Source organism: Cydia strobilella, chromosome 3 (assembly GCF_947568885.1).
Source record: "Cydia strobilella chromosome 3, ilCydStro3.1, whole genome shotgun sequence".
Classification (NCBI taxonomy): domain Eukaryota; kingdom Metazoa; phylum Arthropoda; class Insecta; order Lepidoptera; family Tortricidae; genus Cydia; species Cydia strobilella.
The window spans coordinates 14,643,297-14,931,654 of NC_086043.1; the positions used below are offsets into that span (position 1 = coordinate 14,643,297).

Below are 288,358 nucleotides of genomic sequence, written 5' to 3' on the forward strand. Positions count from 1 at the left end.
TGTCTGTCCGAGGCTTTGCTCCGTGATCGTTAGTGCTAGAAATTAATATTTTCGGAAATAATCGCTCCGAAAGAAAAAAAATAAGTTCCCCTCTAACTTTTGAACCATGGGTCCAAAAACTGCAAAAAATCGTAAAACAAAAGCTTAATAAATACTTTCAATGAAAACTATAGCGAACATGATCAGTCAAGTAGTTTTTAAGTTATTACAAAAAATCTTCTTTTCTTAGTAAAAAGACGTACAGTAAAGCGCGTAAGCGCTGCAAAGGTACTCCCTTGTACTTGTAATGTACCATGTACATAATACTTACTAATAGCATAGCCCCCGTTTAGCCTTTTTTGATAGAATAGTAAGTACGAAACCCTACACTGAGCATTTATTTAACTATTGGTTAACTGCACAGACTGCACTCATGTGCCAACGTTGATTGTTGAGAGTTAGTATACTTAATAGTCAACACACCTATGCCTAAAGAAAAGTTTGCGATCCAGAGTTTTGTAAGATTATATATTTTATTGACCAAATATTTAGACGATTCGATGAAGCGAACTCCGATGAAGTAGCTAAAGATACAAACGGGATTAACGTTATGATAGATGGATTAATTTTGTAACATATAAATATGTAGTAGGAAACGAAATTCATAACCGAACTTTTTATTTTTCATTTCACAAAAATGTTTTTTGCGTTTGTACATCTGTCGCCTGGGAAAGCCGCACCATATCAATCATGCGTTAACAAAACTCCATATCGCATGACTTCACCCCATCGGAGGCAGATTTAGAATTTATAAATGCGATTCTGATTTGATATTTTTCTCTCTCCTAAAACACATGAGTCCGAGCGAGCGCGAAAGAAATCTCAAATAAATATCCTATTATTGAATTTAAATACCCTTGTGCGCAGTTCCGGCCTCACTGAAAATATATTAATTAAATCTCGTTCGAACAATATGGCGGGCAAATGAGTTTATTCTAATCAGCAACAAGCTTGTCCTTATTCTCTTTGAATAATGGACGAGAAATTCGTTTGTCGAGTAAATTATAATCAACGCACGCCTGTTGACGACGTGGAGAGTCGTTAATGACGTCTTAATGATGTCGCTGTTCCTATTTCCTACACTTACAAACACAAGTTGAGTAAACGACACGAAGACTTTGTAATACATTGTTGAAACCTGCTAAAATGCCATCGCTTGATGATTTAGGTGTGCTTGTTTGCCACCAACGTAAAAAATGTCAAACTGAGGGCTCTGTAAGATGTAGACTATATAAAAATTGTATGGCTCCGCCATTTTGACCTTTTCAAAAAATATGTATAACCGACAAAAAATATATTTCATCATCGAACCTGCTCTCAAAATTTTACGAGAATCGGTTGAGAATTGCGACCTGTGGATGAGAACATCCGGACAAACGAAATCATTTTTGCACAACCTGAAACGGGGACCTTCCCTGACGCTCGGTCAAAAATTGAAACTGTATACAAACATACAAACATATTTAAAAATACGAACTAAATGTTGTGTACCCCTTATTGAAAGCTTCTATAGAACGAATATTTCCCTCTCAAATCAAATTGTGCTCCCTTGAGATGCCATTCCATTTGTCCATGTCTTCAGTACTTCTAAATATTCTACGTAATACTACTGCTAGTTTGTGAGTGACAGATAGTCTTTACACACTTGATTTTCTACCTTATCGGTTTAAGTATAAAGTCTATATTACAAACGTCTCATACTAACTACTATTCAATATACTCTATGCATACTAAGTACATAGGGTGGAGTGCTTTCAATATCGACTTAATTCTGTTTGTAGCAAGGCATAAAGCAAATGTTCACAAACCATATTGTCAATCATAAACCAGTATAGTATTTTCCTGTACATACAGCATCAAAGACATGATAATTACCAAAGTGGTGAAATATATTGTTACCCTTCTTGCCACGGAAATAAAATTATGTTCTGATACATATGGTAACTTGTTTGGCATGCTATTTCCGACAGTAGAAAAAGGCGGCATTTCGGCAAGTTTAAACAATTTAGACGCGAAGTTTTTTTTTACACTTCGTCGGTGGCAAACAAGCATACAGCCCGCCTGGTGTTAAGCAGTCTCCGTAGCCTATGTACGCCTTCAACTCCAGAAGAGTTACATGTACGTGTTTTATATTTTAATATTTGTTTTTTTTTTTCGTATGATGACTGTGTAATTTTTCATGTAGAATTTGCATGTTACAGAGATGAACATGCTGTGTTACTAGTTATGTGGAAAGCTTATCAGGAATTTTCGCATTCGTGGCAGTCTTCATGCTTGTGGTTTGGGTATTAGATTGGTCTAACACAAATCAATACAAAGGCGATCTTCGATGACGCATCTGCGATTATGTACCTCAATATCACGTTTATATTGTTTTGCCTTAGAAAATGCCTGCGATGAGAATATATCCCTGTTTGTGTAAGCTGTCCATGCGCTAACAGGGGCTCTGGGACCGAAAAGCTCCATACAATACAGCACATCCGCCAGTTAGTAGCCCGCTTTATTGCCCAGATTTGACGGTGTATTCCCTTTCGTTGCGCGAAAGAGGGCGAGCCAAGTTCCCAGCCGAACCATTCTAACTGATCTCAATATAACAACCGCACTTAATCGAAAAGCGCATTAGTTTGCTTCGACATTCGGATTGAAATAAAACCCTTTGGCTATGTAGTGATATCGCTGATACGAATCTCAGGGCCGTCTTTATAGTGTGTCGCTTGGGAATACATCCATGTTTATGAAAGCCATGTTAAGTGAAGCCAAATGCGCTAACAGAGGTTTTGTGACCGAGAATTCCCCCAATTTTCCAATTAATGGACAGCTTTATAGCTCGGATTTGGCCGGGAATACTCCCTCGCGCGAGCACTAGCAACTCGAATTCTCGGGCTAGCCAGTGTACGTAACTAGATTTTTTGCCGAAACCGAAACCGAAGATTCGGTTCTGCTCTAGTTACGGCCGAACTTTTTAGGCCGTTATTTTTGAGCACCATATACTACAGAAATCAAAGAAAAAGATGGAGGGATTGTTTGTTTTTAAGCTTCCAATGGGGATGTTCCACGACATTGATGAATTGAACATTTTCTTATTCTGGTCCGTAAAAGCGTTCGACTCGCCTTTATATACATAAAACCATGTGATTTATTTTACATAAAACTATGTATAGAAAATACCATAGCTATATGAGAGCAATCTACTGCGACATATATGACGCATATCAAAACCACTTCAACAGGTTCGCCTTTGGCAATAACTGGCTCATCGAAATAGCACCCCGTTTGTGGAAGCCGTGTTTTGCTGAAGCCACACGCGCTAACAGGGACTTAGACCAGGAGGCCGACTCTACAATAAAAATATAGGACAATTTTACACAGATCGACCTAGTCCCACAGTAAGCTGTGGGTACTAGGCGTACCTGTACCTATACATAGAACGCAGGGTCATAGCCTTCGTGAGATGAAGTAAGTACACATGATAGCTATTAAAGTATTAAAAAACTATTATTGTTAAGGAATTTTGCCTTAAACTAACATGTTAATAAATAAATAAATAATAAGTATAAGTATATACCTACAGTTCGTTCTATACTCCGTATGTAGTTATAACAAGAAAATACGTATAAAATTGAGAGAGCACTATTCGCCAACATATGCGTATTATGCGTCTTCAGTTTGGCGAAAATATTGTATACCTAGTCCTGTTTTTTTGAAATAAATAATAAAACCCCCATAACTCAGGAACAAATATTTCTCTCTCTCTCTCTCTCTGTCGTGTCATCAGGCATCTACCACCATCTCACGCACACCAATAAGTGCAAGCCCGTATCAAAATAATATAAAAACCACATCAAATTGTTAAAACGGAATCGGCTCCCAGGAAGCTTCATACAGCGCATCCGCCAATTAGTGGCCCGCTTTATTAACTCCGGTTCTAATAGCCGTAACACCTTGGTGCGGTGCGGTAGTGTGTTACGCTTTAAGGTCTAAAACACTGCAGTTGCAAGCTAGGGTAGACACCAAGGGCCTGACACTCTTTGATAGAGAAAGATAGTCTTATTGCGATTCCTATAAGAGGAAAGAGAAAATAGCTTTGGTGGCATCATAGGTAGAAGGCGATGACGAAATACCGAAGTTTATAAGTGAAAGAGAAAAAATCCTATGCTGCCCAAATTTTATACGAATATTCTTTCTCTTATCCCGGTCGCTCGGTGGCGCGTCTATAACTACTTGTATATAATATGTCTACACACAGACTTCGTATATGTAACACACGAGCTGAATTTTGAGTTGAATATGGTTGCTTAATAAATTCAGATATTTTGTGAACATAGACATTTTTACATATACTTTGTCAAGGGAATGTCTCATTTCAAACATAGACAGAGAGAATCATACTATCTTTGTCTTACACAGTACTAGCACCCAAAAAAAAGGACGAGTATAGTTTTTTTTGTTCCTATTTACTGACAAGATTTGCTTGACCGGCTATAGCAAAGCTACTTGTACTATGTCTATGTAGCAAAGAGACAGGTGCCATAAACAATATCTGAATTTATTAACACGAAAGGGGACGATCGCTTATCACAAACGTAGTCCCCACTTTTATTTGTAGATATTAACATTATTGCAAATATTTTTAATCATTCTTATGTACTATATTAACCACAACACAACACAAATGGTGGGCATCACCATTTGAGCTTTTCGATTTATTAATTATTATAAGAGTAAGGAGCTTCTGAACGTTTGAATGGACTTAGTTTTTCGCTGCTAACTTGTAATAATAAATAATCGATAAAATTAAATTCAAACGAAGGGGCATAGCTATGGTAAATACATATAAAAATTTGTAAAATATAGACGTTTTTAGCACAGAATACTTATATAATACATACGTGCTTACAACTAGGCCAAACAAATTAGATTTTTTCCAAGAATTAATTCCCAGCTAGCTGGAAATCAATTTAATACTTTAATTTGGTTCTAAATGCGTGTAATCAGTTTTTTTGCTTATAGATTGTAAACGGTACGTCCGACGGAAAATTTGCTCTAATCATGATAAAAACCGGCCAAGTGCGAGTCGGACTCGCGTACGAAGGGTTCCGTACCATTACGCAAAAAACGGCAAAAATATCACGTTTGTCGTATGGGAGTGGATTCTAAGCCTTCCAGTCACCCGGTTGACCTGGATTTTGACTGTTTTTTGTTGCGCTGGTTCTAGTTGCCTCGAAGAATTTGCACCCGTTTCTCGATGCAATGATAAAACAAAAAACGTATATATAAATATATCCCTACACTCACCCCCGTGGCGCTTGTGCAGGTCTTCGTGGGTCCAGTTAAACTCCACTTTAAGTGTAACTTCACTTTTACTATCTTCACATCCAATGATCTTCTTTAAAGTATTTTAATAATAAAATTCACCGAATCACATTTAAAATCCGACCGCACGGAGCTCTGACATTTTCTTTCTTTTTCTCCATCAAATTCAAAATTCTGTTCCTTTTGTTTGTGTTATGCGCATGCCCCAAACGAGATATATATATAAGATAAAAGGTGAGAATGAACGAGATGACAAAAGTGGCATAACGAAACAATTTAAGGATGCGTTCCGAATAGTTTGGTATTAAAACTAAACATTCCCCCGCCCGAGAAAGGCTAAAGCCTTTATCAACAAATAAACAAAATTCAACTCTATTAATAAATTAAAACACTAAACTAAAACAGTTTGGTATCGCTACCTCCGCTTAATCTTCCAAAGGAAGCCTACAAATTTTAACAACCGGCCGCGTGAAGCTACCTGTAGAAGTTTTAAGACGCACTACCCTAACAACACCGTCTTTGCCGGGTAGCAATTCCTCTATTCTTCCTAACCTCCATTTCAGAGGAGGTAAATTTTCCTCCTTTATAAGAACAAGATCGCCCAGCTTAGGCGGATCAGTTGGAGATGTCCATTTTCTACGCATTTGAAGAGAATGAAGATATTGTTCACTCCATTTTCTCCACAGGCGTTGAGACATAGCTTGAATTAAGTTAAAACGACTCAACCGCGAGTTTGGAATATCCTCAAAATTGTACTCCGGAACCGAAAGCAAAGGTCTACCTATAAGTAGATGGGCAGGCGTCAAGACCTCCAGTTCATGAGGATCTTGGGACAACGGGCATAACGGACGACAATTAAGAACCGCTTCAACCCTGGTAAATACCGTTACCAATTCGTCGAACGTCAAAACCTGTTCACCTATGAGACGCCGCAATAATGTTTTAGCCGATTTTACGGTCGCCTCAAACAGACCACCGAAATGAGGCGCAGCTGGAGAGTTGAACCGCCATGTTATTGACTGCTTGGCCGCGCCGTCGCTAAGCCCTTGCTGTACTTCCTGAGAAGTTAAGTATCTACGCACATCATCCAAATACCTATTTGCACCGGTATAATTAGTTCCGCAATCTGAACGTATCACACTCGGCATACCGCGTCGAGATGTGAAGCGAGTCAAAGCCGCGAGAAAACCTTCCGTCGAAAGGTCAGTGACGCACTCTAAATGGACCCCTTTGGATGCAGAGCATATAAATACGCAAAGATACGCCTTTAGAATTTTTGCGTTCCGCAAACGAGAATGTTTAATGCTGAACGGACCAGCAAAGTCAGTTTGCACAGTGTGAAACACACCAGTCGCGTTAACCCGATCCCAGGGCAACGCTGACATAATTGGCGCTGTAGGCCTAGCCTTGGTCCTAAAACATTTCATACACTTGTAAATTCGTGTACGAACCACTTGTCCTGCTGAAAGAATCCAAAATTGCCGTTGTAATACCGCCATGAGCACCGTAGCTCCCGCATGGCAATAAGTCACATGAAAATGATCTACGATCAAAATCGTTAAACTATGTGCTTTGGGCAAAATCACCGGATGCTTCCTTGGAAATGATAAACTCGAATGTTCCAAACGACCTCCAACGCGCAACAAGCCGTCATCCCCAATAAATGGCAGAAGCCGACGTAGCCGCGTGGAACATTGTTTATTCTGGGTCAAGCAGTGGATGTCGTCCGCAAACTCCTCCTGCTGGACCAATCTAATTAACCGCTGCAAAGCGAACCGTCGCTCTGAGACTGTCAACACCCCTATAAGTCTTTCAGACGAATTCTTGGCATTGTTGACAAACCGGAAACAATATGCTACGACCGCCAATAACATATCCAACCGACTAAACCGCATAAAAATATTATCTTCGTCAACAATTCCGGCTAAGGCCCGAACATTTACCTTTACCTTCCGTAATCCAGGTAATGGATCTTCCGCTTTATCCATTATATTCCTGGGCCAGGTTTCCGCATCACCTGACAACCAAGGAGGACCCCACCATAAAGGGTGCTCAAGCAGTACTGATGCGCGACAACCGCGACTCGCGACATCAGCAGGGTTCATTTCTGAAGGTAAGTGTCTCCAGGCTATGTCTAAACCGCAATTCAGAATTTGAGAAACGCGATTGCCCTCAAAAGTCTGCAACAAATGTGGTGATATCTTCAACCACGAGAGAACAATGGTGCTGTCACACCACCCAAAGATTCCGTCGATCGTCATGTCATCACTGATGGCAGCAACGACGTATTTCAAAAGTCTGACTAGCAACGCAGCACCGCTAAGTTCAAGTTTCGGGATAGTTAGTTTTGATTTGACCGGTGAGACTCGGGATTTGGCCATCATCAAACTAACTATCACCCTTCCATCTTGTCCCATAGTCCTCAGATAAACCGCTGCACCATATCCCAGTTCTGATGCATCTGAGAATCCGTGCAGAGAACAAGACTTTTCGTCCAATAAGACAAACCGTTCCATACGTAGACTTGAAATTCCGGGCATTTCTTTCAAAATACCTTGCCATTCCGCAACCACGTCATTAGGAGCTTTCGCGTCCCATGACAAATTCTTCAACCAGAGTTGCTGCATGAGAACCTTACCCTGAAAAATGACCGGACAGATCCATCCCAAAGGATCAAAAGCCCTAGCTAATGTTGATAAAATTGACCGCTTAGTACATTCGCTAGTATCGTCTAGCCTAGTACGATATGAGAAACTATCACTGCTAGAATCCCATTGAACACCGAGGATTTTATAGAAGCTAGGCCCATCCGAATTGTCAAATATCTTCCGAGGTTTTTCTAAATGCTCCTCTTCTATGTCTTTTAAGACTTCTTTGCTGTTTGACGTCCACTTACTAAGCTCGAAACCGCCAGAGCGTAGTAAGTCCGTCAGCTCCTGCTTCAACTTGCTCGCGTCTTCTATGGAGTCAGCTCCACCTAAAATGTCATCCATATACACCGAAGAGCGGAGAAGATGTGCCGCTGCAGGAAACCGCGTTTCCTCGTCGGATGCTAATTGTCTTAGCGCCCGAATCGCGAGGTATGGGCTCGACTTCATGCCGTAAGTTACGGTATTCAACCGATATACAAGCAAAGGTAAGTCTGGGGACTCCCTCCAGAAAACGAGCTGGAACCGCCTATCCTCCTCAGCAATCAAAATCTGTCTAAACATCATCCTGATGTCCGTTGTAAAAACATAGCGATGTAGCCTAAATCTACATATGATTTCCGCGATGTCTCGCTGTAGCTTTGGACCCGCATGTAAACAATCGTTTAGGGCGACTCCATTCGCTGATGCGCAGCTAGCATCAAAAACAACACGAATTTTATCCGAATCCGCCTTAAAAATTCCATGATGTGGAATGATATAGCTACCACTTCTATAGTCCTGTGGTTCCCCGTTACACAAAGACATGTGTCCAGTCTCCAAATACTCCCGCATAAATCCGACATACTTATTTCTAAAAGCCTCGTTTCCGTTCACGAGGAGCCGCCTTTCCATAGCCAAGAACCGCTTCATGGCTATTGGCACAGTATTTCCGATTTCAGGGGCATCAGATAAAAAAGGCAACCGTGCCGAATATCTGCCCTCTTCAACCCGTCGATGGGTTTCTTTAAACATCTTCTCACATTCCAGATCCTTGGGGCTTTCTATAGTAACTGGAATGTCCTCCACTTCCCAGAATCGCTCTAAAATCCGATCTGTGGTTGTGCTACAGAAGAAGACATGGGACGCACACGGAACTTGAGGGGAAGCCGCAATAGTGACTGGACCAGATAACGCGTAGCCGAACACCGTTTTCGTCATCAGTGGAATGTGATCATTGATTTTAATGCGCCCGCTAAGTACAATGTCACCAAGTAGATCTTCGCCTATTAAAATGTCAATCTCTCGACTGACAAAGAACTGTTCATCCGCAAGATACAGTCCCCGATAATTATCTGCTAATTGAGCCGGCAACGAATATTCAGGTAGGTTATGTGTGATTTTATTTAAGACCGTAGCTGTGGTCACTAGCACAGGCTGATCCGTCAGCCTAGGTGCCATGGTTAAGTTAACTGCTCCCCTGCAACCGCTTATAGGAGTACAGTTCAGTCCTGTAATTGAGGCTTCAGGCTTAAACCGCTTTAAGCCCAACTTCTGCACGCATGACTCCGATATAAATGTGCTCTCGCTTCCTCCATCCAGTAAGGCCCGCGCCTCCTGGAAGCTTCCGCTGCTGTCCAGTACTCTTATTATTGCCGTCGCTAGTAGCACCTTTCGCTGATACATATTAGGTTTATTGACCTGTGATGCCATTAGTCCAGTGACTCCAGGGACCGCACTTCCTGGATTGCCGCTGGGAAAAGGTGCACTCACAATAGGAGCACTTGGAGAGGACGAGCTAGCGTTGTGAACCTCCCCACTTGTAGTAAACTTGTTTGACGTCAAACGTTGTTCACGATCTGAACCAGTTGCCGGAAGATCGAAATGTAATAAATAATGGTGTTTAGCCGAATTACACTTGTAACAGTTCTTGTTATAAGTGCACTGGTTAATGTTGTGACCATTCAAACACTTGAAGCACAACCTAAGCGATACCACCTGACGCTTCCTAGCCGCAGGTTTCATCTCCAAGAATTTGTCACACTTAGCAATGAAGTGTCCGCTTTTTCCGCATAGTCGACACGACGACGCCGAATCCGCACTCTGAAATGCCGCATAAGCCTTTACCACATGGCTCTGTCCACTTCCACTACGTCTTCCCGCTGACGCACCGGCCTGTGGCTCCGCACTGGATTCCAAAATCCGTATTTCGGTTTCCAAAAACCTTATAAGGTCCGAGAATGTGGGTAATTCTTTATCAGCGTGCTTGTCTTCAAAATGTTTCTTCATGTTGCCGTCTAACTTTTGAAAATTAATATAAAACAGCAAATAGCACCACGAATCAACAGGAAACTCCATCTTTTCCAAGGCTTTTGTGTTTTCCATCAAAGTATTTAAAAACATTTTTAAACCACTTATCCCTTTAGTGGTGACGTGAGGTGCACTTAACAAATTGTGCAACAGACGATCCGCCAACAACCTTTTGTTGTTATACCGTGTATTTAACAAATCTATCGCGACCGAATAATTGTCCCCTGTGGCCGACAAATGCTGGACCAAGGACTTTGGTTCACCTAAAAGCGACCCCGCTAAATAATACATTTTTTCAGTATCCGATAAAGTGGTATCATTGCCCACCAAAGATTGGAATAATTCCATAAAAGAAACAAACTCTTCCACCTGTCCCGCAAAGGTAGGAAGTTTGACTTTAGGGAGAACTGCCCTATTCCGCGCGCTCTTAGGATTGTCATTACCGCTACCGCTGCTACAGCTATTGTCCGCATTAGCTGAAGCGTTCAAATTAGTTAACCCTAAATGACGTTGTTTGATAAAATAGTATCTTTTGTTGTACGTCTCGTACTCCTGAAGATGACCTTCCAAATCAAAACTCTCTATATCCGCAGCAGAGAGTTGAAGTTCATAAAACATTTCCGTAAATGCCTCATAAACTTTCTCTAAATCTTGAAACCGCACCATAAAATCACTTTCTTGTTCCGAAGACAGTTCGGGATTACAAGCCAATCCATTCAAAACATCCATACTATGACATGCCGTATGATATTTCATTTGCAGCAACTGTATCCGCCTAGCTGCCGCCATGTTTACGTTAGTATTTGAATACGAAATCCAAATAAATATAAGCAATAGGATCCCGAACCCGAACAAGAACCACACCATGAAAGCTACAAATTACAATTACAAATTATTTTTATTTTTAATGTATTTGTACCGCACACCGCAATAAATCTTTAAATTTAAACCGCACCTTGTAAATAATATATTAAGTTTTAACCGCTAACTTTAATATACTATAAAATATTTATTCCGCAAACTGAAAGAAAATGTTTAGAACTCCTGAAAAATTGTTTATGTACCGTAATTAGCATTAAATACCGATAAATAATGCTCTATACCGCTTTTACTAGAAATATAAATGTTTAGAAAAATACAAAAATTGCACCTAGCTGAGGATCGAACCCTCGACCTCACTAATATTAAGCAATTACTACAACCACAAGGCAGTAGCAGCAGTAGCAGTTACCAAACAGAACGAAATAACCCTATAGTATCTGAATCTGACAATATGGTAACTTAGCAACCAAAACTGTTTTAATTTGAAATGTCAAAACCAATATAATGAATTTATGACAAATTGAATTTCTTTTACAAAGTCCGCGACCAAAAAATGTGGTATGTATGAAATATAGTAAAATAAAATCCCCAGCCAATATATAAAATATTAAAAAATGAGGCCTAAAAATATATAATTCCCACAAAATTGGTGTGAAATGAAACCGCAGTGAAAAAATGATTATATTTCGACCGCTCGAAATATAAAGATGATAAGAAACGGATGAAATTTACCGAGGCGCCGAAAATGAAAAATCCGGCTCGAAGACCAAATGGATTCTAAGCCTTCCAGTCACCCGGTTGACCTGGATTTTGACTGTTTTTTGTTGCGCTGGTTCTAGTTGCCTCGAAGAATTTGCACCCGTTTCTCGATGCAATGATAAAACAAAAAAAACGTATATATAAATATATCCCTACACTCACCCCCGTGGCGCTTGTGCAGGTCTTCGTGGCTCCAGTTAAACTCCACTTTAAGTGTAACTTCACTTTTACTATCTTCACATCCAATGATCTTCTTTAAAGTATTTTAATAATAAAATTCACCGAATCACATTTAAAATCCGACCGCACGGAGCTCTGACATTTTCTTTCTTTTTCTCCATCAAATTCAAAATTCTGTTCCTTTTGTTTGTGTTATGCGCATGCCCCAAACGAGATATATATATATAAGATAAAAGGTGAGAATGAACGAGATGACAAAAGTGGCATAACGAAACAATTTAAGGATGCGTTCCGAATAGTTTGGTATTAAAACTAAACAGGGAGCCTCACTGAAATATTTATTTTATTCTGTTTTTAGTATTTGTTGTTGTAGCGGCTACAGAAATACATCACCTGTGAAAATTTTAATTGTCTAGCTATCACGGTTCATGAGACAGAGGTGACAGACTGACAGACAGACAGACATACAGTCTTAGTAATAGGGTCCCGTTTTTACCCTTTGGGTACGGAACCCTAAAAAATTGAAATCTGAAGATCCGAAAGTTACCATTATATGAATTCGTAGTCAAAGTTTGTAAAAAATGGCCACCACTTTGAATTTCTCTTTTTTTTTGCATAATCGTGATACAATCCAAAAACAAATACACCAGTGATGATCCACAACAATCTTACTGGAAGTGACATTGTAATTGATCCTTCCTTCTAGATACATTCCTTCCGGTCCATCTAAATACATCGAGTGGTTTTGTCAATCCAAGGTAATAGTTATTTGTTATACAAGGGTGCAAAGTTGTATTTTACCCGCGAATGTGGAATTGTAACACGAGCAAGCGAAAGGATTCTATAGTTGAACCACGAGCGAAGCGAGTGGTTCTAAAACAGAATCCTGAGCGTAGCAAGTGTTTCAACACACGAGAAGTAAAATACATTTGCACCCGTGTGTAACACAAAATTTTTCACCTCACTATAGCGAGGAAAGTGCAACATCCACAGGCGTTAGATCATCTTCATCACTGAAATCACTCATTTTTTACGATATTATAACAAAAAACTCTGGAAATTCTTTATTTTTACGTGAGAAGTTTTTAAGTAAAAAATTTGTTGACAATGTTGACATTTCTGACGTATGAAATGTCAATGATGCGTTTTGAAATTGCATCGACTCAACTTGTGCGTTCAGAATTATATTTAACATTATTATTAAAAAACAAACGTTTCTTATGGAACTTTAAGGTTTATGGCATAAAATCATTAAATAAAGCTAAATTTGGTATTTTTTATTAGCTTCTCAAACCATTTGTTAAATGATAATTAATATCAAATGAATCATTATTATGAGCGTTTTACGTTTTGTTATCTGTCAAGCTACTTAAACATGCTCCAACCAAGGTCAAATTACTTTCCCCACTAGTGGCCAAAATGCGTTTTTTCCCGCTTGTTTTAAAGGATAAAAGACAACTTTCCGAGCTAGTGAGGAGAAAAATGTATTTTCTAAGGCCCCCAAAACTTATGCACACCTCCTGGGTTGGGGCAAACTCGGATTATACGCATTTAGGACTAAATGAAGGTATTCAATCGATTTCCAGCATGCTGGGAATGTTAATTTCTCAAATCCCTTTTTTTGGATCTAATTTGATTGGCCTAAACTTACAGAATTCTGTCTAGAAAAACCAATGTATTACAGCGGGAAGCCAAGAATCATGCTGTCCGTGTGCTTATCGCATGGCTCTTGCTCGTTCTCGCTCTGTAGGCTGTGCTTCAATAAATTCTTGGAGCAATCACGAGCCGAAAGCATCTGGAAATTTAGTGATATACCAATGGTTTTAGACAAATAATAAAAAAAAATACCATCATGGTATACAAAACTAGAATACTCCCCTTATGATGGTAAGTTCACACCGAGGCGTATGATGTATTATTTATTAAGCCCCCTCCACACTCGTGCGCGTATCGCGGCGCGAAGCCGTGAACGCGAGTGTTCTAGTTCGCTAATCAGCGAAATCGACTCCACACTCGCGTTCGCGGCTTCGCGCCGTGATTCGCGCATGAGTGTGGAAGGACCTTTACAGATTTTCCTGCTAACAAATCACGCAAGATTTGTATCAATCGATAGAAACCAAAGAGGTAACATTTCATTTCACCTGATATAAGCGACAGGTATTAACAACGTTTTCTACTTTGTGTGCAATGCAAACATGTAAGGCATCTGGGGCTTGTTCGACTCGTCAAAGTGTGTCACGCCTACCATAATACTATCTATAGAGTAATGTTTGATTGTTTATAAAACGATAGGCCTTATTTTTTACATACGGATCTTAAATAATAATAACCATTGTTATGAAACTGTTGTATAAATTACTATATTTGACAGGGCACCAAAATTACAATCAATCAATTACTTAACTGCAGCCAATTTAGGTACGTTAGGATTTTCGTGCAAACAATCCAAATACATTACCTACTGCTCCACCTTGTATAACCACCATAAATAGGTAAGCGGCACTTGTAACATCCCACTAAGCCGGGGTTAACCCGTTAACCCAGTGTCAAATTGTACTGGTTACCATGGTAACTCCAGGTTTAACCGGTTAACCCCGGGTTAGTGGAATGGTCCAAGTGGCGCTTACTGTTGTTATATATGCGTATCGTAATACAGAGTACATCTGCCGTTCAAATTGGTGTCCGTCAATTTATTTACGAAATATAGGGTTGACGATGCATTTATTTTCCACAGGATATTATCAATTATCCAATAATTGCAGGTGCAGTCGATTTATTTAATCGATTTCTGCTAATTAACACCCGAGCGCTGTACCTACCAGAGACAAGCAATAATAAAGAATTAATAATCTCCATAGAAAGTCGCTTTGTTCTTTATTATTGTATTTGGGATCAGTTAAGCAAATTCTCGGTATTTTGTATAGCGCTTTATGTTACGCTTATTGTGATGTAGAGTAAGTAGTGGTACTTTTACCGCACTTTTACCGGGCATTTTTTTTCTTTAGATTTTGGGCATAATAACTATAACCAAACAAATACCTTTCAAATAGAATTTGAATGATACAATATAGGTAGCAAGGCACCGGTTTTAAGTTAATAGTTTACAACTAATGTCACTTCTGGATGAGAGTAGCTCGGGACCGGGACAAGTGGCGTACTAAAAGAGAGGCCTATGTTCAGCAGTGGGCGACAAAGGACTGATATGATGAAGTAATGTAAATATAAGTAATAAAATAAATTGGGCCAGGAATACGACGCCCTCAGCAGAGTTGACTTCTAAGTCCTAACAATCGTACTTTGAAAATCGACGCTATTGGAATATTTTTGTTTGCCTTAACAGATAGCATGGTAAAAACAAGCTTAATCAAAGCGTTGTACACACTATCTTTGAAGGGAAACAAATCGATGCTACACGACGACACAACTCTCTGTCGACGGTTGTAGATGTGGTTATGTACCTGAATATTTAGCAAGTTGATCACAAAAATTTTATATTTTTAGTTTGGCAGTACTGGGATCTTTTTTTTGCCACTGAAATTTGAACCTATATTGCACGGAATAGAGTTGATTTGGTTGTGTTTGAGAATTGAACCAAAATAAATAAATAATACAAAATAAATGCAACTCTTTTCCAATAGGGAATATTACTGCAATGTTCTGCCACCAGAGTGCAGCACTAGCACCCATTATAAACCATAGAGTAACATAAACATTCCGTGCCTTAAACTGTTTTTTGATAAGTTTTCACAGATAATATAATATGACATTGATGCATCAAGGCGGTTTGTTTACAAAGGGCCTACCGGGAAACTCTAAATGTAGTTATCTGCCTCTTCATCGCTCGAATATGCAAAAGTGATAGAGGGGTTAGATAAAGAGATTTCGATTTCCTTCTTAAGCGGTAGAACCTCAGATTGTGATGGATTGTGGTAATGGCGCCACCTATGGAGAGTTTCGCGTAATATTCCCTATTGAATATGATTTTTTAGGGTTCCGTACCTCAAAAGGAAAAAACGGAACCCCTCGTGCGTCTGTCTCTGTCTGTCTGTCCGTCTGTCACAGCCTATTTTCTCCGAAACTACTGGACCAATTAAGTTCAAATTTGGTATACATCTATAAGTTTGTGACCCAAAGACGAACATGTAACGAAAACAAATGAATTTTAAACATAGGGGCCACTTTTGGGGGTAAATGTGCAAATTAAAAAAAAAGATTTTAAACTATATTGTGTTACATATCAAATGAAAGAAGCTCATTGTGAGAATCTCAAATATATATTTTATATAATTTTAGAATAAACAATTTAGAAGTTTCACGAAAATATGCAAAAAATGACCATTCCCCCCCCCCCCCCCCTTTATCTCTGAAACTACTGGGTCTAAAATTTTGAAAAAAATACGCAAAATGGATCTTTACATAGGTTTTCCTGTAATCTATAGAGATTACAGGAAAACCTATTAGAAATGTGTAGTCAAGCGTGAGTCGGGCTTAATTACTTAGTTTTTGATCCGACCCCTACGGGTTTTTTAAAGACATTTCACTCACGTTTTACATAAAAAATACATTGTTTAAATTGTGTAATGTACCTACGGAACCCTTGGAACGCGAGTCCGACTCGCACTTGTTTAATTGGGAATGTATTGGGATCTTGGGTGATGCCATTTGTATCATAATCAACATTGACAGTCTTTAATATTTACCCATATTTGATTGCACCTACATATAACTAGCGGCCAATTTCCAATTTTAACTCCTATATTAAGAGGAATCCACACATACTACGTGTGATTAAATTGTCGAGATGCGACGGAAATCGACGATTCCCAATATAGTTACCACCGTAGATTCGCTAGGTGCACGACTGGTGCTGCCCTCATTTTATTGGTTTTTCTACAATAAATCTTATGGAGTAAAATTAATTCATGCGGCTGCCGCTAGCGACAATGTGCGACATTTCATAAGATTACATGTGTTTGTGATAATCAGCGCCACTTCTCCCTCCACCGACCTTATCAATAGGTAGGTAGCGACTGTTGCCGCCAAGTTCTTAATAGTCCGGTCCGGTGGCCGGCTGCATGAAACCCTACCTCATAAAAAATTGAATATACCTACGCTGTAGGGGTAGCTGACTTTTAGTAGCTTCAACTGCTCTTGGTCGGCCGTGGCTTACCTTGGCAAATTTTGTGCAAATGGCAAAAAAGTGGTACAAAAATTTATCAAAAAAACCTCATCGAAAAATAGAATGAAACTTGTATGGTAGGATTGGCAGGATAGAGTCGATGCAGACTTTTCTTCGTCTAACTCTATAATTCAATGCCGAATTTGAAATCTAATAAAACTTGCTGCTTACAAACACGAATTTGCTTTTATTTATTAACGCCGTGTTTGCTCGCCAGGCTTTTGATGTAACTGCAACCTGCAAACACGCATTCATAAAACTGAAAATATTTAAATACAGCCAAATAAATCAATCATATAAAACGTGCAGTTGATTTAACTAAACAAATTGTTGACAAACCATCTATTATGACTAAGAAACAGTTGAAATTCGTTTGCACCTTTCAGTCACTTGCAACTTATATTTGTGTTTGATAGAACCATAGAGTAACCTATACTAGAGCGGTACTGTCATAGTAAATTTTGTAACCCCAGTAAATTCACTGCCATCTGTCGACACACTTTAAAACTAAAAATAAATATTTTTAAAAATACGATAAAATGTATTTAGATATGGATAAATGATTTTTTTTATTTCCATTAATTATTTTTATGATTTTGACCCATGTTCTTTCACTGATATGCGTTAAAATTGTTAAATAACAAACGAAACCGTCAACGCCATCTATACGACAGTTGGCCAAAGCTAATAGCGCCCTCTGAACGAGAATCAAATTTTCTTGATTTTCGAGGCACGTTTTTTCCTTAGCCCTTAAATGCATAGTGATGTATGTATGTACACAACAAAAAACATATAATTTTATGCATTAGGTAAACTCTATTTGGTCCTCTATAATTATTTTGATCGTAAATTAATACACTTTCCTTCGTTTTATTGAAATTTGCGCAGTATTTAAGTTTAAAAAAAATACATTTCTTTTAACACGAAATGGCGGAAAATTGGGAAAATTTAATGATTTTTAATATGTAATTTAGGCGGTTTTTTCGGGGTTTGTAATTATTTATATTTAAAATCTTTATTATAGGTATATTACAAATAGTATAAATTTCTAATGGTAGTAAGATTTTTTATATCTTTTACCAATAATTGTATAAATTTACATAAATTATTATTTACCCTATGTAAATTCTAATACTGGTTAAGCAGTGAAAATCGATGTTTTAATTTATATTTTTATTTTTCCTAGAATCAGTAAACAATTATGTAAGACATATATTAATTTCAGGCAAAAAGAAAAAATCATGCATTTAAGAGTTAGACTGTATCCATCTATTACGGAGTTATATCTATCTTTGTCTAACGAAAAATAGTAGATTGTTAACCAAGGGATGAAAAGCACCTATTACTGTTGAGGTAGTATGGCGCTCGAATGCAGTGAGAGCGCCAATAATCCGAGACTGAAATGGTGTCTTTCACCCGAGTTTAACACTACTTTTCATTTTGAATACGAGGAAAGTACAAGTACAAGTGTAATAAAAAAAAGTCTATGTAGGTATAAACTTTTATACTTAGTATTTCTTGAGGGTACTTTCAACTAACAACTTATATGGAAATTGTACAGCAAATCCATTTCATATCAAATTTTAATTGTTTATCATAATATAAAAGAAATAAACGTACTGAAAAGTAAAACGCTCTAGTGCGGAAACGTATCATTTTCTGCACACTTCTTAGGACAACAACGATCCACTTTCAGAGCATGAGAAATTAAAGATAACTACAAGGGTTACGAATAAATAATTAGAAATACGGAACCAGGTGGAATATATAAATAACTGATTTATTTGAGTTTTATTACATTTTAAAACAGTATTAATTTTATCAAATATTAGAATATTTTCAATGACATGTAACCGTTTAATTTAAAGACCGCTTCTCTACCGAACTCTCTCTTCACGACCTGCCCGTCCGTTAACAAGGAATCCTGGTTCGAGTCGCTCATCGTCACGTCCATAGTCCACATACAGAGTACTTCTAAGCGCCTTGACCATGGATTTCTGGGTCCAAACGAGGGACAGCATCAGCAGGGTCATCGCTCGGGGGCTACGAGCTCGTCGTAGTTGTGTGTGCCGTGACAATTCTCGCAGACCATTACGAAATGCTGTAAAAACAAATGTTTAAGGTGACTGTCCATTTTCAACCGCAGCTGCGTTACTGCTCCGACACTACTGCAGCGGCCTGAACGCGTCGGTGTTATTGTCAATTTCCATAGTAAAATGAATGACGATATCGACTGCACGTAATATGGTGATTTTAACGTTTTCCCAACCGCAGCTGCACTACTGCTCCGACACGTCGGTGTTATTGTCAATTTCCATAGTAAAATTAATGACAAGGCCGACTGCACGTAGCATGGCCATTTTTGCGTATTTAGTGTATTATTGCAACTGCGGCTGCAGACCGCACGTCAAATCTGTCACCTGCACTGAAATGTCTTTGGGTCACAGATATGAGTAGTTCTAAGCAAAGAGGATATAACCACTACGTTCTAATAAGGAGCTTATTACACCCAAGGATATACAACCCCGATGGTACAGTCGCCATATATCGCAGATATATCGGGTCGGCCCAGGAGCTCACAAATATCTGAACACGCCTTTATTGTCAAGGCGCTAGTGTTCAGATATTTTTAGCACCTCGGTCGCTCCGATATATGTGATGGCGACTGTCCCTACTGTAAACTTTTTTGCTAATCTATATTGAGCCATATCACAGAGCCAGTTAGGAAACGTGTGTGTTGTACACAATAATTGTGTACAACACGCACCGCGCTAGTTGTATGCATGCACAATTAGGATTGTTCATTTTTTTTAAATGTTCTATTTCGAAAACCATTTCGAGATATGAGGTTTTTAAACAGTTTCCGACATTTGCTGCGATATAATAATCGAAGATTGAAGATATTTCAACAAATATACTGATGACCTTAGTTTGAACTTCTCGCGAGGCTGAATATAATAAAGTCATCGTATAATAAAAGTTATCGAACCATAGTAAATAAATCCGTCACTCACGTCAAAGTTGTCATTGTCATCAATTGTCATAATGAAAATTTTCAGTTAAACCGCTAGTTTTTTACGATTTGATTTATAATTTTGATACCTAAACCACCCTAAACAGTAGATTCTGATTGCTTAATATATCAAAAACGTTGTTCCCATTCGTGGGAATGATTTACAAAAATAATAGTCCGCGAAGACCTACGTGAAAGACGGTGTTGTCGTGAAGTAAATGTGGAATGGAATACTTCAAGTTGTTACCACATTATTGCTGTGAGGATCACGTCGATGTAAGTATAAAATTAATATTATTTTACTACGAATATTTAAAAGTCCATTTTTGTGGTCGGATCACTATTACCTATTTATTTTCTGTGATGATGTGGCCAGAATATCTAAAGACAAACCGTTTAACACAGCTTGTGCCCTACTAGCTCCGTTTTACTGCTTTGAAGTTAAATTCAATAAACAGACATACATATACGAGTATGTAACTTATTTGATGAAACTGAAAAGATAATTTCTAATTTCCAGGTACAAGTTGTAGTTCAAGGTTCAAGCTGCTGATATCATGATCATGGCGGACAAAACTAAAGTTAATAAAGAGTTGTGAAAAATAAAACAGTCTTATTTTTTACTTTTTTATTAATTTAGGAAAAACCTGTTTCCCAAAAAAGTGTATACATTATATGTTCAACATGTTCTGCACGTGAGGTTGACAATGAGGGCTTTGTTTATTAGCATTCAGTTGAAGTTGATGTAGGTTCTACTCTTGTTGAACCAGAAAATAATTGCATAGTTTGTTATTAAATCTATGCCCAGGCACTATTCTTGCTATAACTTTACATTCTCCGCCTTCTCTAGAAATTTGTACATATCCCACAGCCGTATCTAAAAAGGAAATGACCTGTCCACACGTGATGACCTGAAATAGCAGAATACCTATAATTAGCAAAATGTACCTGATTCAACAGATCTCAAATGCAGTGCAGCGAGGGAATGCTGCAGGCATCATGGGAACTTTTGAGCCGGGTACGATGCAGGGTGGAGGCGCATATTAGATGTTTAGTTTATTATTAGTTTTAATTATTATGTTATTTATTATTAATACCTATTGTATTGTATTATGCTCTTTCTATATTATATTAAGATTTATGTTTATCAAATAAATTAAGCAAAATTGGCATGTAATACAATATCTAACCAATGGTAACAAATAGGTAGAAATAATCCACAAGGTGCTAAGCGTCCTTAACAGTGGACGCTTGTTACAATTTTAAGAATCAAATCTCCTTACGAATCGAATCACTTACAAAATATATGATGTAACTTGCATTTGTATTTTTGCTACCCTGATTTCAGCCAAGTTACGGTTGGAGTTGGATGTAGTTACTATAGTATATACATCCAATAAAACTAAGTTATATTACTTAATATTCCGTAATCCTGGCCAAGCTATATTTTCCTACGTGAATTTTTTTATCATTTCATGATAAATTCATTAAATAAACTGTTCTTTTAATTTTTCGTAGTTTTGCGAGGATAGCTATAAGCTCGACAGGGCACGAGCGATAGAGAGGCAAATAGAATACCGAATAATCGGCAAAGTGGCCGAATAGGCCGAATAGTTGCCGAATATTCCTGGCAACTCTAGTCGTAATATCATATTATATAATGTCGTTTATGGCGACACTTTCTAATTTTGTCATTGCAAAATTTGCAAAGCCATTCCAGAGCTAAATAAACGAAGCAATCATTAATTTTTATTACAAGGAGCAAAGATGTTGTTTAATACCTCCTGGTAATATATTGATATAAAAACATACGAAAGGATACAAAATTGAACCACGAGAGAAGCGAATGGTTTAAAATTTAGAATATTGACAGTTGCGGGGGTCTTAAGGCATGAGGTTTAAACAAACTTTGTTACAGTGCACCACGCAATTTTTCATCACACCAACACGAGGAATCCATTTATTATTCAAATTAATTTATTTGAAGTTCTTTCTATCGGCCAAGGTGAGGGCAATAGCTTTCTTCATAAAGGATTTCTTGTCTCGCCCGTCAAGTTTTATATGGATGCACGGTCATATCATAAAGAGTGCCGTGCCGCCCATGGACACCTGCAACACAAGAGGGATTTTAATTTGTGTTTCAGTTTCAAATAGGAAACTTGACAATATGAAGTGTAAATTGCGCAATTACTTATAGCTCTTACAAATAATTTTATTTATCGCATCGGATTGTTGTGTGCGGTGGTCACCTGGTGGTCACGCATTTAGGCAAGAGGTTGGGGAAGAAAATTTCACATTGTGAACTTACCTTAATGTTGAGAATAATTTTTCCTCTGCATTAATTTTATTTGAGTAATTTGATTGTATTTCGTCAATTATTAAGTCTCATTCAATGTTGAATTGCTTTTCATTTAATCGGCAATATTATCTGAATAAAGGATCACCATTAAATATCAGATTTTTTATTAATATTGCGTAGCTGCCTTCGTCGGACTCTGACTATTGTAGAAAGGCAAACTGGTCTTCTTTTTCATGTAGCATGTAGCATTATCGTCACTCGCTTCTTCACGTAAAAAATACAACAGTAAATTAGTATTTTATTTGTACGTCTGACATTATATGACTTGACATTGACAAGCCATCAACGAACGCTGTCGCGACTGCACGCCGCAACAGCCGCAGTCGTGCTGCTACAGTAATGCGGCACCGCGTAACGTCGCAACTGCAGTGCAGCGGCAGTTACAATTGGACAGTCACCTTTATTCATACGCATGATTATATATGTATTAAATAAAACGAACGAAAATGAACGAGGTATGGAAATTTTAGTGTTTCAAAAGACGGGATCAGGAATAACAAGCTGCTATGAAGATAATTGGTATCAAAGTGTCTGGCTCAATTGCGTATTTTACGAGATAAACCGAAAAAACTACTTATAATTGGTTACCCTGCAGTAAACAGTATTGTCATTCGCCAAACTGATGTACTTATGTATGCGTCTAAAATCTTAATGCGACCGTATTGTTGTGTCCAAATTGTTTAACATTTTTCTTAGGACTGTTGAATGTTAATTGTTTCTAAGGCGATAGGATACCTAGATAGATACATCTTCATGAAGCCACGGATTTGTTTACCAACTGGGACGCGCATAGAGGAGACTTAGCTATAGGCTCTTAGTAGACAACCACACGGCTATATGGCTATAATGGTGTATATTCTTATATAATACTTACGAGATTATGCTGCCTCCGCAGCAGCTCCATGGCCATGGGGAAGTTGTTCTCCGACTTGGGCGCGTACTTCTCCATAAGGGTGACGGTCTTGGCGGCGAGCCGCTCAAGCTCGAGTAGCGTGGCTGGCTCGAGCCGTTGCCGCATCTGCTCGCGGCGCCGCCCGTAGCGCGCGCCCCACTGATGGTGACTGCGCGTGCCCTGACCAGATAACAGTTACTGGTTATATTAGGGAATTTCGCACATACATACATAGAAAATGTGTTATCTTTCGAATTGGATAAGCAACAATAGCTAAAATCTTTAAATGACTTGGATTTCATTTTCATTTTTTTTTTTTTCATTTTTTTGTCGTCGGCCGGCTTGCAGAAAAGGTAGATTTTGCAACATATCTATCTTAAACGCTAGTCTGTACTCGTAGTTAGTAGGTAAGCAGGTACATTAATAGATAACTGGAAGACTTTGCTAGTACATATCTACCTTCCCGCATTAAGTGCAAAAATAAATTACTAATATTATTATACCAAAATTTCATTTCTCCTTATGTCTCTTATCATATGAGGATTAATTTATTGAAGAATGTTTGGCTTCATCTGTTATGTTGTTTTGTGTTCACGGTTCACGTCACTGACAAATCATTAATTTAGCCCATTTCTAATAGTTAGAGGTAACTATATCCGATTACCCTCAAACTTGGCATGTGTGCCGTTAGAATGATAATGCATAATCTGATATTGTAGGGGCTTTTTGTACAATTTTTTTAGGGGAGCACGATATGCATTTTAAATCATTAATGAACTAGAAAAACCGCCCAAGTGCTAGTCCGACTGGCGCACGAAGGGTACCGTACCATTACGCAAACAACGGCGAAAAATCAGGTTTGTTGTATGGGAGCCCCACTTAAATATTTATTTTATTCTGTGTTTAGTATTTGTTTTGGTTTGTAAAAATACCTATAAATATTTAAGGACACTAAAACAAGCTGCAGAATCTCATACATCATAAATAAACTGAATACACAAAGTCAAAAGTTTTTATTGCAAACATATTACATACATAATATTAGCGCATGGGCGCAGCAATCTTATAAATGTAGCAAACTACTACACATCATTTCTTCGGAATTACGTATATGAGATCACATTGAGTAGTGAATTTTAAGTGCTAATTTGCTTACTTTAAGCATAAGGGTGGGCTAATGATAAATGCATTTTAACGAAAGACGTCAATACGAAAAGAGAATTTATCACTGGCCCACCCTATATTAATTACATTAACATAAAATGAAACAAAGTAGATTAAGTACATCAGATATAGATATTTCTAATGATATGATACCTCATCATAGAATTCCTGCAGCGTGTAAGAAGATTTATCTGTTAGGTATTTTTAAGCGATTTTTTGAAAAGTTTTGGGTTTTCGATTTATTTTATTGATTGGGGTATTTTATTAAAGATTTTTATACACATCATGTGTGGTCCGGAATGAAATATTTTTAAACTAGAAATAGGCAAAGAAAGGTAGTTGTTTTGGCGAAGATTTAATGCTTTTGTGTGGCGGTCTTTTGCTTGTATAAAACAAGTGCGAGTCGGACTCGCGCGTGAAGGGTTCCATACCATTACACAAAAAACGGCAAATAAAATCACGTTTGTTGTATGGGAGCCCCACTTAAATACTTATATTATTGTTTTTAGTATTTGTTGTTATAGCGGGAACAGAAATACATCATCATTATTTCAGTTTAGAAATACATCATCTGTGAAAATTTCAACTGTCTAGCTATCACGGTTCATGAGATACAGCCTAGTGACAGACGGACGGACAGACGACAGCGGAGTCTTAGTAATAGGGTCCCGTTTTTACCCTTTGGGTAAGCTGTGTAGCTTGACGAAAGAAACACAGCTCTATTTAGCAACTTCAAAAATGTATAAGTACCTGCTTAAAACTGTTAATATTCCCAGCTCTTTAAAATATGGTCAATAACTTTCCCTTGGTTTTATGTTCACTAAAATTCGGATGCACTTTTTCTGTAAAACTCAAACTCATTGGCATTTGTGCTATTACCCCAAAGGAGTATGCCATAGTGGAGTATAGAATGGGCGTAAGCATAATAGGCGGAAGTGGAAGTTTCCCGTACAATCATTAAAATTCTAAATTCATAAGTATAAAACTTACTTGGAATCGGTTACTGCCTCTCTCTCCCACGGCTCTTGCGACTTGTTCTTCGGGTTGAGGTAAATTGACCATGCTTCAATAACATTTATCTACTTCTTGGCCAACGATACATACAATACTAAATATTAATAGACCCTGTCACGATTTTATAACGAATTCAAAACCATTAACAAGTACTTCTTAATGACCCTCATTATTAGTGTCTTTTATTAATATTATCAATAAGTTCGCGTGTGCTAATTACCATCTCATTATGTTATTACGTTATGCAGAGACTGCTTTACTAATAAATACTGTCCGCGCGCGAATTCCGTGCACGTCTGAGGAATGTTAGGAATGTTCGGCGTCATGACCGATTTGGTGTGATTTTGTCGATATTAAGTTATCGATAATGTGCAACTTGTATTGCCGCCGCGCGCAAGTTAAATAGGTACATAATTATGAAAATAAAAATTAACTACTTAGTATGTTTTGATAAAATAAAAATAAATACACTTTACTAAATTCTATAAAATTTGTATAATTGATTTATTCAGGGACCATAATTTTATATCTGCAACGCAGGCTTCGTCACAAAGTAATACAGCAATAAAATCCGCAACAGGCTCCGTCAACTTACTTACTCTAAAATTATATACATTAAAAAACCCTTTTTAACTGATAATACAGCACTTGCTTGCTACTGTAGGTATTTATGTAGCGGGTTAACCCGAGGTTACACTGGTTTCTTTAGATGAAAGCTATCTGAATGGGAATGTGAACCCTCAGATAATCCGGATGAAGCCGGCAATTAAAATACTTATCCCTTTGTTATTTCATCCGGCCGCAGCCGCGACAAACTCTAGCTTTGCCGGCCCGCAGACAATCCAATTTTTGGCCGATTATCTATTATGCACGATCCGTGCCTAAGTAAATCCAATTTATTACCGAATTGTTAGATTTATCTATAGATTGTAGACCTATCTTTAAGCATGAGAATTACTCTATCCATACTTATATTATAAATGCGAAAGTCTGTCTGTGTGTTACCTCTTCACGCTTAAACCGCTGAACCGATTTAGTTGAAATTTGAATCCCGGGGAAGGACATAGGATACTTTTTAGGGTTCCGTACCTCAAAAGGAAAAAAACGGAACCCTTATAGCAGGGGTCGGCAACAGGCGGCCCGCGGGCCGCATGTGGCCCGCGAACCTCTCACTTGCGGCCCGCAAGCCTCCCTGGCTATTTTGTATGTAATTTTGACAAACGACAATACCTGATAAAGTCATAGATATTAGCAAAGTGCGGCCCGCGTCAATTTTGTTAACTGCTATGTGGCCCTTGGCTGCTAAAAGGTTGCCGACCCCTGCCTTATAGGATCACTCGTGCGTCTGTCTGTCCGTCTGTCACAGCCTATTTTCTCCGAAACTACAGGATCAATTAAGTTGAAATTTGGTATACATATGTAAGTTTGTGACCCAAAGACGGACATGTAACGTAAACAAATAAATTTTAAACATGGGGGGCACTTTTGGGGGGTAAATGAGAAAATTAGAAAATAAAGTTTTTCAAACTATATCGTGTTACATATCAAATGAAATAGCTCATTGTGAAAATCTCAAATGTATTTTTTTTTATAATATTAGGATAAACAGTTTAAAAGTTATTCAAGAAAATAGGCAAAAAATGACCATTCCCCCCTTTATCTCCGAAACTACTGGGTCTAAAATTTTGAAAAAAATACACAAAATAGTTCTTTACCTATAGATCACAGGAAAACCTATTAGAAAAGTGCAGTCAAGCGTGAGTCGGACTTAATTACTTTGTATTTGATCCAACCCGGGTTTACTAAAGACTACGGGTTTTTTAAAGACATTTCACTCACGTTTCACATAAAAAATACTGTTTAAAATGTGTAATGTACGGAACCCTTGGAACGCGAGTCCGACTCGCACTTGGCCGGTTTTTATCCCAGAACTCACCCCTTAAGGGGGTGGAAATTTGTATGGGCAATCAATAACCGCTGAACAGATTTAAATGAAATTTGGTATAACGATAGTCTAGAGTTGTGGGGAAGGATATAGAATAGTGTTTATCCCCGAATATATCCCTTAAGGGTGTAAGAAAAGGGGTGAAAATTTGTAGGCGGTCAATAATTTCTTAAAAAAAGGACATGCCTTTTACGTTTTCGTAAGAAATAAAGAATGTTTATGTAATGTCGCCAATTAGCCATACCTTTAAGGGTGAAAAAAGGATGAGATGGGGGTGGAAGTGGAAGTGGAAGTTGTACTTCTTCAACTTCAACATCTCCAACTTCTTCAACTTCTCCAATCTCTTAAACTTCCCCAACTTCTTCAACTTGCCCTTGCCTAATAACCTCTCCAACCTTGGAGGTGGAAGGAGAAGTGAAGATACAAAATTGATAAAATTCTGTGCCTCCAGTGTAAAAGTTTAAGTCGAGTTTGTCCACTTTGTCCAAATTACAAATGTTGCTAGTAACAGGTTTATTTTATAAAACTACATCTTTTGTGTTGACACTTACAGCCCTACGACTTCTAATTGCTGAGATATCGATTGTGTGAAAGGGTTAAAGTTTGCCAAAAATCTTTACTATTATGTTCAAAACGATTTATTTTCATAATAATAATTATCTAGTTAAAAAAATCGGTACTTAAGAATCGTGTTACGAACGATGGTTAAAGTAAAGTTTAATCTTAGTGAATAAACTACATTTCAAGTAACATTCGGTGTATAAAGAAATCAAAATTCACTTAGATCTATTTCAACTACCGGGTCTAGTTCGTGAATGACGGCAAAACTTAAGTTTTTTTATTATTCACAAACAATTTTTAGGATGTCATGATGTGTAAAGGGGTATAAATTCATTTACTTTGATCGTTTTTCACAATCTAGTTTAGCTAAATTGAGTTAACGATTATGGTTAATGTTCACATAGATTCCTTTTCATATTAAATTTTTAGTTGGTCAATGTGAAATAAAGTAAATTTTGCCCACTTTTACAATGTTATTCCATTCATATTTTACGTTCACATTGAGAAATGTAGTGTTATCATAAAATTAAATAAACTGTTCGATGTTGTGCACAATTAAGTCAAAACGGTGGAAGTCAATAGGATTCGCGGGCTGCAGAAGAGGGGTCGGCGGCGCGTACGCCGCTCGACTCCCAAAACTCCCGAGAGTCCCGCTCGTGTAGTCATCATGACTTTTATAACTTCAGTGTGCTATAGAAAACTGAATTCGCTGCAAGAAAAGTAAACGAAAAAAAGGAAAAGTTCTTGTAAATAAGTAGAGGTAGGTAAGTAAATTCAAATATCAAACAAAGTCCTGTAGAAGGAAATACAACTGGAATGAGACTGATTATGAAATAATTGGGAAACATAACAAAAAAGGAAAACAAGGATGGGGAAGAAAAACCAACAAGTACAACTGCCCTGTTGTACTGAACCATTAGCAATTTCAGCAGAAAAATTAAAGATACCTCACTCTTTAATTACATTGATATTATTATTTTTGGTTTGGTTTTTTTACCATCATACAAAAAAATTGCTATATTGAATTCCCGAAATGGTTTCTTTACACAATACAAAAGTTAAAAAAGATTTTAGCAACGCTAGAGAAAGTGCAGTTTAACCTTTTCACACATTCATTATTTTTGTGAAAAGGGATATAAGTTTTTTTTGAAAGCCAATATTTCTGTTACGTTCCCAAAAGCCAGGTCAATTTAAATGAAAATTTATTATTCATCACCTAAACTATCTAAACTAAAAACAAAAACCTAATTTTTTTAGAAAGAATCCAGAGAAAACACGGTTTGAAACGTTTATCGGCCATACTGAAAAATGGCAGTTTTTGAGTTTAACCCTTTTACACTGGAGGCACAGAAATAAAAGAAAATAATTTAAAAAACCGACCAAGTGCGAGTTGGACTCGCGTTCCGTGGGTTCCGTACATTACACAATTAAAATTAAATTAATTTGTTACATACTTAATTTTATACTTATTTCTGCCACCTAGTTAGTTTTAGTTCTAGTTTTAGTTTTAGTTTTATCAGGCCTCACTGAAAATCAGCGTCACGTAGTGAGTCCTATGATTCACTTCGGGACATTAAGCTGAGTGAGGACCTTTTAGCACAATTCTGTTAGTTTATATTCTAAATGAATGTTATTTTATGTTGTTTTTAGTTGTTTTTTTTTGTGCTAATAAATATTTCTTATTCTTATTCTTATTCTTATTCTAAAACCATGTATTTTTTTATGTGAAACGTAAGTGAAATATCTTTAAAATACTCGTAGGGGTCGGATCAAAAACTTAGTCATCTGTATGTAAAGAACTATTTTGTGTATTTTTTTCAAAATTTTAGACCCAGTAGATTCGGAGATAAAGGGGGGGGGGGAACGGTCATTTTTTGCCTATTTTCTTGAATAACTTCTAAACTGTTTATCCTAAAATTATAAAAAAAAAATCATTTGAGATTCTCACAATGAGCTATTTCATTTGATATGTAACACGATATAGTTTGAAAAACTTCATTTTTTAATTTTCTCATTTACCCCCCAAAAGTGCCCCCCATGTTTAAAATTAATTTGTTTACGTTAAATGTCCGTCTTTGGGTCACAAACTTACATATGTCTACCAAATTTCAACTTAATTGATCCAGTAGTTTCGGAGAAAATAGGCTGTGACAGACGGCCAGACAGACGCACGAGTGATCCTATAAGGGTTCAGTTTTTTTGCCTATTTTCTTGAATAACTTCTGAACTATTTATCCTAAAATTATATATATTTGAGATTCACACAATCAGCTCTTTCATTTGATATGTAACACGATATAGTTTGAAAAACTTTTTTTTTTTTAATTTTCTGATTTACCCCCTAAAAGTGGCCCCCATCTTTAAAATTCATTCGTTTACGTTACGTGTCTGTCTTTGGGTCACAAACTTACATATGTATACCAAATTTCACCTTAATTGGTCCAGTAGTTTCGGAGAAAATAGGCTGTGACAGACGGACAGACAGACAGACAGACAGACAGACGCACGAGTGATCCTATAAGGGTCTCGTTTTTTCCTTTTGAGGTACGGAACCCTAAAAAATAGCAAAAAAATCACGTTTGTTGTATGGGAGCCCCATTAAAATATTTATATTATTCTGTGTTTAGTATTTGTTGTTATAGCGGCAACAGAAATATCTGTGAAAATGAATCTGTGTCTGTGTGTGTGTGAATCTGTGAAAATTTCAATTGTCTAGCTATCACGGTTCATGAGATACAGGCTGGTGACAGAGAGACAGACGGACAGACGGACAGCGGAGTCTTAGTAATAGGGTGCCGTTTTTACCCTTTGGGTACGGAACCTTAAAAAAAGGGATTATTAAGACATTTCGTTACAAATAAAGAATGTTCGCATTTTTAACTAATTAATTAGTCATTATTATTTACAACGACGGGACTTAATCACGTAAAATAAGTTTTAAATTTGCCTCCGACGTTTCGAGGACGGCGTTGTCCCCGTGGTCTCGGAGAAGACTGGCTAAAGTTGACATCAACATCTTCTAGGCGCGCGAGTTTTTCGAACTACCCGCACTTGGTCTTGTTTATTAACTTGAACGTTTTGCGCACTAGGGATGTTACCGGGTCGACACACAACACTCACAATATTCGATTTTTCAACTTTCGATATTTGGTTTCGCTTACACTTACTAATAACTGGGTTCCATGTGGATGAGATCTTAAAACCTTCGTCTCGATTGAAATTTCTATGTTTCTTGATTTCAATGGCTTCACGGTTTTTTCTACTATAAAACCCACGATCTGTAGAAAGTATTCTAGGGTTGTGAAGCTCAATCCAGTGGTTTGGCCCTGACTCTAGTAAATGCTCAGCAACGGCAGACTTGTTCATCTGACGGTTCTTGACAGCTGCGATATGTTCCTTAACTCGCTCCGCAATGGTACGTTTCGTTTCCCCGATGTAGGAACTACCACAACTGCAATCGATCTTATAAACGCCAGGTGACTGGAATGGGATAACGTCCTTCGGTGACCTCAGGTTTCCTGCAATTTTGGATAAAGGAGTGTATACCGTCTTTGTAGAGTACCTCTCAAGTACTGTGCCAACCTTATTTTACGCGATTAAGTCCCGTCGTTGTAAATAATAATGAGTAAAAATCGTGAAAGTTTAAATCAGTAATTAATTAGTCATCCCTCTTGGGGATGAAAAGAAGGGTGTAATAAAAAGCAGATTTGTTTAAAATTTTATAAAATACACAGACGAAGTCGCGGGCAAAAGCTAGTTATTCTATACGGCAATTTCAACTTTCAACCTGAGATTGCTTTACAATTATAGTCAGGTAATCTTCTATACATATAATAAAGCGGAAGAGGGTCGAGTCTGTACATGGAAATTATTCGAAAATAATTTTTAAGAAAAAAAACTGACTTCAATGGGGGATGCCGCTGAAAGTTCACTTATTGTTGATGGTGCACTCTTAGATTCCAGACAATGAAATGAAAAAGACAGCATCTTTTTGCCTAATAATGTAGAAGAGGAGGTAAAACCACCCAATTTTCTAGTAGCATTTCGTAACGAAGAGGACAAATCGCCAAACGTGAACTATGCGTCATTGAAGAGTTCTGTTCTGATCATCATCAGCAGTTCCACTTCATCAAATGTCACTTTTTTAAATGTAAGCGCTTGATTTGTTGATGAAAATACTAAAATCACTATATGTATGCCTTTAACATTTGAGGAGTTCCCTCGATTCCTCATGGATACCATCATCAGAACTGCGTTTTGACAAAAACAGGACCAATCTGTATGTATATACTTACAACCAAAAGAATAATTTTCAAAATCGGTCCAGAAATGACGGAGTTATGGAGTAACAAACATAAAAAAAAAAATACAACCGAATTGAGAACCTCCTCCTTTGAAATCTTGAAGTCGGTTAAGAAGTGGGTTAGGTGGATGGGTGTTTTTTGAACTGCGATTCTCACAGAACAGAACTGCTATCAGAAAAGTAGGTTAGGTTAGAACTGCGACCCTTACAAAAACGAAATGCTACTAGAAAAGTGGGTCTTTTTACCTCCTTTTCTACATAATTAGGCAAAAGATGCTGTCTTTTTCATTTCATTGTCTGGAATCTAAGAGTGCACCATCAACAATAAGTAAACTTTCAGCGGCATCCCCCATTGAAGTCAGTTTTTTTTCTTAAAAATTATTGTTATGTTATTAACCGACTTCAAGATTTCAAAAGGAGGAGGTTCTCAATTCGGTTGTTTTTTTTTTAATGTTTGTTACTCCATAACTCATTTCATTTCGTCATTTCTGGACCGATTTTGAAAATTCTTTTTTTAATTGTAAGTATGTATACAGATTGGTCACGGTTTTGTCAAAACGCAGTTCTGATGATGGGATCCATGAGGAATCGAGGGAACTCCTCAAATATTAAAGGCATACATATAGCGATTGTAGTATTTTCATCAACAAATCAAGCATTTCGACGACCGGTCTGGCCTAGTGGGTAGTGACCCTGCCTGTGAAGCCGATGGTCCTGGGTTCGAACCCCGGTAAGGGCATTTATTTGTGTGATGAGCACAGATATTTGTTCCTGAGTCTTGGGTGTTTTCTATGTATTTATGTATTTGTATATTATATATATCGTTGTCTAAGTACCCACAACACAAGCCTTCTTGAGCTTACTGTGGGACTTAGTCAATCTGTGTAAGAATGTCCTATATTTATTTAAAAAAAAAAAAAAAAAAAAAAAAAAAAAAATTACATTTAAAAACGTGACATTTGATGAAGTGGAACTGCTAATGATGATCAGAACGGAACTCTTCAATGACGCATAGTTCACGTTTGGCGATTTGTCCTCTTCGTTATGATTGTTAAGCAAGTTAAGAATAGAATAGAATAGAATAGAAATAATTTATTCATTAGCACACACAAATAGAAAGTTATACAGAACCGAGAAACATAAATAAAAGAAAAAGTGCCACGAAATGGTCTCACCTCAGCATGTTGCTGGCGACTTCCAGCGCTGATCTTCCGGTGAGACCATCCGGTGAAACAATCACGACAGGTAACAAGAAAAACAACAAAATTAATATATAATATAACATACAAAAGACAGAGACAAGTTAAAAATACTTATTACAATAGACACTATTATTACGTACAGCTGTTAAAATATCCGGCCGAACTCAGCTTGGCCGTACATTATGCCTAAGATTATAACTAGCGCCATGCGGCAGATACGCAAACTAAACTAAAATGACAGCTAAGATGGGTCGATTTTATCAGAACATCTAAATTTGACTGCTTAAGTGCTTACAGACAATTGCAAGAGGGCGAGAACAAAGTTTTTTAAAGTAATGTGCCATGGCAATGCAGAGGGAACGTAATCTACGTGGTAAGTAAAAGCAAAAAACTACAGGCAGCTCGTATCGTGTAAGCAGGTTTCTAAGGGTAAGTTAGGTTTTCAAGACACATTTTGGTCAAGCTCGAGTTCTGATGATGGGATCCGTAAGGAACCGAGGGAACTCCTCAAATGTGAAAAGCATACATATAGTGATTTTTGTATTTTCATCAACAAATCCAGCATTTACATAAAAAAGTGACATTTGATGAAGTGGAACTGCTGATGATGATCAGAATGGAATTCTTCAACGACACATAGTTCACGTTTGGCGCTTTATTCTCTTCGTTATGGACCCAGATCCAAACTTGGACCTGGACTTTTTTTGAACTGCGATCCTCACAGAACCGAACTGCTATCAGAAAAGTGGGTTAGGTTAGGTTAGAACTGTGACCCTTACAGAAACGAAATGCTATCAGAACATTGGGTTAGGTTAGGTTAGAACTCTGACCCTTACAGAAACGAAATGCTACTCTGCCGTGTCAGACGTATCTCTGCTATCTTTAGATAGCAGAGATACGCCTAACCAGTGCAAAATGAAACTAGACACTATGCTTTATACAATACTTAAACAAAATTTCAAAAAATGTCTTTAGATACTGAGATATTTCATGTTTTAAGATAGACGTTTTCGAATTTTTGGACATTGAGTTATGCGTATCTCTTCTAACTCAAGTTAGAATAATTATGCGTAACTCTTCGCAGTTTTTTTACGGCAAACTGGATATCTACTATCTCGAGTTATCATAGTTTCGCGTAACCACACGCAGGTAGTACGGCGATAGGCGGCTCGCGGTGAGGCGGGGGGCGGGGCGCGGAGGGAGCGGCTCGTCGCTCCTTGCCACGTGTATTTGTTTATTTGTGTCGTTTTCAAACAAAAGGTACCACATTGTCGCTTATCATAAGGACATTCTGACAGGTTTTTCGTATAAAGATACAAGCAATTTTCGTCCTTATGGTAAGCGACAATGTGGTACCTTTTGATTGAAAACGTCACATTTACATTTCATTACGTACGTAATATTGACCCGGTTAAGTTAGCGTTCCGGTGTTTTTTTATGTTGTTTGTTCAAAATATGATAAATTAGGCTTTGAAATGAGTTTTTTTACGAAGTAAAGCCTTGTTACGAATCTGTAGTGATAGAAATGTGGTAGAAAACAAAGGTTGTGCGACTAATTATCTTAGCTAATCTCACTTTGTAATCATTGCTGAAAACCCTGTGAAAAACTAAACTATTTCGTTTTTTTTTTAAATCTTAAGATAACCTACATAGGTACTGAACTGTTTATCGTCGTCCGCTGTCTGTCATGAACTAGTCGTCAACTGGTCTTGTGATTGTCATGTCTAATTTTGAATTTAAATGTCGGTCGTTCCAAATGTTCCAATATTCCAAATATGTATGTCAGTCAGCCAGTCAGTCAGTCGGTCTATGTCAGGTCGCCACGGAGGTTAGAAGCCCCGACAGGTACCTTCTTACAAAAATCTTAACGTAAATAAAAAATAAAAAATGACAAACAAAATTAATTGAAATAACTGACAATATAATATAAGTAATGCAAGAGTACTATCTTGTTACATACTTCTGTAGTAGTTTCTTTCTTCTGTAGAAGATAACTAATAAATGCATAAAAAGTAAGTAAAGTTATGAACATAATTTATAAAACATATTTTTTTACTCTTCTTTTCATTTTTATTACTAAAAGCAAGAAAAAGTTTCAAACAGTGTCAGTAGAGGCAAAATATTAGTTTAAACATATATTTGGATCGCTGGAGTGTCTTATTTTGAAATACATAGAAACGTATAGTTAATGATTCTGATTCTGAATAAAATTTTTGGAGTAACTGACCTTAATATTTTTACTATATATCTTCTAATACCCACAATAAATTTACACCAAACCTGAACCAAAACCTGAGTTCCACTAGGTCCAGCCGGGGCTCATCATCAGCTCTATCTTGGGTACTGCTCTCCCAAGTGCTCATCAAGGCGTGTCGGATGACCAAAACAGCGTTTGCCTACGTTACACCAAACCTGAGTTCCACTATTAGGTACAGCTCTCCCAAGTGCTCATCAAGGCGTGTCGGATGACCAAAAACAGCGTTTGCCTATGTTACACCAAACCTGAGTTCCAATAGGTACACCCGGGGTTCAGCATCAGCTCTATCTTGGGTACTGCTCTCCCAAGTGCTCATCAAGGCGTGTCGGATGACCAAAACAGCGTTTGCCTACGTTGCACCAAACCTGAGTTCCACTAGGTACAGCCAGGGTTCAGCATCAGCTCTATCTTAGGTAATGCTCTCCCAGTTGCTCATTAAGACGTGTCGGATGACCAAAACAGCGTTTGCCTACGTTGCACCAAACCTGAGTTCCACTAGGTACTACCAGGGTTCAGTATCAGCTTTATCTTGGGTACTGCTCTTCCAAGTGCTCATTAAGACGTGTTGGATGACCAAAACAGCGTGTGCCTATGTTACACCAAACCTGAGTTCCACTAGGTACAGCCGGGGTTCAGCATCAGCTCTATCTTGGGTACTGCTCTCCCAAGTGCTCATCAAGGCGTGTCGGATGACCAAAACAGCGTTTGCCTACGTTGCATCAAACCTAAGTTCCACTATTAGGTACAGCTCTCCCAAGTGCTCATCAAGGCGTGTCGGATGACCAAAAACAGCGTTTGCCTAAGTTACACCAAACCTGAGTTCCAATAGGTACACCCGGGGTTCAGCATCAGCTCTATCTTGGGTACTGCTCTCCCAAGTGCTCATCAAGGCGTGTCGGATGACCAAAACAGCGTTTGCCTACGTTACACCAAACCTGAGTTCCACTAGGTACAGCCAGGGTTCAGCATCAGCTCTATCTTAGTTAATGCTCTCCCAGTTGCTCTTTAAGACGTGTTAGATGACCAAAACAGCGTGTGCCTATGTTACACCAAACCTGAGTTCCACTAGGTACAGCCGGGGTTCAGCATCAGCTCTATCTTGGGTACTGCTCTCCCAAGTGCTCATCAAGGCGTGTCGGATGACCAAAACAGCGTTTGTCTACGTTGCACCAAACCTGAGTTCCACTAGTTACAGCCAGGGTTCAGCATCAGCTTTATCTTGGGTACTGCTCCCCCAACTACTCATTAAGACGTGTTGGATGACCAAAACAGCGTGTGCCTATGTTGCACCAAACCTGAGTTCCACTAGGTACAGCCAGGGTTCAGCATCAGCTCAGATCTATGTATACTAAAACCTTCTCCAAAATGTAACAAACATTTTTCTGAATACCGTATCAAACTCGGTTCAGCCAAACGCGAGATAATCTCGGACAAACATACGGGTCAAACTGAGAACCTTTTTTTTAAGGCGGTTAAAAATTTTGGAGTAACTGACCTTCTGCCGTTAATTCCGCCTTTTACACTTACTGGGATTAAATATTAAATAAAGTACATACAAACAAACACACACACACACACACATACATACATACAGACATACATACATACATACATACATACATACATACATGCAATACATACAAACGCTATTAAACATAAGGCTCTTTCCACCATACGATTGATCTACTTTATAACCAATGATGTAAGGACTGATGGAAATCGGGCTCCTTGTATGTAATGTGAGTTAGCACAATATAAAATGGATTATCTTGTGTAGTCTGGTTACGCGTTTTACTAGGAGCACTAATACAACGAACTCTTACAACTTAAGATAAAAGAACTACGCGTGACCACCTCAATATTCCCCATGCCCTGGTTACACGTTTTACTAGAAGTTGATACAATGTAGTCTTCTAACTTTAGATAAACGAAAACCGCAATAAGCCCGCGAGCCGTGGCCACGCGAAATAGTATGAGCGCTCATACAACGAACTCGTCTAACTTTAAGTTAACATAGTTACGCGCAACCACCAAATGTATGAAACAGTGGTTACGCCAAACTATGTTTATGCGTTTATTTCAAAAACTATGTACTTTTACAAAAAAAAAGTAAAGAAATATTATTCTTCACGTCTATTGAAACACAAAACACATATTAAAAATGACTTAACTCAATAAACTCACGAAATATATGAGTTTATTAGTTTTCACGCTCACCAAAAACTTTAAAGTCGATTTACTCAAAACTATGTTTTTTGAGATAGCAGAGATACGTCTGACACGGCAGTACTAGAAAAGTGGGTGGTTTTAGCTCCTTTTAGTTAGGCAAAAGATGCTGTATTTTTCATTTCATTGTCTGGAGTGCACCATCAACAATAAGTAACCTTTCAACGGCATCCCCCATTAAAGTCGGTTTAGTTTTTCCTAAAAATTATTTTTAGCTCACTTTTGTAAAATATGTAAAATAAGTATCTTGCTATAGCTAATAATGTAGTAAAAATAACTAGAACTAGATTAAAAAACAAAAAAAAATCTCAATAACTAATTAGCATTGCAAATTAGCTATTAATTACATATAATTAGTTAAGAATAGTATTCAAGATTATATTGTTTTTATTTTTAGCGCTGAATCATCATCATCATCATCATGTCAGCCGATAGACGTCCACTGCTGGACATAGGCCTCCCCCAAGGCTCGCCACTCCGACCGATCCTGTGCCGCTCGCAACCACCGAATTCCCGCGACCTTCACCAGGTCGTCGCTCCATCTCGTTGGAGGCCTACCGGCAGTTCGTCTTCCGGTACGCGGACGCCACTCCAGAACCTTCCGGCCCCACCGGCCATCAGTTCTGCGAGCAAAAACGCGCTGCGCTGAATATAACTGTATAAAAGAGCGAATACCTCCTAACACAAGTTTTTTAACTTAAAAGGAGGATTCGACACCTATGTTTGTAAACTTTAGTTAAAAATAAATAATTTTGAATTTTGAATAATAGGACTCGGACTAAGAACAAACTACAATAATCCTTAAAGTTGAAAATACTATTAATCCTTAATTTGCGTTCATGGACCCTGGCTGTGGATAAAAAGTTCAGCACCACTCACGCAACCCTTTATTAAACCCAATGTATAAAAGTTAGGTACCAAAACCTTTCCCAGTATTTAACAGTATTAGGTGCCTATAATAAGGCATTATTGTACTTGTATTCAACTCGAGGCGATACATTAAAACGTTACATTACTATCAAGTTTAAGGATAGTTTACCAATTGGGTTTACTTTAAACCTGTTTGCGTTGGAAGTTGGTTATCAGGACGCCAAGTAAAATATTGACGTTGTCCGGGACCTCGCCGCGATGCCGTGGCCTAATGAATTTTCTCCCTAACAAGTTTATTTAAGTAGGGGTGATTAATGAATGACGTGCTCTATGTACACGTAATGAGGTGAACGCCCGCGTCATTGGCACGGAAGGCGGTAAGGTGACGGAAAAGGAGTTCCGTTGATTAAACTGCGCCCGGCGGTCCTTAAAATGGAATGAGAAAAAGACCCCGTCAAGGCCTTTATTTAAATAATTTTTAAGAAAAAAAACCGACTTCATTGGGGGATGCCGTTGAAAGATTACTTATTGTTGATGGTGCACTCTTAGATTCAAGACAATAAAATGAAAATGAATGTTTTATCAAATAAACGATTATCTTATCTTATCTTATCTAAAAGACAGCATCTTTTGCCTTATTATGTAGACAAGGAGGTAAAATCACCCACTTTTCTAGAAGCATTTCGTTTCTGTAAGGGTCGCAGTTCTAACCTAACCTAACCCACTTTTCTGATAGCATTTTGTTACTGTCAGGGTCACAGTTCTAACCTAACCTACTTTTCTGATAGAAGTTCGGTTCTGTGAGAATCGCAGTCCAAACACACCCACCCACTTTTCAAGTAGCATTTCCGGGTCCAGGTCTGGGTTCGATCCAAGTCCGGGTCCGTGTCCGGCTGTACGGGTCCAAGTTTGGGCCCGAGTTCGGTCTGGGTTCGGGTCCGAGTCGGGGTCCGGGTTCGGTCCGGGTCCGAGTTGGGGTCCATGTCCAGACCCGGGTCCGGGTCCGAGTCCGAGTCCGGGTCCAAGTTTGGGTCTGGGTCCATAACGAAGAGGACAAATCGCCAAACGTGAACTATGCGTCATTGAAGAGTTCCGTTCTGATCATCATCAGCAGTTCCACTTTATCAAATGTCACTTTTTTAAATGTAAATGCTTGATTTGTTGATAAAAATACTAAAATCACTATATGTGTGCCTTTAACATTTGAGGAGTTCCCTCGATTCCTCATGGATACCATCATCAGAACTGCGTTTTGACAAAAACAGGACCAATCTGTATGTATATACTTACAATCAAAAAAATAATTTTCAAAATCGGTCCAGAAATGACGGAGTTATGGAGTAACAAACATAAAAAAAAACATACAACCGAATTGAGAACCTCCTCCTTTTGAAATCTTGAAGTCGGTTTAAAAAAATACAATATTACACTAAAAGTTATTTGGAAAAATTTCGGGATTAAAAGTGTGATTCATAGTTTTTTTATCAAGCTTTTTCTTTTACCTTCATCATTTATGTTTTAACATTGAATAACTTTTTCACGCATGTCCGAATAATGACCCTGACTGAGCTGCGTAAAGAATACAAAAGTTAATTTTGATCTCTTTCCATTTTCCTTGATTTTAGATAATTTCCTGCCCCTAAGGAGCAAAACTCAAATTTACTGATCTCTTTACCTGGGCGATCCGCCGGAGCGGGCGTGCGCGATACGTTAGCTGCAACCATGCAAAACCAAAGAAAATATATAGGATAGAGCGGTACTGTCACAGTAAATTTTGTTTTCACAGTAAATTTACTGCAATCTAATGATTTTAACTAAAAATAAAAATATCAAATGTATCTTGAGATACAAAATACGAATTTTACTTCACATTTTATATATGTATTTTTTAATCCCTCGTTACACTCAAGGCTCCACGCTTTAATCTTTCGCCACTTGATTCTGGAATCTCATGCTTTCCTCGATGAAATATGAAAAAGATCATGAAAGTAGAGCTTCATAAAAACTTTTTATTAAAACTGTTTTAAACGTAATCACTGATCAGTTAAGTAAACGTGATAAGTCATCAGCTTTTAGTAAAAGCACGGAACCCGTGCTTTAAGAATTGTAGAAGTAACAGCCGAACATCCATTTACTTCTTACTCGCTGATCCTAAAGCAAGCGTAATTTATACAACAACAAAAAATCCGACATAATCTTATAAAAATACAAAAGTCTTTTATCGTAACTTCCACACAGAAACCTTTGTTGATGTTAAGATCGAAATCCCTGTTTGCGTTTGGGATGATCCTTTCAGCAACCGCTGGCTGACTCATCAATCAGCTAGTACTCGTGACACTCCCCTAAAGTGCTCTAGTAGCCATTTTGTAATCCTGCACTATGTGAATTAAGCTATCTGTGATCGAGAGAAAAGCGATAAAGTTCAAGTACGATCTTTGAAAACTGTGCTAGCTACCATTTTATCAATTACCTATATTACTATATTTAGTAGACATGAAGTAAAACGTTTACAACAAATAAAAAACTATTACCTTAAAATACTCTGGATTTTTTCCCCTAATTACAGCTAGCTAACGACACATTATTCATAACATTATATTTTACAAAGCATAGAACTGTTGCTTAGCATTGTTGTTTACTTGCACAAAGATGGTATATTTCTCACTCATTCCATAAAAATTCGTCAACGAATTCTAGTGTTTCAATTATATTTCTCTAGTTGTGAAATAAGCTCTTTTCATGCTCATCGCATGACACATATTTCAATTTCAATTATTTATTGATAAAATTTACATTTTATACGTCTCTATACAATTACAGATTATATATATGTAACGGGAAATGTTAGAAGGTTAATTAAACTCAAGTTTACGCTGGTATTAACTAGTATTAACCGAGCCTTTTGGGTAAAGTTCGAAAATTTAAACAACAACATTCTGTATTCGCCGTTTACCCGTACACCTCTAGGTCTACCCAACACTGGCTGGGTAAAGTTAGGTGTTGCATCATTACTTCTGACATTACCCTCCCAGTGTTGGGTAGACCTAGATGTGTACGGGGTACGGGTAAGCGCCGAATGCAAATTAAAGTTGATTAAATTTTCGGGCTTTACCCAAAAAGCTTGGGTAATACTAGGTATACCCAGGTTTTTGCACCCTTGTATAACAAATATCTATTCTCCATCCAGCCAGGCGTGGCTCACTTCGCGATTTCGTCGCGTCGCTACAAGTACATATATGCGGGTCCACGGCTCCACGCGGCCGACACCAATTTTGGTGTCTACCCATAGTACACTTAATTGCCGAGCATCGCTAAGGAACGGACGCCTGCTGGCGCTTGCGCCACCTTGCGGTCATACTCATATCTGTCGTAATAGACACGTTTCGTTAGAGAGTGGAAATTCTGTACCTATTAGTACTATTATTTATTCTGTGATACAGCTTGTATTGTAGTACGGGCGATTTTCCGCAACTCGACGGGTGGGCTAGTCCTGCCAGCCCAGCTCCTCGAGGAATCCTATCAGACCTTTGATATTGAGTAGGACCTCGGGGAGGTCTCTCTGGGATCCGAGATGTTTTGCCCTGTATGGGGCCACCCCGCTGCATTCCAGCACCACGTGAGAGGCTGTTTCTTCTGTCTCCATGCATCATCTGCATAGGGGACTGTCTATGACACCTGTTATAAAAAGATGTTTGTTAAATAGTTCATGACCTGTCCATGATACAGCTATAATATAATAAAAACCGGCCAAGTGCGAGTCGGACTCGCACTTGGCCGGCAAACGGCAGAAAAATCACGTTTGTTGTATGGGAGCCCCACTTAAATATTTATTTTATTCTGTTTTTAGTATTTGTTGTTATAGCGGCAACAGAAATACATCATTTGTGAAAATTTCAACTGTCTAGATATCACGGTTCATGAGATACAGCCTGGTGACAACCAGACGGACAGACAGACAGACGAACAGACGGACAGTGGAGTCTTAGTAATAGGGTCCCGTTTTTACCCTTTGGGTACGGAACCCCAAAAATATCTATCGATAGACATCAGCGCTTAGTTCAGAAAATTGGAAATTACCCTTTAATTGTCCATTAGAGCGTACGCTTATGGAGGAAGGGCAGTAATTGCTTGTGTGATTTGATCCAAACCCCTTTTTGACATGAAATTGGAACTAAACTAGAAGTTAGTAAAATGCTACACGGAAAACCTTTTAAGGGCCGAAACAGACGGTCAGTATCCTTGTTGTAAACTGTATCAGAAAGCGAATTGTAAGTTGTTGCAAGTAGATTATATGTAAAAGAACATTTTTTGCTACGGGCCAGTTTTTTTTTCATGGAAAAAAATATTTATGACGGAAAATGTAAAAAGATATACATGCCATCCCCCAAAAGTCCAAAGTTTACTAATGAAAAATCACGATTTTTTTACATAATATTTTTTAATTATCACAAACTTTTTTTAATTATCAAAGAACTTTTCCGAATTAAATTTTATATTTTTCCACCATTGCGAGTGCTTAGTACTTGAAATTTCTATGAGATTACAATTAAAACACCTTCTTTTAAATTAAATAAAAATTGTTGAAATCGGTTCACATGATAAAGAATTTATCCCTGAAAAACCAACATACATACTATCAAAGATAGATATAACTCCGTAATAGATGGATACAGTCTAAGAAAAAAACGTACCTCGAAAATCAAGAAAATTTGATTCTCGCTCAGAGGGCGCTACTAGCTTTGGCCTATTGTCGTATAGATGGCGTTGACGGTTTCGTTTGTTATTTAACAATTTTAACGCATATCAGTGAAAGAACATGGGTCAAAATCATAAAAATAATTAATGCAAATAAAAAAAATCATTTATCTATATTTAAATACATTTAATCGTATTTTTATAAATCTTCATTTTTAGTTTTAAAGTGTGTCGACAGATGGCAGTGAATTTACTGAGGTTACAAAATTTACTATGACATAGCGGTCTAGTATAAGTTACTCTATGATACTATATATACTACCGGTCGCGCAAATTAGTTAGCCGATTTGCCGATAGATGGCGCAGTAAGTACATAATGAATTATGCTTCCGGTCAAAAGGTCTTGTGTTTATAGTTACATGAGATAATTGAAAGTTGGTACGGAACCCTCGGTGCGCGAGTCAAACGAACTCGCACTTGACCGGGTTTTTTATTGTATGTTTTATACTTGTAGATTGTACTGAGTACAATGACACCATACGTATCACAAGTATCACAACCATGTTATTGGTGTACGTATTTATTCAAATATTCTATTACTAGCTTTTGCCCGCGACTTAGTCTGCGTGGAATTAGTAATTTGGGTACCTTAATTCTTAAACAAATCTGCTTTTTAATCCATCCTTTTTTCACCCCCAAATTGGTCCACACTATACATTTCCACCCCATTTTTTACACCCTTAAGGGATGATTTCGGGGATAAAAGTTATTCTATATCCTTTCCCACAGCTCAAACTATCCCCATACCAAGTTTCATCTAAATCGGTTCAGCGGTTATTGATTCCCCATACAAATTTCCACCCCCCTTTTCACCCCCGTGAGGGGTGAGTTCTGGGATAAAAAGTATCCTATGTCCTTCCCCGGGACTCAAACTATGAATGAATGAAAAATGAAACTAAAAATGAATGAATTTTGAATGAATGAATGAATTTTTTTTGCGGAATACGGGTTACATAGGGTTGGTATAAATATAGTATTTACAAGTTCTCCATATACACAACACATACATCCATATTGTATTTTTTTGTATTTTTGGTGGATTGTTAATGAGTTAATGATCCAGCAAGATACAGAGATACAAGGTACAGTACAACATTGAATATGAGAAATTTCTAACAAAGTAAAAATTGTTAATTAAGCACTGATATTATATATTTCCTTGTCAAATGATGTTATGTTTTTCAATCGGTTCCATAACAACTTTGGAGTATTTACCTACTCTGGAAAGTGGGGTTGGCAATCATAATTTCGTGATCAATCCACTGCCTTTAACAAAGTTGCGAACTTGTTTAATTAAACGGTTATGCCTCGTGAAGGATAGCTGTTAAAGTTAATTTAAATCCTGATGTAGTCATTTCACTTTTCTCCTGGATTAGATAGCTTTGAAGATTTCTACTTTACCCAACTTACAAACGATAAATCTAAATATAAACCATACCTTCCTTAAAGAAAAATTAGGATTATTAGGGTAACTAAATATATGATACTCGTAGATACTAACGTCACATCTTAATCGTTTTTTTACTCTTTCCCTATACCGCTATAGGTACGTAATGGGCACTCTTATCTCCAAAAAGATAAATTCATTGCCTCGCTAGTGCGAGTGCGACGCGGATTCCTTGGCGTAGTATTAGGTAGGTAATGTTTTTGTGGGACTTGGTTGAATTCTACGCACTTACACATAGGGACTAGGGACTTAATTTAGGTCGAGTGAACTAAGTTTGATTCCATTAAAGATGGTTTTTTCCAATTTCCACGTGCTCGTAAAGCCAATAACGCCTTTATTTTTACACGAGCAATTTTGAGGACCAAGATAACTCGGCCAGTAACTTCTGATATTATCAAAATACGGAGAGTAAATAAATTGGCAGGAAAATAAAAAAGCTAACATTGTAATTGTAACTACTACTTAAAGAAGTACCTGAATACCATTAGCACATCTCCAATCGATCTACTGTGGTTATCCAAATATCCAGCGCAAACTATAGATTCTCGTAAAATTCGAGTCAAGTATATAAACTTAACATAAAAGCTTTTACATCACACTATCATATGAGATACGTAGACTTTAGTTTACAACTATGTATGTTACGTACTTACCTACATGCCTGTCTTTAATATTATTACCAATATTTTTACGTCGCATAAATTTTCTATACTCTGATAGGAAAATAAATATCAATGGGGTTGGCGGGTCGAAGTTTTTTTAATTTGGCGCCAGCATAGGTTTCCCCTTTCTATCCTACCAATAGTGTCAAAACCTTGGTTTTTTTTGGAATTTTATGGCTTAACTAGAAAAATGGGAAACTTTGGCAAAGCTGGCGAATATCTATAAAAACCTGTGATAGTTGCCTTTCCCATTACAGCAGGATGCTTAGGTACCTACGTAGATTTCTTACAGGGAAAATTGGTCTGACGTCACATCTCGAATATAGGTAATGACTCGACACATCCCCGAACACATTACCACAAGCGTGACGCTAATGATCACCATTACATGACTGTACGTTTAAAATTATATTATATTAATTATATATATTTATAAATAATTGAAACTACTACTATAATATACTCTGTAAAAAGGGGTAGAAAGAGCACCTCGATATATCGATTCCTATTTTATTTTACGGGGAATAATAATGAAACTTACATTATATTTTGTCCCTTACCCCCACTTAAATTACAAACACAAATATCAAAATGACAGAAAAGAACAAACGATTATTAAGGGCCTGTTAGACTTGATGAATACGAATGTATATAAATCATTATTTGTATGTCTTTCCCAGTACGGAACAATGGTGTTCCGGAACTTTGGGAGGCGTGCGCGGAGCCGAAACCAACACGTAGATGCGCTTTTGACACTTTAATTAATACAATGTAAGGGGTACACCGAGCGGATACTGCCCTTGCGCGTGTCATGAGACGCAAGCAGAGGCAGCACCCGCCAGGGTGTAAGGACTATTGAGAGCTGATGAAATCTAAAATGAAGTAGGTTATTGGGTGAAAGCGATGCACTAAGTACTGAGCTATGGGCATAGACATATATATTACTTCGTAAAGACCGGCCTTACGAGCACTACGAATGGGGCCGATACATTGGAGTCCAAATCGCATTTAGTTACACCAGCGCGCTCAGTCGTGTGGTGAATTGCGCGTAATAAAACGGTATGCAATTTTATTTCTGGCAGACGGTGACTCGCCCTCACAAGATGGGCCCCCACAAAAAGCGACATCTAGGGTGGCTCAAGGTCAACACCGGTGTGAGCGGATCAGGGGTGTCGAGAGGTGTGCGCCGCTTTCTACACAGTCGCCATTATATATTTCGGAGCGGCTAAGATGCTCACAAATATCTGAACACGCCTCCATTATCAAGACGCTAGCTAGAGTACGTGTTCAGATATTTTCTAGCACCTCGGCCGCTCCGATATATCTGATGGCGACTGTACCTAATAATAATGACCCACAATTATAACTTTGAACCAAATGTCATGTTAGTATTTCTTACTCCTCCGTTCTCATACGAGTACATACCAACCTAGACATTACTTAAGGGGCCCACTGACTGTCCGCCGGACGAGATCGCCCTGTCAGTTGTTCGGAACTGTCAAATTTTTGTTCTAACTGACAGGCCGATATCGTCCGGCGGACTGATAGTCAGTGGGCCCCTTTATGACAGACATGAAAATAAGGATAGAAACATAGATTTATAAGGATAGAAATAAAATAAAACTATTAAACAAGCTGGCTGTTCGTGCTGCCATTAATGATAGAGCTGTAATACGGCGCCTGCTTAGCTGGCGGTTACCTTTATGATCGCTCTCTGTAATAAAACATTAACGATTAAGAACGAAAAATAATAATATGACCGCTGGCTACGTCTCGATTGCTCAGTCATCAATGTCACCAAGAACTTTCGGTAAGTGCTAATATTTTTATAATTTTCGTTTATTTTAATCGAACGAGTTGTAAATAATTTAAATAACTATTAGGTGCCGATTTCGTTAGAGACAGAGATATTCATTACATCACACATATTGGCAAATTGCGTATTTTTAAAATAATTAATAAACAATTACGATAAGACTTTCCAAACCTTATGAAACATGTTTATAACAGTATTTTAGAAGGTATACTTACTTAATCAATACAAGGGGCCAAAAACAGCAATTAACAACATCAAGAAGAAAATAGTATAATTTGGCAAAATGCGTCCCTAATTTGTATAGACGCATTTATCTAAACCAAAGATATAACTCCGTAATAGATGGATACAGTCTAAGGAAAAAACGTGCCTCGAAAATCAAGAATATTTGACTCTCGTTCAGAGGGCGCTACTAGTTTTGGCCTACTGTCGTATAGATGGCGTTGACGGTTTCGTTTGTTATTTACCAATTTTAACGCATATCAGTGAAAGAACATGGGTCAAAATCATAAAAATAATTAAATAAAAAAAATTATTTATCTATATTTAAATACATTTTATCGTATTTTTATAAATCTTCATTTTTAGTTTTAAAGTGTGTCGACAGATGGCAGTGAATTTACTGAGGTTACAAAATTTACTATGACAGTACCGCTCTAGTATAAGTTACTCTATGTCTAAACCTAATTTCCAGATGTTGTAAACCTTTTTAGTCGACTAAAAAGCTAATATAAAAAAATAAAGAGGTTTTATTTAAGTGTGGGCGAAAGTGATTCTGGTAAAAAAAACTGAAAATTGTATTGCTTATATTGCAAAGCTTGGCAAGCAAGAAGCAAAGTTGCTTCCTACTGTCTGTCTGTCCCTATGTATGCTTAGATCTTAATACAAACTACGCAACGTATTTTGATGCGGTTTTTTTTAATAGATAGTGATTCAAGAGGAAGGTTTGTATAATACATCAGCATTGCACCCGTGCGAAGCCGGGGCGGGTCGCTAGTATAGGTATAAATTAATATAGTATAAATTGACAGGATAATAAAACCTAGTCAACTCGCAAATTCTTGGTAGATGCGTTGCGTTGTCATCACTTCGGATGACAGCTCCGAATCTGAAACAACTCTGATTCAGGGCGTTCATAACACTGCATGTACGAGGGGAGGTACAAATATTCGCGGAATTAAGTATTTGCAAATTAAATAAAACCAGGGGGCCAGATCCGGGCTGTAAGGTGAGTGAACCAGCGATTTGAAGCCGCACCTGTTAAGAGCAGCAGTCGTAACATGGCTCTTGTGAACCGGTGCATTGTCGTGCAACATAGTGGAAGCCGCTCGACCCCAATTTCAAAGAAAAACCGCAAATCGATGTACAGGTTAGCCGTTTGGCACACGCATACTAGAGGTCAAAACGAAATTTTTGACCCGCAGTTCCGAAAAAAAAATCCCTTAGGAGGGGTGCTGAAACATTGTTTTTTTTGTTTGAAAAAAAATATGGCTGAAATGTAATGATGTGGTATATTTTTAAATTGGCCTCAAAAATCCCTTTCGTATGATACCACACACAATAAAAAACAAATTTTTTTTTTTTCAAACAAAAAAACAATGTTTCAGCCTCCCCTCCTAAGGGAATTTTTTTTAGGAACTGCGGGTCAAAAAATTTGTTTTGACCTCTAGTATGCGGGTGCCAAACGGCTAACCTGTACATCGATTTGCGGTTTTTCTTTGAAATTGGGGTCGAGCGGCTTCCACTATGTTGCACGACAATGCACCGGTTCACAAGAGCCATGTTACGACTGCTGCTTTTAACAGGTGCGGCTTCAAATCGCTGGTTCACTCACCTTACAGCCCGGATCTGGCCCCCTGGTTTTATTTAATTTGCAAATACTTAATTCCGCGAATATTTGTATGCGTAGTATGCGTGTGCCAAACGGCTAACCTGTACATCGATTTGCGGTTTTTTAATTCGAACGGCTTACACTAACAGCGACACACCCTTTGACAGTTTTCCCCGCCTTTTTTTCTTTAATGTCTTGACGTAGTCTTTCTAATAGCATTGCATAATATATCCCAGTTACGGTTACAACCTTGTCCTTGCAGTCGATCATGAGAATTCCTTTTGAATCTCAAAAAATCGTAGCCATCACCTTTCCGGCCGATTCTGATACCCTGAGCTTCTTCGGAGGTGGTGCACCCTTCTTATGCCAATGCATAGACTCTTGTTTCAACTCAGGTTCAAAATGATGAACCCAAGTCTCATCTCCAGTCACAATTCGTTCCAATATATGGGTAGGATTGTCACCGCACAGATTCAAAAATTGCTTCGATGCTTCAACTCGTTGTTGCATCTGCTGCGGTTTGATCATTCTCGGTACCCATCTAGCACTCACTTTCGTCATGCCATGTAGGGTCATGTAGGATCCTCAAAATTGTTGTATCTGATACACCAACTAATGCAGATAATTGTTTCTTTTTAAGTCGAGCATCTTCTGGTACGAGTTTTTCAACTTTTTGAACGATATCCTACGATGTGACTTCAATCGGCCGTCCTGCGCGAGGGTCGTCTTCAATTGACTCTGTGCCATGTTTGAAGAGGCCATGGTTTTAGCAGGGCACTAGCTGGTCCCCGTAGACGGCTTCATTTCATTAATTATAAGTTGCGGTGGTTTTCCTTGCTTCGATAGAAATTTTATCACGGCACGATATTCAATTTGCTCCATAGTCGCACGTTTATTCCGAAGTAATTTGTTTGAAGAGTGATATCGTTAAAACAAATGACGGTTTTGAATTGTTATTTATATATATATATATTTTTTCTAAAGAGTTCTCATGTCAGATAAGCAAAGAGGTTTTGTACCATTTTACCTCCTTCTACTTCACTCCGCGAATGTTTGTACCTCCCCTCGTATCAGCGAACATGTTTGTGACAGTGACATGTTAGAGTAATGTTCTAACTAATGATTTAATTAAAGCAAGGAATGAAGGAATGTAATGATAATGCCCGCCGCTTAATATTGCACTGTGGTATTCGGAAAATATGTTCTGCTTTGGCCAAATATTTCATTTATTTTGTTTGGTAGATTTTATTAGTAGGCGGTAAGTAAATATACAAAAAATAATATGTACCGGTGAAGTGGGTGAAACGCTAATAACATCTACATCTCGGTTAATGCACGGTTGTATCCTAAAGGAACCCTGAATCCATTAGGCATATAAACAAAAGAGATCGCGTATTATAGTTAGTATAGGTAGGTACCTAATTTACGAGTATTATGTGGCACACGTTTTTAGTGTATTATGACCAAATATGAATGCTTAACTTGACGCACCGAAGCACCGATTAAAGTATCAAGTTAGTTTATAACTAACATAACATGACAGGGAGCAAACAACTTGAACTCCGAGAAGGTATATTCAGGCAAGCGAAGTGTGCCACCTAGCGCAATAGTTTGTGATAGGTACCGCGCTTCGAGCTACTTGTCTCCTCTGGGACACTTTTAATAACTTGGTAACGATTTTACAACCACCCGTGTTGTGTGATTGGTTTATTGCCAAATATGTAGTTGAGGCGCGCGCTGCTCTCTCCCTCGTCGCCAGGCATTAAGGCAGTCAGTTGAACTTCAATTCGGACCCTAATCTCTTAAACAAAGCTATTAGGATAAGGGTCCAAACCGCGGCGAAAAGTTTGCCCAACTTTTTAACTCTTTTATACTAGGTAAGGTGAGTTCGACTAAGATCGGACACCGAGCAAGATCGTATGATTCAAATTTCCGCCTGTTGCGGGGGTTTTTTTTTAATACTGGCAAGGTGATGCTATGCGCTATTTTGTCCCGCACCCCCCTTCAGACCGCACTTAATTGTTGCTCCGACTAACAAGTCGCGTGATATATACGGTTAAGTGCAAACGTAAAAAAAATAGATTTTATTTTTAGGCCGGAAATACCCTTCGCCAGTTTTTCTTGAATAACTTGTAAGTTTAAGCGTTATTTGTTTCTTTTACAGATCGCATGCTATTTTTATTTAATTTGTTACAAATCTGTTGTGGCGACCACATACATGTTGTGAAGCCACCTTTACAATAATAACCACGGCAACATTAAGCTATCAAGTGTCAGAGAGACAGAGAAAAGGAGATTTACTACACGTGTATTGATAGATGATTAAAAAACTAATAATTATTGTATACATCAAGTCAATGTACAATGTAACCAATAAACCTTGTATTCAACACGACTCGGGCGTTCTTTAATGTTTCTGCCATCAACTCACCGCACTCCCACACTGTATATTTGGAATTTTGATACGAGGCCAAGATCCGGTCTTACCCGAAGTGGTAAAAGATCAGATGCTAATCATCCGATCTTAAATTCTCAGGAATGCTCAAACTTTATTCGTCTCACCACTATTTGTGATTAAATTAGGCATTAGGTAAATGTGATTAATAGTAGGTATTAAATCACAATAAGGCTCCCAAATCATCTTGTATTGATCGCTACACTTAGCCAAGTAACGACACATACTTAATTGGCCTCTTATACTAAAGCAAATATATTTCCAACTTTATAAATAATAAAAACGCACTGATAAAAAAATGTCGTATTCATTAGACTTATATTGACCGGGATATAGACCGTGATTACCTTTTGTATTATTTGTGTTTTGTCGTATTTATTCCTACACGTTCATATTATTTTATCCTTATGTCCTATTTTATCACCCTCTTTCAACCTACCGCGCTTATGGTGTATGGTGTGTGTGTGTGAACCACGTAGGTTCATTGACCCCACATGTATTCATTGACATCATGTCTAAAAATTTGACAACCATAATTTCTTGAATATTGAGCGCATGGAGTAAGATCGGACAGAAAAAATGCAAAAAAATTAAAATTTGAGTCGGATAATTATGATAGCCCGAATTACTGCTAGGACAATTCTTCTATATATTAATCGGTTGTAAAACCGGTTATTTTGCAATAGTAAACTCTATGGTACCGGCAATAGGGCCGAACTTATAGGCCCGTCCGTTCTTACACCACCAGGTAAAAAAATAATGCTGTCGATTTATTTTGTTTCCTATATTTAAACACTCATTACACGCTCACTATGCCGTCTAGAAAGATAATAAAATTCAATAAAATTATAGCTGAGAAAAAAAATCCGACATCATCTCAACCCACATAAAAACGTCCGAAACTTTGCCGAACGTCATTCGACCTCAAAAAATGCTACCCGCGCTGATTTAAAAACATTAAAAATGTAAAATAATTACATAATGCGTATTAACACACTAAATTATTATCGCAATCATTGACTTAATATACGTTTTATAAGTATATATTGTTCAAATTATGAAAAATACGTACCTATCACATAATAGTATTTTATACAATCGTGATATAATAGAGAGCTTTTCAGTCGAGTACCGTGTTTAAGCAACGAAGCTTGCTGAGTTGCTTAAGTTAAGGTACGAGAATAACATTTAAATCTGTGCATGAACAATCTAGCGCACATCGCCGTCGTCGCATGTCATCAAAGAGGTATGTGGATTCATTTTTGGTGGTTTGTGTAATGCTAGTACAGTTAAAGGTTTAACCTATGGTTTACAGTTAGCAATTATAATATCGAAGGCAAAAATACACAACATAATTTGGAAATAGGATAGTGAGGTTGGTTACAGGTGCTAAGGGAATGTCCATTGCTACGGCATCGGACGCAGAAAAGGTTAGCAGTAAATTTATTAATCTTATTGCGTGTGTTTTATTGTTAAAAGTCAAGAGCAAGTCTATATGGCCAATTGAATGTAGTTTATTCTTCTTTTTGGCTGTAGAAACTGTAGTTGGACACGACTTAGATAAAGGATAACCCATTTTCAAAAGGCCGAAATGGGAGTTATTGCCCAGAATGGTTAATGAACTGCCACTATCTAGTAAGCCAGAGAAGGGAATGTTATCTATAGTGAATGTTAAGAATGGTCTGTCACTATCTTGTTCTTCCTCATAGAGAACTGAAGAAATTTTATAGACAGTGAAAAAGTTACGAAGATAAGACAGCCAATCTTTCCAATCAGTTGCATTAAAGTAATGAGTTTTATCTAAGTCGCGCTGAGTTAGTTTTTTGGAGAAGAACTATTTGAAGGATTGCATTTAGGGCAATCAGGGGACTTGTGACCTTTCAGACCACATTTGAAGCAAATAGGATAGTGAGGTTGGTTACAGGTGCTAAGGGAATGTCCATTGCTACGGCATCGGACGCAGAAAAGGTTAGCAGTAAATTTATTATTAATGCTATTTACTTGCTTTGAGAAATTATATCTGCCAGGTCTAACCTCCGAATTGAATGCAGGTTTAGAATTATAATTAGAAGAGAATTTGGAAGTTGATGGAGTAGGCATATAGTTGAACTCCGAAGCCAGTTGGTCTACAGCTGGTTTGGGTTCTGTGAAGTTGCGGTCTCTGTCCAAAATATGTTCATAATTTTGGCATGCCGCTAGGAGTTCATCAATTGAATTGATTTTGTTGAGTGCAACAAAAACTGAGTAAGAGGGACGTATGTTTCTCAGGAGGATTACCAGTTGTTCAGATTCCAGCAATTGCTTATTAAGGCGAGAGAACATGCCGTGCATAATGGAGACGTAGATAACGATCGCTTCTCTTTCACCTTGCGTTCTAGCGTGAATAGCAGTCAGAAGTTTGTGATCGTAGTCCGTATTTCCGAAATCTCTAACTAATAAGTTAGAAATATCGTCCCAGGAAAGATCTGGTTTACGGATTTTTTGAAAGCGTATCCAATGAAGGGCTTTATCAGTGAAGATTTCAAACACTAACTCAGCAAGACGTTCCTTTTTAAGGTTGCGAGAGGTGCTGAATTCTTGTACCTTTTGAAGAAAAGATTTTGGGCAAGAGTCACCATTATAAGCAAGTTTCCTCAGTTCAGAGATTACGTTCGAAGGAGAAACAATTTGGAAGGTCTGTTGGCCGAGAGGAGAGTTTAGTTGTTGGGAGTTAGAAGTAGCTAATGATGTCCCAGAGGTCTCGGGCGCGGGAGCGTGTTGGGAAAACTGAGGGGTAGATTCCGCAGATTCAAATAGTAAGCCTTCAGAACTGTTCTCCAAAACCTTGAATCTTTCAGAGAGAGTATTAAGATTATCTGCAAAAGGAGAGTCATGATCTAGATCAATACGATTAAATCTATGATGTAAGTGATAAATGATTCCAACCTTTTAGTTGCATATAGCGAAGGTTTCGCTTGAAGCTGCTCAATTTTTGCTTGTATGAAGGTAAGGCAAGTCTCAATCTGTAATAAATCTTCCTGTGGAGGAATAATGGAATTAAGTACCTCCGATGCGGGTTGCGATTGACCTAAAACCTCTGCTTGCTTTTTCAAGGCAACCCAGTTTTCCCTAGGTTCCTCTAACCTAATGCGAACCTCATATTCTAGCTCTGCTTTGTTTAGATTAGCGTATTTAATGGTGCGTGCCATATTGACTAAAGAAATAAAAAAAATTAAACAGAAAGAGGCCGAAAAGATTTTAAATTTAAAGACAAGGATTCTGTCTATAATTTGGAATTTAGGGGGTTAAGAAAGCCGGTAAATTTTGAAGTTGGGCGCCAAAACTGTCACGTTACTCCCTCCTCCACGTATATTGGAGGAGTGAGTAACGGAGCTGGGAGTGAGGAGGTAGAAAGGAAAGGATAGACATAACAGGGGTAAGTTCTTTATTTATCGGCTTTTGTCTAAATATGACACGCTAACAGATGGTTTAATTACAAAAAGAATAAAAATACGATTATAGTCGCGCTAGTAGCACGCGCAAGGCAGGAGCACGCACACGGATAGGCATGCTGATAGCACGCGCAAAGGTGAGGCGCGCTGGTAGCACGCGCACAGTAAGGCGCGCAGATAGCACGCGCAAAGGTAAGGCGCGCAGATAGCACGCGCAAGGTGAGGCGCGCTGGTATCACGCGCACAGTAAGGCGCGCAGATAGCACGCGCAAAGGTAAGGCGCGCAGATAGCACGCGCAAGGTAAGCCGTGCAGATAGCACGCGCAAAGGTGAGGCGCGCTGGTAGCACGCGCACAGTAAGGCGCGCTGGTAGCACGCGCACGGTAAGGCGCGCAGATAGCACGCGCAAGGTAAGCCGTGCAGATAGCGCGCGCACGGTAAGGCTCGCTGGGTAAGGCGCGCTGATAGCGCGCGCACGGTAAGGCGCGCTGGGTAAGGCGCGCTGATAGCACGCTCTTCGAAGAGGCGAGGCGCGGTGACAGCACGCGCCTGTTGAGGCGAGGCGCGCCGATAGCGGGCGAGGCGCGGTGACAGCACGCGCCTGTTGAGGCGAGGCGCGCCGATAGCGCGCGCCTAGGAGACGAGGCGCTCCGTTAGAGCAACCGCAAAGCACCACCGGACTTGGGCGCGTGCAGAGAGAGCGCCAGACTTTGCCAGGAACACAGGTACTTTTTATGGAGCGCAAGCGAGGGTTTCTTGATGGTGCGGGGCCTGGCTTGGCCCCGCACGGACCCTTATAACTGACGTTCCTTAGTTGGGAACTAGAAGCAAACTGAATTCAGATGTCCGCTGGGCCGCTTATATAGCTAGCGATAACATTTTCTAGAATTCTACATTATCTTATAATTATTTTTGAAAATATTTGAAAATATTTGTTCACCAGTAACAATTTTTAAATAAAATTTAGAACAAACTACTTGAAATCTATACGACCTAAACTTCATGCTAAAGAATTTTGAGTAAATTAATAGTTTGACGGATTATGTCGAAACAAAGAAACAAATATGTCAAGGAAAATTTATAGTGAATTTTAGGTCGATTAGCTTCGAAATTATAATAAAAACATGAAGTGATTAGAAAAACAGCAAGGTAAGTTTCAGGAATTATGAAACAGCAAGCGAGGCAGAGGTTTCAGACTTCGCACGCGACAGGAAAGTTCGCGAGAGCTTTGAGTATCTCCGTAACGTTATCCTGTGATTTTCAGGCGCAGATCAAGAAAATAGTAATTTAATTGGAGCCAGGGAATGCAATTTAAAAGGTTCGATCAATTGGATTCTTACGCTAGAAACCAAAGAAGGGAGGAGTTACAGAGAAGTAATCCAAGGATGCAAGGTAAAACACTACAAACTTCTGGCTAAAATGGTTTCGATGCTCGCACGCACGGTTGGCAACGCAGTTCCAACAAGCCTTAGAGCTCGGTTCCCTCCCACCTTCCCTAACAACTGGTGTAACCTTCCTGCTCCACAAGTCCGGTAGTACCACGGAAGCGAAGAACTACAGACCCATCACGTGCTTGCCTACACTTTACAAGCTCCTTACATCCATTTTGAGAGCAAAAATTAACGCGCACATTGTCGCTAACAACATTTTGGCCTCCGCTCAAAATGGATGTAGGGTTGGGTCCCGTGGTACTAAAGAGCTCCTCCTCATAGACATGACCATATGCCAGCAAGTTCGGCAGAACAGGGGGGCCCTCTCGGCCGCCTGGATTGACTATAAGAAGGCCTATGATTCGGTGCCTCACTCATGGCTGAGAAGGGTATTGGAGCTGTATAAACTTGATGTAGCTTTAATATCCTTCCTAAATGCGTGTATGAGGCAGTGGATCACAGTCCTTCGTCAACCAGGAGGTGGGGATGACCGCCCTGGCCCGCAGGACTTTATAAGGATCGAGCGAGGAATATTTCAGGGTGACAGTCTGAGTCTCCTGTGGTTCTGCCTAGCTCTGAATCCCCTCAGCACCCTGTTGAAGGATTCAGGGTTAGGTTGCCAGCTTCGGAGAGAGGGTGAAGTCATTTCTCATCTTCTGTACATGGATGACCTCAAGCTATTTGCGCCAAATAACCAAGACTTGATGGTACTATTGAAAACCACAGAAGTTTTCAGTACCTCCATCAGAATGGAGTTTGGTGTCGATAAGTGTGCGGTTATGCATGTACAGCTGGGGGAGGTTGTAAATTCAACAAATTTACAACTTTCTGAGACAATGTCTTTCAGATCTATCTCTGAATCAGAAACCTATAAATACCTTGGTATGTCACAGTCATTGGGTATTGAGGGCGAGGGTATTAGACGGTCGGTGAAGGAGCGCTTTTTCAGTCGGCTCACAAAAGTCCTTAACAGTCTTTTGTCAGGAGGCAACAAAGTGCGCGCCTTCAACGCCTGGGTAATGTCCATACTCCACTGGCATACTAAGGTGGACTCAGACCAAGCTGGACGCCCTGGATCGGAGGGTCCGTCTAATGCTCACCACACACCGTATGCTTACACCCACGCTCGTCAGTTATGAGATTGTACATCTCACGGAAGTGTGGAGGTCGAGGCTTCCTTAACGCCAAAGATCTCCACAACCGCGAGGTGTGCAATCTCAGGAATTAATTCCTTAACAATGAGTGTGGTATGCATCGTGATGTGGTGGCAGTGGACAGGAACTTCACGCCGCTCTCCTTGGCAAACGAGAACTGGCACAAACCTGTGGTACAAAGTACTGCGGGCCGCAGGGCGGTATGGGAGAGTAAGGTGCTACACGGGCGGTTCTACAAGGCCCTCATGGGACCCGATGTAGACCTGCTCGCGTCGGTGAACTGGTTACGATTCGGGGACCTCTTCGGAGAAACCGAGGGTTTTGCCTGTGCAATTGCGGACGAAGTTATGATGACGAACAACTATAATTCAACCGGTCGTAAATGCATCCGACTGTACGGTACTACAGCAAACAATCAACGAGGTCGACAGCTGGAGTAAAACAAACCGCTTGTACCTAAATGAATCTAAGTGCAAAGCAATAAGTTTTAGCCGGTCTCTAGATCCTATCCTCCAGACATATACTCTTACAAACATTCCCCTTGACCGAGTAACAGAAATAAAAGATCTAGGGTTAACACTCGACACTAAGCTAAACATGCACTCTCACATTATAAATATCTGCAAAAGTGCCTACAAAATTTTAGGGTTCATTATAAGAACGACTTCAGAGTTTCGTGACCCAAAAATTGCAATAATTCTATATAATGCCTATGTCCGTAGCAAGCTTGAGTACAGTTCCATCGCATGGGACCCTCGGGAAGCAAAGTATAACATCATGGTCGAGCGCGTCCAACGTAAATTTACTAGACATCTTTACAAAAGGTATTATGGATACAACCCGTACTTATTTCCGTCATCCTTTGTACTGGGAATGGTAGGGTTGGAGTCTCTCGAGCTAAGGCGTAAGCAAACGCTTGCCTTACACTACTGTCTACTTCTAAGAAATCAAATTGACAACCCATCTGTTCTGGAGCGTATGCGTATTTTTACCCCAGACAACTACATAGCTGCAGTAGGGCGTAGCGCACGTAGAGCCAGAAACCTTTTCGCATATCCAAATGTCCGCACCTATCACGGTTCAAACGCACCCACGTACCGAGCAATAAAATTACTAAATAACTTCTTAGCTTCAATCCAAAACGCAGACATATTCGCAGACAAGTGGCCGTCCTTACAAAGTAGTGTCAGGATTTTTTTAAACTCTACCTATGTAACTTTGTAGTATGTATGTTTAATTTAAGTTCCTAGAGATACTCGTAGTTCGAAAAATGTATACATGTTTATGATACTGACTATGTATTAACAGTATAAGTGTCTTGGCGTAGGTCGCTGTAAACTTATACTTGTGTTTGTTTGAATAAAGAATAAATCGGAAATATATCCTGAAGGACGGTACGGTCGACATTTGTCGGGCATGCCGCCGTCCCGGAGAGTCACTCAGGCATATCATTTCCGGTTGTTCTCATCTTGCTAACGGCGAGTACTTGAACAGACATAATCTCGTAGCCAGGATTATTCACCAGCAGCTTGCTCTTCTATACGGCCTTGTGGACCGCGAAGTACCGTACTACAAGTATTTACCTGTGCCAGTTCTCGAGAATGGTCGTGCCACGCTCTATTGGGATCGATCTATCATCACTGACAGGACTATTGTAGCCAATAAGCCTGACAATGTGATAATAGATCGATCGCAGCGCCGGGCCGTGCTCGTCGACATCACCATCCCCCATGATGAGAATCTCGTGAAAGCCGAGAAGGACAAGTCCAGTAAGTACCTAGGCTTGGCTCACGAGATAACCGCCATTCGGGATGTTCCCGATAGTCGTTTCAGCGAACGGTCTCATAGCGAAGTCTCGACCAAAACCTTGAGACTCTCGCTAGGTGGTTGGATCAAGGGTCAGATGCAGAAGGCGGTGATCTTGGACACGGCGCAGATAGTCCGTCGGTTCCTCTCTCTGCGGCCCTGACCACCGGCAGCTTGGGCCCTGCCCCGCTGCTGGCGGCACCCTAGGTTAGGTTTTTTTATAATTTGTTTATATGTATTTTGTATTGTTTTGTAAGTGTTTTTATATTTTACTTTTATATGCATATTATAAAAAACCTAACATAAGAAAAATAATAAATAAAGAGAATAATAATAATAAAATACTTTATTGTGCACTACAAAGAAAAATACATGTTACAAACAAAGACAAGACATAAGTGAGTAGGTAACAACAGGCGGACTTATCGCTAAAAAGCTTATCTCTTCCAGACAACCTTCAGATAGCGATTCAGTGGCTAGAAATAAGTTAATGGGCAGTGCAAAATAATAAAGGTTTTTAACAAGTTTACAAATCAAATACCTAAGTATAAACTACAAACAATGAAAAATAAACTACATATATTATTTAAGCAACAATAATACACTACATAAACCTACACAAAATATATAAATACATAATGAGAATTCAAGCAAGAGAAGTATAACGACCAGGTAGCGTGAACAAAAAGAAAAATATATATGTGTAACTTGTGTAAGTGAAAGGACCAAGACTAAGAAAGAGATTTTAAATAGTGTTCTTTTAGAAGTTTTTTAAAAATGGGTAGGGATTGAGCACGTCTTATATCAATGGGCAAAGCATTCCACAACCTTACAGACTGGAAAGTGAAGGATTTGTTGTAGAACTTACTAGATGACCGAGGGGGAGCAAGAAGGCGAAGGCTTTACCTATATATTATTCTCATCAAGCTTAATTTATATTACACCGGTTGAAATAACTTTTTTTTAATTGTGCAATAAATGTTACCAGGTTTTATCCAAAAGGTATTACCCGACCTCGACAGATGGCGTTAAACGCCTTCGACCCGACTATCGTTTTAACATAACATACCCAACACTACTTTGCAGCATCGCTGCTAGATGTCGCTGGGAGTATCGAAACGAGATTGATTCCTACATAAACCAAAACCTAAGTTACGATTTTCAACCGTAACACTAGCACCGAAGAAAAGGATGAGTATAGTTTTTTTTGTTCTTATTTACTGACAATTTGGTTTGACAAACTATATTACAAAGGATATTACAAACCTTAAATACCATAAACAGTCACTCCTCTTCGGTTTTATTTTAGTGAAATGACATCCTCGTTTTTAGCTAGCGCTCGTAGTCGTGTCGTCGTGAATAACAATTTTAAGCGCTTATTAATATTATAATATAATATTAATAAGTAGGTTTTTTATGACAATAATTGCTAAAAAAATAAAAAAAAACAATACACTCCTTTTTTGGGCAGTCGTGTAAAAACATCTGACGTCAAATGTCATCCATAGACAAATATTGGGCCTGGGCGAAGTACCGAACGATACAGCGATACAGCTGATGACACATAAGATAAGACACATTCATTAGTTTATGCTTAGACGAATTAGTATTAGTTTACCTAATAAAAGTTGTTAAATTTACCCAAATACCCTGTCTGTTAGCGATTCTATCACTTCATATACGATGTGGGATCCAACGCACGTTCAAGTAACGGTCCAAAGAGCCCGTGGACTACTAATTAAAGGTAAAAACGGTACTAACAAATGTTTTGTTACCATTGCCCTCGGCAAAGAAAAATTCCAAACATCCGTGAAACACAAAGCCACTGAGAATGTAGAGTGGCTTGAGGAATGCGAGTTGCGTATACCGTCCCAGGGTAACACTGCAGAAATTGTTTTGAAAGTGTATGATGAAGACATTGTTAAAGATCATTTACTAGGTCAAATATCGATTCCGTTAAAAGACCTCGATGTTTATGAGAGGCCTAGAAACCGTTGGTACACTTTGCAAGGCAAGTCAGGGAAGGAGAATGACAAAAATAGAGGCGAGTTAGAGGTCAAGATTGCCTTTACTGTAAAGGAGGGCAGTTTGACTGACCTGAGCAAAAAAGACAAACATAAGTCATCCTTATCTAGCATCGCCCAAAACGTAGGTGGTAGTCTTATGAGCATTGGCAGTATCGAAAAACGCAAGGGTTTGAAAAAGTTTGCTAAGAACTTAGGATCAAAAATGAATTTGACAAAAAAGGATAAGAAGAGTGATTCATCATCTCTAAGTGGAAGCATTGGAAATCTTAAAAACTCTGCACTGTCCACACCAGACCACTCAACCCCTAAGACTTTACCAACAGAGGCAGACCCAGGTGTCATTAGTGAGGATGAAGATGAATTTGCTTTTGATGACTTGTCTCACAAAAGTTCTGGCAGTTCCCTCAATGTCAACACACTACCGCGAGGCCATAAATACACACCTTCCCCAATGAATGCTTCTCTTGAAAACCTGGGAGGTGGAGAGTTTTTGAGAAGATCTACTAGTAGTAATTTAGCAAATTCTGACAAGTCCATTCCAGTGCCTCAAAAACCTGTGCGACTGAGCCTTGACACATTTACTTCTCCAAGGCCACCTTCCCAGATTATTGACAAGGATGATGAATGGTCCCAAAAGCTTTACTCCAAAAGGCAATCTCATACAGTCAGCCAAACTATGATAGACAGGGAAAAATCTGCAAGCCTTGAAAGAAATAAAAAACTTGACAGTCCAAGCTCTTTGAAAGAAAAACCAAGTCCAAAATTCTTTAAGAAGTTTGGTAACAACAACAAACCCAAAAAGTTGCTTGAAGAAAGAATTATTGTTGGAGAAGAAAATATTGTTGAAGAAGACTCCATCAATCCTGTGTACAACAGCATTCCCAAAACAGTTCTGCAGCAACTTGAGGGCAAGTCTAAAGAAGATCTGATTGTAATGGTGTACAACATGCAAAGAGATGTAGAAACAGAAAAGAAGAAAACCAAAGATATGGAAAATTATTTGGATGAGCTACTATTGCGAGTGATGGAAACAACTCCGAGAATCTTGCAAAATCCTTACTCTAGAAATAACAGCATGCACATAAGGAATAAGTAATTCATGTCCTTATATTGGATTGGACATGTCTTTGATAAAAAAAAATCATTGTTTAATTATTATTTTTGTATTGAAAACAATAATGAGAAATAATGCTAGCCTTATTGTTCTTTCCAATATAAAAGCCCATTATTCTAGGTATTTTTTCCATTATTACTACAGGTATCTTAAGAAAGAGAATGGCATGACTATTTTCTAGAATTTTAACTAAGCGTTGTCTATAGGTTAATGCTCAACTTTCACTATGTGAATGAGTGCAAACAGGCCGGTTTAATGTAATCATCTATGTGCCTTACATGTTTGAAAAAGTCTGTGATACTAATTGGTTATAAATCAATTTTCCTTCGTTTTATAAAATGTGGTCCATTCTTAACATATCTACTTATGAAATGAATATATTTTCCATTTTTAGTGCCAAACTCACATCATCCACATAAATTATTTCTAAAATTTATTTAACAGTCTGTTGTTCCAATCTTGGATTTGTATAATGTAGGGTTTTTCAGACATGATTTTATTATTATTGTGTAGTTTTTAAGTTAAAGTGAATGTATCCACTACTATACTTGTATTACCTTACTTTTAAGAAACAATTAGACTTCTATTTATAAGATGCCAGAGTGCAATATCTGTGGGTTAAGCATTGTAAGTAGATGCACACTACTTCTAAAAGACTAATTGATATTTAAAACTAGATCTTTAATTATATTTCTGAACGGGCCCACTGACTATTAGTCTGCCAGACGATATCGGCCTGTCAGTTGTTCGGAACTGTAAAATTTTTGTTCTAACAGACAGGCCGATATCGTCTCACCAACTGATAGTCAGTGGGCTGGGCCCCTCAAGTCCACGGGCCAACATACAATAGTTTACAAAGGATATTATCAAGTTACAAGGTTATTTTTTCTTTTTTTTTTTTCATTTCCTAAATGCTACTAAAATTGTTGGCTTCATTTCTAATGGTACTATTACATAATGTTGAAGTTTTTTTACCTATTTACAAAATGTATTTCCATATAAATAGTAAGATTTTCTCTATTCAGTTGAAACTGTTAAATGTCTGATTGACTTGGTGGCAAAACTGGACCTTAAAAGCTGTAGCCCATGGTGGGTTCTTCCTAGTAGTTACCAACAAGTTGTTACCAGTGGTAACCACTGTTAACTACTGGAAAAAATAATTCCCAGTAACTACATAAGTCAATTAGTGTTTCAGTAAACTGCCTGAAGTGATCGGTTAATTATTTTTCCCAGTGGTAAAAAAAAATCCCAGTAGTTACCAATGGTAACAACTTGGTGGTAACCAGTGGGAATAACCCACCCATGATCTATGTTGGCAGTGGCAACTCATTGATTGAATTTATTACTACCTATTACTTTAATTTAATACCTACATTTGCAATACTGTTAATTAGCCTAAGGTTTTTTTTTTGTTTGTGATAATTTTGTTCAAAAGACAAATGGAACAAAATATAAGAGTAGGTTGTATTCGACTCATAGTTATTAATACATAACTTATGAGAGTATTTAATTAATGGCTGTATGAAAGTGCAAAGACATGAATAACAGCCAAAATGAAATATCTATTTTTTGATGATTAACAAAATGTTTATTTTTCCACATTGGTGAACTACTAACTCTTAAATTAATTTAGTATTAATATCTAAAAGTTAAGAGGCAGATAAGTTTGCTATAACACTGAGTATAATTAAATAAATTATATACTAACAAATGCATTGATTGTTGTTTCTTAATCCCTTTGTCCTTCACTCAGTTTGTAATAAAAAATAAACACAGAATATGAGCGAATTACTTTATTATAAAATATTATAAAATTGACTTATTAAGATAATCACTTGTGACGACGAGCCTTGGTTGGTGCAGCGACTGGTGCAGTAGTTGAATAAGTTTTTTGTGACAACTTGTTCATGTAGTAAATGACAATTATTGAAAAAATGAAACTGAAACAAACAAATGACAATCGTAAATAAAACATTAAACAGAAGCTATTCAACTTTGGTTAGTCATACATTTCATAATTCTATAATCTTATGTTTTTTGTGTCAACTTGTTCATGTAGTAAATGAGAAATATTGAAAATATGAAACTGAAACAAACAAATGACAATCGTAAACAAAACATTAAACAGAAGCTATTCAACTTTGGTTAGTCATACATTTAATAATTCTATAATCTTATTATCTTATCATAGTCTTCAATAAGGAGGATATGAGTCATAATGGCATTGTTCAAGGTAAGTATGTAAACTATGGAGATGAACTAATTGATACCAGGACAGAAGACAGGCTAAAGTAGAATTAAACACTGTACACCTTGACAGTGAAATTATTTTACGGGGCTCCTAAATTATGTTTAAAGCTGCGTTTCATCTTCGCCTGTTCTCTTAGCTGTTTCGGCATGAGTTTTTTTTTCTTCAAGCCTGAAGATAGCCAGACTAGGGTCCCTGTTTTTTATCAAGCATTTGAATCTGCTTCCTCCATACTTACATAAATCAAATAGACAACAAAATAAAAAAATATCTATTTTTAGGGTTCCATACCCAAAGGGTAAAAACGGGACCCTATTCCATCTGTCTGTCACCAGGCTGTATCGCATGATAGCTAGACAGTTGAAATTTTGATGTATATTAAAGTGGCTCTCCCATACAACAAACGTGATTTTTTTGCCATTTTTCGCGTAATGGTACGGAACCCTTCGAGCGCAAGTTCGACTCGCACTTGGTTTTTTTTATATCATCTTACCATGTTGTGAAGCAAATTCTATGCACCATTCCCGCAGCAATAAGTGACAGTGCCATAGACAGCACAATCTCTGGCAGCTTCAACTGGAAGTTCTTCCCAAACAAAGTTGCCTCTAGATTACCTATGGCCTGTAATATTGTTAAGGAAATAAGATTATACAACTATTATGGAAACTTGTAATATAAAAATAACAAAATTAATATTCTCGGATGAATCTAGTTTACAGCAATGGAACCAATCCAAAATTTTAAGTTTTAAACATTATTTTTCCTAATCAACTTCCTAATCCTAATCAAGATCCCTTAAATACTTTGTGGGTGTCTGGAAGTTTCGTGTGACTTCTATGAAGATTTACTAGTAGTTTTTTTAAGAGTTATAAGAGTCAAATTGAGAACAATAAGTTGACAGAATATGAATTTAAGGGAAGATATTGTTATGCCACCAACAAGGGGACTGGGCTATGTATGACTATGATTGTTATGAGGTTTGAACTTATATGCTATTATGGGTATATTGAACTACAGCATGTTGGTCGCGTAATCCGTAGTCACATCTTTAGATGTATTTTGTTTATAAAGGATACAGTAACGAAGAACATGAACATGACGGATCCAAGGTAGCCTCCGAATATAATGGTCATGGGTGACCTAACCAGCCACGGTTTGTACATTTGCATTCCCGAAAATATTAGGAGAGTTAATATCGATGATATGACGAAAGACGTCGCGCTGTTCAAAGCTAAAATGATAAAATATAACTTGAATGTACTATATTTTACAATAGTCACAAGATACGTAAGTATTGTAACAAGTTAATCATCATTTACCCATTTTGTCTTAATGAATTGATGCAATTTGTACGTAAATTATAAAGCCGACAAAAACACCGCTTCTATTGCTCTTTTCGAGTTTTTCGACACCGACAAACCGACGACAGACGACACCGACCACGTCATGTCACTTCGCTTCACTTGTTGACTTGTTGACAGTTCGTTACAGCCATCGGCCTTACAAATCAGCATTTTTTCACTTGGCTCAAATATCGCATAATATTAAAGCAATGGCCGTTCACAATTGTTTTAAAAAGAAGGCAAAATAAACATGCTTTAACGCATTCACTGCCAGGGGGCGTGGCCTAGGAACAAACTTGTATGACGGTGAACGCACATGTGCGTTGGGGGCAGTGAATGTGTTAAAAACGATTAAACAAATGTAATTGTTTGAGACATGTTGACGACCGGTCTGGCCTATAGTAGACCCAAACCAAACGGACGACCGGGGTCGTAAAACTTCTCATTCACGCTCGCATGGTCGAAAGTAGGATGAGAGAGATCGAGATATGATCCCAGTCGTCCGTTTGGTTTGGGTCTACTATAGTGGGGAGTGACCCTGCCTGTGAAGCCGATGGTCCTGGGTTCGAATCCTGGTAAGGGCATTTATTTGTGTGATAAGCACAGATATTTGTTTCTGAGTCATGGGTGTTTTCTATGTGTTTAAGTATTTATATATTATATAATCGTTGTCTGAGTACCCATAACATAAGCCTCCTTGGGCTTACCGCAGGCGCGGATCCAGCCCCCAAAAAAGGTTGTGGTCACAGCCACACGAAAATCGGCAAGTAAGAGTCAGAGTACGAACTCGCTCATGAACAATCATGACGCTTGAACGATGATCCCGATCTCAATAGACCGTATAAGTGTGACGTCACATGTGTTGTGTATTAGGGGTACCCCCCTAATGATTCCCCTACCAATGTTTCGCAGATTATCGATTCACAGACAACATTTCGCCAACCATCTAACTTTTAGACGACATTTACTAGTTTTACCGTTCAATTCGCTTCTGTGTTAATTAGAAGAATAATTATTGTAAGATTTTATGCATTTTTTTATTAAAGATTTCGTTAAGTAGTCGACAAGTTCAAATCAAATGGTGAAAAATCTAATTTTTTTATCAAATCTGCATTTTATCGATTCCCATAAAAACTACCCTATATATGTCCTTCCCCATATTATTATCTCTATACCAAATTTCACCTAATTCGGTTCAGCGGTTTAAGCGTGAAGAGCACAGACAGACAGACTTTCGAATTTATAATATTACTAGTTTTTGCCCGCGACTTCGTCTGCGTGGAATCAGTAACAGCAGCTAGAGTAAGTTTAGCGCCTGGAGAAAGTCTTGTAGCAATCATTCAATTTGAGCATAATATGCACACAAATTATCAGACAAATAATTAATTATCTCAATTCCACCATGATTCCACCCCGCTTTTCACCCTCTTAAGGGATAATTTTCGGGATAAAAACTATCATATGTCCTTCCCCGGAACTCAAACTATCCCTGATGCTAATTTCAACTAAATCGGTTCAGCTGTTTATGTGTGAAGAGGTAACACACAGACAGACAGACTTTCGCATTTATCATATTAAATGTATGCAATGTTGCATGTATGGATGGTAAGTATTTTGTTTTTTGCCAATATATCATAAACTATTAATATTTAATAAATGAAAAAACATTCCTAAAGGTACTTATTAAATTCGTATAGATTAGCTTAAAATAATTTATAATGTAATTTAATACTATGAAATAAATCAATCTGAATGTTGCGGATAGCTTTATTGTTTGTGTGTAATGACGACGCCTGTTGCCGATTTATGGTTGTACCCATGACGAAGCCTACGTTGCGGATGTGAATTTGTCAACCCTGTATTACTTAATTCTAATGTTGTTTTGTGGAATTAATTTAATAAAATAATTTAACATCTGAATCTAAATCTAGTTAAAAATTTAAAAAATTAAAAAAAAAACTATCGTGTATTTTAAACATGTTAAAGAATGTTACTGTTGTTGGGCAATTATTAATTAACACATTTTTCTCGAAATTTCGGCTTTGTTGTAAATTAATAAAATGTTAAAATAATTGGCGTAAAAAAATTTTTTTTACATAGTTTTAGTTTACGAAAAAGACGTAAGTTCAAGATTTTTTTTAAATTAATAATTGCCTAACTTATAAAAAAATATCTTTAAGATAAATTTCTAACAGTAGTACATGCTTTGACGTGTTTAATATACACCACATTTTTTCAGTTTTAAATGAATTTTGAATACCTTATAATTAATAGAGTTAGAGTAGCGAAAAATGGAATCTTGAGCATTGCGAGGGTTACAAAAAAATTCACCACACCAGCCCGTAGAAAATATTTACTGTAAGATATCAAACAAAATCAAATCCAAAATCCAAATATTTATCATTCTAACTAAATCATCATTTAAAAGTCAATTCTACCAGCTAACATAAAGAAACATCTCAAAATTTGCATCTTATTAATTAATTTAATTTAAAAATTGTAATAGATGTCATATATTAAAGAAAAAGTGGCCAAGCCCTCCAGTGGTGAGCCGGATCCGGCCTTCACCACTGACACCACCACCACCATATGACATCTATTACAATTTTTAATTTATATATAGTAGTGTGACTACTGAAAAAAAACACAAATCAAAATATTTAATAAAATCATTTGATTTGTTCCCAAACTTGTTAATTTAATTTAATTTAACTTTCTCATCACTTTTTGAACAATCAGCCTTTACCAGCTGGTGTGGTGAAAATTTTACAGTTAAATTAGTAATTTAGCAATTGCATTACTTACAACATTGATTCATTGAGTCATAGATAGCACTTTTTATACATAGATAAATATAAAACTGAACGCTACGCAAACTACGCTAAAAAAACTCCTACAGCTGTAAATTAAAAGCTGGCATTATTTTAGGAAATTGTACTAATATTTGTGAATGTTTAAGATTTATAAGACCCATAACTCCCACAAGCTAAAAATAATTGCCCCTGTTAGTAAATAATCTTTATTCTTGCAAATAATTAGGACTCTGTGGCCAGCTGATATTAACATGCAAGAATTTCTAATGAATACCACATGATCACTTACTGGTGTTTCGACCAATGGTTATCTACTCGGGTAATCGTGACGGAAAACGATCATTCTATAAAAAGTAAATCCGCGTATCAATATTATGCCAACTTCTCTGCGTACTGAAATTTCTGCGAAAGCGTGTGCGAAAAATCGGCGTAATTTTACTCGGGGACTCAATTAAGGTTGTGGGCATGCCCATCGTGCCCACAACGGTGGATCCGCGCCTGGCTTACCGTGGGACTTTTGTGTAAGAATGTCCCTATAATATTTATTTATTTATATTTGGTCAAACCATAAGAACAAAAAACTATACTCATCCTTTTCTTATGTGTGCTAGTACTAGTGTAAGACAATAGTACATTTCGATGCTAGTGCGGAAAGTATGTCATTACTTCACGAGTACCGCCTACGGCTCGTGGCAAGACTCGGGACGAGTGAAGAATGACATTTCCGCACGTGTATCGATCGACGTTTTTTAATACAGTTGCGAAAAAATAAGAAAAGCAACAAGTAAGGAATGGAATTCGAAACTTTTATATTATTAATTCTGTAGCCCGCTCCAGACTACACGGCGCGAAGCCGCGAACGCGAGTGTGGAGTCGATTTCGCTGATTAGCGAAATTAGCCTCCACACTCATGTTCGCGGCTTCGCGCCGCGATTCGCGCATGAGTGTGTGAGGTGTGGAGGGCCTTTGTGACATCATTGACATTGACATTATGAAGAGGTGTTTTTCTAGCTTTTATTCGACTAGAATATTTTTTTATTGAACTTTTGAATTATTGAATTTTCTATAAGACAGAAACAATTGTAAATATTAAAACATTGTACTATTATTACCTAAATATCATTATTTACAATTATTTGTGTATCGTATATTTATAAAAACAATATCGAATGTTGCCTTTGGAAACTTAAAACATTCTTGCAGTAAGAAAATACGCCTCTTCTTTGACAGGCGTTCCGTTCCATTCAGACAACTTATTAAGAACGGGTTTTAAACATTAAAAAATAAACGTGTTAATAATACTTATAATGATGAAGAGGTAAGTAATAAAATATGAAATATGCATATTTTTCGTATTCTTACATTAACAGTAGGTTTTTATGTTGATTACGACGTTTAAAGGAAACTAATATTAACACTCATCAATAAGTAGTCATGAATTGGAACAAGTAAAAATTTTAAAAAATTGGAAAAGTAAAAAGCACTAGTTCGCGAAAACCAACTTTCCGCACGCTAAACAGCCACGAAAAGTAGCACTTTTTGAGCAACTGTATTAAAAAGATAGTATGATTCTCTCTGTCTATGTTTGAAATGACACAGTCATTACCAGCGGGCCTACCGCGAACTACGTTCGACGTGTTGCCTCTCTGTCGCACTTGTAAATTCATACATAAGTGTGAGGGAGGCAACACGTCGAACTTGGTTCGCGGTAGGTCCTCAGATTAGATTACAAGTCTCGTATAAAACGCGACCCTGGTGTTTGACCCCTTGTGTGGAAAGTGGTTTCAAAATGTCCGAACAGCACGCAGCTATGGGTTAGAGCGAGAAAGAGATATGTGGACCGAACCATGATCGTGGTCATGTACGTCTATTAGTACTTTAAAAAGCGACCTAAACCGTACCGACCGTACCTATTATCTCAGTCAGGTCGTGTAGATAATATTTTGAACGGACGTCAGACAGAAGAAAAACCAGATGGGAACTACTGATAAGAGATTTAAAACTTTTGTGATAAAAAATAGGCTCAAGCTTGAGTCAATTAAAATACTTCGTAGTGGCTGATTGTTTTCTTTCTGCTCGGCATTTATTACGTACAGCGTACATTATTATAAGTGAACTATCAATCATGTTTTCCAGTATTAAATTATCTGCAGGTAAACTGGCTCGACCTTTAACATATTGCAGTAAATACGTGAGTATTAATTAACAAATGATTTTGTAATTAATATAAGAAGTTAATGCCGATCGTGTTTTTGAAACTCTCGTTCCCAAATAGCTTAAAATTTAAATGTTAATGTTTTTTGTTTTGGCACTAAAAACATATGTTAATAATAACAAACATATAGTTTGTCAAAGGACTCTCATTTCAAAAATGAACAGAGAGAATCATACTATCTTTGTCTTACACTAGTACTAGCACCCAAAAGAAAAGGGTGAGTATAATTTTTTTTAATTCTTATTTACTGACAATTTGGTTTGACCAACTATGTATATACATACATTATATGTACATTCATTTGTTTTAGAGTACTAAATCCTCTGAAATCAGAATTTATGAGGTGGGTGTCAGAGATGGTCTACAAAATGAAGCCAAGTTTGTTCCTACAGAAATTAAGGTTGAGTTGATCAGCAAATTAGCGGCAGCTGGAATTAAAGACATTGAATCTGCAAGGTATACATATCAATGGCATCTTGCTAAAAAATCATATTTTCAACAAGCCTTTTTATACTAATGGTACTTTCCTGTTATATACATATAGAGTGGATGCTGCCCTTTTCCATGTCATGGGATGCATGCACAATATTGTCATTATGACTTAAATACTTACCAAAATTATAGAAAACTCAAATACTGAAAATGGAGTCAATGGACTTCCATGACATTTACATAGGTAGTAAATTTTTCACATATAGGTGAACCTAATTTAAATGGCCAATAGTTATATTGCTCTAATTAGGTGGAGTTGCTTAGATACTAATAATAAAGAATTATAAAGCAACATTCAGCACCTTTAATTAAAAATATCCAAATCAAAATGATTTTAAGTAACTATAATTGTAAAAATGATTCCTAATTTTATTCCCATCAGTTTTGTTAGTCCCAAATGGATGAAGCAAATGAGTGATGGAGCGGAAGTTATGAAGACCATTAAAAGGGAACCCGGAGTTAACTATCCTGTACTAATACCTAACCTTAAGGGCTATGAATTGGCTGTAAGTATTAACTCAATAAATAACAACACCTCTCTAGATTCTTCATTGTAATAGCAGAATTACATAACATTCATTTAACAGCTCCCATAACCTTTTCTTGGTTAGGTAGTGACTACAGTTTGACAAGCCATTTCTGTCTGTAGAAAATGGCAGCCAATTTGAATAATGTAGGTGTACTGTGAAATGCACTTGGAAATCAAGAAAAAGTCATTCTCGAATAGATGGCGCCACAACTTTGGCCTATACTCGGCTAGATGGCGTTGACGACACCTTTTGATGTTTAACAATTTTAACACATCAGTGAAAAAACATGAGTCAGTCATATGACATTCTAAAAAAAAAACATTTATCCATGTATGTATACATATATAGTTGGCCAAGCAAATCTTGTCAGTACAAAAAGGCGCGAAATTCAAATTTTTCATGGGACAATATCACTTCGCCCCTACATTTTTTAAATTTGCTGGCTTTTTCTACTGACAAGATTTACTTGACCAACTATATATGTATATATATATGTTTTTATATTAAAAAAACCGGCCATGCGCGGTTCTTACTCGCGCACGAAGGGTTCCGTACCATTAGGCAAAAAAATCACGTTTGTTGTATGCGAGCCCCACTTAAATATTTATTTTATTCTGTTTTTAGTATTTGTTGTTATAGCGGCAACAGAAGTACATTATCTGTGAAAAGTTCAACTGTCTAGCTATCACGGTTCATGAGATACAGCCTGGTGACAGACAGACAGACAGACGGACGGACAGCGGAGTCTTAGTAATAGGGTCCCGATTTTACCCTTTGGGTAAAAAAAAAACATTTATTTACATTTTCATTTTTAGTTTTAATCGTGTGTCGATAGATGGTAGTAAATAACTTGTGACTACAAAATTTACTATCACAATAACCAAACTTCCGTGAGACACAGACATATTAAACATATTAATAACGCGTCACACGTATTTTAAGTCGATAACGCTCGACATGATTCACTCCGTACCGAGGGGCGTCATCAGGAGCTTGCGTCGACGGTGACGGACCGGCACAGACTGCGGGCCGCAGCCCTCCGCGCCCGATGTCGAGCGTTTTCGACTTAAAATACGTGAGTGACCCGTTATTAATACGTTTAATATCACAATAACCCTCTATACTATCTATTCTCTCTCTATGAGTATGAGTATTCTCTTTGATATAGGTATGGGGGTATGCTATGAATGCCAAAACTAAACAACACATTTTTTAATATGTTGTATTGTATACCTATTTTGACACTTTTATAATATAAATGATTCAAGTCTTCCACCTGGGCTAGTCTCCCTAAAGGGCATGGGCGGCATAGACCACAAAATCTATTGAGATTAACCCCACTGTGGGCCTAGCTAAGTGTAAGAACAGTTGTGTAATATTGTCCCATGATAGCAATGATATTTACCTACTCATTTATTACGTAATATAAGGATGCAGTAACGAATATTGTAGAAATGATATTAAATTTTCTACCAACAGAAAACATGCAATATCGAGGAAATAGCCATATTCCCCGCTGGTTCGGAATCATTTTCTCAAAAGAACCTGAACTGCTCAATGGAGGAGGGTCTGGCGAGGTTTCGAGTGGTCGCCGAGCAGGCGGTGAAGGACGGAATCAGGCTCCGCGGCTATGTGTCCTGTGTAGTCGGGTGCCCATACGAAGGACCTACGTCTCCTAAATCTATTGCTAAGGTATTATAAAGGTAGTTATTTAAGGCGTGTGCGTAGACTTGCGCGTGCGCTAAAATAGTACTTATCTGAGCCGTGAAAGCACACGTCACACAAGCGGTGTGCAGTCTCTCATAAGGATCATCGCGCACGCATCTGGTGTGCAGAGGCATTTAGTGTATAAACTTATCAAATCATTTCCGCTTTATCCGCTTTTTAGAATTTCGATGTGACCGCCCAGTAGCTAGAGGTTGCTACGAAAGTTTACATTTTTGACACGTGAAGCGCAACCTTTGCTTTTAGTTTTCGCGAAATTAACTACTTATCTTATCATTCTTATCAATTAAAACTTGCCTACCATTTGTAACTTTTGCCGTCCTTCTACAAAATTTTCCCTTTCCTTACCCAGGTGGTAATAACTATAGTTTGTCAAGGGACTGTCTCATTTCAAACATAGACAGAGAGAATCATACTATCTTTGTCTTACACTAGTACTAGCACCCAAAAGAAAAGGATGAGTATAGTTTTTTTTGTTCCTATTTACTGACAAGATTTGCTTGACCAACTATAGGTTTAAACATAGGTTTTTATTTGTACCTACATAAACTGCCAAATAGTAGGCACTGAAAAGTACCAGTTATTAGCACCTATTTTTGTAGGAAAGTCATTACTCCTGTCTTAGAAGAAGATTGAAGGTGCAATTCGTGGGGTGCATTTAAAATGTTTTCTTAAATAGCTGTCAGAAGACCTGCTGGCCATGGGTTGTTACGAGGTCTCCTTGGGAGACACCATCGGCGTGGGAACGCCTGGCTCCGTCCGCCGGCTCTTGAAGGAGGTGCTGACCGTGGCGCCGCCAGAAAAGGTCGCCGTGCACTTTCATGATACCTACGGACAGGGGCTCGCGAATCTTGTGGCTGCTTTGGAGGTAAGAAAGTTAGGCATAACCTGATAGGAGGAGGGTTCTAATCATGATACAAATTGCCTAAACTATATAGAGGCCTCACACACCTACCATAGTAATATTATAGTCAGTCAAATGATTTATTTATCCTGGACCAATAGCGGTCGAGCGCGCGAGCAACGCAATAGTCTTGAGGAGCATTTCAATAATTTCGCGGTATTAAAGTGAAGCACCTGTGCATACTTTTTCGTTATTTTTTTACTTACCGTAGAAAGTTACAACTTTGCCTTTTCAACATTGCTTTGCCCACCGCATCACATTTCAGTAGAAGCGAAATATCATAAAACTAGTAACAGATACACCTCCCTTTCAATCTGTGGTTTATAGCTAATCATATTGCTGGCAACACTGGCCTATTAGTTGACGTGTGCCTAACTTCAGTCACGCGTCACGCGTGAGCCGGCTTCAAGTGAGACCGTGTTTTTTGGCGGGCAAAAAAAAAGTTAAAAAAACTTCGGTGGGATATCGGTCCAGGAGAGTCCTACAGGGATGTAGTTTTAACTGTAAATAATATGCAGCTTAGAAACGATGTAGACGAAGTTTCAACACGTTATATGCATTACTTTTGTAATTATGATCGTGGACAATCTCATGATCGTCTTTACGTATCACTTTTCACAACATTGCCCAGCACATTTTTACCGTTAGGGTTGTCACTAGTCGGTATGTTATTATTGACTTGCGAGGAGGCATTTACCATGCAACGTTGTTTAAAGTTATTTTGCTAATTTTAAGAGGAAATATAAGCAACAACCGCTTTACTTATATTACTTTATACTTCCTTTGCAGTTTAAAAAAGTTTCTTGTTATGTTATCTGTAGTTACCAACTTTAAATGCTTAGTAAAAATGGCAGTGCTTTTGAATAATTAATATTTTTGTTAATTTTTATATTATTGTATACTTCCTTTGCAGTAAAAAAAAAATGTTGATTTTTGATTGTTTCTTTAAAATTTGGGTAGAAGTGAAAATTGACAACCCTAGCATATTTAGGATTTTGTATGAAGAATAGCAAAGTCATGACCATAAAGATGATAATCGTGGAGTTAAGAGACTGTAAGTAAAAGTAGGCAATCTTGAAATTTTTACATTTTTTTGGCCCGCCTGTTTAAGACACATTTTCTACAGTACAGAAACTTATTTCGACTACGGTTAGCTCACTCACACAAAGAGGAGTATGTCAATATGTTATTGCCACAGATAAGTAATGCAATATAGACCAACAAACTTGAAAAAAAAGTAAAAGACTGCAAAAAGCGGGCAAAGTTGTACAGTTATACGGTATGTATTTTGACTACTTTTTAGGGTTCCCTACCTCAAAAGGAAAAAACGGAACCCTTATAGGATCACTCGTGCGTCTGTCTGTCCGTCTGTGTCTGTCACAGCCTATTTTCTCCGAAACTGCTGGACCAATTAAGTTGAAATTTGGTAGACATACGTAAGTTTGTGACCCAAAGACGAACATGTAACGTAAACAAATGAATTTTAAACATGGGGCCACTTTTGGGGGGTAAATGAGAAAATTAAAAACTAAAGTTTTTAAGACTATATCGTGTTACATATCAAATGAAAGAGCTCGTTATGAGAATCTCAAATACATATATATATATTTTTTTAATTTTTAAATAAATAGTTTAAAAGTTATTTATGAAAATAGCCAAAAATGACTATTCCCCCCCCCCTTTATCTCCGAAACTACTGTGTCTAAAATTTTGAAAAAAAATATACAAAATAGCTCTTTACCTATAGATCACAGGAAAACCTATTAGAAATGTGCAGTCAAGCGTGAGTCGGAATTAATTACTTAGTTTTTGATCCAACCCCTACGTATTTTTAAAAAACATCGGCGGTCCGGATGCGGACCGCGGGCCGCCATTTGGTGACCCCTGGTCTAGTTGTTTCTATTTAGGATGTTAATATTAAAATCGCCGCGCAAAAAAAATCGCTTCGTCCTGACCTTATTCTACATTAACACTAATACAAAACATAACTTCTGCAATAAGCTTCGTCAAAAACAACCATAACTAATGCCCATCCCCACCCTGCACCAAGACCGGCCCAAAAGTTCCCATAATGCTTGCAGCATTCCCATGCTGTATGGCGATGGAAACCTGTTGGACCAGCCAAGATTCAGAGCGGGGATCATTACCCCTCTCCCTTAAACGCCTGTCCAACTCCCTAAAAAGCTCCAGAGCCTCATTACCCCAGGGTCCAGCAGTCTCCACAGCAACCGGTACGAAATCGTACACCACCTCCAAGGCGGAGTACTTGGCGTGTTTGAGCCTTGCAGCCGTTTCCGCCGCCGATCCTGCAGCGTTAAGAGCGTGTCTCAAATGAGACGCAGCATATGTACTTACACAGCATGTTGCATCCCATAAGAGACAACGCCCTTTCCGCCAGGGAACCAACGTTAACCCGTCCGGCCTCTTGCCATCCGTGCGTGACAAACCCGGTGGCTCCAGAACACATGGAACATTGGCCGATACCACGGCCCGACGTTGACGGCGGCGTTGGTGGTGGTTGGTTGTTTGGTTGGTGGTTGGTTGGTTGGTTGGTTGGTTGGTTGGTTGGTGGTTCGTGGCATGACTCAAAATGTATATGAAATGTATGCATACATGAAATGTATGTATCTAACGGCTAAGAGTTTCTGAGAGCGCACTTTTAAGCTCAGTAGCTCGCGAAATTTGTGGCTGTTTTAGAGTACCTAAATACCTATTCAAGCGTATTTGGCACTTCAATACATGTGTTGTGAGAAGGCCTTTAATCATACGACAAATCGCTTGAACCGTAGAGAGAGAGAGGCAAAAACAAATTAATATTAGAGTTGGGTGTTCTATACAAACAAATGATAATTAATTATCCCGTGAGTCCCGTGACATAGCTACTAATTCAACGGCACAGCACAGAAAAACTTTTGACATTACTTAGTTCTACGTAGGTACTCTAAATTCAATTAAATCAATATACACGCTCCTCCTCTTCGACTATCCCTTGAAAAACAGGCAGCGAGTTTGAAATTGGGAATAATTAATTATCTTCAAGGCCATCCAACATGAAATGCTTAGCGAATGTCAGTGATGCATATTACATCGATGGACTTCCCGTTCGTTGCTAGGTCTTCCAGGTAGACGGCTAAGGCATCGGCTTTGTTCAGTAACCCTGCTATGTTTTGATGTAGCACGTAGATATATCTGTGCGAAAAAAACGCCATTGAAATCGTTCTGAGTATTTGAGGTGGCGTTTTCATAGGTAGTTACTTAAGTCGTGGTCGTGGTCGTTTTCAGCATCTGTACTCGTAGCCTTAGCGAAGCAAGCGTCTTCGGGTGTTTGTAGACTGATAATGTATATGAATATAGACATGAAATGTATGTATCTAACGACTGAGTTTCTGAGAGCGCACTTTTAAGCTCAATAGCTCGCGAAATTTGTGGCTGTTTTGGAGTACCTAAAATACCTATTTAAGCGTATTTGGCACTTCAATATATGTGTTGTGCGAAGGCCTTTAATCATACGACAAATCGCTTGAACCGTAGAGAGAGAGAGAGAGAGAGAGAGAGAGAGGCAACACACAAAGAAATACTGTGTTTACAGACATGCAGAAATGTATTGTTTAAAACGCCTCGCGAAAGTTGTGGCTGCTTTGGAGATAAGCATACCTGTATATGTAAAGTAGGTATTTTCTAGAGGGCACTAAATCATGTACTCACAACGGGTTCCCCTCATCTGGCAGAATATTATTTGTCAGAAATACACTTCGTATAACACGTATCGCAGAAAACTTTTAGTCGAATGATACTTTCCCGTAAATATATACTAGCCATAATAGTCATTTCGCATAATATTCATTTGGCAGATTTCTCTAAGTGGTGGTTAGGTTAGGGTTTTCTGCCAAATAATATTATGCAAAAAGAAATTCTGCAAAGTAATATTATGCGAAAAGCAGTCGTTATGTGAAAGGTAATTCTGCCAAACGACATTTCTGCCAAGTAACATTATGCAATACAAAAATATGTCAAAAAACTTTCTGCAACACAATAGGGAACCACCTACAACAAATCGCTGATACCGTAGTGAGCGGCTACACACTACACACATCCGTACAGTATGCTCTCTCCTTCTGTCAGGGGTAATTAAAAATTCGTTCGCCTAGCTATTTGCCTCTCTATCGCTTGAATAGTTCGATATTCACGGTAAGCCCTGTCGTGGTGAGAAAAACACAATCCCAACACTCAACAGTCGCAACCAAATTGGCCGCTATAGCTTCTTAAGATCCGCTATTTTGACAGACACGGAACAAATGTTGATACAGCAAATCTGTGAAACCTTTAAAGGGTCACCAACGCGAATAAATAACATACCTACCTACTTATCGGGTAATCATCAGGCGAGGCATAGGTACCTACTCATATTTGAGTCCATTGTTACCAACCAACAACAGCTGATAAAAATATATAGATATACATGTCGTCTTATCTACACTTCGTTATTTGCAACGACATAAGGCCTTTCAAGCAATAATTATAACCAGTTAAGTGACATGCTGTTGGTACCTACTTAAACCCGCTCAATATAGTAACGGCGCGCAAAGATTACGTCATCGACATAAGTAGATATGTAGATATCATTAACCTAATTATGTTAAGACACCATGTGTTCGCAGTTCGGGTGCACGACTGTGGACTCCTCGATCTCGGGCCTGGGCGGTTGCCCTTATGCACGGGGCGCCAGCGGCAACCTCGCTACCGAGGACCTGGTCTACCACCTTTATGGTCTCGGCGTCAACACGCATATAGACCTCGTGAAGCTGGTCGAGGCGGGCCGATACATATCCAACTTCCTAGGAAAACCCACCGACTCCAAAGTGAACAGAGCTCTAGGTGACAGATTCACAGATCACCAAGATATTGTCAAAATTGCAGCTTGTGAACTTTAGCACGTTATTACTTAAGGATGTCAACAATATGTTAATCAGAATGTAAATATGTACATATGAAACGCACAGGTAAATAAAGTTTTATATGCTTATCACGTTGTTGTTTACTTAAAGTTGATGTTTGTGTTGGTGAGCGTCGGCCAATAATACAGGTTTTTTTATCATTTATCATGTGAGCGGGTACGCCGCGCCTCCCCGGCTGCGCAGCGCCGCGCGCTGCCACTAGTGATGCGTGCGCGCACCAAGCTACTCGCTTTTATATTAAATTGACCTTATTTACTTTGCTGGAGGTCGATAAACCTTGTCATATTAATCTAGTGTTACTCTAGCCACAACCCGCTCCAGTGTTCTCCTAGTGTTTTAAATTTTATGGACCATGTCGAATTCGGTCGAAGTTACGATAAGCCCGGACGTCAAAATTGGCGGCGCTAACCCGTGTTTCATTATAGCAGAAGTCGGACAAAACCACCAAGGTGACATTGAAATAGCGAAAAAGTTGATAAAAGCCGCAAAGGTAAGTTGTCTATTTCCTTATTCAAGTAGTGTACCTAAATGACGAATTCTCCGACACACAATAGATTTACTAATAAAGAAACAAAGCGGAACTGTTTACAAACAAATGTAAAATATTCCTCCTACGTTTTATTTCGGCAGTTTTCTATCAGGTTCCACAGTTGTCAAACTTTTAAAAAAAGTAGAAGGCCTGTAAGTGTGTAAGTATAGGGTATAGGTAGTCTACTTTCACTTTGCTTTGTGACGACTTGTTTACATATTGCCGCCAATGTTACTTTGTTTTCGTAGGTACATATGGCTTCGTAGGACATCATAAATTGACGTTAAATGTTAGATAGGTAGGTAATTATTTAAAGGCAAAATTCGATTAAAACATCATTTGCGTCACAGGGCAAACTAGGTTGAGTGAGACATTAAAACATCATTTTTAACTTGCATGTAGGTATAGGTACACTGTTGGCGAGTCTGTTTACTTCATTTATAGCACTTTGATATTCCTTTGTACGAGTAGGTATGAATATATACAAATGGTTTCTCGCCAATTGCCATCATAAATATTGATAGCTGCAATAATCTTACTACCTAATAATTAGGCCCGTTTTATCACTAGCGTTTAGGTACTGTCTTCCCAGAGAACCCGTGCATACTACTTGTACGGTACTTATGTTACCTATAATGACCAATAATTTAGGGATACTTTTATTATAAACGTAATAAATATCATATACAAAGGAAAAAATGACCAAGGCCTCCAGTGCCCGGGGCTGGAAAGTAATTTAATTTGTTCATAGAGGATATTTTTATTACTTAGGTACCTACATTCATATTTGTAGGTAGATGCTATTAGCTATAAAATTATGTTGAGTTTCTAGACGTAACCTCGGTTTGTGCCGATAAATTGTACAGTCAACTTCAATGATAAAGTAAATACCTATTTAAGTATTTATAGGCGGAATGAGAACATTGGTAAACAGTAGGTATCTGTATATCCTTTGTTGTCAAGAGTCTTCGGTCCTTGACGTAAATATCCAATACTAGATAAAACTAGAAACAATCAAACGGAGAATTCTCTGCCATAGCAGGTGTATCAAAATTAGAAACTCAATAGATAAGTAAAATAAACGACACACCTAGGTACATTGAATTGATTATATTGAAGCTACGAAATAAAAAACGAATCTTTCCTTGACTTTTTCAGGAAGCAGGGGCGACTTGTGTTAAATTCCAAAAAACATGCCTTAAAGAAAAATTCACAAAGAAATATTTGGAGCGGCCGTACGATAACGCCAACTCCTGGGGCAAAACCTATGGCGACCACAAGAAGCACTTGGAATTCTCGGAAACCCAGTACAGGGAGCTGTTCAAGTATGCGCAGGAGGTCGGCATTCTGTACACTGCTTCCGCCATGGACATGGTAAGAAACCTTTATTTTTTTCCAACGAACATTTATCTATCATCATACTCGAACATATAAAAACAATAATTGATGAATACTTAACCTTTTCGCCGCCAAGGAAATAAAAGCGGTGCTGGCAGGTGGGTCGAAATATCGATGAACTTTTGAGTTCGAGTTGTTGGCGGCGAAAGGGTTAAAAGCTATACTTGAAACAGATTTTAATGAACTGTATTTAATTAACTTTACAGGTGTCCTTCGATTTCCTAGTCAACATGAAGGTGCCCTTCATCAAAATCGGGTCCGGCGATTCAAACAACTTGCTGTTCCTCAAATACGCAGCCTCTAAAAAGATCCCTCTAATCATCTCAACCGGGATGGTAGACAAGGCTGCAGTGAAGACTATCTATGACATCATATCCGCGCAACACAAACAGTTCTGCCTGCTTCACTGTATCTCAGCTTACCCCGTACCTTATGAGGACTGCAATCTGACCGTGCTGCAGGATTACACGAACACATTCGACATTCCCGTCGGATACTCCGGCCAGGAGTTAGGCACGGCTGTAGCTTTAGGAGCTGTTGCGCTGGGAGCTAAGGTTAGTATTTAAAAGATATTATATATTTGGAAGTAGGTATACCTACATCAATCATCAATTTAGAATAATTCATTCTTCAAATGAAGCCTATCACTAAAGTAAGAATCGAAAAAGCATCGCGGCCTTTTCAACTGATATCATTTGAAACGAAACATTCAAGGCCTGGCAGAACCAAATGTAGCTGTAGCTAGCTATCAGGGCCGTGTTTCATAATAAACTACAACTAATATTACAAGCGGAACTCCTTTTCTAATAAGTGAAATTAGAAAAGGAGTTCCGCTTGTAATTGACCGAAGCGTAGCGAAGGTCTACGGTTTGACTCGGGCATTTTGCTTTTGTATGTCCGGATGTTCTCCTCTACAGGTCGCAATTCTCAACCGATTCTCGTGAAATTTTGTGACCAAATTCTATGATTAAATAGATTTTTTTTGTCGACCCAGTTTTTGGAAATTTTTCAAAATGGCGGATTCGTGATAGGTCGCGCCCAAACAAATAGTCGTATCGATATCATAACAGTATTTTCTTTTTGAGATATGTTTACAGATTAAACGGCGAAAAATGCAGAAATTTTGTATTGCTGGTTTTGACGGTATTTAGATGTTTAATTTTTACTCGAGAATGAGTAGCCGTATTTCGTCAGCTTAGAAAAGAACTAGCATGGCGTATTTTGCAACCAGTCGCTTTTTTCGTTTGCAACGGGTGGTCCCTGGTTGGATCCCCGGTAATTGTTTGCTGCTGCATAACTTTTTGTATTTTTTTTCACTTAAACTTCGTATTGTTTTTTTATTTTATTTATTTAATATTTTTCTATTTACAAAAAATAAAAATAATCGTATTATTGATTGATAAAGCGCGGGCTAAGCGTATTCGTTTCATTTTTACAAGCTTTTTTATTTAACTAGACCTAAAAAATATGGTTTTTTTTTTGTTATTTTAATTTTCTAAAGTGTTCTAAACCGCGGAGCCATACATTTATTTAGATTTAAGTGGTTCTCCTTATTCCGAATTAGTTAAGTTTAATAATAACTAACAAAGATGTCACTTTAGCGCAGGTGACCTAGCGCCTAATTTGCTCGATATGTGGTGACATCGTGAGATTCGTGAGTCGTGAGGTCGAAACGGGCCGATTTTTAGGGTTCCTTATCCAAAGGGTAAAAACGGGACCCTATTACTTACTAAAACTCCTCTGTCTGTCTCACCGTCTGCATGTCACCAGGCTGTATGTAATGAACCGTGATAACTAGACAGTTGAAATTTTCACAAATGATGTATTTCTGTTGCCGCTATAGGAACAAATACTAAAACGTACGGAACTCTCGGTGGGCGAGTCCGTTTTTAGTTTCGAGCGCTTGATTTTGTGTGGCTCCCTTCAGTATATCTCCACTACTAAGCAATTTAATACTTTTAGAAATTCAAGAATCAGCCAGGTATACAGGATGGTTTGGGTCAGTGAGGGCAACTACCAGATCCCGTGCTGCTACGTGAAAATGGTCTTAGAAAACCTTCCCTCAATTTCAAATGAACAAAGATTGGGGTTTACAGATTTTGGAAAAAACATAGGTACCTACAAGATGCAAGAAAAAGGTCATTTTTTTAACAAATGCCTGCGGCGCCCTTTTTCTCTTACCTACAAGCTTTTCACTATAGGGTAGGGCAAAGCCCAACATTCAAATCCTACATACAAGGCGCCTGCTTTACGCTATGAGGTCCGTAAGCGGCCCTATGCGGTCTTCGCAATAACTTTTCCACGCCACGTTTCACGTCAACCACTGCGGCTGTGTCCCTAATAGTCCTTATACAGACTTTTCCCATGTTTTTTGATGCCAATCGATCCCATTCCTATCCACGATCAAAAACTTGTATGGGACCATAAAAAACTTCCGCCTAGGAAAGCCACAAATCGAGGAAAACTTTTCCCATACAATTTGTATGAAATGAAAACTTTTATATTTCACATGCAATTTTTTATGCCAATCGATTCCATTCCTATCCAGTATCAATAGTTTCATAGGGTTCAACTAATGGTAATGTACCTACTAAAAAGCCACAATAATTTTCAAAAATGTATAAACCTAGAAAATATTATGCTGATGCGATCAACATCAAAATCAAAGTGGTTTGTTAAGATTTAGTTAGTCGAAACCGTTTCTTCCGAAATAAAAATTGTATGAAAAAAGTACCTATTGTCTGTAGCTATTCTACCCTCTTATTAAAACCATCCTAGATTTTAAGCTATGCTCGCGAGGTCTACAGCTCACAGAGCCACTAGTATTAGTTGTAGTTTATTATGCAACACGGCCCAGATATAACTTTGTAGAAAAGTCTGCATACTTACCTACATTGTAACAGCTATCTTCGTCTTAACTAATTTCAGCTTGTCTATTAAGTGACGTGGAATTGCGTTACAACTGCTACACATTCTTCACATCGTTATCTCTTATCTATTGTAAAATTGCAGGTGCTGGAGAAGCACATAACATTAGACAAGAGCATGAAGGGCACGGACCACGTGTGCTCGCTAACTCCTACAGAATTCTCCCAGCTGGTGCGCGACGTGCGTGTCATCGAGGCCTCGCTGGGCACGCCCATCAAGAAGGTCGTCACCTCAGGTATGTGTGCTGACCAGCTTCACGTGAAGGACACGGACCACGTGGCTCGCTGACGCCGACAGAATCCTCCCAGCTGGTGCGCGACGTGTGCGTCATCGATACCTCGCTGGGCACGCCCATCAAAAAGGTCGTCACCTCAGGTATGTGTGCTGACCAGCTGCACGTGAAGGTACGGGCCACGTGTGCTCGCTGAGGCGGACTGAATTCTCGCAGCTGGTGGGCGACGTGCTCGTCATCGAGGCCTCGCTGGGCACGCCCATCAAGAAGGTAGTCACCTCAGGTATGTGTGCTGACCAGCTGCACGTGAAGGTACGGACCACGTGTGCTCGCTGAGGCGGACTGAATTCTCGCAGCTGGTGGGCGACGTGCGCGTCATCGAGGCCTCGCTGGGCACGCCCATCAAGAAGGTCGTCACCTCAGGTATGTGTGCTGACCAGCTGCACGTGAAGGTACGGACCACGTGTGCTCGCTGAGGCGGACTGAATTCTCGCAGCTGGTGGGCGACGTGCGCGTCATCGAAGCCTCGCTGGGCACGCCCATCAAGAAGGTCGTCACCTCAGGTATGTGTGCTGACCAGCTGCACGTGAACGGCACGGACCACGTGTGCTCGCTGACGCCGACAGAATCCTCCCAGCTGGTGCGCGACGTGTGCTTCATCGAGACCTCGCTGGGCACGCCCATCAAAAAGGTCGTCACCTCAGGTATGTGTGCTGACCAGCTGCACGTGAAGGTACGGACCACGTGTGCTCGCTGAGGCGGGCTGAATTCTCGCAGCTGGTGGGCGACGTGCTCGTCATAAAGGCCTCGCTGGGCACACCCATCAAGAAGGTCGTCACCTCAGGTATGTGTGCTGACCAGCTGCACGTGAAGGTACGGACCACGTGTGCTCGCTGAGGCGGACTGAATTCTCGCAGCTGGTGGGCGACGTGCGCGTCATCGAGGCCTCGCTGGGCACGCACATCAAGAAGGTGGTCACCTCAGGTATGTGTGCTGACCAGCTGCTCGTGAAGGGTACGGAGCACGTGTGCTCGCTGAGGCGGACTGAATTCCCGCAGCTGGTGCGCGACATGCGCGTTATCGAGGCCTCGCTGGGCACGCCCATCGAAAAGGTCTTTACCTCAGGTATGAGGTGTGTATTTAGGTACAGTCGCCATCAGATATATCAGAGCGCCCGAGGTGCTCAAAATATCTGAACACGCACTCTAACGCCTTGACAATAGAGGCGTGTTCAGATATTTGTGAGCACCTCGGGCGCTCCGATATATCTGATGGCGACTGTACCTACTGCACATATACATACCTACATACTGGTAATATGAGGTGTGTAGGTGGAACACATAACATTGAATAAGGGCACCTGCTGCTACTTCCGTATACTTGCTGCTGCTTGTTTTGTTAGTAAATAGACGATGTGTGAGGTGAGCCCAATAGGACGAACTGGACGAAGCACCGACTGAACGACAGATTTGCGTTACAAAACCTTTCATTCGATCTTATAGCTACTTGCAGGTAATTATGTGGTGTAAGTATTCACTTTTGTCCCTGCCGGGCACAGATGGGAATAGGTGCATTCATATGAATTATTCCCTTTTGCACAAATGGGAATACACGAATTATGTAGGTACCTACACAGAATCTACGTTGATTTTAACTTTGCGTGTTTATCGCCTTCTTCTTGCACAATCTTGAAGGAATGTTTTGTCTAATTAAGATCACCTGAGCTTTAGGTATTAACATACCAGCTGCTCTTATCTGCTTTTCATTACATTTAAGCTGTAAACTTTGATATACAGTATATTCCGCTTATAATGACATCGAAGGGAAGTGACAAACACGTCATATCATATAAAACATAGTTGATCAACTTCTTATTTTTGTTATTTTTTCCAAATTAATCTCAAATTCCTTTGTCAGAGATGAGTTTTATTAACCTTGTACCAATGGTAATAAACTTGTCACCGAGAATCAAACTAAAATAACTTTAACGCCGCGCACGCACCAAACGTCCTCGCAGGGAAATACGTGGGGACGGCCACGAAAACCAGCCAATGTCTCAGTATAACCGGCCATAATTTCATGAAAATAGGATTTATAGGTCATAGTAAGCGATTTGCCATTATAAGCGAAGTCATCTTATCCGACTTTGTGACAAAGAATTTTATATGAAAACCAAACCGCACAGTAATTGCGTCATAGTAAGCGGTTGGTCAGTATAAGCGGAGTCATAATAAACGGATTTCACGTAAGTAAATGCATGGCCAACAATATGCCAGACGACGTCAGATTAAATATGAACGAGTAATGGATACCAATTGGGTTCACGGTCACTCTACTCATATGCATAGAGACGAGACATTACTTACACAAACGCGTACCTAAGTAAGTAGGTGTCTGTGAAGGAATCTAAAAATGTCTAAAAAAAAAGGAATTTTTAAGAGTTAGTATAGTACACGACGACGCACCTAAGCGAAGCCTACCTATAAGGTAGTCGAAGCGAAAAAAAAATTGTATTTACTGTGACATGTATCTATAGCCCTTTTTAATATTTTCAGAAATTCCATGTATCGACAAGCTTCAGAAGTCACTAGTGATGGGCAGTACGAAGAACAAGGGTGAAATCCTGTACCCCGGTGACGTTAAAATCAAGGTCGCGGAGCCGAAAGGACTCAACGCGCTGCACTTCGAAGATGTCATTTACAAGACGCTAGTGTGCGACAAGAAGGAGGACGAGCCACTCAACAAGGGAGACTTCTGCTAATGAAGAATTCCACGCAGTATATTTCGTGTATTAAGTCAATCATTATTTTTCTGTACTTTTTTTTATCCTTTATCACAGGAACTCCCATAACTGCAAATGTTCAGAAATTACGCGTTTGTACGGGACAACGGTAGACAATGTCTTGGAATGTTCCTTATACATATACATATCTTGTTCCTTTGATGACACAAACAATACTCCCTATTACTGAAATGTTCTGCCGCCAGAGTGCAGCACTAGTGCACATACTAAACCATAGAGTAACTTATACATACTAGGCTTTAAACAGTTTTTTGACAAGTTTTCTCTAAAAATTGATGCATCGAGGCGGTTTCTTTACAGGTGGCCTACCGCTAAACGCGAAAATCGAAATTTCGTTATCTGCCTTTCTATCGATCGAAAAAGCAAGTCATAGACAAGCAGAAACCGACCTTTCGATTTTCGCGTTTCGCAGTAGGCCCTGTGATTGTGCTAGTGACGCCCTCTACGCAGAGTTTTGCGTAATATTCCCTATTGGCCTTTTGTAATCTTATTGCAATAGGTCCAGTTTTGGTCAATTTAGTGTGTTTATAGTTTAATACTATCTTGATCAATTTGATTATGCATGAAAAATAGTTAAAAATATATCAGTGTAGGATTTTTGTTTGCGAAATATGACCATGTACCAAAAAAAAGCCGATTAAAACTATCGTGAAAGTTCAAAATCTGATACAAAATAAAAACCAAAAACATTAAAAATAGGTCAGGTGTTTTTAAATGTATTTTCTATATTATATTTTTAGTGTGGAAGCTGCTAATTTGTGATTATAGCTGATTGAAGTCTTCGGCGATAAGTCTGATGTGATGAGTAGCGTTATCAATTTTAGAACTTTGTCGTTCGGACTAAAAAAAAAACAAAAAACCGGCGTCGGACCACGCACAGTGCAGGGTGCCGTGCCTTCAAACAAAACGAAAAAAAAAGCCTACGAACAGAAGGACGTTCGTCTTCAAGGCACTTCGGTGGTGAACAAAATGATTCTTTTCGACGCCGTGTCAAAACAAAAGCTGTCACTCGGACGCCACGTCACCAAAGTGTCAAAACTGAAATTGAACTTTATGCACATGCACGTAGGTCTATGTTGCTCTGTGGTCTTTGACCGATTAATCCGTCTTTGGCGTTGGACCTGCGTTGCCGATATATCCTTCATTGGCGTCCAAAAGGTTAATGTACGTGAGCAAGTTATATTAAAATCAAATTGTGCATAGGCATAAATACCTTAGTGTTTACCAGTGTTGTCGGTGAAGTTCTGAGTTTATAAAATAATTACAGAATATGTGCCTGTGCATAAGTATTACCATTTTCATAATAAGATATATTAGAGATGTATATTATTTTCCAAACAATGACATGCTACGAATTTATATGAATAAATAAGTTATAACTACATACATAATTTACATACTTATGTTAACCGCATATTACCGAATTGTAATTGTAGTCATTGTAGATACCTAATAATACTCGTTTAATGAATTAAATTCTAATTTTTTGTTAAGGTTTTTTTCGTCAGTCCCCGTTATTTGCAGGAAACAAAACACATCCGTACAGTAGCTTTCTAGATAAAAACCAACCTAATCTTGTTTATGAGGCATGATGGCGTGGGTCGTTGTATGGAAATGGAATATCGAAAAAAAACAGCACTCGCACGTTTCATCATGACGTCAATTCATTCATAAAGATATTACGGTGATGTGCCAATATGGGTGGCGCGCCAGTTTCATGCCCAACTCTTAAGTCTATTTTGGAAAAAATGTGGCGTGCATATGCACGACGGATGTGCGGTAAATGCACCGCACCGCAGTGCATCGAGCAGCTGCCCGAACTCGAGTAGCCGGGATACACGAGCGTTTTATTAGCGAGTGGTTTTATTTTGGTTGTCGTCTCGAGCGGGAAGCACCGGAGCGCCTGGCCGCGGTGTGGTGTAACAGAGCTAAGTGGCGCAGCAGGCGCACGGCGAGTTGGCCCGCTGCCCGGCGCGCGCGCCAGTCCCCGGCTCGCCGGCCCCGCCGCCGCCTGCGCCCGCCGCCCGCCCGCCGCGACGCCGAACGACACGACACGACTCCAGCACACCCGCTCTCCAATATACTACGGCGCTGTACTCGTAAATTTACCGCGAGTTTTCCAGACATAAAAATACTTTCTTCGGTGATTTAGTACTGTTTGTTTTTACGCGCCTATAGTCTGAGAAATAGTGGCGAGGAGCTGCCGATTTAGGTCGCCCGGTTCAGTGCTAAGCAGCGGGATATTTTTATTGCTACTGTTGGGTGCAGACATACGAACTCCCGGAGCACGTTACTAGTTAAATAAATTATTATTTATAGCATAGAATCGTAAAGCTCATTCCATAAACATATAGTAATCCCTAACCGTGTACTGCCGGTTTATAGTCTAATGCGCGGAGGATTTACAGTAATTGACTCGGTTAAAGAACTATGATGACGACGGAAGAACGATGTGATTGATGTAATTGCTGCATTTAGGTGAAATTTTTGACATTTTAGTGCATTTTGTGAAGTGTAGTGTTGTGAAAGATGCATCATTTGTATGTGCAAAAAGGGGACCCGCTGTGCCCGCTGGGTTTCCACCCACAGGTGCGGTGGCCGACGCGCTGCAAGCGCTGCTTCCGCGACTACAAGGAGCACGGTGGGGGCAACGGTGGCCGCGGTAGCACCAATCGCGCCGAAGACTTCACCGCCTCCACTCCCAGCCTTTCCAGTTGGAGCTCGCCTGCGTCACGGTAATATCCTTTTCCACAACAATTGAAAAGCGACTAGTCTATAACTTCATAACGTAAACATTGAAATATAGGACGCGACATGCAATCATCTAAAAAATAGACTGTAGGTTTCGCCATCCGATTAGGCTGTAACATGTGACCCTCGCGTCCTACCACACGTAGGACGCAAGGGTCACATGTTGACAAAACTTGATTTTCTGCGTAATTAATTTGCACACAACACAATCGGATCATACGACACCCATGCTGAAACAAACCCGGCCATATATTCGCACCTGTCACATACCTTATGGCACTCGATTGACGGAAGTCGAAATAGAATCCCTGCTTGTTTTAGGGCGCCACAACAAAATTATTTCTGGTTTAAAACTATTTCGATGAAAAAATAGGTCAATTTTTTTCGGCCGAGTCTTGTGGCAGTGACCTTGGCTCATATTCTGACGATGACAAAATGATGGGTTGTGTAGAGTGATTAGCAAAGTCACAGAGCAAATAATAAAACTGTGAATGCCGAGGGCATACTTAGAGATGCTTACATAATAATTTTTTGACTCCTCATGCTCGTAAAGTTCGACTTCGAGTCGTGCGTAGACGACATAAAGTTGCTTATGTTCTAGACCATACAGTAAAATCATATGTTACGACACTTTATTGACTTAGCAATAAAGTCCGAAATCTGCCATACAAACTGCCAGCCATACGACCGGCCCGAGTTCAATTTTCTTTAATTCAATTCAATTTATTTACAAGACAACAATGGCCCATAATGGATGGATATTGTGTTAGTGGAACAAATACAGAAAGTGACAAACAAAAACAGACAGCAATAACAACAGATCAACAATTTCTTTAGTCTTGAATAAATACGGTAAAATAACGTAAAATATTGGATATTTTTGTATGCATATTTTACTCACAATCGAAGTGAAAAACAGTGTATAACTCAGGTATAAATGTCCATTTTTATCCGCGACTATTTTGGTCCTCACTATGCTCGAACCAATAAATTGCCTCGGATAAAAATGGACCGTTTTATGCCCTTGTTGTACAATCTACTATTTTAGCTTACCTACGCACCTACTCGTACGTTGTTAATTTTTAAGTACATGCTCTTTACAAATACCTATCAATAACACTTGTTTTTACTGAACCCATAACCTGATTAATAGACCTCGGCTCGGTAATTTGTAGGCGGCATTGTTGAAATAAACCAATCAGTATAACCAATTTCAGTTAAAATTATGAATCAATAAATATAATTAAATAAATATAGAATACATGAAGAAACAACCTTTACGGCTGCCTCCAGGCCCCTATTTCACCACGGTGACAGGTGCGATAATTGTCGACATCACTGTTGCTGACGTCACAGGCCTCCATGGGCTACGGTAACCGCTTACCATCGGGCGGGCCGTATTCCTGCTTGCCACCATCATTGTATTATTTAAAAAAACTTTTATATCGGCAAAAAACAGGTAAGTTTATGATGATGAGGATGACAATTGTCACAGATTTAAAAGAATTTTCGGTAATTCTTGACAGGAAATGAGTTCTGCGTCGGAATTTCGTGACAATTGTCGTGTTTCTTGTGACAATTGTCATTAGCGTCGCAAAATAAGTATAGGCCAGGAAATAAATGCCCAAAAAAAGGTATAGAGGGAAATGCAAGGAACACAATTTTTAACTTCGTAGCTGTTTGGACTAGTTAGGAGATGAACATAACAAAAGTCCCCGGCCATAACCCTGGTGCTGGGGGGGAGAGGGGGGTTTGAAGGTTCCATTTTTCGGTTTTTCGATTATATCTCGGAAACTATGCGTCTGAGCGACTTGGCCACTTACACAAAATGAAAAGAGATTTAATTTGTTACAAGTTTTATTCAGTCAAGTTTTTCGATATCTTGTATAGTTTTTGAGATATCCGCTCTTCAAGGTTTATTTAGGGTTCTCACTTTTATCTTGATTATCTACATCGGTGAAGCTGCTAGGCCGGGTTTGGGATCGTTTTTGTATTAATCGGGGGTGCTGAATTCATTTATGGTATCAACAATACACCTTTGGTATGTTCTGGGGACTTTTGATATGTTCATCTCCTAACTAGTCCAAACAAAGCTACGAAGTTAAAAATTGTGTTCCTTGCATTTCCCTCTATACCTTCTTATTGCTTGGCCTAGTACTTATTTATTGGCAATATAATGGAGTTTTTTTTAAATTAACATGTTGGTGGCAAACAAGCACACCACCCGTCCGATGGTAAGCGGTTACCGTAGCCTATGGAGGCATGTGACGTCAGTAATAGTGATTTCGACAATTGTCGCACCTGTCACTGCCGTGGTGAAATAGGGGCCAGCTTGACATTGACATATACGCTAGGGTGTGGGTATCTTACTTTCTATGAATCTCGCTCGTACTCGCATATTAGTGCGAGCGAGCGAGATGCATAGATAGTAAGTTACGCAGACTTTAGCGAATATGTCAGTTTGATACTGCTAAGGCAGTCGTACTGGTAAGGCTACTATAGTCACCAGTGGATAGGTACTAGACGGCGATTAATAAATTGACCAATCTCCTGCCCTTTCTTTTGACCGAAATTAATATATTATTTGTTACGTAATTGTTTGCATAGACTCTTCTTTTCCTGTTACCCCCTGCTGGGGTGTAGGGCTCGAATCTTGTTCTTCTCTCGGATAGCTCTTCTTCTTCGTCGTTTTACTCTTTGCAGAGTGTCGTGGTCAACTGCTGACATCAGGCACAGATGTTGCTTGCCGTACGATTTCTCGCCATTTTCCGCGGTTGGAGTTCTGGCAAATGCGTTCAGGGGCCCTTCCATGGCAGATTTGATTTGGTCAGTCCATCGCATAGGTGGCCTTTTACGCGGTCTTGCTCCGTTTGCTCTACCCTGCACCACAAGACGCTCGATGGAGTCATTGTTTCGCCTTGAGACGTGACCGAAGAAACTGAGCATGCGGGTCTTTACGAGAGTCGAAAGGCGCTGCTTGTTACGGAGTTCTTTAAGGATGGAGACATTAGTTTTAAAGTCGGTCCAGGATATCCCCGGCATTTTCCTCCAGCGCCACATCTCTAGGGCGTCTATCTTTTTCTCCCCAGTCTTTCGGATAGTCCACGTCTCCGCAGCATATAAGAATATGGAAAAAACGAGGGCCCGTACAAGCCGAACCTTCGTGGTGTTTGTGACGTTTCGATTCTTCCAAATTCTCTTCAACTTATCCATTGCGGTTCTAGTCATACCCATACGTCTTTTCACCTCATCTTCACAGTCACCTGTGTTTGATATTACAATTTCGGATAGCTAGACAGTTGAAATTTTCACAGATGATGTATTTCTGTTGCCGCTATAACAACAAATATTAAAAACAGAATAAATAGTTATTTGTTATACAAGGGTGCAAAGTTGTATTTTACTCGCGAGTGTTTCAACACACGAGAAGTAAAATACATTTGCACCCGTGTGTAACACAAAACTTTTCACCTCACTAAAGCGAGGAAAGTGCAACATCCACAGGCGTTAGATCATCTTTATCACTGGAATAACTCATTTTTTTACGATTTTATAACAAAAACTGGAAATTCTGTATTTTTACGTGAGAAGTTATTAAGTAAAAATTTTGTTGACAATGTTGATATTTCTGACGTATGAAATGTCAATGATGCGTTTTGAAATTGCATCGACTCAACTTGTGCGTTCAGAATTATATTTAACATCATTATTAAAAAACAAACGTTTCTTATGGAACTTTAAGGTTTATGACATAAAATTATTAAATAAAGCTAAATTTGGTATTTTTTATTAGATTCTCAAACCATAAACCATTATTATGAGCGTTTTACGTTTTATTATCTGTTAAGCTACTTAAACACGCTCCATCCAAGGTCAAATTACTTTCCTCACTAGTGGATAAAATGCGTTTTTCCCCGCTTGTTTTAAAGGATGAAAGACAACTTTCCGAGCTAGTGAGGGGAAAATATACATACATATATTTAAGTGGGGCTCCCATACAACATACTTGATTTTTTTGCGTAATGGTACGGAACCCTTCGTGTGCGAGCCCGACTCGCACTTGGCCGGTTTCTTTGTTTTTTATCATCACTGAGAGTAATTAGATAAAACCTAAAATGGATAAATGAACCAATCTACCTACTCTCCCTTTCATACAGTACCTACTTCATTTTATTATTGACACTTTTATTTAGCTTCACTGCGTATATAGGTATACCTTTGTATATGTATATCTATATTAGTGCCTCAAATCTTGTAACTAAAATTTGAACCACTTCCCGGTGTCTGATTCAGTTGTGGAGTACTATCGTAATTCCGGTAATAATACAATAATATGCTAACATGGAGGTGTTCTGATGATGCAGTCGGTAGGTAGCCAAAGGAACTCCTCGATGGAAAAACACAAACACATCAAGTTTAGGCTCATTAGAAAGGTCTCAAGAAGTACTCGATAGGCATTCAAATGAGAAGAAGTACAATCAGCAATAAAAGTGTGTGTCACAAAAAAAAATGTTGACAGTTACTTGTATTTCATTTATTTATTTAGACAAATAATAATAAACACCAAGCGGCTAAGCCACATATTTTGGCTAAGGTGTAGAGTTTGTGAAGTTAGGGCTTGTATAGGGTTAGAAGCTTGGCTCTACAAGAGGTCTGATAACTTTAGTAGTAGTAAATCACTTTATTGTACAAAAAAATGTTACCATGAAATTCATACTTTTTGACAGTGCGAGCCCTATGGTTTCGTCTTGGAAACATTTTACATGAAAATGTTTTTGGTGGGATTTCACTTCTTTTTGTAAGTTGCTTATGACAATCTTCCGTCCCCTAAATCAAAGGGGGGAAATTTACTATTAAAAAATCCTGAAAAACGTATCTGGAAGCATCTTTTACACAATCTGCTTTTTACTGATTCCCCATACGCAGTGTTGGCCGTAATTGTTAATTTTAATTAACCATTGATCAATTTTATTAACCATTAGTTCCGCCATTAACCAATTGCATTAAAGTTAATTCGGATTAAAGTTAATTCGGATTAAATTTTTGAGACGTTAATGGCCATTGAAGTTAATTCGGATTAACTTTAATTCGGATTAACTTCAATGGCCATTAAAGTTTCAAAAAATTAATTAGAATTACTCTCAATTTGCATTAACGTCTAATAAAATTACATTCGTGATATTTTAAAATGAGACAGCAAAATGACCCTGACTGAACCCTGGCAGTAGTAGCAGTACCTACCTACTACCTAGTAGAATTCTGGTTTGGTGCAACACAGACATACGCGGTTTTGGTCATTTAAATCGTCTTGATGAGCACTTCGGAGAGCCGTACCCATCATAGAGCTGATGCTGAACCCTGGCAGTACCTAATGGATCTAAGGTTTGGTGCAACATAGGCACACGCTGTTTTAGTCATCCGACTCGTCTTGATGAGCACTTCGGAGAGCCATACCCATGATAGAGCTGATGCTGAACCCTGGCAGTACCTAATGGATCTAAGGTTTGGTGCAACATAGGCACACGCTGTTTTAGTCATCCGACTCGTCTTGATGAGCACTTCGGAGAGCCATACCCATGATAGAGCTGATGCTGAACCCTGGCAGTACCTAATGGATCTAAGGTTTGGTGCAACATAGGCACACGCTGTTTTAGTCATCCGACTCGTCTTGATGAGCACTTAGGAGAGCAGTACCCATGATAGAGCTGATGCTGAACCCTGGCAGTACCTAGTGGATCTAAGGTTTGGTGCAACATAGGCACACGCTGTTTTAGTCACCCGACTCGTCTTGATGAGCACTTAGGAGAGCAGTACCCATAATGGAGCTGATGCTGAACCCTGGCAGTACCTAGTGGATCTAAGGTTTGGTGCAACATAGGCACACGCTGTTTTAGTCACCCGACTCGTCTTGATGAGCACTTAGGAGAGCAGTACCCATAATGGAGCTGATGCTGAACCCTGGCAGTACCTAGTGGATCTAAGGTTTGGTGCAACATAGGCACACGCTGTTTTAGTCACCCGACTCGTCTTGATGAGCACTTAGGAGAGCAGTACCCATGATAGAGCTGATGCTGAACCCTGGCAGTACCTAATGGATCTAAGGTTTGGTGCAACATAGGCACACGCTGTTTTAGTCATCCGACTCGTCTTGATGAGCACTTCGGAGAGCCATACCCATGATAGAGCTGATGCTGAACCCTGGCAGTACCTAATGGATCTAAGGTTTGGTGCAACATAGGCACACGCTGTTTTAGTCACCCGACTCGTCTTGATGAGCACTTAGGAGAGCAGTACCCATGATAGAGCTGATGCTGAACCCTGGCAGTACCTAGTGGATCTAAGGTTTGGTGCAACATAGGCACACGCTGTTTTAGTCACCCGACTCGTCTTGATGAGCACTTAGGAGAGCAGTACCCATAATGGAGCTGATGCTGAACCCTGGCAGTACCTAGCGGAACTAAGGTTTGGTGCAACATAGGCACACGCTGTTTTAGTCATCCGACTCGTCTTGATGAGCACTTAGGAGAGCAGTACCCATGATAGAGCTGATGCTGAACCCTGGCACTACCTAGTGGATCTAAGGTTTGGTGCAACATAGGCACACGCTGTTTTAGTCACCCGACTCGTCTTGATGAGCACTTAGGAGAGCGGTACCCATGATAGAGCTGATGCTGAACCCTGGCAGTATCTAATGGATCTAAGGTTTGGTGCAACATAGGCACACGCTGTTTTAGTCATCCGACTCGTCTTGATGAGTACTTAGGAGAGCAGTACCCATGATAGAGCTGATGCTGAACCCTGGCACTACCTAGGGGATCTAAGGTTTGGTGCGACATAGGCACACGCTGTTTTAGTCACCCGACTCGTCTTGATGAGCACTTAGGAGAGCAGTACCCATGATAGAGCTGATGCTGAACCCTGGCAGTACCTAGTTGATCTAAGGTTTAGTGCAACATAGGCACACGCTGTTTTAGTCACCCGACTCGTCTTGATGAGCACTTAGGAGAGCAGTACCCATAATGGAGCTGATGCTGAACCCTGGCAGTACCTAGCGGAACTAAGGATTGGTGCAACATAGGCACACGCTGTTTTAGTCATCCGACTCGTATTGATGAGCACTTAGGAGAGCAGTACCCATAATGGAGCTGATGCTGAACCCTGGCAGTACCTAGCGGAACTAAGGTTTGGTGCAACATAGGCACACGCTGTTTTAGTCATCCGACTCGTCTTGATGAGCACTTAGGAGAGCGGTACCCATGATAGAGCTGATGATGAACCCTGGCAATACCCAGTGGATCTAAGGTTTGGTGCAATATAGGCACGCGCTGTTTTGGGCATCCGACTCGTCTTGATGAGCACTTAGGAGAGCAGTACCCATGGTAGAGCTGATGCTGAACCCTGGCAGTACCTAGTGGATCTAAGGTTTGGTGCAACATTGGCACGCACTGTTTAGGTCGTCCGACACGTCTTGATGAGCACTTAGGAGAGCAGTACCCATGATAGAGCTGATGCTGAACCCTGGCAGTACCTAGTGGGTCTAAGGTTTGGTGCAACATAGGCACCCGCTGTTTTAGTCACCAGACTCGTCTTGATGAGCACTTAGGAGAGCGGTACCCACGATAGAGCTGATGCTGAACCCTGGCAGTACCTAGTGGATCTAAGGTTTGGTGCAACATAGGCACGCGCTGTTTTGGTCATCTCACTCGTTCTAATGAGCACTTGGGAGAGCAGTACCCATGATAGAGCTGATGCTGAACCCTGGCAGTACATAGTGGAACTAAGGTTTGGTACAACATAGGCACACGCTGTTATGGTCATCTCACTCGTTCTAATGAGCACTTGGGAGCGCAATATTTGAATATTATCTTGAGATACATAACTCATAAGATAGATAACATATACTTATGGCAGTAAGCAGTAGGTCTAGGTACTTACTAGGACTCAGGTATGGTCCAATCTATTCACGCGCTGTTTTGGTTCATCCTTTTTAATTAAGTTGATGGAAATAAATAATGATAAATAAATGTTATTTTAATTTATCCCTGTAAGGATTCCGATTCATTTCATAAATACAAACATATTCTTTCATATCTTACATAATATTGCATGACCATGACATTGGTAATCATGATCAGTTAACACTTTCAGTGCCAAGAACCCGATAGTCGGGTTCATTTTGTTATTGAAATGGGGCGCTTGGCGCTGAAAGTGTTGAATAATACAAAAATTTACAAAACATTGATTAGGCAGCACTTTTGTTACTATTCCCATCAACTTAATAAAAAAAGATGAACCAAAACAGCGGGTGAATAGATTGGACCATACCTGAGTCCTAGTGTACTTACTAGGACCTACTGCTTACTGCCATAAGTATATGTCATCTATCTTATGAGTATCTCAAGATAATATTCAAATATTGCGCTCCCAAGTGCTCATTAGAACGAGTGAGATGACCATAACAGCGTGTGCCTATGTTGTACCAAACCTTAGTTCCACTATGTACTGCCAGGGTTCAGCATCAGCTCTATCATGGGTACTGCTCTCCCAAGTGCTCATTAGAACGAGTGAGATGACCATAACAGCGTGTGCCTATGTTGTACCAAACCTTAGTTCCACTATGTACTGCCAGGGTTCAGCATCAGCTCTATCATGGGTACTGCTCTCCTAAGTGCTCATCTAGACGAGTCGGGTGACTAAAACAGCGGGTGCCTATGTTGCACCAAACCTTAGATCCACTAGGTACTGCCAGGGTTCAGCATCAGCTCTATCATGGGTACTGCTCTCCTAAGTGCTCATCAAGACGAGTCGGACGACCTAAACAGCGCGTGCCTATGTTGCACCAAACCTTAGATCCACTAGGTACTGCCAGGGTTCAGCATCAGCTCTATCATGGGTACTGCTCTCCTAAGTGCTCATCAAGACGAGTCGGACGACCTAAACAGCGCGTGCCTATGTTGCACCAAACCTTAGATCCACTAGGTACTGCCAGGGTTCAGCATCAGCTCTATCATGGGTACCACTCTCCTAAGTGCTAATCAAGACGAGTCGGGTGACTAAAACAGCGTGTGCCTATGTTGCACCAAACCTTAGATCCGCTAGGTAGTGCCAGGGTTCAGCATCAGCTCTATCATGGGTACTGCTCTCCTAAGTGCTTATCAAGACGAGTCGGATGACTAAAACAGCGTGTGCCTATGTTGCACCAAACCTTAGTTCCGCTAGGTACTGCCAGGGTTCAGCATCAGCTCCATTATGGGTACTGCTCTCCTAAGTGCTCATCAAGACGAGTCGGATGACTAAAACAGCGTGTGCCTATGTTGCACCAAACCTTAGATCCACTAGGTACTGCCAGGGTTCAGCATCAGCTCTATCATGGGTACCGCTCTCCTAAGTGCTCATCAAGACGAGTCGGGTGACTAAAACAGCGTGTGCCTATGTTGCACCAAACCTTAGATCCACTAGGTAGTGCCAGGATTCAGCATCAGCTCTATCATGGGTACTGCTCTCCTAAGTGCTCATCAAGACGAGTCGGATGACTAAAACAGCGTGTGCCTATGTTGCACCAAACCTTAGTTCCGCTAGGTACTGCCAGGGTTCAGCATTAGCTCCATTATGGGTACTGCTCTACTAAGTGCTCATCAAGACGAGTCGGGTGACTAAAACAGCGTGTGCCTATGTTGCACCAAACCTTAGATCCACTAGGTAATGCCAGGGTTCAGCATCAGCTCTATCATGGGTACTGCTCTCCTAAGTGCTCATCAAGACGAGTCGGGTGACTAAAACTGCGTGTGCCTATGTTGCACCAAACCTTAGATCCGCTAGGTACTGCCAGGGTTCAGCATCAGCTCCATTATGGGTACTGCTCTCCTAAGTGCTCATCAAGACGAGTCGGATGACTAAAACAGCGTGTGCCTATGTTGCACCAAACCTTAGATCCACTAGGTACTGCCAGGGTTCAGCATCAGCTCTATCATGGGTACCGCTCTCCTAAGTGCTCATCAAGACGAGTCGGGTGACTAAAACAGCGTGTGCCTATGTTGCACCAAACCTTAGATCCACTAGGTAGTGCCAGGATTCAGCATCAGCTCTATCATGGGTACTGCTCTCCTAAGTGCTCATCAAGACGAGTCGGATGACTAAAACAGCGTGTGCCTATGTTGCACCAAACCTTAGTTCCGCTAGGTACTGCCAGGGTTCAGCATCAGCTCCATTATGGGTACTGCTCTCCTAAGTGCTCATCAAGACGAGTCGGGTGACTAAAACTGCGTGTGCCTATGTTGCACCAAACCTTAGATCCGCTAGGTACTGCCAGGGTTCAGCATCAGCTCCATTATGGGTACTGCTCTCCTAAGTGCTCATCAAGACGAGTCGGATGACTAAAACAGCGTGTGCCTATGTTGCACCAAACCTTAGATCCACTAGGTACTGCCAGGGTTCAGCATCAGCTCTATCATGGGTACCGCTCTCCTAAGTGCTCATCAAGACGAGTCGGGTGACTAAAACAGCGTGTGCCTATGTTGCACCAAACCTTAGATCCACTAGGTAGTGCCAGGATTCAGCATCAGCTCTATCATGGGTACTGCTCTCCTAAGTGCTCATCAAGACGAGTCGGATGACTAAAACAGCGTGTGCCTATGTTGCACCAAACCTTAGTTCCGCTAGGTACTGCCAGGGTTCAGCATCAGCTCCATTATGGGTACTGCTCTCCTAAGTGCTCATCAAGACGAGTCGGGTGACTAAAACAGCGTGTGCCTATGTTGCACCAAACCTTAGATCCACTAGGTACTGCCAGGGTTCAGCATCAGCTCTATCATGGGTACTGCTCTCCTAAGTGCTCATCAAGACGAGTCGGGTGACTAAAACTGCGTGTGCCTATGTTGCACCAAACCTTAGATCCACTAGGTACTGCCAGGGTTCAGCATCAGCTCTATCATGGGTACCGCTCTCCTAAGTGCTCATCAAGACGAGTCGGGTGACTAAAACAGCGTGTGCCTATGTTGCACCAAACCTTAGATCCACTAGGTACTGCCAGGGTTCAGCATCAGCTCTATCATGGGTACCGCTCTCCTAAATGCTCATCAAGACGAGTCGGGTGACTAAAACAGCGTGTGCCTATGTTGCACCAAACCTTAGATCCACTAGGTAGTGCCAGGGTTCAGCATCAGCTCTATCATGGGTACTGCTCTCCTAAGTGCTCATCAAGACGAGTCGGGTGACTAAAACAGCGTGTGCCTATGTTGCACCAAACCTTAGATCCACTAGGTACTGCCAGGGTTCAGCATCAGCTCTATCATGGGTACCGCTCTCCTAAGTGCTCATCAAGACGAGTCGGGTGACTAAAACAGCGTGTGCCTATGTTGCACCAAACCTTAGATCCACTAGGTACTGCCAGGGTTCAGCATCAGCTCTATCATTGGTACCGCTCTCCTAAGTGCTCATCAAGACGAGTCGGGTGACTAAAACAGCGTGTGCCTATGTTGCACCAAACCTTAGATCCACTAGGTACTGCCAGGGTTCAGCATCAGCTCCATTATGGGTACTGCTCTCCTAAGTGCTCATCAAGACGAGTCGGGTGACTAAAACAGCGTGTGCCTTAGATCCACTAGGTACTGCCAGGGTTCAGCATCAGCTCTATCATGGGTACCGCTCTCCTAAGTGCTCATCAAGACGAGTCGGGTGACTAAAACAGCGTGTGCCTATGTTGCACCAAACCTTAGATCCACTAGGTAGTGCCAGGGTTCAGCATCAGCTCTATCATGGGTACTGCTCTTCTAAGTGCTCATCAAGACGAGTCGGATGACTAAAACAGCGTGTGCCTATGTTGCACCAAACCTTAGTTCCGCTAGGTACTGCCAGGGTTCAGCATCAGCTCCATTATGGGTACTGCTCTCCTAAGTGCTCATCAAGACGAGTCGGGTGACTAAAACAGCGTGTGCCTATGTTGCACCAAACCTTAGATCCACTAGGTACTGCCAGGGTTCAGCATCAGCTCTATCATGGGTACCGCTCTCCTAAATGCTCATCAAGACGAGTCGGGTGACTAAAACAGCGTGTGCCTATGTTGCACCAAACCTTAGATCCACTAGGTAGTGCCAGGGTTCAGCATCAGCTCTATCATGGGTACTGCTCTCCTAAGTGCTCATCAAGACGAGTCGGGTGACTAAAACAGCGTGTGCCTATGTTGCACCAAACCTTAGATCCACTAGGTACTGCCAGGGTTCAGCATCAGCTCTATCATGGGTACCGCTCTCCTAAGTGCTCATCAAGACGAGTCGGGTGACTAAAACAGCGTGTGCCTATGTTGCACCAAACCTTAGATCCACTAGGTACTGCCAGGGTTCAGCATCAGCTCTATCATTGGTACCGCTCTCCTAAGTGCTCATCAAGACGAGTCGGGTGACTAAAACAGCGTGTGCCTATGTTGCACCAAACCTTAGATCCACTAGGTACTGCTAGGGTTCAGCATCAGCTCCATTATGGGTACTGCTCTCCTAAGTGCTCATCAAGACGAGTCGGGTGACTAAAACAGCGTGTGCCTTAGATCCACTAGGTACTGCCAGGGTTCAGCATCAGCTCTATCATGGGTACCGCTCTCCTAAGTGCTCATCAAGACGAGTCGGGTGACTAAAACAGCGTGTGCCTATGTTGCACCAAACCTTAGATCCACTAGGTAGTGCCAGGGTTCAGCATCAGCTCTATCATGGGTACTGCTCTTCTAAGTGCTCATCAAGACGAGTCGGATGACTAAAACAGCGTGTGCCTATGTTGCACCAAACCTTAGTTCCGCTAGGTACTGCCAGGGTTCAGCATCAGCTCCATTATGGGTACTGCTCTCCTAAGTGCTCATCAAGACGAGTCGGGTGACTAAAACAGCGTGTGCCTATGTTGCACCAAACCTTAGATCCACTAGGTACTGCCAGGGTTCAGCATCAGCTCTATCATGGGTACTGCTCTCCTAAGTGCTCATCAAGACGAGTCGGATGACTAAAACAGCGTGTGCCTATGTTGCACCAAACCTTAGATCCATTAGGTACTGCCAGGGTTCAGCATCAGCTCTATCATGGGTATGGCTCTCCGAAGTGCTCATCAAGACGAGTCGGGTGACTAAAACAGCGTGTGCCTATGTTGCACCAAACCTTAGATCCACTAGGTACTGCCAGGGTTCAGCATCAGCTCTATCATGGGTACCGCTCTCCTAAGTGCTCATCAAGACGAGTCGGGTGACTAAAACAGCGTGTGCCTATGTTGCACCAAACCTTAGATCCACTAGGTAGTGCCAGGGTTCAGCATCAGCTCTATCATGGGTACTGCTCTTCTAAGTGCTCATCAAGACGAGTCGGATGACTAAAACAGCGTGTGCCTATGTTGCACCAAACCTTAGTTCCGCTAGGTACTGCCAGGGTTCAGCATCAGCTCCATTATGGGTACTGCTCTCCTAAGTGCTCATCAAGACGAGTCGGGTGACTAAAACAGCGTGTGCCTATGTTGCACCAAACCTTAGATCCACTAGGTACTGCCAGGGTTCAGCATCAGCTCTATCATGGGTACTGCTCTCCTAAGTGCTCATCAAGACGAGTCGGATGACTAAAACAGCGTGTGCCTATGTTGCACCAAACCTTAGATCCATTAGGTACTGCCAGGGTTCAGCATCAGCTCTATCATGGGTATGGCTCTCCGAAGTGCTCATCAAGACGAGTCGGATGACTAAAACAGCGTGTGCCTATGTTGCACCAAACCTTAGATCCATTAGGTACTGCCAGGGTTCAGCATCAGCTCTATCATGGGTACGGCTCTCCGAAGTGCTCATCAAGACGATTTAAATGACCAAAACCGCGTATGTCTGTGTTGCACCAAACCAGAATTCTACTAGGTAGTAGGTAGGTACTGCTACTACTGCCAGGGTTCAGTCAGGGTCATTTTGCTGTCTCATTTTAAAATATCACGAATGTAATTTTATTAGACGTTAATGCAAATTGAGAGTAATTCTAATTAATTCTTTGAAACTTTAATGGCCATTGAAGTTAATCCGAATTAAAGTTAATCCGAATTAACTTCAATGGCCATTAACGTCTCAAAAATTTAATCCGAATTAACTTTAATCCGAATTAAATGGCTAATGGTTAATGGCCATTAACCTTTTTAATTGTTAATTTTTAATGGTTAATGGCATTAGCGTTCGGCCAACACTGCCCATACAAACTTCAACTCACTTTTCCACCCCCTTACGGAGTGATTTTGGCGTTGAAAACTATTTTATATCCTTCCCCATATCAAAAACTATCTACATACCAAATTTCGACTAAACCGGTTAAGCGGTTATTAATTCCCCATACAAAATTCCACCCCCCTTTTCACCCCCTTAGGGGCTAAAAATTTCAAGTTTTTTATTTTTTCTGTTGTTTGTGTACTACGCCTATCTTACATACCAAATTTCAGCTTCCTGGGATTTCAGGAAGTACCCTAAAGGTTTTGATGATCATCAGTGAGTGAGTGACGAAATCGAAGTTTTTTAGATATGAGTAAAATATAATGTATAAGAGCTACGTAAATGAAATTTTTTTCAACTGAAAAAGGTGCCTACGCAGTCACACTCATTCTCATCTTCTTCTTCCTGCCCTTATCCCACGTTATGTGGGGTCGGCACAACATGTTTTTCTCTTCCATTCTCCTCTATCTTTCGTCAACTCAGCACTCACTCCTTTCTTTCTCATATCCTCTTTCACACAATCCATCCATCGCTTTTTGGGTCTACCATACGCTCTCCGTCCATCAACATTCATCCCTAACATTCTTTTGCCTATATGGCATTCATCCCTCCTCATCACATGCCCATACTACGCTAACCTACTACTTCTTATCTTCTCCGTTACTGGTGCTACTTTCAAACTTCCCCTAATATACTCATTCTTAATCCGATCCTTTCTCGTCACTCCACACATCCATCTCAACATTCTCATTTCCGCTGCGTGCACTCTTCTTTCATCCGTCACTTTCGTCGCCCAGCATTCTAATCCATACATTACAACAGGTCTCACGATCGTCCTGTAAATTTTCCCCTTAAGTTTAAGAGGCATTCGTGGATCGCAAGTTGTTCCAGAGACCTGTCGCCATTTCATCCATCCCGCATTTATTCTATTTTTCACGTCACTGTCTATGCGTCCGTCGCCCTGGATCAATGACCCAGGGTACCGGAAGTCGGGGCAGACTGGTAGGGATACACCATCTAAGGCAATATGGGAAAAACTGGATAGACCACCGAAATCGCAGAACATGTGCTCCGTTTTGGTTCTGCTTATTTTCAGTCCCACACTTTCCAGCTTTTCTTGCCATTTTACCAGCCTGCTCTGGACCTCAAGTGCATTATCTCCGACAAGAACAATGTCTTCGGCAAACAGCATACACCAGGGTGCCTCCTCCTGTATGTTCGATGTCAGAGCATCCATAACCAGGAGGAACAAATATGGACTTAAAGCCGATCCCTGGTGTAAACCTACCGCCACATTGAACTTGTCGGTTACTCCAGCTTCAGACCTGACGTGAGTACTGGCTCCATCATACATCGCCTGACCAAGCCTCACATACTTCTCTGGCATTCCTTTCTCTCTCATAGACCACCACAAAACCTTACGGGGGACTCTATCGTATGCCTTTTCCAGATCCACGAACACCATGTGCAAGTTCTTTTGCGCAAGTCTGTATTTTTCGCACAGTTGGCGAAGTGCAAATATGGCGTCCGTAGCTCCCCGGCCCGGCATAAACCCAAATTGGTTCTGTGTTACCTCACTTTCTTCTCTCATTCGTCTCGCTACCACTTTTTCCCATATGTTCATACTATGTGACATGAGCTTTATTCCTCGATAGTTGTTGCAATCCTGTACATCACCCTTATTCTTAAAAACGGGCACCAGAGAACTGTTGCACTATTCATCAGGGATTGCCTCTTCTTGCAACAACTTATTAAAGAATAAAGTCAGCCACTTCCATCCATCCGCTTTCAGAAACTTCCATACTTCCACAGGTATACCATCTGGCCCAACCGCTTTCCCATTCTTCATACCTTGCACGGCCATTTTTACTTCTCCTATAGTGATCTCTTTCACCCTACCAATGTTATTTCTAGCATTTTCTAGCACTCCACTCCAATCATTCTCTTCGTTCATAAGTTTACTAAAGTAGTTCTTCCAGCGTTCTTGTATGCTCTTGTTATCCGTCAAAATCTTTCCTGCTTCGTCTCTCATACATTTCATATGATTTATATCTCTTGCATTCCTCTCTCTCTCTCTCTTGTTATTCTGTAAAGGTCTTTTTGGCCTTGTGGGGTCTCAAGGAAATCGTACAATTTATCTTGTACCTTGGCCCTTGCTATTGCAACTGCTTATTTAGCCTTCTTCTTACTTGTTAGATAAGCTATACTCTTGATTTCTTTCTCTCTATCGTTACCCTCTTCCACACTTTTCCATTCTTTAAAAGCATTCTTCTTTTCTTTCAGAATCATTCGCACATCTGCATTCCACCAGCATGTATCCCTATCAATCTTGCCTTTCCCTGTTGTTTCCCCAAAAACATCCCTCGCCACACTTCTTACACATACTGCCATTTCATTCCGGCAATCATTCACTCTCATCTCTGCCATATCACCCATTCCTACCATCTTATCGACTATTCTTTTTCTAAATTCTTCAGCTAACTCCCTGTCACTCAATCTATACCATTTCGTTCTAGGTGGGGGCTTCGAGTTCTTTTGCAAACGTTGTACTTTAAGATTTAAGTCTAGAATCAGTAACCTATGCTGGGAAACTAGGCTCTCACTGGGTACTATTTTGCAGTCCTTAGCCAAATGTATTTTACTCCTTAGGAGAAAGTAATCAATTTGGGTAGAGTGTTGACCACTACGGTATGTGATAAGGTGTTGTTCTTTCTTTTGATAGTAGGTGTACACTATGGCTAAGTCAAAGGCTAAGGCTGCTTCCAGTAGAGCTTCACCCTCTTGATTTCTGACTCCGTAACCACGGCCCCCATGCACTCTTTCATATCCGTCATTCATTCTTCCCACATGTCCATTAAAATCTCCTCCAATGTATATCTCCTCACATTCTGGTATTCCCATAATTTCCACATCCAAATCCTCCCAGAATTTCTCTTTCAAACTATCATCACATCCAGTCTGCGGTGCATTACACTAATTACATTTAAAATCAAGTTTTCTATCAACAATTTCACGATAATTACTCTATCATTCACTCTCTTTACATCCATCACCTTGTTCTTAAGCTCCTTATCTAACACTACCCCCACCCCATTTCTTTTCCCATCACTGCCGCAATAGTAAAACTTATAACCCGCCCCAATTTCTCTTGCTTTCCGTCCCTTCCACTTCGTCTCCTGCAGACATGCCACGTTTATTCGTCCCCTTTCCAAAACATCCGCTAACTTTCTTCCTCTTCCAGTCATCGTACCTATATTCCAACTTGCAATCCTCAGTCTTATTCCCCGGACTAGCTTCTTACGCTGCCCCCGTCCCTGGTGCAGCAACCCTCGTCCATTTCTCACAGCCGCCGGGTGCTGCGCCTGCGCGTCGCCTGCGGGGTACGTCCTAGCACTATCGCATATTCTATTATCTGTCGCACTCATGTTGTATACGATTTGGCATATCTTTTTACGATCGGCCGCCTGCCTGACATCAACCCTCCTTGGGAATCCCTAGTTGACTTAGGTGACTGTCCTCTTACTCCTTTAGTCGCCTTTTACGACATCCATGGATAAGCACGGAGTGGGCTACTCTTAAGCCGGCAACCACACGGCATCACACTCACAGTCACACTCATTCATAATTAAAAAAACCGGCCAATTGCGAGTCGGCCTCACACCCGAAGGGTTCCGTACCATTAACTATAAAAACGGTCACCCATCCAAGTACTGACCCCGCCCGACATTGCTTAACTTCGGTCAAAAATCACGTTTGTTGTATGGGAGCCCCACTTAAATCTCTATTTTATTCTGTTTTTAGTATTTGTTGTTATAGCGGCAACCGAAATATATCATCTGTGAAAATTTCAGCTGTCTAGCTATCACAGATCACGAGATACAGCCTGGTGACAGACGGACAGCGGAGTCTTAGTAATAGGGTCCCGTTTTTACCCTTTGGGTACGGAACCCTAAAAAAAATGATTGACACCTCATTCATAAAAATCGACTCAGTTAGATGCTACGGTCGGTGGACGCGGCAGTCGCGACACAAATTGGGTATGTTCACCACCGTACTAAGGTAAAAACGTGAGGGTATGGTTTTTAGGACCATTAATAACACTGATATCGCATGTATGTTGGCATTATACTGTAGTACTTACCTAGGCTAGAAAAAATCGGTTTAATTTAATCCTCGTGGGAAAAATACAGGGAGCGGTATTAGGTAGGTTTATATAGATTTAAATAGCCTCCCTGGTACAATTAGAGTACATATTACTATGGTACGGTTATCCATATTATAATTTACTTAGGTAGGTATATCGTGTTTATTTGGTATTAAATGGACCAACCAATCTACTTTCACAATTCGTATACAGCGTAATCTACGTAAGTTATCCATTTTCGTGATTCTTTTTCTGCCTTTTTCATTGAAACAAAAAGAGGATGTGGCACATTTCCAAATTCCCGAGCGTCTTTACGAATTGTTTGCATTGCGCTCGGCAGCAGTGACGCACCATACGCATAGTCTACCTTTCGTCATCAGTGTACTCTTTAGTTATGAATACAGGTAGGTAAAGTTGGCGAACACAAAAATATCTTCCATGGGTCCCAAATTGCGCATGTGATGTGAGACTGACATTGTCTAGTAAGACGGATAAGAATGGTAAAAGTAATACATAGTGGATTGCTGAAATGAAACTTGGTTTTGAGAAATACCTACTCTTATATTTTTTGCATAAAGAAACGCGTCCTCAGAAACTAAGCATTCTTTAGCGATGTGGCCTGAAATTGATGTAGGGGACATGTGTATAATACGATCCCTCGAGGTAAAATGATTCCCCATCGTATCTGAGCAACTACTGGTGAACCCACCAGTTGCCTTTTATAGTCATGGCGGTACGAACACGCAGCGTAATTTTATTAGGAATTAATATACGCGATATCGATATCGCGATCCGTTTTTCATGAGTAACTATCGCGGTAACCGAAGACAATATTATTTTCACCTCAGCAGCTCGAACAAGCCTACTTTCGTCACTCCCTGGAGTGAGGAAAGTGCGACTTTCCTCACTCCAGGGAGTGAAACAATGTAGCTTTTTAATTTACTGAAGGCCATGAACTTCATACTACGTACGGTACCGTACCGTACCGTACCGTACCGTAATGAGTAAGTATGCAGTTGCTGATATATAAGTAATGGACTATTCATAAATATCTTAATCTTGTGTTTTTGTCTTCAACTTTAAACACAGTAAAGTTTTATCCTTATCAATATCATTCTGCACACATCTCCCCTACCCAAACATATTTTTCTGTGTTCTAATACTACACTTTTTCATTAAACGACCATACATTATACTATACCTAAGCCATGCATGTTCTTCAAGATTCAGTACATGAAAGTTTAAAGTTACTTAAACAGATATGAGCAGAAAAGAGATTCATGAAGTTTGACGGATTTTTTTTGCCCAATTCGCAGGTATCTCTTATAGATGATAAAAATGTTAGTAATTCCCAAAGTAATGAGTACTGGAAAGGTTTCCTACATCCCCTAGAAAGGATATATTATACGACATCTAATCAAGTTATATGTAAGGTACCTAAAATACTTAAGTATACACTAGTGCAGAGTCAACGACAATTTGCATTAAGTAGTATAGGTACTTATTATCTACTGTTTATAAACACGACATCGTGGCGGTCACCTCCACATTTCGACAGATTTTGCATCCAACCGATACAGGGATATTATCAACTATCGATTGATCAGTGGGCTGAAAACTAAATTCCTGCTGCGCGCAATTTGCTTTGGCACGAAGCAACATCTGAAATCGATACCTACACAAAAAGTGAACCAATACGTACGTATATATACTACGAGTACGTATCTGCCTATATCTAGTATATAGTGAGCGAACCAATTGTAGAAAATTATCCAAAAAAATTAATCGACAAAAACGCATAAAATTATTGTACCTGCTCACAAAATTATGAAATCCCTGTACCCTAAAAAGAGAAGTATATAGTGAGCGAACCAATTGTAGAAAATTATCCAAAAAAATTAATCGACAAAAACGCATAAAATTATTGTACCTGCTCACAAAATTATGAAATCCCTGTACCCTAAAAAGAGAAGAACGGCCGAACGTACTAAGCATTTTTGCCCAAACTGAAACGGAGACGCTGTGCGCTCGCGCTAGGCTTTTTTGCTCGGTCTTTGATTGCTGCTGTAGGTGCAGTGTGAAAGAGTCTTTGGTAGCCCCCAAGCGTCGATCGCTAAAGCCTAGTTCGGACTACGTTGGTAATTTAGTCGAGTGACGAATATTTGTGACTTTAGGCATGCAAAGTCAAAAATACTCGCCACTCGACTAAATTACTAACCTAGTTCGAACTATAGGCTGGATTGTTTAGGCCTTACCTTTAAGTGACTCATCCTCACGCTAGACCACACCATACGCAGCAAGTACAACATAGACCCGCCGTTTAATATAAATAAGCTTACGGAAAAAGAAGAAGCCCTCGACTCTTTTTAGGGTTCCGTACCCAAAGGGTAAAAACGGGACCCTATTACTAAGACTCCGCCGTCTGTCTGTCTGTCTGCCACCAGGCTGTATCTCATGAACCGTGATAGCTAGACAGTTGAAATTTTCACAGATAATGTATTTCTGTTGCCGCTATAACAACAAATACTAAAAAGTACGTAACCCTTGGTGGGCGAGTCCGAGTCCGACTCCGAGTACGGAACCCTAAAAAAGGTACGTAATGTTGCTATATTTATATTAAAAGTGGCTCGTGGCCTAAAAGTAACTTAAAAGTGGCTTAAGATGCAAGGCAATTTTATCTCCAAAAAATGTTGAAAAACACATCATAAATTTCATATGAATATTTGCTTTTGTTTTTTTCGACCTTTTGATAAGAAGCGTCGTTACAAAGTTGATGTAACTTGTAGAGAGCTAGAGAGCCATTCAAGAAGGACTCATATAGGTACAGCCTACACCGTCATTGCCAAGTGCGGAGCCCAAGCCGAATCCAAACCGCTTACCTACAGTCACTTATTGAAGTTTGCGTAAATGCGCTCTTACCTACTTGACATCTGTCTTCATTTTCATAACACATTTGCAGTGATCGGAATAGGCAGTGTACCTAAATACCTAAACTTGGTAGAACAAAGTCATAAAGTGGAGACTGCCTTGAGTGCCTTGCGATAGTGGAAGTGCGGAGCCCAACCGAATTCAAACCGCTTACCTACAGTCACTTATTTGAAGTTTGCGTAAATGCGCTCTTACCTACTTGACATCTGTCTTCATTTTCATAACACATTTGCAGTGATCGGAATATAGGCCAGGAAATAAATGCCCAAAAAAAGGTATAGAGGGAAATGCAAGGAACACAATTTTTAACTTCGTAGGTTTGTTTGGACTAGTTAGGAGATGAACATATCAAGTCCCCGGCCATAACCCTGGTGCTGGGGGGAGAGGGGTTTTAAGGTTCCGTTTTTCGATTATATCTCGGAAACTATGCGTCTGAGCGACTTGGCCACTTATACAAAATGAGATTTAATTTGTTACAAGTTTTATTCAGTCAAGTTTTTCGATATCTTGTATAGTTTTTGAGATATCCGCCCTTCAAGGTTTATTTAGGGTTCTCATTTTTATCTTGATTATCTACATCGGTGAAGCTGCTAGGCCGGGTTTGGGATCGTTTTCGTATAAATCGGGGGTGCTGAATTCATTTATGGTATCAACATTGACACCATTCCTGAGTAAAAATAAAATTTAAAAGAAACCGATTTTTTATAACTCCGAACCGAAGCCGAACCGATTTCGTTGAAATTTGGTACAGAGATGGTTTGAGTCCCGGGACAGTACATAGGATAGTTTTTATAACCAAAATCGGGCACGGTGAAAGCGAGTTAGCCTTTAAACAAGCAGCTGAATTACTTATTTGTTGCAGGGGCCGTGACGAGGAAAATGGCGCAGACAGGGAGAGGACGGGCCGAGGGTGGGCGTCCACCACCAACCTTAGCACGGAGCCGCCCAAGAAAGACGCCTTCTCCACGGGTAAACTATTAAAAACATTAAAGTACTATAAACTTAAATAGATATCATACACTAAAGAAAAGTGACCAAGTCCACCGTTGGCCGAGGCGAGAATCGAACCCGCGTGTTCAGCTTACGCGGCTAACGTCCTGACCACTATACTCGCCCTCAATCCAAAAGACGACTAGGGCAATAAAACCCTTGAGCTCGTGTTATCAGTTTCCCATTGTAAGTATTGCACGGAGCGAGCGGAGACCATAAGTGCAGATAGTAAATCCACTTAAAAGGGATGTCGATATTGTCGATGTCGATAAGTTGAGTGAATAGGTACATTTCTTGTGCATGAATTCAATATTATTATAATAAAAATGGAAATACGGCGGAAATAAGGCTAGGCGCCTTTGGCTTTGCCTTTGCCTTTTCAAAAAAGATAGCATACACCAGAACATTTGGGACGGGTACCGCCGTGGCCGGGTGGTCTAGTGGTCAGGACGTTAGCCGCGTAAGCTGAAGACGCGAAGATTATTAGATGTACGTAACGAAGCAGAAAATACCAAATACAACCAATCTTTATTGACATGCAAGCGTTAAAGTGGTTATCTAGACACCAAACAAGAAAGGTACAAAAATAGGAGCCTCGTATGGTAGAGAACTAACCTAACCTACTTTACTTGTAGCGGTTTGTTTTGTGTGAGGGTCGCAGTTATAACCTAAACTAACCTATTTTTCTGACAGCGGTTCGTTTAGCGTAGGGGCCAGGGGCACAGTTCTAACCTTACCTAACCTACGTACTTTACTGGTAGCGGTCTGTTTTGTGTAAGGATCGCAGTTCTAACCCAACCTAACTTACTTTTCTGGTAGCGGTTCATTTTGCTTAGGGGTCACAGTTCTAACGTAACCTACTCTACTGGTAGCGGTTTGTTATGTATACGGATCGCAGTTCTAACCTAACCTAACCTACTATTTAGTAGTTCGTTTTGTGTAGAGATCGCAGTTCTAACCTAACCTTATTTTCTCGTAGCGGTTTGTTTAGTGTTAGGGTCGTCAGCGACGTCATTATGACGCCATAGTTACGTCATTATGACGTCGCTGACGTCACTTTGCTACCTGCGACCAACTACAGAATACCTACTGGACAGCACCGTTGTTTGCAGGGTTCGGTCAACCGAGATCATCGTGGACGTCGACGCCGGACCTTGCCGCGGAGGAGGCGACCAACGCTGTCACCGTCAGTCTGAAGTTGCCCAAACGGCGGCTCACGGGGCCGCTGCCCGCCCTCGACACTGGCCAGACCGCCGTCACTACAGGTGGATTTCAACATTATTTTTTTAACCCCACATATGATATATGTATGTCAAACTAAGGGTCGGTTGCACCAAACCGTCTGTCACCGTTAAAGAGTTCGCTGTCCGCAAAATTGTATTGTATGGGAAGTTTCCTTGATGTCTGCTGCGTGACGTTGATCAGTCTGTTAACTGTGGTTAGTGCAACTGGCCCTTGTTTTCTTTTTGTATCGTTTTCTTTTATTGAGGTGTGCAATAAAGAGTATTTGTATTGTACGATTTGTACGGCACAAAAAAAACTTGCTCGTTCCATTTCCTCCCAAGGCTTTTATGAGCTTTATAAAAAGGATTGTCTGAAGAGGGTATTTGACTACTAGTCAAATCAGTTTCTTTTTTCGAACTGTCAAAATGATTTTGCTACTATGGAATTTATATGAAACACTAGCATGTGACGTCACAATCAAATCACCTACTCTTTATAGTTTTATACGCGTTTTAAAATAGAAATTGTTTCCAAAAATAACTGCTGTCTACGTTTCTATATTAATTTTTTGGTGCTTTATTTCATACATGGTGTAAAATAATTTATTTTAAATACAGTCAAATACCCTATTGTGTGATATACTAAGAATTTGTTTAACTTGTAGACTAGGTTTTATTTAGAAGTAATACCTAAATAATTTGTATTATGCAGACACGGTGACACTGCGACGGCCGTCGCCGTCGCCGCCACCCGCGCCCGCCTCCGCCAGTCTCACCATCAACAAGAATGATTCACTGGCCGAACGCGTGCGCAAGGTAACAATAATATCCTGCAAGCGTTATTCGACTTCGTTTTCTGACAGCTCGTGACATTGCATCTTATTACTGGGGCGTCGTAAAATGATGAAAGTCGTCATGAAAAATTGCTACGAGTCTACTTCATCTGGCGGCTTTCGAATAAATAGCAAAACAGGACAGCTTTCTATTGACATTACTAATTTTAACCAAGGTGAAAATATAGTCGTGTCTCGTGTTATTATTAAAATAAGTCAAATTTTCTTCCAGTCCAGACTTCTACAAAAATAACATTCCAGACACCTGTCTCTACTTAGACATTCTTTTGATGTTTTACAATCAAGATTATGCCCGCTCTACTACCTATGTATTTTAGAATTTTTATTATACACTCTGTTTCAAGAATTATTGCTACACGTCAAGGGGATAAAACTGGTACTATTTGGAAGACACTTTTTTTCTACCAGTTGTATCACATCACTTTTATAATACTCATAAAAGTGTCTGTGTTTAAGGAAACAGAAAATATTTTTTATCACTTGAGAATGCTTACAAACAAATCGGCTGATCTATAAGTGTTTACGTTATGACTGAATAAACACAAAATCTACAAAAGAAATATAAAGTGGGTCAAGATGCTAGAACTGTCTACCATAGCTCTTCAGTCTGTTGCGAGGCCAGAAATAAACTTAAAAGGTCCTCATCACAGCGTGTGGTTACATTACACGTCGTGCTTTAAAATTGAGGAAATGGTATTCACACATCCATAACTATAATAAAATTCGATAGGTATCCAAAACTAATAATTCTATATTAATGAGCTCTATACTAAATTAAAATCTAAGTACTTCAATATTTAATTGGTCTGTTGCAGATGAACTTATTTAAAGCTCAAAACAGTTTCGAAAAAGAATCAAGCCTAGAAAAGGAAAAAGAGAAAACAAGAAGAAGTTTATCAAGAAGCAAAGAAGAGGAAAAACCATCTAGAGTGAAGGAAACCCCACCTCGGTCTTCGAACAAAGAGGACGTTAACTTTATGATGCAGGTAGGTATCCAAATAAAATAAAATAAACAATCATTTAAAACGATATTTCGGGCCTCATATTTTTTACTGCAATTCTGATAAGACGCAGTAGGTAAATTGGATACATTCATCAGGATTGATTTCAAAGCAAAGGTACGTACGCGTTGCCGACGATTTTGAAGGATTCGCTGGATAAGTAGCTGAAAAGATAAATAGATACTTATAGTGACCCGTTGCCGTTATCTCACAGCTTATTTTAAACTCTCTAACGACCTTGCACATCAGTAATATGGACGCGATTCAATTATTGATAATATTTTATCCTGGTATTTCAGGTAAAAGAATCAAGAAACTCCTCAAAGACTTCTAAACCGCCTTTACGCGGCGGGCCCTCAAAAGAGAAGGAGGAATCTGACGACGATGCAAGCACAGCAGGCACCACGACCACTGAGGGGACCCTTGTTGACGCTAATGTTAAGGAGTACCAGGTAAATTTCACTCCTGACCCACAGAGCTGGGCTGGGCCCTGAACGAGGAGAAATCAGATGCCGCAACTCAAAACAATCTGGACTCTGGCCATTTCTAACATCACTGCAAGGTCGCAACCTTCAGAACACGTTCATGTCAATTTTTTAAATTGCTGGATATATAAAATGATGGAGGTATAAAATCATAATCCATTTACATTTTATTTTGTTAAACTTCTGAAATTTAAGGACTCAAGTTTTCTTGTTAACGTAATAAGTATACCTACCTAAAATTGCAATTGCGAAATACTTGTCGCTTTCCGCTGTCTGTCCGTCCGTCTGTCCCTATGTATGCTTAGATCTCTTTAAAACTACGCAACGGATTTTGATGTGGTTTTTTTTTAGGGTTCCGTACCTCAAAAGGAAAAAACGGAACCCTTACAGGATCACTCGTGCGTCTGTCTGTCTGTCCGTCTGTCACAGCCTATTTTTTCCGAAACTACTGGATCAAGGGTTGAAATTTGGTACACATATGTAAGTTTGTGACCATTCCCCCCTTATCTCCGAAACTACTGGGTCAAAAATTTTGAAAAAATACACTAAATAGATCTTTACCTATAGATCACCGGAAAACCTATTAGAAATGTGCAGTCAAGCGTTAGTCGGACTTAATTACTTAGTTTTTGATCCGACCCCTACGGGTTTTTTAAAGACATTTCACATAAAAAATACATTGTTTAAATTGTGTTATGTACGGAACCCTTGGAACGCGAGTCCGACTCGCACTTGGCCGGTTTTTTAAATAGAGAGCGATTCAAGAGGAAGGTTTATATGTATAATTTGTAAAGGTTTTGTATAAATTAATTGAACTACCCGTGCGAAGCCGGGGCGGGTCGCTAGTAACAAATAAACGCTTGACAGTATTGGTTATATGTACAAATTGTAATCAACTCTCTTAATTTCAGGACCAAATAGAAGGACTAAAGCAGGAAGTAGACATTCTACGTAAACGTTGCGAGCGAGTCGAAAAGGAAAAGAGCGACATCTTGCTTCGGAGGCTCGCGAACATCGACACCGCCAACAAGTACACCACCGGGCGCTCGTCAGAGGTGCTCAAGTTGCAGCAGAAGGTGAACGACCTGACCACGCAGAACGAGGATTTGAAGGATGAGAAAAAACATCTGACGTTGAAGATAAAGGAGATTGAGGGTGAACTTGAGGTATCTACCAAATGCGGATAAACTGAAAAGCTGGCGCGGAACTTTTATTAAAATAATGATAGTTCAGTACGAATCGCAAAGAGTATCAAATTATGTAAACCCGAATTATGAATGTATACTTATGCCTCGATCGAGATTTGATCCCGTTTCGAATTAAATTAGGCTTTGCTTTACCTACCTACAAAACCATCACCAAGATACATACAATATTAACATTTTAGAGATCTAGATTAGAATCTGTAAAATTGCTTAACGACTGAAAAGGCCATAAAAATTCCCACCACACCCGGTTTTAACCAGTTCAACTTATATAATCACGATCAGAAAATTCAATTACAATAATATTTATCACTTTCATCAGAGTCAAAACGTTAACGTTACATGTTTAATGTTTAAGTGTCGTCCGTCGGGTGAATCACTAGCGCGGCAAGTAGAACAGCTGCGAGCCAAGCTGTTAGCCGCCGAGACGTTATGCGAGGAGCTGATGGACGAGAATGAAGACATGAAGAAGGAGCTCCGCGATCTTGAAGAGGAGATCGAGGAGATGCAAGATAATTTCAGGTAACCATCGTAATTAATTGGTCCGCAAAAATGAGCTCTTTGCAGCTCGATTGTTGGTGTGGTGACGCGCCTCTATTTGTGCCGTTCTCGAGAATATTTTCTGTTTTGTATGGAGAACGTTCTCGCTCGAGAATATTCCCCATGGTAAATGGAGAACGTTCTCGAGAACGGCACAACTGTAGACGCGCCTCAGCCGAGGCGCACCTCAAGCGCGCGTGCAGTCTCCTCAGGCAAGGCCAATTTACTCGCGAAGCTACTCGTCCTGTGTGAACCCGCCTATAGTGTAGCAGAACCCAATAGACTGAAGTACCCACCTATATGAGTAAGAGCCCCCTAAACAATGAAATACGGCTTAATTTGTTGTAACTAAAGACTTACGCGTAGGAGATAGCAGTGTCGGATATTGAGTCTTGAAACTGTCCACTAAACTTATATTCACACCACAATACAATAACATAATATATTAAACTCACAGAAAAAAACACGAACTTACGGAACACCTTTCGGTAAAACTGACACTGACAGACAAGTCACATACCAAAAAAACACTAAGATCTTAATTAAAGAAATAGGTTCGATGTCAAAGAAAGTTAGATACATATCATAAAACGGTGTTGTCGTGATTTTGCATCATTAATTTACCATAACTTGCGCAATGAACGGTCCATATCTTCTCTCTATTATCCATTTAAGCAGTATATGGAGTTTATTACACAATATTTTTGTCGTCAGCACTATTTCTTAAACAATTTTGGCCGAATAAAAATCGTTGTATTTTTTCAGAGAAGATCAAGCGGACGAGTACTCATCCTTAAGAAGAGAACTGGAACAAACTATAAAGAACTGTAGAGTATTATCGTTTAAGTTGAAAAAGACAGAGAGGAAAGCAGAGCAATTGGAGCAGGAGAAATTGGACCAAGAGAAGAAATTATTAGAGGTGAAGTCAAATACGATTAAAACACGCCACACCACATTCAACTTTGACAAGTTTAAATAATTATGTTAGATGACCTTTACTTATCAAATATGTGCCGTGATTGCCTAAGGGGCAAATTTTGGCCATAATTAATTATAATTAATGAGTTCCATAACTCACTCACTAAGGCTCACTTACACCATCCCAATAACCCGGGGTTAAGCGGTTAAACCGTTAACCTAGTGTCAAATTGTACTGGTAATTCCAGGTTTAACCGGTTAACCCCGGGCTAGTGGAATGGTGCAAGTGGCGCTAAGAGAGATCAAGTCGCATACCACTAGGGTAAGCGCAATTCTGCTAACGCTTCATGATAGTGATTAGTTTAATCGATCAGGATCGAGCGTTAGAACGACATTAGTCACCATGTCAATAATATTTCAGATAGTAGGTGGTCAAGGCGGGCTAGACCGCATGCATCGGATCAAGGAGCTTGAAGTGGAGCTGGCCCGTTCCAACGAGGTGGCGTTGCGACTACAGCGCGAGCTTGCCGACGCCAAGGCCTCCCTGCCCGGCGCGCCGCCCGCCAACCTCAACAAGTCCACCTTGCCGGTTGAAGGAGTAAGTAACTAAACTCGTCGTTTCAAAACTTACAAGGAGTTTACTCAGGATAGATTTAGAACAAAATCAGTGACACGTAAGCCAGTAAGAGGGTTTCGAATTTTAAGTTTCAAGCCCGGATGTTTGAAGCGTCCGTCCATTAAAAATGCCAATACGACTTGGACATTTTTTGCTTTGGTAGTAAGCTAATAAGTAATCGAAGTTGTTTCAGAAAGATTTATTATTTAACTAAGTAATTAACGGTTTAATTACTTAATTCTGCTATTGCTGGCTGCTGCAAAGTATTCAAACGTTATGTGTGTTTCATATGTAGTTAGAGCCAGAAATCCGTACGTAGTATTATTTGGCGCACAATGTAACGAACGTATAAAACGTACATAATCGGTTACACGTAATATACATTACATTCTAGTGTTCGCTGGCTATTCGTACAAGCCCGGCGGCTAAATTAATCACTGGCTAACAACAAATTGTCACTACCAACCCGTAATATATTACTCCTGCCCACACAAATTCCGCTATTACCTACTGTATTTCAGTTTAGATTATAAAATAAACCAAAACAAATCGGCAATTTAATGGTATTCTATTAAAGCGTGTTTACAATTACAATTTCTTCCTAATGCATTTATTATTCGGGCGCTTTTGGGCTAGCACATGATTGGCGCAAGAGTATCTCGCCGCGACATAGACTACCCGTTCCCCTTTAATTCATACAGTTAGTAGAAGACGGGTAGTCTATCTCGCGGCGAGATACTGTCGCGCCAATCATGTGCTCGGCCTACTGGTGTGTGTATATCGTCGGGTGACAAGCAAAAGTCACTAAGTACCACCACAAGTTCATAGCCATCGTGAACCGTATTATTATAAGAATAAGGTTGATTTTTGTTTAATAATTTTTTAGTAATTAGTGTTTTGCTTGTCACCTGACGATATGTCACCGTAAAAACCCGTTTTGAGTGAAACGCGTTTTCCCTGGTTTTATTACATGTTGTAAATGTTGCTGAAACATCAAAATTAGTATTCATTATCGCCACGTGCCATAGTTACAATGGCCTTCACTTGCTTATATTTTTAGCTTGAAACAATGATTTACAACATACGAGTAAATATATTTTTGCCTGTTCATACACAAATTTGACAGTTTAACACCTTTAATGTTTACAACGAAACGTGAAGTCCATAAATTTTGTCTACACGACGTAAATACGAGATTTTTTTTATCTACTACAGGCCGATGCACACAGCATGCGTAAATAATGCAACACTGCTGCGGATTCCTTCTCACTTTTTGCCTATATTAGGATACCCTACCATTTCATTAAAGAAGTCTCAAGGAAATAACGAAATATGTGGCTGGTATTTTTTTTTAATTTCGCAATTCGGCAACCCCTACCGTATTCGAATCTGGTATTTTTTTGTTACTTTTTATTAATACGACAACTGCATATTAAGGGCCTGTTTCACAATGTCCAAGTAAAGTCCTGAATAAGCTACTTGCTACTTATCTGACGAATAGTCATCGTTGGCATTTCACAATCTCCAAATAAGCTTTATCTGCTGGATAAAGTGCTTTTTTTGTAGGAAATTTTATCTGGCAGTTAATTTATTTGTTAATTAGCTATCCAATAGTTTACTTGGACATTGTGAAACAGGCCCTAAGCAATGAGTTTCGAATCTTAGCAAAACTGTTACTACAGCAAAAGGTGTCCCGCGCTATGATGACCCGCGGCGGGAGCCAGGAGGACCCGGCGCAGCTGCTGCGAGACCTGCAGGACTCGCTCGAGCGCGAGGCCGACTTACGCGAGCAACTCAAAAATGCAGAAGAGGAGGTAATATCTTATGTTAAAAGCTTTTGTTTAACTTGCCATTAGTCATGACTCATGTTTATGTGGAAACGGTGTAAAACCGATCAAATATTGAAAGAAAAATGACAACCACTTTCGTCAGTTCGGTTGGGCTCTTTGGTATAAGGACTGGCTGACCGATGGCAAACTAATATGATGATAACATTAAGCTGTTCTGCTGATGGACATTTCAGATTCCTATCTATAGGAGCGATGTTAAAACAACGCGACCTAATTGAATTTGGGTTTGTTAGATATGTATAATTAGATACGATAACTGCTGAAAAAATCGAATACTTGTTAAAAAAACAAACTTACAACTTGTAAGACCGTAAAACTTTTTAAGTTAGTTATTTCTACCTACCTTCTACTTACTAGGTTTTGAAAAACATAATATCACTTTATTACTATTATTTAAAAAATATAAGTACATAGTGTAAACTGACGTTTGAAGGCGTCTATTTAAGAGTCACACACGAGAACCTAGCCGCCTCCATACAATCTAATTTTAAAACGACTTGTTGAAATAACATGAAGTTTGGTATGAAAATTCAAGTAACATATACAGGGTGACCTTAGCCATTGGACAAACCCTGAAATCCCGCGTAGGATTACTTCCCAGCAATGCTCTAACGTTAATATTAAAAACTTAATCAGAACATCATCTTCCTCGCGTTGTCCCGGCATTTTGCCACGGCTCCATGGGAGCCTGGGGTCCGCTTGGCAACTAATCCCAAGAATTGGCGTAGGCACTAGTTTTTACGAAAGCGACTGCCATCTGACCGTCCAACCCAGAGGAGAAACTAGGCCTTGTCGGGATTAGTCCCGTTTCCTCACGATGTTTTCCTTCACCGAAAAGCGACTGGTAAATATCAAATGATATTTCGTACATAAGTTCCGAAAAACTCATTGGTACGAGCCGGGGTTTGAACCCGCGACCTCCGGATTGCAAGTCGCACGCTCTTACCGCTAGGCCACCAGCGCTCAAAAACTTAATCAGAACAAAAGAAAAAAAAATTTTTTTCAAACAAATAATTAATTCCAATGATCGACAACAAAAAGAAACATACTGTATTAATCATTGGCAGTGTTTTTGACCATGGTATAGTATCTCTGAAGAGGAGTAATGTAATGCTGATAATAATGCCATCTCTGGGTTATGCTGGACATATATTCCTCAGCCGTGGTGCCCTGCTGAGCTAAAAAGCGGTATCTCAATTGAAGATTGCATGCAAATAAGTACCTTAAATTTGAATCATAACGTTCCATTTCCAGTTCATTCGTTTTTGAGATACCGCCTTTAGCATAAGGAGGGCTGAGTGTGGCTAGATATCATTCTTGTGTGTAGATAGTAGAAAACAAAATATACCAAAACAAATATTTAAGCAGGTAACTTAATCGTATTTAATTAAATCTAGAAGAATATATTTTAATAAAAAATGTTTTGATAGTGTTACTAACCTTACGTTGCAAATGAACTAGGAAACAAAATAAATTTGAAACGTAAAAGTAGTTTTTTTAATATGTAGTGCAAACACCGTACAATGACATACTGACGTATTTAGACGAATAAAAAAACCAAATGACGTTTGGTTTGACGGGAAATTTTGAAATTATTTCTAAGTTGTTTTTTAATATAAATTCCGTTTAAACATATTTTTGGTCAGATTTATGTTAAGATATTAACAAACAGCGTTTCTTTATATCACAACCAACCTTGTAAGTTGTGTTGAGTTGTGCTCTTACTCATTCAACCAAACCAACGCAGGCAAGATGAAAAGCAATGCCGGCCGGGCCGCGCCGAATCTGTGTACCTTCTTGTATGTACATCGGTATAAGGGCAAGGTAAGTAAATTTTCGAGTTTATAATATATATATACCTCCTGAACATTTATTTATTATTTCATCTTTATCAAAAGCTTTGATAGAGGCTTCGGGTAAAGCATATTTATGAAATGTTGGCGATGGAACATGGAACATTGTAACATTTCAAATAACAGCCGTTGAACTAGCACCATTCTTAGTGCCCGTAAGGCCCGTCATACACGTTGCTCTGATTATCATAATTAAGATACTATTTTCCGTGCCTAGGTCTTAATCTGATAAATCAACTACAACCTGCCAAAATTAGAAAGACATACATCTACTGATAAAATCCAACCACAATACGTTACCTTTGTCGACATTTTACATGAATAATATCCCGATTCACTGATTTCTTGTTACCTAACATTAAATGTGACAATAGCACACCCTTAAAATGCATGCTCAACACTTGTCCTGTTTCGCTGTAAAATAACCTTTTTATACTTTTGATAACATCTTAACTGTTAATATATTTTCAGGTATTAAAAAGCTTTCAGAATAAAGTTGCGACACGGCAGGTATCGTGCTTTTCTTCGATAAGTTTTTCGATGTTGTCAATGGCAATTTCAGTGAACCTAAAAAAGGAAAATCTACCTAATCTAATGCGCTGTAACACCCAGATCACCGCACCACAAATTGTGGATAAAAAGCTTGAATGTTCTCAAAACTATGAAATATGCGACAAAAATGGATCTAAATTAAATCAAAAAAAGTTGGATCAAACTATTGAAGCTTTCCAAGTTATTTTGGGATCAAGAAGAAGAAATGAATTAGGTTGCCTCTAATTATTGTTTAAAACATAGTCAGGAAATAAATTGTTACATACTTGCTGTTAAGTTATTTTCACGGAAGTGCGCTTAAAGCGTCGCTGTATTTGCATGTGTCTTAGTTACTTGGAATGGAACGTATGTAAATAAGTAGGTACTTATAAATAATATATTTCAAGTCATACATCACAAATCGCTCACAAGCCGTTTCGATCAAAGGTTTCATGTCAGATTTTCTTTACATTCCTTCAGGTGTCCCTCAAGGGTCGCATCTCGGTCCATTACTGTTTACACTTTATATAAATAATATTGGTGATGTACTTGGCAGCAGTCATCACCTGTTATATGCTGATGATGCAAAAATTTTTAAGATTATTAACACAGTCAATGATTGTTGCGAGCTTCAAGCCGATATTAATTCTCTGTCTGACTATTGTGAGAGTAATCAACTATTTCTTAATCCTGATAAGTGCAATATAATCACATTTACACGTAACAAAAATCCAATAACATATAATTATATATTAAATAATCACCACATAATCAGGGTTGACAAAGTCCGTGACCTTGGGGTTTTAATAGATAATAAACTTACTTTTAATAATCACATAGATATCGTTGTTCAAAGGGCTTACAAACAACTTGGTTTTATATTAAGGGTTTGTAGGCCTTTTCAAAACGAAATTACATACATGATATTATACTACAGTTTAGTCAGATCAATCCTAGATTTTGCGTGTATCATTTGGAACCCTTTCTTTAAGTGTCATATCAATAGGATAGAACGTGTACAAAGGAAATTTCTCAAGTCTATCGACTTCCGTATGGGACGGAGTCGAAACTCATATAAAAATAGTCTTGTTCACTATGGATTGCTGACACTTGAAGATCGTCGAGCACAGTTTGATATAATGTTTCTCTACAAAATCATTAACAGCTTTATTGACTCCCCCTCACTTCTTGGTACGTTGTTATTTAAGATACCTCGACGCACTGCACGCCATAAGAAATTATTTTCTATTCCTTTCTCTCGTACGAGATATTGCTCAAATTCTTATTTCAACCGTTGTCTCAATTATTATAATATAAATGTATCCCACATTGATCTTTTTTCGTATAAAACCTGTAAAAGTTTTAAAAAACAAATTATTACTCACTTCAAATCGAAATTGTAAACAATAACAAACTGTTTATTTAAGTAGGTATAATTAAACTTTTGTAACAACTTCTATAATTTAACATTGTAATAGGTAACTTATGCACAAATAATTTATAACTTTCTTTGTGTACCCCGTGTGGTTGTATGTACGAGTAAGCAACCTGTCCGTGCATACATATACATGGATGAATGAATATAGATACACTTCAAGTTACTGATAAGTTTGTTAATTAATGATAACTTTATTTTACGCTTACTGCTCCTACACTAGCTACTTTAGATTAGAAATTATTTAATTAAGGTAGGGCACTCAAGGTCTATTAACACATTGCTTATTATTACATCATTTTTGTATATGACTGTTTGTTGCCTAAATAAATTAAAAAAAAAAAAAAAAAAAAAAATATTGTACTTGATTCAACATAAGTTTTCATTTATTTATTCTGAAAAACTGATTTATGTAGTTTTCTAAGCAAATGGAAATTGGTACGACAAAGATTACTACATAAATCAGTTTCCAATATTAAAGTTGTTACATGTAGGTAAAGAACCCATAAGTACGTGTGTGTGTGTGTGTGTGTGTGTGTGTGTGTACATGTGTGCGTGTTTACTGCGTATACAGTCTCATTAGTTGAGAGCAGGACCGCTAGGGGCAGCACTAGTAGAGACGTGAACGTGAAATGTCCGAGAGTTTCTTATCTATTACAGTAATAACATATACTAATCTATGTTTTTGACTATTTGTTCGAAAATGTGCGGCAATGATGACATTACAACATTACAAAATTAAATTTCTCAAAAGTCATAATCTTATTAATGTCATAAATAAAAAAGGTAATCAATAAGGTCGAAGAAGGTTTCATACTATTTATGACCTCAGGAGCTATTCACAGTATTAGGCTGCTCCAAAGTAAAAAAATCGTAATTTGTTAATTTCTTCGTAACCGCTACACCGGTTGTTATGATAACTTTGTATACTGATTCTAAATACCCTAATGCATATGTACATTTCGGCTTTGTCCAATGGCTAAGGACACCCTGTATATGTGTAGGTATGGCTGGTATTAGTTTGGTGGAGCGGCTTTTTGGCGGCGTTTCGTTCTGTAAATAAAAATCTTTCTTCCAAATATCCTTATCAAATGGTTTGGTTTCTGACTACAAATATTTTATTGCCAATAATTTACAACTCGTTAACGGTTTAAAGTCGGTTCCACTTATTAAACCAATCAGTTGGTTTTACGGGGGAACAATTGCATTTAATAGGGCATTAGCTCTCGAACGTCGCCAACTGGCACCAGGCCAATGTGCGGCTTAGTCATGCGGCGACGCAAATAGACAAATGTTAGACCAGCTTTCGATAAATAATTAACCTCGACTACTGTGCCGTTACGAGTAACTGCAGCAGAACACCTACTCGAATAGCTATCGATTATTATTAACGATCTATAAAATTAAATGTAGTCACGAACATATTTTGTCTTCGAACAGGCTAGCCGATATCGGCAACGCTTCGGTGGCAGAAGAATACCGACGCCACCCAAAGTCATCATCCAATCATCCCATCCTGATCTCATCCCTTCCAATACATCCACCAAAGAGTCCCTCGATGAAAACACGAACCAAAGACTTCGCATACTTGAGATGCAACTCGCGCTAAATAAATCTATCTCCGCTTTAGATGTAAATCACTTGTCGATCGGAGTTAATCAAACTACTCAGGCACCTCAAGATAACTTACAATGTTTTTCCCAAGGATGTCAGACGGATTTAATAATGGTTCACGATGTAGCAACCGAAACTCGTGTAATAACACTTGATTCAAGTACACAATGCGGCATTGAAACTCTTGACACTGGCGCTCAGACTGAAGCACCGTTTATGAAAAATAAATGTATACAGACAGATGGGTTCAGAGAGAATGGAACTCAAACAATTAAGCCGAAATTGCGAAATGCTAGTGTGCAAACACCAAACAAGATAATCGGCGAGAAAGGTCAACAAGTTACAAGTTTCTTATTAAACTGCGTGGATGCTAGTACACAATTCGAGCCAATTATGGTATTTAATGAAGGAACTATGACAGATAATCTTGAAGTATACGATCTCGACTTGCCTGCAGTTAAAGTAAATGAAAACAATAGTAAGGAAGGAAGTAGTGTTGTAAAGAGACACTCAAAAGAAAAGTCTGACAGTCCTCCACTTGAGCCAGACAAAACTCCAACAGACACGTCAACAAGTCCTCTATCCTTCCCTTTTGTCTCCATGTTTAATCCATTGGCAGTAAGATTACCAACAATAGGTACATATTGTTTTACCCGAAATGTAAATGTTGTTTTTGTTTTTAACCTATATCCCTGTAATACAGATATAAAAGAAGACTTCCATGAGATGTACAATAATGATAAACTAACGAATATTTTCAGGCAAATAACTTGCGTAAAACAGCATCACGGGTCGAGGACGACAATGAAACTTTGCTTCAACAGCTGAAGAAAATGGCTACCAAAGCCAGAAGTATGTCAAACTATACTATATGTTATAAGACAACCATTTAGTTTGTGTATCGCCACTTCCCTGACGCCACCCAACTGCATCTCTGAATAACCAGTCGCCAACAACTCCTTCGCTCTCCAACTTCTTAGCCGGATCTCTGTAGTTTTCAAAGTTTACTAACACGCTTTATCGATAATATCAACATACGTTTCGATGGTAGCCATTTTCTCCAGTTCAGTTTGATACTATATTATGCTGAATTCAGTGAATAGTGTTATTGTATACTTGAGTTGTTTTCCATTGAGCTTATGGGTTTTAAGATTGTGAGTGCCCTAAACGAACATAATTAACCAACTGAATTTAGTAACATTGCTTTGTCTTTTGTTAATCTCGAACCGATTAAAAATCTTCAAAATTAAATTACATTCCTAATTCGCAGCGGGGCGTAAGCTATCACCAACGCCTCCACCAAATAGACTTTCTATTGAAGCTCCAAATGAAAAAGATGAAGGAATATCTGATGAAGAAGATCCTGCTGAGTTACGTATTCTCCTTGAACTCAATGAACAGGTAACTGTTAGAATTTGTTTTAATATGTATTACTAATGAACAGTTTTATAAATTAGCATTATTTCCAAGGAAGCTGCGGTTTTGCGGCGTAAAGTAGAAGAATTAGAACAAGATCGAGATTCCTTGAAAAAACAAGTAAAGGAACTAACGGATAAAGTTGCTGCAGCTGCCACGAAAACAACAAATAATACCAACTCGTCATTCGGTCTAAGACGAAATGCACCAAAGGGCAACAACTTAGCTGAAGAAAAAGTAAAGGTAGATATGCGTATTTTCCGTTTTAACAATATACATAATATAACATTTAAAACTTTCGCGGTTTAAACACATATTAAATCACATTTAGAAACTGGTCTATCGCGAATTTATTTTGTTACCTTTATTTACCGAAATAATAAAGGTAACAAAATAAATTCGCGATAGACCCGTTTCTAAATGTGATTTAATATACATAATAATTATGCTCTATCGACACTGTAACTAACACCAAAACTACCACAAATATTAACATGAAATATTTACCAGGTACTTGAGGACGAAATAGCAGAACTAAGAAAGAAGCTTATTGAAAAGGAAAGGGACTGTGAACGGTTACACGCTGAACTTAGTTTAATGCAAAAGAAACCAAAAGCCTCATTAATGAAGAGCAAGTAAGTTTTGCTGCATGGATTAAAATCAAAGCTAATATTAATGCCTACTTAATACTTTTAACGATTCATTTATTTCAGGTCCTTGGACGGTAGTAACGATCAACAAACTGTCGATTTAAAGAGACAACTGCAAGTGATCGAGCAAGAAGCCACCGTTCTTCGGTCGAAAACGCAGAGCTTGGAAGCTGACAATGAAAAACTACAAGCTGAAAATAAGAAATTACAGGTATAATCGTCGCTATTTATGCGAGCTCTTATTTAACTTGCAAATATTGCAATGTTCGTAAGTATGAATATCTTCAATATGTGCATACCTACCATTTTTATAAAATTCCTTATACTGTCTAATGAGTTGATTAATATTATTATAAATGTGTACCTCGTAGCTATTTAAAAACACTAGGACGTTAAGGTCTGAAAAATCATCTGAACAAGCTGCAGCAAAAGTTAGCAAACTGGAAAATGAACTAAAGGAAGCCCTAACTAAAATAAAAGAATTGGAAAATAATAAAGATGCAGATGATAAAACGGAAAAGAAAGTTCGTTTCGGCGGCGAAATTACTAAAAAAGATAGTGATGCTTTAAAAGTGAAGCAAGAGGAGTTAGACAAATTAAAATTAACAGTTAGCAAGGTGAGTAAATATTATATAAAAAATAGGTATACCTACATATCGCATACTTTCTTCTCTATTCTATTTATTAAAAATAACGTATGTAACTATGTATGTAAAATGTGTATGTATGTGTACCTACCTATTATACAGGATGATTGTGTTGTTTGACCATACTCTGAAGGGTGGGGTTATTCCCACAATTGCAAAAAAACCGCTTTTCCATGGAAAACATTAACATATGATTCGCCAAAATGTATGATACATCCAGCAGACACAGACAAACAGGAGAGACAACAGATTATTTTTGCGTTTTCGGGGTTGGCGCTTGGCGCCATAGTAAAAGTTGTTCAGTATGACCTACATGTTCAGTTGTTCACCCCTCAAAGTATGGTCAAACACAACAAATTCACTGTATATTGTAATGAGCATTCATATAATGTTTACCAGTTGGAGAAAGAAAACGCGAAACTTCAAGCATCCTTGAAAGCTCTTAAGGAAGACGCCATTAAATCGTTCAAGCCACGCACACCAAAGAAATTAACAGATCTGACTACGAAACTACAAATGAAAAAGATGGTTGAGGAGCTTGAGAATGAAATCGGTAAGTAATTAAACTATAAACATACAAATATTGCTCATAATTGTGTTGTTAATACTGATAGCATTTATATGATTTCACAGGAGAATTATACGTGGTAATGAAAAATGCTGGGCTCTCAGAGAACACAAGAAATGCAAAAACACAATTGGAAAAAGATATTGAGGAAGCTAAATCAAGATTGAACAAAAACGAATCAGATTTCACAAACGAAAAAAATAGGTTACAAACTGAAATTGCTAATATTAAGGATCTCAATAAAAAGTTAGAGGCAGAGAAATCAAGTTTAACTGAGAAATGTAAAACCACTGAGCAAACTAAAAACAAAGCCACAAATGAACTAAAAACACTGAAAGAAGAAAAGAAAGAATTGGAAGCAAAAATAAACAAATTAACCGATGACCTGAGTATGTAACAACATTAAATGACATAATTGAGTCAACAGCAGATGGTTGTTATTGATTTATTTTGTTACAGAAAATTCCAGTACTCAACAAATAGCAATGGCAGATTGTCGGAAAAAGATTGAAGATCTCAAGAAGGAAATGGATTCTAAAGATAAAGAAATAGACAAACTTAAGAAACAAGTAGAAAACATTAGTAAGCTAGAACAAGACAAAGACAAATTGCTAAAAGAGGTGATTTTCTGCGATTATATTTGTAACTTATTGTTTATTCACTGGGTTTTTTATTTATGATATATAATATTGACAAGAATAAATGTTTATCTATATTATTAATATTTAACATGTTTCATTTCAGGCTGGTGATAAAACAAAGAAAATTAGTGAGTATGAAAAGAAATTAAAGGAAGCCGAAGAAAAATATAAGAGAGCAGAGAAAATGCTGGCATCTCGAAAAGAACGTGTTTCAAAATTAGAAAAACAGGTACCTGACGTTTTAAATAATCGATCGAAACAATTCACTTAAACCCACCAATATACTTCTAGCGCGGCACCGTTTAACGCTGACGTATACCATTCATCCCTCATGTACGCATGATGTACAAATGAATCCTTGGCTAGAACAGAATAACACGTTGGCGATAAACGTTATCGTGCTAAAGGAAGTGTCCCTTCAGTTTAAATTTATTTTAAAGAAACTGTTTTTTATGTCAGCTATCAGAGGAAAAGGAGCAAACCGAAGCCCTTGCCAGCTCGCATAGACGTTTATCTGTAGAATTTACAAGCGAAAAAGACGAAATACAAACAAAACTGTTTCAAAGTGAAAGCAAACTTATAGACTTAGAAACCAACATGAGAGAAATGAAGATCGACTACGAAAGTAAAATCACCCATTTAGAATCAACGGTAGCAGCTAAAGATATCCATATAAAGCAACTGGTACTTAAATGATAATTGGAGTGGACCCAATCGCCACTGCACGAAATATAGCGCCCTGAATAGTTGTCCTTTAGAAATTCCAATAGTATATAAGTATATTATACCTGCCTGTTTTTCACAAAAACACTGCGCATGGTTTTTGCACGAGCACCACAATCCTGTATATTTGCAGAGCATATCTTTGTATATGTACTAAGTTGCGACACCTTAAGCACCTATACGTAATTTGGTTAGCAATTTAAAATGTAAAATTTCAAATAGATTTAAAACATTATCATGTTAATGAACCAACATCTTCACGTCTAAAATTACTGACATTAATCACGAGTCCAATAGTCTGGTTATATCTATGACGAAATTCATTCGTTGAGAATTTACAATGTTCTAATTAGACATTTTCAATTAAAATATTAAAGAAATCACAAAATTAAGCATTCTACTTCTATATTTAACAGAGCTAAAATCAAACATTATTTAAATCGTTCTTTTTGAATTTCGACATTTGGTTTTGCGACGTTTTGAAATCATACTTTACAATAGCTATCCTGTAATTGTCTCTTTATTCTATAACTCTTATTTAACTGTGTTATTCAGGAGGATGCGCTGCGAGAAACATCAAATCAAAAATACGACGAGGCTGTAACTACCGTAGAAATTGCTCACTTGCAAGAAAAGGTTGAAAAGACTGCAAAGGAACTTCAACAAAAGGAGAACGAGTTAGATAAAGCAAAACGAGATCTAAGTAGAGCGGAGAGCGAGTTATCCTCATTGCAAGCGGAAACCTCTTCACTTAAATCTGATTTAGCAAAGGCAGAGAATGAAAGGAAAGACCTTGAAAATAAGATACAATCTGAAAAGAAGGATTCTAGTTACTGGGAAAGTAAAGCATCTGAATTCGATACCGACCTACAGGTAAGTTCATCGACTATGCATTGTTGCAATGTGATACTTCATTTGAACATTGGATTAAAAGTTTTACAAATGTACAGGCTGAACGTAAAAAACTGGAAAGAATGCGAATTACTCATGATAAGGACAACAAGAACAAAGAAGCTGAATTAGCAACACTAAAAGGGAAACTAAAGGTTCTGGAACAAAGCTCTGGCGCGGGCGCCAAAAGGATATCTGATCTCAAGCAAGAGTATGAGGAGACTGTCAAAAGTAATACTTATGATCATTAATTACCTAACATTTTTATAAAAGTAAAGGTGATACAGTACTTACTACATTTTAATCATTTTGAAATTTCAGAATTAGAACATTCGCTAGCTGTAGAAAAGGCAGAGTATGAAGAGTTGACGGGTAAATACGAAATGCTCGAAGAAGAGCATGTAGTTACTAAAGCAAGACTGACGGTTGAGAAGGAACAAGCGCAGGGGTAAGAGGAAATATTACGCAAAACTCTGCGTAGAGGGCGCCACTGGCACAAACAGTAAACAAACCTCCTTGTCATCTGTCATGTCATATTTATTCGTAACAAATAATCTGAAACTTGACAAAAACTGTTTACGGCATAGTATATATAAGTTACTCTATGGTTTACAGTTTGTGCTAGACCACTGCAGTAATAATCCCTAATCTTTAGTTTTATTGTGACCGATTGAGTCTAATAAATTATAATAATTTTCAGTGAATTAATGCAACTGCAAAAAAAACTAAGCTCGACCTTAAGTGAGTTAAAAACAATGCAAGATAACTATGAAAAGCAGTCTTCTGCGTGGACCAAAGAGAAGTCGGAATTACAAGTAAGTAACCAGAAATTTAAGTATAATATTGGGCCCATAATAAATTAAATACCTACATTCAACAATAATGTCAATAATATTACTAAAGAAATATCCAACTGTGGAAAAAATCGTTTTAGCAGCATTTGATTTGAGTCAGCGGGTACTTGAGAAACATACGAGAAAAGATCAATAATAAACAAATCCCTCTGTCCCAAATCCTTGTTTTAACAAAATACGGGGTATTCAAATTTGATACGTTCCAATTATAACAATTACAAAAAAAAACTGATATGAAATGTCTACCCGAACATTTCACTACTGCAATACAAGAGTGGCTTTAGCTGTTTTTTTATCTACTACTGCAAACATTTTAGAGCGAGATTTCGTCTCTTCAAGAGCGTCTGTGCGGCGGCGGCTGGGAAGTAGAGCGCGCGCGCCTGCAAGCTCGCCTCGATCAACGGGAGAGAGAATTGAGAACTGCGCAAGAAAATCGCGACGTGCTGATACACCAACAAGACGCGACTAAGAAGGAGGTCGGAAAAACTTTTGAGCAACACCTCAATATTAAATACCCACTTTCCTTAGTGTTTTGTATCAGAATTTTTACTATTTTTTATAAGAGACATAATACAATTTTACCTAATTGATCATAAAGGGAATAGCATGAAAAAGGTTTGAGATCACAGTTCTACAAAATATATTTTTTATGAACTATCCGAAAAGTATGTCTAAAATAGGTATTTTACATTGCAATGGAAAGCTTTTATGGAATGCGAAAATACGGACTGGTATTATTAATGAATCCACTTTGCAGTTGGAAGAAAGTAAACAAATGTTGGAAGACTACGAGAGAGTATCCAAGATACAGAGGAACTTGACAACTGAGAATGCAGAATTAGAACAGGAGTTGATGAACCTGCAAGCGAGACTGGAGCAAGCTGAAAGAGCGAGAAAGGCCGAAATCACCGACACTAAGACGCGCTATGATGGCCAAATGAACACCATGAGAGATGAACTCAAGTCCTTACAAAATCAGGTGACTTTTGTTTTTTTTATTTAAATATTATTCTAGATAGTGTACGATTCCCACCGACCGGCTGGAGTCAGGCCGCACCGGAGCACATTTTCAATGTGTCTATCTATACATTATGTATGGCAAAAGCGGTGGAAGGAATCCGACCGGAGCCGTCCGCGTCCGCAAGGAGCCGACCGGCTTGCGGCCGTACTAATGTGAAATACGCGCCGACTCTGCCCGTTCGGTGAGAATCGTACATATTCCCCAACAGTAGATAACTTATATCTATCCTGTTGTAGGTGCCATGTTATTCCGCAGACCAATTTATAGATTACGGATTATGTTTGACAAGCCGAGAAAATTTGAACCCCCCTTATTTATATTAGATTAGATAGATTAGATTAGATATATTTATTTCACAACATATGATTACAGTACAAATTACATTAATGTCAATTTATAAGAATCTACATTGTGATCGTCAGAAATAAATTTAAATAATAGCAAAACAATCCAATATTAATTTCATTAATTATACATTATATGGAAAATTTCCCCTGAGAAGGATCGTCAAATAGTAACAATAATAAACAAGGAAAATGTCAAAAATGGTATGCGATTATAAATTATACAGTTATGTCAAAAAATTCACTTATTGAATATAATGGGTTGTCTAGTAAAAAGTTTCTCAATCGACGCTTGAATGTTGTATCGGATGGTTCCGTCCTTATTTCTGCAGGTAATCGCTCATAATAAGTATTAAGTATTTCTTATAATTTTCTGTAGGTATCGAGATTTAAGCGTGAACGAGACAATTACAAACAAATGCTGGATGCAGCTCAAAAGTCAATGAACGAAATTAAGAACGGCGACAAGAACTCACGCGCAAAGAGGACTTCCATATCTAGCACTGACGAGGTAACCGTTAATGAGGGCTAGCGTTTTTCTGCTCCTCCAGTTGGCGCCACTGTTGATGGTGGTCTAGAAAAACAGATCTCAAAATTCTTCTATGGTTATTTTTATAAAATCTATGCGTTGTAATATACACAAAGGTATTTTAACGTCTAAATTTGCCGTTTTTTCAACCTATTTAATTTTGCATATAATTTATTTGGCACTTTTAGACCTCCATCTACACTAGCGCCGCTAAGCGGCGAAATTGAGCGCGATAGCCCTCATTGACATGATTCTTAGTTTATTTTGCTGCCACCGTTGTCATTACTAAAAGTCATTAGAAATTCATCAGTAGAAATTGGTGACCCGAGTCACTGATCTAATGAACTTTACTGTTTGTCACTAGCAAATCCATTCATTTCGCGTTTTAATCTCTGTAATGTGATCTTACATCATCAAGAAAACAGATATTGAGTCGTCTTGATCGCGTTACGAGGACATTAAGATAAGCCTTTAGCTATCCTCAATAATAAAGGAACCATTCAGAAAAATAATTGACTTTCAAAGAAAGTAATAAATTTTTATTTACTTTCAGGAGGAGTATCGCACAAAGTTAGCGACATTAGAACAACAAGTGGCGTGCCTCGAGGACGAGCTTTGTGAGTCCAGACTGAACGCATCTAAACTTAACACGGAACTAGTTAGCGAAAAGTCTTCGGCTGAAGTGCGCTTGGCAGAGATGCAATCGAAGCTAAATGAGGTAACGTAACACTCTTTACACGATTTTATTTTAACGATATTTGGTTACTTTTTTCACCATAAGCCTTAATCTTATATGAGGATGAATCAAAAAGTTCTTAGAAATAGGGTACAAAACAAACGAATATATATTTTTTCCATTAAGTGTATTGGTTTTCAATTTAAAAAAAGTTTTCTTGGGTCTCGAAAAACTCCTCTACAGCACACATGATCGCGTTGTCATCGTCAAATTTAATTCCGCGAATGTACTCCTTTAATTTTGGAAATAAGTGGAAATCACGTAGCTAAGTCTGGCGAGTAGGATCTCAAAACCAGACTGGTGGATAGCTGTAAGAGCCATCTGTGACCGATGAGCGGGAGCATTGTCGTGGTGGAAAAGCACCATTCGCGGAACCCATCTTGCTGACACTTTTTTAAAACCCAAAACATCTGTTATTATCGAATGTACACTACCGTCTCTGCTAGATATTTGATTGTGATTCGCCCGTCTTCTAAAACCATTTTTTTTTTCAACGGTTTGTTCGTTAACTAAAGTAGAAGGCCGGGCGGAGCGCGGGTCATCTTCACTTCTTGAAAAAAAAAATCTCCAAAAAAAAATCCTTGGTAGACATTTTCTTCATATGTACACAAGTACTTTATCACGGCACGTAGGTAAAATGACTCATTTTTTGCCATAAATGAACGTTTTAGTCAACTTCTTTCACAATAGACTCATTAGATCATTACAATAATGGCAGGAATGATTGAAAAAAAATCAAAAGTTACGTCATAGTGCCAGTTCAGAAAAACCTCAAGTAAAGAGGTTTTACAAAAACGTAGTTCTAAGGACTAACTATAAAACTCCCGTGAGACTTAAACATATTAAATTACAGTTGGATAGAAACATGTCGAGCTATTCGACTTAATAATACGTGACCCGTTTTAAAATATTCTAAGGACTTTTTGATTCCCCCTCGTGTTATTCCAATTTTCTAAAAATACACCGACAGACGCTAGATAACTTCCTACCTTCAAACAGACTATGTTATAGGGTTTAGGTGTAGTCAAGTGAACTTTACAATTGGCGTTTTCTATGCCGATCTTGGCTAACCTTTGCCAGAGATGACAACTGGGACCGACAGCTGAGCAAGCCTTCCAAATAATGTCTCAGTCTCGCTACACTGAACGTTGCCGAAAAACAAACAAATCAAAGATCATTGCCGATTTATGTTATGTATGTCAGTAGATATGATTAATTCCTTTACAGTATGAAGAAGACAGGTTGCTTTCGTCTGGGCGGGCCCGTATAGCTGGCTTAGCGACGCGGATGGAGCTTGCATGGCATAAGGAGAGAGACGAACAACAAAGATTGTTACAGGAAACTTCCACACTCGCTAGAGATTTACGGCAGACGCTATTCGAGGTAACAATTTCGCGCCAGTTGATTTTGAACCATATTAACTTATAACAGCATAAACTTATTTATGCTAACATTTACAGGTGGAACGCGAAAGAGATAAGGAGAGGTTAGACATGAAACGAAGAATTGATCAATTGAAGAGGACCACCGAAGAAGAAACAGAAGAAGCGAAGAAGAAGGTAACTACTTGAGATCAAAAATGTTACTATTTTGTATCTATATAAGTTCAGCTCGCGTTATAATCACGACTCACAAATCAGTGAAATCTGACGGAAGTCTTAATTTTTAATGATTTAAGATATATACATAGCGACTGACTTCATACAAGAAACTCTCTCTAAGACCTCTGTATGGATTTGTCTTTCTGCTTCTGGGTTCCGGATTATAATGTAGACAACCTGCTCCAACCTAGCATTTTTACAGCCACTCGTCACCTCTGCTTTCGTCAGACAATGGTGATTCGCAACCGGTCAGCACGTTAATGTATTTATCTGGCAGGTTACGGAGCTACAGTGCGACTTGCTAGAACTTCGTGACGCGCACGCCAAACTGCGCACCGCCAACGAAAAGCTGCGTAGAGATAAGGAGCGCCACGACCGCGACCGTGATCAGAACAAGCTGTTGGTCGCATCTCTTAAGCGAGCACAACAGGTCTGGGGCTTTTAAACATATTTCTCCTTGTACGACGATGTGGAAATAACCGTAGCATTTGAATAAAATAGATTTGGGGATCGAGAATCTCTGGGATATGGAGAAAATAATTCTAAAACCAGGACAAACAGTTCAGAATAAGAGCCAACCGCAGTAGAAATCACTAGTTTTAGGAATGTTGAACGAATTTAGGAAATTATGTAGCTTTCAGTGGTTTAAAAACTCTAAAAGTTTAAAGAGTGTCTTGCAGAACCACGACCGCATGCAGCTTGCGAGAAATATAACACCCAAAAACAATTACTCTCTATCCTAACTTTCTATTCCTAACCTCTTATTTCTAATTCTAAGTACCTAAACTTACTAATGATAACACTAACAGGAGGATGACAAAACAATAACGCAACTGCTGGAAACGATTGACGACCTTATGAAGCAGAGCCCTAACCTCTTCAAAGAACCTATTCCAGTGAAGCCGGAGAAGAATTTGATGACACCTACGCCACCTAGAAGAAACCGGGTAAGTCTCATGCTTAGGTAAAACAGTCACTTTAAAAATCACCTGATTTAAACGGATACAATAGCTATTTACGATACAAGTGCGGAAAAGACGAAATTCGAAACGAGTGGCGATAAATTAAAACACGACCACAGGGAGTATTGTAAATCAACACGAGTTGCGAATTACCTTTTCGCACGTGTATCGTACAACGTTTTACAGTACATATGGCCCTTTAAACTTTCGACATATGCACGAAAAGTGCTCTTTTACGCACCAGTGCGAGAAAGTAGCACCATATGTACTGTAAAGGATTTAAACGGAGACTTAAAAAAAATGGATTCTTTCCTCGAATTATTTTTTACGTGCCTAAAGTTTTAAACGTAAAGGCCCTAAGAAGTAAAATTAACTTCATAAGCCAAGAATTGAAATTTTCTGAACTAGAAGGAAAGACAATTTATTTATTTAACGCAACAATATTAATATAGTACACGAACAAAAAGAAGACGTGCAGGCATAAAAAATACTAATAAGAACTAAGAAATATTTCCGTGCATGAGGTGTTTTTTGTCATGTCAAAGCTAAGTTACCGGCACTTTATCTCGAGCGAAAGCAATCGTTATTAAAAGCATTGCACACCTCATTATAGATAATTTTTAAGAAAAAAAAACCGACTTCAATGGAGGATGCCGCTGAAAGTTTAGTTATTGTTGATGGTGCAATATTAGATTCCAGACAATGAAATGAAAAAGACAGCATATTTTGCCTAATTATCCTAATCCATCTTTTGCCTAATTTTGCCCAATTGCCTAATTATTATAATATTGCCTAATAATGTAGAAAAGGAGGTAAAACCACCCACTTTTCTAGTAGCATTTCGTTTTTGTAAGGGTCGCAGTTCTAACCTAACCTAACCTACTTTTCTGATAGCATTTCGTTTCTGTAAGGGTCACAGTTCTAACCTAACCTAACCTACTTTTCTAGTAGCATTTCCGGGTCCGGGTCTGGGTCCGGATCCGAGTCCGGGTCCGTGTCCGGCTGTCCGGGTCCAAGTTTGGGTCAGAGTTCGGTCCGATCCGAGTTGGGGTCCATGTCCAGACCCGTGTCCGGGTCCGAGTCCGGGTCCAAGTTTGGGTCTGGGTCCATAAGGAAGAGAACAAATCGCCAAACGTGAACTATGTGTCATTGAATAGTTCCATTATGATCATCATCAGCATTTCCACTTCATCAAATGTCACTTTTTAAAATCGAAATGCTGGATTTGTCGATAAAAATACAAAAATCACTATATGTATGCCTTTCACATTTGAGGAGTTCCCTCGATTCCTCATGGATCCCATCATCAAAACTCGAGCTTGACAAAAATGTTTCTTGAAAACCTAACTTGCTTAACAAACATAACGAAGAGGACAAATCGCCAAACGTGAACTATGCGTCATTGAAGAGTTCCGTTCTGATCATCATCAGCAGTTCCAGTTCATCAAATGTCACTTTTTTCAATGTAAGTGCTTAATTTGTTGATTTATTATTATTATTTATTATTTTATTTATTTACAAGAACGGTTTACACCAATTACACTTGCAATTTACGTAATATTAACACACTTATACAAAAGTAACAGTGCAGAAATTATTCATCATTCACTCGTTCATATTCTCACAGTAAGCGAGGCACCTGGACGCTAGCTTAGACCAGGAATCAGTAAATAAGTCTACTTGTAGATCGTTACTCAGAAACCCGTTCAACGAGCTGATCATATCGCACAAGGGTGTGGCGGCGAGCCGCGGTAGCACGCGGGCCTGCGCTGTTTGAAAGCTGCAGGTAGGGGCGCCGGCGAGATCTGTTCGACGGAACAATGATGCGGTTGAGGATGTTGTGCAGTTCCATGCTGTTAATTAAGTTTCGGAGCACCTTGCAGGACGTAATCAACCGTGTATTGCTCCTATTGATGTCCGTGTATTGATGAAAACACTAAAATCACTATATGTATGCCTTTAACATTTGAGGAGTTCCCTCGATTCCTCATGGATCCCATCATCAGAACTGCGTTTTGGCAAAAACGGGACCAATCTGTACTGTAATTGATAACCTCCTCCTTTTGAAATCTTGAAGTCGGTTAAAAACAACAACACACAGAAAAGGTTAAACAACAGGCGGTCTTATCGCTAAAAAGCGATCTCTTCCAGACAACCTTTAGGTAGCGTAAATTAATAAGTTTATGTCATATCAGATTCATTTCAGATTCAATCAAAGAATTCTAGCACAGAAAAACACACAAAACAAAACAATATACCACACAAATAAAAACAAAATAATACATTCTTCTTCTTCCTCGGTCCCTCATTGCTGAGGATCGCGACCATGTATGCTCCGTCTCCATAGTGTGCGGTCATAAGCCACATGAGTCACGCACTGCATGTTGCCGCCAACCACCCTCTTCACACCATCAGACCATCTCGTGGGTGCTTTTCCTCGCCCGCGCTTGCCATCCATTTGACCCAAGATAATCTGCCTTTCTAGGTCATGCTTCTTAGACCGCATGATATGTCCAAAAAAGCTGAGTGCGCGTTCTTGACATATTGTAGAGAGCCGCGTGGTGATTTTCAGCTCCTCTAGGATGGACTTATTGGTTCTCATAGCCAAATAATACATAGTTCAAATAATACATACACATATAAAAATAAACGTAAAAAGGCCTGCTATAGGGAAAAGGAAGCAGATAAAAGTATTACGGAGCAGATAAAAAGTGAAGTTTAACGAGTCTCTTGAAAGAATTTGAGCGCACCTCAGAGAATTCCATAGTCGAACAGCTTGAAAAGTGAAAGCATTATTATAGAAACACTTACTTCTTTGTTGACCATTTTCCTCACTCCCCAGTCATCCAAGTCCCGGTCGAGGTCGGCCACGCCGGAGAGCGCAGAAGCAACCAGCGCCGAGGCAGCGGCCGCCACGGCCGCGCGCCTGCGCCGCCTCACCGACGAGCTGCGCGCCTCACGTATCGCCGAGCGCACACGCCGCCAGCAGGCCAGCCAGAGACGGTACGTAGTTGGACTTGTATCAACACACAAGTCCCAGTCGCGGTCGGTCAAGCCGAAGAGCGCAGAAGCAACCAGCGCCGCCTCACGGATGAGCTGCGCGCCTCACGTATCGCCGAGCGCACGCGCCGTCAGCATGCCAGCTAAAGACGGTGCGTAGAGTTGAACATTTGTGTCATCCCTCAGTCATCTACGTCCCGATCCCGGTCGACCACGCCAGAGCGACTTATAAATCATTCATTATTTGTATCATTCGTCCAAGATCGTGGTCAAGAAGTTATCTGGCGTCGCCTTATCGACGAGCTGGCATGTGCCTCTGTGTCGTTGCTCCAACTATATGCCTAATAAAATAAGCAATCAACTGATACAAGTATGCATTCTAAACTTGTCTAACTTTCAAAATTTTACTTCAGGGCGATGTCAACAGAACCGAGGGACACCTTGTCTGTGACGCCTTCGTCGCGAACTCCGTCCCGCGCCCCATCGCTTAAAAAGCGGTCCGTTTCGCTGGAACAGACTACCAAAGACCAGGTAAACATAACTACTAACCGTACCATGGGTCAGCCCACCGACGGTACTTAAAAGCCAACTTTTAATTGCATTATACTGAGCTATTAAAAAAATCCCACGAACTAAACTTAGATCCATTCTTTTTTAGTGTTCCGTACCCAAAGGGTAAAAACGGGACCCTATTACTAAGACTCCGCTGTCTGTCTGTCTGTCCGTCTGTCACCAGGCTGTATCTCATGAACCGTGATAGATAGACAGCTTAACTTTTTACAGATGATGTATTTCTGTTGCAGCTATAACAACAAATACTAAAAACAGAATAAAATAAAAATTTCAGTGGGTTTTTTTTTGCGTAATGGTACGGAACCCTTCGTGCGCGAGTCCGACTCGCACTTGTTTATTAAAAATATCACTGCGCTTATAGGTAATTAATTCATAAACCGTCAGTTAATTGGACGTTATAAACTATTTTTCGATTGTACTTACTCGTCAGATCTTTTTATTTACCTTGTATTTATTGTTCCACAGAGCGTGATATGGAAGACGGTTGATGATAGTAGCGTGTCATCGATGCAATCCTTGGATGGTGATGGCGACGGCCGACTGTTCACAATGCAACGCGATGCTAGCCTTGACAGGTATCTATTTCATAACATAGTAACGAACATCTTTAATAAATGTTCGAATCTTCTATCCTGGTCACGGCACCAATAATGTAAAAAAAAAGTGAGACTTCAAGCCTAGTTCAAGTTATATGTTGAATATTGTAATGCCTTATTTATTTTTCAGCCGATTGTCTGGCGGATCAGCCCAAAGCGAGATTTTACCAACAGAGAAAAAGAAAAAGAAGAGTATATTCGGTAAACTCAAGAAGTTGACCAAATCCCGCTCCGTTGACGACCAGGCTGATCCTGAGGTTGTAGAGTTCAAACCTATAGGAACTGTTTCACAGGTAATACATTTTACTAAAGCAAGATTTAACTAATTAAATCGAACGGATTTTACAAATACTTAGACACGGTGTTTTTTAAACTCCTTTAACTTCGGGGTATGGCTAAACACATTTAAGATACCTGAATGACATAGTTATTTTTTATTTATTTATAAAAAGTAATTAATAGGGGATATTACTGCAATGTTCTGCCACCAGAGTGCTGCACTAGCTTTTTTAGTAAACCATAGAGTAACTTATACATACTGTGCCTTTAACAGGTTTTTGATAAGTTTTCAGAAATAATAAAATATGACATTGATGCATCGAGGCGGTTTGTTTACAAAGACCTACCGGGAAACGCGAATCCGAAATTTCGCTATTTGCCTCTTTATCGCTCGAATACGCAAGAGTGACAGAGATGTTAGATAACGAAATTTCGATTTTCTTGTTATGCGATAGACCCTCAGATTATGGTAGTGGCGCCCCCATCGCTGAGTTTCGCGTAATATTCCCTATACCTAGCGTTGTTGTAACACGGACATTTTATTTAAATCCACTAAACAATTGAAGACTGTGACATATCAGTGACATTTCGAATATCGATCCTCCGTGATAGTACTTGCGTTTAGTAACAAAATAAACTCATATTAAGCACTAATCAATATGCAAACAGGCCCTAAGGCAAGTGTACGTGCTCGTAGGGGCCTTATGAGATAAAAATAAATCTGATTATCTCCAAAATGGAGTTAATTAGCATGCCGGTTGCTTTGCTGTGAGAAAATTACTTAATTTAAGCTTAGGAATGTACCCTTTAAATTAACGCACTTTAAAAAAAACACCATTTTGCTTTCAGCAGGGCTCTGATTCGGATATGAGTGTGGCTGGCAGCAAACGAGATTTACGAGGCCGTCTATCTGATATGTTCAGCAGAAAGGGCCAACATTCACGCGGAAATAGGTTCGTAATTTTCCATCCGTTTTAACATTTACATCATATTTATCATTTTCGTAAAAAATCCTTTGTCGACTGTAAATCAATTCAACATGAAAATTAACTGTATTTTTACACAATCGCCCAAATTACAAACGACACGGGACAATAACCAATCTTGCTTTTTTCTAAAGACGTTTCTCGCTTGATCACTAAAACCTGTACATTTGAAGTTATATTATATATTTCATTAACATAACGTAAATATGAAAATAGTAATGTATTCATTCCAGCAAGGAACTCGACGACACCGGCCCCGAGCGGCCCGCCAGCGCGCTCGGGGTAAGCACGCGCCCCATGCTGCGTAATGCCAGCTCGACAACACTACAACGCGCATCGCCCGCTAAACCGGTAAACAAATAATATCGTTTTCACTTCACATTCAGGTCATTGGAGATAATTGACACCAACACGTCCCGCCCACCACAACCAGCTAAGCCTGCAGCTAAGGTTATAACATTTCACACTGCTATCGAGAATAAAATCAAGACGAGTGACATCGAGTGTGCTATGTGACATGAGACCCCATCACGTTTATCACTGCAAGCAGTTTGGTTCCATGACGGCCAAGGAACGTCAAGACTTCGTGCAAAACAGTAAACTGCGTTTGCCTGATGCCCACACACTCTGCAATGAAGTGTCGTCAGACGTCGAGTTGCCATAAATGCGGAAGGAGACATCACACTCTCCTTCACTTCGAGAAAGATACCAACCTCCTGTAGGCCGAGCATATGATTGACACGACAGTATCTCGCCGAGACTTCCCGTCTTTTACTAACTGTATGAATTAAAGGGGGACGGGTAGTTTATGTCGCGTCGAGATACTCTCGCGCCAATCATGTGCTAGCCCGGCTGGTTGCTATCGTCTCCTGACGAGAGCTACGAGCGATGTTGCTGCGTCATCGGCGTCACCGAGGGTACCCCGACCCGAGAAACCGAGCACAACACGAGGTGACACAAACATTATAGCAGCGTTTCGAGAGGTGAGGCGCTTCAACCTAACAGTGCTACTCGAGACGGCTAGAGTTAAGGTATTTAATTCCACTGGTTGTAAATAAACTATTAGAGCTTTAATTGATCAAGAAAGTATGATTCCCTTTATTACTGAGTCAACTGTGCAATTACTTGGTCTCAAACTTAGACCTATATGTACTTCGGTGTATATGTATACAGTCCACATCGATATTTTGTTAGTATATAATAAATGACCATAGAGAGAACACGTTTCAGTTTTAAATTCCCGGCTCCTCAATAGTCAACCTTGCCGCCTGGACACTTAGATACATATTTGACACTTAAATACATAAAGGGTATCCAATACACATTTTATGCAAGTTTATAAACCAAAAGAGAGGTATGGGCCCTGTGAATGTCATCTCGCTTTGTGTGGTAGGGCACACCACAGCGGATGTCATTCCAGATCTAGAGCAGAGCCCAACTGGGGAAGTATCTCCACCTTACAGAAAACCGCAGCCAAATAACTCTTAGAGCCGCTCATAGTGTTGTGTTCCTGCCGGTGAGTAAGGTAGCCAGAGCTCAACGAGGGTGCGGAGTGTTAGGGGCTGTTAACGCGCATGTAACTCCACTGGAGTTGCAGGCGTACATAGGCTACGGAGACTGCTTAACACCAGGCGGGCCGTATGCTTGTTTGCCACCGACGTAGTATAAAAAAATAAACCATTACCATATATAATAAAATTTATAAACCAAGTTATAAAATCGAGTCTTCATACCTATTACCCAAAAGCATTTTTATGACTTGTAATTTATAGTAGGTACCTAAAGGTGGTGTTCCTTTCACCTGTCCAATTTCTTTGTCCAATGTCATTGCGTCTCACTCTCTCATTAAGCAAAATTTGAGACGCAAATACACATTGGACCAAGATATTGGATAGACGGAATACCTGTTATTTAATAAAAGCGACTTGGGAATCTAGCATTAAAATTAAAGAATGTATTTGAATAAAAGTAATATTTGTTCGTTTGTTTTCAGAACGACGGCCAGAGTTTGCGGGGATCGAGTATGACGCCCGCCGTGAAAAGGAAAGGGAAATAATTGATACTATTCATGTTTCACATCACTATTCTGTATTTATCCTTCTTCCTTCAACTTTTCCATAGCTTGTAATATCACAATACATATCAGTATACATTGTATATCTATCGACACTTCTTATACATTTACAATATACATTAGGTATGATGTTGTCTATTACGAAAATGCTTTTGTGAAATGCAAGCATGTTATAAAGGATCAGACTACGAGTATACTGAAAATTTACATAGTGTATGCGCAACCTACGAATAGCACAAAGCTTTGGGGTAGTCGGTCCTTTAAAATGAATAATCTTACGAAATAAAGAAAATGTGATGCTTTTCTGTCGATAGCTATACAATCTATAGCGTCACAATAAATATATACAGTGACCGCTCAACTATTTCCTACTTCCTAACGTAGCGCGAATTGCAAGGATACCTTCTTTCCATGCATCTTTCAGGTAGGGAAGTTTAGCAAAGTTTGTAGTTATTCACTTGTAATTTTATAATAAAAAATGTCGGTTGCAACTTTATATCGTGTTTCCTTTTATATATTACTAATATACGAGTAACACCAGGGACAAGCACATAAGACTACCAATCTCCATATCATTTACACTCTCTATGCGAATATTACAAATTTAACATACCCATATCAAAAACAATGGTTCATGCTGCATAACACCATCCAGACAAAAATAATTCGGGGATCGGTACTCTGTACATGGGTATTGGCAGTTTATTGTATATTCGTCTCCAGTAATAATAAAAAATCGAGTATTATTAGATAGATATCTATTGACTTTCAATCATTTTTACAACAGGCACGAAAAAAAAATGCGGTTGGTATAAAACCGAATAACGAGACTAAATAAAAATGGATCAAACCTCCTTGGAGGTATATTGTTGGGTGCGCTCTCTCGGCCGGCTGACGGCGCGGCGCGGCTAGCTCTGGTCCATGAGGTTGGCGTCCACGGCCGCGCCGCCCGACGAGTCCTTCAGGATGGACTCGAAGATGGGCTGCAGGTCCGGGAACGACTTTATTTGTGTCACGAAGTCCATCAAGTGGGGGTTCTTGTCTGGATTAAAATAAAGAAGCCTTTACAACAGTTATTCCGTAGAATTATTCACATATTGGAAAATATCAACTTCAACATGTCTTTTTTTTTATCTGGTTTTTATTGAGGCTTTGGACACTAGGTGATCATGTCAGCCTCATGATGTCGTTTTTAAATGCGTGAATCGTTAAATCTTAGAACGAGTTTTTATACCAAAACTTAATCATTTGTCAATCACATGACTAATTAGATTCCGAAACGTGCCAGGCCACTTTATAATTAAGTGAACATGATTTGCCTATTTATTATTCAACTTTATTGATACTTGCTAAAGTTCAAAGGGCAAACGGGTTGATACACAGATCAATTGTGGGTTAAGTTATCACACATATAAATGAGATTCAAATAAGATTACACTCCAGCGTTAAGTATGTGCAGCAGGCGCGCAAAGTAATGTCAGCCTTCACATATTCCTGTAAGGTTTAAATTTGTTTAACCACTTACCAGCCTCAGGTATGTGCAGCAGCGCAGCGGCAGCGCGCAGCGCAGAACGTTTGAGCTCGTCCTGTTTTTCGTACTCTTGTTTCACAGAGTTTGCCTTCACTTTCATTGTGCAGGTTGCGCGCAGCGGCTCTACTAGGCTCTCAAGCCCTAGAAGAAAATAATTTCAGTCAGATATATAGAAATAGGTAGACATGATTACGTGTATAATACTAAATTCGTATCGTACATAGACTAACGCTGACCCCCATGGCATTAGCAGCCAGCGGCCCTCGCTATCGTTGATTATCAAAGCGTCCAACGCCTAACCGACAGATAGCGTTAGTCTAAACACGGAACACGGTCCTAGAATGGCACAGATAAACGTACTCTGTAAGACCACCGTAGGGCAGAGCTGCGCCAGCCTCGCGCACATGAGATAAGTGAGCATCTTGATATCGTAGTGGTCCCTCAAGCCATCTTCTACGTGCCGCAGGAACTCGAACACGTCGAGTCGGTCCAAGCAGGTGCCCAGCAATGTGTACATGCATTCGAAGGCAGCTTTACGCAGGTCGAGCCCGTCGTCTACGGAGTGCTTGAACGGGCCCATTTCTACTTCGCGGATTAGTTCTTTCTGTAAACGGAATACGAGCGTATTAAAGTTGATGAGAAATAGTAAGCAGTTTTAGAGACTAGATTCTGACCCATACGGAACTTATATTGAATTTAATCCAATTTACTATCGCCCTTATACATATATTATGTGTGTTGGATTTGTCGATACGTTCCTGGGGTAGGTTAATCTAATCTTACTCGAAAAATGAGTGAGAGAGATGTGTCAGAAAAAGGGAAAATGTAGTAATAGGGTAAATATTTTTTTATAAAATGAGTAGAATTTAGTCGTTGATTAGTTAGTCGGTGCGGTGGGGTGGTTTGCGGAAACATAAGTGTGTGAGTGGTGTGTACCTTGACTTTAGTCTCCTGGTATATGGTGGGCAGCACGCTGGGCAGCAGGTCGCGGATGAGCGAGGGCTTGTTGTGCGCGGCCGAGTTGAAGGCCACGAGCGCCACGCGCCGCACGCCCAGCGACGGGTCGCGCAGCGGGACCAGCAGCTCCGACATGCAGGCGCGGAGCAGCGGGTCGATCGCTTGTGGCTAAATAACGTTACGTTACATCATTCTTAAACGATTTCTAAACAAACGCTGAAGTGAGAGCACCACTGGTAACGCAAAAAGGAGCCCTAGGCGCCCTAGCAACGAGACAGTGGCGGTACTTCCATACAAGCCCAAAAGCCGGGCTTGCCTTAGTTGCCTTACCGACATTACGAAGCTCGTACTGATAAGATCAACATAGATTTTTTCTAAACCGCGCGCCAAATGAACCCTTAGTAATTCAAGCCACAACGCGCGGACAGCGAGCGTGTTGCAAAGTTGTGCCGTGGCGCCACTTCCGCGCGAAAGAAATCAGTCGTAGGATATGTTTAGCTATCCTGCTTGCACTCGCCAGCTTGCAACCGGGCTTGCTTTTTCGTCCCGCTCTATACCCTAGAAAACGCCTTATAACGAATATAACTATTTGTTGGTATATATAGCAATTTTATACGACGATTTAAGCCTGGCTTTTGGTATGAAGTTAGCTGCATTAGTTCGTAGGTACGAGCGCGCGTTTACTAATCATCTTCAAGTGTATTATTATTTAGTCGATGACGTCGATGTGGTCTTGTTCAGTTTGTACTTACAATTTTTCTTCTAATTTATTTGCATGGATGAAGTCGTTCCTTGTGATGGTATGAGATGTGTCCACGTATTACTCAACGAAATTTTTTCGATTTCCGCGCCAAAACCAGCACCCGACTTTTGTATTCTCAGATAAGTCAGTCGCATAAGAGAAAATTCTGTACGGCCGTTTACAAAACACAAGGGATTGTTGGTTTACTCCAATTAAGGCGTAATTAGAATGACAGAGAAAGAGCAACTTGCAAACTTCGGTGTTTGCGGTAGGCCCTCTGATATGTTTGTAAAATTCTATCTAGTAGTATGAGTATGCCCTGTGTGCTATGTTTAGCTCGCCTCGATACGCTAGGAAATTCATGAGTACATGAGAGTTCATGAGTGCCTTATTTCAAAACTCTAGGCACGCCACTGCAACGAGTCGCTCTTCACTCTAGTTGCTAACAAACTTTTAAGCAGAGGAGTCAGGTCAGACATCTCTGCAGCTGAGTACATGGCAGTACATGAAGTACATGACATTCATCAAACACTACTAACTTGCCTCGTTCCGCTTCGCCGTGAAAACAATGGTGGTGGTATTGCCACAGAAAAAGCGAGTGTGTGTATTTTTGCCATTCACAACTTTTACCATTTTATTTTTTCTCAATAGCTTCCTTTCCAGTAGCTTATTTTTCCGTTACGTTTTCTAACCAGTCGCATATTTTCCAATTTTTTTTTTCAGTAGCTTATTTTCCTGTTACGTTTTCTAACCATTCGCATAATTTAGATATGTATTCTTATTAATACAAGACACTAATTAAAATATCTTATGTTTGTAAATCAGTATCGTACAATAAAATAAGTCTGTTCTGGCGCACTGTTTTGCTCGCAGTTCACCTAACACACTCCTCCTCGCTTCGCTCGTCGTCGCACCTATCCATTTTCTGTCTTCCGTGATTGTAAAAAAATGAAATATATACTGGGAAATTATGCGAATGGTGAGAAAACCTAACAGGAAAATAAGATATTGGAAAATTAAAAAACCCGGCCAAGTGCGAGTCGGACTCACACACGAAGGGTTCCGTACCATTAACTATAAAAACGGTCACCCATCCAAGTACTGACCCCGCCCGACGTTGCTTAACTTCTGTCAAAAATCACGTTTGTTGTACTTAAATCTCTATTTTATTCTGTTTTTAGTATTTGTTGTTATAGCGGCAACCGAAATACATCATCTGGGAAAATTTCAGCTGTCTAGCTATCACATATCATGAGATACAGCCTGGTGACAGACGGACAGACAGACGGACAGCGGAGTCTTAGTAATAGGGTCCCGTTTTTACCCTTTGGGTACCCCTAAACATGGGTATATATGCGCCTGGTTAAAAAACCTAACTGGAAAATAAGATATTGGAAAATAAAAAAAATGGGAAAATATGCGACTGGTTAGAAAACGTAACAGGAAAATAAGCTACTGGAAAATAAAATTAATGGAAAAATATGCGTATGGTTAGAAATGCTTTCGGGAAAGAAAGCTATTGTGAAAAAATTAAATAGTAAAAATTGCGAATGGCAAAAATTGCGATCTGGAAAAAACGATTTTCGAAAGAGAGAGTACACACTCGAAAAAGCATTGGTTCTTTTATTAACCCATCGAACGCCCGTGTCAAAAATTTGCTACCGAATTAATAACCTTGATCTTGTACACTAGTTAAAATTGTCTGTGACGTATACGGGACAAGGCATTCGAAGGGTTAAGCGTAAGTTTCAATAAGTTGCAAAAATAGGTTATCGTTTATGATTTATGTACCTACTGCATTTCTGCCATGGTAGTCAGACAAAAATTTAGGGGACATATAGTAAAATTTGCAGGCAGGTTGTATTTTTATTATGAGAAACTAGCGACCTGTCCCGGCTTCGCACGGGTGCAATGTTGATGTGCTGATGATGATGATCCTTCCGGCCGATTTCGACCATGGCGACCACTTCGACTCCTAGTAACTAGGAGCTAACTGTTACAGTTAGCACGGCGCTCGTGCGCCCGAATATGGCTGACGTAGCTGATCTTCGAGGCGAACTCCCGTGCACATTGAGAGCACGTGAGAACACCAGCCACATAATGGTAATGAATGGAAGCAGGCTGGCGTGCTTTCAGCTCGTCGCGTTTAGCATCGAGGTCAACTATGCGTTGCTCCTCGAAATCGCGGACTTTGTCCTGCACCAGCCTGCGCCACTCAGGACGCTGTGCTGCCAAACCTTCCCACTGAGAGGGCTCGATGTTGCATCTTTTCATGTTTCGTTTCTGAACATCTTTGTATCGGAGGAGTTGTCCGCCAGGTTTCCGCTTACCCTCCTCTAGTTCAGAAAAAAAGATGCGCTTCGCCACTCTCCTCCGCCATACGTGATACGTGACCGCACCACCGAAGCTGTCGACGCATTAGGTAAGCCTCTATTCCACCGACCGTGGCTCGTCGTAGAACTTATTTCGCACTCGGTCAGACCATCTGATGTTCATGATCTTACGTAAGCATTTGAGGTGGAACCGGTCTAAGGTACGAATGTGATGACGGTACACGCACCACGTCTCGGAAGAGTATAAAAGGTTTGGCAGCACGATCGCCATGTACACAGAAATTTTGGCGGCCAGTTTTAGGTCTGCTCAATGTTGATGTATTATACATATAAACCGTCCTCTTGAATTACTCTATCTATTAAAGATCTAAGCATACATATGGACAGACAGACAGCAGGAAGCGACTTTGTTTTATACTATGTAGTAATATAAATACGTTTCACTATTATATCGTGTTTCTGACGCTTTTGATAAATACCTGATCTGAGATTGTGAATTTGACAGCAGTGACGGCCGTCGTTCTCGTGAGTGGTTCAGGCGATTGAAGGAACTCCTTGAGATGCGGCAGTAATTCTTTAGGCTCTAACAGACACAATTTTCCTAAACATTCGGCAACCTGTAAGAGTAAAAGTATAGGTAAGGCATTATACATTGACCCAAAGTTAAATTTAATGACTGGTGTAGAGGTCTAAGTTCTTCAAATTAACAAAATGAAAGGTAATATAATTTACAAGTATGATATACTTACTACATTACGAGATCCTTCCTCCGCACATTGGCAGTGTTTCGATAGCTGTACCCAGATTTCGGGTATGAATGGCCTGAGCGCTTCTACGCCTTCTGGTGTACATGATTCGCACGAGATAATCTGGAAAAGTAACATTTGTAAGATTGAGATTGCCACACAGTAGATCTTCAATTTAGTCGACGCATCAGCATACATAAAGATTTATGTCTTATGATGGTATTACACCTGTCTAATAGGGAATATTACTCGAAACTCTGCGTAGGGGGCGCCACTACCACAATCTGAGGGTCTATCGCGAAACAAGAAAATCTAAAATCTTACATAGCGAAATTTCGGATTCGCGTTTCCCGGTAGGTCTTCTGTAAACAAACCGCATTGATGCATCAATGTCATATTTTATTATCTCTGAAAACTTGTCAAAAACCTGTTAAAGGTACAGTCACTCTATGGTTTACTAAAAAGGCTAGTCCTGCACTCTGGTGGCAGAACATTACAGTAATATCCCCTATTTCTTGGTCCAATGTCATTGCGTCTCACTCTTTCATTAAGCAAAATGTGAGACGCAAATACACATTGGACCAATAAAGTGGACAGGTGTAATACCAACCTTATGCACATTTAACCGACCTCTCTAAGCGAATGCAGGAGTAAATATTGTCGTTTCGGCTGCGCCTCGATCTCCCTCAGGATGAAGGGCAGGAACTCGGGCAGGTTGCCCACGGCCACCGACCCCAGGGCGTAGCTCGCTGCTGACTTCACTTCCTCTGATGATGGGGCGAAAGAGGCGAGGAGAACTTCCTTCAGATTCGGGATGGAGCTTAGATCTCTGTGAAAAGTACGATATTTAAAATTAGTGGCATGCATCCATAGGCTACGGTGACTGCTTACTATCTGGCGGGCCTTATGCTTGTTTGCCACCGACGTGGTATTAAAAAAAAGGAACTTGAGAACGGTTTCCGAGAAATAAATAAAGTACCGGAAAATGTCCCGTGGCAAAGAAAAACTGGTACTCTTTCGTGTAAGCTTTACAGTTTTGGCAAAGCTCCTGAATGAATGACTATGAAGGGGAGACTCACAGATGTCAGCCGATTTGAGCGAGCAGCGCGAACATGTGGTGTGCGTCCGAGGGAGGTTGTGTGGCGTCGCGCAGGAACCCGCGCACTACTTCACTTCAACAGCGAGTGTTATTTGGCGCGAGTCAATAAAGGACCAGCAATATAAAGTAAGGAGCGTCGCAATTAATCGCACCAGTAGAGCAGTGTGTGGCCAGAGAAGGCAACAGCGCGAGGAGCGTAGTGTGGCCGTACTATTACAGCCAGTGACGTGAAGTTGGTACTCACAAATGTCGGCCGATCTCTGCTACGGCGAGTAGCGCGAACATGTGGTGCGCGTCCGAGGGAGGTTGCGTGGCGTCGCGCAGGAACCCGCGCACAACGTCTAACGCGTCCGACCCGCCTTCCGTTACAACGGCTGCTACGCACTTCGCCAGCGAGTGGAATGCCTGTGCCGAAAATATAGGTTATTTCCGAAGTATAAAAAAACTGGGTCGAATTCAAACTAGGAGAGACGCTTCGTCAAGGCGAATGCATGTATTTGCCTTAACCGAAACTAACGTACGCTTAGTCGCTTAGGCCTTATTATTGGTTTGATATTGCCTGGGTACAGCGTCACTAAGCTTCTCTGATGGTTCGCTGTAAGTTGCCTTCAAAGGAGCCTAATGCCACCACACACTAGCGTCATTTGAGCGTCGGCGTCTAGTCAGCGCTATCGAAAATGGCGCCGCTGCGCAGTTGCGCTAACGTTGGTTCGAGCAGCAGCTATAGAGTAGACGCCGCCGCTCGGGTGACGCTAGTGTGTGTGTGTGTGTGTGTGTGTGGGGGGGGGGTAGGTCGGTGTAAAGGCAGCGTGGATGAGCACCTGTTTAATATGGTGCGCGGTCGCGTTGTGCTCGTGCACGCGATGCACGGGCGCCACCAGCAGCGCCAGCAGCTCGCGACGCGAGCAGCCCGCCACGTCCGCCGACACGAGAGCGCTCAGCACGCCGAGCATCGCCTTTAGCGCTCCACCTGCGCAAAACTTACATTATACTACGTATTACCAAATATGGTACAGTCGACTTATTTACTAACATCTTTACAATGTCAACGATCCAAACATATATTTACTCGCCTTTAACGGCCCAATTCGAACAATGCTAAGAGATCACTGCGATACGATACCGATCTGTCTTCAAGAATGTCACTTTTGATACTGACAGATCGGTATCGTAAGGCACTGACTATAAAGGGGCCCACTGACTATCAGTTCGCCGGACGATATCGGCCTGTCATTTAGAACAAAAATTTGACAGTTCCGAACAACTGACAGGCCGATATCGTCCGGCGGACTGATAGTCAGTGGGCCCCTTAAGGTCGTGTAAATATGTTTTTGGATCGTTGGCTTGTAAAGATTTTTGTGAACTCGACTGTAGCTAAAATCAGCATCAAATAGATAATAATAGCACGCGCCGCGCACCAGCGTCAGCGCCGTCTGCGCGCAGTGCAGGTCCGCCTCGCACACGAGCGGCGGGACTTGTACTAGCACCTGCATACATCACGTGACACCCTCTCGGTTGTGTCTACATGAAGCGTCACCTTGCAACAGCGGGGACTTGGCCAACGCGAGGATGTTGGGCGTGAGCGCGGCGCGCGCGTCGGCGGTGAGCGCGGCCGGGCAGCGCAGGCACGCACCGCGCACCAGCGTCAGCGCCGTCTGCGCGCAGTGCAGGTCCGCCTCGCACACGAGCGGCGGGACTTCTACTAGCACCTGCATACATCACGTGCCACACTCTCGGTTCTGTCTACATGAAGCGTCACCTTGCAACAGCGGGGACTTGGCCAGCGCGAGGATGTTGGGCGTGAGCGCGGCGCGCGCGTCGGCGGTGAGCGCGGCCGGGCAGCGCAGGCACGCACCGCGCACCAGCGTCAGCGCCGTCTGCGCGCAGTGCAGGTCCGCCTCGCACACGAGCGGCGGGACTTGTACTAGCACCTGCATACATCACGTGACACCCTCTCGGTTGTGTCTACATGAAGCGTCACCTTGCAACAGCGGGGACTTGGCCAACGCGAGGATGTTGGGCGTGAGCGCGGCGCGCGCGTCGGCGGTGAGCGCGGCCGGGCAGCGCAGGCACGCACCGCGCACCAGCGTCAGCGCCGTCTGCGCGCAGTGCAGGTCCGCCTCGCACACGAGCGGCGGGACTTCTACTAGCACCTGCATACATCACGTGCCACACTCTCGGTTCTGTCTACATGAAGCGTCACCTTGCAACAGCGGGGACTTGGCCAGCGCGAGGATGTTGGGCGTGAGCGCGGCGCGCGCGTCGGCGGTGAGCGCGGCCGGGCAGCGCAGGCACGCACCGCGCACCAGCGTCAGCGCCGTCTGCGCGCAGTGCAGGTCCGCCTCGCACACGAGCGGCGGGACTTGTACTAGCACCTGCATACATCACGTGACACCCTCTCGGTTCTGTCTACATGAAGCGTCACCTTGCAACAGCGGGGACTTGGCCAACGCGAGGATGTTGGGCGTGAGCGCGGCGCGCGCGTCGGCGGTGAGCGCGGCCGGGCAGCGCAGGCACGCACCGCGCACCAGCGTCAGCGCCGTCTGCGCGCACTGCAGGTCCGTCTCGCACACGAGCGGCGGGACTTGTACTAGCACCTGCATACATCACGTGACACCCTCTCGGTTCTGTCTACATGAAGCGTCACCTTGCAACAGCGGGGACTTGGCCAACGCGAGGATGTTGGGCGTGAGCGCGGCGCGCGCGTCGGCGGTGAGCGCGGCCGGGCAGCGCAGGCACGCACCGCGCACCAGCGTCAGCGCCGTCTGCGCGCACTGCAGGTCCGCCTCGCACACGAGCGGCGGGACTTGTACTAGCACCTGCATACATCACGTGACACCCTCTCGGTTCTGTCTACATGAAGCGTCACCTTGCAACAGCGGGGACTTGGCCAGCGCGAGGATGTTGGGCGTGAGCGCGGCGCGCGCGTCGGCGGTGAGCGCGGCCGGGCAGCGCAGGCACGCACCGCGCACCAGCGTCAGCGCCGTCTGCGCGCAGTGCAGGTCCGCCTCGCACACGAGCGGCGGGACTTCTACTAGCACCTGCGTACATCACGTTACATGTAAACCTCGGAACGACACGCCTATTGTGCGAGGCGCATAATCGTGGACCTTGTCAGAATGCACAAAGTTTGATATTTGCCTGGCGATCAAAGGGTTAAACCAGGGATGTTGCGAATATTCGCATACGCAACCGCGGAACTTCCGTATTATTTTTAACATCCGCATCCGCATAAAATCGATGCGGATCTTAATGCGGATGCGGATGTGGAACAAGTAGATACAGGAACGTCTTAGCGGCGGCGTAAGTGCTAGGTAATTTCGTCATTAGCCAATAGGAATCTCGTTTCATTTTTGTGATTCGTCGATGGAGCACATTAGCCTATGATGGACAGCGACAAGAAGTGAAAAGTTTGTTTTATTTGGACTTTAGTATAGTAATGCGATCGTGGGGTACCTAATCTGTTCAAATACTAAGTTTCGTATTTTTTATTTTAAATAAAAATTACATGTCATGCAACATGTAACCCACGCATATTAAGACATTTCTGCGGGTTACATATATCGTGTGAATAACAGTATAAGGAGGCGAAAAAACATCGCTGTATTCTCGTCTTCTGGAGCATGTCGCTCGCGTCTCAAAATGCGTAAGCAACTGCGATGCGCCATGTACAATAACCATAAGTTTATATTCTAAGGGTACTACCCAGTCAGCAACAAACAGATAGTGACGGCCACAGTAGCCAATTATATCGGGACACATCTTTATTTCTATTATAAGTATTATAACAAACGTATGTTACGATATATTTGGCTACTTTGACCGTCACTATCTTTTTGAGGCTGACTGTTTAATTCGGATGTTTTAAAAATTTACAAGGTCGATTTTTATGAGGTTTTCAGCTTTAAATATAGTCTCATTTATACATGGCATATATGAAGATTTTGAAGCTATTATAAACATGTAACAAAAAAAGATGGAAACAAGTTGATACATGCTTGTTTATTTATTTGACTCTGCAGTATAAATGGGATAGCATAGAACAAATTTACTAGGGATGTCTATTTTAGTTCCACGAAGCCCTGTCTTGCGTGTCCAAATAAAAAGACACTTCTCTGCACTAAATTTGTATTGTAACTCACCTTTGCAAGAAGTTCTATGCTGATATCGTTGCTGTAGTTTTGCACCAATGTGTCCAGTAACACCAGTGTCGACAATTTCAGTGCCCTCTGGTTCTTCCTTAGGAAGGATCCTAGAATCGGCACAGCTTCAGACTGAAATAATTTTAATAAATCAGCAAGTAGGCTTGTAAGGGTTAGCTTATTTAAAGTTGTATTGTACACCATACTCGTAATGCATTTTAATTATAAGATGTAATGTTTTTAAAAGATGTGTCCCGCCGAGTTTGTTGCCGGTCCCATATTGGGATACCCTCCAATTGAGGGGGGATTTAAATCTTCTCGAGGCAGTGTGTAGGGTTAGAACCGGGGTAGCTTTATTTAACGTTCATAAACGCATTGTAATCAGCGATTGATAATAAACATGGATGACTAGCTTCAAAGAAAATATCAGCTTATAAAAGGCTACAAAATTAGAATAAGCATGCTCACCAGCGGACCAATTACAAAGTCAAAGTTTAGGTATGGGTTTTCTTTGACTAAGTTTATGATTGATCAATTTCACCGACCCGAAATACTATTGGTCTATTATAAAATTAGTCGCTCTGATTGGCCGTAACCATGCCGTAACACTGTCACTTGAAAATACATGACAATTAAAACTGTCTCTTAGTAGACGGTTTCATGCAATATAGATAGAACATGTTTTATGTGCAATATTTTTGTACGATAATTTATTATTTTATTTTTAAGTGAATAATGGGATAGATAACTTATTGATGGCCATGTATGTTTGTCGCACGTTTTTAATAGTTATTTACGATCCAAGTACGATATTCGCAACGAGTGGCGAATTTAAAACACGACCGAAGAGTGTTTTAAATCGACACGAGTTGCGAATTACCTTTTCCCACGTGTATCGTACAACGTTTTACAGTACATATGGCCCATTAAATTTTCGACATAGTTACGTAATGTGCTTGTTATAGCACAGGGTATCGTAATGGAGCACCAGATGTACTGTAAATAACGTAAACGTAAATTTTGACCTTCATTCATAATAAAGGTCCTCTTTGATCCTCAGACATCGATTTTCATTTCGATTAGAGCTAAAATAGAGAAATTCAATATGGCGGCCGTTCTTGCCGCTTTTATCTCAGAATCATAATAAAAAGCCTCTCTCAAATTCGCAGATATCGATTTTCATTTTGATCAGAAAAAAAATGCAGAAATTCTTATGTTTGGCGCGACAGCATCTCGCGGCGAGATAGATTATCTGTCCCTCTTTTAACATAGAAAAATACGGGTAGTCTGATCTCGCCGCGAGATACTGTCGCGCCAATCTTGTGCTAGGCCTACTGGTCTGCCACAAATATTTCTAATCTGTCCTTTAGCCAAGGGGCTGAGCCAAGACCCAAGATGCCAGGGACATAGTTAAAATATACAAATTAAAAAAGCGCCACCTACAGCGGCGATTAGTATTTACTATCACTAATTTAAATTAAACGGACTATATCAAAACAACTACTTTAACAAATTTAAAATAATAGGATCTTAATATCAATGGCTGATGTTTAAAAAATTGCATAACATCATCCCAATATAAAATCTGTCATAAGCAAAAGAAATCAAAATAATATTATCATGGCCAAATTATACGTGAAAGGTAATCCCATAATATTTTCAGTGTTTGTTGGAACGGCTAGCACATCATTTAACCGCACAATAAGGCATATATTTTCCTTAAAGAAATAATCTAAATACTTATTACTACGACTGTGACAACGGGCCGCCATTTGCGAACTAAATAGCGCCGTGGCGCAATATTTACGCCCCACCCAGCGTGGCACAAAATGTGTGGGGTCATTTTGCAGAGCTAGTTCGTCATCTATGTTTATTATCAATCGCTGATTGTAATATGCCTACTTGAATAATAAACTATCTTTATCTTTACTTTTTCTTAGATTTAGAATTTCTTTATGTTATTTCTACTCTGAATCACGAGCTCTTTCGATCCTAATAGGAGAAAAAAAGTGCCCCAAAATTTCAATACATTGTTCGTCAATGACACGGTGTGCAATGTCATTACTAATGGCAAATTTCTATCAAAATATGTCATCTAGAATGACACTACCTCACTTTGTTTTGTTCAAGTCGATGCAGGAAGTTCATGATTAAGGCCTTTGTTTTTAGGGTTCCGTATCCAAAGGGTAAAAACGGGACCCTATTACTAAGACTCCGCTGTCCGTCTGTCACCAGGCTGTATCTCATGAACCGTGATAGCTAGACAGTCGAAATTTTCAAAGATGATGTATTTCTGTTGCCGCTATAACAACAAATACTAAAAACAGAATAATATAAATATTTAAATGGGGCTCCCATACAACAAACGTGATTTTTTTGCTGTTTTTTTTCGTAATGGTACGGAACCCTTCGTGCGCGAGTCCGACTCGCACTTGGCCGGTTTTTTGTACTGCTTTAAACATGTTAAATACTTACCAAGATAGGCCTCAAGTCGATTCTCAACGGAGACGCAGCCACTTTTGTTAAAGCCTTTACTGTAGTTAGGCGCGTAATTTCGTTGCGTAGGCGTTCCAGGAATATTGGCAAACATACGGGAAGCTCATTCTAAAACAAAAGAAAAACATTAATATGCATGATAGCCGTAAACAGCATACGAATGTTTGCCTTATACCTGGTAAATTAATCACCAAAATGGCAAAGCAGCTGGTCGCATATTGTGATGGCGCTCTCCTTGACCTATTATTCCATTTCCGTGGCCAGAAGCCTCACGAGGGTGCACATATACATAAAGGCAGGGCAGATTAAACGTGTAGATGTTTTGTTGACCTGTCCGAAATGACAAGGCAGCTGCCGCATGTCACGATGACGCGCTACTGAACCTAATATAGGGAATATTACTAGGATGCACTTGAATATGGGCAAGATGTTTCAAATAAATACAAACCTTATTTACCTGTAAATAGTCACCGAAATGGCTAAGCAGCTGGCCGCAAGTAGCAATGGCGCACTCCTTAATTTCTTGGTCTATATCCGTGGCCCGGAGCCTCACGTTCTTACGTAACACGCGTACATGAGCAAGATGTATCAAATGAACAGAAACCTTATTAACCTGTGAAATGTCACTGAAATGGCACAGCAGTTGACCGCAGGTCGCGATGGCGATGCCATGCTGGACAGCGAAAAGTCATAGAAAGCGATGGCCTCCTTCAGTGACGAAATAATGTCGCAGAAGGAGGCAGCGGAACGTGCGCGCTAGAATGACCCTGACGCGCATCCACTCCGCCGGCGACGGGCTGGAGGCAGAGCTAGGCGCTATGCGCACTTGCTGCCTCCCTGCGGTTATAGGCTCACAGGACTAGGGTTGCCTGACCAACTGGCGCCCACAATGTGCGGCCCTTGGCCGGGCCGGCTGTCGGGGGCGTACGCAGTCGAATGCTGATAGTGAGCCTGCGGCGCTCCCCTACGAGGCGGAGTTGGCATTTGTTGGTGGTTTTAGACGGTAGTCCTACCACTGGTTAGTCCGTCATCGCTCCTGGTTCCCTCGGGCCAGGTGGCATGCGTAAACGCATTTCCCCAACGTTAAGAAAAAAAAAAGGTCGCGATGGCGCGCTCTTTGACCTCCTAGTCCATGTCCGTGGCCCGGAGCCTTACGTAGCAATAGCACTCGTACATGGGAACATGGGCGAGATGTATCAAATGAACAGAAACCATATTTACCTGTAAATAGTCACCGAAATGGCACAGCAGCTAGCCGCATAGCATATCACGCTCCTGAACCTATTATTCCCTCACAAGGGTACACTCGAACATGAGAAAGACGTATCAAATGAATAGAAACCTTATTGACCTGTAAATAGTCACCGAAATGGCACAGCAGTTGTCCGCAGGTCGCGATGGCGCGCTCCTTGACCTCCTGGTCCATGTCCGTGGCCCGGAGCCGCACGAGGGTGCACTCGTACATGGGCAGAATGAACTGCTGCAACTCTTCTGGCGGCGGCTCGATTGTTGAATCTTCGATGTGTTCTGCAGTTTCTGCAAGTGAATCAAAAAGTAAGTTATTTTTTGAATAGTAATATAAAAAATAGTAATATTTTCCATAACACATGTTCTAATTCATGATTAAATATGATTATGTGCGCGTATGTAGGTCTCTTGTTCTTATTGTGCCTGTAACAGCTGTCACTATAGTATAATTTTACAGTGCTCACTAAGGAACCCGAAATGTTATTAATTGATCATATTTAATTTATTTATTGATTTATTTAATCTTTATTGCACAAAAGAAAAACCTTACAGTACAAAAGGCGGACTTAATGCCATAAGGCATTCTCTACCAGTCAACCTTAAGGCTAAGCAGAGAGATTGTGGGCGGTGCTACAAATACAACAACAACAATAAAATAAAAATAATCATATATATACAAATATAATATACATATATACTATATATATAAATAACGACGAGACTCATTATGAAACTAATAAAAATACACTAAGAAACTTTCATTCCGCTAGCATAGAAAGCACGTAAGGATTTTTTGAACGCGAACTTATTTGGCGCATTTTTTATGTTAAAAGGAAGTCCGTTCCAAAGGCGCGCCACCTGCACAGTGAACGAATACGACATGAACCCGGTTCGGTGAAGAGGGATGGACAGAGACATATTGCCAGAAGAGCGAAGTTGGCGGTCGCGAGAAATGCCGTAGTATTGAAATAAGGATTTGAGGTACTCAGGAGAGTGTGGATCGTTAAGCACAGAAAAGAGAGTGGAAAGCAAGCGAATATTGCGACGTTGTCGAATTGGAAGCCAGCCAAACTGAGAGCGAAAGGAAGAAACGTGATCATATTTGCGGAGGCAAAAAATGAAGCGAATGCAGTTATTCATCAGGCGATCCAATTTGTCGAGAAGCTCTTCGTTTAAGTCCGGATAACACACATCACCATAATCAATAATGGGCAGTATGGTGTTCATTAATGCCACTTTAGTTTTGATCGGTAAAAAGTGTTTCAGTTTGTTGAGAGAATGAAGTGAACCCATGACCTTACGGCTGATTTCAGTAACCTGTGCCCTCCAACTCAGGGTATTGTCAAAAAGAACACCCAAGTCTTTAACGCTCTGACTAAATCTTATTGGGGAGCCGTTAAAGCTTACAGGTGCAAGTTTAATGACTAAAATGTCTTATAAACTTTTCTGCAATTCGCCTAATTTCTGAGCTAATGCCAATTTAAAATAAACGAAGGCGGTTAAAACATATTTTTATTCTTACTTAAAACAGTAGAAATTAAATATAATGAAAAAAAAATTGCATACTAAATTGTTGCCATGTTTAAGCATTTTACGTCAAAAATGTGACAGTTACGTAGGCGCCTTCATTTATTTTCTACTATGTCGCACTGTAGTGTAATAGTAGATTGTGTCACAAGGGAGCAAAATGACATATTTACGGCGAGGGCGTACAATTGAATCCTAAACGAAGCGAAGGATTCTATAATAGAATCCTGAGCGTAGCGAGGGATTCTAACATAGAATCCTGAGCGTAGTGAGGGATTCAAGTGTTAACGCCCAAGGTGAAAATAATTTTGCTACCATGTGACACATACTGCTTTTCACATCACCTATGAGGAAATTACATACTAACATTAGGTTTCAAAACATTATTATTTTAAGCAAAGATCGATACGGACAAAGTGCCAAAAATATGTGTACACGACCTTAGTATAGGTACATACTTCTGGCACTTTGTCCGTATCGATATTTTCAGACGTGACTGTAGTGACAAATTAAAAGTACCTACAGCTCATAATTATGTACCTAATATCTTTTCAAAAACAGCAGCAAACAACTAAAATGATACAATGAAAATCAAGTACATTATTTTTGTAGATTTTCTGATAACAAATTAGCTCTTACCCCTTTGAACCAAATCTTCGGAAGAACACTATGAAGACTGATATCACTTATATTTATTATTATTAGTGTCGTTACCGGGATGCTGCTTAAAACATCTGACACAGATGAAAAGGCCTATTATTATTGATTTAAACTAAGTATTTACAAATTTATACAGAATACAGAACCGCATAATGCTTTGTGAAATATTTGTACAATTTTTTTTAAATATAAACTTTTTAAATTGCATAGACAAGTATGGCTGCGTTTAAGGAGACCTAAAATGTCAAAATGAAAATTAAATTATTAAACTAAAGTTTTTTTACGTTTATTTGTAAATATTACGCTAATTAATTAATTTACTTAATTTAAATATGATATTAATTAATTTAAAATACGTAATTACATAATTACATTTCTTGTTTACAATTACAACAAAATATTATTTAAGTTAGAAAAATTGTATGCACGTAATCGATTATAAAGAAATTGTAATCGATTATCTGCATACTAATTTCATATGTCTTTGTGTCAATATTTCATACTGGCAACAAAATGTCCTTGAACAGAAAAGTGCCACTTTGATCCCTCCTAGCAGGGAAGAAAAGTTCCCTTTTCGAATAGGTGATGTGAAAAATGCCTTTTCGATGGCGATGTTGCCACTAAGGGGACTTGTCTAAATATCCTATTGACAGATAACAAGAAGTGACAAGTAATACCGCAAAAACTAGGTTTTACGCAAAAAAATACTAATAAATTTTAAGTGCTATTTTTTTATGGTTTATGGTATTTCTTTAAAATTTAGTAAAGTATATATGTTTTTTTTTCCTTTAACCATCTATGTATACCTACAACTAATGTGGTTTGTGTGGAAGGATTAAATCTAGTTTACACTATGCCGTTGCAGGCGTTGCAGCTATCGGGACAGGCAGATCTTGTAAATGCTATCATTTCCATAGATTGCCACTGCCCAAGATTGCCGTAAGACGCGAATTTTAAGCGTCAGATGCAGCAACATGAGCGTCAGAGTCGTCAGATGCAGAAAAATACTGGAAGTAGCGAGAGCAGAAGGTAAGTATAGCCAGTATAGGTGGCGTATAACGGACGGACAATTCTGGCGGTGGCGCTGTGGCAACCCGAGAGACACGGAACGCACGCACGCTAACACCAATCGCCACACATTGGTATTATTAAAAGATTATGACCACCTACCTACCATATATCACCCACAGAACTATATCAAGATAGAAGGAAAGAGTGTATGTACCTCGCGTGGCGAAACGACGACCCGGTGGCTCCATTGCTCGCCGCGAACTTCAGTCTGCTCCCGATCGATGTCTGCTTGCGACGTCAGGTTTTAAAACAAAATGGTTTGTTGCGCAATAATTAACTGTTCAAACACTACCAATAAAGTTGGAGCTGTTGATGGAGGTATTTCCTTTCATAGGTAAGTACAATTTGTCCTTAAATATATGTTATGAATTAAAAAACTATTTCTTTCATTATTTTCATCAAAACAGTAGCGGGCGATTGTGTGCCAACGCTAGCTTTCCATTGCGGCTTTAATTTGACGAGCCAGACTTGGCGTGCGTTCAAAACCAGCGATGTAAAAATAAGCTATTCAAACTGTCGAATCACGCTCAAGGCCGATTTCTCATTTTTTCTGTCAAAAGTAAGAATAGTGCTGTACACTGCGATTTTCTTACTCGATTATTAAAATCGATTTTGAAAACAGACGAAATGATAATTACGTTCTTATATTATGCAGCTATATAATGTACGTGAAGATTAGTTGGACCGAGAGAAAATCTAACGAGGAAGTTCTTAACCTTGTGCAGGAGAGGAGGTCCCTGTTGCAAATCATTGAGAGCAGAAGAGGGATGATGGTCCGGCACGACACGACGAATTCATAAAAAATATTGTGGAAGGGATAGTAGAAGGAAGGCGGAAGAGAGGGAGACCAAGATGAACATACATGGACCAACTAAAGGAAAAGATAAACGTCGTGTCGTATCAGGCGGTCAAACGAAAGGCTCAGGAAAGAGATACATGGAAATTGCTCCACCGACAAGAGCTAGGCTCTTAAATTAATGATGATGATATAATATACGTAGTGCAAAGCAAATATTATTAACAAACAGGTTATGGTTACTTCTATATTGCAATTTTGTTTTAGTTTTCCGAATGATCCTAATATTAAAAATAAATGGATTGAAGCAACTGGTCGTAAAAAATGGTTTCCTACGCAAAATGTTACACGCTCGGTCTCTCTACAAATTGCTGAACTCTTTCCTTCTATCTTGATATAGTTGTGATTTTTATTTTAAAATTTAATTCGGGCAACAAGGCCCATATACCACATTACATATACCTTATTACATATACCATATTACATATACCTTATAGACTAACATACATATAAATTTCATAAACATAAAAACTAAACACTATTTTGGCAATAGAACGGCGTGGCTCCGTTGAATCGTCAACGTGAATTATCATTTCCTCTGTCGAAAATAATTATCATTTCCTCTGTCGGTTCTTATCGATATTTTAGAATCGATGCAGTGTTCTAATCGATCTGTGAATCGATGCTTTTGAATCGTTTCGCGCGGCTTATGTTTCTCATCACTAAATTACGCTCGTGACGTCAAAGTACCTACGCAAAATGTTACACGCTCGGTCTCCCTACAAATTGCCGAGCTCTTTTCTTCTTTCTTGATATAGTTCACAGGTATTAAACATACTTACTAGGAAGTCCCAACCATGAGAGTGTTATGATGTACTATTTAACGAAATAAATGCTTTTTGTTTTTTTGTTTTTTTTTTTTGAGTTCTGTGGTGGCACCAGTGTCTACACGTTTGAAGTGTGCGTTGGGTCGCCGAGATGTAATGCTTTCACCAAAGATAGATATAACTCCGTAATAAATGGATACAGTCTAAGGAAAAAACGTGCCTCGAAAATCAAGAAAATTTGATTCTCGTTCAGAGGGCGCTACTAGTTTTGGCCTACAGTCGTATAGATGGCGTTGACGGTTTCGTTTGTTATTTAACAATTTTAACGCATATCAGTGAAAGAATATGGGTCAAAATCATAAAAATAATTAATGCAAATAAAAAAAATCATTTATCTATATTTAAATACATTCTATCGTATTTTTATAAATCTTCATTTTTAGTTTTAAAGTGTGTCGACAGATGGCAGTGAATTTACTGGGGTTACAAAATTTACTATGACAGTACCGCTCTAGTATAAGTTACTCTATGCTTTCACGTAGGCGCGAATAACAACATCGTTTCGTACCGGACTCACCGAGCGGGCGCATGACCTTGACGAGCGTCTGCAGCACGCGCAGCGCCTCGGCGGTGACCTTGTAGAAGGGGTCGTGCACGCAGCCCAGCACGGCCGGCATGAGCGCCGCCACGTGCGCGCGCATAGCCGCCGGCGAGTGCCCGCGGACTAGACAGACTACGAATACTAGGGTTTCTATCTTCATGGATGAGGCGGTGGTCTTGTCACTGTGTAAACACACCATTCATTAAAATATCATCCAAAGGCCTGCAACTGGCATAGCTATCGGGCATACTCTACGTACCATCTTTTTTTATCAAACTTTCGTATTGGCAGTAATAGTAAATCATGCCAACCATGAAGATTATAAAATATTATTTTGTAAAACAAGTTTATATTAGTACATTGAGCGAGGAAATAGACGCGACAGCTCACGGCGTCATTCAATTGTCAGACTTATGTGTCCCAAAGGCGTCATGGCGACGCTACAGACATTCACAAAGCAAATAGTCCTTGCTTCATATTTTTGCTTTACATACAACCTCCAGTGTTCTATAAGCTGTTTGAGGCTATAGAACGTACGCCAGCTGTGGGTTGACACTTGACAGCGCGGATAGGCGGCGTGCTCAGCGAGGCAGCCGGGCGCGGCCAAAGTTCGCGGAAGTGTCCTAAAGCGTAGCCGCGGGCGCGGGCGCGGACACTGCGAGCCTAAAAGGCCTGCTTACACATTGATTAGTGTTACTAAACGCAAGTAGCAAATTTACAGGGTTGGGCAGATTAAGTGTCCTAGTTTTGTAATGCCATTTCACTAAAATATAGCGGAACTTTTTTTTAACTATATTATTTTTTATTAATCGAGAATGTATGCGTCTTCATGATTTCTAGACGTGAGCTTGATATATATTGTTTTTTTAAATTGTTTTGAACATGGACGCGAAACGCCAGCTCGTTGTAAATGTATACAAGCAAAAATTCCAACCGTGCGAGATATTTAAAAAGCTAAAACAATTAGATATTCATATTCCCGGACCATTAAGCGAAAAAACAGGATCTTCAAGAATCAGGCCCAAACCTGGTCGAAAACCATTTGTTCGTGTCAAAAATATAATTAAAAGCGTTCGTGGGCATATTCGGCGAAAACTAGCCGAAAACTAGACGATCAATGAGTCATATATTACGACATGATCTTGGATTGAAGGCATACAAAAAATAAAAAAATCATGGATGAACAGATGCCCAGAAACAATCTAGAGTGAAAAAATGCAGGGACTTGCTAGCTTGGCATGAGGGCGCTGAAATTATTTTTTCCGACAAAAAGATGTTTCAATTGCAAAATAGCCACAATCAATAAAATGACCGTGTTTACGGTGCTTCATTGGGGGGGGGGGATATTCCAGTAGACAAATTAGCCATACAGCGGTTTCAAAGTGCGTCGGCCGTCAGGGTGCCATGTCACCTAGGGGCATACTACCACTGCTGTTCATGGATCGGGGAGTAAAAATTAACCACAACTATTATATTCAGAACGTGTTGCAGGGTCAGATGCTAGAAAATATCCGAAAGTTATATGGGGATGACTATTATTGCTTTCAACAAGACAGTGCCCCGTCTCACAAAACTAAACGTACACTAGTGTCGAACAAATTTGATAGATTTTATACCGTGGCAAGAATGGCCTGTATCTTCACCAGACTTGAATCCGTTGGACTTTTCTATATGGGGATACATGCTCAGCAGGATTGGGAGCACACAGGGAATGAATATAACTCATTCAAGCATCGGTTGTTCAAGATAATAATAAAAACAAGTTTAATATTGTAAGTTTTGTTTAAATTTTATGGTTATTTTAAACTAGGTCACGTAACCTGCGCAACCCTGAAGGAACTCGCACTTAACATTAATCAGTGTGAAAACAAACCTTAAAGCTTAGCAGATAATATATATTAAGGCTTTGTAATGGCTCCGCTACACTACGCCTGCGACCCGTGAGTTGTCGGTTTTTGGGCACACATCAAAGGGAATCGCCGGGTGGTTGCGTTGACAGGCGATCGTGTGGATGCTTGCACGATGGTGTAGAGGAGGTATAAGTATAACATACGTGAGCGCCGGAGTGAGCGCGCGGATGACTCGGGCGGCGTGGTCGGCGAGGCAGCCGGGCGCGGCGGCCAGCAGCTCGCGGAGGAGGGCCAGGGCGCAGCCGCGGGCGCGGACGCTGCGGCCGCGGATCACGCGTAGAGCGCCGCGGACTACGCCGCTCACCTGACGAATAAAGAGGATTTTACAACATTGCCCACCAACAAGGTGTTTTTGTAACCTTTGGCCATATCTTAGCCGGTAATACTTGCCCGCTGCAATAGTAAGGCTTGCGGCGAGTTATCGGCCGGAGTGATGGACTGCAGCGCTGGTGGGGGACGTGTGGCGCGCAGCAACGCTGTGTAAGCGCTCAGGATGTCGCATTTCACGTTTTCTTCGCGTTCTAAAGAAAAAATCAATGTTAACTAATTATTTATCAAAATCATTGAGTTTTATTATAGTCATATGACACCTATATATAACTCATTGATTTTGATAAATGTTTTTTTGTAACTACCTAAATCAACTAAATTATCAAATTACCAGTGTTGGGCAAAAAGTAATTGAATTACAAGTTAACAATTACAAAATGTAATTGCAAATTTAATTACAATTACTTGTAAAAAGTAAAATCATTTTCAATTAACAATTACAAAATTATTAATGGAATTACTAATTACATTTTGTAATTGAGTACTTTATTCAATTACAATTACTTTTGTATAATGAAATTTTGATCATCTTTATGTCGCATATCATCTTAAAACTATAAATGAGCTTTAAATTTGACTAACCTTACATTGCTTTTCTCTACACCAATGAGAATAGGGTATTTGACAACATAAAAAATATATAACGAATTGCTGTCATCCTGAAAGATAATAAACTAATAAAGTATATTTCACTATATTTGAATATAAATTATGTTTATATTTTGGAAAATAAACGAAAGAAAATTTAATATTTTTTGAAATTTCATCAGGGACGTGAACGCTCTGTTATTGGTCAACGCTCGGATGACGTCACACGCGGGTAAATTCTTGATTGTCTTGAGTGTTTTAGCAGTTTTATTTGTATTTAGTTAATTTTAGTTATTGTTCCACAGTTTTCTGATATATTCCGATTTATCCGTTTGTCGGTTTATTCGTATATTTATCGTGTAGTGGCACGATATTCATAAGGATCTCAAAATGGAGCCGAAATATGTGAAAGCTGATAGCGGCAACCTACCAGACATAGACGCATCAATGGTTGCACTTTTCTTTAAAGATAATCCGGATTACTATGCTGCGGAACTTAGAAATGTAAAAACAGCTGTGTGGGTATACGTAGAAATTGTTTATTTACGAACATTTCGATTTCGATGATACGACGATATATATATATATATAGAATACGATGACGAGAATAGTATCTCCATACTGCACTTTAGTTTGAAAGAAAAAGTATGCTACTAACTACCCACTAATGCAGTTATACATTAAATACCTAGATCTTGTTTCGTTAAATAACAAAATCCGCTGCTTTAATTACCATATTTATTTACAGTTAAAGTCTTCACACATAAAAACATTTGTATGCGCTACACAACACATTTGTGTGCTCTTTGGGGTCTCTTCGCGCTAGTTTTAAACACATTTTTCTTTTTTTGGGATTCGTTGGAATGGAAACAAACGATTTGTCTGGATTTTTTATAGTCGTACTTGAACATTGCGGCACTATACACCATTTATATACCATTTTACAATGAAATAATGAATTCAATGCACATAAACCGTAAGATTAACTAAGGTCATTGACTGAGTTTACTTGCGCGTGACGTCACACGTGTCACGTGATTAGCCCCTTTGCGAAAACAGCGTTTAAGGCGCGTTCAAAATAGATAAACTTTAACATTGTTTTTTTTATATACAGGAAATTTCACGGAAATATCAATGTAGTCATAAACAATCAATTAAAACCATTTTCAAAAATTAGTCAAATAGCCTATATATAGGATAGAGGGTTACTGTCATAGTAAATTTTGTAGTCAACAGTAAATTTACTGCCATCTATCGACACACGATTAAAACTAAAAATAAAACCGGCCAAGTGCGAGTCGGACTCGCGTTCCAAGGGTTACGTATATTACACAATTTAAACAATGTACTTTTTATGTGAAACGTGAGTGTGAAATGTCTTTAAAAAACCCGTAGGGGTCGGTTCAAAAACTAAGTAATTAAGTCCGACTCACGCTTAACTGCAATTTCTAATAGGTTTTCCTGTAATCTATAGGTAAAGATCTATTTTGTTTATTTTTTTCAAAATTTTATACCCAGTAGTTTCGGAGAATGGTCATTTTTTGCCTATTTTCTTGGATAACTTCTAAATTGTTTATCATTAAATTGTAAAAAAAAATATATTTGAGATTCTCACAATTAGCTCTTTCATTTGACACGATATAGTTTGAAAAACTTTATTTTTTAATTTTCTCATTTACCCTCCAAAAGTGGCCCCCATGTTTAAAATTCATTTGTTTGCGTTACATGTCCATCTTCGGGTCACATACTTACATATGTATACCAAATTTCAACTCAATTGGTCCAGTAGTTTCGGAGAAAATAGGCTGTGACAGACAGACAGACAGACGCACGAGTGATTCTATAAGGGTTCCGTTTTTTCCTTTTGAGGTACGGAACCCTAAAAATGTATAAAAATATAAAAAAATATGTCGTCAAAATATACTTTATTCAAATAGGCCTAGCAACAAGCACTTTTAAATTGTCAAGTTTTACAAGACATGTATATATATAAAACATTTATCCATAGATGTTATATGACATATGACAGTTCAGCCGTCAAGTCGGATTTTTTTTTGGAGAAAATATATTATCATTTAAATTCTGAAAAATATCACCCTTTTGCGACAATTTGTGCTGAAGCCTTCATGTCTGCTTCATGTAATATATAATTTATAAAGAAACTTCCCCCGCTCGAACAGTTCGAATATAATATCGAATATGGATATGAACCGAAGTATATCCTTCTTTTTTCCACAATCGGAACCAAATTAACTCGAGTGCTGGGAACCCGCTCCGCGGGCGCTCTGTTTATAGTAGCTTTCCTCTACAAAGCGGGAAAACGCTGGGATCGGCTACGCGTGTAGCGCTACGAAAACGTTGGCGTTGGCAGTGAATGTTTTAAGGACACCCGCATAAAGTACTTTCGAGTAATACGATCATCTTTGTTACTTGTAAACAATGCAGCCTCTGCCGCCGTTGGGCTGAAAACTCAAGAAAGAAGGTTTGCTTACGCGCTGGGGCTGCGACCCTGTACCCACTGTGACAACGTCTAATTCTATTGTGTCATGTTTTTGACTTTTAAAGTGATTTTTATTATTAATTTATTATTTTCTATTTAAGAAGTTACCTTAAGCTAACATAATTATTGTTTTATAGTAAGTATTTTAAGTATTTTTAATTACTTGTAACCTAACAGCAGCCCAACTTTACCACCACCATTAATCAATGGAATGCTGCTGCGTATGTAAAAGGACTTTCACAACATCAAAAGGACTACACATACATCAGTCTCGGATCCACCACGTTCGCGTGTGCCCAGTTCCTCCCGCTCCGAATCCCCAAGACACCCACTGCTCATCAACATCACCACCTCAGCTAGAAATTCCGCTCCAAACTCTTCTCGGTAAGCTCAAACAGTCAACGCCTTTAATAAAGCGCATACTAACATACTAACTACTACCATAAACAACTGTTTGAAAAACAATAGCATAGATTCGTGGCGCGACCTCTTAACTTTTTCTTTCAAAATTTTATATGTTTCTGACATTAATGACAATGTTAGCCTTACTCAGAAAATTAAAAAAAATATCCTGGCGTCTGAGTTGCCTGCAGCCACAAGGTCACCCCGAGACCAGTTAGATTTAATTTGTGCAAAAAAGTCGAGGATAAAGTACATGATGGCGACCTTAAAGGAGCTGCGCGTCTCCTTTTCTCAAATGATTCACTCGCACCCGACACCCAAGAAACGGCAGCTGCGTTACATGCTAAACATCCCCCAGGCCCTTCCATCCCTATATTTGTCGACACTCCTTCATATCCTCCAGCTTGTCTGCACGCCTCAACCGAAGACGTAACATCAGCTCTCGCATCCTTCACAAAAGGGTCGGCGTCAGGCTTGGATGGCATCTCCGCCCAACATCTTCAAGACCTCACTAGTCACGGCACTGGAGTAGCTGGTGAAAAACTAATTGAGAGCATTTCAAAACTTATAAACCTTATGCTTTTAGGGGATGTCTGCCAGGACGTGACGGCTGTTATTTATGGAGCTAACCTCATAGCCCTTTCTAATAAAGATGGTGGCGTGCGCCCAATTGCTGTTGGCTCCACATTCCGTCGGTTAGCTGCCAAAGTTTGCGTACGACATACACGGGCTAAATTACAAAATCTTTTCGAGCCCGTACAGGTTGGTTTCGGTACTCGTGGAGGCTGCGAGGCTGCAGTCCATGCGGTACGTACTTTTGTTCAAACCGACTCATGTGAGGTTCTCATAAAGATAGACGTAAAAAACGCATTCAACTCGGTTAACAGGGACACACTACTTAATGAAATTAAAATTCATGTACCAGCGATTTATAATTTCCTATTTCAATGCCACCATAGTCCATCCAAACTAGTCCACAAAGATAACGAAACCCTCTCGGCCGTGGGTTGCCAACAAGGCGATCCTCTGGGCCCCGCCATATTTAGTCTGGCTATAAACCCGATAATCCATAGTCTTACGTCCAAGTTGAACGTATGGTACTTGGATGACGGCACCCTCGGTGGAGATTCACAAACAGTCCTGGCAGATTTATCCATGATCATTAAAAAATTTCGTGACATTGGTCTCAAACTTAATCTTGATAAATGTGAATTATTTATTTCTGAAAATCTAGAAACATCGTTGGCACACCAGGTACTTCAAAATTTCACGAATTTGGCCTTAAACATTAAAGTTTTGTCTAAGGATAATCTTCATTTACTCGGCTCACCAATCTTTGATGAGGCCATTCCATCTGTTTTGGCTAAATCTCTTTCAAAATTTCGTGATAACTCGCAACGCTTAGCCAAAATTAGTAGCCACTCCGCCCTATTTATTTTAAAATTTTGTTTACTGGTTCCCAAATTTACATACTTACTCCGTTGTTGCCCGATTTGGAAATGCACTAATTTGGTCCAACCACTCGACATTCTTTTAAAATCACAACTTCAATCAATCCTTAATGGCCGTTTTAGTGATCAGGGTTGGGCCCAAGCCTCTCTACCAATAAGATTTGGTGGCATTGGTACTCGTAAAATCTCGAGTGTGGCTCTGCCGGCATTCTTGTCTTTAATCCATGGCACGTCTGTTCTCGCAGGTAAAATCCTCAAAGCCCCATCGGCAACAAACTGCGAGATCGCGTGCCTGGTTGAAGCCAGGAATGCCTGGCTAGCTGAATTGCCGGATGTGCCATCTAGACCCGAGAGGCAAAGGGCCTGGGACAACTTAGCCTCCACTGCCGTTTTGAAAGGTTTAATTGACACGTCGTCGGGAAGGGACCGCGCAAGGCTCCTAGCTGTGTCCAGGCCAGAGTCGGGACAATGGCTGCACGCCTATCCTTCACCCAATACCGGCACATTTATCGACCCAACTACTCTTAGAATTGCCATCGGTCTCCGGGTCGGGGCTGATGTATGTGTGGACCACAGCTGCGCCTCTTGTGGAGCCTCCGTTGATCGCCTCGGCCATCACGGACTCGCCTGCTCCTCGGGCGCCGGCCGCCTATCCCGTCATGCCGCGCTCAACGACATCCTGAGGAGAGCGCTCGTCAGCGCCAACGTCCCTGCGGCTCTGGAGCCCCAGATCGCAAGGGATGACGGCAAGCGCCTCGACGGGATGTCGTTGATCCCCTGGCGGATGGGTCGCGCGCTGGTGTGGGACGCCACCTGCGCAGACACGTTGGCGGCGTCCTACATTTCGGCCACCAGCAAACAGGCCGGGGCGGCGGCTGACGTCCGAGAACGCTTCAAGGCGAATAAATATTGTTGTCTCGGCGCACACTACGAGTTTGTGGCTTTTGGCGTCGAGACACTAGGCCCTTGGGGTAAGGCGGCACGGGGGCTCCACAAAGCGCTTAGCAAACGCCTGAGGGAGGCCACAGGTGACCCTCGCGCAGGCGGCTTTCTCGCGCAAAGATTGGCTATAGCAATCCAGCGCGGGAATGCCGCCTGCGTGATGGGCACCTTGCCTAGGGGGCAACATTTAGAAGGGCCTTTTATGTAAGTATTTTTAAGTTTATTTTTACTTTAGTATTATTATTTAGTTTGTAATTTGTTTATTGTTTAAGTATCTTTTAGTTTTTTCTTAATTCTTTCTGTAATTTATTTTAGTTATATATATTTCCTTTATCCATATATATATTGTATATATATATGGACGAATGTTTTTTTTTTTATTTGTATTCATTATTTTTTCATGATTTTGACCCATGTTCTTATACTGACATGTGTTAAAATTGTTAAATATCAAACGGGGTCGTCAACGCCATCTAGCCCAGAATAGGCCAAAGGTTGTAGCGCCATCTATCCGAGAATAAAATTTTCTTGATTTTCGAGGCACGTTTTTTCCTTGGACTGAATTCATCTTATACGGACATACGGAGTTACATAGGTCTTTGCTCTACACATATTGAAGAAAAAAAGTTTGTGACTATTGCGATATTTTGTACAAGGGGGAAATCCCTACTTACCTATATATATTTACTTAAAATATTATAAATGCGAACTAACTTCGTCCATATATTACATTACACAAAATTTAATTTTCCTATCTCATTAACACATACTGTCACATTTGGCATGACCCCCCCCCCCTCTGTTGCTGTGACGTAATATGTAGATGATCCCTAAGTTGGTACTTACCAATAGTCGACACCTATCAATAATTGATAACTATCAATAGTCGAATTACATCACAGAAGTAATTAATTACGCCCAACACTGTCAAATAATAACTTACCACCAGCCAGTTACCGCATAACATATCAGTATCATATCAGTATGTCAGTTTTAATATCAGTATTTTATAATTAATGGAACTATAGGTCTTATTGTATATCTGCAAGTTTAAACTTATCTGTATGTGACTGTTTGTTTCCTAAATAAAAAAAAAAAAAAAAAAAAACATACGGAGCCGTACAGCGTACATTCGCTTTAGCCAAATAAAGGAAGCACATTAGTAACATTAACTTATTTTCATCAAATTCTGTTTCAAAAACTATAAAAAGTTCTAAAAATTATTTCAATGATTTGATCCCTTCACTTGAAAGTTGCTTTGGAACCACTCCAATGACACAACACAAAAGAAATAGTTATTTGTGCAACAAGAGAGGAAAGTTGGTTTTTCTTGCGAGTGTTTATTTTGAGTCCCGAGAAAGCGAAAGATTCTATGATTGAATCACGAGCGAAGCGAGTGATTCTTAGTTAGAATCTTGAGCTCGTGGGACTCAATAACACGAGATGTAAAATAACTTTTTGCTCTCGTGTTGCACACATAATTTTTCACCTCAGTAGTGAGAACATTTTAAAGGTTAAAATGTATTTCGAATTACACAGAATAATACAGAGAAAAAAAAACCGGCCCAGTGCGAGTCGGACTCGCCCACCAAGGGTTCCGTACCCAAAGAGTAAAAACGGGACCCTATTACTAAGACTCCGCTGTCCGTCTGTCCGTCTGTCTGTCACCAGGCTGTATCTCATGAACCGTGATAGCTAGACAGTTGAAATTTTCACAGATGATGTATTTTTGTTGCCGCTATTACAACAAATACTAAAAACAGAATAATATTAATATTTAAATGGGGCTCCCATACAATAAACGTGTTTTTTTTTTTTTTTTTCGTAATGGTACGGAACCCTTCGTGCGCGAGTCCGACTCGCACTTGGCCGATTTTTAGTAATTGTTGTTATAGCGGCAACAGAAATACATCTTCTGTGAAAATTTCAACTGTCTAGCTATCACGGTTCATGAGATACAGCCTGGTGACAGACAGACGGACAGACGGACAGTGGAGTCTTAGTAATAGGGTCCCGTTTTTACCCTTTGGGTACGGAACCCTAAAAAAAAAGTATGAAGTGGCACTTCATGTCCTACACTAAATTAAAAAGCTACTTTGTTTCACTCTCTGGAGTGAGGAAAGTTGCACTTTCTTCACTCCCTGGAGTGAGGAAAGTCGCACTCCTCACTCCAGGGAGTGACGAAAGTCGCACTCCTCACTCCAGGGAGTGACGAAAGTCCTCACTCCAGGGAGTGACGAAAGTAGGCTTGTTCGAGCTGCTGAGGTGAAAATTAAATAGTCACCTTTAAACCTAGCGATCAAAGCTGGTGACACTGTCTGGTACAACTCAGCCAGTAGTTCGTGCCGCGTGGAAATGACGGACTCGAGGCACTTGGCTGCCGCGCGTCTCACCTAGAAATATCAACAGTTTAATAAAATGATACAGAACAAACCACATTAATCGTCTTTTAAACTAATGTCGGAAATAGTTATTTGTGCAACAAGAGAGGAAAGTTGGCTTTTCTTGCGAGTGTTTATTTTGAGTCCCGAGAAAGCGAAAGATTCTAAGTTAAAATCTTGAGCGTAGCGAGGGACTCAAAAACACGAGATGTAAAATAACTTCGCTCTCGTGCTGCACATATAATTTTTCACCTCAGTAGTGAGAACATATAAAAGGTTAAAATGTATTTCGAATTACACAGAATAATAAAAAAAAACAATTTGTAATAGAAGTATGAAGTGGCAGTTCATGGCCTTCACACTAAATTAAAAAGCTACTTTGTTTCACTCCCTGGAGTGAGGAAAGTCGCACTTTCCTCACTCCAGGGATTGACGAAAGTTGTTCGAGCTGCTGAGGTGAAAAACTAATAACCACCCCACTTATTCAAATACTCCTCAAAGTCGGACGGGGACGGAGTCCGAGTCGGGCGCCGCCGTTTCATCTTCCATCTCTTCGTCTTCGCCGCCGTCGCCTTCTTCAGAATCTTCTTATATAGTCGTTGCTACAGACCTAGTAGTAATTACCTTCCAGGACATATCGTCGTCATCAGAGTACTCCTCGGAGTCGGACTCAGGGTCCGCGTCGGGCGCCGCCGTTTCATCTTCCATCTCTTCGTCTTCGCCGCCGCCGCCTTCTTCGGAATCTTCGTAGTTGTAGTTCGGGTCGTAGGTGATCATCTTGAGGCATAGCTCGATGATCTGGAAGCAAATTTTGTGATTATGATTATTAAATGATAAAATAAAATATATTCATTGTTTTACAACTAACTTAGACTGATATAGTCAAACATAAATTGAAGTTTTAATTAGTCTTTATATTTTGTTCCCGAAAGTTTAGGAACACAATTTTGGTACGGCTTTGAAATTAGGCTCCAATATATGGTACAGAACAGATAACTTAGGTCTTTCTGAGTGTGCATGATCATTGATCATGTTTATATATGTCTTTAATCTATTGTAGTGGTATAGTTATGGAGATTAAATCATGATAACCAGCAGCAAATAAGGTCGGTTCTATCTAAAGATTCCTACCTACAACTGAGCTAACAACAGTACACTTTTTTATTCATATAAATAATTCAACTTGAGAGGTTATTACTTTACTATTGTCAGATAGAAATATGTCGGGATATGCGGCTGTATTCCTTAGGGCACTTAAGAACGAACGCCTTGAATTTGCAGGCAGTGCTCACGGAGCTCCTCGTCTGGGTCGTTAGAGTGCTGGAGCACCTACGGAACCACTCACCAGAGCTGCTGTACCATATTGTTAGACTGAAGTGCTTACTGTCGGGATATGTGGCTGAACTTCCTTAGGGCACTTGAGCACAAACGCCTCCAGAGCTTGCAGGCAGTGCTCGCGGAGCTCCTCGTCTGTGTCGTTCGAGTGTTCGAGCACTTGCGGAGCCACTCGCCACAGCTGCTCACCGAAGCGGTGACCTGCTTGGCGGCTAAAAATATAAAACTACATTATCATGGAAATTAGATTATTAAAACATAAAATGCTTTTTAAATTTGTTTGTCCTTATCAATAATAATAATAATAAAAGACGTTTATTCAAGAAGTTGTAACATAGGTACATAATAAAAGTACACGATAATGCTCAGATCATTACCAGTTACTTCGATGATGTTTCCGGTGCATTTGTTACTAAACCAAACTCACAATTAGAATGTTTTTGTAATAATGTGTCACTAGATTAGAGTAGGTACTTTGCTGTAACTCAAAATTGTTCATATTCGTGTATTTTGGAGTACTGGGACTACTTCGCAATGAGTGATGATGCTGTCAGGAATAATTATGGTCATTTGGATCTCGTTTAACATGAAAAAACTGGCCAAGTGAGCAAGGGAGAGGCACTGGCTGTTAGCCTGGATATCGCAAAGGCCTTCGATAGGGTTTGGCATAAGGCACTTCTTTCCAAACTTCCCTCGTACGGGCTTCCTAAGGGGTTGTGCACATGGGTTTCCAGCTTTCTATCTGGGCGTAGCATTTCAGTCGTCACTGACGGAATATGCTCGGATTATAAGCCCATAAACGCTGGAGTACCCCAAGGATCTGTACTATCGCCTACCCTGTTTCTTCTGCATATCAATGATATGTTATTAACTAAGAATATTCATTGCTATGCAGATGACAGCACTGGCGATAGCTGTTATACAGGTCGTGCAAACGCCCCCCCTGAGCAGGTGTCGGAGTGCAGGATGCGACTTGTGTCTGAGATTGAGACGTCCCTTGAACAGGTCTCCGAATGGGGTAGACGTAACCTCGTCCAGTTCAACCCCAGTAAGACACAAGTCTGCGCGTTTTCCCAAAGCCAAAGTTTCAGGGCATTCCCAGGGGATACTTGGTGTAGACATTACGAACGAAGTCCAGTTTCGTAGTCATCTGGAACAAAAAGCCAAACTGGCCTCCAAAAAGCTTGGGGTGCTTAACAGAGCCAGACAGTACTTCACACCGGGTCACCGACTTTTGTTATATAAAGCGCAGGTTCGACCCCATATGGAGTACTGTTCTCATCTCACGTCTGGCGCTCCACAATACCAGCTCCTTCCCCTTGACTCCATCCAACGGCGGGCAGTTCGTATTCTCGGCAATCCCGAACTTACTGACGGCTTAGAACCTCTTAGTCTTCGGAGAGACGTTGGCTCTCTTTGCATGTTCTACCGTCTGTACAATGGGGAATGTTCCGAGGAACTGTTTGATCTGGTACCATCGTCTCGTTTCTATCACCGCACCTCCCGCCAAAGGAGCAAAGCTCATCCTCACTTCTTAGACACATGGCATACCAAGAATAAGCGAGCATTTCGCTCGTTTCTTCCCAGAACGTGCAGAATGTGGAATGAGTTGCCTCCTGAGGTATTTCCTTTGTGCTACGACATGGGATTCTTCAAGAAGCGGGTATTTAGGGTTCTCAAGGGTCGGCAATGCTTAAGTGGCTCCTGTGATGTTGCTTATGTCCATGGGCGTAGATGACTGCTTCCCATCAGGCGGTTCGTCTGCTCGTTTGCTGACTATCGCATAAAAAAATAAAAAAAATAAAAAGTGCGAGTCCGACTCGCGTTCCAAGGGTTCCGTACATTACACAATTTAAACAATGTATTTTTTATGTGAAACGTGAGTGAAATGTCTTTAAAAAACCCGTAGGGGTCGGATCAAAAACTAAGTAATTAAGTCCGACTCACGCTTGACTGCACATTTCTAATAGGTTTTCCTGTGATCTATAGGTAAAGATCTATTTCGTGTATTTTTTTCAAAATTTTAAACCCAGTAGTTTCGGAGGGGTGAGGGGGGGAATGGTAATTTTTTGAATATTTTCTTGAATAACTTCTAAACTGTTTATTGTAAAATTATAAAAAATAAATATTTGAGATTCTCACAATGAGCTCTTTCATTTGATATGTAATACGATATAGTTTGAAAAACTTTATTTTTAATTTTTTCATTTATCCCCCAAAAGGGGCCCCCGTGTTTAAAATTAATTTGTTTACGTTACATGTCCGTCTTTGGGTCACAAACTTACATATGTATACCAAATTTCAACTTAATTGGTCCAGTAGTTTCGGAGAAAATATGCTGTGACAGACAGACAGACAGACGCACGCGGCACGAGTGATCCTATAAGGGTTCCGTTTTTTCCTTTTGAGGTACGGAACCCTAAAAAGGTACTAGTCTATAAACAAACAGTGTATTTTAAGTTTAGTACTGTACGCACCAGAAAGACTACATTTACATTTGTTAAAAAGAGACAAAAATTAATAAGTCTTATGAAAAATGGGGTTACAATTGACTCTTACCACACAGAGGCAATACACTGAATATGAGTGCGACTGACACTAGACGATGTAGATGAACCCAGTCCCTCCAGCAGGTGATCAATAAGCTTGTTATAGAGAGCAGCATTGCATGACATCACCAGATGGGAGAGTGCTACTATGGTGCGCTTACGGACGGCCTGGAACCAATAGATATTTTAAATAACTAGGTGATAAAGGTTTTATTTTATTTTATTATAAACTGATCGGCGATTGGCCCTAGTCACACATGGAAAGTGAAGACAGGGTCTAAGATGGAGCTCACCGGTTCAGTAATAGCCTATTCACTTGCTTGTCCATTAATTGCATCATACTTTTAGTTAGGGGGTGGGAGGTGGTCATGAAAATATGACATGTTGTGAAAAGGGGAGACGCAAACTTTGTGACGTCACTTAAAATTATCTCGTATACAAAAATGGTTATGAATTTGCTGCAAAGACAAATAAGTAGTTTTTATACTAAAAGTTTTTTTTTTTACTTTTTTTCCCCAATTGGTTTCCATTCATTTTCTAATGCTGCTTTTACCAATAAAATATGTAATTAAAATAATAATAATTTCGTATTGATATTTCCATTAAAAATTGTATTGCCAAAAATCAGATATCACGTAGAAAACTCATGAAATTCGTATGGTTAATATACTCAATATTCTTATCAAAGGAATTTTCATCAACCTGGATAATTAGCGGCAGTAGCGGCAAATAATCTATCATATTTTTTCAGTTACATTTGCATATATTTTTTAATAATTTTTCAAAAACGGCTTCAGCGATTTCGATGAAATTTACAATATAGGGGCGTATAAAAACGACAACTCGATTAAGCTAGGGTTCATTTTGAAAGTAATTAGTTTGCCCGAGTTTTTGCGGTAGCCCCGTTGGTACTAAATTGTAAAGTAATTATGCGATTTAATTTTTAAGCCAGAGGCTTACGAGACAGAATAATCGATCCATCTAGGTTTTATTGTTGGTAAGATTTGATTTTAAGTGTTTTTTAAATAAGAAATATGATATTTATAAGTTTTATAACATACATTAATTGGGGTGTGTGAAGTCCCCAATCCGCATTGTGCTAACGTGATTGCCCACGTTGCCACGTGCAGTGGGACATAAGTATATATATATATGGTTGTGATGATGATACAATCATTGTTATATAAATAGTCTAATTTCCTGAATTATCGAGTGAATGCCTGCAAAAAATAGCAGTATGATATATTTATTGCCGCTACTATATGTCTGAAACAGAAAGCTGATATGAATTTTTAAGTATTTATTTATTTATTTAATCTTCATTGCACAATACATGATAGTACAACAGGCGGACTTAATGCCGTAAGGCCGTAATACCAGTCAACCTCAACTCAGTCAAAGGTCATAGAAATAAATAATTAAAACACGAAAATTCTAATGAATGTATATCTAATGGACTAAATATGATCATGTTTCTTGATTTTCTTTACCTGACGTGGAGAAGCCAGTTGGGGGAGCAAAGAATTCAACAGCACCGGGTGGAATGAAATCAACAACCCGCCAAATCTGCTCAACAGATCTGCCAAAATATCAAGAGCTTCCAATTGAACTGACACATCTTCTTGCTGAAAATATAAAATAGCAACCAGTAACCAAAAGCACTAATTTAACAAACTTTTATCTAGTACCATGCCTACAATATTAGTAGCTTAGAAGTCATTTAAAGTTCAACTATCCTGCTAAGGTTCTAGTTATATTGCTTATTAAGTTTGATGGAAATTAAAATGCTAAGAGTGTAAACCTGCTAAATCTATTTATGAAAATAGACTTTAGTACTTACTTTGATAGATACCTATTAAAGTTCAAAATAATTAATTTCAAAAATGGATTTAGCAGGTTTACACTCTTTTATTTATTTATATGAGCCTAGTGTCCTACTGCTGGGCAAAGGCCTCCCTCCTCCCTTTCTACGTATCCCGGTCTTGACCAGTCTCCGACCAGTTCCTGTAAAAGGCGTCAAGCTCATATCGCCAACGCCGTCGAGGTTTGCCGCGACCCCGGGTTTGATGTGGGACCCAATTGGTTGTTATTTTAGCCCATAAATCGCCCGGCATACGGCAAACGTGTCCCGCCCAGTCCCACTTCAGCTTGGCGGCTGTTTCAGCTATGTTAGCTATTTAGCTATTTGAGTTTTGGAGTGCAGTACAGTGTTTTTGATGCGATCGGTCAACTTCACGCCGAGAATACTGCGCTCCATGGCGCACTGGCAAACCTTACGGGTGGTTTTCTGAACTTTTGTCAAGTGCTCCGTAGGTCAGGGTGGGAAGAATGCACATGTCCATGATCTTTCTTTTTAAAGATATAGGGAAGTCTCCCTTCATTTGCTTCTTCATAGACCAATAGCCCTTCCAGGCACTTTCGGTTCATCTTGCGACCTCCTTGTCCTGTCGTGCCTGGAATGAGACTATTTGGCCCAGGTAAATGTATTCTTGGACATAAGACATTTCTTCTCCATTCACTACCACTGTTATTTTTCGGCTGTTAGTCATGAGCTTGGTCTTTGACATGTTCATCAGTAATCCCACCTCAAAGCTGGCCCTGATTATAGTGTTAATTTGTTAAATATCAAAAAGTAATGCTTCTGACTTGACACTAGGACAAAGGTATAGGTGCAATCTTTACGAGCGATGGCGCCATACCTTTAGCCTACTGTGGAGTAGATGGCGTTACTTTTTGATATTTAACAAATTTAATACATATCAGTGAAAGAATAACGATCAAAGTCAAATGGTGTTCTAAAAGTTTTGATCTTCTGTGGAACGGTCTTACTTTCCAAAAGTGTATATGGAATGGCACCCAAATTATATAATAAACTCCCAAAATCCATTTTAGACTGTAATAATTAACAACATTTTAAGAAAATTTTGCATGACTTTTTATCCAAAAAAGCCTACTACTCCATTCAAGAGTACCTCTGTGACAAATTTTAACATTATCGCATAATATTACATATGAGACCGCTTTTGTTAACTTATATGTAAATATATTGTATTTTTTTTTTTTATGAAATAGGAGGCAAACGAGCAGACGGATCACCTGATGGTAAGCGATTGCCGCCGTCCATGGACACCCGCAACACCAGAGGGGTTGTAAGTGCGTTGCCGGCCTTTAAGATGGGAATACGCTCTTTTCTTGAAGGTTTGAAGGTCATATCGGTCCGGAAATACCGCAGGCGACAGTTCATTCCACAGTTTAGCTGTGCGAGGCAGGAAGTTTCTAGAGAAACGTACAGTTGAGGACTGCCAACCATCTAAATGGTGAGGATGGTAATATTGTCGCGTAGGGCGATGGCGAAAAGAAGCGGCAGGGATTAATCCGAACAATTCCTCGGAGCACTCCCCGTTATACACGCGATAGAAAATGCAGAGCCAGGCCACATCTCTACGCAGCGCCAAGGAGTCAAGCCGTTCCGAAATACGCTGGCAGTCGACAATTCGAGTCGCTCTTCGCTGGATGCGGTCCAGAGGGAGAAGCTGGTATTGGGGTGCCCCTGCCCATAGATGAGAACAGTATTCCATGTGTGGGCGAACCTGCGCTTTATACAGCTGTAGGCGGTGGGCCGGCGTGAAATACCGTCTCGATCTGTTGAGCACACCGAGCTATTTTGAGGCTAATTTGGCCTTACCCTCTTAATGGCCGCGGAACTGGACTTCACTCGAAATGTCGACGCCGTGGATTCCGATACTGGCTGCGGCAGTCAGGGGAGTGCTCTCAAAACGAGGTGACACGACAAACTTTAACTTTTTAGCGGTAAACGCGCAAACCTGTGTCTTGGTAGGGTTAAAACGGACTAAGTTTAGTCGACCCCATTCAGAGATTTATTTTAGGGAAGTCTCAATTTCAGACAAAAGTTTGTTCCGGCTCTCGATGACGTTTTCCCGAGAGACATTGGTGCGGCCGGTGTAAGAGGCATCACCCGTACTATCATCAGCATAACAATGAATTCCGCTGATTTGCAGCATGTCATTGATATGCAGAAGGAATAGCGTGGGTGATAGCACACAGCCTTGGGAGACACCAGCATTCACAGACATTGGAGTCTGAGCATTCGCCGTCAACTACGACCTTTATGCTTCTTCATTCAGAGATTTCTTTTAGGGAAGTCTCAATTTCAGACAAAAGTTTGTTCCGGCTCTTGATGACGTTTTCCCGAGAGACATTGGTGCGGCCGGTGTAAGAGGCATCACCCGTACTATCATCAGCATAACAATGAATTCCGCTGATTTGCAGCATGTCATTGATATGCAGAAAGAATAGCGTGGGTGATAGCATACAGCCTTGGGGGACACCAGCATTCAGACATGGAGTCTGAGCATTCGCCGTCAACTACGACCTTTATGCTTCTGTCTGCTAGAAAGCTACTGACCCATACACATAATCTCTCGGGAAGCCCATAAGATGGTGGCTTCGAAAGAAGTGCTTTGTGCCAGACGCAATCGAAGGCCTTCGCTATATCCAAACTAACAGCCAATGCTTCACCCCTTGTCTCGATCGCCTGTGCCCAACGATGTGTCAGGTAGACTAGAAGATCACCAGCCGAGCGGCCTCTACGGAAACCGTATTGTCGGTCACTAAGCAACTGGTACCGAACTACTGGTACTGGTCTAGGTACCGAAGGAGCTGGCAGTTGATAATGGACTCCATTATCTTCAAGAAAAGGGAGGTTATAGCTATTGGCCTGTATTTGGATGGATTTGAGCGGTCGCCTTTTTTAGGGATCGGGTGCACCAAAGCTGACTTCCACGAGGTCGGGACTACGCCAGAAGAGTAAGAGAGCCGAAAAATACGCGTTAAGACCGGTGCCTTGCATGACTTATGTTTTAAGTAGTAGTAACTTAAGTTTAACTGTTTGTACGCCTAATAGCAAGACCATGGTGATTCCACATTATTATGTTCCATCATTGTATATACCCATATTCTACAGACAATAAACGAATTATGAATTTTATTATGAAAGATGGCAGTAAATTTACGGTGGCTACATAATTTACCATGACAGTTACTCTCTATACACTCTAATGTTCTCTTTGCTAATATGTAACTCCTGTTGTAGTCAAATTGCTTAAATTTTTATCTTAATAAACAATTATAATTAATAATATAGTAATAAAATACCTTCTCAATAGCACTGCTCAACCTGCCAGTTATTTTCTTGCACACGTTAGCGGCCAGTGTGTTGGAGCCCAGAGGCAGTTCCGATATCACAGTCTTGAGACCGATGCTGCTGATGTCTCGCAGTTGTTCAGTATCCGATAACATGTTGGCACACAGCGTCTCGACTATGCCTTCCACATGATACTCTTTTACTTTATTTACAAGCGGACCAAGACTGAAAGTTTGAGATGCATAATACAATGTTAATTAACTTAATATAACCCATATGCACTTAGACCAATTTAAAATACATTTCTAATAGCATTTCAAAAAAAAACAAACAAACAACAATATAGGTTTTATAGGTTACTGATTTAAACTCACCATTTGACAGCCAGGTTCTGAACTTCACCGTTTTTGTCTTCAAGCAGACGAAGTAGCATCTTCACAACTTTTCTCTCCGAATCATCATCCAGCTTGATGCTGTCCTTTTGCAATTCGGTCATCAAATCATTCGTAGCCATAAACCGAAAATCTTTGTCGTTAGACGTCATCTAAAGGTCGAAATATACATTCATTCATTGTCAGGAAATAACAGAACATATTATTATGTGTATTTCAAACAACACCGGCTTACCTTCTCGAGAAGACTCGCGATTTGATAAGATACAATAGCCATTTTGACAAGTTTGCGGCTCTTCCAACAGAAAATTTAACAACTCCAGCAAACAGACTACTAACAAAAAATTATAATTTTCACACAACACACGCGAGGAAGGAACATTTGAACATTTAGGCAAAGCAGTCGCAAACCACCGAAAATAAAAAGGATTCCGCCTGGTGATGCTCCAATGACCAATGAAAATGAACAGAATAAAAATGCAATGCAAGTGACAATGACTTTTGTGTAGAAAAAAATTACCTTGTCTGTGATTAGGAGCTGTTTAAGGAATCATAGTTGGTCAAACCCAAAGAATATAATACACATCAAACCAAATCAAAAACCAAATTGTCTAAATAAGAACAAAAAAAACCGGCCAAGTGCGACTCGGACTCGCGTTCCAAGGGTTCCGTACATGACATAATTTAAACAATGTATTTTTTATGTAAAACGTGAGTGAAAGTCTTTAAAAAACCCGTAGGAGCCGGATCAAAAACTAAGTAATTAAATCCGACTCACGCTTGACTGCACATTTCTAATAGGTTTTCCTGTAATCTATAGGTAAGGATCTATTTTGTGTATTTTTTTCAAAATTTTAGACCCAGTACTTTCGGAGATAAAGGGGGAATGGTCATTTTTTGCCTATTTTCTTGAATAACTTCTAAAATGTCTATCATAAAATTATAGAAAAAAAATATTTGAGATCCTCACAATGAGCTCTTTCATTTGATATGTAACACGATATAGTTTGAAAAAGTTTATTTTTTAATTTTCTCATTTACCCCCCAAAAGTGGCCCCGTGTTTAAAATTCATTTGTTTAAGTTACTTGTCCGTCTTTGGGTCACAAACTTACATATGTATGCCAAATTTCAACTTAATAGGTCCAGTAGTTTCGGAGAAAATAGGCTGTGACCATAGACCTAGCATTACATAGACAAGCTATACGCGTGCGCCCGTAAGGGATAGACATAGATGACGTCATAAACGTGGGGATACCATATTGGTAAAAATTACCCTAATATTTGATATCACGTTGGGGCGATTACCCTGGAGGCAAAGTTAGCTTGTTTGACGGTATTAAAAAATTGTTAAATAAAATGTCAATGGGCCGTCCTTTTTAGGCGTATAAACAATGAAATACCTCCTATAATTCGCGCAGGTGGTACAAAACTAAACATGTTTAGTAAATAAAACGTAAAATAAAATGTATTATGGGTTTTAATTTAAAGTAATCACAAATCGCAATCACACCAATTAATGTACACCACATTTAATCTTCACAACATTTGTTTATTTATTTTTTGGAATTAGAAGTACGAAAAAACTTCGAGGTCAAAATTACCCATAAAATTATGATATTTTCATCTGGTATCCCTAACATGATTGTTATGCAGCTAAATTAAGAAGTTTAAAAATGGCTGACCTCAGACTCCTACCTACCTACGTAATTTGGGCGGATAATTTTACAAATAATGTTTTGTTAATTTGCGTAAATAATTGTGATATTTTCATTGAAATCGTTTGATTCTACATTGCTTTGAGTGTAACGTAATTTTACGATGTTATTCTCACATATTGCGTTAAGAGGAAGGTGTAAAATACCGTACTTACGTGTGAAAGATTATGATCTCATATTTTTGCTCAGAGCGGCTATTACAGCCGATTACAGAACAATTCACCAGTATTTTATCAAAGTTCAAGCATTCAAAACGCTAACCATCACTATATTTGGACGTAGTTACGCGAAAACGTTCCAACCCACAGCGACCCCATTTTGAGATAAACGCAATTTTGTGTTTTAGCGGTACACTTTTTCCCTGTAATTATTTCAGGCAAATAGTATTGGTTTTACTGTGGAATGCCAAATTGGTTATTGGATGATATGCATATTTTTTGTAAATACATAATACAAGGGGCATATAAATGGGTAAAACGAGTTTGAAACGTTTTTGCTAAATTTAATTTTGTATGAACCTTGTTAAATAGCAATTATGCATAAACGTTCCAAAACGAATTTAAGTGTATTATTTTATAAATATATATCTAAAATAAATTTAATATGTAAAATAATAAATAACAATGAGGAACATACAAAAACAACAAAAAAAAAATTGAAAATGTATTACAAAAAAAATAGGATGTGATCTTTTGAGCTAAGAACCTATGCCAAAAATTAGCTGATATGGTTCCAAAAGTTATCAAAAACTTATATTAAACATTCAATCATCATCGTATTCTATGATCTCGAAGTCCGGAACTCCACCAAACCCATCAATATCATCAGTAGCTTCTTCAGAACTTTGAAGCGTTCTATAAAATTGAAGGCAATCCTCAGGTATGTAGTGGTACATGGATTGTAATTCCACTAATTTCGCTGGAGCAATTGGTTTGCCATTAGGCCACAATAAACAAAAATCAGATTCTTTTATGTATTGCAGACTGCAGTTCTCGCTTTATTCTTTTATCAATTTTTAACTCATTGGTCGACAACGAAGGTGTCGCAAAAGGCACGGTTGGCTGTGCAAAGAGGGGTGCTGGTGCCTACACTTATGTATGGTAGCGAAAGTTGGGTATGGCAGAAGAGGCATCAGAGCCAAGTGAATGCAGTGGAAATGAGAGCGTTGAGAAGTGTGTGTGGTGTGAGATTACAAGATAGAATTAGGAACAGTGTGATAAGGGAAAAGTGTGAACTGAGCGAAGATGTAGTGACAAAAATTGAGAAAGGTATGTTGAGATGGTTTGGACACGTGGAAAGAATGAGTGAAAGAAGGCTAACAAAGAGAGTGTATAACGGAGAGGTAGAAACGGGAGTTGGAAGGGGCAGACCTCGGCGGACTTTCTCTGATCAGATCGGGGAAATCCTGAAGAAAGGCCAGGTCAAGAGCACCCTAAACCGGCGAGCGTGTATGAGGAATGTTATGAAAGTGAAGGAAGCGAAAGAGGTATGTCAGGATCGTAGCAAGTGGAAATCCGTGGTCTCTGCCTACCCCTCCGGGAAATAGGCGTGATTATATGTATGTATGTATGTATGTATGTATGTATTTATGTATGAAATCGTCTTCCATCGTAGACCGCATAAAAATAGAAAACATTTTATCTTTATCCAACTTAATTTCTTTTGTATGTAGCCAACTAACTTTAGATGAGTCTGTAAACTTCTTCCTATTGATAATCTTCTTTTCCAGTTTAGTTGAACTAAAAAAATCAGTCTGTCATTTTGTAAACTTGAAGAGGTTTAACTTTTTTACAGGTTTTAATAATATATTTTTTTTTTAATTTCTTTTTTTTAATTTTTTTTCAAAAAAGTATAACACATTTTAAACTTATACAAGTTTCGCCAAACTTGCGTTTAACGGCGAAATGGTGCACTCATTTTCAATGTTAGTACCTTAATCTAAATTTAATGATTAACTTATATTACTAAGGTTAATACTTTTATATTACATTAACAGTGTAAGTTGTAGGTATATATGTTGTTGTTATTCTTTAAGAATTTATTTGTAGTTTTACATGTATGTAAAATGTATGTTTTTGGTGCAATAAAGGATATTTATTTATATACAATATTTACCTATCTTATATATTTAGTAATGCGTTGTACCCAATACAACTTCTTAATTTTTGATTTAAAGATGTTTTTACTAGCACACTCGTCTTCTATTGATAAATTGTTCATTATTCGCGGTGTGATATACTTGCGCGTCCTTTTACCATAGTAGTTGCTAGCGGTTGGTTCCACGTATTTACGACGTTTTAACCCTGATATGAATGTTATTGATGTTATGAAGAAGCTACTGATGATGTTGATGGGTTTGGTGGAGTTCCGGACTTCGAGATCATAGAATACGATGATGATTGAATGTTTAATATAAGTTTTTGATAACTTTTGGAACCATATCAGCTAATTTTTGGCATAGGTTCTAAGCTCAAAATATCACGTCCTATTTTTTTTTGTAATACATTTTCAATTTTTTTTTGTTGTTTTTGTATGTTCCTCATTGTTATTTATTATTTCACATATTAAATTTATTTTAGATATATTTATAAAATAATACACTTAAATTCGTTTTGGAACGTTTATGCATAATTGCTATTTAACAAGGTTCATACAAAATTAAATTTAGCAAAAACATTTCAAACTCGTTTTACCTATTTATATGCCCCTTGTATTATGTATTTACAAAAAATATGCATATCATTCAATAACCAGTTTGGCATTCCACAGTAAAACCAATAGTATTTGCCTGAAATAATTACAGGGAAAAAGTGTACCACTAAAACACAAAATTGCGTTTATCTCAAAATGGGGTCGCTGTGGGTTGGAACGTTTTCGCGTAACTACGTCCAATTTAACAAAAGAAGACAACACGGCAGCACGTCTTACTTTGTCGGCATTTGTTTTCACACTACGATGACAAGTAGGTCCGCGGCGGCGTTTCGTTTCACATGTGCGTTTCGTTGGTGCTGTCATTTTACGGGAGCAAAGAATAATAATGTTGCCACCTTTATTGTAAATAGTCCATTGATTCTTTTGACTAAATACATAAACTTAAATATACCATAGTTATTTATTTTGGTAAATAATATTTAATAGCAAAAATGGATCAAGTATATGTGGATCGTTTATAGCAAAAAATTAGAAAATAATTTATTATAATAAAACGTTCCAATTTATTTAGAACAGTCTTCGCAGCTTAAAAAAACAGTATGGATTAATCTGAAAGGTTTCAAATTACATGGAACATTTTTGCAGGAATAAAAAATGTATAAAGATTTTGCAAAAACGTTCCAACCCACATGGATCATTTAAGAAACAATTAAATGTGCGTTTTATGAATTTAGTATAATGTTCCAAGACAAGTGGAACATTATAACGATATGTTATTCTATTAAGAGTTTTTAACAATATGTTTCAGTATGCATGTAATGTTTTTACTTTATTTTGAGTACACGTCCTTGGCATAATGGTGGGTTTGAACATTTGGGTCAAACTTTATTGATGAAACTAACCTAAAAATACTAGCATCTTTGTGTGCACATGATGTAATATGTCAAGAATAGTACCCTGGTTATGGTAACTCATTTTCGAGTGACTTGTGGGTTGGAACGTTTTCGCGTAACTACGTCCATTTCATAAGAGAAAGCACAATTTCATACAAAACAACGATAATTAAACAAGCAACGAACAAACATGACATGTCACGTACTTATTTGTTTGCCACAACCTCGGTTGTGGCAGCGGTGGAAAAGTGAAACTATGACAAGGACAAACAATAACAGCGCTTTCTCTGCTACTCCTACTGAAAGATACATAAGACTATCCCGTTCGTTCATTTTCCCCCACTCCTCATGACCGATCCAGTTATACTAGATTCATGGCTGTGACAGACGGACAGACAGACAGACAAACGCACGAGTGATCCTATAAGGGTTCCGTTTTTTCCTTTTGAGGTACGGAACCCTAATATGCTCATCCTTTTCTATTCGGTGTTAGAGAATCTATCTTTCTTTGTCTTACACTAGTAAAAGACAAAGATAGAATGATTCTCTGTCTATGTTTGAAATGAGACAGTCCTGTGACAAACTATATCTTATATAGTTGGTCAAGTAACTCTTGTCAGTAGAAAAAGGAAGCAAATTTAAAAAATGTAGGGGCGAAGTGATATCGTCCCATGAAAAATTTGAATTTCGCGCCTTTTTCTACTGACAAGATTTACTTGACCAACTATAACTTCTAACTTGTAGCCGCGTCCTAAACGCACGTACGGCGACCACCTTACCAAAGAGTAGTATAATATATAGGAGACCACCACGACCTTACACACTTTCGCACCAAGGTCGCGGTGCGGTAGTCTGTTATGCCTATTATACCAAGCATTTTATTGCACAATACAAGTTAACATTCTGATTAAAGAAATAAAACTATGAAAACGGATTATATCGCGTATATTGAATTTATAATACATCCCGACGTTTCGAACCCTTTACAGCGTTCGTGGTCAAAACGTGGTGGTGGTTTGTGGTTCGTGGTGGTGTATTATAAATTCAATATACGCGATATAATCTGTTTTCATAGTTTTATTTCATGAGTAACTATCGCGGTAACTGAAGACAATATTATTCTGATTAAAGGTTTGATCAATCGACCGACAAAATGGAAGTAAACATTATACTACTCTTTGGGAATATGTCTGCTGCTCACTGGACCTTGCCCGGGAATAGGTAATTGCACAATAAAATGTACGCCTTCAGGCACCTTTTTCTTCTTCTTCTTTTAAAATTATGGCTTCAGCCCAGTGGGACTATTTCGCCAGTATCAAGGTATTGAGAGGTTTACAAACGACAAAAATTGTACGGTTGTACAAGACAGTGTACGGTGATTTGTTAGCTCTTGTAAATTGATAGCTAGTCTTTACAAGAAGCACGTGGACTACCGGCCGTTGACTCCAAGATGGTGGTTAAACGCGCTTCAAAATTAATTCTCCATTCACTGCACACTACCACATTAGTTTACTGTATAATAAGCTATCGATATTACACTTTAAACAATATTAATAAGCAAAAAACAAAGTAATTAATCACGATGCTAACTATCAAGATGGCGCTCGAACCGGAAGTCCTTCAGGCACCTTAAAATTAGTGTAACTGACAGCTGTCAATTCAACGTGTACATATTGACAGTGACGTGACACATAACCTAATTTAAAGCAGTTTCAAAAGGTTTCAAATGTTTATAATTTAGGAATAATTTAATAAACGGCATTGTACGCTCTTGTCCAAAGTGGGAATAACCGTGTAATTAAGCATGGATTTGTTTACTATAAACAGGTAAAATTGTAATAAGAGAACTTCATGACTTCATGTGAAATATACATCGTTAAAGGTTTTCTTTCTTCCTGAATACTTATTTTGAATACTAATAAATATAATGTACTTCTCTTTGCAAGGTACCGTGATCCAGGAGAAGATATAGATTTATTTACTCATGAAACAAAACAGTTACAAAAATTAAAACAAAAAATTGAAGAGAGGAGAAAAACACACAGTACCTTTAAGCAGCTAGATGTTATCACATTGAAACAGGAGACTGCAGCATGTACAAAAAGCGATCATTCTTTTAATCCAAAACCTGCAATCAGTATACAAGCAGAAGAAGACAAAGACGAGACAGTTGACAACATAATTGATAATACTATCCAACCACAGAAAATAGTGGAACAGAAACCTAATTTTGAATTTAAAGTCTTGGGTACAGACAGTTTTGAGAAAAAGACCAAGGTAAGAATATGCAAAATAAATATGATGTAATGAATATGCACTGCAAAGAGTAAAACAACAAAGAAGAAGAATATGAAAAGTATAAAAAATATTTTTTATTTATTATAATTTACTTCAAAAAAATTACTCCTTGGTTTTAGTACAGTCAGCAGCAGAAGAAGCCAAGTGGTTGAAGTGTTTAAATTACTTGCACACTTATTAGGGTTCCGTTCCTCAAAAGGAAAAAATGGAACCCTTATAGAATCACTTGTGCGTCTGTCTGTCTGTCTGTCTGTCCGTCTGTCACAGCCTATTTTATCCGAAACTACTGGACCAATTAAGTTGAAATTTGGTACACATATGTAAGTTTGTGACCCAAGGATGGACATGTAACGTAAACAAATTAATTTTAAACACGGGGGCCACTTTTGGGGGGTAAATGAGAAAATTATAAAATAAAGTTTATCAAACTATATCGTGTTACATATCAAATGAAAGAGCTCATTGTGTGAATCTCAAATATATATTTTTTTATAATTTTAAGATAAATAGTTTAGAAGTTATTCAAGAAAATAGGCAAAAAACGACCATTCCCCCCCTTTATCTCCGAAACTACGGGGTCAAAATTTTTGAAAATAATACACAAAATAGATCTTTACCTATAGATCGCCAGAAAACCTATTAGAAATGTGCAGTCAAGCATGAGTCGGACTTAATTACTTAGTTTTTGATCCGACCCCTACATGTTTTTTAAAGACATTTCACATAAAACATAGAATGTTTAAATTGTGTAATGTACGGTACCCTTGGAACGCGAGTCCGATTCGCACTTGGCCGGTTTTTTATCAACAATGTTACACTGAGTTTATCCATTGTACTATCCATTTAATAGTTTGCCTTTTGTTTCTCAGGTTAAAAGAGTGTTACCGTACTGGTTGTCTCATCCCTACAGTTTATCCACAAACTTACAGAAGTTGACTTGTGTTGTAGATGAACAGGATTGGTTGAATGACACTTTAAAAACTACTCTGAAGAGTGAGGGGGTCGCACATTTCTTTCCAGTTCAGGAGCAAGTCATTCCTTTTATTATTAAGGAAAATAGATTGCCTCATCCATTCTGGGCGCATGATGTTTGCGTCTCGGCTCCAACGGGGAGTGGTAAGACACTAGCCTTTGTTTTACCAATAATTCAGGTAAATCACAAAAAGACACATACCTAAATTAACTCTTTTATTGTACAGTCAAGGTATTCAATATCAGCACCGAATAAGTGCCAAAAATATGTATGTACACACTACCTTAATACATGGGCAATAGGGTTGTATATACAGATTTTTAGCACTTTATCCATTTTAATATTTAATACCTTGACTGTAAAACTGTTTTTAAAAGATTAAACCTATAATGAATTATTTTTAATTTAAATAGTGTTTTGTAAAACTGTTTTTAAAAGATTAAACCTATAATGAATTATTTTTAATTTAAATAGTGTTTAAAAAAACATTTAATGCAGTATGTGCTTATTGCAATAAAACCGCCTGTTGTTTACCTCTTCCAGATTTTTTGTATTCTTCGTATCGTTTTCTGTATTGAGGTGTGCAATAAAGAGTATTTGTAGTGTATTGTAAATACAGCAAAAAATCTTGATAGCAGTTTTCCATAACACTGCATCATGTGCATAGTTAAGTGGCTCTCAATAATGTACTTAAAAAAAACTGTGAATAGATATGCCACTGTAAAAGTGTACTCAACTATTAGCTCTTATATAAAACCTTTCATATTTTCAGGTTTTAATGAACAGTGTTGGTCACCATGTAAGAGCAATGATTGTTTTACCCGTCCAAGAATTGGCAACACAGGTGTCAAAGGTTTTCAAAAAGTATTGCACTAATACAGGGCTTAAAGTTGTACTTTTGACTGCATCAACTCCATTACGCAAGGAACAGCAGCAAATTGTAAAATACAGTATGTAAATTTATAAACTTTACCAGTTCAAGAAAAAAATAGCTTGGACAAAATGATGATCATGCTAGTCTTCTATCTGTACTTAGTGATAATAAAAAAATTCGTTTTTATATATTTTCCGGTGGTTTTTGGAGTCTATATTGTCATGAAGCTCTTAGGTTCTTAAAATAATTTTAATAATAAGGCTCTGCACAGAAAAGTAGGTACTTTTGTGCCTAGGTATTAGGCACAAAAGCTTCAAAGAAGAATAATTTTAACTAAAAGTAAATAAAGTAATTTTTATTTCAGCTGAGTCTGCAGGTTGGATCAGTGAAGCTGATATCATAGTTTGTACAGCAGGAAGATTAGTGGAGCACATCCAAAACACAGAGGGTTTCTCATTAAAGCATCTCAAATTCCTTGTAATAGATGAAGCTGACAAAATCATGGACCATATCCAAAATGACTGGTTATACCATGTAGATAAGCACATAAAACTGGAGAATGAGTTGATGACAGGAAAAGTGCCCAATTTAAACTGGAACAGCCTGAATGAACAGAATCCTCCCCCTCACAAACTACTTTTCTCGGCGACACTTTCACAGGATCCAGAAAAATTAGAAAGATGGGGGTTATTTCAACCGAAACTGTTCTCTGCTGCTCCAATAACTGATTTTGAGGATGAAGACAGTATCAGAAAATATACCACACCAGATGAGCTGACTGAACAATATGTGACCTGCAGTGCTGAAGAAAAACCACTTATACTTTATCATTTCTTAGTAGAACAGAAGTGGGATAAAGTCATATGCTTTACTAATGCAGCTCAATCTGTACATAGGCTCTCTGTGCTTTTAGATGTTTGGGGAAAAGGCAGTCTAAAGGTTGCTGAACTGTCTGCAGCGTTGGATAGATCAAACAGAGACTTGGTTCTAAAGAAGTTTACTCATTCAGAGATCAATGTGTATGTACTTACCTTTCATAAAGAATTAATTTACTTGCTGATTTATATAATGTATGCCTTCCTCTTGCATCATTTTTTTCTCTAAATAGCACCTCACATCAAGTTAATTTTAGACCTAGATTTCGCGAAACTGACTCCATCTATAACTACTTTCAACGCAAATGTATATAATGTAGAAGGGCCTATACTTATATTATTTACCCATTTTTAAATGTCTATTTATTAGAGATGGGCCGAATATTCGGTAATTATTCGGTATTCGGCATGTTTTTCAATGTTCGTATTCAGCTGAATAGTTCGGTTCGCACTGCCGAATATTTACCGAATAAACATTTTTTTTTAAAGGCGTCCGCTAGCTGCCGCGGGTTCACTTCGCGATTAGAGGGCCTACCACGAAGACCGAAGTTCGCAAATCTTTTTCTTTTTCACTCCAATTATGGCGTAATTAGGGTGACACTGACAGAGTAAGATGCCCGCAATTTGCGAATTTCGGTGTTCACGGTAGGCGAGGGCCTACCATAGGCATGATACGGTACCGTTTCTTTTCATAAAATTTCTCGGTCGGTCGGAAGGGGAAGAATCAAAAACACATGATGAGTGCAGGCCGTGTACCTGTATGAACTTTTTTTCAGCGTTCGGTATGAGCTGAACCGAATGTTCGGCCGCATATTCGTATTCGGCAAAGTCCATATTCGTCCCAAATACTGTAGACCTACAGTATTTATTAACAGTTATTTTACGATCACTTGATCAGATGGTAACATTTGAATCTTCTGTTCCAGCTTGGTCAGCACGGATGCCTTAGCTAGAGGTATAGACATCCCCTCCTGTGACTATGTCGTGTCGTACGATCCCCCGCGGAACATCAAAACGTATATACACAGAGTAGGCCGCACGGGGCGAGCTGGACGGATAGGCCATGCTGTTACTATCCTTCAGCACAATCAAATGAATTTGTTCAAGGTAATCACATTATTAACAATTTTATGTTTGCTACTATAGTTCGTTCTCGTTAAGAGTGCAGTCCTCTGGAGTTGCAGGCGTACATAGGCTACGGAGACTGCTTAACATCAGGCGGGCCGTATGCTTGTTTGCCACCGACGTAGTATAAAAAAAAAGTAAAGTAAAAATCAAGTTCACAGTGACCAGTTAAAAGCATACTTTCTAATTAGGAATGATTTGCGATTTCTGTATGAAACAAAGTTTTTCTATTAATATAGCGCAAACGAATATTCGAAAGTAGATAAATAAGCAAATATTTGTGTAGTAATAGTGTGTTGTGCCTCAATTAAAGTCGATTGAATTTTGTATGAAAATCGAACCACCTTAAGCGCGTACAAAGAAATACTAAATTTCGTATAAACGTAGAATATTTTGATAATCATTAGTTTCTCAAAGATGGTATACTTATAATACTCCATCTCGTTAGGCATTAGTGAGCTTACCGCCCTCAGTTACTTAATAACGAAATACTTATTGCAGGAGCTACTACAGTCTGGTGGAAAATCGGAACTAAAGCAAATACAAATTGAACCTGATGTTTTCGATCGCCTATCTTCCGATTACCAATATGCAATTGAGGAAACCAAGAATGTAATCAATACAGAAATAACAACTAACGTTAAAAAATCTGTGGCAATAAAGAAAGGTTGTAAGAAAAGGAAACATGAATAAATATTTCTTAGTGTAAGGCCTGAGTGGACGCTCGAGCTGAGCGTGCAGCGGGGCGGGGCGTGCAGCGTGCATGTTAAACAAATGCAAACGTATAGGAGCGGCCTTATTGCACGCTGCTCACATCACTTGTGAGCCCGACGGCGACGCCACGCTGCACGCCCCGCCGAACGCTCCGCTTTGAGCGTCTACTCGGGTCTTACACTTAGTTTTAAAAACTTATTACATTTTTTAATTTTGACGGAAAAAAATGAAAGCATCAGTAGCAATGTAGAAGAAGAAGCAGCTCTACAATACCTACTCTTACTATAAGGTCCATGAGAAAAAGGTTTACTAAGTATTGCTTTTTAACTCATTTAAATGCCAGACAACTTATTTCAGAGTAGGGTATTTTATCATTGGATCTTTTAGCCCCATCCTATATACTCGATACTTACTTAACACGTTACGGGTTTCGTAACTTTTTGGTAAATTTGTAAATACCCTACGGTATAGTCTACAGGAAATCAAACAGGAGATTCTAAATTCCAAAGCTACCACCACCAAGTGGTCCCGATGTTTTAAGATTCCTTATATAGGAGAAATTTTAATTTAAAATCGAGTTTAGTAAGCCCGTTGCTTACTAAACTCGATTTTCACACATTTCGAATTTTGAGATACGGTCGCGCGGACGCGAGTGTGGAGCCTAGGAGCTAATCAGCGAAATCGACTCACACTCGCGTTCGCGGCTTCGCGCCGCGTAGTCTGGAGCGAGCTTTATACCGTTGCTTACAAAATGAAGCACGTAATGAGGGCTATCGTTTTTTTGCTCACCAGTTGGCGCCTCTGTTGATGGTGGTCCAAAAGACTATAGAACAGCTGTCAGTCATTGAAGTGACATTTCAGGACATTTCGAACTATGGAAAAGACCACCATCTACACTAGCGCCCCTAGCGGCGAATTCATACGCGTTAGCTTAGCCCTCATTTGGGCAACACCTTAGAGGCCACAAACACGAGCGTTTTTTTAACGCGCGTTAAAAAAGCGCTTGAATCCGCCCACACGCTAAAAATTCGATTTAACGGCCAACGCTTAAAGTCGAAAATCCAACAACGCTTGATAAAAAGCGCCACCGCCATCCATCGTGTGAATAAATACACATGTATCCATGTGTTGTTCTTAGTGTCATTCAAAAGTTTATTAACGCGTGTCGAAAAAGCGCTCGTGCATATGAGGCCTTGAGCTTCATGCTTTGTGTGAAAGCATCATAACATTAAAAAAACTAATGGGAAATTATAACACGTACGTACGTATATAAGTGCTTATTATGGATGGTATAGAAAGGATGCCAATCTCTTATGGCGGAATTGTTGCAAAAGTGACCGCTTTCAGCTTTAAATAATAGTTCCTAATATCTCCGGTGGCGCTAGTTAGGCTCTGGGACATGAGTATAACATGAACCATATAAGGCTCAGAATAATGACTAAAGCATAGAAGTCGGGCAAAAATGCTTCGCAAATATGTATACCCGTACTTTACTTCCTTACGAATTAGATAATGTGCCGAAAAGAGATGCATATATGCTTGTTATTTCTCATTTACGTAAGGTGTCATAAGTTTGATAATGTGCTAGGGATGTAACTGTGTCGACTTTTTATATCGATAAATTATGCATAAGTTTATGTGCCGTGTAAAAGAATAATCACGAAATTGGCAAATTGATAATAGTCTGGCTAATGAAAGTTGAACCTGAAAAAACGCGGCAATTTCAAGAAATCTGTAGCAGGCGGCTCGTTGAAATGAAATGCGTTGAATACAAGGATTGCATAACTTTTATACTTTTTATAATTTTTATATTCTAAAAATCATTAAAAAGTATAAAAATTATGCAATCCTTGGAATCAAAGAGCCGCCTGATATGAATGCATGTACCCAATATAGCTTTTATCTCATTTGCAGTCTACCACTCAGAACCGTCTAACTATACCTCTCGTTTTTTTATCATTAGAAAGAAGGCGAGCGATCTCAACGTGTCGTTTTATCGAAAAACACTTTGAAAATAAGTCACAACAAATATAATATACGATCATTTACATACTTTTGCTTTCATAAGTAAAATATTGCTATATTTATAAAAAAAACTTGTCAATAAAAAGACACGTGGAAATGGTTTACCGTTTTTGCTAATGCTAAAAGACTAAGTATACTTTCTAGTCATGTACAGTCAGCTGCAGAGAAAAGGCACCCCCCCCTGCATACAAAGTTCGGTAAATTAGTATGGACGTGAGGTACCTTGTCTCTGCAGCTGACTGTACCAAAAAAACGTTCGTGTAATATATTTTTATTATTTAATAATAGGGAATATTACGCGAAACTCGGCGTAGGTGGCGCCACTATCACAATCTGAGGGTCTATCGCGAAACAAGAAAATCGAACTTTCGTTATCTAACATCTCTGTCACTCTTGCGTATTCGAGCGATAAAGAGGCAGCTAGATAACGAAATTTCGGATTCGAGTTTTCCGGTAGATCCCCTGAAAACTTGTCAAAAACCTGTTAAAGGTACTTACAGTATGAATAAGTTACTCTACGGTGCACTCAAAAAGCTAGTGCTGCACTCTGGTTGCAGAACATTGCAGTAATATCCCCTATTCCTCGTCCTTTGGAAATCTGAAATAAAAAGTTGAGTTTTGTGACCAACAATATTAATAAAAGGAACATTCATCAATGATCATTAATGTCTTTTTTATTAGGGTTCCGTACCCAAAGGGTAAAAACGGGACCCTATTACTAATACTTCGCTGTCCGTCTGTCTGTCACCAGGCTGTATCTCATGAACCGTGATAGCTAGACAGTTGAAATTTTCACAGATGATGTATTTCTGTTGCCGCTATAACAACAAATACTAAAAAGTACGATCCCCTTGGTGCGCGCGTCCGACCCGCACTTGACCGGTTTTTAGTATTAAACTATAGTCTGGCAAACACAATCTGTCAGTAAGTAAGAACAAAGAAAACTATAGGTACAGTCGAAGGCAAAAATATCGATCCAGACAAATGGCTTAAAAATATGTGAACACGATTTTATTGTCTGAGCGTACACATATTTTTGAGACTTTGGGAATGTATATATATTTATGCCCTTGGCTGTACTCATCAATTAAAATGAGACAGTCCTGGGCCAAACTATAAGAAAGCTGTAAATGTCGATAGGTTATTGATCTGAGGTCGATACATCACTATGCCAAAAATATAACCTTTCATACTTAGCAGAAAAGTTCGAAAATATATGCAAAAATCTATATAGACTTGAATGCAAGTAATAATTACATAAACAACATATCGATTTCTATGTTTAGGGTCAGGTCCTATAAATTAATTTCTTCAAAATTGAACAAAACTCACCGATTAAAGGTTATCGGTTCGTGCGTATTTTCTTTTCTTCCTGTATGCGATTTACAGCCCTCGATCACACAAGACATTATCACAAAGGGAACTTCAAACCATTACAAATAAAAACTCAGCACGTTTTCCAACAATCTTTCAGGAATAGCAACAATATAATTAAAATAAACCAAGATGACCGCTGAAACATCCCGAAATATTTCAACTAAAATAATACGACTACGTCAAGTTGTTACAGTTGACACCTACCTGTGAAATAACGAACATATATTTTATTTGGCTGGATTATATTATAGAACCACATAGGACCATTTGACATTTCCCTCAGTTAATCTTATGACAATACTGAAAAAACGAAAGAACTTGCGGATTGTTGTCTCACTCACTCATAGACAAAAAGTAATAACGTGTTGTGAATACGATATCTTTTACCAAGCTTTTATTTTTGCCCGGCTTCTTTGCTTTAGTCATTATTCTGAGATATAAGGCAACAAATAACCCGACCAAATTACGTAGGTTATATTTGGTAGTATTTCGGTGTATAGTGGCGCCGCCTAATTACTGTTTTTTGATGGACACTTTTCATACATAAAGATTTGGCTCCTTTATATAGTCTCCATGGTACTTATGTTCAGTTGCATATTAAAAATGAAGTTGCGGTACGCCGCCTCGGTTGCGACCGCGTGTGCCTATGAGCCCTTATACTTCGTTATATGGCAACCTTAAATATAGTGTCAATTGTCAAACTGACAGTGTCATTGATGCTTCTGTTTCGTGAGTTCGTGAAGATCCAAGACGTAAATATAGTGTTTTTAAGTTATTTAAATTATAGGTGTAAATCGCGGAATACGTATACTTTTATCTCAGCTATGTCTGACTCTGAAGAATCAGATGTGTTTAATGAAGAGCCTATTAGGTCATTTCATGATATGCACGACGAAATAGAAAGATGCAAGAAAAACCCGGCAACTTCGGGTATGTTTGTGTCTGGCTGGGATGATGCAGACGAGGGCGTGGAGGAAGTAAAGGATCCTAAAGGTAATCTTCAGCGTTGGCACTTTTATTAGTCAATATACCGGCTTGTTAATTTTACATACAAACGGTGTTTCTTGAGGCACTAACCAAATGTTTTTGTTCATATAACAAAAACATTCACATTGATTACCTGAAGAAATACAACTTAAAAAGCACATTAAGAAGTGCCCCTCTCAAGTTTAGATACTTTATTTAATATCTAGTCTACACACAAGGTCAATAACAAAGATAATTTTCTCCTAACCTTGGATGAAAGCAAATGAACAGCATGCACAACTCTACAGTAAACCTAAACAGTACACTAAGATGTGTTATGTCACTGTGTACAATACACTCTATTTTTCTTACAGCTAATCCTGTTGACCATGTTCTATGGGCTGCTGAAAATGCTGACATTGCAGCTCTCAAAGAACTATTGGCTGCTCAACCAGGTCTAGTCAACGCTAAAGATAGTAATCTGTACACACCTCTCCACCGCGCTTCTTATGGAAATCATGTGACTACCATAACATATCTGTTGAGTGTTGGCGCTAAGTTGGATGCTAAAACTGAGTTTGGCTGGACACCTCTGCATTCTGCTGCCAATTGGAATAACTACTGGGTTGTTGCAAGACTACTGGCAGCTGGTGCTGATCCAGCTGCAGTGTCTGAAGGAGGTAAATTGTTTGTAACTCTAAATTATTATTCGGGTTGCTAACCACTGACAAAATTAGAATAGAACAGTATTACCTTGTGACTTAAAACCTATCTATGACCCATCACTGGTGTATCTCAAGTCGTACCAAAAACCATGATTCGCCAAGCCATTATGGAGATAAACAGGAAGATGCAATTATTTGTGTTTTATATTGACATGTGGGTAGATAAGAAAATCTGCGGGTATCCCCAGTTCGGTTCTAGCTAGCAAGCCAGCACACATACATAACAATCTGATAATTGACAACATGGAGCTGATCTTATGATGCAGTTGGAAGGTGGCTAAAGGGTTTGAAATTAAATGAACCAGATTGAGTTTTTCGCTCAAATGTCTTGAGGAATTTTTAAAGGTCTTAAAGGTGTTAAGAATAGCAAGTACCATCAGCAATAAAAGCATGTACCAAAAGAAATATTTTTTAACAGTAATTTTGTTAGAGTTCAGTAACAAAAATGCCTTTCTGATTTCAGACCAAACACCACTACATTTAGCAGCAGCAAAAAGTCACAGTAAATCTACTATTATCACATTGCTCTTTGAAAAAAACAGTGTGCAGGTGGCTCAGATGGTTAATAATGTTGGAGAAAAACCTGAAGACCTAGCTCGCGGGCATGGAATATATGCTCCACTGTTTGAAATGGTAATGCCTGCTGCTTCTTACATTAAATCAATTGGATTCACTTGCAATCCATATTTAAGAATGGAAAAACTATCAGAGCTGTTGTGAGTGGGACAAATGATAAGCACATAATTTTACTACAGTAAATTTATTTCCATAGTACCTAAGCACTTATTTAACTATAACTATGTAAGTGATGTTAACAAGTATTTTAATGATTTTTCAATACAGCAAATTAGCAGGGTCTATCAATTGGTATTTAATAATTATTTTTCATAATTACATGTTCACATCGGTAACATGAGCATGACAATCTCAAGTATAAGGAACTTAAGAGGGCTAATTTCACAAACCCCCTTAAATCATTTTCGTTTTTTTATTGTATGGTTTAATGTATCTCTCTTTGCTCTCTGCTGAAATGCAAACTACTATTACTACTTGTACAGGAGCAAATCTGAATGTATATCAACAGCACTATGGTCCCTTCTTCTTGAGAATGTCACATTAACTTTTGTTCTTACTATTTAATTTGTCTAAATTATACCATACCATTACTACTTTATATGTATGTTATAACTTATATTTAGGATAAAAAATGCCTATGAAGTAAATGCTTGCTCTTTAAATTGAAGGTCAGACTGTGTGTGTGTGTACATCCAATTTTTTTAAGTTTTAGCACCTACATAGTTTAAACATACATCATTTAAAACCTTAACAGGTATTTTAAGAAATCTCAAAAAAGTATGTATAAAAATAAATATGAAATACATTTTATGTCTTTTGACTTCTTCCGTACGATTGACTTGCCATACTTTCTAGAACATGCATAGCACCAGGCACAAGGTATGTTTCAGTTTGCAAATTCTTTAGGCTAGCTATCAGATTTCTCCTATCAATTTTTTGCAATTCCGATAATATTTGTCTCGATTCCGTGGTCATGTATGGCAATAATAGGCAACCTATACCAAAACATTTACACCTCACACAATTTTTCCATATTTCAATTAGATCTGCATCTCTAATTACTGGACATACAGGTAATAAATTAACAGCGTTTAAGCATTTTGCTCTCTGACGTCCAGTGATAGGATAGTCAGCCTGCTGGAAAGGCGATAAAAGAACGGTTCTCCAGGCGTCGCATACAGTCTTGTCGGTTGCATATGCGATCTTTAATAACAAAGGAACTAATTCGTCGTAAAGTCCAGCACGCAACATTGAAGGGATTACTTTCTGAATTATTTTGATATCCCCATACCTCCACGCGAGTTCCCCTGTTATTTTTAAACCTTCCACATTTCCTCCGACTGCTTGTAGTAATTGATCAAGTGCTCCAAGCTTATCATTCATAAACGTGGCAACGATCCAAGGCATGTCAATATGTTCAAGGTTAACAATGTATAACAATTCTAAAAGTGTGTTCCATAAAGAATCTCGCTCCCTGTTAGTGACTTTTGATGCTGTGTCAGAGTCTATAATGCTCATAAGGCATTGGAGTGCTCTTAATTTTTTACTTTTATTATAATCGTTTTCGTCATCGAGCGCAATACGAGATAAATAAATCGCTCCCATTTTTGGACAAGTAGCTTTTAGTATGTATTTAGCGGTCGTCAAATCTTTATTGTCAAGACCAAAGCTAGTTCTATTTTTGTTCTCTTCTTTTGATTTTTCGAGAATATTTTCCAAAATTTCTATGCGGATAGAACTGATGTTGATGCCATTTTTGTCGGCGATTTCATTGGCAGCCCGATTTATATCGTGTCGAGAAATCTTTTCAACGAAGTTTGGATGCAAGTAAAGGTTTCGAATAAGTTGTGTTGGCTCTGTTGAAAGTCGAACAAATTCTTCGCATGCCCATTCCACCTTATGCAAAATATGTCTCGTTGAAAGAGTGGAATGCAGACGTTCCATTTGCCGGACTGCTCGATTACCAGGCTGAACAGCAGACCAGCGTTGAGCAAATTGATAGCACAACTGCGCCGCTGCCACTTGGTCGGCCCCACGAGCACAACCTTGAAGAACGTAAAAGAGGCACGCGCCTGCCCATTCCATATTTGCTATATGCTTCACACATCGGTGTGCGGCGCGAAGCAGAGGCTCTTCTCTTGTGGTTAGGCGCCAAGGCTCGCTTTCTTTTTGTTCAGTCTCTATCCCTTCACTCTTCTTTCGAGATGTCATAGTTTGCTTGAGAGCGTTACTGCAAATCATGTCTCTCGCGGTTTGTATATCAGCATCTAGTGAAAGTAAAGCAACTGCAGGCAGCCACTGCTCGTAGGTTTCTAATGTTATTTCTGACTTCAAATTCGCCCACATGTCTTCACGCATGAAAAGGTAAAACGGTAAACGGTGATGTCCGATTTCTGGGAACATTCCTTTGACAGAAAACAGCTCAAATTCATGTTGTTTAGGAGCGCTTTTCCTGTTATAATTTTTAAGGAAATTTAACAGATAATATTCTTTCACGTATTCTGAATCGGCGGACGAACCATACAATAACTGATATATGCATAAATACACTTCGTAATAATAGGGATTTATGGAAACAATACGACCATGTAACGTAACTTCACCGTTTTTCCACAGATCTGTTAAAACATCTTTGATGAAGTCTTTGTCTTTTATGCTTTCCCATAGTTTTACACAGTTAGGCAGCAGATGGCTTTCGTCGTTTTCAAAGTTTGTTTGACAGCAACCTATGTCGTCATTGAATATTTTATATTTTAATTCCCAAGTAGTAAGCAAAGAGATGAGTTGAAAGGACAGACCTTCATTGATGGGTATGTGCAAGGTGCGGCACAATTCTATAAGGCGCTCAACCGAAGTTTCGGGGTACTGTTTCAAAAACAAAAACAGCACAACTTTAGTGTCCCAAGTATCATCATTGTTAATTTCTGGCAAAGCCAAGTCTGCCACGTTAAATTTAAATTTGGTTTTTAACATATATTGAGGCGAATACGCTACTGTGTTTTGGGTCAAACAGAATGCCGAAAATGAGCGCCTTATCACTGGTTGTGCCAGGTACGCGATAGCAGCATGGGACAGCGACTCATTCTGACCTCGTAACATGTCTATAATCCACATTTTATCGGCTTCATCTTTGCTTAAGAGATCCAATAATATCGTTATCAATAATTCGTCGAGTTCTTGAGACGCGACAACTTTATTTAAAAGTTGCTTACATATTTTGTTTCTTATTTGAAGTAATTCACCAGGTAAATCATTCCCAGAAGAAGAAATGTCTTCTGACATATTTACGACTATCCTGATTGGAATAAAATCACCCCTACTATGACAGATTCCGGGATTACGTGCCAAATAATCATATGGCGAAATGTAAAAATCAATTAGATCATTCATTGTTGAGAGTGAAGACATAGGTAAAAACATGTAATGGAATTTCCATGCTATGGACAGATTTTTAACTACTATATTAGCATTCACTAAGGCAGTCAGCATTGATAAATATTTGATTACACGGTGGATATGTTCTTCAGTACAAGTTGATACGAGTTCGGTCAGAACGTGGCAGCATTCCATGAGAATGGCTGAATTGTTTCCATCTCTGAAATTAGCTAACACTGAAGCCATCTGTGTATTACAGTGTTCCTGGGCTTCAGATGTTAAGAGCGTTTCGACTAGTTTGCGAACTTCGTGATTTGAAGAAGTGCGATGGAGTAATGCTATCAATGTTGACCGCGAAGTTTGGTGTGCTCGAGTAAGCTGAGCCAAACACCCGCTCATTCCTGTGTCAGAAACATTCATAGTAATATCCGCTTCGTTTGCACTAGTTTCACAACACATATCGTTTATACTTCGTTTTGTCTCAAAGGAATTTTTCAAATAATACATGTTTTCAATCGTTTTAATTTTTAAAGCATTGAGCATTTTAGTACCTTTCAAGAAATCGACATAATTTCTTTCGATAATTGCATCGTTTGAACTTCTCTTTATGATTTGTTCGTATTTGATCATAACTGATTTTAGCAAAATCTTCTTTTCCTTGCTTGGCATCTGGTTAAAGTATTCCAGCGCAGCTCTCGTTTCACAATCGCAAAGACATCGGTTTAAATATAATAAGCTGCCGTAATTCGCGTAATCTGTCAAGGCACTTGTAATAACTTTCAAGTCGTCCAAATCAATGCTTGGTGCTGTCATTAACTTATGCAAGACCAATTGATAATCAGTACATTTTAGGGAAAATTTATATTTCTTTAAAATGACTTTAACTTTCGCATAATTCAGCTCTTGCTGAATTTGCTCAGCGAGAATACGATCTGTAGCGGTTGTTGTGAAATCTTTTGTCCCTGAAGATGCGGCTTCTACCGCAAGTTCTAGTACTATTGGATTCCATGGTACATCTAAAACCTTTAGAACCTGAAGGAAGCATTCTAGTTTGTTAGTATGTAGTCGAAACGAATTAAGCAATATTTTTAAACGAGCGCCATCTACATCACCGCCACTGCTTGCAGCTTCTATTTCAATGAATGAGCGTAGCGTATCGTCAATTTCAAAAGAGTTCCTAGCACTATATGAAGGCAAATAATGTTGCAAGAAAAGCTCTAAATCTTCTGTGTAGCATCGACGTAGCATAATTAACGCGACTTCGCTGGGACTCTGTGAACTTAGCTCACCCAGCAACATATTAATTTTATGTTTTTCTTTTAATTCAATTATATTTTTTATATGCGTTTTTAGCATATCAAGATCATCCATTGATATTGGTCGTAAACAAATCGTTTTTAATGAAATTTCCAATACTATGCCTATATCTTCTATAAACTTCAATCCAATTTTTGGCCAGTAACTAGATTTCTCTAGTGAAAAAACTCTTTCTGTTACCCACCGCACAAATAAATCAATATAAAAGGGGTTTTCATCTAGAAGAGGTGGGAGAAAATTTCTTAACCAATTTATTAAGGCACCCATCTTAATATTGCTGGGGATAGCATTTAATATGCCCATTATATCATTCGAATTAATTGTTTGTTTTACAGCAGAATATTTGAGCCAACTTATGGAAGATAAATCAAAATCGCCTTTTGAGACAAATGTCATGCATAAGTCCACAAAGCTTAAGTCAAATATGCTTAGGTCTTCATATAAATTACTTCCTCTGAACTCAATGTACTCTAGTATGTCTATTTTATTCATGATATCACATAATGATTGAATCAGGGAATCATTAGCTGATGCAAAAACTTTCTTTTGTAAACTATATGCAAGTGATTTGAATGCCAAATTAATCTTACACAGTTTAAGGGCCGTATTGACAAGGAGTGGTAAGTCTTCAATGGTGTCTAAATATGGTTGTATTTGGGGTAATACCTGATCTGGGTCTGTTGTTGATGTCAAACTGTTAATGATAGTTTTCAACTGAACTTTGAGCGTTTCTTGAGATGAAAGTTTTTGGATGGTAGAGTTGTTATCACGCTGGTCATATGTTGCATCAAGTAGAAGTGATTCATCCCAAGCACAGCAAACATATACCTGGAATATGGAAATTTAGGATTAGAAGACTATATATATTATAGTTAAATAAACATAATGTTGTTGGGGGAAATCAATTATTTTCATGAGGTGTTGAGGCTGTTGAAGGGTTTCTTGTTTGCCAACAACTTTATATAAAGTTCTTACACTTGCAAAAGAAAGGATAAGCAGCATGTTTAAATGCATAATTTAATGCTGTTAGGATAAGTAGCATCAATATCTTCGCAGCTAATTTTAACCTTTTGCATTTACTTGGTATAAAGTCAGTACCTTTTGTGCCCCACATGCCATGACTTGATATATTATATGGGTTGTCTATGTGCAATTTTTGACATGGCATTGATGACACTTTTTTACTTCAGTAACAAAATCATTCATTGGCAAAAGGTTCAAGGCAAATAAAAAAACCCAATTAAAAAGCAGCAGCTTAAAGGAATGGGGAACAGTAACATATTATGTTATTATATTTTCTTGTAAAGAGTTGTATCACCACTGGAAAACTAAATGGGCTCCAAAACTGAAATTAAACATGTTGACTTAGTAGCAATAGGTGTACATGATCAATCCATGGTGCACAAGGCTATAGTTCTGCTGTTCTCGAGAACCTCTCTGTTTTGTATGGAAAACATTCTTTCTTCAGAATTTTCCCCATAGTAAACGGAGAATATTCTCGAGAACAGCACAACTCTACAAATGACCAACTCAGACTTAACTAAAAAAACTTAATATTCTCCGTTGTCACCAAAAGTTCTTTAGTGTTTTTATTTTATATCAAGAATTTCATCAAGGCATTGATTCCTGATACTGGCAATACTGTGTGTGCACAAATACTTGAGAACAATCATGTGTTTAAGGTAAAATGAAAACTAGTGTAAAATGAGTGTATTCTACTGTATCTCACCTGCATTAGATCCCAAACCAGATAGTAAAAGTCATTGTTATATGCCCCCAATGGATAGTATGTGATCCCATCTTCTTTAAACTTATATATAATGTGGGAGTCTTTAATATCTACCAGCCACATTGTTTCTACGTCAGAAATTATCAGTGAATCACCCCATGGAACTGCATAAAGGATTTTCTTTGTTGAACTCATAACTTCATATAAACCAGTTATAGGACATTTCATAACTAAAGTTTCTCCCTCGATGTATGCAATCAATCCGTTTGTGAGCAAATGAGATTCCACAGCTAAACAAGACCCACCATATTTATCTATAGATATGGTATGTTCTGCTTTGCCATCTACTATATCTTGTTCCAATTCTTTTCTTGAAAATAACACCACCAAACATTCTCCACTTTTACTGATTAGGATCACTTTATTCTCATTGCTTCTTAACTTTTGGATCTTATAGTTCGCCAACTTTTCACATGTTACCTTGATTTGAGTTCCTGTCGCTGGGTTTATTACTATGATATCTCCTGACCTCAAAAGGACCCACAGGAGCTCTCCGTGTACGTGAGTGTTTGAGATTTTCGCATCGAAATTATAAACCTTGTCGTTATCGAGGTCTTCAGTACGTGCAGTTAGATCATATATTCGCACTTTTTCCGTATCTTCTTGTATTATTAATTTATGATGTATGAAATGAGCGTTAACTAAATTAAAACTAGGAAACTGTTTTAATCTTGAATGCGTGATAGACATTTTTGATTATTGAACCGGACAATCTGCATTAAAGCTCGTTACGTACGTTAGTTATGTTAAATTCAAAACTCAAACGAAACAACAAACTTCATAAATCTAGGTACATGTCATGGCCGTTGCCAACATTAAAATTAAAACCTATTATACTTACTATATGGTGAAAATACGTACGTATGTATATAGTTTGTCAAGGGACTGTCTCTTTTCAAACATAGACAGAGAGAATCATACTATCCTTGTTTACACTAGTACTAGCACCCAAAAGAAAAGTATGAGTATAGTTTTTTTTGTTTTTATTTATTGCCAATTTGGTTTGACCAACTATAGCTGTTCAAGCAAATCTTGTCAGTAGAAAAAGGCGGCAAATTTAAAAAATGTAGGCACGAAGGGATGTCAGAAAATTTGAATTTCGCGCCTTTTTTTACTGACAAGATTTGCTTGACCAACTATAGTGGGTATATAATTTTAAGCATTATAACACAGCGTTTTATTACACTGTGTGTTGACTGTGTGCAACCGATTGCGTAATGCCTAGTATACACATTCCGTCACCGACCGTTCTAAATTGGTTATAATGCTTAAAATTTTACCAAAAGCACTATTATATTATAAAAACCAATTTATGCAAATATTTAATGAAATTTATTCAAAGCATCGCAGCCACTTATTTATTTTTTCAATCAGACAACACTAAAATGTCCGCCATGATTATTTGATTAATATAATTTCAACATGGCGCCCGGTTGTGCGGAGTGTGTATGTGTGTGAAAGTGCAGTGAAATTATGTTAAAATATCAAGTGTTTTTAGTGATAAATTTAGTGTTTAAGTGAAAAGTGTGTGCATTCATGCAGCGGTTTTCCTATAATGGCTTTGGATTTACGCCTGCACTCTCCTGCAGGCGCAGAACCTGTTGTTTATACATGGCCCCTCACTTCAGGTCATGGTTCGGTAAGGAAATCGTGTATATTTTACTTTGGCATCTTGATATGTCAATGCTTGCAATGTTTAGTTTATCATTATCATATTTCTGTAGGAGGAACTGCTCTTAGTTCCTATTAGTAACAGATAATTCTATTGCTATGAAACACAAACTTTCGATACAAAAATGTGATCGAAGCATTTATTTCAAACCATATCGATTATACCAATGTTATGCCTCTAAATCATCAGAAATTATTATTAGGTGTTTTAAAACTTAAAGAGAAATGCAACATGTTGGTCCTTATATCACATGGGTCTTTCAGCCGGAGTGTATTGACCTCGTGTTTTGTCAAGGTGTCGGCTTTTTTTAGATGGGTTCTTTATACACTGCCCGTTGTAGTTGTAGATCATCGTCATTCCCATTTTGAGCGCATACCAACAGTAGTATGATAGAAAAACATTGTTATCTCTGAACTCGTGTTGCTTGTGTACTCAGTACGTGATCATGTTATGATCAAATTAATATACTTAATAATGTTTAATATAGAGAATATACCTTTTGCATAAACAGTTTTAATGAGAAATGTGGATTTTTATTCATAATTTATAGATTAGGTATAACAAAATAATAACAACAACAACTTTTGCTACCATCACAGAAATTATGTTACTCTTACTTTTTAGGCACTTCATTATAATAGCTAGATTAAACTGTTGAGTTATCTCCCGTGTTTGTGTTTATCCAAAACTTGACAAAATAATCTATGTTAAAGCTCTTAACTTTAAAATGTATTCCAAACACAATAATTGTTTAAAAATAGTGTAGTAAATGATATTAAATTTGTTTACATTCCACATAGCACAAGTGTACAGATGTAGCGCATATTTAGATCAGTACGGTTTTTACTCACTATTATTTTTTAAATATGTCTTACGATAGTTTAAGTTCGATGTAGCGCATAGTTATTTTCCATCGTATTTTCACAGAAACGTACAAACGTGTCTTGCTATTTCAGTTAGTCTCGGTACAAAAAGTACTAATACGAAAGAAAATATCTGTAATGACCTCATTGACTCATCAACTGCAAACTTCATGGTTATGTTGTTTTGTAGCTGACTTATTGGGCACCTTTTAATCATCACCAAAAATTATTTATATTCAAGAGAAGAGACATTTCATAAAAGTGATATACTGTACTTTCATAGTAACCATGTATTAGTTGCCATTTTAGCAATGTTATACTGTAGTTTTAAATAAAATTCTAGTGAATAAATATCAATGAATACCACACATACCACTTACGTATAAATTCAATACCTTATTGAAGTGGTTTTTTAAATAGGTATGTCAATGCTATAGTCTGATTGTGCTGGTTTCCCGTCCAGCTCTAGTTTTCGGCCACTTGACGGAGTTGCTACAAAGAACATGTGAGGAAATCATTTTCATCTTCATGTCCTAGGAGAATATAACCTACTGTAACTAACATCTGTAATTTGCTGTACATAAAAGTCTGCCAATTTTTGCGGGGGAGGGGAACATCAAATGTATATATAACGTCAAAATAACCATGCCAGATAAATGTCAGTCCATACATTGTGTATGACCATTAGCCAACTATTTTCGACAGAGGGGAATGCCTGTTAATGGTTACTCGGTTTGGTTATATTGTCCTAGTTCATGTCCATGTTGATGTTCATTAGGGTGGGCCGTTGTTGTATAGAGAAAAAAAAAAACATAATGCAATAGGTATCAAAAGATGCGAAAAAATACGTAGATCATAATACTGTCATAAAATTTAAAAATTAAGTACCACTTTTAGCTCTCTACCAGTTATAGAGACATCACTCCATATAAAAAGTATGGATGGTATAGAAAGGATGCCAATTTCTTATGGCAGAATTGTTGCAAAAGTGACCGCTTTCAGCTTTAAATAATAGTTCCTAATCTCTCCGGTGGCGCTAGTTAGGCTCTGGGACATGAGTATTACATGAACCATATAACGCAACAAATAACCCGACCAAATTACGTAGGTTGTTTTTGGTAGTATTTCGGTGTATGGTGGCGCCGCCTAATTACTGTTTTTTGATGGACACTTTTCATACATAGAGATTTGGCTCCTTTATATAGTCTCCATGATAAAAAGGCCTACAAAAATGACACCAGGCTCACTGACACTGACAGCTATTCCTTCTCTATGAATATGTCCCCCAGCTTTTAATTATATCCAATAAACAATTTCTCGCTTTAAAAAAAAAGTTGTGATTGGTCAATATAAGTTTTGATTGGCTATAATAAAATTCTATGCATCAAACCTCTTGCGCGGCATTACAATATTTTGGCGTCGCCAAACCTTATAAGGATGATACTAACCAAGAGGGAACCAATCAATATTACTGCAATGTTCTGCCACCAGAGTGCAGAACTAGCCTGTTTAGTAAACCATAGAGTAAAAAAATCCTGACACTTCCGTCTTTGTATATTCTGGAGTCGTGCATTTTCGTCAAAAAACATATGGAGCTTTTCTCAGCAGCTAAAACCGTATTTCCGAGGAGCACGAGAAAGGAAGGTTGTCTTGTGCATGATATTATTCCCAAGACTTCATTATTTAACAAACAGTGTTTTGGAATGTGCATTAAATTGTATAAGCTACCAAATTGCATGAAGGAGCTACCTTTAAGTAAATTTAAAAGTAGTCTTGTTAGTTATTTATTAGATAAAAATTATTATTGCCTCAAAGACTTTCTCTACGAAAATATTCAGGAGCAATATTGTTAACTGAAATTCTTATCATTTAAATTTGAATTTGTGTTAATTTTTTGCATGCTAGTATTATTATATACATATAGCAGAATAAGCAACAAATTGTCAGAATTACACTTGGAGACACGAAATAATGTACTTATTCTATGCAAATAAAGCTATTCTATTCAAAAAAATGTTTTGACATGATACAGGCTAGGGGGATCACCAAGAATGGAACTGAAAATAGAGTCATTTAGTAAAAAAAATTTGAAAATCTCCCACAGATTTACTTAGCGCTAAACTAAGCAATGCTTGTACTATCGGTAGATCAGTACTATGCTACAATATATTATGTACTTAAATAGAAAAATACATACATATACAAAGAAAACACCCAATAACATAGGAAAAAATAATCACACAAATACATGCCCTTAGCGGGATTCAAACCTGGGACCTCCAGCTTAAAAATAAATAAAAAGAATTTTATTTCGTACATAAATCCATAGTTGTTAGTTACATATTACATTAGCTTAGGCATGGTCACTTACTGATGACTAGGCTTAGAGTATTATAATTTAAAAAAAAGTTGATAATTTCAATGACAAGTCAGTGCTTGTTTAACCTTAAAAGTTTATACCTATTATCTAAACTAATTGTTATGCCGTTTAAGGATTTGCCACACTGGATGCGTTCTGCGGTCATCAGTCAGGTCAAACCTGCATTATGTATGAAGAACATTGACAGCAACCTTTGAAGTTGAAGTTTGACCTGACCGCTGCCCGCAGAACGCATCCAGTGTGGCAAATCCTTTAATCAAAGACAATATATAGGATGGATAGATAGATAGATTTTTATTTGGTATGAATCATACACTGTCCGTTATATATTAATTAATTACAAAATTATCATAAATTAAAATACACATTTCAATAAATTAGAGATACACATTTCAATAAGATAGAGGGTTACTGTCAATAGTAAATTTTGTAGTCAAATTAAATTTACTGCCATCTATTGACACATGATTAAAACTAAAAATTAAAATGTATAAAAATACCAAAAAATGTATATATATATGGATAAATGTTTTTTTTATTTGTATTTATTATTTTTATATGATTTTGACCCATGTGCGTGAAGTGAACCAAATGTTTTGCTCTACTCAACCATACTAGTTTTTTGAAGTTTACAAATAACTGAAGCATAATACTAGCAGTAAAGGCAATTTACTTTACTAAGGTTTTCTTGTGTTGCAGGACAAACACGATGGGGCTCTAGAAATAGTAGAAACAATAAGGTAAGACTAGTTATTTTATTGCAAATAGTAACACAGTAAATTGAGTTGAGTTATATTGAAAAAAATATATGTAAATGTGTGGTATGTGGTCATACCTACTGAGGAGAGTAGATAGCATGCAATGCAGATACTAACAGGTAGTATCATGATCTCATAGTGGGGCCAAACCTGTCGCTGCCGGCCGTGGTCAAGTCCGTGACAGGTCGTGGCAAGCTGTAAAGACCTTCTGCGAGGACGTAATACAGCAGAAGGAAATGACGGAACGGGCCAGGGAGATCGACCCAACGGCCGACCCACGGCGCCGCAAGCGTGCTCGACGCAGACGGGTCGCACATGACCGCCGCCTGCCTCCGTAGGTTGACCTCAGGATGACAGGCACGGGGATGCCTGCCATCCTTCACACACGAGATCCCTGAGAGGGCGACCGTACTGGGTACGGTCCATAAGGAAACGAGAGTGGTGCTGTAGAAGTAAAGCGCGAGCGTTCCTACAGCCCACCGCTACAGCACAATGGCGGCAGACGGGGGGTTGTTTAGTGGGTAGAAGCCCAAAACAAGGAGTCCCACATAACCACTCGGGTTCGTCCCCGTGCCCGAGTGGTATGCGTAATTGCATTTTTCCCCTCCTAAAAAAAAAAAGTAGTATCATGATCTGGTTATAGATATACTCATAATTATATCATACAATAAGCATTATAGAGTCAAACTAAATGGACTTAGGTAGTAGGGTAAGTAGTGACAGCAAATGGAACAGTATGCACTTTAGTCTCAGGCGATGCCGCTTGACACGATTGTTCCTTAGGTCAAACAAAGCTGATTTGGCCCGGTAGCCACGAGATCGTACCGTGCCTACCACCCCCCCCGGGGGTAGGGTCGACACTCCAGGTCTAATTCGTCCAGGTCTTAGTAACTAGGGCAAGTTATATATCATTTTCGGATAATTTAGGGACGAGGAATTCATTTTTAAAATAATTGTTATACCTTTTCATACAAAAAATGTTTTTTGTGCAAAAAATGAAAATGTTATGTAATTTTTTGTGATATTTTTGGCTGTTACAATCATAGTGAGGCGAGTGTGTGGCGATTTACGCTAAATCAAAGAGGATATAATAGGATAGAGCGGTACTGTCTTAGTAAATTTTGTAACCACAATATACTCACTGCCATCTATCGACACACTTTAAAACTAAAAATGAAGATTTATAAAAATACCTAGTCGGCTCATAAGTTCTGTCACTGGCCTTTAAAATTTAAATTTGGAACTCCTAAAACAAAAACCGTTCTGCATTTGAATTTCGAATCTTTATTAAATATTTGAGTAGTATAATTTTGCAATTTTCTGTTTTCTTCAACATGGAGTGGACGCTTAAAGATAGCCGTACCGCAATAATTGCACTATATCGTTGTGGTCACTCGCCGACTAAAATTTTTAAGCTACTTGAAAATTTAAAATTCTCTCTAAGATTTGTGTATCGTACCATAGAAAGATACAGTGAGGTCTCTAGTTTAAATGACAAGAAAAGAAGCGGTCGTCCGCGTACAGCTAGGACTCCAGCGGTTGTACAAGCAATTAGGGCACGCATTGCCAGAAATCCCGCTAGGAAACAAAAAGTTATGGCCCTCCAGATGGGTTTGAGCAAAAACACGGTGAAAAGAGTGCTTAATCAAGACCTGAGACTTCGTGCTTATAAACGAAAAACTGGCCATCTTCTCAATGGTCGGCTTAAAGCTTTAAGGCTTAAAAGATCTAAAGCTTTATTGAAGAAGTACGCTAAAAATAAGCACCGTTGTATACTGTTTTCGGACGAGAAAATTTTTGACATAGAAGAAAACTGTAATAAACAAAATGATAGAGTGTACGCTCGCAATAGTAAAGAAGCGTCTAATAGCATTCCCCTTATTCAAAGAGGTCATCACCCTTCATCTGTGATGGTTTGGCTGGGAGTTTCTTATGCGGGCGTCACTAGTATGCATTTTTGTGAGAAAGGAGTAAAAACTAGTGCCAAAGTGTACCAAGACACGGTGTTGACTAATATTGTGAAACCACTATCCCATACGATGTTTCTAAACCAGCATTGGGTTTTCCAGCAGGACTCTGCTCCAGCCCATAAGGCAAAGTCTACACAAGCCTGGCTCGCCTCCAATAAAATCGACTTTATACGGCATGAAGATTGGCCCTCCTCTAGCCCAGATCTTAATCCTTTAGACTATAAAATATGGCAGTATTTAGAGGAAAAGGTGTGCTCAAAACCTCATGCAAATCTAGACTCGCTGAAAAAATCTCTTGCTACGGCAGTGGCCAATATCGACATGAAAGTGGTGCGTGAATCCATTGACGACTGGCCACGAAGACTTCAAGCCTGTGTAGATAATTATGGCGGTCATTTTGAATAAATGTTATACATTTAGATTCTCTAGTTTATAAGCTTTCAAACGCTGTACAAATTATACGGAATAAACTTAAACTTTTGATTTTATTTGATACTATGTATATGACAGAACTTATGAGCCGACTAGGTACGATAAAATGTATTTAAATATGGATAATTGATTTTTTTTATTTGTATTAATTATTTTTATATGATTTTGACCCATGTTCTTTCACTGATATGCGTTAAAATTATAAATAACAAACGAAACCGTCAACGCCCTCTATACGAGAGTAGGCCGAAGGTAGTGGCGCCATCTGATCGAGAATCAAATTTTCGTGATTTTCGAGGCACGTTTTTTCCTTAGACTGTATCCATCTATTACGGAGTTATATCTATCTTTGCGCTAAATAAAAAATTGGACAATATTACCCATTTTTTCTTCATTCTGGAAACATCATTTTCAAGGAGGCATTTATACATTTTTTTGTAGGAAAAAAATAATTTATAGCGCGTGGCGGTGACGGTTTTCATACCAATGGAACTATGGCCAAAATCAAAGATTAAAAAAAGTATTTTTAAAGTATGTTTATAATGTTTTAATGCTTGTTTCATGCATTTTTGCCCTTTTTTGGTACAAATTTGTTGTTTTTATTTTTCTTACATACAAACTTTCATCCCCCCATTTCACCCCCTTAAGGGTTCATTTTATGAAATATTATTTTATCATAAACTTAAACCGGTCGTATTTAATTGATGTTGAAAATTTCAGCTTCATATCTTTAGTGGTTTGTGTCTCCGGCGCGCCTCACTCTAATATTTATATCTGCATACTTCTAGCAAATATATCAAGTTTGGTGTCTTTTTCGTGTAATTCGAGGATGAAGAATTCATTTCTGTGACTAAATTTTCTCTCATCCATACAAAAAATACGAGAAATTCAAAATTAAAAAAAAAATACACTTTTTTCGAAAATCCTCTACAGAATTAAAACTATGGCGAGTTGCTCTAGAAAAAAATACCTGTGAATAGCCCAGTTATCCTACTATATAGAATAGCAAACTAGTCACACATTTTTTTTTATAACTCTGTTAAAAAAAATGTTTTGTGAGGCGCAGCGTACCTGCGTTGTAAAAGCGGTATGCAGCTTTTAGGATTTTTAAGTATGTTTAGATGATTTTTGATAAGTTGTAATTCTTCTGGTTGTAGATTACATTCATAAGTTAATTCTGGATGTGACATATATACAAATATAAATTAAATATATAAATAAAGATGTCGCGATAACTTCGCCAGTAGAGCTTATTATAAATGTGATAAAATTAACATAGATGTTTGACAAAAAATGCGGGTTAAAATAAGATATCTATTGTTCGCAATTGCCACTACATGCAAATCGGTCCGTGCATTTTAGTTTTTTTTAACGCAGTTGCATTGTACCTCCCTGCGCATTTTGTTTTGCAGCGGCAACGAATAATCTCTAAACAAGCAGCAGCCGCCGCAGGTAGGCTTGTCCATATGGGCTCCCAATAACCATTTTGTTTGGACCAGCCCCAGTCAGCAGGGCACGGTAGCTGTTGCTGATGGGCTATAATCTGTCCCCAAACATAGCCTCCTTGGTAAACTGCACGGAGAATATGTTTACGTAGCGCATCTTCCGTTGGAGGCAGATTCTCTAACTGGAGATTTCTTCGGCACTCATTTACACTCGTACTTGTACCTAATCTGAAATCAGTAACAAAATGCATAGTGTTAAAATAATGTCTAGGGACCAATTCACACCTCGTAATTCAAATCTGTACAGACTTAATATTATAAGACTTACTAGTCATACAAGACAACAAATTTTTCCAATATTGGCAACGCCTGTTCAATATTGCCTTGTTTGCCGTATTTGTATCCCTCCGTTACAGCAGGATATGCGCTCCAAGCTTGAAAACCCCTTTTGCAAACAATAGATATCTTATTTTAACCCGCATTTTTTGTCAAATATCTAACTATGTTAATTTTATCAGATCTATACTAATCCATCCATACTAATACTATCTCTGTCTGTCTGTCTGTGTGTTGCCTCTTCACGCTTAAACCGCTGAACCGATTGAGTTGAAATTTGACGTAAAGATAGTTCGAGACCCGGGGAAGGACATAGGGTAGTGATTATTCCAGAAATCGCCCTTTAGGGGGGTAAAAAGGGGGGTGGAAATTTGTATGGGGAATCAATAAGCACTAAACCGATTTACATGAAATTGGTTATGGAGGTAGTTTGAGTCCCGGAGACCCCAAAAATTTATCTTCTCTTATATTATCTTCTCTTCTCTTATCCTATCTTACCTTATCATATATTATCTTATCTTACCTTACCTTATCTTATATATAATATGCTCAAATTGAATAATTGCTATGAGAATTTTTCCAGGCGCTATACTTACTTTAAGTGCCGTTACTAAGTCCACGCAGACGAAGTCGCGGGCAAAAGCTAGTACTATAATAATATTATAAATGCGAAAGTGTGTCTGTCTGTCTGTTACCTCTTCACGCTTCCACCGATGAACCGATTTAGTTGAAATTTGGTATAGAGATAGTTTGAGTCCCGGAGAAGGACATAGAGTAGTTTTTATCCCAGAAATCATCCTTTAAGGGGGTGAAAAGGGGGTGGAAATTTGTATGAAAAATCGATAAAAAGCATATTGGATTATAAAAAGCTACCCAAATAACTAACTCTACGCAGACGAAGTCGCGGGCAAAAGCTAGTTTATAATAACTCTACTGGCTTGTTTTCCCAACATCTTTGTTTATATACTAGCTTTTGCCCGCGACTTCGTCTGCGTGGAATTAGTAATCTGGGTATCATAATTTTTAAACAAATCTGCTTTTAAATCCATCCTGTTTTTCACCCCCAAATTGGTCCACTTTATAAATTACCACCCCTTTTTATACTCTTTCTGGGATAAAAATTCTACAACCTTCCCCACAGCTCAAACTATCCCCATACCAAGTTTCATCTAAATTGGTTCAACGGTTATTGATTCCCCATACAAATTTCCACCCCCTTTTCACCCCCTTGAAGGGTGAGTTCTGGGATAAAGAGTATCCTATGTCCTTTCCCGGGACTCAACTATCTGTATACCAAATTTCAACTAAATCGGTTCAGCGGTTTAAGCGTGAAGAGGTAACAGACAGACAGACACACTTTCGCATTTATAATATTAGTATGGATTTAATTTATATTTGTATATATATCACGTCCAGAAGTAATTTATTAATGTAGTCTACAACCAGAAGATTAACAACTTATCAGAAATCACCTAAATCCTAAATAGACCAACGGTGGAACAAAAATGGGTTTTTATAATATTAAAGTTTTTTCTTTTTCGATATGTCATTGTTAGCATGTTAAATAAGACTTTCGTAAAAAGTTAGATATTATTAGGGTGAGCGTTGAAATATTTTAATTTTTAACCGACTTCAAGATTTCAAAGGAGGAGGTTCTTAATTCGGTTGTTTTTTTTTTTTTTTTAATGTTTGTTACTCCATAACTCCGTCATTTCTGGACCGATTTTGAAAATTCTTTTTTTGATTGTAAGTATATACATACAGATTGGTCCCGTTTTCGTCAAAAAGTAGTTCTGATGATGGGATCCATGAGGAATCGAGGGAACTCCTCAAATGTTAAAGGCATACATATAGTGATTTTAGTATTTTCATCAACAAATCAAGCACTTACATTTAAAAAAGTGACATTTGATGAAGTGGAACTGCTGATGATGATCAGAACGGAACTCTTCAATGACGCATAGTTCACGTTTGGCGATTTGTCCTCTTCGTTATGTTTTTTAAGCAAGTTAGGTTTTCAAGAAACATTTTTGTCAAGCTCGAGTTCTGATGATGGGATCCATGAGGAATCGAGGGAACTCCTCAAATGTGAAAGGCATACATATAGTGATTTTTGTATGAAAATGAAATGAAAAATGAAAATGAAAAATTGTTTATTTTGGTTAAAACATTTCACAATTTAATGAAATTTTATAAACAAATCCAGCACTTCCATTTTAAAAAGTGACATTTGATGAAGTGGAACTGCTGATGATGATCAGAATGGAACTCTTTAATGACGCATAGTTTACGTTTGGCGATTTGTCCTCTTCTTTATGTTTGTTAAGCAACTTAAGTTTTTAAGACATATTTTTGTCAAGCTCGAGTTCTGATGATGAGACCCACGAGGAACCGAGGGAACTCCTTAAATGTGAAAGGCATACATATAGTGATTTTTGTTTTTTTATCAACAAATCCAGCATTTACATTTAAAAAAGTGATATTTGATGAAATGGAAACTGCTGATAATGATCAGAATGGAACTCTTCAATGACACATAGTTCACGTTTGGCGATTTGTTCTCTTCCTTATGGACCCAGACCTAAACTTGGACCCGGACTCGGACCCGGACCCGGGTCTGAACATGGACCCCAACTCGGACCCGGACCCGGACCGAACTCTGACCCAAACTTGGATCCGGACAGCCGGACACGGACCCGGACTCTGATCCGGACCCGGAAATGCTACTAGAAAAGTGGGTTAGGTGGGTGGTTGGGTTTTGAACTGCGATTCTCACAGAACAGAACTGCTATCAGAAAAGTAGGTTAGGTTAGAGCTGTGACCCTTACAGAAACGAAATACTATTAGAAAAGTAGGTTAGGTTAGGTTAGAACTGCGACCCCTACAGAAACGAAATGCTGCTAGAAAAGTGGGTGGAAACGGGAGTTGGAAGGGGCAGACCTCGGCGGACTTTCTCTGATCAGATCGGGGAAATCCTGAAGAAAGGCCAGGTCAAGAGCACCCTAAACCGGCGAGCGTGTATGAGGAATGTTATGAAAGTGAAGGAAGCGAAAGAGGTATGTCAGGATCGTAGCAAGTGGAAATCCGTGGTCTCTGCCTCCGGGAAATAAGCGTGATTATATGTATGTATGTATGTACAAAGTTATCTTTGCACACAAAATTAAGTTTCTCTACTATACAAAGTGTATGCATCGCAGTTATTTTTGCACGCAAAATTATGTTTGTCTACTAAACAAAGTGTATGCATTACAAAGTTATTTTTGTAGTACAGTAAATTAAAGACCACAAGGATGTAGAGTCAGCAATACTATTCGCTTAGCACCTTTGCATACAAACCTATACAGGGGTGGTATCTTTTCTCTGCAGCTGACTGTACAATGTGATTGTAACTATGAGGATGGTGTATATTTATGATGTATGAGGATATTTCTATTAAAAGTTATGTTAGATTTTAAAATTTTTATATTGAGTATATCTACTTATATAAAAATTTGAATTTTGGTTATGGAATTTTATATTATATAACATACAAAAAAAAACAACAATAAACAAAAAAATATATAGGGCTGTATCTCCTAAACCGTCCGTCGCAGCGCAAAAATAATAAAATTTTTAGTTCCCCTCTCAATATACAAAAAACACACTAAATAAATAAATAAATAAACATTCTTACACAGATTGACTAAGTCCCACAGTAAGCTCAAGAAGGCTTGTGTTATGGGTACTCAGACAACGATACATATAATATACAAATACATAAATACATAGAAAACACCCATGACTCAGGAACAAATATCTGTGTTCATCACACAAATAAATGCCCTTACCGGAATTCGAACCCAGGACCAACGGCTTCACAGGCAGGGTCACCCACTAGGCCAGACCGGTCGTACAATGAAACACAAAAAGAAAAAAAAAATCTTTACACGGCTGTATCTCCTAAACCGCGCGTCGTAGCACAAAAACAATCATCAAATTTTCGTTCCACTTTAAGAAACCCTCAATTAATACAAAAAAAAAAACCGAAAAAATCTTTATAAGGCTGTATCTCCTGAACCGTGCGTTCAGTACGTGCGTACGTGCGTACATTTTTTTATCAGAAGCCTCTAAGTAACATACAAAAAACACAATGAAAAAAGAAAAAAAAAACAAAGAAAACAATCTTTTTATTGGGCTGTATCTCCTAAATCTTGCGTCGGAGCGCAAAAATAGTAAAATTTTCTTTCCCCTCTAAGTAACCCTTTTTTAATATAAGAAAAAACAAAAAGAAAAAAACCGAAAAAAAAAAATATTTACACGGCTGTAACTCCTTTTCTTTTTAAATGTTAATTAAGTTAACCGAAATTTTTATTATTTTGCGCTACGACCCACGGTTCAGGAGATACAGCCTTATAAAGATTTTTTGTGTTTTTTTTAATACCTATATTAATTAAGGGTTTCTTAAAGTGGAACGAAAATTTGATTGTTTTTGCGCTACGAGGCGCGGCTTAGGAAATACAGCCGTGTAAAGTTCTTTTTTTTCTTATTGTGTTTTTGTGTATTAAAATTGTTTTTTAAAGGGGAACGAAAATTTTATTACATTAATTTCACGTAATATCGGCATCTAATTTGTGCACGGTAAACAAACTAATGAATGATAAGAAAAGACAAGCAGCGCTTACGAAGCTGAGCGGGGGGTGGGGCGACCGGGCGAGGTACCTATAGGTATTGATAGATAGGTAGGCTACGAATGCTACGATAGGCTCCCGCGTGCCGCGCCGGCACCTTAAAGGTGACTGTCCATTTCCAACCGCAGCTGCGTTACTGCTCCGACACTACTGCAGCGGCCTGAACGCGTCGGTGTTATTGTCAATTTCCATAGTAAAATGAATGACGATATCGACTGCACGTAATATGGTGATTTTAACGTTTTCCCGACCGCAGCTGCACTACTGCTCCGACACGTCGGTGTTATTGTCAATTTCCATAGTAAAATTAATGACAAGGCCGACTGCACGTAGCATGGCCATTTTTGCGTATTTAGTGTATTATTGCAACTGCGGCTGCAGACCGCACGTCAAATCTGTCACCTGCACTGAAATTTCTTTGGGTCACAGATATGAGTAGTTCTAAGCAAAGAGGATATAACCACTACGTTCTAATAAGGAGCTTATTACACCCAAGGATATACAACCCCGATGGTACAGTCGCCATATATCGCAGATATATCGGTTCGGCCCAGGAGCTCACAAATATCTGAACACGCCTTTATTGTCAAGGCGCTAGAGTGTTCAGATATTTTTAGCTCCTCGGTCGCTCCGATATATCTGATGGCGACTGTCCCTACTGTAAACTTTTTTTCTAATCTATATTGAGCCATATCACAGAGCCAGTTAGGTAACGTGTGTGTTGTACACAATAATTGTGTACAACACGCACCGCGCTAGTTGTATGCATGCACAATTGATCTTGTACCTCGGCAGAGGGGAAATAGTGTCCCAATTTGTCAGTAAATAAGAAAAAACAAAAATCTACTCATCCATTTCCTTTAAGTACTAGTATACTAGCCTAAGACAAAAGGGGATATTACTGCAATGTTCTGCCACCAGAGTGCAGGACTAGCCTTTTTAGTAAACCATAGAGTAACACACTGTACCCACTACATACACGTATACATACTAACCTACTGTAGTATACATACTGTACCTTTAATAGGTTTTTGACAAGTTTTCAGAGATAACAAAATATGACATTGATGCATCAAGGCGGTTTGTTTACAGAGGACCTACCGGAAAACGCGAATCCGAAATTTCGCTATCTGCCTCTTTATCGCTCGAATATGCAAGAGTGACAGAGATGTTACATAACGAAATTTCGATTTTCATCTTTGTTTGCGATAGACCCTCAGATTGTGTTAGTGGCGCTCTGGCAGTTATAATGACGATATCGAGTGCACGTAATATGGTGATTTTAACGTTTTCCCGACAGTAATATTATAATATTCCCTAATCCTGGCCAAGCTATATTTTCCTACGTGATTTTTTTATCATTTCATGATAAATTCATTAAATAAACTGTTCTTTTATTTTTTCGTAGTTTTGCGAGGATAGCTATAAGCTCGACAGGGCACGAGCGATAGAGAGGCAAAAAGAATACCGAATAATCGGCAAAGTGGCCGAATAGTTGCCGAATATTCCTGGCAACTCTAGTCGTCATATCATATTATATAATGTCGTTTATGGCGACACTTTCTAATTTTGTCATTGCAAAATTTGCAAAGCCATTCCTGAGCTAAATAAACGAAGCAATCATTAATTTTTATTACAAGGAGCAAAGATATTGTTTAATACCTCCTGGTAATATATTGATATCCAAACATACGAAAGGATACAAAATTAAACCACGAGAGAAGCGAATGGTTTAAAATTTAGAATATTGACAGTTGCGGGGGTCTTAAGGCATGAGGGTTAAACAAACTTTGTTACAGTGCAACACGCAATTTTTCATCACACCAACACGAGGAAACCATTTATTATTCAAATTAATTTATTTGAAGTTCTTTCTATCGGCCAAGGTGAGGGCCATAGCTTTCTTCATAAAGGATTTCTTGTCTCGCCCGTCAAGTTTCATATGGATGCACGGTCATATCATAAAGAGTGCCGTGCCGCCCATGGACACCTGCAACACAAGAGGGATTTTAATTTGTGTTTCAGTTTCAAATAGGAAACTTGACAATGTGAAGTGTAAATTGCGCAATTACTTATAGCTCTTACAAATAATTTTATTCATCGCATCGGATTGCTGTGTGCGGTGGTCACCTGGTGGTCACGCATTTAGGCAAGAGGATGGGGAAGAAAATTTCACATTGTGAACTTACCTTAATGTTAAGAATAATTTTTCGTCTGCATTAATTTTATTTGAGTAATTTGATTGTATTTCGTCAATTATTAAGTCTCATTCAATGTTGAATTGCTTTTCATTTAATCGGCAATATTATCTGAATAAAGGATCACCATTAAATATCAGATTTTTTATTAATATTGCGTAGCTGCCTTCGTCGGACTCTGACTATTGTAGAAAGGCAAACTGGTCTTCTTTTTCATGTAGCATGTAGCATTATCGTCACTCGCTTCTTCACGTAAAAAATACAAAAGTAAATTAGTATTTTATTTGTACGTCTGACATTATATGACTTGACATTGACAAGCCATCAACGAACGCTGTCGCGACTGCACGCCGCAACAGCCGCAGTCGTGCTGCTACAGTAGTGCGGCACCGCGTAACGTCGCAACTGCAGTGCAGCGGCAGTTACAAATGGACAGTCACCTTAACGAACCAGCGCGGCGTATGTATGAATTTCGCGCCTTTTTAAATAGATTTGGCTATAACAATGGAAGCTACACCCAGAAATTTCTTACTTTTCATAATATGGTTGCATATATTATTTTATAGTATGAAATTTATCTTTATAGACTTTAATTCAATATTGGACCTTACAGGACAAAAAACGCATATTAAAATTTAAGCAGCAATCCTATTTTTCTAATTTTTCGGCTTTGTCTATTAACTTAAGAATTTAGAGATATTATTGTGGATTTTTAAAACTTTAATTCAATATCGACAAAATAATAAGCTAATTTTAGTTTGACAAAGAAGCACTTTAATTTTTTTTCGAAAAATGTAACAGTTTAAAGCGTCATACATAATTTAAACGATGAAGCTTAAACTTTGCACTTTAATTCAATATTCAAAAAGCATCAATAAAAATATATAAATACCTAATTTATACCTAACGCTCGTTCTAACTTTTCGTCATATATTACAAATATGCTTAAAAACATGTCCCCTGCCATATAAGCATCACTTTTCCTTCTTTTGAATTATCATAACTTTAAGGTCAAAAATATGGTCCCACTATCGATCTAAAAAGCTGCATACCGCTTTTATAACGCAGGTACACCGCTGCTCACAATTTTTTTTTTAACAGTTATAAAAGAAAAGTGTTTGACAAGTTTACTATTCTATATAGTAGGATAACTGGGCTTTTCACTGGTATAGTCTAACCCGTTCGTATAAAAATACCGCAAATCGATGTACAGGTTAGCCGTTTGGCACACACATACTAGAGGCCAAAACAAAATTTTTGACCCGCAGTTCCTAAAAAAATTTCGCTGCGGAGTGGTAAAACATTATTTTTTTTGTATGGAGAAAAGAACTTTTGAAACATACCAAGTTTGTTACGTATCGTTTGTGGTATATTGTACAAAAAAAATCAGCCATATCGTGTCTGGAGGAGCCCAAACTTGGTATGTTTCGAAAATTCTGTTTGTTTTAATTTAAAAAAAAAATGCCCGAAATGTAATGATGTGATATATTTTTAGAATCGCCTCAAAAAGCCCTTTCGTATGATAGCACACACGATAGGTTTTGGTATTTTTTTCCATACAAAAAAAAAATGTTTTACCACTGGGGGGACGGGGGGGGCAGCGAAATTTTTTTAGGAACTGCGGGCAAAAATTTTGTTTTGACCTCTAGTATGTGTGTGCCAAACGGTTCATTCCAACATCGATTTGCGGTATTTTTATACGACCGGGTTAGACTATGGGCGGCGGTCGCGCCCCTTGTGTTTGGCCGAGCCTTTAAACTTTTCGTCTTCAGGCCGCAACTACTAATATTCCTTGCCATATCATATATTTTACTCGGTCGTACGATAGTCGAGCTCGTGTTTTAGCTTGTCGGTTCTATTTAACGGTCCAATTTGAATGCGAATCACTAAAGTTTTTTTACGTTTCTATGTAAATATTACGCTAATTAATTAACTTACTTAATTTAAGTATGCTATTAATTAATTTGAAATACGCTAATTACATTTATTGTTTACAAAATATTATTTAAGTTAGAAAAATTGTATGCACGTAATCGGTTATAAAGAAATTGTAATCGATTATATGCATACTAATTTCATATGTCTTTGTGTCAATATTTCATACTGGCAACAAAATGTCCTTGAACAGAAAAGTGCCACTTTGGTCCCTCCTAGCAGGGAAGAAATATTTCCTTTTCGAATAGGTGATGTGAAAAATGTTTTTTTAACCACAAGTAATTATGTACCCATTCTATGTGAATTATACTTTACATTGCTGAATTAACTTGCTTTGAATACATTATCATTATCGAATTTATCTGTCGAGTGGATAAAACCTATAGCTACTTCGTAATGACCGATATGACGTGCGTGTGTAAACCGTGAAGGACGTGGGGGCAATGACCGAGGCGTTTCGCGCCGATTAGGTAGGTATGAGTACAAACAACTGGTGCTGTGTCGCCCTACTGCCCGCGTCCGACCTACAAACTCTATACATTATGTATCTTTTCTATCTAACTACAATACAATGTATACAAGAGACACAGGCAGGACTACGGTATTGAAGTACTTATTAAACAGTACAGTTTTTTGGTTTGCACACATCAAAAAATAAATTTGGCGTTTGGCGATTAATTGACTGTGAAAATGCGTAGTAAAAAACAACAGACCGGCAACGTTTGACACTTGTCTCATTTGCTGGGAAGTGTTGAGTATAGTGTTGACAGCGTCAATGAAGAGATAGGCTAGACCGTCGTATTTATCAGGGGGTACAATTGACAGGAGCAAAAAAACTGAGCATTTGTGAGCCGAGCATCTGATTACCAAGAGATAGGTAGGTAATAGGTATAAGGTCTATAATACTTGTGGTTAGTGAACGTGTGCCATCTCCTAATCACGTAACCACACCCACAATGCGAATAGCTTGATGCCTTGCCTACCTGCTAATCACCTGTATTTTAGTTATAGGTAGATCTTACGTTACGTAGCTATCGTGATTGTGAATAGGTAACTAAAAAATAGGTATATAATTTTTAATTCTATCCGAACAGAAGGTATTTATAAGTTATAAATTTTCATCGGCTGTTTTTTAAATGTCATTAAGATAGTAGGTATAGTGTAGGTATGTACCTACGATATGTACGCACGTATGCAACCTACTAACCCATAATATTTGTAACTCAAAACAAGAGCATGCAGCTGTGGAGACGAAACGAGGTCAAACGTTTTCGAGAGCAGACGCCCCTCGGAATATGGATGGGTTGAACTAGAAATACCTACTATTACAAGATAACCTTGAAGATGTTAGCGTTTGGATTTGATTGGGTCAAAGACCCGAGGCATCATTAAGATCTCATTTTAATTAGCAATTAGGAGTCCTAATTTGCACTTGTTTTTTAACAGACAGACGGACAGCGGAGTCTTAGTAATGGGGTCCCGTCCCGGTTTTACCCTTTGGGTATGGAACTGGTAACGGAAAAATCAAGAACCAGGAATCGATGTACCCTCGCCTTTTCATTTTCTATCGCATGTATAACGGGGAGTGCTCGAAGGAATTGTTCGGAATTCGGATTAATCCCTGCTGCCTCTTCTTTCCGCCATCCTCTACGCGACAACATTTCCATTTTCACCAGTGTCACCACTTAGATGGTTAGCAGTCCTCAACTGTGCGTTTCTCCTATTTTCTCTGGGTTTACGTTCTTTAGAACTTTATTTTTTCTAAGATCCTTATGGACTGAGTAGGATAGATACAAGTACAACCGTATTTTTCTTTCGCACCCTGAATATGAATGAGTTCGGCGTGCTTGCACTTTTAAGACGCAGGTTTTTGGATAGTTTGAGACGTGTTATAGATACCAAGGGGTTAGAGTTTTGTTGTCCCTATTAGTATAATATTCACGCCAACGATACCAAAATATATATCGTTCTCTGTGTAGCGCCTACATTGTGAGAGAGACGTAATATACCAAAATATATCGTAAAATACCGAGCTATAAAGAGTGGTTCGGAAAAAAAGTGACAGCACATTATGTGGATTTTTCATTATATTTTGTGATAATTTTTACTTACTTACTCGTACTTACTCCGTTGGCTCAGTGACCCAAAATGAGTCTTGGCCTCCGACACAAGACATTGCCACTTTTCTCACCTCTCGCCAATTGGTGACTCGAAGAGTACTATTAGTTATTTTGTGCTCGAAGTTCGCGCAGATCCGCCTACACTATGTCGCACCAGCGATACCTGCCGGGCTAGCACATGATTGGCGCGAGAGTATCTCGCCGCGAAATAGACTACCCGTCCCCCTTTAATTCATACAGTTAGTATGAGACGGGTAGTCTATCTCGCGGCGAGATACTGTCGCGTCAGTCATGTGCTCTGCCTACTGGGGCGTCCGATAGACTCATAGGACGTCTTCCTGCTGGGCGGCCCAGGTATGCTCTTTTCACGTTCCGATCTTCATCCATTCTCTCAAGATGGCTCAACCAACGGAGTCTGTAAGCTTTAGTCTCCTCCATGATGTTAGGTTCAGCCACTAGATCTTTAATTTCACGGTTCCTAAGAACTGTCTAGCTTCCATCTGGTCCTTTTTTGGAGCCCAGTATCTTACGGAGGATCTTATTCCTCTCGGCCACTACCAGCATATTTTCTTCCTTGAGTGTCAGTTTCCACGCTTCGCATCCGTAGGTTACAATTGGGCGAATCACGGTCTTATTAAAATAAAAGGGCGAATTCAAGTTTTCGCCTTTTATATTACATCTCCTAACACTTTTTGAACAGCGTCTTCTGAGAGAATTTATGAGGTGTTTCTCATAAACATAGTTTTTAGGGTTCCGTACCCAAAGGGTAAAAACGGGACCCTATTACTAAGACTCCTCTGTCCGTCTGTCTGTCACCAGGCTGTATCTCATGAAGAACCGTGACTGCTAGACAGTTAAAATTTTCACAAATGATGTATTTCTGTTGCCGCTATAACAACAAATACTAAAAAGTACGGAACCCTCGGTCGGCGAGTCCGACTCGCACTGGACCAGTTTTTTCTTTAAGTTTGATGAGCTAATTAATACCTTATTAAATTGCCTTTTGTTCAATATTTCATTTTTTTTATTTGAATTCACTTTGAGGTGAGGTGAGGAGTTACGTGAAATTTCTACTTTTGTGTATTTGCCATTTTTACAGAAATTTGTTTCCCATAGAAAAACCTCTGTCAGAGGATTGGAGAGACTTCCTGACTACCCAAGATAAAATCCATTTAATTGGTATAACTTGGACAGTCAACTTGTGCCTACAGACTCTACAGGCGTATTTATAATACCTACTTCCTACGTTTTCTAAACGGTGCAGATATTCTGCTCAATTATTATCCCAGTTCGGAAACAGACAGGAAACCAGTTTTGTTCGGTGTTAGCGTTTAGAAGAAGGTCTTCGTGACCTCTTCGCGACCGGCTCGGCGCTCGCCCGGTCCGACCTTGATAGTGTCCTCGATCCCAATCGCCCAAACTAATCTTATCTTAGGTGACTTGAATACCAATAACGAATACTTTGCCTTATACATTTTTAAAATACACGACTTGGAGTAAGTGACTTTATATTCCGCAGTATTATCTTTAAACAAAATAAAATGTTTTTAATCAAGGTAACCGTGCGAGTTTGGGAATCCTATAAAGCCCCACTTAGACTGTTCAAGAACTTGCATTCAATTAATTATCTTCACTTGCCTTGCCAGCAGGGACCGGACAACCCTTTCCGCGATAAAACCCTTTCAATGGGCGACACTTAAACACGGCTAACACATTAAAAGACTTTCCCTTTTGACCTGCAAGCCCATTCATACCCTTACCTTTGACTAACCCTTACCGAAAAGCTAACCAAAAATAAAGCTAGCTCTTAATAAGGGTTACCCTTATCTTTAAGCGCTTTTTATAAAGGTTTCCCTTTGCGTGAAAGAGACAGGATTAGTATATATCTACGGTAGTGTATGAAAAGGAAAGAAAATACGTGCCTAGTCAAAGAACGCCGCCGTCGCCGCCGACGATCGCTCGGATTCGAAGTAATGTGTGCTTTATGAACAAGGTAGATGACTTAAATTAGCACGCTTATATGCTAAAAGGGAAGCCCTTTATAAGGCTAACCTTTATAAGCAATATGCAAGGTGTTGGTGAGCGGATGATAAGGGTTTTGTAAGGGTATTTGGGCTACCGATTACTCAAATGTGGTAGCTTTATATAAGGGTTTTTAAAAGCAAAACAAAGGGTTTCGTCTGGCAAAGGGTATGGTGAGTTAAGCCTTATGCAATACCCTTATAAAACCCCGATAAGGGATAGCGGGCCGGTCCCTGCTTGCCAGGGGCTTAAATATGAGAAGGAATTATGAATTATTATGAATTATGAATGTGTCGTTATCAAGCAAAAAGGTACCACATTGTCGCTTGCCATAAGGACGCTCTGACAGGTTTTTCGAATAAAGATACAAGCAATTTACGTCCTTATGGTAAGCGACAATGTGGTACCTTTTGATTGAAAACGTCACAAATATGTATGTATATGTAGGAGTGTACAGGCTGGACTGTGAGTGTGGCCTATCATATGTCGGGCACAGGGACCGGACAACCCTTTCCGCGATAAAACCCTTTCAATGGGCGACACTTAAACACGGCTAACACATTGAAAGACTTTCCCTTTTGAACTGCAAGCCCATTAATACCCCTACCTTTGACTAACCCTTACCGAAAAGCTAACCAAAAATAAGGCTAGCCCTTAATAAGGGTTACCCTTATCTTTAAGCGCTTTTTATAAAGGTTTCCCTTTGCGTGAAAGAGACAGGATTAGTATATATCTACGGTAGTGTATGAAAAGGAAAGAAAATACGTGCCTAGTCAAAGAACGCCGCCGTCGCCGCCGACGATCGCTCGGATTCGAAGTAATGTGTGCTTTATGAACAAGGTAGACGACTTAAATTAGCACGCTTATATGCTAAAAGTGAAGCCCTTTATAAGGCTAACCCTTATAAGCAATATGCAAGGTGTTGGTGAGCGGATGATAAGGGTTTTGTAAGGGTATTTGGGCTACCGATTACTCAAATGTGGTAGCTTTATATATTTAAGGGTTTTTAAAAGCAAAACAAAGGGTTTCGTCTGGCAAAGGGTATGGTGAGTTAAGCCTTATGCAATACCCTTATAAAACCCCGATAAGGGATAGCGGGCCGGTCCCTGGTCGGGCAGACGAAACGGAGCATTTCCACTCGGGTGAAGGAACACATAGCTGATGTCAAGGACCGTCGACCTAGGTCTGCAATCTGTGAGCATGTTATGTCATGGATAATGCCAATCACTCAATCAAGTTTGATAAGCCTCTGGTTCTTGCTAAGGAGAAGCGATACATACCCAGAATGCTGCGCGAGGCCATTGAGATTAAGAAATATCCAAACTTTAATAGGGAAGATGGCTTTTCTCTACCACCGACTTGGAATCCTGCCCGCGCAGCATGGTTTCCCCTATCACTAAGTCCGTCACTTTCGCACTCACGTACTTGTTAGAACGTGACAGGCATGGTGATAAGCGTACCGTGCTACGACTCCTGTAGTCCATCTGATAAAGGAGCAAGCGAGACAGACTGTGAGACCTTAGTGTTGGATGATGTTGGACATCCTGAGTATAATATGTTTTGAAAAGATGTGTCCCGCCGAGTTTGTTGCCGGTCTCGGGTCCGTGGTGTAGGGTTGGCGCCGGCGTAGTTTTTATCGGCGTATACATATCTTTACTTGAAAAATAGTTGTATTGTATAACTAGCCTTATGAACCGATTATGCATGTACAACCAGCCTTAAAGTTTAGTGTCTGATGGCTCCTTAATTTTAGTATGTGGGTATATTTGCACTTTGTAGTTTTTCCTCAGTCACCCGTTGACCACGAACGCTGGAAAGGGTTGTATTATAAACTCAATATACGCGATATAATCCGTTTTCATAGTTTTATTTCATGATGTATGTACAGTACAAAAAATTACACTGTAAAAAAATAATAAAAAAAAAACATTTATTTCTGTGCTCCAGAAATAGTCTTGTCTAAATTTTTGTCTCTTATCAATCAGTTTTATGTGTTTTTCTTAGGTTTACGTACTATGTATATACATATAGGCAGTTTTTGGCTTGTAATTTTAAATACTGTAAAAATACTACTGGAACCTTTGACCTTTTCCCTTAATAGCCTTTATTACCTAAATTTTCGGGAACCCCCAAAATTTATTGTTTTTTTTTTCTATTCTTGTGTGAAAACCTTAATGCGGTTCACACAATACATCTATATACCAAGTTTCAACAGTATAGTTCTTATAGTTTCGGAAAAAAGTGGCTGTGACATACGGACGGACAGACAGACATGACGACCATAAGGGTTCCGTTTTTTGCCATTTGGCTACGGGACCCTAAAAAGGAGGCCGCTACGCACTGTATTTTGTATTTAAGTACCTTATGAATACCTACATCAAACTAGTTTTTATGTATGCTGGATTCGTCGATCTATGAACTCAAAACAAAAACGGCTGTTTTAACTTTGGACGCATAGATTGACGAATCTTAATTTTGTGTGTACTTTAATTTATCGCCATTATTTCGGAACCGAAAGCCGTCTAGTTGGCCCAACATTCGCTTGGACCAACGTGTCTTGTTTATATCATAAATTAATATCAAATTATCTAAAAAAAAATCTGTAGAATAGGCCAATCGCTTTGTTTCCCTGTCACAGACGGTCGTTGACTTCGAGCCGATTTGATTAACCTTTTGGACGCCAATGACCGATATATACGAACCGTAGGTTCAACGCCAAAGACCGATTAATCGGTCATAGACCACAGAGCAATTAACATAGACCTAATGCATATGCAAAAAGTTCAATTTCAGTTTTGACACTTCGGTGACGTGGCGTCTGGATGACTGCTTTTGTGTTTGACACGGCGTCGAAAAGTAGACACGGCGTCGAAAAGGTTAAGGCATATATAAAACAACGCACAGTCTAGAAGAATGGCTCTGTCTATGCCATTATACGTAATAGATATATCCATACTAATATTATAAATGCGAAAGTCTGTCTGTCTGTCTGTGTGTTACTCTTCACAACCGATTTAGTTGAAATTTGGCATAGAGATAGTTTGAGTCCCGGAGAAGTACATAGGATAGTTTTTATCCCGAAAATCATCCCTTAAGAGGGTCGAAAGTTGGGTGGAATTGAAATAATTAATGAGGTGCCTGATAATTTGTACATAAGCAATTAAGCATATGCTCAAATTGCATGATTGCTATTACACTTTATCCATGCTCTATTCTTACTCTAGCTGCGGTTACTAAGTCCACGCAGACGAAGTCGCGGGCAAAAGCTAGTTGTATATATTTATAATTAAGTAGGTATTTGATGATGACGATGATGATGTCCTCCCAGAGTTCCCAGACGTATCCGTCGACGGCGACACGACACCCGGACAAATCAGGTATTCTGTAAATTTTGACGTCCCATGCACTCGAAAAAAAAGAAAAAGAGAAATTTATTTATTTATGTTTTAACCTAAGAATTGGTACTAAGGACCACCTTCATTAGTTTGATGTTAGAAGGACAGTAAAGTTGAAATACAGATACATGAAGAACCTCTTGAATTATGTCACCGTAGATATTGGTCATAAAGCATTGACTCGTTGGAAAGGGAACTACGGCCTGGGCTATGGCGCTTTGCTTCCTCGTGCCTCGTTAGTTTAAAACACCTATCTCTCTCCTCCACTCCACCACATTGTGTTAAGGTATATGAATATACATAGAACATTTGTTTGTACAGGTGGGTATGCGACGAGGTTCCGGACATGAAGGCCGCCCTCGAGAACAACATCCTGAGCGACTACGATACCCACTCGTACGAGAGCATGCGAGCTCTCTGCGACCGCTACAACCGCGCCATCGACTCTGTCGTCGCATTGGTAATTATTTTTTATTAAACACATTCTTATTAAATCACATTTACAATCGGGTCTATCGCGAATTTATTTTGTTACTTTTATTTACCGACGTTTCGACACAGGTGATTAAGGTGAGGTGGTGGTGTGATTTAATATGTGTTCACAGCGCGAAGGTTTTAAATGTTATAAACACAGTCTTATTGAATATTTTTGTCAGTCATAAATTTCATTAACTAAAGAAAAGGTAAACATCTACTCGTATGCCTAAAGTCGGGATCGAACCGGCATTTCTGACAGCGCTAGGGCACTTGGACACCAAAGTATGTATGTATGTGTATATGCAATATTCGTGCTTGCTTCCTTGCGTAGCAGGACTACTTTTTCTTCAGTATACGAGATCTATATCAATTTTCGATTGTATTTATTCATTAACATCATCATTTATTAGGGTTCCGTACCCAAAGGGTAAAAACGGGGCCCTATTACTAAGAGTCCGCTGTCAGTCTGTCTGTCTGTCCGTCTGTCACCAGGCTGTATCTCATGAACCGTGATAGCTAATAGGCAGTTAAATTTTCACAGATGATAAATTTCTGTTGCCGCTATAACAACAAATACTAAAAACAGAATAAAATAAATATCTAAGCGGGGCTTCCATACAACAAACGATTTTTTTTTGCTGTATTTTGCGTAATGGTACGGAACCCTTCGTGCGCGAGTCCGACTCGCACTTGGCCGGTTTTCTTTATTGCCAAACAAGCTACAATGCTACATGTTAGGTAAGAGGTATATTGAACTAGCACTCGTGACAGGTTTATTACTAGACTAAACGGGCGTTATTTGGTGCAGGTAGGTAGTTATATGACGGCTGTGTTGTGGGTTGCGTTGCGTCATCCGCGGTCTGACCTCCGCGCAGAAGTTGTCCCAATGGCCGAACTCGCCCCTGCACCCTCCCGCATTCCACTCAATTCATATTTCAGGCGTTAGCAAGCTACTCTCGTCTCGCATTCTCGCACTGAAACCGCGGCAGCCATCGAAAGTGAAAAGCTCCCGAATAGGGCGTGGGTTCGCCCCGAGCTGACGCTTGCTTGACCTACATACGTCGCAAGTGTTCGTCTTATTTACACTCGCGGAAATCTAAACTCTGCTACCTTTGAACCTTTGTGTCGTTGAAATAAAGACGAAAACTAACAATAGAACAGTTATTTGTTTTACAAGGGGGCAAAATTGTTGTTTAACCTCTCGTGCTAATATTAGATACCTGAGCAAGCGGAAGATTCCAAAATTGAACCACGAGCGGAGCGAGTGGTTGGAAAAGTGAAATTTTGAGCGTTGCGAGGGTTTCAAGGCACGAGGGTTAAACTAATTTTGCCACCGAGTGAAACACAACATTTTTCACCTCAGCAGCTCGAACAAGCCTACTTTCGTCACTCCCTGGAGTGAGGAAAGTGCGACTTTCCTCACTCCAGGGAGTGACACAATGTAGCTTTTTAATTTAGTGAAGGCCATGAACTTCATACTTTTATTAATTTTTTTATGGTACGGTACGGTACGGTACGGTCTTGTCCGGTCCGGTCCCGTATCGTATCGTATCGTATCGTATCGTATATTATCGTATCGTACATATAATAATACTTTTTTTTTCTGTTTATTCTGTGTAATTCGAAATACATTTTAACCTTTAATATGTTCTCACTACTGAGGTGAAAAATTATGTGTGCAACACGAGAGCAAAGTTATTTTACATCTCGTGTTTTTGAGTCCCTCGCAAGAAAAACCAACTTTCCTCCCTTGTTGCACAAATAACTATTTCACCACACCAACGCAAGGAAAATAGTGACTGTAAAATATCAAAACAAATCAATTCAAAATGAATTTTATTAAATATTTATCATTCAAAATCACCATTTAAAAGTCTATTCTACCAGCCAACATTTAATGTAACAACTCAACATTTGCATTTGATAACTTTGCCACACATGTGAATAAAATGCAACTTTCTCATCAGTTTTTGAACAATCAAGAGAGCTTTTACCAGCTGGTGTGGTGAAATAGTAGATTGTGTCACAAGGGAGCAAAATGACATATTTACGGCGAGGGCGTACAATTGAATCCTAAACGAAGCGAAGGATTCTACAATAGAATCCTGAGCGTAGCGAGGGATTCTAACATAGAATCCTGAGCGTAGTGAGGGATTCAAGTGTTAACGCCCAAGGTGAAAATAATTTTGCTACCATGTGACACATACTGCTTTTCACGTCACCTATGAGGAAATTACATACATACATTAGGTTTCAAAACATTATTATTTTAAGCAAAGATCGATACGGACAAAGTGCTAAAAATATGTATACACGACCTTAGTATAGGTAGGTACATACTTCTGGCACTTTGTCCGTATCGATATTATCAGACGTGACTGTACTGACAAATTAAAATACCTACAGCTCATAATTATGTACCTAATATCTTTTCAAAGACAGCAGCAAACACCTAAAATGATACAATGAAAATCAAGTACATTATTTTTGTAGATTTTTCTGGTAACAAATTAGCGGTTACCCCTTTGAACCAAATCTTCGGAAGAACACTATGAAGACTGATATCACTTATTTGTTATTATAAAGTTATTGATTAAAAACTAAGTATTTATAAATTTATACACAATACAGAACCGCATAATTATGCTTTGTGAAATATTTGTACAAAACTTTTTAAATTGCATAGACAAGTATGGCTGCGTTTAAGGAGACCTAAAATGTCAAAATAAAAATTAAATTATTAAACAACTTTTTTTTACGTTTCTTTGTAAATATTACGCTAATAAATTAATTTACTTAATTTAAATATGCTATTAATTAATTTAAAATACGCTAATTACATTTATTGTTTACAATTACAACAAAATATTATTTAAGTTAGAAAAATTGTATGCACGTGATCGATTATAAATAAATTGTAATCGATTATATGCATACTAATTTCATATGTCTTTGTGTCAATATTTCATACTGGCAACAAAATGTCCTTGAATAGAAAAGTGCCACTTTGATCCCTCCTAGCAAGGAAGAAAAGTTCCCTTTTCGAATAGGTGATGTGAAAAAGCTTTTCTCTATAGTCTAATCTACTGTTCCTGGTCACATAATTCGCTGCTGTTGGATATTTTGCACTTTACAGCTAACAACTAACGACAGCTAAACAAAACTAAATAAACGTAACAATCCTTATCAATAGAAGAAATATACATATACTTATTAAACGAAAAATAGCTTACGTTGCGAGTTACGAACCAACGAATCGGTCAGCCACTTGAGATAATACTGATAAAAAAGCGTATCAATTTTTATCGTACGAGTTTATTCAGGTCATAGTATCAAATCAAATGAACTGATAATGAAACGTCATCAAGTTCGCACACAAGCTATACGAGTGTAATTGTGCTTTTAAGCACAGGCAGATCAGTCATTTATGTAATTCTGTTGAGTGAGTGGCGGGGGTTACGCCCTCGGCGCGCGATCGATATCGTACTATTATAAGCTAAGGGCAGCAGACGGCTGGCGGTCGGCCGGTGCACCCGGGGGCTATTCCCATTACACTACTTTAATTATTCATTTTTACTTCTACTTGCAAGTTGCAACTATAACTTGACGTCCGTTCGGTGACGAGCCAAGCGAGCGTTTTCCTGATTTTAAAAACAGAAAACTGCAGCGAATCATCGAAGATACTGAATTACCTAGAGCTATTTTTGGGGTTCGATCAATACTTCAATACCAACTTTTAAACACAGCCTCAAAAATGTCAACCGGATTCGAAGAATCCCGGTAGACAGATGTTCTCAAGGAATTAATAAAAACAAACAGTTGTAGGCCCTATCGTATCTCTAGTGCAATTAGGATTGATTTACCAGCCACGTGGGCCCCTTTTTTTTCGTCGGTTTGAGCAACATGCCGTTATGAATGGCTCAGTTAGAATTGTATTGAAAGATGCCATGTCACTACGCAACGAGAAGCGCCTGACGCACTTGCGCTAATTTGTTAAACGAGTTACTTGATTTGATCCTTAACCTTAACTTCTTTCATAACGTTTCTGGAGCGCTGTAACTACCTAGATTATTGAAATTACGCAACAGGTGCCATAGTAATGTTTATTTGAGTCTGTGTTTACTTATATTTTCTGGGAATGAACATTTCATAAAAATAGAAATTGTGTTCTTTTTATCCAATTCTAATCTAAACAATAAGGTGTCAAAATTATTGGTACTCTCATGTATGCTTCAAAGTTCTAGCTAGGTACCTATGCTCTGATGATGATAATTGTAGCCATTGTAGTTCTTACAGTATACATGTACAAAGTCGGGCCAATTCGATCCTGTATCACCAAAAAAACCTCATTAGCGTTTCCGTTTCGATAAAGTTATGATATTTCACTTTTTACGTGACCTCAAGGGGCGTCGTCCTAATTAAAGTTATTATTAAGGTAGAGATAAGTTCCGCCCGCACAAGAGGCCGATCGATCAGACGATGCGTCCACCCGTCACCTACCCTCCCTTGTCATTCGCGTCACGTGCCTCTTATGAACAGGTCCATCGATTACGATCACATTGGCCCTACTAGTTTCATTCATTTCAATAGTACTTCATACGTCATGCGTGAACATTGGCTTTTACCATTATACATTTAGGTTTAAAAGTTGGCATGTTCATGTTAACATGTTGTCGTGCGTAGCTCTCAGGGTGTTATCGTGAGTTATTAACGTTGTTATCGCGGAAGGTCGAGTCGACTGCACTCACCTTCGCAGTCATGTACACATACAGTAGTTTGCTCTAGCGAGTACCAGTCGGTTAATGCAATGATGATACATGTAGCTGTAGCTACTACCTAGTATACATGGGTTGAGTACATGTATATAATAGCATGTATGTATTTTAGATGTATGTATTTTGTCGTTGGGGCGGAAAGGTCATTTTTACTCCCTGTTAAAGTTTATGTCGTTCACGTGCATGTATATGTGCATAGGAGTACATATTTACTATTTCTTCCGCTAGTTACCTTATAATTAAACCTGATGTTCCCTACTACATATGGTCATAGAAAAATAATATAACTTCTCTTAAAATATATCGTAACGTGTCCACTGTGTTGTTATGCAGAACAGCATATAAATAACACAAAAAAAAACCCGAGGGCAAGAATTTTGTCAATAAAATATGTTATGTATTGAATTTGTTTCCTATGTGGTGCCTACTTACGTTCTGGTTACAGTGCGCGTACGAAACTCTTTGATGTATTTCGTGTTATATAACTAGTAGGTACATATCATTACATTTATAATCAATAATGTGATCAGTTGACACAAAAGCGCTGCTGGCCTGGCTGTTAGAGCATGTGACTTTCAATCCGGAGGTCGCGGGTTCAAACCCCGGCTCGTACCAATACCAATGAGTTTTTCGGACCTTAAATACATACCTATGTATGTACGAAAAATCATTTGATATTTATTTGCTTGAGTCATTCTATGTAAGCAATGTATGGGAAATTAAAACAAATTAATAAAGTTTTTAAACCTGTGTGGCATGATACATCTAGGTGTACTCTTTAAATAAAAATTGAGAAAACCCGCGTTTTGGGCCCTTTGCGGTGTGGGGGGTGACGCAGAGGGGGGAGGGGTGGGTCTTTGTGGGGTGGGTAACTTTGGTCCATAACGTACATATCTCAATATTTCCAATTGAAAAAGTCTTCCTTTAATAATGCCGTAATTTCAGCTAATTTTCCTGAATTATAGAATTGAATAGAATAGAATAGTTTTTATTCGTAAACACACAGACAATAGACATACATTAAAAGAACATAGTGAAAATCAAGTGTTACGAAATGGCCCCATCTCAGCATGATGCTGGCGACTTCCAGCGCTGATCTTCCGATGAGACCATCAGGTGAGAATCACGGAAGGTAACAGACAAAAAGAAAGCAACATAAAAGAAAGAGACATAAAATATGGCGAAAAGTAAAATTACACATAGTTTACACAAACTAATACAAAAAGAGATACAATATGACGACATAAGAACATAAAATAAGTACATAACATTAAGTAGACTTACACGGATCAACCGACCGAACATGTACCGGTCCGGTCGGACTATATGGTGGCGCGACATTAAGCGTGCATAACTATGGCTAGAGAGTTACTTCAGCAATCGATATCAAACAGTTGAAGTAACAGATCTAGACACTGATAATATTCAAAAGCAGTACAGATCAGACACAAAAAAACCAAAGTATGAGTACCTCAAGGAACCATTTTAGGACCCTTGTTGTTCCTGTTATATATCAATGATCTGCCCACGATTACAGAACACGAGTGTACACTATTTGCAGACGACATATCAGTTAGCATATCCGATACTTCAATGCAAAATTACAACCAGGTCATTAATGAAACTATCGTTACCATAATGAAATGGTTAAAAGATAACAGCTTACAAGTCAATGTCGAAAAAGCCAAATATATCCAATTTATTAATCAACGGGGTAAAAAAGAAGAACTTAATTTGACTTTTAATGGCCAAGCTTTAACAGAATGTGATAGCACCAAGTTTCTAGGTATTGTTCTAGACGACCGTTGCACATGGAGCAAGCATAAAGCATAAAGTCTGTACCAGCATTAATAGATTTTCGTATGTTTTATTACGCTTATCAAGAATATCTGAAGCATGTCACGGATTCGTGGTATCCAATTTAAGATACCGAATATTGATTTATGGCAAATATAGATCGTACCTTTATAGCCCAAAAAAGTGTATCAGGGCAATGTGTAACACCTCGCGATGGTCATCTTGCAAAAACTTATTTACTGAATTGAAGTTATTAACAGCAGTACACTCACTGTATATATGAAGTCTGTGTCTTTGTAAAATTGCACCCCGACATGTTTAAAAAAAGGGGGAAATAACCCACTTCAACACAAGATACCCGAACACTCCGAACAGATTAGTCCTACCAAAAACTAACACAAAAATGAAAAGTGTCTGCTGTTACGCGATGTGCATTAAAATATTTAATAAACTGCCCGAGGACATTAAAGAATTGCCCCTTAACAGATATAAAAACAAATTGTACGCTTATCTGACCCAACAGAGTTACTACAATTTAAAAGACTGATTATTAAAGCAGTAATATTAGGTAAAAACTAGTATGGGTAATAGTACATTTCGATGCCAGTGCGGAAAGTATGTCATTACTTCACGAGTAGCGAGTTATCCTGCCACGAGCCGCACGCGAGTGGCAAGACTCGGGACGAGTGAAGAATGACATTTTCGCACGTGTATCGAACGACGTTTTTTAATACAGTTGCGAAAAAATAATAAAAGCAACAAGTAAGGAATGGAATTCGAAACTTTTATATTATTAATTCTGTGACATCATTGACATTGACATTATGAAGAGGTGTTTTTCTAGCTTTTATTCGACTAGAATAGATTTTGTTATTATTATTGAACCCACTTCAATGAGTTTTTTTTTTCAAATGCATGTTCTATAAGACAGAAACAATTGTAAATATTAAAACATTGTACTATTATTACCTAAATAAATGTTGCCTTTGGAAACTTAAAACATTCTTGCAGTAAGAAAATACGCCTCTTCTTCGTCAGGCGTTCCGTTCCATTCAGACAACTTATTAAGAACGGTTTTTCAACATTAAAAAATAAACGTGTTATAATACTTATAATGATGAAGAGGTAAGTAATAAAATATGCATATTTTTCGTATTCTTACATTAACAGTAGGTTTTTATGTTGATTACGACGTTTAAAGGAAACTAATATTAACACTCATCAATAAGTAGTCATGAACAAGTGAAAATTAAAAAAAAAATGGAAAAGTAAAAAGCACTAGTTCGCGAAAACCAACTTTCCGCACGCTAAACAGCCACGAAAAGTAGCACTTTTTGAGCCAAATATACATTACTGGCTACACTGATTATATTAATTTATAATAAATTCCGTTTTTAAATTGTAATTCGATTGTGTTGCATGGTGTTTTTTATTCTTATTTGTTTACATGTAATTACCGTTAATAATTTAACTAAATATTTAAATAGTAATTATAAGTTCAGATTTAGCTATTAAGGAAATAATTTGCATGACTTATTAAAGTCTGAATGTACGCTCACTCAACCATTGTAACACCACAATTGTACTACATTTAAAGCAAATAAATTACTATTACTAGCGCCAGTGGTGGCTACACGACATTAAATTCAATGACAACGACAGAACTGACAAACATAACGATAGAAGTGAAGTGAGTGAATCTAATATTTTATTAATTCTAATCCGTTATTGATCATGAAAACCATAAAACAATGTTATAAAGTTGACTAACAAAAACAAAACAAACAAGAAAACATATAATGACGAGCGAAATCCATTGAAGTACTAGGGTTGTTGACGTTGTTGTCAATTCAAAGTACGTCATTTCAATGGATTTCGCTCGCAATTTACGATGCCTGATAATGACACAGACAAAAGGATGGCGTGTCTGGAATGATACTACAACCCATCTCGGGCAGTCTTTTCGTCGTTCGATTGGTGTCGACTCCAAAGCGGATGGAACAAAAACATTGTGGTAAGTAGCAATAGCAATAGCAAAAGTCTAGACTACAGGCAACTCGTTTCTAATCTGCAGGTTTCCTGGCTAAGCTGGTGATTGAGCAAATACTGTTTAAGTTTTGTCCTGAAACTATGTATACTTTGCAGGTTTCTAACGGGGGGCGGCACGTTGTTCCAGCAGCGGGACGCAGAATATTTATTATGTCTTTGGTATTTGTGTGTCTACCTGTGACCTCGTAGCGCCGAAACAGATGAACAGATTTTAATTGTTTTTTTTTTATTTGATAGCTGGCTTTACTGCGGTGAATTTTAGGTATATTTCATTAAAATCCGAAAATATATAGAATAGAATAGAATAGAATATTTTTTAATTTGCTTAAAAATGTGGTACAAGAGATGTTATAAAAAATATATCGTGGTCACACACATTCCACCAGAAACCGGCATGCAAAATTTAAAGTACCTAAATATTAAAAGAAAGCATGCAACGGTACGCATTTAGAGTACTTACAACTAATATTCTAGTGCTCTTAAATCTAGCGTATTATTAAAATGTCAAAATTACAATTATATTACCAATATGTCATAACTACAATACAGATTCAATAACTAATTATATCATAAAATTTCAAGTTTGATGTCTATAATAATCGAAATATTCTTCAACAGAGTAAAAACATTCTTGAATGAGCCAGTTCTTAAGTTTACGCTTAAATAAACTAACAGGCAGATCTTTAATGTCATCATGCAGGCGATTAAAAATGTCAATGGACTTACAGTATGCGTTATTGCTGTACAATTGTGTCTTACGGCCAAGGCCAGCGAGACGATCTGGGTACCTTGTAGGAAAGTTCTTATAGAAGAAAGTTCATATATCTTTAAATGTTTTGAAGAGTTCTGGGTGGGCCTTAACGAATAAACAAACTTCATATATATAGATACATGGCACAGTTAATAAATTCAGGTTTATGAATAGCGGCCTACAAGATGTTAAGACATCTACGTTGCAGATCGCCCTGATGCACTGTTTTTGTGCTAAAAGTGCGCGTCTTGCATGGCTTAAATTTCCCCAGAGGAGAACGCCGTATCTGAGCAGTGAGCAAACATAATTATTAATATGCTCGCCCCAAGAACATTTGTCATCTAAGCAGATGCCTAAAAAAATTGTCTGACTTGATTCCGTTATCACCTGATCTGCGAATGTTACAGTCAGTTGTTGTTTTTTGCCATTTCTATTTATAAACTGGATACACGTGGTTTTTGATATATTTACTTTAAGATTATTCCTATGCAACCAGTTTAATACATGAGCGATTGTTTTACTTATGTCACTATTATACGTTTTGTCATCACTACATGGTATAACGACTGATAGGATATCCGCAAAGAGTATACACTCAAAATTTATCGCATTCGGTATGTCGTTAATGTACAGTAAGAAAAGGAGAGGACCCAGGATACTCCCTTGCGGTACGCCGACCTTGTTTTCTCTCGTGGAAGACCTGAAAGCCTCAATGGTGTTGACCGAGTCAATTTGAGATATTTCCACAAATTGAGTCCTAGAGCGCAAATAATCTCGGAGCCATTTATTAACTACACCTCTGATACCGTAGAGATCGCATTTGGCCAGGAGTGTTTCGTGGCATACAAAATCGAAAGCTCTAGTCATGTCAAAAAAAATTGTCGTTACTGGTAAGCTCTGGTTCATGTAACCTAAAATCTTGTTTGACAGCGTAAAGGCAGCTAGTGATGTTGATTTACCTTTTTGAAATCCAAATTGTTCAGATTTCAATATATTAAACTTATTTAAAAATGACAATAGACGTTCGTGAAACGCCTTCTCGAATATTTTGGAGATAATAGGTATCAGCGAGATTGGTCGGTAGTTATCTACATTCTTTGCTACCTTTTTTGTGAAGTGGCTTAACAAGAGAGAGTTTTAAAGGCTCCGGGAAAACTCCATTACTAAATGACAAAATTACTAGGTAGCTTATGACTGCAGCAATACTTTCTTTACACCCTTTTAATATATTAGTTTGGACTTCGTCATAGCCCGCTGAGTTAGTAGGGTTTAGAGTGTCAATAAACTTGCGAATATCATTTTCATCTGTCGGTGATAAGAACATACTAGCATTATTACAATTGATTAGTGAGATGTCAGGCTTCGGTTTAGAATTACTATTTACATTAGTCAAATTTATATAAAAGTCATTAAAAGTATTTGCAATGCCAGTAGGATTTGATATAGAATCACCTTCGACAACCAGTTTCTCAATGTTTGTCCCACTTACGTTGTTAGTTGTTAGTGGTTATGTTTTTTATTACATCCCGCCGTATATAATGCACGTCGTCAAACGAGTATGGTTATTTTGTTATTTTAAGGTTATATATATAGCTATCCATGCCGTAATCGGCAACGGCGACCCTAGCTAATTACGAGCGTGAGCTCTGACATGGCTGGCAAAGCCGAACTTATTTTTAAAAACTATCGCAAGTGGGGCAGTAAGGTTATACAAGTACTATAGCTTGAATACCGTCCAACTTGTACAAAAACACATGAAGTCTTTTTTGTTCCAAATTTAATGAGGATTAATTCTGTCCTTGACACTTTTTTGATATCTATTATAGTTTTCGTGAGAATGTCAAAAAACCACCAAGTGGAGGGGGGGGGGATCGAGCGTCAGGTGGAGGGGGGGGGATTGGTGAATGACTCAATTATTTGAGTCATTATGTCTTCTTTTCAGACAAACAAATTAATAAAGTTTTCAAACCTGTGTGACATGATACATCTAGGTGTACTTTTTAAAATTCACCAATCCCCAAAACCAAACTATAAAGTTTACAGTCTGGGTTGAAAGGTCAGATGGCAGTCGCTTTCGTAAAAACTAGTGCCTACGTCGATTCCTGGGATTAGTTGCCAAGCGGACCCCAGGCTCACATGAGCCGTGGCAAAAAGCCGGGATAACGCAAGGAAGATAGAGAGGGAAGTATAGCTTCGTATACTCGTCCATACAAAAAGAGAAAAAGTTTTTTCACTTCTAAGCATTTTCCATTCTCCATGATTTTTTAGTATGTTATTGACCCAATGAAAAACTAGGTATTTCTTTTTTCAAAATTTGCAATATATACAAAAAAAAAATTAAAGCGAAACCTATGAACCTATTAGAATATATTATGCTGAAGCGACATCAAAATCAAAGTGATTTGTTAAGATTTAGTTTGTTGAAACCGTTTTCTCCCGAAATAGAAATTGTATGAAAAAAAAAAGCGCCTATTGTCGGTAGCTATTCTTCCATCTTATATAAGTAGACTAGTTTATCGAGTGGTAACACCGTGCCGTACCGGCGTGCCTAGCGCGTTGCGGAAACATCTTCAATGTCACCTTCATCTATTTACAGACTTCCCACATTATTTTGTACGCGCACACATTTTGCAACGTTCGTTTTGTATTTTTTAAACATGGGTGCTTAAGTAAATTTTCCAATATTGTGGTGCCAATAATAGCCATTTATATATGTTTCATTTTTGAATAGGTTTAGCTAATATCGTCTATTATACTCTGTCGGCTTGTTTCATAGTTCGAACGCCTAAAAATTGTCTTCATAAAATTGTACAAACTACTTTCACATTGTATTTAGATAAAACGTCACATAGGCATCAGATTGTACCCTTTATAAATATCAATTATAGATAGATAAAGATCAGATACTAATATTTTCTTAAATTATTTGTACAGGCAGGTGAAGATTTATGGTAATAGAGGCTTCTTCCAGTAAAGTCTAGCTAAATGTGTATGTAGCTATATATATTTTTTTACAATGATGTGGGAGTTCGGACCTAGATGGTCGTAGAGCTAGCAACAAGAAACAAACACGCCGCCGTGCGCCTACAGCCATGCGAAACGATGCGGTGAATGTGGGGCAGCGCGGGGCAGCCGCGGGCCGCGGGCGCGGGCTGCAGGGAAACACGAGGGCCAAGATGGCGGGCGACGACGCAGCGATCGATGTCCGCTGCAGACGCAAGCAACCCAACTCTATTTATACCCCTTGCACATCTCATTTCTCATCGTCACATGGAACTTCTAGTTATAGGCTAAAATCACAAAAGTACCTGCCTATGCATACAGTTTATGAACCCAACGTTCAAGTCTATCTATAGCACGCTCAGACTCGTGACTATGATGAGTAGGTATACGTGCCATGCCAACGTCGGTTCTATACGCATAAACAGTAATATTGTTTTCTCTTGATTGTTCAAAAACTGATGAGAAAGTTGCATTTTATCCACGTGTGAGGCAAAGTAATCTGATGCAAGTTTTAAACTGTTTCCTTATGTTGGTCGGTAGAATTAAATAATGATTTTGAATGATAAATATTTAATAACGTTCATTTGGATTTGATTTTGTTTGATATTTTAAGGTTAGTATTTTCTTGGCATTGGTGAAAATTTTTGTGTTTCACTCGGTGGCAAAATTTGTTTAACCTTCGTGCCTTGAAACCCTCGCAACACTCAAGATTCCACTTTTCGACCTCTCGCTACGCTCGTGCTTCAATTTTGGAATCTTTCGCTTGCTCGCGTATCAATATTAGCACGAGCCGTTAAGAACAACTTTGCCCCCCTGTAAAACAAATAACTATTACAATTAGCTTTCCTTATAGTGACAATGTACATATCTGCATCTGTTCTGTTTTGTTCCTTGCATCTTTGACATTTTCTAAGGTTAAACATAAACAACGTGATCAAAGTCTAGCCAATAATGCAATGAAGTAAACAGTTTGTTTGAAGCATAATTATAGGAATGGATAATTAATGAACTGGCAGGCAGGAAGGTGCCTGGCAGGCTGGCACAAGTAATTCCTCATAAAGCGATGCACCTGTTGATTAAGCGATACACTTTTACTTTCCGCCAGCCGGTAGTTAAATAATAATGCACTTATTAAAGTAAAAACAAAGGCCCAACGGCCCAAGAAAGTATTTTGATGCTAATTACAAGAAGTGTAGGGGTCTATTATTTTTTAGTGTAAACACAATATGCAATAAAAGATAGAATTTATGATTATCTAATCAATGGACACTCGATAAATCTAGCTAAAACTTCTTCTTGGACAAAACATGGCTAAACATTTTAGATATATCCAAGTTGCGAAATCTGGTCAGTCTAAGCGTGCAGCGTCATTTGACACGGTTTTTAGCCATTTAGTTGGATTTAATTTACCGAGCAAAAACAGTTAGGTTTTATTCAGTACTCAGTCGACGACTTAGCTGTCGATCTTCAAGTTTAGTGACCCTGTTGCGCAGAAAGTTTGTACAGCATTCGTTTGAGAATCTTCGTCATGCTATGATGCCACTCAAACACATGTGTGAATATTAATATTGAGTTACGTTGTGTATGTTTATGTGCGCTGTTTCACGTGTGGGGTATAGATAAATAATGAATCGAATTAAAAGTAGTGTGGCGATATCGGTAGATTTGATTTCGTTGTGGGCCGCGTGTGGGAGCGATGACCGCAATATTGAGCGAACGCGAATGTCTCACGTAGTGTTAATGACCTTTTTTTTATGCGCCATTGTAGCTTAGGTGAGATTTACTCGTATTCCAGATCGACTGTTTTGTTGCATTGCTTTTATAACATATTAAACCGGATCACTCACGTTTATAGTCAATGATTGACATATATTTAATATGTCAATGTCTCACGGAAGTTTTGTTATTAATATCTATGATTTATTGAAGATGTGTTATACTATGGTGCTAACTTGCTTAGGATGTGATGTGTTATACTACCCTATGTTTAGTCAAAATCCACCATAAACTAGACTACGTTTTGCGAACTTGATTGCTGACGTTTTTCTTTACTGTAAGGTCTTGAAAGTTTAAAAAGGTTCAATAAGAATTAGATTTCATTTATCGTAGTATAGATGATACATGCCTTTCAAATTTAGGTTTTTCCTAATATCTAATTACTTACTCCTACGGTTACCTAACGTCTACTATTGGATATTACTGAATTATATTCGTAGCTACAAAACTCCCCACTACGATGTTTAAATAACAAAAAATCGTATTTAAATATAGCATTGAAAGTCTGCTCTATCTCCCGCATAGTTTTAGCTAGTTATGCTAACATCAGACACAGCCCGAAATACAAACGAAATCCATCAACTATAAATACATTCTTATAATATATTCGTGTTAGGTGCCATTTCCTGGTTGTTATACATATTTTCCTGCATTCAGTGACTGTAACCTCACACCGTTGTGCACGCAAGTGATGATTTGATGTGAGAGCTACTTTCTAATTTTCATCGGTTAGCTGTGACGCAATTCTTAGCGCCAACCATACAGAATGGGCTATTTGGGCAACGGCACGGCCGCGGCCCTTCGAGTACTTACCTACGCAGGTACCAACGGAAAGTTGCGTCACTAACTAGCGCCGCCTTACCGTCAAACTATTCTTGTATTAAACCGCAGATCACGTCTCTGGAGCATAGACGACTCGCGGTCACTATCACTAGTATGACACGTTACAAATATCCGGAAAACAATTGTTCTAGGACTATTGTAATATAAAATAGCAAACAATACAACTGAGTGGTATATTTGATTCCCGACTCTTTATGTACGCTTCATAATGAGAAGTCCATGGAAAGTATTAAACAAACTGCTAGTGGATAGTGATGGGAAATTGCCGAGAATATTTCCGATTGAGAGAATATTCTCGGTAGTGTTACGGTAACATTACCAAGACTGGCAATGTATCTAAAAGCGCGTGTTTTTTGTATAGAAACTAGATTTTTTGTAATGAAATATTTTAGAAATACAAGATTCCTTATCCTTACGTTAAAACCGGGATCATTTCACTTCAATTTCATGAATTTTTCGTAAATTTCCATAAATTACTGTAAAATTATCATAAATTGCAGGAAAATTTCCTCGGTAATTTATGTTTTATTATGGAAATATGGTCTATAAATAAAAATTTTGTATGTTGTTGCTCGCAAAACCATAAGATATTTGCTTAAAAATATGCATTTTAGTGATTGGCTTGCGCATTGTATTTAAGTGCTAGTTTTGTTAAATTATAACTGCATGTGAACGCATCAAGTAGTCCCCTGGATGAGACTGGTTACTCCGAAAGTTCATTGTTTAGGTCACATAATATCCTAAATATTCTTAGTTACCTAATGGCCTCGGTACTAACTTTTTTTTTTGTACACTAGTGGTACCGTCAAAAGGGCCTAACTGCCGTAAGTTTCTTTACAACATACTCTGTTCTTGTACATACGCTTCTTTAGATTTTTATGATTCTTACATTATATACAAATAAAAGAAAGCAATATAATCATCAAAAAATTTAAATTTCCCTTCCCTATTTTTCACGTCAGGAGAATATAACGGAAATGTTCTCAGTAAATTACGTCACCGAAAGTTTCCCACGACGGAAACTTTTCGCTCGCCCACTACTAGTGGAACTTACATAACACGACTTGGAACACCTTCCCACTCACTTGCATCGACAGATGCTACAGCAACGCACGCACCTACACTCACGCAATCAAATATTATGTTATGGTACTCAGAGTACCGTACTGTTAATGAGAGTTAGAGTACAATGAACAAACCTTCACAAAGAAGAACCTACTAACAAAACTGTCACGTCATTTTTAAACAGTTATACCGTTGAATCGGATATTTGTAAGTTCCCTGTTCTGGTAAATATTTGACAACTAGCTTTTGCCCGCGACTTCGTCTGCTTGGAATTAGTGACAGCAGCTAAAGTGAGTGTAGCGCCTAGATAAAGTCTAATGTCAATTATTCAATTTAAGCATATGCTTAGTTGCTTACATCAAATAACAGGCAACTCATGAATTATCTCAATCCCACCCCCCCGTATCACCCTCTTTAGGGATGATTTCCGACATAAAAACTATCCTATGTCAAGGGACTAAAACTATCTTTATGCCAAATTTCAGCGGTTTAAGCTTGAAAAGGTAACAGACACACAGACAGACTTTCGCATTTATAATATAATATTATATGGACGCGTCAAACAACTATATGGCTAGGCCCAAAAGGCAAAAGAAAGTGGGGAAGACCAAAGAAAAGATGGGCCGATGACATAATAAACACAACAGGAAAAAGCTGGATGTATACGGCAAAGGACAGGGAAAGATGGAAAAGAATGGAGGAGGCTTTTACCCTCAGAGGGGCCACATAACAAAGCCATAGATATCGATAAAGTATAAATTGAAAAATACATTGTTAAGTGGAAAATAAAGCTGTAATAATAATGAACACATGTAGGATAATACGCAAATTCTTAGCTTTAGAAAATTAGGGTTTTACATATCCTTCCATATTCGTTTGGCCAAAAGCCCGCGAATATGGAAGTAAAATTACCTCCAACCGGAGAGAAAAACAAATTGAAACAAATAAATAATAATAATATTAGTATGGAAGTATGGATGACACAAGATTCCCCTAACCTAGTTTCGTAACCTTTCTCCCACGCCTAAATTGATGTGGGGTTAGAAAGGGGTTACCTTCTTATAAGGGGTTACCTATATATCTACCACTTTATTAGGTTTTTGATACCCTCTAATAATATATCATATTAAACATCGCTGTTTATTGAAAAAGGGACCTTTATGATAATTCTGGAAAAAATGCCACACTTGACAATTTTGGTAATACTTTTGGTAATGACAATTATGTTTGTTTAGACTGTAATCAACATATAAGAGCCTGACTAAAAACATCATGGTTATAGTATCGTCAGTCGACAGAGATACTTCGCTGGAGTATATGGTATGACAATAGGGAAAATATGCACCCCCACCATCATGAAACACAGAATTTGGTCCAGAAATTCCAAAACTACCGGGCAATTAGCCTCATGCATGAAGTTTATATTTGAACGAGTTTTATTCGGATGTTTGTTACCGTTATATCATGTTACAAATGCATTTCCGTTATTAAATTATCATTTAATTGCTTAAAATAATAAATAAAAAGTACAAAAATTTGCCCGCGAAAAGCTAGTGAGCGAAACGCGTGAAACGTCACGTGACGTCACGCGTTCGACAGATTAGTTCACATAAGTGTTGTTAGTAGCAAACGTCAGTTGGACCGTCCAACGTGTGACGTCATCACGCTCTGTCGAATTCGCGTCAAAAATTATGAGCGTTTCAACCGCTCAAAAATTTTCAACATTTTTTTGTATAACATAATGTGAAGGTTTGCAAAAGTATTTTTATTTTTTCCGATGTTCAAACGCTATAAATCGTGATTACAAAAAAAAACATGCATGGAGCTAATTGTAGTCACAAATTATCAATTATTAAATATAAACATATAAAATAAAACTATGAAAACGGATTATATCGCGTATATTGAATTTATAATACATCCCGACGTTTCGAACCCTTTACAGCGTTCGTGGTCAACGGGTGACTGAGGAAAAATTACAAAGTGCAAAAATACCCACATACTAAAATAATGAACAATCATAGACTACAAACTTTAAGGCTGGTTGTACATGCAAAATCGGTTCATAAGGCTAGTTATACACTACAATTATTTTCAAGTAAAGATATATATATAGGTATATACGCGATTAAAAAAAAAACGGGATGTATTATAAATTCAATATACGCGATATAATCCGTTTTCATAGTTTTATTTCATGAGGAACTATCGCGGTAACCGAAGACAATATTATATAAACATATAGTTGAATGTCCAACCTCCTTTTCTTGAACGCCGGCTGAAAAATGCGGATAAATATTTAGGAACGCGCGTAAACAGAAAAATGGGAGTATTTTAAAAGCGCTTTGTTTAAATTAGAAAATCCCAATACCTAAAATTAGGAAAGCAGAGCTCGACACAAGTTGCAATTTCAGTCCGTCCCAGCATTATACAATATAGGTAAGCACGCTGCACTGAATGAAATGCCCGCGGAATGTAAACAAACAAAGAATATCACAAGGCCACCCGCCTGTGGGAGGAAGGAACGGAACGCTCGCAGCTTATGGAGGCCGTTATTGATTTTCTTCAGGCTTGGCTAAATATACACACGGCTATATCTATTATGTGACGTTACACCTAATTAGAATCTACCTAGCAGTTTCCTTAATAAAATTTAATGATAAGATCTCGTTTTTGGTGCCATATTTGAGATAGTGATAAGTAATGCTTGAAGCGTTATCTAGAATATCCACAGATCATTAATTTAAAAAGAATAAAAAAAAATACATATTTTTTTATTAAGCATATTAATGATCGTCTTAGTTTCTAACTAAAGGTTTTATCATATACTAGCTTTTGCCCGCAACTTCGTCTGCGTGGAATTAGTAATTTCGGTACCTTAATTCTTCAACAAATCTGCTTTTTAATTCATTCTTTTTTCACCCCCAAATTGGTCCACACTATACATTTCCACCCCATTTTTTACACCCTTAAGAGATTTTTTCGGGGATAAAAGTTATTCTATATCCTTTCCCACAGCTCAAACTATCCCCATACCAAGTTTCATCTAAATCGTTTCAGCGGTTATTGATTCCCCATACAAATTTACACCCCCTTTTCACCCCCTTGAGGGGTGAGTTCTGGTATAAAAAGTATCCTATGTCCTTCCCCGGGAGTTAAACTATCTGTATACCAAATTTCAACTAAATCGGTTTAGCGGTTTAAGCGTGAAGAGGTAACACACAGACAGACAGACAGACAGACTTTCGCATTTATAATATTAGTATGGATGACGCTATTGACGCTGTTGGGTAGTTAAATAACCTGAACGTTGAAACGTTCTAAGAAACACACCACACACAAACCGTTCTAAGAAAAAGAATGAAACGATGGTATGTTCAGAGGGGCTGTCGCAGGTTGCGGTCGCTGCATTACCGAATGTTGGAACAGATGCGATACAGCAGCATCCAGTGTCTCAGCCATCGGAGTCGGAATCAATCATTGGTCTCTCCTCGGGAGCCTCCAGCTGCTCATCATCGCAACAAGTCAGTGTCAAGGATGACAAATTGATACTGTCAATCTAACGGGTGATAACAAAAAAATGAGAATACTTATCGCACTGTGAAAGAAATACTAGCCGAATAAATAAATAAAGTGGTATGTAATGTTGTTGCTATCTCTTTCGTGATGGTAGTCACTTCTTTTTCCTGCATTTGTTTTATTGTTGTCAAAAATGGGGAACACCCAAATATTCCGAAATAAGTTTTTCCTATTTTTATAACCACGATTTTCATAATCCCGATTTTTTGTAAGTCCGAAATATCAAAATTACGATTTTTAAAAACACGATGGAATAAAATCACGAATGTGCTATTTCCGAAAACTTAAAATCCGATTGTCACATTTTCCGAAAATATTTTTATCCGAATTCCTAAATTCCCAAAAATCGTTGTCCGATCGGAAATAAAATAATTCGGTATTCAGAAATTCGGTCTTTTGTAAGGTCGGAAAAATGAAATTCGTGATATTCAAATAAAGAATCACGTTTTACTTTAGTAATTCGGTATTCAGAAATTCGGTTTTTTGTAAGGTCGGAAAAATGAAATCCGTGATATTCAAATGAAGACTCACGTATTAGTAATTATTACGGGTGCCTGTCGTGCCGCATCATGTTAAATTTGGCATAAAAATTCGGCATAAATAAATTAGGCAGAACTGCGAACCCGAACTGTTGCCAGAAGTGGGTTGGGTTAGGTTAGAACTGCGACCCTCAAGAAAACGAACTTTAACAATATATTCGGAATATCGTTATTCGGAAATAAAAAAATTGGGATATTTAAAATAGGAATAGGAATTGATTTCGTGATTTTGAAAATCGTAAATGTTAAATTCGGCGTTTGTCACTGTCGGAATTGTTATAATCGGAATTATGTGGTTCGGAATTTAAAATTTCGGAATCATGGCAATTCGGAATTCGTGATTTCAAAAATCGTAATTGTTAACTTCGGTTTTTGTCTCGGAATTGTTATAATCGGAATGATGTGGTTCGGAATTTACAAAATTCGGCTTTTTGGGTTTTCGGAAATATAAATCTTTGTGGTTTTCATCATTCGTAATTACGACAGTCGGAATTTTGATGGGTCGAGCATTTAAAAATCGGAATGATAAAATTCGAAATAAAAATTTTCAGAATTATGTAGTGTACTAGTGTACCCTCAAAAATGGCATCTAAACAATAAATCCTGAGAAAACGCATTGTAAGTTTTTATCATTCTATATTGATGTTAGTTAAAAAGTTTACAGTGAATCATTTTACTCAAGAGAATGTACCAGCATTTACTGTGTAGAATCTTGGCATCTCAAATTACGACTCGTAAAAGGGGCAGTGCCAGACCGGCAAAGATAAAGCTATTTCATTAAAAACAAATTTGTCAAAAAGAATTCTTATTTTTCTATGACCAAAGTCAAGAGCCAACCAAGTTGTAACCAAGGCTCAAAATCGTCTAGTCTACCCAAAAATCCAAACCAAATGACACTACAACCAGAAACTTGAAGCAATTTAGTACCGAGAGTACCGAGATACGCGTATTTTTTCTTTTTTTCTTCTCTAGACTGATCGTGTCCATTTTAGCTTTAATAGAACGAAATGTCATTATAACATTCAAAAATTTACTAGGTATATCGATATTATAAGGTGAATTTATTCATTTATTGAGGTGCCTTTTAAGCACTTTAAAAAAAAACTTTAATTTGTATAAAAAAAAGTCTCCTCTCCTCCAATTAATGAATCGACAGATTGAGATTTTTCAGCGCAATTATTACTAATGTGGATTTAAATAACAGATTTACTTTAAAAAAGTAAATGGAATTTTCAATTAAAGTATTGAGTTTTGCACGAACGGTCCGAAATACACGTGTATGTATTGATCTGGCGTAAACTCATGCCCGTCTGACATTTTCACCGCAACGTGATTGTGATAATGTTAATGACCTGCGTTTTTTATACCAAGCATTCAAGGCAATCTAGGTTGCTCTTGAAATAATAATATTTTCCGATACTGGTTTATTAGGTGTATCGTCACAAAATCAAGGTCAAGGCAGTAAATCTTTTTATAACTGAATTAATAATTCAATAACAAAACTTTAAATAAGTAGGTCAAGTGCTACCAAAACTTCCAATCGCAGGCCTTTATTTGTTAACTAGAAATATAAATTAGTTTATTTTCAATAGAACAAATATCAGAATATGTCAGGGGTCTTCGCCAGTCGTTAGAACTTGATTTGGACTTACGATTATTTGTTAGTTTTAATTGTATACCAGGGATGTTGCGGATGCGGATGCGGACGCGGATGCGGATATTTAAAGGCTCACATCAGCGGATGCGGATGTCAAGACTCAGGAATAGGTACATAAAACACGTCAAATATTACATTTTAGTAATTTTTATTGAAAAAAAAAAAATAGAAATATTAGATACACAGGTGCGTTATATTTAATAAACAGTAACTTGGCCGACTTTTCTGGGTCTAGACGATTTCGTCGTAGGTAAAATAACTATTAACTGAACTATTCTAGTTCTACACTATTCAATTAAAAAATAAATATATCAAAATAAAAAAAATACCTGAGATCTCTTATTTCTTGTACTTTCTGGTTTTATATTCTCGAAACGAAACACTCACAACAAAACTAAATATCCGCAATTTACAACTTCTATTTGTAATTTAACAACACTACTCATATAACACCCTTCGCCCACCAATTGCATTCATTAGTATACTAAAGTCCAAATAAAACAAACTCTTCACTTCTTGTCGCTGTCCGTCATAGGCTAAATTGCTCGATCGACGAATCACAAAAACGTTACGAGATTCCTATTGGCTAATAACGAAATTACCTAGCATTTACGCCGCCGCTAAGACGTTCCTGTACCGACCTGTTCCACATCCGCATTAAGCTCCGCATCGATTTTATGCAGATGCGGAGTTTGAAAATAATGCGGAAGTTCCGCGGTTGCGGATGCGAATATTCGCAACGACCCTGTTGTATACTTATACTTTTCAGGAGAAGGGGACATCACTGCCAGTTCAGCGTCTGACCAAGTATCCATCTCGAGGGCTGCTAAAACACATACTCCAGCAGACGTATAACCAAGCCGTCGCAGACCCGGACAAGCTCAATCAATACGAGCCCTTCTCACCGGAGGTTAGTTTTTTTATGGTACCATAATGCTCATTTCAATGCTCTATTTGGGAAATACTTGATTTTATTTCAGACTCACATTTGTTTTGATTATAATCCCTATCTTTTCCAATATTGCAGGAGACATAAGTTCTAGATTAGCAATAGTTATTTGTGCAACAAGAGAGGAAAGTTGGTTTTTCTTGCGAGTGTTTATTTTGAGTCCCGAGAAAGCGAAAGATTCTAAGGTAGAATCTTGAGCGTAGCGAGGGACTCGAAAACACGAGATGTAAAATAACTTTGCTTTCGTGTTGCACACATAATTTTTCACCTCAGTAGTGAGAACATATTAAAGGTTAAAATGTATTTCAAATTACACAGAATAAACAGAAAAAAAAAGTATTATAATATGTACGATACGATACGATACAATACGTGACGGGACCGGACCGGACCGGACAGGACCGGACCGGACCGTACCGTACCTCACCGTACCATACCATAAAAAAAATGTAATAAAAGTATGAAGTTCATGACCTTTACTAAATTAAAAAGCTACATTGTTTCACTCCCTGGAGTGAGGAAAGTCGCACTTTCCTCACTCCAGGGAGTGACGAAAGTAGGCTTGTTCGAGCTGCTGAGGTGAAAAACTATTTGTTAACTATCCTAGTCTCTAAAATTTTATGTTCCCTCTTATCAATTAGCTTGCGTAACAAACAAGCTTAGCAGTAATAAATATGCATTTACCGCTAGTTTATGACTCAATATTTGAATTTCGCGCAGGTATACGGTGAGACGTCATACGAACTGATAGCTCAAATGATCGATCAGATCGATATCACATCGGAGGATGTGTTCGTGGACCTAGGCTCGGGCGTGGGGCAGGTCGTGTTGCAGATGGCGGCCGCGACCCCCTGCCGGATCTGCTTCGGAGTCGAGAAGGCGGAGGTGCCGAGCAAATACGCGGAGGTAAGATCATCATCAGGTCATCACACATTGAAGCTTAAGGCTTCATAAAAGCTGAAAGTTCAGATGATCGAATTTATCGATCAGACCGACATCACATCGGAGGGTGTGTTTGTGGACCTGCGCTCGGGCGTGAGTATGGAGAAAGCCAAGTAAGACAACGTCAATCAAGTCTCCTTGATGGCCAAAAAAAGTTATAGCAGGGTCGCCATGTAGTACTGGAAATTGGAGTAACAATTTAAACGAAGCTCTACTGTTTTTTTGCACACTTTTATTAAGCTTCACTCCGTATATATACCTTTGTATGTGTATATATATATAGTGCCTCAAATCTTGTAACTAAAATTTAAACCACTTCCCGGTATCTGATTCAGTTAAAATTTGGAGTACTGTCGTAAGTCCGGTGACAATACAATAATATGCTAACATGGACGTGTTCTGATGATGCAGCCGGTAGGTAGCCAAAGGAACTCCTCGATGGAAAAACACAAACACATGGGGTTTAGGCTCATTAGAAAGGTCTCAAGAAGTACTTGATAGATATGCAAATGAGAAGAAGTACAGTCAGCAATAAGTGTGTGTCACAAAAAAAAATTGACAGTTACTTGTTTTACATCCTAGTTGCAGAAAAAAATATCGAAAGGTTATGTCAGGGTCGCGATGTGGTACGGGAAGATGTTGAAGACTTGACATTATTTAATATAAAACCGGCCAAGTGCGAGTCGGACTCGCGCACCGAGGGTTCCGTACTTTTTAGTATTTGTTGTTATAGCGGCAACAGAAATACATCATCTGTGAAAATTTCAACTGTCTAGCTATCACGGTTCATGAGATACAGCCTGGAGACAGACAGACGGACAGCGGAGTCTTAGTAATAGAATCCCGTTTTTACCCTTTGGGTACGGAACCCTAAAAACCTAATAATAACTATATAAAAAACAAGTGCGAGTCGGACGCGCCCACCGAGGCCCGAGGTTTCCGTACAAATTTAACTTTTAGTATTTGTTGTAATAGCGGCAACAGAATACATCATCTGTAAAAATTTCAACTGTCTAGTTTGAAGGGTTCCGTACCCAAAGGGTGAAAACGGGACCCTATTACTAAGACTCCGCTGTCTGTCTGTCTGTCACCAGGCTGTATCTCATGAACCGTGATAGCTTTTACTGATGATGAATTTCTGTTATGCCGCTATATCAACAAATAGGTACTAAAAGTACAGAACCCTCGGTGGGCGAGTCCGACTTGCACTTGTCCGGTTTTTAACCCTCAAAAGCAAGGTTGCATTTTTATGTAATAAATAATAATTTTTGTGTAATATTTAAGTAATAAATAATTAGATAAGTTGCGCGCAACAGAGACCAGTATTACAAATAATTTAATCGTATATTGTTAGAATGGCCTAAAAATAATATTTTTGTTTCAATTCCAGTGTATGGATTCAAACTTCAAAATGTGGATGAGGTGGTATGGCAAAAAGTATGGAGAGTATAAATTAATAAAGGGCGACTTTCTGATGGACGAACACAGAGAAAAGATAAACGCCGCGACGATAGTGTTCGTGAACAACTTCGCCTTCGGGCCCCACGTGGACCATCAGCTCAAGGAGAGATTCGCGGACTTGAAGGACGGAGCGAAGATCGTGTCGTCCAAAAGCTTTTGCCCACTCAACTTTAGGATAACAGACAGAAACCTCAGCGACATCGGCACGATCATGCACGTCAGCGTCATGTCGCCGCTGAAGGGCTCCGTGTCGTGGACGGGGAAGCCAGTCTCCTACTATTTACACATTATAGATAGGACCAAATTGGAGAGATATTTTCAAAGACTGAAAAATCCGAAACTCAAGGTCAGCAAAAGGGTCTGTTTCCAATCGCATAATATTTTACTTAACGTTTTATATATATATATATATATATATGATTTTTCTAATTATTTCGAATATTTCAAAAGCACATCATTATATGCATGGTTTTCGCACAATATTTTTATTATGTTATTAAATTAATGAATGTAGTATTGTTGGTATTGACATATATTTATTAAATTTGTTTCTACCATCATGATTATTTTTGATATCATTTGAATTATTTATAATTTAAGAAATTATGAGTAGCCAATGAGTATATGCATATTTATAGAAATTATATTCTACTTGTAATCTATTTTATTGCGTACCCAAATACAGTATACAGACACCTAATATTAGATTTTTAACTAAAAAAATCTATTCTTTTTTTGTTTCAAACAAAGGGTCGGTCGTTTAAACTTCCGTCCGTTAAAAGCGGATTGTAGGACAGTGGGAATGCCAACGGCTAGTATCCCCATTGTCCTATTTTTAATCTGTCCGTAAAATGCAAATTTAACCCGCCCTTAGCGACATTTTTCGTCAAGGCTATAATTGAAGGTTTAATGGTTATTTACGGGGGAAGTGTTGCGTACTCCCCCTGCATAGTGCACGTTTGTCTGTTAGGGCGCGGCCGAGGAGGAGGGCATGGGCAAGCGCAACCTGAGCGCGCCGCCGACGCGGCAGCCGACGCCAGACCTGCTCAACGGCAACAGCAACCACAGCTCCGCCTCGCTGCCCGAGCGCCGCCGCAAGGTCACCCGGCCCCGGCCCCGGCCCCAACCTGGCAGGTCAGATTTAGATTATCTTCTCTGTACTTCTTCTCTGCTCTGCTCTGTGCGTCACGTCGCGTCGCGAATTAGTTCTGAGCGATGTGGCCGTCATTGCTGTGCTATAATGAAAGCTGCGTTTCCGAACTGACCGAGTGACCGGCCCTGCACTAACACGGCGACACTGACGTGGTTATAGTAGATCTTACCTAGAAATGTTTAGTGATTCCTTCTATTCGGAAATGTAGTTAAATTTATCTGCACATTAACACTAATATGGTCACTATGCTTAGATGCTTTTCTATGAATGGAATTAATCACAGGGCAGGGGTACGATCGTATTTATCTAAAACAATAAAACTATCTGTTTCTATCAAGTGATGTTACAGAGAGATTAATGTTTTCTTTTTTCTTTATCGATAACCATGACCGGCGCCATCATCGGCCGGCGACTTAAGGTCGACTTGGTCGAGGTGGGTGATTCTTTAGTTAAACAATTGTCCCAGCTTAATTCCCGTTTGCTTCTACAATTGCTCAACATATTTACGGTTTAGAAAGCCTGATATTTCGGCACAAGTTGCACATGCCATCATCACGGAGTAAGTGACGTGCTGCGGGTTTAATTGTAGTCGAAATACCGGGAATTCATTAAAAGAAATATACTTGGTAAATACAATACCCGGTATTCAATACAATTCGGAGTTTTATTTATTTGCCCAGTACAAAAAAGTTATTGTGCACACAATCTGTGAGACTTAACCTTTTCGACGCCGTGTCAACCACAAAAGCTGTCACTCGGACGCCACGTCACCGAAGTGTCAAAACTGAAATTGAACTTTATGCACATGCACGTAGGTCTATGTTGCTCTGTGGTCTTTGACCGATTAATCCGTATTTGGCGTTGGACCTGCGGTGCCGATATATCCGTCATTGGCGTCCAAAAGGTTAACTATCATTATTTCGTTCATACCACATACCACCTCATTCCTCTGTAATGCCGGCGGTGGAACGCAGAGTAATCGTAAATGTTGTAAGAGCTATACTTGAATAGCTTCAAGGAATATATTAGGCCTGGCCTCTGTTTCACCACGGTAACATTGTCACCTGACAGGAACAATATAGGTACCATCGTTACCTATCGACCTGGAAACTGACAGAAAATTACCAGTCAGGCGTCAATTTGAGCGTGTTGAAATAGGCCCCGGACGTATGTATGCTTGGAGCGGACACGGACAGTAACTCGGATGTGTCCTTAGGGGCGAGGCGGGGCGGACTCGGGCGCGCGCGGCGGCGGCCAAGCGGCGCGTGGCGGCGCGGCGGAGCAGCGACGACAGCGACGACGACTCGTCCGCCACCGACGACGCGCCCGGCCCCGAGCCCGCGCCGCGCGAGTGGGGCGCGCCCTGGGCCTCCAGCTCCGACTCCAGTCAGTATACCCACCCCCACCAGCGACGACGACTCGTCCGCCACCGACGACGCTAATATAAGAGATAAGACCTAGCTAGATCGATAGCAAATTTCGTCGAAATCGTTAGAGTCGTTCTTCGAGATCCCCGAAATATATATATTCTTGTATAAAGGTAGGTATAGTATAAGATAACACGGATAGATATATCGTAGCTATACTTACTCAACCTCATATCTGCAACAATCATTTGATGGAAATGTCGCTTTCTTTCATTCGAGATACGGGTGTTTTTGTCATCAAATGAGTGTTGCAGATACGAGGTTGAGTAAGTATAGCGGCGATATGGCACCGTGTTTTGTTGCACACATACTATGTACATAAATGGTTGTACAAGGTACGGTGACGTCGGTTTGCTGCTGCGATGACGATGCGTCGTCGAGTGCTCGTGCTCGTGCATCGTTGCGATGCGGCAGCAGCCGGCCGAGCCGACCCGATCCAGTCCGGCCGATGGTACATAAGTTCCCACCCACGGCCCACCACTGTAAAGCGTCGAATGTGTATTTGTGTGTGCAGACCGCAGCCGGCGCGGCACGAGCAAGCGCAGCGCGTCGGCGGGCGGCGCGCGGCGGCGGGCGGCGCGCAGCAGCAAGCGACGCCGCGCCGCGCCGCAAGCCATCGCCGGCCTCGACCTGCTGCACTCCACCACCCTCGCCTCCACCGAGCGCAGCGGCGCGGTAACCTAACCTTTGTTTTTACGGTTCCGTACCCAAAGGGTAAAAACGGGACCCTATTACTAAGACTCCGCTGTCCGTCCGTTTGTCCGTCTGTCTGTCTGTCACCAGGCTGTATCTCATGAACCGTGATAGCTAGACAGTTGAAATTTTCACAGATAATGTATTTCTGTTGCCGCTATAACAACAAATATTAAAAACAGAATAATATAAATATTTAAATGGGGCTCCCATACAACAAACGTGATTTTTTGTTGTTTTTTCCGTAATGGTACGGAACCCTTCGTGCGAGAGTCCGACTCACACTTGGCCGGTTTTTTTATTCTTATTTTCTAGATACTAGAAAGACGAAAGGCAGTTCGTCTGCCCTAATTTTTCCAACCGATCTGTCATTTTAGTACATACTTGCTACAAAAGCGGGATGATTGGGTAGTAAATTGACCAATATCAAAGTTTGTATTGTATATTTTAAAAACACGTTATGTAAGTGGCTCCTAGGATTATGTACCTTTGCGTCGCACTGTCGGGTGAAAAGATCCCAAATTTTCTTATTCTCCCATCTATGCATTGCGCATTCGTTCAACATCTGACCATTATTACTCTAATAGGAAACGGCCCCGCCGCCAGGCTGCGTAGGTCAGCGCCTGTCGGCCCTGGGCGGACTGCAGCCGGCCGAGCGCCTGCACTCGGAGCTGGACATCCCGCACTCGCCGCACACGCCCTACAGCTTGCAGCTGTTGCTCGACATGTTCCGCGACCAGTACCTCTCCTTCATACAGCGCATGAACTCGCCCGAGTTCGCGCACGAGATCCGGCACCAGATCGACAAGGAGAAGGTAAGCTGGACTTTGCTTGCTCTCTTGGTATCGTTTTCGTATAAATAGGTATTTTAATATAATTCATTTCGTTCTATGGGCCCAAAGCGGAATTCCATTGCAGAATTTGAGATATTGGAAGTCAAGCGTTATTATTTAACCACTTGAATAGCTGTTTGCTTGAATACGTAACAATCAGATCTTATAAAATAGTTAGAAACAGTATTCAGTCGACACAATATTAACATGCAAAATATTTACAAAATGGTACATTAAGGTACATTTACTAATTACTAACATGCAATCATTAAAACAATATCATAATAAAACAATGTCAATGACATTAAATTGAAAAATAGGAGAGTATTATAGTAGATTAGTCAAAAATAAAATAAAATAAATTACATATGTCAATTAAAAATCGGCGATTGTCATTTTAAATATTACGTTTTAAATAATCCTTAACACTATAAAAGCAATGCTCATGTGGCCATTCAGTCAATTTTATTTTAAATACGTTCCCTTTCAACATTCTCAGCTCTATAGGGAGGTTATTGAATATTACAACACACATATTAAAAGCATTTCTCCTATATATATCAGAGGTACAGGCTGGCTGGTATAGTAGATGTTGGTACTGAGCCCGGAGTTGTCTTGCGAACATTTCCTCGCGCTTTATAAAGTACTCCGGGTGGTTTATTGTAAAAATACATACTTTTAAAATGTACATACGGGCTAGGGGGAGAATGTGAAACTTTTGGAAAAGAGGTCTGCACGTGTCATCAAATTTAACGCCACCCCATTGGCCACCAGCCGCCAGCATTCTCGTATACAATATTTCTGGATAATAAATGCCCTCTGGACGTCAACAGAATTACCCCACAGTAGCAGGCCGTAATTAAGGGTAGACGACACGACAGCCTGAGTGGAATAGTACATTACTACAGAGGCCGGGAAGTAAGGGGTTGCCGGCCGAATGCATATATACGGCCGAACGTAGTGAGGCCGGATAGTTATGAGGCCGACAACCCCTTTTCACGCCGATGTATGTATAGTGCTTTTCTCAAACATGCAATGAAATAAATAAAGAAATCTCCACGAAATCAAAGTTTTAATTCTAAAGAAACTAAAAGTAAACTAGGCACAAAATATAACTACCACCTGTACCTATCTTTATCACACGTGTCGTATATTTTACACATGTAGTTTATCAATTAATTACACAAATGTTCAAAGGTATATTTATGTATCTTTGATTTTTCGCCTTGCATACTTCTGACTGTAGTTTTAGCCACATAACTAAGATTACATAGTTTTTTATGTTGATATTATGCTTCACATACATCGTTGCCTTAAACATGGAGTATAATTAACAGGTATTCATTTAATATTTTCGTCGGAACTCATATTAAATAACACAATAAACAACGCACAATAAATCCAATAAAATAGAATTACAGATACACAATGAAAAATGTTCAACTTTACCTCCAAAACGATTAAAAAACACCTACGCGTGTTTGAGTAGACATTTTTACCGCTAATATTTAAATGGAATATAGTTTGTCAAAGGACTGTCTCATTTCAAACATAGATAGAGATAATCATACTATCTTTATCTTACACTGGCACTAGCACCCAAAAGAAAAGGATGAGTATAGTTTTTTTGTTCTTATTTACTGACAAACTGCTTTGACCAACTATATTTTAAATCTGTATTTGTAGGTAAATTTGCAATTCAATATTATTGAATTTGTTAATAATGTTTTATTTATATATTTTTTGTAAATTCGATACAAATAAAACTGCAAAATATATTAATTATCGTTTATTGTTTTTTTTAAAGGAGTATTGGCAGAATGTCATTCCGAACCATAAGCAAATATTGGTTATAGTTTTTTTTTTGGCTGAATGCCATGATGCTGTGTCACAAATATATGTGAAATGGAAATTAAAAGAGCCACTTCCCGGCCTAGGCCTGCAACTTTGTATGAAATTTAATTACAGGCCCCTCGTCTAGCCGCGCCGTCGTCGTGATACTTCCCAGCCTAATATAAATAACGTAATATCTGGGGGCACGGCCGTGCCCCCGCCAAGACTAGACAAAGGGCAAAAGGCAGTGCATATCTTTTCTCGGCACGTTTCGTCATATTTTCGAACCCTCGTAGCTTCATCTTGGACAATGCTAGAGAGCTGAATTTTTTTGTATACCATGTACTCAGTAGACTTATCAAAAACACCAAGTTTTATTAAGCTACCTATTATACTTAAAATTTTATAGTACCTTAATTTTCACTGTTCGAAACACATGAAATTCGCGTCATAGAAAATACAGACTACTTCCTGAAGTCTTAGAATGCTGAAATTTGGCATGTAGAGATGGTTCGGTATGCAATCACGTATGGTGACCAGAAATCCTTAACTTTCGCCCTGCAACCCCTTAAAATGGGGGTACCTAAAATACCCATAAACCTGGAAACATTGGTTCCTGAATTCCTACAATCGTGAAATTTTGTGTGGTAGCAGTGATTGGAATGCTAATAAAAAAACAATGATAAAAAAGAGCTAAAAGTTTTCAAAGTACAGATTTGAACCAGGTTCACGTAAACCAGCCAAGTAGCGCCCTCTATATTGTTACTGTTTCTTGCATGAATTAATAAACTAGTGAATATGAAATGACAGCTTTTTAGCGGCATACATTAATAGCAACTTTCCATTCCAATAGGGTTTTACCGGTTGACATTTTTAGAATGAATATCAACTGTAGGTAACATATACCACGGTCTAAAATATTATGTCAAAGTTATGAAACATAATCTGTTCTTTAATTATTTCACAATAGCTCGCCTAACACTAATCTAATACAGCTACTCAACACTGGATGGCGCCGTAATAAAATTTAAAAAATATATTAAAATCGCTTACTTATCACACGCGAGTGAAGGGCTAATAAACCAGTATAAGTAAGCTCTCCGATTACGCTTATTTTGTTACGGAGCTTACGGTCATGTTACACTGGTGGGTCCGAGATATCTACACGCCTACGAGTAGCCAGCTGTTGAGAACTCTGTCTAACACACCAGTGACGGCAGTGACGTCCGAAAACAAAAGGTCATAATTATGTGAATGTAAGCTTCCTATCATGATATGACTATTTACCGTTCGCAGTAGCATTTGAGAAGCGTAAGTTATTTGACATTTAGGATATCGAATATTCTAGACAAAAGAATAACGACCTGGTGGCCTAGCGGTAATAGCGTGCGACTTTCAATCCGGAGGTCGCGGGTTCAAACCCCGGCTCCTACCAATGAGTTTTTCGAAACTTATGTACGAAATTATTATATTTATCCACTATTTATCAGTCGCGTTTCCGTGAAAGAAAACATCGTGAGGGAACGGAACTAATCCTAATAATGGCAATCGCTTTCGTAAAAATTTGTGCCTACGCTTATTACCTATTTTTGGAATTAGTTGCCAAGCGGACCCCAGGCTCCCATTAGCCGTGGCGTGGCTAAAAATGCCGGGATAACGCGGTGACGCGAGATGGTGAACTTTAAACACAAGGGAGGTTCTGTGAGCTGTAGAACCTCGCGAACATAGCCTAAATAAGTGTAGCCTATTAGAAAAAACATACAACTGTACTTTTTGTTTTTGGATGTCACATACCCTCAACGATTGGCAACTCGCGCCGTGTAGAGATCTCGAAACACCAGAGTAACGCGGTCGTAAGATCCGTAACAATGTATGCATATTCGGAGAGCTCATTTATATACCAGATTTTTTACCTCTTGACTCGCGTGTGATGAGTGAGCGATTTTAATATTTTTTCAATAAATTCTGCTCACAAAATTTCGCGAAAATAAGTTGAGTAATACGTACGACTTATACAGAAGAACAGCCGGAGAGCCGGAACGGCGCGCACTTCGCACTCGCTAAATTCAAATTTTATTTTAAAAAACACATGTCAAACTCTAATCGTCGCATTACAAAGCCGCGGTTTTCCAACAGCACCACGATAGCACGTAAGTATGTACCTACACACCAAGGTATCTCCCTAAGTGAAATTTGACTAATTCTTATCCATTAAGAATTAAATATCTAAATATATAAAATTTCTGCATTAGATGTTTGCATGTAGATAGAACACATGTCTCAAAAAGGAAAAAATGCCTAATGGTATCGAATCCGCCACTTCTTTAGGCGCTGATCCACAATGACTCGGTGATTTTGTATATTTTCCAAAAATGGAATATGTACTTAGTCGTAAACACAAAATTCACAAATATCGATTGAGTGAGCTGATGAATCGGAGACCTTCACTAACGCTTAGTTCATTAAAAACAATTCCGATTATGGTAATAATGCTTTAAAATTTCTAGAAACTTACAATTTATAATACATAAAATTCCTGACCTATAATTTATATAGGCCCTAAATATTTAGATAGCGCTAGCAATACGTAAGTTTTATAAAAATTGAATGTTAAAATATTATAAATTATGCCTGTTTACATGATCCTGTATTATCGTAGATTCTATAAACGAATATGTCATTTCTAGCTGGTATGTCAACTCTTACAAAAATCAATGAAATCCCACCAAAACATTTCATGTAAAGTGTTGCCAAGACTAGGCGCATAAAGCTTTTACAGTAAAAAGCTATCAGATCCCGTAGTAGGTACCAAGACTTACTCTGTAAGTCCTAACTTTATAAGCTCTAACTGTATAAAGCCAACATCTTGGTCAAACGTACAGTACGCGACTGATTTATTAGTATGTACTTATAATATTTTTTGAAAAAATAAAGTGGGTAAAGCGTTCATTGGCAATTGATATTAAACATGCAACGTAAATAATTATCGCTCGAGTGGTGTTGAATCGAGTTTCGCGCCACGTTGTCCAGCGTAGTGTGACCCGGGGTTATAAGGGCATAAATAAGGGCATATTCGGTATCGTGTACAGATTACGAAAAAGTAGAAGAAAATTTTTTTGACGCTTAAAACATATTTTTTTCCTATGGAGCAGGTCGTCCAAGTCGGTCACCCTCTTTAGTATTGATACTGTTTTCTTATCTTGTCCCTGTCACACATTAAGAATAAGAATAAGAATATTAATATGTAACATTTAATAACGGCCAATATGGGAGCCCCATAAGCCACGCCTGCTAACACATGTTTTCCTTACAGGAGCGTAACCAAAAGCTAAAATCGCGCGCGTCGCAACTGGACAAACAGATCAACGTGCTAATAAGCGACAGCGTGGCGCTGCTGAAGGCGCGCATGACGGAGCTCGGCATCCACGCCAACAACACCGTGGACCTGCTGGCCAAGGCCAAGGAGATCGTCGGCCGCCACAAGGAGCTGCAGAGCAAGGCCAGCAAGCTGCAGCAGCAGGTAATTAATGGCCCAGAATTTTGTTTCGAAGGTGCTTGGAAGTGTAACTCGGAAGCAATGCGTTTTGGACGTCGAAGAGACTATGATGGAATTTCGTTCAACATTACAATCGTCGGTTTGTAACAATTGTAACTCTATTTACTCTATCAACCTTGTAATTGAAATTTAAGGTTATAAATTATATTGGGGCTAGATCTTATTTTCCCGCATTTTTTTAAGAAAGCATTACAGGCTTCGACCGTGATTAGCTATCCTAAAGACATACATTAAGGGGCCTATTACATAATGAAATACAAGCTAAATACTATTAGTGATTACAAAATCACTAATAGTATTTTATTATGTAATAAGCCCCCGGTGACTGCAGTGTTATATTATTTCTTCATACTTCAGAAAATGGGGAATCATATTTATGTACTTATTCTTGTCACAGGTGAACAACATAGAGGCGGAACAGGCTATGCTCGTTAAACAAAGAACATTTGAAATAACAGAAAAGTATCGCCAATTAGGTCACATACCGCCAGACATCGAGATCACTCAGAACATGGCACACGACTGCATCCTTAGAGAGATAACGGCCACGCTAGCTCACCGGAAAAGATTACAAGCTCAAGTCGGACATTTACAAGGAGAAATAATTCAAATGGAAAGAGCGAGCGAGCATCAGAAGGTGAATCCGCCGTCCGTTCCCGTTGCTACTGTAAAACCTCATACGGTGAACTCGAAACCGCGCAAGTCTCGAGAGCATCGCTCGCGCTCGCAAGAGTGGCCTGACGTGCCCGACATGGGCAAGATTGAGGAGCAAAACCCGGAGCTTCTGGCGCAGAAGATTCTGGAAACCGGACGGCAGATTGAGGCGGGCAAGAAGGTAGGTTATTTTATGGCATATATTGATTTTATTATTATAAACGTCTAATGAACGAATAACAAGCGAACTGAGTATCTTGCAGTGCTCCTTTGTCTTGTCCATCAAGTAACTTGTCGACTAAATAATTTATGTCCAAATAGCCTAGTGGTTCTAATGATACATGCAAACGTTAGGGGAGCAGAATAATAATGATCTCAGAAAGGTCAAATTCATAATTCATTTAAGATATACAGCTGTCAATAGGATAATGAAAATTAGGGGATAACTATAACTTTAGATCAATTATATTGGATCTTTTTTTATAATTCTTCTGCATTACTTGCTATTGTTTTAAAATTAACTGTAACCTTTACTTAAATAATATTGGAAGTATGAAAAACACCGGCCAAGTGCGAGTCGGACTCGCGCACCAAGGGTTCCGTACCATTACGGAAAAAAACAGCAAAAAAATCACGTTGTATGGGAGCCATTTAAATATTTATATTATTCTGTTTTTAGTATTTGTTGTTATAGCGGCAACAGAAATACATCATCTGTGAAAATTTCAACTGTCTAGCTATCAAGGTTCATGAGATACAGCCTGGTGACAGACAGACAGACGGACAGCGGAGTCTTAGTAATAGGGTCCCGTTTTTACCCTTTGGGTACCGAACCCTAAAAATATGAAAATCGGCTTTTTTACTATCTTGCGGAAATTCTCATAAAAACGTAACAACCTACGAATTTTTATATTTTTTCTATACTTCCAATACTACTAAAGTAAAGGTTACAGTTAATTTTGAAACAATGTCAAGTGATGCAGAAGAATTACAAAAAAAGATCCAATATAATTGATCTAAAGTTATAGTTTTCCCCTAATTTTGATTTTCCTATTGCCTGCTATTTTATTGCACACAACTGTAAGTATGAGCAAAGATAGATATAACTCCGTAATAGATGGATACAGTCTAAGGAAAAAACGTGCCTCGAAAATCACGAAAATTTGATTCTCGATCAGATGGCGCCACTAGTTTTGGCCTACTCTCGTATAGAGGGCGTTGACGGTTTCGTTTGTTATTTATAATTTTAACGCATATCCGTTAAAGAACATGGGTCAAAATCATATAAAAATAATTAATGCAAATAAAAAAAACATTTATCCATATTTAAATACATTTTAACGTATTTTTATAAATCTTCATTTTTAGTTTTAAAGTATGTCGATAGATGGTAGTGAATTTACAGTGGTTACAAAATTTACTATGACAGTACCGCTCTATCTTATTATATCCTCTTTGGTATGAGTATTTGTTACTTTGTTCTGGTCTTTTTAGGGTTCCGTACCCAAAGGGTAAAAACGGGACCCTATTAAGAAGACTCCGCTGTCCGTCCGTCTGTCTGTCCGTCTGTCACTAGCTATCACAGTTGAAATTTTCACACATGATGCATTTCTGTTGTCGCTATACAACAAATACTAAAAATAGAACAAAATAAATATTTAAGTGGGGCATACAACAAACGTGATTTTTTGCCGTTTTTTGCGTAATGGTACGGAAACCTTCGTGTGCGAGTCCGACTCGCACTTGGCCGGTTTTTTGTATGTATATCGTTGTTCGGCGTCGTCAAGACTTGGCCTTAGATTCTAATCTCCCTTTGACATCTTGATAGACTCCTCACGTGATCGTGAACGGGTACCTGCGCGAGGATGGCCGCGGCGGGGTCGGGGGCGGGGGCGGGGAGTCCCCGAGGCCGCGGCCGCTGCACCGCGCCGCCCCGCAGCCCCCGCGGCCCGCGCGCGCGCGCTCGCCCGGCAAGCCCCTCAACGTCGTCGGCAAGGTGCAGGAGTCCCCCAAGGTCATCAACTTTGAAGACCGCCTCAAGAGCATTATCACCTCCGTGCTCAATGAGGATCAGGTACTACTCTTTTCATGAGCTTCTATTTAGGTCCGCGGCACACTTACATACTGGAACGGTTATTATCAATAGAAGCGTCGTCTATATTTGTCCTCGCCTGCGTTTCTTTTTATTTTATTTAAAGGTATTCAGTTTTATAGATACAAAAGTAAAATTGCCAAAAGCCATATTGTACTCCGCACATTAAAAATAAGTTCACCAAAGCTGGCGTGAACTGATTGAATAATTGATAGAACAATATCAAAGACAATATAAACTGCTATAAGTGTACCTACTCCAAAATATGTCCTTGCATTTATGTATAACTTGATTGATACGGCTTGAGATGTAATTCATTTGTTCATTGAATCATGCAGCTTTGGGAAATGGATGTATACATACAAGTAAGCCGACAATAAAACTTTACGTCAAAAATTGAATGCTGCATGATATCGATGTTTGGAAACTATTTAGGTAGGGTACGATCTAACCGCCCCTTAATTGATTCCAGGAGCAACGTAAAGCGTCGCGGCAGCCGCCAACTCCAAATCACGCATATAGTAACGGCTACGTGCGGCAGCCGGCGCAGCAACCCCACCCGCACCAGCACGCGCAGCACTCGCAGCACTCGCAGCACTCGCAACACGCGCAGCACGCGCAGCACGCGCAGCACCCGCCGCACACGCCGCACTCCCCGCACGGGTACTCGCGCGCGCCCACGGCGGCGCCGGCCTTCCCGCGCTCGCGCGACCACCGCCGCGACCGCTACTCGCACGCGCAGTACGAGCGGCGCGCACACCTCGAGCGCGACCTGCGCCACCAGCCCGACTACACGCAGGTAACACACGCACACTGCCTTCTATCGCCAAACACATGTATCTAAATAGATATACCGCGACATACTCGCGTGCGTAGATGTCGCAAGGGGGTCACAGCCACGAGCGAAAGACCGACGTCTTGAAGTTATCCAATTCTCATCTTTAACATTTCTAGCAATTTTCGAGAGACTGACTGGTCGCGTTTATGACTTTATAATGACGGAGTAAACTATTCGTCTTTATTCTTACCTCGCAAGTCGTATCAAATAAATGGATGGATGCTCTTCCCGTTTTTATCGCGAAAAAGACGCGGCCACGGTATGACTATCAATTAGAATCTAGACTAAACAATGAATAACAATTTTTTAGGCAAAAATTTTAATATTTAGATAAACTTTTATACCTTACTCTTCTTCCATCCTCAGAAAAAATTAGAATTGGACAACCCTATAAAATGTGTTTTGTAGAACATATGTGCGTTTGGGTGTTCTACTTACCGAGTTTGTGCTAATCACGCTCCCACTATCTCTAACATCCCCATGCTACTCCGCTAACCGATCGAACTGTCTCATAATCTGACGAAAGTCCATGCCCCACGACTAGTCGCTATAAGGCTCGATTAAAGAACCCCTCGTCCCGTACGCGGGTGCCGCCACACTACACAGGTATCGCCAGCGAAGCTAGCATTGCGGCGTCATCTGTCGCAGGAGCGCCTGGCCGCGCCGGCGCCGGCGCGCACCATCGGCGACCTGGTCAACGGCGAGATCGAGCGCACGCTCGAGATCTCCAACCAGAGCATCATCAACGCCGCCGTGCACATGTCCGCGCGCTACCAGGACCCGCCGCACCAGCCTCACCAGCCGCACCAGCCTCACCAGCCGCACCAGCCGCTCGAAGGTCACTATCACACGCTACACGCTACCGGGACTTCCCCACCTGAGGGGCGAGCCTACCTACGCCTACGCAGCGAGATGGCAACAGAGGCGCGGAGTATGATTGAAATAAAAAAATACGCCTGAAATCTTTCTTTTTAGTCACGGAAAGCATAATTACTTTTAAAAAATGCATTAAATGTTTGTTTTTGGTCACAAAAAGCGTATTTACCATTTGAGGAGGCTCGTCGCAAAAAGGTTGGGAACTCTACCTTTTTTCAGTTCGTTTTCAGATCCCAGAGACTGTAATGACACTGTACCTAATTTTCATTATTATTAAGCAATTGCAATTTTCAATCGTATTTTGCACTACTATAGTCTCTTTCTTTTGAGATTTTTTTCCCCAAAATAACCTATATTTATGTCGTTTCAGTCTTTGAGATAAAAATCGGACTTTATGGTCTCGTCCGGGCGTTTGCTAACGATCATTTGTGTATATTAGCGCCTGTGCATACGAGTTGTACAAGAGAGAGAGAGAGAGGGAGAGATATGGGCGCAGTTTGGCGACGCCTGAACGAATAATTTTATATCTAATCCTTAAACGTAGACTTGATCAGTTATTAGCATGCAAAAGGGTGGAAAACTGATAGGTGGATCTTTTCTTTTTACTGCTCTGTCGTATTGAGTTTCTTTTGTTTTAAGGTTTTGTAAAGTTTATCCGTCTACTGTTTTTTTTGTGCTTTTTTGGGATAAAGGGTGTTTTTAATGTTTTGTTCATGCATGCGCAGCATTCATACTTCACAACTGCTTTAGTAACTCATCCTCACTCACCCGGTTAGATGTTTGAAATAAGTCTATTTAGCAACATTAATGTTAGAATAGTAGTAAATGGATAGGGTGGATATAGCAGTAGGTAGAGAGCCGTTAGCATCACTAAATTTTTACCTGTTTAAAAAAACAAACTTTAGCACACTGCCATATATAGCTCTCGAAAGAAAAAGGAAGACATTACCAGGCCCCTATTTCACCAAGCTGACAGGTACGACAATTGTCAAAAAAAATGACAGACTCCTGTTTCACCACGCCGACATTTGTCAGTGACATATGTCGAGTGACAATTGTCAAGTGACAGGTGACAAATGACAATTTCGTAGATTGCTTTGTATAGAAGTGCATATAAACATGACAGATGATAATGATGATGATGGTACAATATTGTCAATCTTAAATTTGATGACAATAGTTTTGTGAAACAAGAGTAATTTTTAAAATTCGACATATTTGTCAAATCTTGACAATGGATCGTTGAACACTGATTTAAACTTTCACGGTTTTTACTCATTATTATTTACAACGACGGGACTTAATCGCGTAAAATAAGTTTTAAATTTACCTCCGACGTTTCGACCACGACCACGACCACGACGACACCACGACGACCACGACGAGACCACGGGGACAACGCCGTCCTCGAAACGTCGGAATTTTAAAACTTATTTTACGCGATTAAGTCCCGTCGTTGTAAATAATAATGGATCGTTGCTTTCGATGTGCCGTGTTGTAAATCTAATACAGCGTATAGAGTTAGACCAAGATAAGTCTGCAACCATTTTAATAGCATACGCAGTGCTAGTGTTATTTATACGTCGTAATCTCAAAGGAGCTTGACGTTTAAAATAACACTTGCACTGCGTGTGTTATCAAAATTGTTGCAGACTTATCATGGTCTAACTCTACCCACATTATTTGTTGACAAGGCGTCAAAGCATTATAATAATAATAATAAAATAATAAAATCATTTATTCCAGATAACATTGATCCATAGGTATAATTTACATTTTACAATTGCAATAAAAATTTAAAATAAATAAAATTAGGTGTAAATTATAAAAATCCATTAAAATTAAATTGGCTGAGCATTTGGTAATTGATAGAATGTAAAAGACCTTGAAAATTAATTGATAGGTAATAATAAAATTCATTGATTAATAAAAAGATTTAAATTAAAAACAATAAAATTTAAATTAAAATAAATTATGATTTTATTACTTACTTTTGGTTTTTTTTCTTCTAATCGTACTTTATAATATTTCCTTGTATAACATTACTATTGCTTATGCAGAGATTCATTTTCTAACTAACTAAACCCCACTGTTGGTGCCCAACTTCGTCCAAGTAAATTATTAAAAAAACAATACCTCTATCTAACTTCGCTACCCGTCCCCTACTTCGCATTATCATTTTATTAATTATGATAACTATACTTATTCCAAATCCTAAATGTTGAATTACTAAACGCCTATGTTACAATTTATAGCGGAATTATGATTTAATTCTAGTTAAGGAGAATTTAAAAGCGATTTAAAGCGATTTTTTATTTGTACCCTAAAGGCAAATTTAGGGTACGAAGTTTTGCCAACGTTTATTTTCAAAGAACTGCAATATATAGGTAGGTAATGGGATTTGCCAACAAGGAAAACACTACAAGTGTCACCCAAGCCTGACACAGCTCCAATCTCCAGTCGACTTGTAAAAATTATTTTCTTTCACCAAATCATTGTCATTAAATGAAAGATGGACAATTGTAACAGAATGCCTGTCATGTTTATAAGCACTTCTATACAAAAACATTTTACGAAATTGTCAGTTGTCACCTGTCACTTGACAATTGTCACTCGACATATGTCACTGACAAATGTCGGCGTGGTGAAATAGGGGTCCCTGGGGTCGTAGCACGGTACGCTTATCACCATGCCTGTCACGTTCTAACAAGTATGTGAGTGCGAAAGTGACGGACTTAGTGATAGGGGAACCATGCTGCGCGGACAGGTCAAGGATGTCTAACGGCTCACTATTATTGTCGTGTATTATAATATTAAAAACAAAGTAGCATTGTATCTATAGTTTTCATTTTGTTGCTTACATTGGTTGCTATTACACATTATAACAACATCATAATTTTCATAAGATTTTCGCTCAAATTTCGTGAAGGCCGGATAAAACTTATGAAATCTATGTTATCGATCGATTCGTTCACAATTTAAAATAAAAAGGCATCGTCTTTCTCGAGCCCCGTTATAAATTTGAGCGGACATCTGGCGACACCAAAGACGACGCCGGCTCACGTTAAATGATCGCCAGGTCTAGCGGCGTGCCTGCAAGCGCGCGTGCTGGCGTCGGAGTACTGGCGCGGGCGCAACGGGGGCGGCGTCCCGCCCGGGCCCTCGCCGCCGCCGGACCCGCACTCCAACACGTCCACGCCGCTCGTAGACGAGTTGCCCGACGCGTCGAGGCCCAACGGTACGTACCCTAATATTAACTGCTGCTGTTAAGGCTTGGCCAAACACAAGGCGTCCGCACCGCGTGATGACTGTTCAAACAGGTCGCGCGCGGATCGCGCCGGCCTCGCGCTCTCAACACGCCCTCATCGCGTTTAGTGTGTCCCACTGCTGGGCAAAGGCCTCCCCTCTTTCCCGCCACTTGGCACTAACCAATGCACATTCCCGCCGCTCCATACAGAATATATCGAGGTCGTCCCGCCATCTCTTTTTGGGTCTGCATAGGTATACTTATTTATTAGTTTTTGCTTTTCAGTTTTTTCGGCGGTTTAATTTTTTTGTTGAAAAGTTTTTATTTAGGATACACGGTTGAAGAATGTATTAGTAGAAGTAGATGTATATATTTGAAAGGGCACCAGCCTTCTTATCGTTTTTTAAAACAATGTACAAGAAAAGACTTCCAACGCTCGTATTATGTCATAGGCGAAATTCTAATTCGTGTTTTTTTCAGAAGGCGAAGGCGGCGAGGAGGTCGAGGAGAGCAAGTGGCAGGACCGGATAGACTTTCGCTTCGACCAGATAATATCGTTCGCGTCCACCGCGATCGACGACAAGCGGCGGCGGTCGGACGAGGCCTACAACACGTCGCCCGACTCCGGCATCGGGCACGGCGACACGCGGCCCGGCGCGCCGGGGGCGGCGGCGGCGGGGACGGGGACGGGGACGGGGACGCGCGCGGCGCCGCCGGGCCCTGCGCCGGCGCCGGACGCGACGCAGGCGCAGGCGCAGGCGCACCACTTCAAGAAGCGCTTCTTCCGGCGCGAGCGCTGGGACGCGTGGTCGGGCGCGCCGCCGCCCGGCGCCGTGGACTGGGAGCGGCCGGCGATGTGACGGCCGCGCACCTAGCGCTGCCTGGAGTGCCGCTTCCTCCACCCTGCCCCCCGGGGCCCGCTCTAGACTAATTTCTATCGGACCGCCGCCGACGAGGACGCGGCGGATCTATGTAAATAGTGCCCCGCGAGTCGCGAGCGCTTTTCGCGCGGCGCCCGAAGTCGGCCGCTTTCGTGCCGACCGTGACGGGTTTTTTTTTTGTTATTTTTTTTTCGAATATATTATAATGTAATTATGTATATTATTGAGTTTATCTTATGTTTAAGAATTGTAATTATAATAATTATAAGTTTACGCGGCCGTTCCATTCGGGCGCTTCGTAGGTCGACGGCACCTCGACGGATCGTATTTCATGTGTTCATTTAGGTCCTAGATTCTGAAATACGCGGTTCGCTAGTGATGCGGCGGTCGTTTTTTCGCCGGTCATTCGATGAATGTTTGTTGTTTTATGAGTTTTATTTTTTGACGTTACGGATGGCTCAGTCTGAATAATGTTAATCATTTCTTTGGGGAATCTTAAGAAATAGTGTGTATCGATAGCGAGTTGTACATATTATGAACGTAGACTATTGTAAGTGATGTATGTGAAAGATCATTGTGTAGTCTCGTTTGATGCATGTAATACTGACAGCTGACTGGCGCCAAATACTGCCTGAAACTGCAGTTGTTGCCTTAGCCGCATTCGTAATGATATTTATTACATTGCGACGACGTTCGTTTTTTATTAAATCTACAAAGAAAGAAGCAATAACTTACACGAATTAGGTTTCTGTATTACCTCGGTATGGGTCGACTAGAAAATTAGTTTTATGTCAGCGCAATTAAAAATAAAAACTAGCTTGTATTAGCTTTTAAATAGGATTATGATGTACTCTTTCAGCCAAAAGTTTCTTAGCACTAGCATGGGTGGTCTGACATAATAACTGTGATGTTTTATATATGAAACTGGATCAGATTGATCTAAACATGATTAACTGTAATAGACCGGCAGCAAGATTGTAGTCCTTTTCTTTATGTGTGCACGTATACGTGTTTATAACAGCTGAACTAGCATTATAGGGTGCTGTTTTTTTTTCTTATTAGAATTATTGCGTACGTCTAAATTGTATAGTGCCAAATGATCATGTGGTCTTTTAGAAAGTATAAATTTTTTTGTAAGATAAAATGTACATTTTAATTTGATTTTGTTAATTTTGCATGGAAACGCATAATTTTATTAGGTTTGATTTTTTAAAATGCGGCTCTACCAATCGTGGCTACATTGTTTTAGCAATGTTTTAAAGTTACAGCAAGCTTATACTATTATACTATTAGCTTCGTTTTTTCACAGGATCGGGTAATACATTATGAGATGCGTTAAAACATTAACACAAACAATGATTGTTCTCAGTTCCTAGAACAATCTTATACGTTTTAGACACGCCGCGGCCACAGCTATGAAACGCGTAAGGAGTTCACTTTTAAAATATTTAGATCAATACGGTTTCACTCACTATTATTTTTAGTCGCTTTTGGCGACATGTTCCTAAAATAATAGTGAGTGAAACCGTATTGATATTTTGAAATATGTCTCACGATAGTTTAATTTCGACTTCGCTTTTCATCATCAAGGAACTGCCACTTTATACCCTCAATGAAAAAAAGTCTTCACTAGTAATTGTTTAGATTTAATGGCCGCGAAAAATACGTATCAATGGGGTTGGCAACTGTCAAAGGTTTGCAGAGAGGGCGCCATCATAGCTTGCCTCTTTTTCTATGAGATTTGGCTTAAAGGGCTGACATCCAGGGCGTTTAAAAAACAAAAAATTGACACAATTCTAGGGATTGACAGGGCAAGCTATGCTGGCGCCATCTGCTAATTATTTCGACAGGCCAACCCCATTAGGCAAAATGTTCCGAAACCCATATTGTTTAATAGGTAAGGGAATCCCAGAAGTAAGTTGAAAAACCTAAGTGTTCATGTCTTCATAAGTTCATTCTTTTTTATAGTTTAAAAATGTATCTGTCTAAATCAGGGGTCGGCAACAGGCGGCCCGCAAACCTCTCACTTGCGGCCCGCGAGCCTCTATGTCTATTTTGTATGTAATATCAAAGAGGATATAATAACGGAGTTATATTTATCTTTGGTAATATTGACAAACGACAGTGTCTGATAAAGTCACAGAATATTAACACAGTGCGGCCCGCTTCGACTTCGTTACCAACTACGTGGCCCTTGGCTGCTAAAAGGTTGCCGACCGCTGGTCTAAATGGATTTTATTGTCTTATTTCCGTTCACTGATTTTATTACCATTTTAATAACTTAGATTTTTCATATGGCTGAAACATGTTTTAATGTTAATTGCAAGTATAGAATTGGAAGGTGTTATATTTAACTGAAATGTATACAAAAGGAAAGCTACTCACTGCCATCATCGGGTATTAGCTTAGAGCATATAAAATAGTTAATTATTTAGGTGAATTATATTTTTACCATGTACTTATTTCTGGGACAACCCAAAGAATAGATCGGCTAGCAAATTTTAGTGTAGGTCTACAATATGTACAACTATTTTCATAAATAAATAGGAGATATGAGCGATTGTAGTTGCAGGTTGAAAGTCGGTGTATGCCAGGCAACGTTGCACGTATTGAGTTATAAAGCATAGGTACCTGTTCATAAACAATTCACACTACACTTACTTCAACAAGAATCTCTCTGCTGGTATTAAATCAAAAACATATTTTCCTAGTAAAATACTTCATTGACTATCTTAATCTTGTTTCGCTTAAGAACAATACAAGTATATATTGCAAGTGTTAAATATTTATGAACAGGCCGCGTCCACACTGCTTTTTCGGTCCCGAGTCGTGCACCGAACACATTTACACGGCGCCACGCGGCGGACGAAGTTCGGTGGACGTGCTCGCACGTAGTGGTTATACACTTTAAGCGCCAAAAAGGGACAGACACAATTAAGTAATTTCGCCCACTTGGACTAATCCGCCTTCTAGAATTAAGAGTTCCATACTGGAAGATATGATGTCTATCAAGCGAAATATTTTATAAATCTAATATTTTGATAGAATTCTGCGAGTTTATGTAACAATGGGATAGGTAGTTCTTGTTAAAACATTCTTGACAAAACTAACCTTTTTTATATATGTTTTACACCGTTGTGTAGCATATTTATTTGGAAATTAAGAAGTTGTTTTATTACTTCATTGAATTCAATTGGATGTGCACCTTTATTGTACCTATTGTTACAGGTAAATATTGCCACAACATTGTTGTGTATTGTTATGGGTAATTATAGTAACATGGTAATAATAATTAAGAGACCACGAACGATATTGGGCTTAGTGAATGAGATTTTCAAGATTTAATGTTTGTAATACAGAAACGACTCTTATGATATTACACGCTATAAGTGCAGCTGAAAAATATTTGGTGATAGTCTGTTTTTCTGGCGTCGTTTTTTGTATTTTGAGCATTGGACTGCACTGGTTTGATTGTGCCTGAAAAAACTCATTAATGCCGCTCCAAACCTCAAAATTATGTATTTGATGAATACTTTTTAAGATTCGGAAAGTGTGTTGTAAGTTAGTGTTATGTCAACATGTGTTGACCAATTATACTCTCAGAGAGTGATAACATTATTCAGGTTTGGGTAAGTTTTATTTTTTTATGGGGAAATGAGCTATTGTGTGAGGTCATAGTGTCTAAAATAGTACAAATGAGAAGACTTATTGTGGTAAGGCTCGGACTATTCAACATTGCAAATGCTAGGTTTGAGATGTATCCCTGTGTACTAGTTTTATTTTGTACTAAAAGTTAAAATAAATTAATAATTATAATCATTGTGTTTTTCATTGCATTCGCCCGCTACAGTACAGAACGGAGGCCGAGGAGGAAGGCGCGTCGTATAATACAATATCAACAAAATTTAATTTATTTTTGTAACATATGAGCATATGACAGTATTCTACTTGGCGATATCCGATGCCGCGGCAATAATGCCGCTTGAGACTCACGCAAACAAAGACTGAAAGGTTCCGGGTTCAAATCCGGATTAGTTATGTAAACGTGGACGCTATTCTGACTTCGATAAAATTGTATTGAAATCAATAATCAATTTGGATGAAGAATTGTTATTAAGGAATTTTTATTTTATTTATTATTATTCGGAGATCCAACAGCTGTTAACATGTCTGTCTATAGGTTTTATAAATATGATACAAAAAGCCAATTACAGGTTCTCACCAGTAGCTACATATTAACAAAAACAATTGGTGGTTAGCACTATTGCACGATTCCTACATTTACACGCCAAAGCTATAGTAAACTCATAATTCGAAATTAACTAACTTGGGTCTAATTAACTAACTCATAATTCGAAATTAACTAACTTGGGTAAGTTTAGGTCTGGGTCCATAAGGATTATAGTCGTATTGAAGTGTTTTCAACGTTTTTGCATGTTAGGTAGGTGCTTCTCAAATGATTTTTACGCCTAAGACGGTAATCTGTTAATCAAAAGCCATTGTTCCTTTTGTGTGAGCGGTCGGCCATTGTGTGCCGTTGAGTCTGAGCGCGTGCCATTGTCAGACACAATGTAACACAATGGCCGACCGCTCACATAAAAGGAACAATGGCTTTTGTTTAACAGATTACCGACTTAGGCGTAAAAATCATTTGAGAACATGCAGACTATACAGTCGTCCGCAATAATATGTTACTCTTCGAAGGCCTTTTAAAATTTGTGACTCGCTCTAATGCCTCTACAAATAAGATGGTGTCAGATATTTTTGCGGCCTTCGTTGTGTAACATATTATTGCAGGCGACTGTACATGTTAATACAAATCGAAATTCGTGAAAATCGGTTAAGAGTTTACGCGAATTTGGAGTTTTTATATTTAAGTTGCAGTTTTATATTTAATTTGTAGTTTTTATATTTAATTTTCACACGTTTAATACATAATAATTATACAATGAATGAAATTTGTCTTTCACAAAGTACGAAGTTTCAAGCTCCTAACTGAAAAAAATTGTTCGCGATATAATCCCTCTCAACCAACTCTCAACACTTAGATTTTTAAATCCACTATTCATATTCAATAATTTTTAAGAAAAAAAAACCGACTTCAATGGGGGATGCCGCTGAAAGTTCACTTATTGTTGATGGTGCACTCTTAGATCCCAGACAATGAAATGAAAAAGACAGCATCTTTTGCCTAATTATGTAGAAAAGGTGGTAAAACGACCCACTTTTCTAGTAGCATTTCGTTTTAAGGGTCGCAGTTCTAACCTAACCTAACCTACTTTTCTGATAGCATTTCGTTTCTGTAAGGGTCACAGCTCTAACCTAACCTAACCTACTTTTCAGATAGCAGTTCTGTTCTTTGAGAATCGCAGTTCAAAACCCACCCACCCACCTACCCCACTTTTCTAGTAGCATTTCCGGGTCCCGGTCTGGGTCCGGATCCGAGTCCGGGTCCGTGTCCGGCTGTCCGGGTCCAAGTTTGGGTCAGGGTTCGGTCCGGGTCCGGGTCCGAGTTAAGGTCCATGTTCAGACCCGGGTCCGGGTCCGAGTCCGGGTCCAAGTTTAGGTCTGGGTCCATAAGGAAGAAAACAAATCGCCAAACGTGAACTATGTGTCATTGAAGAGTTCCATTCTGATCATTATCAGCAGTTTCCATTTCATCAAATGTCACTTTTTTTAATGTAAATGCTGGATTTGTTGATAAAAAAACAAAAATCACTATATGTATGCCTTTCACATTTAAGGAGTTCCCTCGGTTCCTCGTGGGTCTCATCATCAGAACTCGAGCTTGACAAAAATATGTCTTAAAAACTTAAGTTGCTTAACAAACATAAAGAAGAGGACAAATCGCCAAACGTAAACTATGCGTCATTAAAGAGTTCCATTCTGATCATCATCAGCAGTTCCACTTCATCAAATGTCACTTTTTAAAATGGAAGTGCTGGATTTGTTTATAAAAATACAAAAATCACTATATGTATGCCTTTCACATTTGAGGAGTTCCCTCGATTCCTCATGGATCCCATCATCAGAACTCGAGCTTGACAAAAATGTTTCTTGAAAACCTAACTTGCTTAAAAAACATAACGAAGAGGACAAATCGCCAAACGTGAACTATGCGTCATTGAAGAGTTCCATTCTGATCATCATCAGCAGTTCCACTTCATCAAATGTCACTTTTTTAAATGTAAATGCTGGATTTGTTGATGAAAATACAAAAATCACTATATGTATGCCTTTCACATTTGAGGAGTTCCCTCGGTTCCTCGTGGGTCTCATCATCAGAACTCGAGCTTGACAAAAATATGTCTTAAAAACTTAAGTTGCTTAACAAACATAAAGAAGAGGACAAATCGCCAAACGTAAACTATGCGTCATTAAATAGTTCCATTCTGATCATCATCAGCAGTTCCACTTCATCAAATGTCACTTTTTAAATGTAAGTGCTTGATTTGTTGATGAAAATACTAAAATCACTATATGTATGCCTTTAATATTTGAGGAGTTCCCTCGATCCCTCATGGATCCCATCATCAGAACTCGAGCTTGGCAAAAATATGTCTTAAAAACTTAAGTTGCTTAACAAACATAAAGAAGAGGACAAATCGCCAAACGTAAACTATGCGTCATTAAATAGTTCCATTCTGATCATCACCAGCAGTTCCACTTCATCAAATGTCACTTTTTAAATGTAAGTGCTTGATTTGTTGATGAAAATATCAAAATCACTATATGTATGCCTTTCACATTTGAGGAGTTCCCTCGGTTCCTCGTGGGTCTCATCATCAGAACTGCTTTTTGACAAAAAAGGGACCAATCTGTATGTATATACTTATAATCAAAAAAAGAATTTTTAAAATCGGTCCAGAAATGACGGAGTTATGGAGTAACAAACATAAAAAAAACAACCGAATTAAGAACCTCCTCCTTTGAAATCTTGAAGTCGGTTAAAAATAATTTTTAAGAAAAAAAAACCGACTTCAATGGGGGATGCCGCTGAAAGTTCACTTATTGTTGATGGTGCACTCTTAGATTAGAGACAATGAAATGAAAAAGACAGCATCTTTTGCCTAATAATGTAGAAAAGGAGGTAAAACCACCCACTTTTCTAGTAGCATT

The 288,358-nt window shown here is 39.0% G+C and overlaps 12 protein-coding genes across 17 annotated transcripts; 7 read left to right on the forward strand and 5 right to left on the reverse strand.

The window, feature by feature from the left end:
* Window positions 1-4,970: 4,970 nt before the first annotated feature.
* Window positions 4,971-10,268, reverse strand: LOC134756221 (uncharacterized). The gene is made up of 3 exons (XM_063693050.1): window positions 7,302-10,268; window positions 6,243-6,410; window positions 4,971-4,985 (listed from the first exon to the last, which is right to left on the reverse strand). The coding sequence occupies exons 1-3, from the start codon at window positions 10,266-10,268 to the stop codon at window positions 4,971-4,973; spliced, it is 3,150 nt and encodes a 1,049-aa protein (XP_063549120.1).
* An 8,943-nt stretch (window positions 10,269-19,211) lies between these two features.
* LOC134756291 (uncharacterized) lies at window positions 19,212-25,752 on the reverse strand. Its single transcript, XM_063693124.1, has 3 exons — window positions 25,648-25,752; window positions 23,476-23,673; window positions 19,212-19,330 (listed from the first exon to the last, which is right to left on the reverse strand). Exons 1-3 carry the CDS (start codon window positions 25,717-25,719, stop codon window positions 19,259-19,261), a joined length of 342 nt encoding a protein of 113 aa, XP_063549194.1. The 5' UTR covers window positions 25,720-25,752; the 3' UTR covers window positions 19,212-19,258.
* A 35,663-nt stretch (window positions 25,753-61,415) lies between these two features.
* On the forward strand, window positions 61,416-64,678 carry LOC134755938 (rab11 family-interacting protein 2-like). The gene has a single exon (XM_063692638.1). The coding sequence runs from the start codon at window positions 61,506-61,508 to the stop codon at window positions 62,943-62,945; it is 1,440 nt and encodes a 479-aa protein (XP_063548708.1). The 5' UTR covers window positions 61,416-61,505; the 3' UTR covers window positions 62,946-64,678.
* A 63-nt stretch (window positions 64,679-64,741) lies between these two features.
* LOC134755941 (keratinocyte-associated protein 2) lies at window positions 64,742-66,688 on the reverse strand. Its single transcript, XM_063692642.1, has 4 exons — window positions 66,531-66,688; window positions 66,288-66,442; window positions 65,705-65,832; window positions 64,742-64,903 (listed from the first exon to the last, which is right to left on the reverse strand). The coding sequence occupies exons 1-4, from the start codon at window positions 66,532-66,534 to the stop codon at window positions 64,795-64,797; spliced, it is 396 nt and encodes a 131-aa protein (XP_063548712.1). The 5' UTR covers window positions 66,535-66,688; the 3' UTR covers window positions 64,742-64,794.
* A 4,669-nt stretch (window positions 66,689-71,357) lies between these two features.
* Window positions 71,358-80,259, forward strand: LOC134755940 (hydroxymethylglutaryl-CoA lyase, mitochondrial). The gene is made up of 6 exons (XM_063692641.1): window positions 71,358-71,558; window positions 71,893-72,038; window positions 72,457-72,580; window positions 74,084-74,296; window positions 75,009-75,197; window positions 79,892-80,259. Exons 1-6 carry the CDS (start codon window positions 71,493-71,495, stop codon window positions 80,162-80,164), a joined length of 1,011 nt encoding a protein of 336 aa, XP_063548711.1. The 5' UTR covers window positions 71,358-71,492; the 3' UTR covers window positions 80,165-80,259.
* A 111-nt stretch (window positions 80,260-80,370) lies between these two features.
* Window positions 80,371-88,696, forward strand: LOC134755939 (sialic acid synthase). Its single transcript, XM_063692639.1, has 5 exons — window positions 80,371-80,678; window positions 81,876-82,091; window positions 82,322-82,669; window positions 85,128-85,278; window positions 87,831-88,696. The coding sequence occupies exons 1-5, from the start codon at window positions 80,541-80,543 to the stop codon at window positions 88,034-88,036; spliced, it is 1,059 nt and encodes a 352-aa protein (XP_063548709.1). The 5' UTR covers window positions 80,371-80,540; the 3' UTR covers window positions 88,037-88,696.
* Window positions 88,697-89,701: 1,005 nt separating this feature from the next.
* LOC134755936 (restin homolog) lies at window positions 89,702-146,804 on the forward strand. 3 transcript variants are annotated; one of them, XM_063692635.1, is made up of 41 exons: window positions 89,702-90,813; window positions 112,967-113,073; window positions 114,207-114,359; window positions 115,030-115,133; window positions 115,987-116,157; window positions 116,472-116,624; window positions 117,569-117,823; window positions 118,221-118,384; window positions 119,168-119,321; window positions 119,742-119,918; window positions 121,619-121,750; window positions 127,046-127,856; window positions 128,490-128,620; window positions 128,690-128,878; window positions 129,146-129,270; window positions 129,349-129,496; window positions 129,657-129,902; window positions 130,332-130,485; window positions 130,566-130,889; window positions 130,960-131,120; window positions 131,245-131,370; window positions 131,601-131,825; window positions 132,420-132,737; window positions 132,815-132,986; window positions 133,077-133,203; window positions 133,456-133,570; window positions 133,927-134,085; window positions 134,367-134,588; window positions 135,354-135,485; window positions 136,057-136,221; window positions 137,467-137,622; window positions 137,700-137,798; window positions 138,118-138,270; window positions 138,650-138,787; window positions 141,645-141,805; window positions 142,216-142,333; window positions 142,841-142,950; window positions 143,102-143,264; window positions 144,103-144,203; window positions 144,470-144,587; window positions 146,230-146,804. In XM_063692635.1, the coding sequence occupies exons 1-41, from the start codon at window positions 90,608-90,610 to the stop codon at window positions 146,290-146,292; spliced, it is 7,206 nt and encodes a 2,401-aa protein (XP_063548705.1). In that variant the 5' UTR covers window positions 89,702-90,607; the 3' UTR covers window positions 146,293-146,804. The 3 variants fall into 3 exon arrangements, with proteins under 3 accessions (XP_063548705.1, XP_063548706.1, XP_063548707.1); XM_063692636.1 differs by lacking the exon at window positions 127,046-127,856 and adding an exon at window positions 127,981-128,071 and having other exon boundaries at window positions 89,708-90,813; window positions 144,100-144,203; XM_063692637.1 differs by lacking the exons at window positions 127,046-127,856; window positions 131,601-131,825 and adding an exon at window positions 127,981-128,071 and having other exon boundaries at window positions 89,710-90,813.
* Window positions 146,805-147,051: 247 nt separating this feature from the next.
* LOC134755942 (cullin-associated NEDD8-dissociated protein 1) lies at window positions 147,052-187,564 on the reverse strand. Of its 2 annotated transcripts, none has more exons than XM_063692643.1 (24): window positions 187,266-187,564; window positions 187,013-187,182; window positions 186,650-186,863; window positions 182,965-183,099; window positions 181,485-181,642; window positions 178,975-179,137; window positions 178,215-178,388; window positions 177,494-177,602; window positions 169,387-169,517; window positions 169,140-169,300; window positions 167,054-167,268; window positions 161,708-161,892; window positions 160,336-160,464; window positions 157,861-157,992; window positions 156,588-156,759; window positions 154,540-154,688; window positions 153,963-154,123; window positions 153,250-153,448; window positions 152,623-152,742; window positions 152,353-152,490; window positions 148,778-148,966; window positions 148,202-148,445; window positions 147,836-147,982; window positions 147,052-147,352 (listed from the first exon to the last, which is right to left on the reverse strand). In XM_063692643.1, exons 1-24 carry the CDS (start codon window positions 187,305-187,307, stop codon window positions 147,219-147,221), a joined length of 3,771 nt encoding a protein of 1,256 aa, XP_063548713.1. In that variant the 5' UTR covers window positions 187,308-187,564; the 3' UTR covers window positions 147,052-147,218. The 2 variants fall into 2 exon arrangements, with proteins under 2 accessions (XP_063548713.1, XP_063548714.1); XM_063692644.1 differs by having other exon boundaries at window positions 167,063-167,268; window positions 187,266-187,563.
* A 6,402-nt stretch (window positions 187,565-193,966) lies between these two features.
* Window positions 193,967-199,139, forward strand: LOC134755990 (probable ATP-dependent RNA helicase Dbp73D). The gene is made up of 7 exons (XM_063692744.1): window positions 193,967-194,118; window positions 194,238-194,568; window positions 195,459-195,740; window positions 196,335-196,512; window positions 196,801-197,455; window positions 198,238-198,418; window positions 198,938-199,139. The coding sequence occupies exons 1-7, from the start codon at window positions 194,096-194,098 to the stop codon at window positions 199,127-199,129; spliced, it is 1,842 nt and encodes a 613-aa protein (XP_063548814.1). The 5' UTR covers window positions 193,967-194,095; the 3' UTR covers window positions 199,130-199,139.
* A 4,143-nt stretch (window positions 199,140-203,282) lies between these two features.
* On the forward strand, window positions 203,283-205,107 carry LOC134755944 (ankyrin repeat domain-containing protein 49-like). Its single transcript, XM_063692646.1, has 3 exons — window positions 203,283-203,545; window positions 203,893-204,198; window positions 204,707-205,107. Exons 1-3 carry the CDS (start codon window positions 203,377-203,379, stop codon window positions 204,961-204,963), a joined length of 732 nt encoding a protein of 243 aa, XP_063548716.1. The 5' UTR covers window positions 203,283-203,376; the 3' UTR covers window positions 204,964-205,107.
* On the reverse strand, window positions 204,988-212,028 carry LOC134755943 (uncharacterized). Its single transcript, XM_063692645.1, has 2 exons — window positions 211,241-212,028; window positions 204,988-210,339 (listed from the first exon to the last, which is right to left on the reverse strand). Exons 1-2 carry the CDS (start codon window positions 211,988-211,990, stop codon window positions 205,627-205,629), a joined length of 5,463 nt encoding a protein of 1,820 aa, XP_063548715.1. The 5' UTR covers window positions 211,991-212,028; the 3' UTR covers window positions 204,988-205,626.
* Window positions 212,029-212,712: 684 nt separating this feature from the next.
* Window positions 212,713-285,058, forward strand: LOC134755975 (histone-lysine N-methyltransferase, H3 lysine-79 specific). 3 transcript variants are annotated; one of them, XM_063692700.1, is made up of 18 exons: window positions 212,713-212,939; window positions 216,915-216,955; window positions 237,815-237,953; window positions 260,574-260,714; window positions 261,474-261,659; window positions 263,086-263,502; window positions 264,127-264,290; window positions 265,526-265,695; window positions 266,251-266,411; window positions 267,017-267,244; window positions 272,409-272,615; window positions 273,049-273,486; window positions 275,134-275,379; window positions 275,736-275,762; window positions 275,870-276,196; window positions 276,842-277,073; window positions 280,191-280,349; window positions 280,839-285,058. In XM_063692700.1, the coding sequence occupies exons 1-18, from the start codon at window positions 212,856-212,858 to the stop codon at window positions 281,216-281,218; spliced, it is 3,747 nt and encodes a 1,248-aa protein (XP_063548770.1). In that variant the 5' UTR covers window positions 212,713-212,855; the 3' UTR covers window positions 281,219-285,058. The 3 variants fall into 3 exon arrangements, with proteins under 3 accessions (XP_063548770.1, XP_063548771.1, XP_063548772.1); XM_063692701.1 differs by lacking the exon at window positions 275,736-275,762 and having other exon boundaries at window positions 263,086-263,514; XM_063692702.1 differs by lacking the exon at window positions 275,736-275,762 and having other exon boundaries at window positions 263,086-263,514; window positions 280,842-285,058.
* The last annotated feature ends 3,300 nt before the right edge of the window (window positions 285,059-288,358 follow it).

Bases quoted from the DNA above. Each gene is read 5' to 3' on its own strand.
- LOC134755943 (XM_063692645.1), bottom strand. From the start codon at position 211,990: ATGTCTATCACGCATTCAAGATTAAAACAGTTTCCTAGTTTTAATTTA. The intron at 210,340-211,240 runs GTGAGATACAGT...TCCATATTCCAG, and splicing joins TGGTTTGGGATCTAATGCAG to GTATATGTTTGCTGTGCTTG.
- LOC134755975 (XM_063692700.1), top strand. From the start codon at position 212,856: ATGGCTTTGGATTTACGCCTGCACTCTCCTGCAGGCGCAGAACCTGTT. The intron at 216,956-237,814 runs GTAAGACTAGTT...TTGTTTGTACAG, and splicing joins GAAATAGTAGAAACAATAAG to GTGGGTATGCGACGAGGTTC. The intron at 266,412-267,016 runs GTAACCTAACCT...TTACTCTAATAG, and splicing joins CCACCGAGCGCAGCGGCGCG to GAAACGGCCCCGCCGCCAGG.
- LOC134755941 (XM_063692642.1), bottom strand. The intron at 65,833-66,287 runs GTATCCTTTATA...ACAATATTACAG, and splicing joins TGTTCATGTTCTTCGTTACT to GCCATAGGTAATCTAGAGGC. The intron at 64,904-65,704 runs GTAAGATGATAT...TGTTTGTTTCAG, and splicing joins AGAATTTGCTTCACAACATG to TTTCATTTTTTCAATAATTG.
- LOC134756221 (XM_063693050.1), bottom strand. From the start codon at position 10,268: ATGAAGAAACATTTTGAAGACAAGCACGCTGATAAAGAATTACCCACA. The intron at 6,411-7,301 runs GTAAAGGTAAAT...TTAACTTCTCAG, and splicing joins CATTACCTGGATTACGGAAG to GAAGTACAGCAAGGGCTTAG.
- LOC134755938 (XM_063692638.1), top strand. From the start codon at position 61,506: ATGTGGGATCCAACGCACGTTCAAGTAACGGTCCAAAGAGCCCGTGGA.
- LOC134755936 (XM_063692635.1), top strand. From the start codon at position 90,608: ATGCATCATTTGTATGTGCAAAAAGGGGACCCGCTGTGCCCGCTGGGT. The intron at 129,271-129,348 runs GTAAGTTTTGCT...CATTTATTTCAG, and splicing joins GCCTCATTAATGAAGAGCAA to GTCCTTGGACGGTAGTAACG. The intron at 132,738-132,814 runs GTAAGTTCATCG...ACAAATGTACAG, and splicing joins AATTCGATACCGACCTACAG to GCTGAACGTAAAAAACTGGA.
- LOC134756291 (XM_063693124.1), bottom strand. From the start codon at position 25,719: ATGGTCAATTTACCTCAACCCGAAGAACAAGTCGCAAGAGCCGTGGGA. The intron at 23,674-25,647 runs GTAAGTTTTATA...TTATCTGGTCAG, and splicing joins GAGGCAGTAACCGATTCCAA to GGCACGCGCAGTCACCATCA. The intron at 19,331-23,475 runs GTAAGTATTATA...TTGTTTTTACAG, and splicing joins TGCGGAGGCAGCATAATCTC to CATTTCGTAATGGTCTGCGA.
- LOC134755939 (XM_063692639.1), top strand. From the start codon at position 80,541: ATGTCGAATTCGGTCGAAGTTACGATAAGCCCGGACGTCAAAATTGGC. The intron at 82,670-85,127 runs GTTAGTATTTAA...GTAAAATTGCAG, and splicing joins CTGTTGCGCTGGGAGCTAAG to GTGCTGGAGAAGCACATAAC. The intron at 85,279-87,830 runs GTATGTGTGCTG...TAATATTTTCAG, and splicing joins CAAGAAGGTCGTCACCTCAG to AAATTCCATGTATCGACAAG.
- LOC134755942 (XM_063692643.1), bottom strand. From the start codon at position 187,307: ATGGCTATTGTATCTTATCAAATCGCGAGTCTTCTCGAGAAG. The intron at 187,183-187,265 runs GTAAGCCGGTGT...TTCGACCTTTAG, and splicing joins TCGCGAGTCTTCTCGAGAAG to ATGACGTCTAACGACAAAGA. The intron at 160,465-161,707 runs GTCAATAAGGTT...CTTTTGTTTTAG, and splicing joins ATTTCGGTGACTATTTACAG to AATGAGCTTCCCGTATGTTT.
- LOC134755940 (XM_063692641.1), top strand. From the start codon at position 71,493: ATGTTTTCCAGTATTAAATTATCTGCAGGTAAACTGGCTCGACCTTTA. The intron at 72,039-72,456 runs GTATACATATCA...TATTCCCATCAG, and splicing joins AAAGACATTGAATCTGCAAG to TTTTGTTAGTCCCAAATGGA. The intron at 74,297-75,008 runs GTATTATAAAGG...TTTCTTAAATAG, and splicing joins CTCCTAAATCTATTGCTAAG to CTGTCAGAAGACCTGCTGGC.
- LOC134755990 (XM_063692744.1), top strand. From the start codon at position 194,096: ATGGATTTGTTTACTATAAACAG. The intron at 194,119-194,237 runs GTAAAATTGTAA...TCTCTTTGCAAG, and splicing joins GATTTGTTTACTATAAACAG to GTACCGTGATCCAGGAGAAG. The intron at 198,419-198,937 runs GTAATCACATTA...TACTTATTGCAG, and splicing joins ATCAAATGAATTTGTTCAAG to GAGCTACTACAGTCTGGTGG.
- LOC134755944 (XM_063692646.1), top strand. From the start codon at position 203,377: ATGTCTGACTCTGAAGAATCAGATGTGTTTAATGAAGAGCCTATTAGG. The intron at 203,546-203,892 runs GTAATCTTCAGC...TTTTTCTTACAG, and splicing joins GGAAGTAAAGGATCCTAAAG to CTAATCCTGTTGACCATGTT. The intron at 204,199-204,706 runs GTAAATTGTTTG...TTCTGATTTCAG, and splicing joins AGCTGCAGTGTCTGAAGGAG to ACCAAACACCACTACATTTA.